This window comes from Cyprinodon tularosa, unplaced genomic scaffold (assembly GCF_016077235.1).
Source record: "Cyprinodon tularosa strain WSP-4 unplaced genomic scaffold, ASM1607723v1 ctg275, whole genome shotgun sequence".
Lineage (NCBI taxonomy): Eukaryota > Metazoa > Chordata > Actinopteri > Cyprinodontiformes > Cyprinodontidae > Cyprinodon > Cyprinodon tularosa.
This window is the reverse complement of record NW_024038980.1, coordinates 577,158-834,582: the sequence shown is the minus strand read 5'-3', so window position 1 is coordinate 834,582 and position 257,425 is coordinate 577,158. Positions and strand designations below refer to the sequence as shown.

The 257,425-nt window shown below is 37.4% G+C and overlaps 15 protein-coding genes across 27 annotated transcripts; 2 read left to right on the top strand and 13 right to left on the bottom strand.

Moving 5' to 3' along the window:
• Positions 1–11,840: 11,840 nt before the first annotated feature.
• On the bottom strand, positions 11,841–15,006 carry LOC119786539 (golgin subfamily A member 6-like protein 22). 2 transcript variants are annotated; one of them, XM_038289979.1, is made up of 6 exons: positions 14,900–15,006; positions 13,501–14,028; positions 13,309–13,398; positions 13,192–13,278; positions 12,622–12,693; positions 11,841–12,371 (listed from the first exon to the last, which is right to left on the bottom strand). In XM_038289979.1, the coding sequence occupies exons 1-6, from the start codon at positions 14,948–14,950 to the stop codon at positions 12,108–12,110; spliced, it is 1,092 nt and encodes a 363-aa protein (XP_038145907.1). In that variant the 5' UTR covers positions 14,951–15,006; the 3' UTR covers positions 11,841–12,107. The 2 variants fall into 2 exon arrangements, with proteins under 2 accessions (XP_038145907.1, XP_038145906.1); XM_038289978.1 differs by having other exon boundaries at positions 13,192–13,398; positions 14,900–15,005.
• A 1,191-nt stretch (positions 15,007–16,197) lies between these two features.
• Positions 16,198–32,049, top strand: tpcn1 (two pore segment channel 1). Of its 2 annotated transcripts, none has more exons than XM_038290084.1 (26): positions 16,198–16,855; positions 21,199–21,332; positions 21,646–21,822; positions 22,489–22,602; positions 22,715–22,845; positions 24,147–24,235; positions 24,315–24,349; positions 24,449–24,507; positions 24,650–24,749; positions 25,029–25,145; positions 25,232–25,356; positions 25,437–25,485; positions 25,591–25,654; positions 26,806–26,850; positions 26,934–26,990; positions 27,073–27,126; positions 27,242–27,314; positions 27,474–27,581; positions 27,666–27,827; positions 28,040–28,155; positions 28,750–28,796; positions 30,317–30,385; positions 30,516–30,612; positions 30,697–30,836; positions 30,926–31,006; positions 31,906–32,049. In XM_038290084.1, exons 1-26 carry the CDS (start codon positions 16,762–16,764, stop codon positions 32,047–32,049), a joined length of 2,481 nt encoding a protein of 826 aa, XP_038146012.1. In that variant the 5' UTR covers positions 16,198–16,761. The 2 variants fall into 2 exon arrangements, with proteins under 2 accessions (XP_038146012.1, XP_038146011.1); XM_038290083.1 differs by lacking the exon at positions 16,198–16,855 and adding an exon at positions 19,410–20,501.
• On the bottom strand, positions 30,378–43,671 carry slc8b1 (solute carrier family 8 member B1). 3 transcript variants are annotated; one of them, XM_038290087.1, is made up of 16 exons: positions 43,582–43,671; positions 43,246–43,507; positions 41,303–41,455; positions 40,799–40,851; positions 40,446–40,503; positions 38,636–38,741; positions 38,386–38,553; positions 36,416–36,529; positions 36,261–36,332; positions 36,054–36,184; positions 35,825–35,966; positions 35,598–35,719; positions 33,900–34,053; positions 33,747–33,827; positions 33,200–33,264; positions 30,378–33,122 (listed from the first exon to the last, which is right to left on the bottom strand). In XM_038290087.1, exons 2-16 carry the CDS (start codon positions 43,270–43,272, stop codon positions 32,934–32,936), a joined length of 1,635 nt encoding a protein of 544 aa, XP_038146015.1. In that variant the 5' UTR covers positions 43,273–43,507; positions 43,582–43,671; the 3' UTR covers positions 30,378–32,933. The 3 variants fall into 3 exon arrangements, with proteins under 3 accessions (XP_038146015.1, XP_038146016.1, XP_038146014.1); XM_038290088.1 differs by having other exon boundaries at positions 43,602–43,618; XM_038290086.1 differs by having other exon boundaries at positions 43,246–43,595.
• A 757-nt stretch (positions 43,672–44,428) lies between these two features.
• Positions 44,429–53,020, bottom strand: LOC119786610 (acyl-CoA dehydrogenase family member 11-like). The gene is made up of 15 exons (XM_038290077.1): positions 52,923–53,020; positions 51,094–51,390; positions 50,685–50,920; positions 50,496–50,595; positions 49,741–49,858; positions 49,424–49,566; positions 49,186–49,338; positions 47,879–47,973; positions 47,686–47,785; positions 46,456–46,596; positions 46,287–46,379; positions 46,107–46,214; positions 45,855–46,026; positions 45,152–45,218; positions 44,429–45,035 (listed from the first exon to the last, which is right to left on the bottom strand). The coding sequence occupies exons 2-15, from the start codon at positions 51,373–51,375 to the stop codon at positions 44,936–44,938; spliced, it is 1,908 nt and encodes a 635-aa protein (XP_038146005.1). The 5' UTR covers positions 51,376–51,390; positions 52,923–53,020; the 3' UTR covers positions 44,429–44,935.
• A 1,788-nt stretch (positions 53,021–54,808) lies between these two features.
• Positions 54,809–81,907, bottom strand: morc2 (MORC family CW-type zinc finger 2). 4 transcript variants are annotated; one of them, XM_038290027.1, is made up of 29 exons: positions 81,767–81,907; positions 81,339–81,386; positions 81,058–81,212; positions 77,924–77,977; positions 77,789–77,823; positions 77,632–77,700; positions 77,458–77,548; positions 77,250–77,358; positions 70,345–70,504; positions 70,147–70,258; positions 69,104–69,229; positions 68,934–69,013; positions 68,767–68,849; positions 68,344–68,429; positions 67,117–67,257; positions 66,871–67,025; positions 65,774–65,902; positions 65,252–65,357; positions 64,968–65,100; positions 64,800–64,883; positions 63,379–63,651; positions 63,038–63,295; positions 58,685–58,804; positions 58,358–58,415; positions 58,144–58,282; positions 57,903–58,070; positions 56,688–56,781; positions 56,058–56,246; positions 54,809–55,947 (listed from the first exon to the last, which is right to left on the bottom strand). In XM_038290027.1, exons 3-29 carry the CDS (start codon positions 81,123–81,125, stop codon positions 55,879–55,881), a joined length of 3,189 nt encoding a protein of 1,062 aa, XP_038145955.1. In that variant the 5' UTR covers positions 81,126–81,212; positions 81,339–81,386; positions 81,767–81,907; the 3' UTR covers positions 54,809–55,878. The 4 variants fall into 4 exon arrangements, with proteins under 4 accessions (XP_038145955.1, XP_038145956.1, XP_038145958.1 ...); XM_038290028.1 differs by having other exon boundaries at positions 81,780–81,889; XM_038290030.1 differs by lacking the exon at positions 58,685–58,804 and having other exon boundaries at positions 81,767–81,906.
• A 1,889-nt stretch (positions 81,908–83,796) lies between these two features.
• On the bottom strand, positions 83,797–89,163 carry zgc:158398 (uncharacterized protein LOC568894 homolog). The gene is made up of 7 exons (XM_038289999.1): positions 89,010–89,163; positions 87,878–88,071; positions 87,294–87,561; positions 87,122–87,221; positions 84,727–84,868; positions 84,485–84,625; positions 83,797–84,344 (listed from the first exon to the last, which is right to left on the bottom strand). The coding sequence occupies exons 2-7, from the start codon at positions 88,034–88,036 to the stop codon at positions 84,324–84,326; spliced, it is 831 nt and encodes a 276-aa protein (XP_038145927.1). The 5' UTR covers positions 88,037–88,071; positions 89,010–89,163; the 3' UTR covers positions 83,797–84,323.
• Positions 89,164–92,484: 3,321 nt separating this feature from the next.
• On the bottom strand, positions 92,485–97,485 carry plbd2 (phospholipase B domain containing 2). Its single transcript, XM_038290082.1, has 12 exons — positions 97,234–97,485; positions 95,754–95,847; positions 95,510–95,668; positions 95,336–95,436; positions 95,020–95,234; positions 94,491–94,585; positions 94,230–94,390; positions 93,656–93,751; positions 93,494–93,565; positions 93,248–93,400; positions 93,006–93,168; positions 92,485–92,886 (listed from the first exon to the last, which is right to left on the bottom strand). Exons 1-12 carry the CDS (start codon positions 97,452–97,454, stop codon positions 92,716–92,718), a joined length of 1,701 nt encoding a protein of 566 aa, XP_038146010.1. The 5' UTR covers positions 97,455–97,485; the 3' UTR covers positions 92,485–92,715.
• A 1,480-nt stretch (positions 97,486–98,965) lies between these two features.
• Positions 98,966–111,417, bottom strand: rbm19 (RNA binding motif protein 19). Its single transcript, XM_038290068.1, has 23 exons — positions 111,256–111,417; positions 110,994–111,176; positions 110,796–110,909; positions 109,479–109,520; positions 109,027–109,237; positions 108,681–108,892; positions 108,521–108,580; positions 108,358–108,436; positions 106,895–106,966; positions 104,092–104,301; positions 103,873–104,003; positions 103,134–103,261; positions 102,947–103,043; positions 102,757–102,867; positions 102,479–102,679; positions 101,608–101,677; positions 101,356–101,495; positions 101,200–101,260; positions 100,070–100,149; positions 99,911–99,966; positions 99,672–99,788; positions 99,486–99,591; positions 98,966–99,371 (listed from the first exon to the last, which is right to left on the bottom strand). The coding sequence occupies exons 1-23, from the start codon at positions 111,289–111,291 to the stop codon at positions 99,165–99,167; spliced, it is 2,724 nt and encodes a 907-aa protein (XP_038145996.1). The 5' UTR covers positions 111,292–111,417; the 3' UTR covers positions 98,966–99,164.
• Positions 111,418–112,814: 1,397 nt separating this feature from the next.
• Positions 112,815–126,336, bottom strand: LOC119786600 (solute carrier family 2, facilitated glucose transporter member 11-like). Its single transcript, XM_038290063.1, has 12 exons — positions 126,159–126,336; positions 125,907–126,020; positions 123,442–123,602; positions 123,237–123,361; positions 119,817–119,946; positions 119,537–119,685; positions 119,053–119,240; positions 118,853–118,963; positions 116,151–116,252; positions 114,924–114,999; positions 114,706–114,833; positions 112,815–113,308 (listed from the first exon to the last, which is right to left on the bottom strand). The coding sequence occupies exons 1-12, from the start codon at positions 126,228–126,230 to the stop codon at positions 113,117–113,119; spliced, it is 1,548 nt and encodes a 515-aa protein (XP_038145991.1). The 5' UTR covers positions 126,231–126,336; the 3' UTR covers positions 112,815–113,116.
• Positions 126,337–133,140: 6,804 nt separating this feature from the next.
• Positions 133,141–141,444, bottom strand: LOC119786601 (solute carrier family 2, facilitated glucose transporter member 11-like). 2 transcript variants are annotated; one of them, XM_038290065.1, is made up of 12 exons: positions 141,287–141,444; positions 138,833–138,931; positions 138,325–138,485; positions 138,125–138,249; positions 136,661–136,790; positions 136,405–136,553; positions 135,814–136,001; positions 135,597–135,707; positions 134,245–134,346; positions 134,094–134,169; positions 133,887–134,014; positions 133,141–133,804 (listed from the first exon to the last, which is right to left on the bottom strand). In XM_038290065.1, exons 1-12 carry the CDS (start codon positions 141,323–141,325, stop codon positions 133,610–133,612), a joined length of 1,503 nt encoding a protein of 500 aa, XP_038145993.1. In that variant the 5' UTR covers positions 141,326–141,444; the 3' UTR covers positions 133,141–133,609. The 2 variants fall into 2 exon arrangements, with proteins under 2 accessions (XP_038145993.1, XP_038145992.1); XM_038290064.1 differs by lacking the exon at positions 141,287–141,444 and adding an exon at positions 139,053–139,229.
• A 1,681-nt stretch (positions 141,445–143,125) lies between these two features.
• Positions 143,126–163,168, top strand: si:dkey-98f17.5 (uncharacterized protein LOC569123 homolog). Its single transcript, XM_038290066.1, has 12 exons — positions 143,126–143,318; positions 146,757–146,868; positions 149,379–149,472; positions 149,883–149,937; positions 155,504–155,644; positions 155,726–155,886; positions 155,974–156,072; positions 156,534–156,679; positions 156,813–156,984; positions 157,074–157,186; positions 159,053–159,140; positions 161,165–163,168. Exons 1-12 carry the CDS (start codon positions 143,207–143,209, stop codon positions 161,216–161,218), a joined length of 1,347 nt encoding a protein of 448 aa, XP_038145994.1. The 5' UTR covers positions 143,126–143,206; the 3' UTR covers positions 161,219–163,168.
• Positions 163,169–169,558: 6,390 nt separating this feature from the next.
• On the bottom strand, positions 169,559–204,992 carry LOC119786542 (apoptosis-inducing factor 3). 2 transcript variants are annotated; one of them, XM_038289984.1, is made up of 21 exons: positions 204,557–204,992; positions 194,421–194,627; positions 188,433–188,646; positions 186,443–186,552; positions 186,254–186,363; positions 186,106–186,150; positions 183,299–183,395; positions 183,005–183,117; positions 180,395–180,481; positions 180,201–180,292; positions 180,000–180,130; positions 174,471–174,586; positions 174,192–174,263; positions 173,244–173,307; positions 173,083–173,159; positions 172,886–173,003; positions 172,700–172,798; positions 171,820–171,895; positions 171,627–171,731; positions 169,872–169,892; positions 169,559–169,749 (listed from the first exon to the last, which is right to left on the bottom strand). In XM_038289984.1, the coding sequence occupies exons 2-21, from the start codon at positions 194,449–194,451 to the stop codon at positions 169,707–169,709; spliced, it is 1,821 nt and encodes a 606-aa protein (XP_038145912.1). In that variant the 5' UTR covers positions 194,452–194,627; positions 204,557–204,992; the 3' UTR covers positions 169,559–169,706. The 2 variants fall into 2 exon arrangements, with proteins under 2 accessions (XP_038145912.1, XP_038145913.1); XM_038289985.1 differs by lacking the exon at positions 169,872–169,892 and having other exon boundaries at positions 204,557–204,990.
• A 10,055-nt stretch (positions 204,993–215,047) lies between these two features.
• On the bottom strand, positions 215,048–217,489 carry si:dkey-98f17.3 (uncharacterized protein LOC793143 homolog). The gene has a single exon (XM_038290067.1). The coding sequence runs from the start codon at positions 215,816–215,818 to the stop codon at positions 215,162–215,164; it is 657 nt and encodes a 218-aa protein (XP_038145995.1). The 5' UTR covers positions 215,819–217,489; the 3' UTR covers positions 215,048–215,161.
• Positions 217,490–217,891: 402 nt separating this feature from the next.
• lztr1 (leucine-zipper-like transcription regulator 1) lies at positions 217,892–231,437 on the bottom strand. The gene is made up of 19 exons (XM_038290061.1): positions 230,855–231,437; positions 230,715–230,777; positions 230,575–230,631; positions 228,784–228,863; positions 228,579–228,687; positions 228,256–228,339; positions 228,104–228,161; positions 227,876–228,015; positions 227,600–227,801; positions 225,353–225,463; positions 225,155–225,247; positions 224,955–225,050; positions 222,997–223,189; positions 222,737–222,906; positions 222,259–222,542; positions 220,011–220,160; positions 219,043–219,148; positions 218,865–218,945; positions 217,892–218,425 (listed from the first exon to the last, which is right to left on the bottom strand). The coding sequence occupies exons 1-19, from the start codon at positions 231,004–231,006 to the stop codon at positions 218,309–218,311; spliced, it is 2,346 nt and encodes a 781-aa protein (XP_038145989.1). The 5' UTR covers positions 231,007–231,437; the 3' UTR covers positions 217,892–218,308.
• Positions 231,438–241,400: 9,963 nt separating this feature from the next.
• On the bottom strand, positions 241,401–254,070 carry gal3st1a (galactose-3-O-sulfotransferase 1a). Of its 4 annotated transcripts, none has more exons than XM_038289980.1 (4): positions 253,739–254,070; positions 248,524–248,638; positions 245,605–245,754; positions 241,401–243,214 (listed from the first exon to the last, which is right to left on the bottom strand). In XM_038289980.1, exons 3-4 carry the CDS (start codon positions 245,730–245,732, stop codon positions 242,068–242,070), a joined length of 1,275 nt encoding a protein of 424 aa, XP_038145908.1. In that variant the 5' UTR covers positions 245,733–245,754; positions 248,524–248,638; positions 253,739–254,070; the 3' UTR covers positions 241,401–242,067. The 4 variants fall into 4 exon arrangements, with proteins under 4 accessions (XP_038145908.1, XP_038145909.1, XP_038145911.1 ...); XM_038289981.1 differs by having other exon boundaries at positions 245,605–245,751; XM_038289983.1 differs by lacking the exon at positions 248,524–248,638.
• Positions 254,071–257,425: the final 3,355 nt, after the last annotated feature.

Sequence of the window (257,425 nt, the reverse complement as noted above, 5' to 3'; positions counted from 1 at the left end):
AAATGTGAATAACATGTTTATAATTTACAATACAGGGTTGCTGCAGCAGTATCTTTTTTCCGTCTCGCAGCAGTGCCTGCCCGATCCCTTTAACTTAGCAGCGCATGTAACTGTGCTGCGCTTTTTAACTCCACTCTCATTGGTTGTTCTGCCTTAAGTCCTGCCTTCTCTCTTTCTGATTGGCTGTTTTCTAATGATTATGTGTGCGTGCTTGGAGCACGAAATTTAGATTTTATTCACGCTAGAATACCTCGGATTGTCTAGATTTGGCTATGGTTAGTTGACCCAAAAGCAGAGGCAGGGAGGCAGAGGTGAATCTCTTGTGGATTTAATAATGTGTTTACAGAAAACAGAGGCAGGTTATCCAAAAATCCAAAAAGATAACAAAGTCCAAACAAACATGAAACCAGGAGTCCAAAAATCCGAAAATCAAAACATGAAAACTAGTCAAAATGTACCAGAAACCATGGAGACATCAGGGGAATCACTATCATAAGGAGGAAGGCTCAGAGAGAAGGAGTTGGAGCATGTTTGAGGGTGTTTGACGAGGACCCAGCAAAGAGGAACTGAAGAGAGAGGGCTTTTTAAAGGAGACTGAGACAAAGAGAGGGCTAATGAGGAAACTGGGAGCAGTTGTGCACAGAACAAGAGAGGGAAAGAGCTAGGGAAAAAGGAGAACACAAGAGGGAAGCAGAGGGCAACAAATAGAAAGCTGGAAGACTGGAAATAACAACAAAATAATAATTAAACTACTAGAACTATAAAACATGGAGAAAGGAAAACTAAACACTAACACTAAAAAACAAGGAGTGAAGCAAGACTGGATACTTTAAAGAAAAACATAACAGAAACCTGACACGGCTACTACAAATAATAGGCTATGAAACTAGTCCCAATTGATAAACTAAATACTATCTACACTAAAACAGCGAAAAATTGCAGTTCTGTAAAGAAGGACGTGAGAGTGTTTTGATTTGTGGAACCAATGTTAGCATCTCAAAATAATCTTTAATTCTGAAGTATAATACATTTTATCAACAAAAACCTTTGTTTTTCTTTTATAAAACTAAATATTCTGAGTTAGACAGGAGTTCTGAAGACTGCTGGAAAAATGGACAAGCAAAGACTGTAATCTATCAAAAATTCTGATTCTTAGCAACAGACAATTGAAAAATAAAATTTGTGGGTTTCCCTTTCACAAATGTTTCCTTGCTATTATTGCTTTCATTTTTTGATGACGCTTTGAGGCAGTTCAGGCAGCAACATGTAATGTTTAGATGTAATACAATATATATATATATATATATATATATATATATATATATATATATATATATATATATATATATATATATATATATATATATATATATATATATATATAATATAAATACAGTATCTACAGTCCAGCTTCAATGTGTAGAAATCAAGATATGTTCAAGTCAACTTTCATGTTTTGGATGCTGTTATCTACACTTCAGATGTATTATGTGACAAATGTGTTCGGAATGTGACAAAGAAATACATGACATTGGCTAAAAAGAGTACCTACAGACCAGTTGTACAACTTGTATATTGAAGTTAATATTTTAAATGCTCAGTGTCAGTTCCTCTTATGGTTCCTGTGCACATGGAAACGCAATAAATCTATTTGCCACCCCTTGAATGTATTATTTTGCTTTGTTTTACAATACACAGAATATCAACATGTCAGATAAAAAAAATTAAAAAAAGAGTGGGTTTTACCTATTTACTTCTGCACAATTCTATATCTTCAAAAACAAATAAAGGATAAATCCACACATAGCCATATTTAGACTTACGTATTTAACTTCTGTCTTAATCACTGGTAATTTCAAATGCAACCACTTTCAAAGAGAAAAAATTTAATTATTCCACATTCATCGCAGCTGCTGATGCATCAAACATTGATAAACAGCATCTTGTGTGTGTAGTACTTATAAATTTTTTATAAATGTAGCAACAAATGCTGTTTTCTCTTTAAACGAAATGCGCCCTGATGCTCACATCAAGCATAAAAAAAAAATAAATAGGAGCATGCATATTGCGTAGGGCCATTTACATCAGACCAATGAAACTTAATACCAAATCTGCTATTTTGATGAGTATGCTTAAACCTACACTGGTGCATGCATGCAGATGCCAATCCTCATGCCTGAAATTCAATCAGTGATGCGTATAAAACAAACAAATGCAGAGGAAGGAAGATGAATGGTTTAAAATAAATCATAAATTGTCTCCAGCATGTTAATATCCTAGCACTCAGTTAGTTATCCCTGCACCTGGAGAGCCACCAGTTTGAATCCCCGCCCTGTCTCTCTCAGTCATTGTGTCTCTGGGAAACATCTTTCACCCGGACCACCTTTGATAGTGGTCAGTATAGACACAACATATGCATCTGACATATAGACTTAAAACCACTACATATACAACTTCCATTACATAAGCACAACACATGGACACACCAGAAGACACATAAACATATTTTTGGCTGTACTTTCAACTCATATTTATCTCAATACTGGCTTGCTACTTCTATACATGTTGATAAGGACATGATGCAACAGCTGCAGCAAAACAAAGGGGAAAATGAAGACTGTAAAGAGAATCCGTCCCAGTTTGTTGATGAATGAAGCCAAGGTATCGGGAAATATTGCAGATGATGGATCAGATTCTGAGACGCAAGACATTCCCCATTCATTCCCCTTTTTTTTAATACTTTAAGTTTTCCAATTGATTATCTTTTCAGTTATAAAGTATTTAGTTTCTTATGGAGGAATTCTGTGCTGTTCAATCCATAATCACAGTTCTGTCTGAAATTTCAATTTAGAACAAAACTGGAAAGTCTGTATATTGGGGGGGGTTAACCAGCACAGTGAGAAAAGAAGGAAATGACCATATTTAGAACCATTCTTTAAAAAAAAAGTGTATAAATTATTTTGCATCTTTAAAACTTGATTTTACTTCTGTACTTAAATACTTCTGTACTTAAGTACAACTAAAGTTGTTAGTGAAAATTTATCTTTCTGTGAAGTAAAGTTGTTACAACTTTTTGTTTTAGTTTCATTATTTATCTCTGCATATGGATCCAGAAGCTACCACATGTACGACGACAGAGATGGGTAATATTTCAGGAAAAATTAGGTGAGACTGGCAGTTAGATAGGGGGGTGTCTAAGGCATCAGTTGGAAAACAACTTTTACCAATACCTGTGTTTAATCAGCTCTTTTTTTTATCTGTATTTTTTTTTTCTTTTTGTGAGAATGGAGAAAATAAGAGTAAAAAAATTATCTGTGACTCTTTCCTAACAAAGAACTGACTCTTGAATGGGATGTATTCATCTTTTATAAGAGTATTTTGTACATCTCTTTAATTAAAAGTAAATTGAACCTATGCTTTTTTGTTAAAGATTTTCTCGCAAATATAATTCCGTCTCTTTTGATCTTATATCTCTCCAATGAATATACATCATATGTAGATCTTCTAGAAAGGCTCACCTATGTCTCCTTAAAGCCTTTTGATCCAAAGTAGCACAAGAAATATTGCACACCTAATCTTGTTCTTTATATTTTTTGCAAAATGGCGTCACCATGTGTGCCTGAGGTTTTTAGACCAAGTTATAGTGAAATGCTGTGTTATGCTAATGTGTGCCTTCCCATTGCTGTCTAGGAGTCACCTGTGAAAGGTGTGACATAAAGTGTAAGTCTGTGTTTAAACTAAAAAAAAAAAAAATCACACATTTTACTGTGGTAACACCTGTCAGTGAGACAGCTATAACAGACAGCACTACAAAAGGAAAACAAAAGCTTTCCTTTGTTTCTATTCAGAACCGTAGTACCTATATGGACCTAATAAAATAAGACTGTAATCCCTAAAAAAACATACATATACTGGCAGAAACGTGTATAAAGTAATTTCAAGATTTATAAAACTGTGATGCAGAGAAAGAAGAGCCACATCCTGGTTAAATGAAATCTTAAGAAAAATAAGAGACTTCGAAGCATCCGATGCAGGTCCAGCAGATTCCAGAACATCTTCTTCCCCACTGCCATTAGACTGCTGAATGTTGTATAAAATGGTGTTTAAAAAAAAAAAAAAACAGCACTGAATGTTGGAAAATGTAAATCATATACCAGTCTGATGTTTACATTTGATCACCATGTTTACATTGTATCACTGCTACTTATATTTTTTGCCCTGCTGCACTTTAAAAATTGAAATGTCTTGAGAGTTGTACTATATGACATATTTTGTTTACACTCTGGGCCGGATTTATCAAGATCCAATTTTGCGTGCAGTAATTTGCGCTCGCAAACTGGAATTTTGCGCGAGGGGCTGAACCATGGTTTGCTGGTGATTTAACAAGACCGATTGCGTAACTGGTGGCAGGTGCAAAACTGTTGGAGACACCCTATTTAAATGATGGTTTTGCGCGTTTTGTGGTTTGCGGCATGGCGAGTTTGGACAGCAGAAGGCGCAAAAGGAAATTCGACCCCATGGAAATGGAGGTGTTGGTGGATGAAGCCAACAAACATTTAAGTGAGCTACAGCAAAGAAGTGTGCCTGTCACACAGAGGAACGCTATTTGTGAACAAATCTGTAATAAAGTAAACGCTGTTGGTGAAACCTTGCGAACAGTGGATGAAGTAAAAAGATACCAGGATATTAGAAGGCAAACCAAAGAAAAATTGGCATATAACAAAACATCTGCGAACAAAAGAGGAGGGGGCACAGTAGATGAGATGCCTCTGACCAGCATTGAGGAACAAGTACAGCTGACGCTCTGTGAGGAGCACATCACTGGAATTGCAGCTCCAAAATGGCAATGCTGGATAAATGTGGAAAAAATGCGTTCTCTGCGTCTCCTTGCTTCATTTCGATGTCTCCTTCTTGCGACAATAACCGCTGCCATGTGTGCGCAATTAAGCATACAGACCATTTGCACCTTCTTTTGAAACGTGTTAAATATAGAGTCAGATACCGTTAGCAAAATTGCTTTCAGGTTTGATAAATCACTTTGCGAGTGCTAAATTAATATATTTACATGTTCTCCTCCCACAAGACGCACTTTTGCGTGTAAACGCCCCATATTGCATATTCATTGCAGAAAAAGTACTAAATGGATAAGAGGCGCTATTTAGCACGTTTTAAAGACCAAATCCTTTTAGCACGCTGTTGATAGATCAGTTTGTACATTTTTTAGCGTGCGCAGTGAAATAGCTCACGTTTTTATACACGCAAACCTTTGATAGATCCGGCCCTCTGTGTGTACAAAATGACTATAAAGTCTCTCTAAGTCTAATTTGAACTGTAGTGCAGAAGATGTTTAGATGTTTTAAAATCATGACTGAAAGAAGCCATTTTTAATCATAGAATTTATAAGATAAGAATACAATAAATGTTTTTGTGACACTCTGTTGCTGTTCTGATCCACCCTTCAGCACACCAGTTCCACTGCAATCAGCTCTTACTGGTTCTGTTTTCACCTCATATAAACCCTGTACAGATCAGCTGCCAGTGCCAGATTGTCTCTAGCCACCTGCACAAGCATTCCAGCATTTCTCATTCAGATTGTCTGTCTGTTGGACCTGCCTACCAGCCTGACCTAGTTTTGCCCTTACCATTTACCTGACCCTGCCTGCCTGTAAGTACCGGATTCTCCCTAACCTGTGTGAAATCTCTGAGCCTGCCTGTTATCAGATTTGGACCTGACCTGGACTTCCCCTCTTGGATCACCCTACCTGTGCTGCCATTGGAAAGCTGCCTCTCAGTGTACGGACCCAGACCCCTCTGGATAACGCCCCCCGGAAAACCCTGAACGGAGTGTCTGCCTCAGTTTCCTCCCAAACCCTGGACCTAGTTGGATTCCATTACCGGATCAGCTCGCCGACAGCTCGCCTCCCCAGGCTTTGAAATCCTGCAATCAGGTTATTGATCCAGCTTCTCTCTCTCTTGCCCGTTACCATCAGCTGATCGCTAACCTGTTGTCTCTGCCACAGGGGATTTCCTGTTTAGGAGCGAACAGCGTGCCCCGACTCCCCGCTCTTGTGTGCTTTTTAAATAAAGCTTGTTTCAAACGTCACTGAACTGTGCTGTTTTGAATTGTGGGTCCAGTTTCTGAACGTGACACTTTTATTATCCCACAGTTAAAAAACCTCAGGTGTGTCAAACCATGGTTTGGAATAATCGCAATAGTTTTTTTCCATGGACTCTCCAAACTTCTTCCAGAGCTAAGTTTTTGCCTAGGCAGCTGCCTGAGCAGGCTGGGCCTCATGAAACCGGCTTGCTGTTTAAGGAGTCCCACAATGCTGCCAGGCTTGGTAAGGCTCCTTGACGGCATTTCTTACTGCCGGCATCGCTTACTGACGGCATCCATCACCGGTTTTGGGGATTACTACAACATCAGTTACTGTAAACCTTATTACCACAGCTACGGGCAGACACATCGATAGTGGAGACAGAGAACATTGTTCACTCAGACTCCACATCTCCAGCGTTCCCTAGAATCTGGGAAAAACTCTCCCACTGCTGGAAACTGAACATACCCCTGACTAAGGGCTCAACCAGAAGTCACTACTCTCTTGGGCATGCCAAGTCTGTATGTCTTCCTCCTCTTCCAGTGTATCCAGCTCACAACCAGGTGGTGATAGGCGGACAACTCTGCCCCTCTCTTCACCAGAGTTTCCAAGAAATGCAGCTGAAGGTCAGAAGATATGACTCAAAGTTGGTCATGTTAAACCTTCTAAAGTGGAGGTCTTCAACTGGGGTCCGCGACCCTACGGGGTCCATAGAGGGACTGCATGGGGGTCGCGAAAGTTTTGGTTGATTAGACTTTTTGTTTTATATTCCCCCTGCAATTTTTTCCTCTAATTGAAATTTCTTTAAATACAAATTAACACGAATTCAACACACTGCAGTAAACAGATAAATGGAGGTAGAAGATGTCTTTCAGTCATCAATGCACACATTCAGCAACACACAGGAGCTCATTCAAGCTGGGCACTGGGATGTAAAAGTATAATCAAGATATAATTAGGTTTATCATAGTCTTTTATATCTGTAAATGTAACATATCATTTTCTTCATCCAACAATTTAAATAGTCTCTTAATCACGCTTGTTTAAATGTAACAAGTGTGAATAACCTGGATTGAATGTAAGGTCTACCAGATCTTCACACATGCACACAAGCCCACAGTACCCTTCTGTCCGACCCATATCACCCCCTGTCAGCTGCCTTCACTGTCATGGGGACCAACCCTCACTGTCTGATCAGGTTTCTTCCACCCCCAGTAGCTGCAGCATCCACATGCAGTGTTCTTCTAACGTATAACTTGAATTTAGTAAGATGTTCTTCTTATCTCAGTTTTTAGATTGTTATGAATAGAATGAAGAAAGGGATAATATCAAATATTCTCTTTATCTACCATAATAATGTGCTCTGCACATCTTGTTGATAACTTTAAAATCAATTGTGTTAAATGCAAAAATCACAAACATGAATGACATAATGAGGTAAGTAAAGGTGTAGGGGAGCAAAATGTTAGGTAATGCAGGAAAGAGAAGGACTGGAAACCTGTCCAGGGGGTACCCTCCACCTTCCCAGTTACTGTTGGAGACAGACAACCACCTCAACCTTGACTTTCCAAGGATAAGTGAGTGTAGACGATGGATTGATAGATGGGTGGAGGGCAACCCTAAGACTACACAGACATACACACGTCTAGCTTTTCACAATAATTAACAGTATTATTTTACAGTAACTTTTAATGTAGTTCCCCTATGATATCCTGATGAATAGCTGTAAAAACTTCAGATCTAACAGCAACTGAATCTTATTCTATGATAAAATCCCACCATTAAAAAGTTCCTTTTATTTTAAAACAGGTCTGTAATATCACTGCAGCACAGTAAAAATGCAAGGCTTTCATTGGATTCAAACGTGTCATTACAGTGAAGTGCTCTATATAAATACACAATGGATCTTGACACTTCTTGAATGGAGGGCACAGTTTCCCTCTTCAAGGCTGAAAGGAGAAGGTAGTTCAAAGGTTATTTATTTTGGTGTTATTTAGGTTTCTTTTTTAATACTTCTTTTTTTCATTTTCATGTATGTTAAAAAAGAACACAATTGAAGGCCAGGTCAAATAAGCTCTGCGTGAAGTGTTGAGGGACCAGGACATACAATGACAAGTAGGTTACTGGAACAAAAAGACAATGAACACGGGAATATAATAAGACACTATTGGAATGCTGCTACTCCAGTAACCCTGACCAAAGTGGTTATACAAAAAGACCATGGGCAGTATGGAAGCTTCAGTACTCACATTCTGAACTAACAGCTAAACACTGAGTACTTCAGTGTTCAAACATTCACAAACAACAGCAGATTTAACAGTTAGAGTGCTGGAAGATCCAACAAATGCAAGCAGTGGCAAATAAAGTTATAAGGTCAGATGAGGGCACCACCATCAACTCCCATGATATTCGATACCAAGCACTGATGATTCAAGAACAACTGACTGGGAGGATTACTGACCTAAGAAATAAAATCATTGCTCAGATGAGAACCTGCAAACCCAGTCTAGCTAAGTTAAGTAAGGTGTTACCACATGATCTCCTGGTTGATGTGAATACAGCACTAAGTTCCATACACTCTGCGACCATCACAGAAATAAATGAGCTGATATACAGTACAGGATTAGTGATCATTACGTTGCTTGGCCAAGACAAAGTCTAAATAAGAGGACAATGTCCACCATGCCAGAGAAGGTTAGAAGCCAAAATCAAGGCAAAGCGGAAAGAAGTGAGCCAACTTTCAGAACTCCAGAGAGGATTGTCTGGCAAAGGAAAGTTGCAGAAATACAAACAGATGTCCATCCCATAGGCCCTGGAAACTGCCAAAAAAAATACACCAAGCCTTGGCTGCCCGACTGAAGAGGTACACCAAAGAGACGGAAGCCAGGTGAATAAACTGTCTGCTCTCTACTGAACCACCTAAGGTGTACTCCCAGTGGTAGGTTAATAACACGTGAGCCAACCCGCCAAGGCTGGACACTGAACAATACTGGCAATGTATCTAGAGGGAAGAAGCATTACATTACAATGATACACAATGGCTAAAAGACCAAAAAGCTGATCACGCAAACCTCCCTGAACAAGGTCCTTTGAACATCACAATGGCAGACCTCAAGCAAAGACTCTCAGGTATGAACTGGGCAGCACCAGGCCCAGACGTGATCCACTCCTACTGGCTGAAGAACTTAGACTTAGACTTTAGAATTAGACAAAGAAACTGACTTTGCTTCATGAACTCCTAGCAGCAAAAATGTCCTGGCTGTTGTAGAGCAGGACCCACCCTGAATGGCTGACCAAGGACCGAACAGTCCTCATAATGAAAATCCGCAGAAGGGCAAAATCCCAACCATCTATCAGCCAATAACCTGTCTCTCCACAACAAGGAACCTCCTGTCGGACATCATAGCGGCAAGGATAAGCGGGGACATGGATCAATACATGTCAGAGACACAAAAAGGCAGTGGTAAAAACATCAGAGGAGCCAAACACCAACCACCAACACTACCAACAAACTACTACAAGCCACCAGGATCTACAGCAGGGATATTTGAATGTCTTTCTGGCTGGTGAAGGGTGGTTGGATGGTGTTTTTATGACGGGGACTTTAATCTGTTTACATAGTCATCCCAAAAACCTGGTCCCTGTATGGTAATGTTATTTTCTTTGAGCCGGGGTTAGGTTTAGGACTAAGGTGTGAACTCAGTTTAGGTTAGGGTTAAGTATATGTTGATAATAATTAGTGTTAGGGTAAGGGTCTGGCTTAGGCCATATAAAATAAATGCAAGTCAATGAAATGTCCACATATGTCACAAAAACAGGAAGTGTAGAAGTGTGTGTGTGTGTGCGTGTGTGTGTGTGTAGATCAGAGTGAGGACCATTTTTCCAATTCCACCATCACAGTGAGGACCAGTTGTTTTAAAGTGGACATTTTGCTGGTCCTCACAAGGTATTTTGCTAATGGTTAGGTTTAGGGCTAATGTGTTAATTGGGTTAGGGTGAGGTATGAATTGCTAGGTTTAGGGTTAGTTTTAGGGTTAGGGCATAGAAAGGGTTGAAAATGACTGAAAATCAATGTAAGTCAATGAGTCAACATATGGTCCTCACTACATATAGTAGAACAAACAGGTGTGTGTGTGTGTGTGTATGTGCATGAATAGTTGTATTTCTCTGTGATGCACTGCTATGTTCAGGGTGTATCCGCCCTTTTGCCAATAAAATGCTAGAGATTGGTACCAACCCCACAATGACCCTGATGGATGAAGCAGGACATATATATCACAGAAAGCAAATGAGGGTATACTGCTGTATGTTTCAAGAATATTGCTGTAATCGATAGAGCGAAGGCCATGCAAAGCTTATCCAATTATTTATTGTAAATTTACAATGAAACTTTTGCAGTGTAGTTTTACAGACTTATGGACTTATTTACTTTCATTCGTTTTAGACCCTTTCTATGGCCTGAACCTCAAACTAATTCACATTTTGTAGCTCTAAACTAACCCCTAGATTCGACAAAAAAGTTGGCACCAAAAAAAAGGTAATTATTTTGCATTTAAACTCACAGGCAAAATACAAATAAAACGTTCTGAATAAGCAAGTACACACACAAACACAAGCATGTACAAGGTATCAAAAACATGATCATGAATGCAAAGCCTCACACGGTGAAGGCACACCCAAGGAATCAAAGATGGATATTTTATATACGTGGAAAGAAATAGGAATACCCAGAGAGAAGATAGAAATTCCAAGTGTAAATTCTCCTGGCTTGGGTTTGTACCAAAGACCTTTTTTAAAAACACAATCATGTCATCATCCAGCAAATTGTTTCAAAACACATAACATTATCAATCACAAGGGCCTTTTTAAATATTGTTTTTCAACGTGTCTTGCCATCCATCTTCTCCTGCTTATTAGTCAGGGTCACAGTAATCTATGGGGGAAAGGCAGGATACACAGGGCAACAGAGATACATACAAGCACACACACACCTACAATTTAGAGATACCAATTAAACTAATAGTCATGTTTTGGACTGTGGGAACCCAGAGTACCCAGGGGGCACTCACAAATGCACGGGGAGAACATGCAAACTTTATGCAGGAAGCCCCTGGGCTTGGGAGAATCAAAGGAGCTTGTTGCTGCAAGGCAACAGTGCTAAAAACTGTGCTATTGTGCAGCCCTCATGTCTTGCCATAAACAATAAAAAATATATATTAACGAATATATATTAACGTTAGGTAAGATTGATTAACCTTACCTTAGCTTCTCAATGATTGGGTCATAAAATGTGGCCTTAACCCATGGGATATGCTTGTGCTTATTTACTGCAGTGAGCTGACAGGGGTTAGGATACATCCTGGACAGAGTTGAAGTCCATAACAAAGCAATATAATGCACACACACACAGGGCAGACAAACATGCATAAACAAATGCATACATACAGGTCATTTAAAGTTATGTTTTTGGAGTCCAGAGTACCTGGAGCGATTCATTATTCTTGGGGATAACTTGCAGACTCCATCTAGAAAATTTCTTTCTGAAAGGCAAATAGCTGCATCGATATGAACAAAGTAGTTTAAAATGATCACTACATGGTTGTGGGTGCGGTAGGAGATTATTCAATGACTTCTTTCTGTTTGTATGGCATTCTTAATTCTAAAGTTGGTCATGCTTTTTTGACTCACTTGATAAAGGTATGTGGAAATATTTGACACAACTCATAAAATATGACAGCAGAATAATTGCACACCAACATATTTATTATGCACTAAGGAACACCAGTTTTAACAGTCAGATTCAATGTATAAGTAACTACAATTTGCAGCTATTTACTTGCTGCTAAATCTGAATAAAAAGATCTGTGCTGCCACCTTGTGGGCTTTTCTCAACATAACAGGTCAGTTTAGCATTTCAATTCAATGTGTTTAACCAAAACCAACTAAAATTCAAAGTTATGAGCAGCAACAAACATTACTACAGACATCTTACTAATCAAGTGTAAGGCTTTACGGTTTTCTTGTCTTCTTGGTTTTTCTTGTCTTCTTTGCCTTGCTTGTCTTCTTCACCTTTTCTGGGAGGTCTTGTAAGTGCTGCACGGTCTCCACCATAATAGCAGCTTTGGTCTTCATTTCCTCCTTCTTCTCTTCTTCCAGACGCCTTATCTCCATGATGTCATTGTACTGCTTCTCTAGGACAGGAAATGATTTCTCCAGCTCCATCATCTCCCCCTGTTCTTTGTCATAAACCTGTTGACTCAGCTCCAACTTGGCCTGAGAAAAATGTAAAAAAGACATGAAAAGATGAAAAAACAAGGTGTGTTTTTGAAAGGGCTCTTAGAAAAAGCCTGTTTGGGATATAAGAACAGCGATTAAAATAATCACTATCAGCCAAAACTTAACACAAAAGTTTACCCTCTACTGAGGGATATGTCTGAAGATGAATGAATGGTTTAAAATGTCAACATAATAACATTTAGAGATAAGTAGAGGTTTGCAGCAGGACATTTGTTGTGGTTTTTACCTGGAAACTAGTCATATCCTTGTCAAACTGTTTCAGAAGGTCCTTAATTTCTCTTCTCATCGATTCATTTTTCTGTCACAAAAACAAAAAAAGCAGTAGCAACAGCAGTCCAAAAACTGGAGTCTATATATACCCCTTTTTACTATTACAAATGTTTTAAAAGCTAAGTTTAATAGAATATTTTGTGACACACCAACATTGGGTTATTGTGAAGTAGATGGAAAAAGATAGTGTTCAATATCACTTATTTATTTATTTTTTTACAAGTAAACATGTAAAACAAGAGCGCTCGGCAAACCCCCAGTTTTTAGGGTGAAAGCTTTACAAATGCAAAGACAGAAAAAAAGCAGTCTAGATCTAGTTGGATATGAGAATAAGCTTTTTTTCAAATCCTGCTAAAGATTCTAGTTTAAAATTGGGGTTTGACTACTTCAGAGTTATGCACTCTTATGTTGGTTTTCCCCCCAAAAAAATCACAAAAATGCATGACTCTCTGTTGGTGTAACATTAAAAATTCATGTCATAGGTTGCAGAGTAGTATAAGTCCTGAAACTTTCTCAGCGAACTCACCTCATGCAGACTCATCTGTTTCTTCCAATTTTCTTGCCTCAAGGTGCTGAGCTGAAGATCCAGTTCAGCCGTTTTGAATTCGTTTTCCTGTTTTCGTGTTTCCTGTTTTCGTCTTTCCTGTTTTCGTCTTTCCTGTTCAGCGAGTATTTCATCCTTAGCCACTGAAATGTTCTCCTCTTGCTTTAACTTAATGTCCAGCTGTCGGAGCTGCAAGAAAGGCAAAAAGACAGAACAGGTGAAAGTATGTTTAATGTGTCAAACTAAACTGTTAAAGAGAAGTTGCTTACAAATTTCATGTTAAAAGCTCACCTTTTCAGTTAGTTCTTTCAATGTTGCAGCTTCTTCTGCTTCCGCTGAAATCAATTTGTCCAGAACTAAATCAGCCCTTGGATCCGGTTCTCTGTCAGAACGCGAATATTCTACCCAATATTTGTGATACAACTGAAGCATCCTGATGATCTTCTGCTCGTATTCACCTGCTTCCATAGTAATCTGTTTTTTTAAGCCTAAAAAAACATCCGGATGTAGCTGGAAAAACATAACGACATCCTTGCCTGATTTTACTATGCTCCCTCTAAGCTGAAGCAACTCGCTCCTCTTTGCTTCATCTGTCTCCTGCTGCTGAGATTCAAGCTTTTCCAGTCTTTCCACTGATTCCTGATGCATTTGAAGGAGCTTTCTCAACTCTTCGTCAACAACAGCAGACGAAGCACAAAACTGGAGGATGCTGGGTAGAGCTGCTACAATCTCCATTTCGCTGGCGCAAGTTTTCAAAATACTTGAAATCATCAGAGTTTCAGAAGAGAGCCTCCTTTTTGCGATCATGGCAGAGTCGGCCTGTAATAAAAATATTGCCATTATTAATACATTTCAACCTTGTTATTATGGTTACTATCTTGTGAGTTGGGATCTGCTTTAAACTGAGAATATAAGTCATTAGGCTATACTGCCAACCCATCTGGTTTTTCAATGGGAAATCATTTCAACATCTATTATTGGACTAAAGTGGGACAAAACCAGACCAACCCAACACAGCCCAATTTTTAGCCATTTCAGGACTAAATCAAGATTATGGCGGACCAACCAAATTTAGCCTAAAAAGCAATGTCTAAATGACGTCTGGTGTTTGGGGGGGTATTATGATGCATCATCAATATAAGTTTCTTATTGGCACGCAGGGTGAAGAATTTTATTTGGCTAATTTTCTATGCTGTTTATCATGTAGTAACGGATGTAGAAGGATTTTGTACAAAGGATGGTGTAGAAATGCTCATTTGTTTCTAGGTTTTATCATTCTGTCAAAACAGTCACACATGTGAGGGTTACATTAACAAATGTTGATCTAGATTTTTCTCATTTGACTAAAAAGTTTGCTTCTGATAATAGTATCAAATTTATTAAATAATTGCCTGTTTTAGTACACATTTCTATTAAAAAGAAGAATTTTTAAAAATAATTTATGACATTTTCATTAAGCAATAGGAACACATTAAATTACATGAAATTAACCCACTGATTCCACAAGGGTTAGCCATTCCTATTACTTCCAATGGGAGGAATTATGTTTATAATATTAAAATCTTAATTCCAACACAGGTTATCTGAGATTTCAATACAATAAAAACATACTCATATACCTTTCTTTCTTTCTTTCTTTCTTTCTTTCTTTCTTTCTTTCTTTCTGATAAAAGCAAAATAACAGACCTACCATTACAGTCGCTCCCGATGGGTAATGTTTATTGTTGCTATGACAACACATAGCAAAAACGGTTTCTAGCCTCGGGTACAAAAAGAAAGACCACGGGACTGTCCGATACTCTCTTTTTATTTTCAGACTACCCAGTATTTAGAGTTTTAACTCGTTTAGTCTGGTTTATAAATGTATAGAATTTATAATTTTATCAAGAAATAAGCAAATAGAAAGAAAGAAAGAAAGAAAGAAAGATGTTTTAAAAAAAAAATTTAATGTTCTAGAGACTTAAACTTAAACAACATTACTGTCATTTTGTATACACAGAGTGTAAACATAAAGTGCAGCAGTGATAAAATATAAACAACTTCTATGCTTCATAATCTTTATTTTAAAGAAACGTTGTTTGTATGTGTGTGTACTTGTTTATGCTACCTATTTAGTATGGTTGTTTGTATATTTACTAACCCCCCAGAGGACCAACAGGCTTTCTGGCTTTCAATAAGTGGTCTGTTATGTGGAAGATTTTTCTCACAATATACATTATTTTCTACATTCTGGCGATTTTTTAGAGAATTCAAGTAAAGCAGGATGGATCCTACTAAAATACTTGCATCTAAAATATACTTTAAACTAAGAATTTCACAACTTTGTTCATTAATTATTCCATGCAGTTCAAATAAATTAAACAATAGGGAACTAATAAGCTATTACTGGATTACTGGCATTGATACAGGAACCAGTGCAATCGAAATCTATGCAAATTACACTGTGTATGAATATTTGGTAATAGGCTAAGGATTCAAAATCTTAATTCATTTTGTTATTAGTTTTTCTTACAATTGACAAAATGGCTAAACAATTCAGAACTTCTAGGAGACTGTACATTTTATAAAAACTCACCATGACAGGAGACAGCTCTTCTCTGTATGTTTCAGATTTGGAAGATGTGATGGAAATTAAGTTTTTAAACATATTCAACTGACCAAAATAAAGATATATGAATATGATAAGTACTAATAAAAGAAGAACATCCCAGTGGTTGCTCCTCTATTAATCCAGGATAACTGAGCTGTTCTGCAAATCCTCTCTGGATGTGGTTGGTCTTTTCTTGGGTGGCTGATCTTTTGAAAAATAAAATGCACTGATTATTTTTCTTTTTGTGGAGCTCCTATGGGTTTGTGAAGCAACCCTGAAAGTGTTAAGAATTAAAATATTTGTGTTGGTTTAATAACTCCTAAATTCCAACGGAAGATTATTAAACTAGACTGAGTTTGGTTCTCACTCCCAATGGGTAAGAGTTGACGGCCCTGAAATCTTCGACTTTTATTTTGAAAATCCTCTGCCGTAAATTCCTTTAGTGTCGGGAAGCTCTGTTGTTGATGTAGCTGGTCCTTTCACTGAGTTGACGCCTGTGTTGTTGTAGAGGAAACGCTTTAAAGATGGACTCCATGGATTAGCTCGGGTGTCCAGGTTTTCCTTCCTGATGATAGGTGGGGCAGGCAGCTGTTGTTATGAAGCTGGTATCTTGTAAAGGATGCAGAGATGGGAACATTCAGACAGTCGCAGATCGTTAGCCTGAGGGGCAGAGGACCAGTAAATCGGTGACATCTGTTTAAATCCGCTAACAACCCGTCCCTAGTCTCTGTCGCAGAACATAGACAGCGCTAACTTTGCAGCTGACTGGAGATATTTGCGCCAAAAGCCTCTGGAGGTCGCAGCATAGAGAATACAGATAACTGCGTTAGCAAACAAACTACCATTAATCCTAAAAGATGTACGGTTCTACTGCTGTTTGCGAAATACACAGTGTGCGTATTTAGTCAGTTTTGGTCCTAGCAGGGACTCTCTAAGCGAGGTTGAACGTATTTATTGTGAGGATGGAGTCTGACGACGACGTGCCTCTGATCCTGACCTGGGATGAAGCAAACAGCGGTCTGCTGAACGAAGAGGAGACTGAGAGAGAAGACAGAAGTAAGTCCAAACTTAAGCGTTATGGTGTCTCTGCTCGGTTTGACAGGCTCTTCCTGTCTGAAAATGGACAAAACCTTAAAGTAATGCAGTTAGGATAAAGCTCGGTATTTCAGCTAAAGATGCAAAAGCGTCAAACAAGTTTAATTTGTTATACTGCTATAGAAACCTTCCAGTAATTACATTAAGATCACCAATTGGTATGAATGCTTTTTGCAACAGTACAAGACTAAACTTTTCATTTTAAACAGACAGGGTTCCTACAGCATAAGGCAAGTTAAATTCAAAACTTTTCAATGCCACTTAAATAAAAATTTAAGACCAACTTTACAGTAAACACAAGAAAAACCTGGTAGTGAGAAATTTACCCCAAATGTTTATTTTACCCCAAAACTTTGTTTTAGGCTGCTCAGTGGAAGATGTTAGCCCTGCTGCCTTGCAGCAAGAAGGTTCTGGGTTCGATTCCCGGCCCAGGGAGTTTCTCCATGGAGTTTGCATGTTGTCCCTGAGCATATGTGGGTTCTCTCCGGGTACTCTGACTTCCTCCCACAGTCCAAAAACATGACTGTTAGGTTAATTGGGTTCTCTAGATTCTCCTTAGGTGCGTGAATGGTTGTTTGTCTCTGTGTTGCCCTGCGATGGACTGGCGACTTGTCCAGGGAGACCCCGCCTCTCCACTGTAGACAGCTGAAGATAGGCACCAGCACCCCCCTCGACCCCAATGGGGACAAGCGTATCAGATAATGGATGGATGAATGTTTATTTTAACATAAACCACTACTTTCTGGCCCAGAAGATGTTTCAAATATTGAAAAACTTTCCATATAGAAAGAAAGCTTAAAAACACACAAATAACAGATATTTTGTAACTAGTGTTGCGCCAATGCCATTTTTTGATACCGATACCCGATACCTGGCTGTGCAATATCGGCTGATACCGATACCATCTGTTTGAAATTTATGTTTGTGTGTATATATGAAGAACTGCATACTACTTGGATGTGAAATAATTGCCATCATGGCTTTGTCAAGCTGCTGCCTTCCTTTGTGAAGCAGGAAAAATACTAAAACAAAGTGAATCCAGTATAACTTTTTATTGCCTACTTTGAATGGGTGACAATAGTTGAATAAACTTTTGGCTCTCTAAATGGTATCGATGCCCTATTTGTTGGTACTCGCTGATACTGATACCGCCATTTTAGTGCTGGATCGGGGCCCCGCCCGAAACTGGTATTGGTGCAACACTATTTGTAAAAACTACAGAACTGAATTTATCCCCTCCACTTTCATTGTCAGCGTACCGCCAAACATTATCCTGAGATTTGGTTTTCCTGGCGCTGTTTTTGATGGGAGAGATGCTGTGGAGGCGTTGCAGAGACAAGGGTGGAAGAGAATGCTGCTTCTCCATAACTTCAATTTGACTCTTTGAGTTTCACGCTTCGAACATGTGACTCCACTGCGTTGATTCCCATCGTGCTTCATCTACTTTCCCTGGCAGCGGTTTTAGTCATGCAGAAAACTTTTGGATGGATAGATTATTTTTCATTGAATTTAAACTTCCCCATGTTGTCCAGATAAAAGTTAGTGGCACATCACACCAAGGTCTGGCCATAACATCATCTTTAGGACAATTAATGAGCAAAACATCCATATTTTCTAAATCAAGACTAACTATATTTTCCTACAGCCTTTCCATAATTTCTAGATAAAAGGTATAGTGGATAAAACTCTTTCAGTTTTGAGTTCTGGGGCGTAAATCTTTTCCATCGTCATTACTTACCTACTTGTATCAATAAACGTTCTGCGTAAAATTGATATTTACAAGCACTAATATCGACATAAATTGATTATTTTATAAGTTTTTATTCAAATTGTTTTTTATCTATAATTTCACTGAAGACTTCTAGATGACTTGCAGAGACAAATAATTTTCTCTTTACCACATAAAACACAACATCTAGTTCTGAAAAGAGCATGAATTCTGTATTGATAATCTTTGATGTTACTATATTTATGTGTATAATTAACCACAAAAAAATGTCATGTTTTGAATATTCCACTTGAGAGTATTACTGTTGCCACCATCTGTATTAGAGGGGAAAAAATGGTAGGGGTGGCCACAGGGGTGGCTAATGATTGGCTAAGGGTGGCCGTGGCCACCCCTGGCCCCCCATCTAGCTCCAACCCTGATCAATAAACCCAATACTTGTTCATTCTTTTATGTGTTAAGGTATTTTGCATTAAAAGCACAAGGCTTTACTTGCACCAATAAGCAGAGATGGTTGTAAATATGTACATATTGAGCATATCCAACTGATAATTAGTAATATATATACATATGTGTTTACGTATGGTCCAGCAGAGTAGGCTATCTAAAGTGTTGGGGTACTCAGTGTAGCAGTTGTCCTGTTGCCTTTGTCTCACACATATAAACTACAAAATAACCCATGTGAGAAACAGCTGGCTCAGCAGACCGCCCCCGGCCCTCCCTCAGTCCCTCCTGGATGTTCCTGAGCAGCATATGCATGTTGTGCTTATGAGTTTCTGCAGGGCGTGTGTGAGTGTGTTCCTTTGAGCTGACTGGATCCTGCTCTGTGGATGACCAGGGTGAAGAAAGGAATGCATCTTTTTTTTTGAGGACATTTAGGAAATGTTTATGAGAGAGAAGTGTTAAACTTTTGGTGTTGTTTTTTGCTGCTGGAGCGCTCTGGAAACAGGAGGAAGTGTGAAGGATAATGCCATTGTATCAAATGAGTGTGATCTGAATGGTTCGCATACATACTCTGGATCTGCTTTTGCCTGCAGGACAATCAGGTCTTTTCTGAGCCAGAATATGATATTCACATTTAGGCCTGTGGACAGCAAACATATGGGAGCCGATTTCTGAGAGAAATACAGCCTGCTTTCTGTTTGTGTTCTGGTTGGGAGCGACCAGACAGGAAGGCAGGAGTGAAATCTGCAGCTGTTGAGGATCCCCTGGAGGAGCTGCTAATCTGAAAACAACTCGGAAAACTTGCAGCTCTTGTGTTTTTAAGACTAGGGATTAAACTCTATTTTTGCAATGCGGTTGTGTGTTATTTTCTGCTAAAACGCAGGATTAATTCCTCTTATTGTGTCTGCACATGTTGTCTCATCTCTATATCCTGTTTGTCACAGAAAGGAGAAGAAATCAGTGCTTAAGTGCTGCAGAAGCATTTTTTTCCCTTTTTCTTTTTTAAAATCAGAGCTCAAAGTTCAATTACAGCTTGAGACACATTTTCAGAGTAAATGTTGGTGTTTTTTTTGTTTTTTTAATGTTACATTCACACTACTTTCTCTTTGTTGTGACCGTGTTTTGTCTCAAGAGGTGTTTTGATCTTTCTGACATTCAAACATCTGGGAGGATCTGATCAGGACTGAATGGAATGTTTGTTCATCTGTATCTCCAGACGTCCTTGAAAGCTGCCATAAAACCCATCTGTTACTAAGCACACTTTTTGTCCAAGCAAAGGGATGGGGGGGAGTTTCGGACCTTGATACATTCATATTGCATTACAAATGGAGTCCTTATGTGGACAGGGAGCTGGTTTCCATGACGATCAGTCCTGTAACACAGAGAGCCCCATTGCAATCTCCTCCTTTGCCTTACAGTCAGAGGCTGACTGCATTGGTAGGCCAATACTCTACCAGATTTAGCAGATTTTTCTTTTTTATTTTCTTTTATTTTTTTAAAGGAAAGGGTTTTTTTAAATGCATGCATGTATCTAAAGAGACTTTTCTCTACATCAGGATATCATTGACAAGTAAAAAAAAATGCTATACATTATGTCCATTCATTACAACCAGGGTAGTAAGTAGTAAGTGTTTTTTTTTTTCTGTTATGTAGCTTACAGATGATCAAAATGATTATTGTTATTACTAATGAAGAACGATAGGAAAGAATATTACAAATTTAATATGAGTGCAAATAATTAGCAGTTGATATGTATATTTTTGAAAAAGTTAAGATTAGAGGGTTTTCTTTAGCCATTGGCCATAATCATCTGCATTTAATGTGTGATAACTCCAGTTAGAATATGCTTCTGAGTATAAAATAGAGCTGAACTAAATCAGTCAAAAGGCCAAAATAGTATTGAAATGATCCTTAACTACTCTAATAAATCATTAAGTAATTTAGGAACATAAGTAAGTGAATGTCTATTTGCCCAAATGTCCATTTAAAGAAAATAAAAACAGCTAGAGAAATTAAGACCATTTAAATTTGATATTTCAAAATGGAATTGTTGTTATAACCCTGCATGCAGAAGCGTCACACTACCTGCCTTAGTGATACACCAATAAATTGAAATTTTATTTTCTTCTTTCAGATGGAGGAGGCAATTATGACATAGTGAACAATGCTGCGATTTCTGCAACTGGCACACAAAGCAACAAAAACCAAAATGTGTCTTTAAAGCAAAGCTGGGAGATGAACTACCAAGAGGCGGCCATATACCTTCAGGTTTGACTAAATAACCAGTATATGAGGGTTAATACGCACACTCTCACATGGTCAGTTAAGGGTTTTATGATAGTTCCAGGGCTAAAAATATCATGCAGATGGATAAACTTTGGACTAGAGGAAGTAGTAATTTTGGTAATAGAAAGAGAACTGTTTGCTGGATGCAAATCAAAGTACACTAACTCAAAATGGTAATTGATTAAGCACTTTTACAACAAGGATTAAAAAAAAAAAAACAGTTCTTAAGTTGAGCTTTGCTGTAACTTGTCAAATAAGGATGTTTTACCATCTGTGTTTTGAACGGATCTTCTAGGAAGGAGAGAACAATGACAAGTTCTTCTCTCACCCTCGGAACCCCAAAGCGCTGGCAGCTTACCTGTTTGCCCACAATCACCTGTTCTACATGATGGAGCTGGTGACGGGTCTGCTGCTGCTGATGCTGTCACTCTGCGAAGCTCCGGCTGTCCCCTCGCTGCGCCTGGATGTCTACGTAAGTTTGCAATCCACTTTGAGCTTCTTTGAAAATTCTTCCTCTCAGCTCAACCCCACGACAGTGGGGTGACCAACACAGCGACAGACCAACACATTATAGAGCCTAGTTGTGAAGTAGAGGGAAAGAGAATAGATTGAGTATCTTTTTTTACAATTAAAAATCAGAAAAACTCTGGAATATATTTATCTTCAGATCCTTTACTCTAATACCTCTAAATTAAATAAGATCCTATGAAAATGCCTTGATAATTAGTAAAGGTAGTTCCTATCTATGTAAATTAAGCCTCTGAGCTTTATTGGAGAACCTTAATTAACATGATTAACATTGAACAGAGGAGACAGATCAAGGAAAATGTTGCTGAGAGCTTTAAAGCAGAATTATTTTATAAAACACAATCTTCTAGTTTTCCCCTTTTGTGTCAGTTATCTCAAAAAGGCTAGGGTTAAGGAAAGCAATAAAAAGTAGCAACAAAGGTTGTTGTTTTTTTTATTTGGAGGAGCTTTACTACCACCCATTGAGGATGAGTGAAGCTCCAGGAGATATAAGTACTTTTAGGAAGTATTGCAAATCTTTCTATTATCTATGGAGATCAATGTCGTCATCTGCACACTATCCTTTAAAGCCAGTTGTCTGTACAGGCTGTTGAACGGGACTCTTTCTCAGGTGCATGCCACTCTGGAGCTGCTGGCTTTGCTTCTGGTGGGATTCGAGTTGTGCATGAAACTTCGCTGGTTGGGCTTTCACACATTCATACGGCACAAGAGGACCATGGTGAAGGTACCTGACATCTCACCAAACCCGTCCTGCTCTCTGTGTCTGCAGGCTTCTTGTCGGTAGAATTGTTTTGCAGTTGGTGACTGCATTGTCTTGTTTCTCCTTCCTGTTGCAGACCTGTGTGCTGCTGCTGCAGTTTGTGGAGGCCATTGTGGTTCTGATCAGACAAACGTCACACATGAGAGTAACCCGAGCTCTCAGACCGATTTTCCTGGTGGACTGCAGATACTGCGGTGCTGTTCGCAGGTTGGTTTTTATAAAAATCCTTTCAGTATTTTCTCTCGGAGGAGGCACAAAGTCATTGTTTTACAAGTCTTAAGTAGATATCAGGATTTCATCCCTAAAGCTCTGGTGTGTGATAATTACATAGATTTACTGACAGGACTGTAATACATTATACAAAATTATTTTATTTCTTATCATCTACTAACTGAAAGACTGAATATGTTTGCGTTGCCTTAAATATTGCTATTTATAATTACATAGTATCACATTTACGGGCGCAGACATCTTTGCACTACGACAATCTAGTGACTGCAGAGATCACCATTACACTTGAATGTTACTGTCGCAAGTTAGACCTATATAAACTCTAAATCCTTCACTGACTTATAAAATACTGTTTATAGAATTATTTACATAAACAAAACTCGTCCAGCTATTGTGGAAGCCATTTTTACCATGATGTCCTCTGTATTGTCGGAGGGGAAGAAGGGGTTCATATCACTGCAGTCTGAACATTGGATATTACTGAAAATGAGACACTGTAGCTTTAAGTCCAGGGTCAAGTCTCAAGTCAGAACAGGTGATACCAAAGTAAAATACCAGCCTTAAGACTTTGAATATCAAATCATTTCAAGTGTTTCTTAAAGTTGAATTAAGTTGTAAAAGTAAATAGTTTACTATATTTTCTGAACATGTGATGAAACAAGCGCAACTGAACATTTGCTGATAAGACAAAGTTGGCTAAAGTCAGTTATCACATCGTTGCTGAAGCAGAGTACCTCCTAGTAGGAACAGTAGGAGGCTCCTACTGTTCCTCATGCAGCTTCAAATGTAAGACTCAGCCTGATGTTGTTCCATCTCTCTGATCCTCCTCCTGCCTGTTTTGCATTCTGCATTTGTTTTGTTTTTAAGTACTTTGAAGTTGATGCACTTAAAGAAATTACCATATTTGTTTTTTTTTCTTTTAAATCTGATCAGTTTGATTGGTTCTGCTGCAGCTCACACACATACGTATAGAGAGCCTGTATTAACAGGAGCAGATCACTCGAGTCCCCACTTCTGCTTTAGTCCTTGATAAGTTTGAAAAAAGGTTCCTTCCTTCCTTCCTTCCTTCCTTCCTTCCTTCCTTCCTTCCTTCCTTCCTTCCTTCCTTCCTTCCTTCCTTCCTTCCTTCCTTCCTTCCTTCCTTCCTTCCTTCCTTCCTTCCTTCCTTCCTTCCTTCCTTCCTTCCTTCCTTCCTTCCTTCCTTCCCGTTCCACAATAATTCATGTTTTTATTTGTTGTCAATTCCCTGTTAACAAAGTCTTTTTCTATCCAATCAGGAACTTGCGCCAGATCTTCCAGTCTCTCCCATCTTTCATAGACATTCTCCTGCTGCTGCTTTTCTTCATGGTCATATTTGCCATCTTGGGTCAGAATCGCTCTTAATTTAATTCTCATAAATGTTGCTGTTTATATTGGAGCTAATAGTTATCTGTTTACATCTCCAGGTTTCTGCCTGTTCTCCACCAACACAGCTGACCCGGTAAGTCAACTCATTGGTGTTCCTGGCTGTAGTTTCAGATTGTTGTGCCAGCCTAGATGAGAAATATATGTGTTCATTTAGACTGTCCTCTCACCACAGTACTTCAACACTTTGGAGAACAGCCTCGTCAGCCTGTTTGTGTTGCTGACCACAGCAAAGTAAGCAGAAGTAATGTGTGTTTTGTCATTACACATCTGATGTCCAGTTATTGTTTCTCTGTACTCTTGCATTTTATTTTTGTGAATGTTTTTAGACTGTTTTGGATGTTGCTGGGTGTGACTGAGCTTCTCTCTCTTGCAGCTTCCCTGATGTGATGATGCCGGCGTACTCCAAGAACCGCTGGTCCTGCGTGTTCTTCATTGTTTACCTCTCCATAGAGCTCTACTTCATCATGAACCTGGTACAAATATTTATATTTGTAAAAATAAAACCTTGTAAAAGCATTCATACCCACTGAAATGTCCTTCCTTCTTAACTTCACTCCTTCTTGTTGAGGTTTTATCTGATAAACCAACACAAAATGCACCACTTTGGTGGTCTAATGACGTAAAACCCCACTACAATATGTTAAAGTGTATGATAAAAAATACAAGATGCAGGTAGTAAGGGGTATAATACTCCCTTCCAAGTACTTCGTAAACCCTCTTTAATGTGTATTTTGCTTTTATCCCACCTCTAGCTTCTTGCCGTGGTGTTTGATACATTCAATGATGTGGAGAAGATGAAGTTTAAATCTCTTTTGCTTCACAAATGCTCTGCTATCGATCATGCCTTTCAGCTGCTGGTTAGCCGACAGGTACACAGACTGTTTTTGGTATAAAAATAAGTTTTATGGTTTATTTCTGGTAGCATTTAACTGTCTCTGTTTTTCTTTCCCTCTAGAGGCCGATGGGCGTGTCTCTGAAACAGTTCGATGGTCTGATGCGTTTTTACAGACCCCGAATGTCTGCGAGAGACCGCTTCCTCACATTTAAAGCTTTGAACACATCGGGGGCCCCAATACTCAGGTAATGTCTGGCAGGTGTTCTAAAAGGAAAATCTACTTGTAAGTGTGCTGGTTTGTGATGATTCTTTTCTTTCATAACAGCCTGCAAGATTTTTATAAGTTTTATGAGGTCATTGGTCTCAAATGGAAGGTAATTATTTTAGAATATTTGATTTTATGATCATTACCATTCTTTTTTCTGTTACTCTGGCTGAACATGATGTGCACACTCTGTAAATATGTGTTTGTTCTTCAGCCACGACGGAATAGAGAGCACTGGTTTGATGATCTTCCGCACACAGCCTTCCTCATTTTCAAGGGTAAGATCTACATTTTTTTTGTTTGAACATCAATAGTGAAACAGATTCCTTCCTTTTAAATGCAGTGCCTTGCACAATCATTCCTACTTTTACTAGAAAAGTTTTATTTGAAAAATCAGCACAAAGTGGTGCACAACATAAGAACATCTAAAAAGGTTGCATTTATATTCTGCTCTCTTAACCCAGTAATTTACAGACCTCTACTAACTTTGAGCATCAGAACCATTTTCTAACAATAGTTTTTAGTTAAATCGGCTGAATTTTGACTGGATGTTTTAGTTTCTGTCTTGGCTTTCTTGGTTGGGGATCTGCAATCTGTGGCTTCAGAGCCACATGTGACCTTTAATGGTGCCCAAAAAATTATAGAAAAAGCCATCTAATATACTATAACATAAGTATCAGTCTTAGAAGCGTTAATGGTCATAGTTTTTTTTTTTATTCATTTTTTTTTACATCAAGTAATATCCTAAAGGTTTGTAGAGGTGTAATAATCTATGCCGTTTAGAGGGATGATTGATCAGTTAGCATTTCCTTCTGTAATCCTTCAGAAAATTAAATCCCTAAACTGCTTGCAGAATCCTCTTTGCAAGGGTTAGAATTAGGGCTGCATGTAGCAATTATTTAGCAAATCGATTAATCTGACGATTATTTTTTCAATTAAGCGATTAATAATAAGCTTTTCTTAGATAAGTTTATGAAATTAAACCCGATGAAACTTAAACTTTTCTCTTGTGGACTTATGGATAGTGCAAATTGGGAGACGAAATTATTTTTTTAAATCTTTAATCCAAAATGTTTATATATATTTATTTTATTTTTTATTTTTTTTAAGTGTTGATGTATTTACTGTTCTATTAGGTTGCTCTGTCAACTTAAGGCATATTTTACTGTATCAACACTCTTCTTAACGATTAATGGATTACTAAATTAGTTGACGATTATTTCAATAATAATTTAATCACAATCAATTTGATTAGTTGATTTAGCCTCAGTGAGAATGAGACTGTTCACTAATGAAGGGATTCCTTAAAGCAAGTGGTAGCTGGAATATATTTAGGGGTCTGCACACACCTTTAAAACGTAAAGGTTTTATTCATAGTTTAAACGGTGTGATTTTATAAAATAGCTCAACAGCCTCTTGTCCTTCTCAGGCATCCACCTGGTGGTGAAGTCCAAGGCCTTCCAGTATGCCATGTGTAAGCATCATCACCATCATCATCCTCCCATCTTCCCCCCTGTTCAAACATTCCCCTTTTAAACCTTTCTTTTATGTCTGCAGATGTGGTGGTGGCCATTAATGGTGTGTGGATCCTCGTAGAGACATTCACAATGAACGGTAAGACCTTTGCATGGAATGCACAGACACAACATTAGACATGTCTCCAACACTGGCCTCACTCCCCCCTCTGATCCTGCAGGTGGATATTCTTGGTCTGAACTTGTTCCCTTGAGTTACATCATTTTCCTAACGAGTGAGTAGAAACATGCTGAGTTCTCTAAAACACTTAAAAGTATTTAAAACTGGACACGATTGGACTGATGAGGATCAGAGTCACTAATTCCTCCTCTGCTCCATCTTGGCTTTAGTTTACGGGGTGGAAGTGCTGCTGAAAATAGCAGGTTTGGGGCCGGGGGCTTATTTCAGCTCTGGCTGGAATCTGTGAGTAAAACACTGTCAAAAATCAAGCTGAAGAATAAATGTTAGACTTCTAAAAGTCTGCTTAGTTTTAGTTTTTGTATGAAGCCCTGGAAAGCTTTCAGAACTCGCTTTCTGATCTCTACTGCTGGGCGTCTTCACTGCGTTTTGTTTTCCATCCAGGTTCGACTTCTCTGTGACTGTGTTTGCCTTCTTGGGGCTGGTCGCTCTGGCCTTTAACATGGAGCCGTTCTACTTCATTGTTGTTCTCAGACCGTTTCAGCTGCTCCGGTCGGTTTCTCTCATTTTAAAATCCCACCCATCAGATTCCATTTTGGTTTTTAACAGGTTTTTTTTCTCCTGCTTTTCTCCCAGGCTGTTTAAGATAAAGCAGCGATATCGTAACGTGTTGGACACCATGTTTGAGCTCTTCCCAAGGATGGCCAGTCTGGGACTGACTTTAATCATTTTTTATTACTCCTTTGCCATTGTGGGTATGGAGTTCTTTGCAGATGTAGTTTACCCAAACTGCTGCAAGTAAGTGTCACTGTTGGTGTCAGAGGAAATCTAAACATTACCGTACATTTCCAAATGTTCATGTTTAAACATGTTTACCACAATGAAAACACATTTAAATGTGTTTATTATTATTATTATTATAAACTTTACTCTTCTGCATCTCACCCACATATAGATTAATATTTACTCAAAGGTTCCTTTTGTTTGTTTTTCCCTTTCTTTCCTTTTAGCACCAGCACAGTGGCGGAGTCCTACAGGCAGATTAACAAAACGTACGGCAACAAAACAGTTTTGGAAGAAGGCTACTATTATCTGAACAATTTTAACGACATCCTCAGCAGCTTTGGTAAGTCCTCCTTTCATTATCTTTAAGAGTCCAAATGGTTTTCACATTATCCATAAACTGCTTCAGTAGCATGACTTTCTCCTGAAGCTCCCTTTTAAAGACTTTGAGGAAAACAGTTTTTTTTTTCTGCCACAATTGTTTTTCAATTAATTTCTTGCACCTAATCTATATAGTTTTACGTGGCATTTTCAACACGGTTTATTGCTGGAAAAAAAACATAATTTCTTTGCACATCTTCAGTTTTACTTTGAAGCTAATATGAAACAGAAAACTGACTCATCTATTGGTGATTATTTGTGTTTCAGTGTTAGTTAATCAATTAAACAGTTATCTTTTAATCAAAAGTGTAAGAAAGAGCACAAAAGCATGGGTTTGAAATAAAATCGGTAAGGCATTAAGAAAACCTTAGAGAATTGTTATAGAATCGCTGATCCTCTTAAAGCTAAATATAAACAAATATTTGTATCATTGTGTCTGTTATAAAATATGCTTCATTAAAAAAAATGAAGGGAAATGAAATAATGTGAGGGCAGATGTCGACTGTTCACACAAAGTGTTAAAGAGATGTTCAACACTTTTTCATTTTGCCTGCAGTGACTCTGTTTGAACTGACTGTGGTCAACAACTGGTACATCACCATGGTAAGAGTCTGTCATTGTTGCTCAGAGCTCCTACAGCAGACCTGTTGCTCTTTAACAACTATTTTTTTTTTACAATTGATTGAGTTTTACACATATAAACCATCAAATGAATTTATTATTACAGAAAGTAAAAAAACAATTCAATTCATTTTGAAAGTTAGCAATATTAGGCATTAAATTAGAAAATATTTGTTAATGAAAACAAAATGTAGCATATATGATAACCCCCCTGTGTTTTAAGTTCATGATTTTTATAGATTATTGTTGTTCCAAATAACATCTTTTAGGTTTAATGGTATACATTTTTAGCCGTGTAGGAAGAATTAGACTCAAGATCACCTCAAAATAATCTGGATATACTAGTTTTGAGCAGGAATATCCTAAGATTTGTAAATGTAGCAATTATGTAGTACATGTGATTTCAAGGTATGTAGATTTTAAAGTGAGATTTTGCTTTGAGATATTAAGAGTCAGGCCCTTCTCCAGTTTGTATCTTCAATTTGACACATATGATATGATTTTCATCCAGGTACAACTCAGATCTTCTTAGAAATATTGTTAAATTGGTTTGGGGGAACAGGAAAGATTTTCATAGACATTAAACTCTATTAGTAAAAATTATTGCTGGTTTATCACAGAGCTAATGAAGATGGTTAATGTCTCTTTTAAAAGTTTTTGAAAGATAGGATTAAGATTGAGTCAAGGTTTATAAGACTTTTTATTTTATTTACCAGTTACCGTAATTCCCGCATCATAGGTGCACTGGATTATAAGGAGCAAAATCAAGGCGCAAGTCATCTTCCTGCTTCCTCCACTTCGTACTAGAGCTGAACGATTTTGACAAAAATCAAAATCATAATTATTTTTGATCAATATTGCTTTTGCAGTTTTATTTCAATTTCCTTATTACTAACCACATGTATAGGTTTCATTACACGGATCTCTGTGGTAACTGCAACTCTTTTGACCTTTATGTTTGCCGGCAAACCCACTTTAAGTGTTTTACAGCCTCTGCAATTTGAATAATTAATTTAATTTAATTGCGATTTTATTGCTATTGAATTGCTAGCCCTACTTGGTACCATTGATTCATTAATGTTGAATTTTCTTATAGCTGCTCGATTTCCATGTTCTTCTTAATTACTGACAGCCTTGAGTAGGAAGTCTGCATCATAAGCGTGTCTCTTGACAGGTGCCATTTTGGGGTCCTTCTATACACACTGTAATATTATGGTGAGGCACAGTGTGTATTACTCCTCCATGCTCCTGACTTTGGTAGCCATGATGCTGTAGTTTTGTAGTTTACAAAAATTGTTCTTAAAGGGTGCCATGTCATACAAAACTGCTTCGAGGTCAGTAAGCTCTACCAGAATAAATCCATATAAAAGGTGGATTATAAGGTGCATTGTATTTTTTATTTATTGTAATTAAAGTCTTAAGGTGTGCCGTATGTGCTGAAAAAACTGTAACCTTTAAGGTGTTGAAAGTGATGCTTCAACTGCATTTTCTCCATCTTCCAGGAAGGAGTGACGTCCATGACAAGCCACTGGAGCCGCCTGTACTTCATGACTTTTTATATCGTTACCATGGTAAGTTGTTTTTTTTTCCCCCCCTTAGTATTTACTCAGAGTATTTCCCTCTAACATATTATCTGTTTTTACAAGCAGAAGTTTGAAATACAGCAGGTGACCACAGTGTTTATTTCCTTCTCCTTTTCAGGTTGTGATGACCATCATTGTGGCCTTCATTCTGGACGCTTTTGTGTTCCGCATGAACTACAGCCGCAAGAACCGGGAGGCGGTGAATAACCCCGAAGGTGTCTTTTTAATTTTTGTATGATGTAAACAGGATTTAAGGTGAGAGAGCAGGTGTGAGTTAAATGTGTGTGATTGTGCCGTAGATGAAAATGGGATAGTGTTTGAAGTGGAGGTGAGGAGAGATGAAGCCTTGGCCACCCTGGAGTTTTACAAACAGACAACCACATCTCTGTCCTCGCTCAGTACGCTGGCTGCCGTCCTGCAAGCCATGGACAAGAGTGGAGTAAGAAAATCACCTCTAAATGTTGCTCCTGCTGCATCGCAAGGAAACCATGCTAACCTACTCTCTTCCTTCTACTTCTTGGTGTACAGCACACATCTTTGGTTTACTTGGGCCGCAGATCAAGGACAAAGAGTGACCTCAGTATGAAAATGTATGAGGAGGAGATACAGGTAGGAAACCAAAGGATATGCTAAATGCATGGTTTTATAGAAGTGTCAACATGCTTTTAAAGTCCCTATGTAATATTCAGCCAGTTCTATAGTCTTAGCTCACATTAGAGACGATGACATTTCCCAAGAAGCTAAATGTCAGTATAAGAAGAACAGATTTCGAAGATAATAGACTTATCGTTTTGGTCATTGCAATATTTCTGAATATTAATATCATCCTAACATTGTATAGCCCAAGCTATAAATAATGTGGGGCACAATATAAACACATGGAAGAAGAGCCTTTTATCAGATGAGACAGAAAAATTTAACTTTTGGCAGTTCACCTTAACTCTCCCGGAACACACCACACCCAACAGTGACTGCAGTGTTAATCTGTAGATAAGTTTTTCTCCTGCTGGGATAGTGAAGCTGGAACACGGATAGAGCTAAATATGGGGTAATCATGTTAGATAATGCAAAAGATAAGAGAGAGAAAGAGGTTCACCTTCTAGCAGGACAATGACCCTAAATATACAGCCAAAGCTACAATGCAAAGTCTATTAATTTACCAAGACGACCTCGTCAAAGTCCAGACCTGAATCTGGCTAAGAATCTTTAGGACTATAAAATTTTTCACAGACATGAGCTTTAGGCGGTGGTTCTATGACGTCTGAACTCCCAATGGCAGAATCCATGCCACACTTTTCAAACTCATATTTTCCTTAATTCTTAATGCTTTGCTTTGTTGCTGAATATGAAGAAAATGAAAGTCGAATTTACTCTGTAGTTTAAGCTTTTTGGACAAAATGTAAAAAAATAAAATCAAGGCATGTAAACACTTTTACCAAACACTGTCATTGTCTGGGCTGCCCTTCCAAGTTTTCCCTCTGATCTATTTTAATGACTCTTTTTGTCAGGAGTGGTATGCAGAGTTTTCCAGGGAATGTTCGCCTCAAGGAGACGAAAACCTAAACCTGGATCAGAACAACGCCGTCGCCGACCCGTCTCCTTCACAAGAACATCAGTTAAACTCACAGGGTGGTTCTCACAGCATTAACTGAAATAACATGTAAGCGAGATGTACATAAACAACACCTCAGAGGAAACCCCAGCACTTCCAGTCCCCCCCTCTGACTCTCAATAATGCCCTGAAAGAGGGGGGGTTAAAATGACGAGTCTCTTGAACTGATGTTGGTGAGATTAAATGACGCTGAGATTGACATTTTGAAGGACCCTAAAGAAGCTACCAGAAATCGTCTACTACTGCAGTTTATTTTGTGTAATTATCATGATCCAAAGTTTTGTGTACTCTTAATATAAATTAAACCTGATGCCTTAGTTTAACAGTTTCTGACCGGTATTAACATGAAGATACTAGATTCTTTGATAGCTGTAAGAACACTAAACACTCCCTAAAGGTAAATCCAATGTTCTCAATGTAAAAAGTTTCCCTTACTGTCTCAAAAGACTTAAAGTATTTTATATAAGCTCTCATTCTGTAATGTTCCTGAAAGTAACAACAGATTTTAATAAAAGTATTCATACAATGAAGTCCCTGAGTGCATTGCTGCTGTGTTTCAAACAAGGTGGTAATTTAAAAATCACACTAAATTAAAAAAATTTTCTTCAAAAGCCCCCATAAAAACTGAGGTTTTTTAGAAAAATAAACAACTGCATTAAATCACAGAACATTTACAGTATTTAAAAGTGTGACATTTTTAAAACACGGAGTAAATATCAAAATATCCCAGAGATGGATGAGGGAACGGTAAAAAGGCACAGTGTGATTGGTTTGCTGAGCACCTCAAGTCTTTCACCTCTTGGTTTTAGTGACCAAACACAGGAGAGTCTGTGTTAAGCATGTGAGTGCATCACAGTTAATATCCAGTATTGTTTCAAGCAGGGGATAACGGCATCGGTCTGCACTCTTCCGTCTCTCACAAGGTCAGGTGTGGATCTTTCCAAACTCTGTGAGAAGCGCAATGAGAAGAAATACAAAGTAGAAGACGAGGAGGAAGATGCCGTAGGACCGACCCAGATGGAAGTGGCTGAGTGGAACGATGAGAAAGGACAGGACCAGGGACAAGCCCAGAGAGCCTGCAAGAATCCACGTCAACAAGCCCTCAGATCCAAACTAAAGAGGAAAACAAGAGAATCAGCTTGATGGTTTCTAGAATAGTGTCTTCTGTGGATTTTAAAGTAGAGGATTACCTGAACAGAAGATTGTGTTTTATACATCTGCGCCAGGCATCCCAACCCGACTCCAAACAGCATGTCTGAGATACAGTCAAGATCCCATCGTTTGACTCTTTGTAAAAAGATGCTTTTAAAATTATGTGGTTTAGGGTAATAAAACTATTACCATGTTTTATTGAGGTTTGAAAAAAAAAATTACATCAATCATAAAGGTAGGCTCAGAAGATTAATTGTACTTTATAATCTACTACCGGTATTTGGGATAATCTGTAGCTCATGATTATCGACACTACTTGGGGTATGAGTGCTTAATTTAGGATATATATATATATATATATATATATATATATATATATATATATATATTTCAATCTCAGTTCTTAATATTTATATTTCTATGTCTCTTCAGTTTTATTTTTAGAATCGTTATTTCTTTTCGCCATGCAGTCCAGCTCTGTATACATGTTGACATCTATCCTTTGTACAGATATTCCACTTCCTTCTGTTCTCATCCTAAATAACATTCCCAAATTCGTTCTATAAACTTCAGTGCAAAGGATACTGAAAATAATGCCTCCGAAGCAAGCAGCTATGGCCATGCGTGGGTAACCCTGCCGAGCCACTGTGATGTCAGAGAAACAGTCTGAAACAGAGAAATAAATCAATGGTTAGGTGCTCCAATGTGGATTGTGTGATCAGACTCGACAGATATCACCTCCGATGCTGTTGCCCCAGGCCAGAAGAGTCAAGCCCAGCACCGTGTTGCTGAGGCTCAACACCACACCGAGCATGTGCAGAAGACTGACCACCTCTGAGGCGGTGGCGCTGATCAACACTGCGCTCGCCACAAAGCCCAGGAGTGCAAATATCTGGAGGAACAAAGACGATTAGACTCGCATCTACTGAACCTTCTGATCATTTGTTGCATTACAAAATTTATTGGGTTTTCTGCAACAGGCCAGCAAATCAGAAGGTAAATGGCAAGGTTCTTAATATTTGTTTATAAATAAAAGAAGAATGTGGTGTGTGCATTTGCATTCAACTCCCATAAATATCTTTGAATAAAATATAGTAAAACACTATTTTTAAAGATCAAGTTGAGTCACCTTATTCTGTTTTTTGTTCTCAGTATAATTCCAATAATGTTCCGCTGGAGAACTTTAGTAAACAAACAGAATCATTCAGACCAATGAATAGATCTAGTTCATATATGAAAAAAACAACTAATTTAATAAATTAAATAAGAAATTAGTGATTCCAATTCAGTTGTAATTATAACAATGAAGTCAGGGGCAGTTTGATATTCCATCTGGTTAGACATTTTCCATCTAAGAAAATTAGCATTGGAAACAACAAACCTGATTTAAGTTCATTAATTAGTTGCATGAACTGCATGAATCAGGTGGTGAAGTAACCACACCCCTATATATTTCTGGCCAATCACATCATGTATCGTCTAAAACATGGTCAGCAGCAAAACGGATAGAAAGGCAACCTGCTTTACTTTACTGGTGTCTGTGTGTGGGAGGGGGTCACCATCCAGCCGGACAACCCTAGGCAGCTACAGCAGCAGCCATCTAAAATGGCCTTTCCCAGTCAAACGCCAGCTTAATGGCAGCAAACTTCCTGCCACTGGAGTGACCCCCTCCTTCTCCTGGATGTGCATATTTTTTTTACTCTGACTCCATCCTTTCACTGAATTACAGAGTCTGACCAGGAGAAGGTGCTTCTCTTTAGATCTTAATGTCCACATATAATGGCTGAAAGAATGTTTTAGTATAAATATTGACCAAGGACCAGCCAAGGGCCCATCAAGGAAAGTGGGGAAATTTAGAATGGCTACTACTGTATAGTGGAGAACTTTAGTTCAAAAGATACATACTCCTTTGTTATGACTCATCCAGAGCTGAATTCAGTAACTGTGGCAGAAGCTCCCTATCAAGTTTGACTGGATTTTAGTAATTTCAAAAAAAATGTCTTGCATTTAATCCTGTCGACATGCAGGGCTGGTAGAGACCAGCCACAGTGCATGTTGGTTCTACACACAAGAAACAATTTTAAAAGGTAAAAAAATAAAAATCTGTCATTGTCCCTTAATTTTACAGTCACCCTATAACTCATTAAATGACATTTGAATTAAATGCTCAACATTTTGTGACTATAGCTTTAAAAAAAAAAAGGGGATTTACTTATTTTGCAAGGCATTCCCTTTAATTTAATTAGGAATACTTCAATATAACAACATGCTGCATTTTAAGGAAACATCCTGAATCTAAACTAAATATTGTTGCATATTTTGCTTAATTGGCTCAGTGTCCAAATAAGGCATATTCTACTCATTTGTTTGTTTTCCTCCCTGTTTTACAAAATTTGAAGTTTTCTATTCTTAATATGCATTAGCAAGACCACCTACTGGGTGATATTTGGGAGGCTGGTCGTTGGTGGTGGTGCAGAAAACTATAGCCGCCAAGAACATTCCCAGCAGGAGAGTCAGCAACCAGATAGGAAACTCCCCCTGAATCATGACTTCGCCATCTAGACGATGAGAAAAAACTCAATGTTTAGGCATTATTTTATCTTAAAGTAGCTTTAGTGTGTTTATAGTTATTATCGTTTTATAGTGTGACATAATGTGCTTACATGCTCCAGACTGAAAGACAAGAACACACAGCAGAGGAGCAGTGATCAAATGGAGGCAGTTTAACGGTCTCCTCCAGTTTTTGTCCTCCTTGTCTAGGTCCACTACAGGGACACAGAGCAGCAGCAGCACCTCCAGAGGAGTCTTATATCCAAACAATGGGAGAAACATTACAATGAGAGATTTAAACAGACCTTATCCCTCTGCACTGTTCACCAGATTCGGACAAACCTTCACTACTTTAAGGAGCCTCCAAGTCCATGATTTCCTCCGCCACTTCCTGCTGTCCACTGGATTCAACGAACTCATCAGGATTTCACTTGTGGACTCAGAATATGGCAGCAGTGGCCTGTACTCAGAGTCTGCAGCACAAACGTGTGATTATTGATGGGGAAACGTGCAAAAAACCCTCAGTGGTCTGAGCTGCTGCATTCTTACCGTAGTCCTGCTGGATCGTTCCTCCTGTCAAGCATGGAACGTCTTCATCAGATGAGTCTGATGAGCTGAACTCTGCCTCAAAGAAAAACAAACTCATCAGTAAAAAAAGCAGGAAGAAAATGCACATAGAATATTTGAATATGTAAAATTCTAACCTGGAATATGTGGAACGTTTTGGACACTGTTTGTATCAGAGTTTTTTCTCCGGTTATAGATGTATGAACTGATAATAACGGTCAGAACATAAACCACATAGAGGCTCATGTATCCTGGAAAAAAAAAGAAAGGAAAAGAGAACCAGTCATACCTCATGAATGTTAATACAGTGCTATACAGTTTTGATGTGTGAAGATGATAAGTATTATGAGAGCTGGTCACTTAATTCCTGTTTTTATTTCTGCCATTTTCATCAGGTTTAAAAAGAAGTTAATTTCCAGAATCAATTCAATATAATAAATAAACATTTCACCAAAATGCATAAAATCTAGCCTAGTAAACTAGCCCCACCCGCCAAAATCATTTTTGCCTGCGAGTGGTCTAGCCTCGATGAATGACCCAGGCCAGAACTGGCTGGCCAATCACAATGCAGAGATGTGTTTTGTATATTTGGATGCAAAGCAGGCGGGGTTTTGAGGGCGTGACAACAAAGCTGCGCAACTCTGAAGAAAGCACAACAAGGAAGATGGCTACAACTATTGAACAGTTCTCGTTTGACTCAACTTTGGAATCAGTTTTGGAAGGATTAGACTTGGGGTTTTCATTGAAACGTGAGCAGAAAGAAGCTCTACGCTCATTCATTTTTAAACAGGACATTTTCAGCATTTTACCAACAAGCTGTTTGTTTACACTCCCCCACCAGCTTTCTGTCGCGCTTACTATGTCACAGTCAGTTGCGCTCATTGGTCAGAGCGTTGGCCAATAGGCACAGAGATGGTTTGAAAAACAATGGGTTGTTCTCATCAACAATCTTCCGATGTCTCATTCATCGGTGCCAGACTAAATTACACATTTAATCTCACATTATGTCTGATTTATCAGGCTACATAAAATACATATAAACTAGAAAAGCACTCTGGGAGGGCAGACCTCCGCCAAACAGCTCATTCCCCCCCCCAACATATTGTGACTTCCCCTTAAGTTAATACTTTGAATACAGGTACAGTAGGGCAGGACAATTAGGGCTGGGCAATTAATTGCATTTAATACAATTGAAATTTAGAGAAATGTCATTTTCAAACTGCAGAGGCGTTCCATTTTAGTCACATTACATTTAACAAGAGTAAGACACTCAATTTATTCCTCCAGCCCTGCAGGTGGTGGTAATACACTTAAAGGCACACTGCAGACTTTGTGACCTAAACAGTTGACGCATATGAGTCATTTTAAATGATTCATCACGCCAATATACAGCACTTCACCCTATTAATGCTATGAACGGGGCTCCCCTCTTGAAATACTGACTATGTAAGTTGGGAGAAGATGCACCGTGATTTGCCAGGTCATGTGACCTGGAGGACTTTACTGATATCGTCATGAACTATTATTTTTCCACCTGCTCGACTACTGGTCATGGCTGAGGCACGGAAAAAGTTTAAACCTTCTGAGGAGGCTAAAAAGAGAAAACGTGAAAGGGGTTGTGGCGAAGGAAAAACAAGAGACGAACAAGAGCAGGCGCGGGCTGAAAGAAGCTGAACCTAGACGTCTAGCACCATCCCCAATCAAAACACACGGGAGGCTGGTGGGTTGACTGTTTGTCGACTTTTGCGACAGTGCTGCTGCGATTGTGGCCACTAGACTTAAAGGTTACAGGTCTAGCACCCCTAGTGGCCAAAAGTTACATGTGTGCCTTTAAAGTAGGTTTGATGCCACACAAAAGTTAGCAATGGAATTGTTGCCAAGTAAGCTTTCAAGGTCATGAAAAAACTGAAACCCTGGAGTAAAAAAATCCTCATGCTTTTGCTTAGTGCAAAGGAAAATCACAATAAAATTGCTAAAATAATGGCTATCTTGATTTTGAGCAAAGTCGTTTAGATGGTGATCCCGATCATCACCAAATGTAATCATTTGTTGCCAGCCACACTACGCGCTTTCTGTGAAAATATATTACGCTAAGCTGTGTGTTTACCCAGTGTTTCTCCCAAGGTTGTAACGCCTCTGTAGAGGATGAGAAAGGTCCAAAACACAGCAACCATGTAGAAGATGACATCACGTAGAAACGGACGGGAAGCTACAGCAAAGGGTTTGACCAGTGCAACGCTTCCAGCCACTACTGTGGTAACAAATATCCCGGCTCCTGTAAGGACACAATTATTATCCTTTAAACATTGCTGTTAGATTATCTTGATGCTAGTAGGAGAAAAATAGAACTCAAGTACCAAACAGAGCCCCGACAGCCAGCCCAGCGGTATGTGGATGGGAGATCGCTGCCATGGCACTAAAGATGTCTGGAGCTCCATTACCCAACGCCAGGAACGTCACACCCTCAGCAAGGATTGCTGTCAAAGAAACAACTCTCCACCAAGCATGGGCCAAGATTGAACCAAGGTTTTAAAAAGTGTCACATCATTTTTATATCAAGCAGTTGCTACTTTTAAAGGTTGTTTCACTCAGATAGCAGAGAAATCTGGTGAATGAGTTAATTTTTAAAGTAGTGAATTTTCTGCAGCAATGTGGATCATAGTATAATGCAATATTGCTCTTCAAGCATGGGTTGCTTTGCCCTGCTGGTCAGCTGGCTGAAAGAAGGCAAATACAGATTCAAGATTATTAAATTCGGCTGTTTGGAAATAATTTTGACATTTCAAAAAAAGTTAGCAAGCTGAGCCCCTGATTACACATAGGTTTTTTTTATCTAAAAACTGAAAAGTTCTGTTACGCTTACTGTGTTTGTTTATGCCAAAATGGTGTGTGGAAATCATCCCCATATTGGTTGCAGTGTAAACAGGGATAAAAACATTTTATTGGGAGGTCAGAGTGGCATGTTTTTAATCAGGGAATGTAGGGTTGAAACAATTAATGGTGACTAATCGATTATTAAAATAATCGTCAACTAATTTAGTAGAATGATTTAGTTAATTAAATCATTAAATGGAGTATAGACTATAAAACATGTCTTTAGCTGACAGTGTGACCCACTTAGAGCAGTAATTATATCAAAACTCTAAAAAAAAAATGTAAACATATTGCATTTAAGATAAAAAAAAAGTTTTTATCTGTAAATATGCTCCATCTTCCTCAAGTGGAAAAGTTTTAGTTTCACCTGGTTTAATTTCGAAAAAAAAATTCTTTAAGGAACCTTTCACTATCTTATTATTAATCGATTATTTAAAAAATAATCAACCGATTAATCGATTTGCAAAATAATCGTTAGTTAGAGCCCTAAGGGAATGTTTACTTTCGTGCTCAAATTGTTGCCTTTCAGAGAGCCGTCCACTTACTAGTGGTGTAGCAGGGATAATATACCATTTTTAATGTTTCAACCTCTGTCTTTGCACAGATTGAAATTAAAACATGATTATGTTGGTATAACAGCAACGGAAAAATAATCCAATTTTCAACTGACATTTTTTGTAAACTGAGTAAGCGGAGTGAGCTGTAGGCTAATTATAGAAGCAGAGAGCATGACCAGCTAATTTTAGCCTGTTATGATCCTAGAGTAACTATCAAGAGCAGAATTAATGTTCTATCAATTAAGCAAGCTTATTTGATAAATACTAATCAGATCAACAGGACATTTATTCTGGACTTTTGTTTATTTTGAAATATAAAACCAAAATAAATCAATGTCAGATAAGACTATCAACTGATATAATCATTTCTTTATTAGCTGCAGCAGGAATAATTTTTTTTTGTTTGTTTGTTTTTCTGTTTAAGCAAAGTATCTTTTTTAAGTAAGTATATTTTTTAAGTATTTATATATATATATATATATATATATATATATATATATATATATATATATATATATATATATATATATATATATATATATATATATATATATATATATATATATATCTGTGTGAGATTGTAACTCTAAATTCAAGTAATTTCATATGGTTCCAAATCTTGTTCACATAAATAGACTAAAAATACTGGATTTCTCTCCATCTACCAAAGTTAGAAAAGAGACTAAAAAAACCAAGAACTTAGAGCTTGCTGTTAAAGGAAGCGGAAAAAGGATACAGCCACATTGTGAGAGAGGTGAAGAGTTGAGGAGATTGCTGAGAGGTTGGGGCAAAAACTGGGGAGGGAAAAACCAAATAAAATACATATAAAAAATGTTTTTACATTTTTATATATGGCTGAACAGCATAGTTTGTTTAATACCAATATGTAAAGAAATACAAAAACAACCAAACAAAAACAAGAGCAAAAGTCCCTCTGTGTCTTTAAATGAAGTTTTATCTCAACAGTCATGTGAGTCACATGACTGTTAGGCTGACAGGGTGAAGTCAGCTCACATGCCTTTTTACCATCTACAAACTAAACACACAGAGAGGGCACATGTTGCCCCCGGTAACAGGAAACATACTTACAACTTGGAAGCAGCAAGTCCAAGGATGACAAACAGGACGATCAGCCATATGACCTGCAAATAAACAGCCAAAAGAAAATGCTTTAATGATTTCATAGTCAAATTAATCAATTGCCAAGAAAAAAAGATGACATTCCTCCTAATAACTGTGGATTTGGTTAAGTTTTTTTTAATATATATATATATATATATATATATATATATAATTAATGTTCTCCAAAAAATATTCAGTGGTCAGATTGGAAAGCACAATCTTACTTCCTGTTTTTTTTTTTCATATGAGTTGGTTGTATTCATTAGAGGAACTGAATATATCTAAGAATCGCAGTGAAGTTACAGGATTTAGCAAACAGTGAAACTAGTGTTTTGTTTTGTGTGTCACTTCTTCCGCCGCTCAGTCAACTTCCTCATCATCCATTGCTGATCTGCGGATTGTCCTGCTGCTTTATGACGTGGGTTCATGAGCGATTACAAAAGCAAACACACACAAACAAACAGGTCTTACACAGAGGGTGATGGTGAAAGGAGTGAGGTTTGGAGGCAGCAAGCAGAAGGCCACTCTCAGGTAGTTCACCATGCCATCTGCCATGCTGCAGTCAGCTGTCCTCTTCACGAAGGCGCATCGCTCTGAGGCGCTGTAGTTCATCACAAGGTCGCACTGCACGGATACACAGGTAGCTAAGTCAATGCGTCCACATGGAGGAGAAGTATAAACAATGTGCTGGTTTCATCATCGTACTGATTTATTGATTCCCTGGCAAATATTTCTAAAATTCAAAGGGCAACACTAATCTCAAACACTACAACTCTGGATCTTTACCTAAAAGCAATCTTTTGTACTGTAATCAATCATAACGTTAAAAGCGCTATTGTAAAGTTTCTAAAGTGCAAATTTAACCAATAAATGAAACATATTTTTTTATCTAAAGCCCTGAGGGGAACCAGAATTTAGGGAACTGCGCTATACTTTTTCCCTCCATGAACCAAATCCTAGGTGAAGCATCAATGAATTATAATCCTGGATCAGTTTTACTTTGGTTATTTGATTTTCCATTTAGAAATAGATAACATAAAACAAGAGGTGATTCAGTTTTGGTCTTAAAATACAAACATTTAAATTGCAATACAAAGTGTTTCTCTTATTCTGTGTCAAAAAGGGATAAGAAGAGTTTTGAAAATAATTTAATTTTCATTTTCTCTTTTGATTAATAAAAAAAAAACAAACTAACAAAGCTAATTTCTTTTAGACAACGGAAAAAAAGCCTTGTATTTTATTTTCAAATTTTCATTATAAAAATAGCTTGTTTTGTTTTTAAAATAAAAATGACCAAAAGATACACTGGTCATCCTGGGACTTACTTTCATTTACATTAACAATAACTATGACAGATTGGTAAATAAACATGTAAGGGAAAAAAAAAAAAGACACTGACCATCTATGGAAACAATACTCAAAATAGTGAGTCTTTTAATGCATTCTAAATTTACAATACTTTAAAATACTTATTTTTTTTTTTTTTTTTTTTTTTTTTTTTAGCTTACTTTAACTCCCTGGCAATGAGTTTGTTTGTTGTGCAGAAGTATTTGCCCATACTTCTCTGCAGTGTTTTTTTTATTTTTTTATTTAGGCCCATTGAATAGTTCTTGTTTTTAGAAATATAAACAAGGTAAATATTATTTTATCTTAAAGTAATCAGAATATATTTTAGCCTTAACCAGATGTGTAAAAAAAAAACTAAACTAAACATTAGCTGTTTTGGCCACCATGAAATGCTGCACTGGGCTGGGAGTCCTTCTTACCATATTAATACTAGCAATGGTCAAATATAACTAATAAAGATTGTTTAATACATTTAAATTTGTCAAACTAAAAGAAACTGAGCAGTTTAGAAAATAAACTAGGACCATATAACTTTAATATAAACATTGACTCAGCTTCCTTTAAAATGTGTAACTAAAATACAATTATTATTATTATGGCCCTGATGGTCCTTTCTGAGAAAAAAAAAAGAAATTAGGGATGATTCTAAGAGGAAAAAGCATCATAAATGAGAAATTAAAGACTTGCAGTTTTATTTATTTCAATCTAGAATTGGCTTCCATTTTTTTTCTCTTGAACATTTTTCATTTAATCTCTTTGCAATCAGTAAAACCAACAAAAAGCAACAGTATTTTCCTGCAATGAGAATCTTTCTTAAACTTTTTGAATTGTTGCTCTTTTTATTATTTTAAAAATCTTATATGCTTTTATTGCCTAGTCACTCACATACTTTTAGGATTTAAAGGGTATTTCTATTATATGTAAATCTATGACAGTCTGCTCATTCATAACTCAACATGTCAGAATAAGCAAGTGAAGGACCACCTTCCTCCCTGAAACCTCATACTAATGTTAACTCTTACTGCAGATTGTTTACTATAGGAAATAAGCCAGGATTTCTGACCCACCTCGTCACTCGTACTTTCAGACATCATGGCTAACAGGGTCGGTCCTGCTATTCCAACACCGGGCTGGTTAGTGAGACTCCTGCAGTCTGAGACAAGCAGCTGGCCGATCAACACCAAGGCAGGAAACCATTGACAGCCGTAAGGATCCACAGTTTATCCTGGAACCGCGTCCATGCTGCTATCGCTGCGGTAACAGGACTCTGTCCTTGGCTCCTGGAGGCCTTCCAGCTGCTGACCTGACTGCTTTAATTAAACCACGGGCCTACGAGAATGAAAATAAACATCACGACGTTGTAGCGGGTGTTGTTTACCTGCCTGCTGCCCTCCTCTACCAACCTGACAATTTTCTATTGCACCTTTTCCTGAAGCTCCGCCCATTGATAAAAAAAAAAAAAAAAAAAAGAAGAAGAAAGTGACCCGTGAAGCGTTTAAAGACCTCTCGAAAACAGAGATTTGAAGCTCCGCCCATTGGTTAAAAAAACGGACCCGTGATGCGTTTAAAGACTTCTCTAAAACACAGATTCAAAGGTCCAAAGCAACACTAAGCGGAAGAACATTTCCCAACCAGGGGTTATACACTATAATGTTATTCCGCAGTCATGAATTTCAAAATAATTTTAAGGAACACCTTTAGGAGTTTTAAAGCGGAAATAATTGGTTGGAGTTTTGATTTCTCAATCCTGAATGAAAGTTTGAAATTCCAAGTTTATTTCGATCGCTCTTAATTATATATATATATATATATATATATATATATATAGGCCAAATCTAAGTTAGCCTACACTCATGACTCCATTTTCTATTTGAAATTGAGTCTTTTTTTAAATTAAAAAACTAATTTAAAAATGTCACTGAAATTACATTAATAGATTAACAAAGTAAAAATAATAACTCTTTTTTTGATAACTTTTTTTTTAACAAATAAAGGTAAACAGCTTAACCATTCTAAAGCGATGGATGGATCCTATTTAAAATAAAGACTATGATTTTATGATTTCTCTAGAATGGCATTTATGCAGGTTTTTCTAATGTATATCTAAAACTTTTATATAGAAAATGAATATATATATATATATATATATATATATATATATATATATATATATATATATATATATATATATATATATAAAACATTATTTTAAGGACTCATTTAACAAACAAACAAAAAATACCATTTTGGTTAATTATTCTTTACAAACGTTTATTCAAAACATAAACTTGTTTAACTTTAGTAATCTCTGATAACATGCTTGATGTTCACTCTTTAGCAGAACATACTTTGATAGTGTTAAAGAAATATAAACTGATTTATTAACAGTCAACATATCCTTTTTTTAAATAACAGAAGTAGAGAACCTTCTCTGAATCAGTCTTTCCTCTATTGCATGTGTTATCTAAACTTTGCCTTTTCAATAAATGAGTAGGACCATGAAAGACAAGCCTGTAACTATCTAAGTCATATCATTTAAATGGGAAATATCCAAGCATTATTAAAGAACAACAGAAATGTTTCTCATCTAGAACATAATACCTTTGCCTTAATAAAAAAAAAGCATGGTTTTCTGAATTGAAGAAACATCGGCTCTCTTATCTGAAAACAATCAATTTCAATAATATGGACTACATCAGATCAGAGCAGAAATTCATCAGGATCCAAAGGTTGCTCAGTTTTGAATCAGCTGATAAATCAGCTATAAACCAGTGAATCATCTTGGGATGAAGTGCTGGAATCATAGCAGCCTCTCATCTGTTTAGATGCAACAAGACACAGATCCTGTTCGCACCATCTGATGAAGCAAAATAGAAACATATTAAATAATTGTATAGAATCTGTGCTTCCTTTTTTGAGAGGTTTAACAGTGTTTTTTTTAATCAACCAATTTCATTTTTGTGTTTTTCCAACCTGAGAGCTGCATAGGTGTCCTGTGGGGTGGCCTCTTTCCAGCTTGCATGGTCTATGAGAAGTGCACCTGGTAACAGGAGATTTAAGGACTTAAGCACTGATCTCAAACTTGTTAACCTATTAACAATGGTTAACAATTATGTGAAAAGACAGGATTGTACAGTCACTAGCAGAACCTCGCACGTTTCAATAAATTTGTATTTATTTATTTCAAAGGGACAATGCATTTACATAGTATACATACATATTTGCAGATATACTTAAAAAATACAGGATTATAGCAAATACTGAATTCTTTCTGGTTTAGATCAAAGGATAACCAAGAGAGAAATGTCCTAGTTAAAGCCTAGAATGGAATACCATAAACAAAATCTGTAGTAAGATTTCTGAATTAATTAATTTAATCAAAGTGATGTTCAGCAGTTTTTTATAAAGAACAGTTCGTAGATTCATTCTGAAATGAACACAGCTAGTAAAGACTTGTGGTAGAAAGCTGAGTCTACAAGGCACTAACTGAGGAGGCTATATCCATATAAACACCCCAGTGTTTAGTCTTTTATAAAAAAAAAAAAAAAAACTGATGTTTTTTATTTTCATTATGCACAATTTTTCTTTAACAAGTAATAGAATAAATTACATTTATTTGATTGTATTATGAATGGTTTAGCATTGCCCTGTAACTGTTGCATATCTAAGCACCCACCTGCATAAATACGAGCCAGGCTGTATGCCAGATCTCTGGCTGCCAGTTCCAGATAACTGGGTGATCTGGAAGCTGCTATCTGGACAAACTGCTCCAGTTCAGACAGAGCACCTGCAACTGCTTTCACAGCCGGGGCCAGGGAGGAAACTCCTGAAGCACCTGTGAGCAGTGACTGCAGAATAACACAGACAGCTGTTAGCCCTGCTTCCAGTAAATGACTTTGACCTACAGGAACTGCTCCCCGCTCCGTACCTTGACATGTTCAAAGTAAGCATGCAGAACCATTCCTGAACTACGAGCTGCGCAGCGCAGCACATCCAGAGAGAGAACGTTTGTTGTTCCTTCCCATATACTCAACACCTATAAGAGAAACAATATGTGGGTTTATAGCACCATAAAACCACAGAAGAGTTTTGTTGGCAGTAACAATACCTGTGCATCACGGAGTATTCCAGGCAGCCCAGTATCTTCGATGTATCCCTGTCCACCGAAGCTTTCCAGACCCTCAGACACAACAGCAACAGCCTGAGAGAAACACAGTCGGTCAGATACTCTGCTAACCCCATCAAAGATGACTTTTATGTTGGCAGAAGCAGCGCGCCTGTTTTCCGGTGTACAGTTTAACTACAGGAGTGAGCAAACGAAGGAGGTGCACATCGAGCTGGGTGGCCAGGCCGCTCTCCTCTCGACCCAGCAGACGGCACACTTCCATCACCAGAAGGAAAGCTGCACGTGTCTCCACCTGTCCAAAGCAGGCAGAATTTCAGAGTTTGATTTGTTCATTTGTGTTCTGCCAAGATGTTCACACCCCCTAAACCTGAAGCCACTTTATCAATTTACATCTTTATTTCATCTATTTATTTATTTTTTTTCACATCCAAATCTGAGAAGAGTGGGAAGAAAATTAAACTGTCCTCTTTAACTTTGATGACATGTAACTTCTAACTCTACCCACAGCCAAGAGGACACAGCAAACATATGGAAGAGGGTGCTCATCTTAGATTAGAGTAAAACTGGAACTTTCTAGTCCACAAACTAGAGGCCATGTTTGACAAAAACACACCTATGATGAGACATGGTGGTGGCAGAATCATGCTGTGGGCCTGTTCTTTTCCAGTAAGACAGACAACCCTCACTTCCATGAGCACAAATACTCTCAACATAAGGTTTGAGCTACATTGAATTGGTTTAGAGAGCCATTCCTGCCTTGTAACTTATCAGGTAAATATTTTATATTCCACCATTTATAAAAATCATGATTTGTTCTACATGCTTGTTTAATGATTAAAGAAAGGCAAATTGTTTTTTTTTTTTTTTATGGAAAATGAAAGTTGGCAGAAATTGCCTAAAGCACAGAAAGACAGGCAAAATATTTTTTTATCAAGTGCTCTATATTTAAAGACCTAGCTGAGTTTGTTATCAATTTGGCAGTGTATTAAGAGCTATTGTGAATGTCTCTAGGATCTACAAACCTCTGTTTTAAAGCAAAGCTTAGACCTAAGTACTATAAAATATTATCCCTTATTGAGAACTGTAGATTCACAGACGCAAGTCAATCTGAATCTGAAAAAATATTCTAGACGTACAAATCTGTCAGAGACAAACATTAAATGCATTTCTTTAGTAAATGCAGTGAGGATAGTTCTACAGAACATTGGAATAAAAGGAATTAATGCATTTTTAAGCAGAACTTTTCAATTTTTAATTGTTTGTGTCGGGTGTCAAAAAAAGAAATATAATTTTTGTATTCAATTTGGAAACTTATAAAACGAGAGAGGGTTTAAGGGGTGTTAATACTTATGCAAAATACTGTACACTTCTGCTAGCTTACCTCCATTCTTGCAAGGGTCTGCATATGCAGCGGGTGGTCTTTCAGAAGCTTTCCAAAGGCAGTACGGCGGGTAGCATAGTCACGGGCCAACTGGAGCACTCTGACAGCAGAGACATTTTTATTAGCTTACGGGGAAAGGGCTCCACAGAGTCCGAGCAGAGAACAGGGGAAGTATTATGATGGGGGATCCTACCTTCTCATAGCAGCAGCTGCAGAGACACTGTTGTGAATCCTGGTTATTGTCAGCATATTAGCTATGGAAGCCACACCTCTGCCTTCTTCTGAGAGCTGATGATGAAGGGAGAATATCTGGATCAGACAGAGTAAAGCAGCACTACTACCCGAGGCACTGCGTTAGAAATTGAGCATTAAGTTTGATGGAATGGAGCGGAAAACAGGGCACTTAGCCTGAAAATCAAAATTTATGTACAATCCAGATGTTCATGATTTAGTTCCTGCTACTCTCAGTACAAATATTTCAGCTTAACTCAAGATAAAAGTCTACCTTGGGGCCAAACTATAGAAAAATTTAGCATATTTGGAGCTACCTATTTCTTAGATTTCACAATTATCCCTTAAGTGCACATTATCTTCAAACTAGTTTAAAAGATAATGTGGTTAAAAACAAATTACTTAAAAATAAATATATTTTAAAATATGGTCTGAATGAAAAACTGTTTTCAATAAAAGCTACTCTAATCGCTGCAAAACATAAATGTCTACAGCAGCTTTTAGTTAAGTTGATGGAAGATTTTGGATTAATCTCTCTTCACACAGAATATTTCCCCATTGTCTGGCATTGTACCAATGCCTCCTTTATGACAACAATTATTGCAGATATTTGTCTGTCTGTTTGTGAATGACTTTTAGAAGTACTAAAAAAGTGAATCTGCAGCTGCAAACTGCAGAAAATCTCTTTGCACATGATAGATGTTTACCTTTGCATATACTTTACCCACGCATTTGCGCAGTTTGGTTGTTAGAATATGATCTGCATATTGATGAAGGCACACACAAAAGCAGGTTTGCATATGCTGTCTGTTGAATTGGAAATTCATATCACTTTGTAACTTCTTTGAAGATCTGCTCTGCAAACCCTCTGAAGATCAGGCCTTAAAGCAGTTTTTACTCAGATGGGCTGTTTTCAGTTTGTTTACTAATCATAATCTAGAACCAGACAGACTGTGAAACATCCTGTGGATTGAGAAATTTCTACAGACACAGACATAAATAACTTCATCAGGAGGTTGTTGGCTAAAATAATGCACTAAAAAGCTGTCTTTTCCATTTGCTATTGATGTTAAGGTGACAGATAAAGTGTTTAGCCTTTGTTCAGCCTTCTTATGGTCAATAGTTCAAGCGGCCGCATTTTTATCACAAAGAAATTCCCCTAATTGCGCAGCATATGCATAAACTATGTTGCTTAATCAGTATTTAGTGTATATTCTGTGCCAGACAGAGTTGGTAGTAAAAAGCAACAATGCTTTACATGTCACTGACTCTATATGCAGGCAGGCCATCCAGGAGCAGCTCAGCAGTCGGCATCTGTCGTGTTCCCAACTTGTCCTTCAGTCTCTGGACTTCAATGCCCCTCAGTCGGCCATCTTCTCCTCGACTCACCTCCGCGTAAAAAAGTGACAAACCCCTGCTGCCCTGCAGAAGGCGACAAGCTCAGCTAGACATGTCACACATTCCCTGAATGCCTTGGACTCAGTTAAAGACCAACATAGAGGAGTACCATTGTTGTTGCTCCCGATCTGTCCTGAACTCTCGCCAAGGTGAGAGTCATGTCTGCATCTGTGGCTGACGTGAACCACTTAAAGCCATGTAGTCTATAGGACCCGTCCGTTTGGGGGACAGCCACTGTTTCTGTGCCAGTGCCTTAAGATAATCACAAGCTCAGTATAGTCAGTAAATTTATATATCTTATAAATATGCTGCTACAGAGTTAACTCTTATTAAACATATAGAGGGACCAAAGTTTTCTGAGTCCGTTCTTCCCCTCAAGATTGAAGGCTGCACTGATTTACGCCACTTAAATGCATGTCTACTGACCCACATCAGATCCTCCTTGTCTCTCAGTCATCCACTGTCCAGACGTCCAGAAACGCTCAGGCTGGCGGCTGGTCAAGCGACTGAACGCTTCTTCCACTGGCGGTGAAACACCTACAGACTTCATTCACATAAGAACAAAGGCTCTTACAGATCCATGCTGCCAAATACATAATATAACTAACACATTTGAAGAGAAAAAAACAACAATAATTGGATCATATATATGCTAAAATTAATGTTGTTTGGATGTGAGAATTCATCTCTGAAATCATAAAGTCATGTTATTGATTTTATTCAAATTTAAATTAAGCTTGACAATAAACCTTTTTTTTTTTGCTAAGAAACCTTGGCATACAAATATCTCTATGCAAGTAATTTGGAAAGGATTAAGAAATTAAAACAAGCACATTGTTAGAGATCCATGCAGAGATATTCATAAGACCTTTCTTTAGATTTTGTCACATTACAATCAATAATGCTTTTTCTTATTTTAATGTGGGTTTATTTATTGGCATATAATTGTGACGTAATAGAAAATTGACAGAGATCTTTCAAAGTTTTTTTCATAGTGAAAAACTCTGAATAACTTCAAGAGATATGAATAATTAGCAAAGTGCAGGGAACAGATGTTTTCACAGATAATCATAAAGTACTGAGTTGTAAATTAATCACAAACTAAAGAAAAGTTCAACAAATTTAGTTTTAAACGTTTACAAAAGATTTGTTGATTTTAGACATTACAATTTTAAACTTACTTGGATGACCTTTGCAGCTCCGTCTGTCATGGCGAGAGGACAGGTGTAGAGACCAGATGAGGGGGAGAAAATGTACAGCTTGCTCATCTGGTAAACACGACTGGAACAAACACACGAATATATACTCAACCAGACATCGACTAGATTAAGTTATTAAACTAAGGTAGAAAAAGAAAGAGGACGGCTTACCTCCACTCCCTGAATGACTTGTCGTAGCCGATGGCAACCAGTCCCTCCTGCGCTGAGAGGTCTTTGAGGCGTTTCCAGGCTGCAGAGGTCACGATGTGGTCTACTCTCCGACCCCAAGGATCAAAATGCACAAGTCGAGGAGGATTGAGTTCACACTCTCTACCCAGAATGTCTATTTCCTTTGCCACGCGTTTTCCGAATGCATTCAAGTCAGACAAGATGGCCTGAGAACTAGACTAAACACAAGGAATTAATTAGAGATGGTAGTTCAAGTCCAGATTATTTAGTTAAAATCTGTTCAAAAACTTTGGAGTATTTGATTAAGAAATAAAGATCAACAAATTCTTTTCTCCAGCTAAATAGCATAATAAACAGTCATGTTAAGCAGAGTGATTCTTGCTCAGAATACCTCCTGTGGCAGATGTCGCTTTAGGTATCCTCTAAGCAAAGCGTCCTCCAGGAATGGATTCTTCAGGACTGGCTGGTCCTGAAAGAAAGATCCCACCCTAGCCCTGCTGAAAGGCATACCACCTGCTGCCTCCCACTGATGGTCCTCATCAGATTTTCTTGCCCCAGGCTCAGCTGCACTGGCTGATCTGATGTGGATGAGCGGTCGAGGAACGCCACACCACAGCCTGCAGCAGCTGCTGCCAGCTACGCGTCTGCTCAGGATGGCTGAGGACACCGCCATGGCGTCAGGATCTGTCTGTTCAAGGAATCAATGAGTTATATAATCTTACATTGTTACACGCAAAGCATCCTATGATGTGCAAACTTACCTAAACCTAAATGATAAAAACCTTTTTATTATAGCTTTGAGCTTTATGAATGGCAATTTTCGAATGAAAAGTTACTTTTTAGCTTCACCTTAATGTCATGCACTCTTGACTTGCATATTTTTAAGAAACTTTGCCTCTGAATTTCATCATGTTCACATTCCAATGAAGCAGGGAGTTACTCATCTCTACAATTAAACTAACTGATTGATGAAACAATAAGGTTAAAAAAAAGTTTCTGTTAAGATTGTGATAGAGGTGATATAGTTAAAACACCAAATACTTAAAAAGACGCACCTCCCCCCCACCTACACTGAATGTTAAAAGGTCTTTATCAGGGGTGTCTACAAACTCGAATGGTGTTGCATCCCTTTGTCGTATAAAGGATCATCTCAGCTTTGCCTCAAATTGCCTCAAAAGTTGAGATGTCACAGGAAAGCAGGAGAAAAATGTAGAAATTGATTTATTTTAATTGAGTTTAAACTTGAAACATTTCACATCTTACTTCTCTTATCCTAATTTAATTATCACTCAATATCAACATTTAGAACATAAGCTTGAACTGCATTGATGATAAAACTGAACAGTCATAGCTCCTTCAAAAGAGAAATTAAAATACCGTAGCAGCTTGTGTTACATTAATCGCTGTTAAATAATTAATACAGACCTGTAAGAAGACTAGCCTCTAAACACAGGTAAATAGACAGGACTTTCGCAAATTTTAATCACTCAATTTGCTTTTCTTTATTAATTTTCTCATACTAAATAAAGTCTGCATGAAATCTGAAAGCAGAAGTCAACATCCCTGCTTTATAACAGCTTAATCATTTTATTAGATAGAAATCAACCACCTCTGGTTTCTCAATTTAATTATATTAAAAAATATATTTCTATTAAATATATATTTTCACTTTCATTAATTTTATTACTAGCCTTAAATGACCTCTGTACCATGTGATCTTGGCATGCCTTTAAATGTATTTGTTGTTTATTTTACATATCTTTTGTTTACAACTTTAAACAAAGAGACAAAAGTAGGCATTTCGTTTTCTATTCTGATACAAAAAATGAGCTTTAATTTGGATTTATTGTGATTTTACAGAAAGTAAACAAGAGGCACAGAGACGGTCGGTCACGGATGTAGATCAAAGTTCATTTGACTCTATTTGCATGTTTATACACATCTTTGATGCACTAATCTGCAGTTATTCCTGTTTTACCAACAATCTGATTGTTAATCTGACTAATAATATCCGGTTATTCTTTAATTGCTGCTTGCTTTTGCAGTTTAACAATAAAAAACATAAAGCGAGTAAAAAGGAGCGTTTTAATGTAGCTGATTATACATAGTTAAGTAGTTTAGCTACAAGCAAGTTAGAATTGTTATTTAATAAAACACTGGAGCGGTTTTAGGTCTAGTTTAGAAGATTATTCGATCTAAACAACGAGCAAATATCCTTACCCAGAGCAGCGCAGCAGCAGCAAACGACAACAAATTTCGCCTTCAAAATAAAAGTCGGAAATGGTGATTTGATGTTAAAAATCCTGAATGTTTTCCTCATTTTTTATATTTAGCTTTGGCTATACGTTAAGTTTGCATCGCATGAGTGGGGAGGCTTTTTGACGCCAACACACTGTTTTAAAATGGAAATGCTTCTAAAGCAATGAGGGTTAGTTTACTTTCAGACCACAGTGAGTTTTGTGTATAGACAAGAAGTTCAATTTAGATATCTTCTGCTTACAAATATTATTTATTTTACAAATAAATGAAAAAAATGTAAAAATGTTCCAGTTCTGCTGTGTCAACTACTTCTTTGGTAAACTTTAAACAGGACTTCTTATGTCTTTGTATCCCACCAGAGAGGCCAGGTATGAGGTGACCTATCTCTGATTGGCTTTTTTTTTTATCTGATTCATTCTCCCCTTAATGATCAAATTGGTTTAGATGAGCAGACATGTGGTTTAGTCACACGCCTGTTTTCCAACTTTGGATGATTGGTTTAAAACAGGACTGCAAGATGTTTGTAACCTAACCCTGCTTTTACGTTTATTCCTTTTGCTGTTCCTTAAAACCATCCTTTGTCTTTTACATTTGTTTCCCAATATTCATTAACAAACATCTGGATCCTTTAATAGAACAGTTGTATTTAGATTTGTGATACTCTTCCAGATTTTGTTTTGTAGAATACCTTGCAGTTTCAAGGACATTAGGATCAGATCAGTGAAAACCACTTACTGAGTTGGGTTTCCTGCTGTTTTTTTGTTTTTCTTTAATCCACAAATGGCTTTTCATTCAGCATTATGTGAAAGGGCTTGTGCTGAAGAAACAAAATGTTTTAATAGCTGGTCTGGATTATTCTGGTTTTATTACACAAATCTTTAAATCAGTTTGGGTTGTGTATTAAACAAAATTCTCAAACCCCTTTAAAGCTTTATTTGGATTCTAATCCAAACACAGTTCATGTACGGTAGTTTGGTCATGGTCTAACTCAAGAATACCATCCTACATGCAGCCCAACCAAGAGAGAAGTTTGAATTACAAAAGCATTAAATTAAAACTGAAGGTGATAAGAAGTTCTGTAGTCCAGCAGCAGTCATTTTTCTTAGGAAACTGATTAGAAGTGAAAGAAATGCATTTATCCCCCCATACTCATTTTTTCCCCATTGCTTTCCATACAAATTTAAATCAAGAGCTTTTCATATTGATTTGTTAAGGATTAATTCCTTTTTATTTCACTGTTTTAAATAACTGTTACATCTGTTCATTTCTATATCTGTTCACTCTTGTGTGGGTCAGCAAAAATGGTACGGTGGCCAGAGTGACTCCAGCATCATCTTATGTGGCAACACTTTAGGCTGGGTTGCTTTGGGAGGGAGACATGCTGACTGACCTTTAGATAAAAAGGGAAAGGGTGCAAACTCTTTGCTTTTTCAGCCCGATAGATGGTAAGATCTTCCTCTGTAATTTGTGCTTGTATCAATGATTTGTGAAACATTACTGGAATAAGCTGGTGAAGATTCTCTGTCATCCAGGTCAGTCATTCCAAAAAAGTAAAAAAAAAAAAAACAAAAAAAAAAAAACAAAACTGGAACTAATTTCCAAGTTTGAAGACGTTCCCATCCAGGAAGCTTTTACTGGATGGGAATGTCTTAAAAATAGGAAACAAAGTCCAGTGGGTCTTTTTTTTTTTTGTTTACCGGTAACTTTTTTGGAATAAATACTGTTAATACTTAACTGTGTATCCTCCTTTGTGTACTTTGAGAGATTACCTTCATCGGATTTGGACCAGATAAAAATTGGGTTCTACAACAACAGGTTGATTCAATAAAGACAGTCAAGTGCATTGCATTGCATTTTATTTAGGGGCATCAGAATAGAAGGAGCTGAAAACAAATCAATGACCAACTTCTCAAAACGTGTGTCAATTTTTTTCTAACACCATCTGATAAAACTGCTTTGTGCTACAATATACAGAATGTATGGTCGGAAACAAAATATAATGCAATAAAATGTATAACAATGGCAACATTACATAAAGGTGGAAGTCAGGGGTAAGCTGCTAAAAAAAACAAAATGATGCATCGAACACAGGGAGATAAAAGTGAAATGATCTGGGACCGGTTTTATTGTTGTAAGTAAAGTTGGTCAAAAATACACAAACACTTGTTTCGATTAGACTGAAAAGGCATGCACCGTTTAATAAAACATCTCCATGACATCTTAAAAATCTTTTCAAAATGAAGAACACAGCCACTAAATAATAAACAGACATTTAGCTTTTTGCTTAAAAAGGAACAAAGAACAATCAAAAGGGAGAATGTAGAAGCTCTGAAGGAACATTTCCACTGATAAAAACCAAGCTGGTAGTTCTTCTTGGTGGATGTAACATCTCACGCTTTAACTTGGTTTTCTAACCAGGATGAACAATTATAACCAGAGACGCTGATGCTTGTCTTAGTGTATAAAACTAAAAGTTATTGTATAGAGAAGGGATTTTTTGGACTTGCTGTGCAGCAACTTACAGTTTGTAACACCCACCTGATGGATGACCAAATGAAAAACAAGTGTAGCTTATAACGCGGCTGCACATATAAAAACCATTAACCTTCACACTTTACGATGTTAAGCGGTAATAACATCTTTTAAACCGATAGACACAGTCTATAAGCATATATATATATTTATAAAAAGGACTAAGAAAAACCACAGAGCTAACCGACAATACAGAAATCAACCAAACTTAGGTTTTAAGATGTGGAGAGATTGAGAAGTGATTACATCCCCAAATAATCTGGGATCGCTGAACAGAAGTAGCGGTCCTTGTGAGTCGAAGTTAGCAACACTCGAGTTGAATACTCTCTTTTTTATTACTTTTTTATTTGTTTGACCTTCTGTTATTTGGCCAATCCAGTCCTTTTTAGTCACCTTTGGTAAGGAGGTCCTCTATATATGCATCAAGTTCATCATCTGTGTTTATATCAATGTCCTGAAAATGTCAAGAAAGAAAAAGAAGAAAATACTTGAGTTTTCAACAGTAAAACTAACCAAACATGTAACGTGAGAAACAATCATGTACAACAGGCTGGCACACCATACCTCTTGCACTTTCTGTAGAAGTGCTACGATGTTGGTTCGTAGTTTTTGAAGTTTTTCATCTGCTTCCTTCAGTTTGAGCTCAGTGTTGTTGTTCTTTTCCTCCACAGCTTTGGCCCTGGCATCAGCTCTGCTCTGGTACGAGTTACACAGTGACTGGAGACCCGATTCATACTGCTGGAAATACTCTTTCTAAAGAGAGGGGGGGGAAACACTTTAGTTGGGGTCAGAACCACCGCCTTGGTATGAACTGTGTGTGTTTTTTTTTAAATAAAGTCCAAAATCAGATCAGGAAATCTTAAAATCATAAGCATCACATTCCAGAGTGGCTTAAATCTGTATTTTTTAAATTGCATATACATCTTTCTAAACAAATGTTGGTTTTCCTTAATATTCATTATTTCAGTCTACACTGATATTTATAAATAAAGTAAACAGAGAAGGAAAAGTCACAATACAGATTGCTAAAAAATCTATTGTATGTAAATGTAATATGTGACTTTGTATATTTTGGAGGTCCTGGGTTAAATGATTTATCAGACTACAGCTTTGTCTAATTAGACATATCCATGTTTCTGATCAGTTTTTTGGAATAAAACAAGAGACTCATGCTTGTTGTATCATGTATCTCACCAAAGGAAATGCCATCAGCTCCTCGGCAGTCATGCTGTTGACATCGTCTTTGGGAATCCGAAAAGCAGGAGGGAAGAAATAACGCAGCATCGTCCTGAAACATGAACAGACATGACTGTGGATATCCTAGGAAAGGGATGTGGATTTACAACATATTTATGATTCCACATGCAATATTTTAGGCCTAGTATTATAGTATCTCGTATTTGGTGGAGCCTCCAGAATGCTTTGATAGCATTGTGGTTCTTCCTGAGGACCATAATCCATAATCCTTTTACCCCTTTTCTATCAGAACCTAATCTATACAACGAAGTAAATCTATCAACCATTTCATCGATTTCATTGAGGATAAACTAAGCCCTTCAATGATATTTTCCTTAAAAAGAGCAATTTTTTGTTTCTTTTTTGGACCCAAGGCTCATGACAGAGAACAAAAATAAATAAATAAAAAAGAAAACCTAATGCTGTTTTTAAATAATAATAGTATAAACAAAATCCTTCCAGCTGCAGCTTTTTTTCCGCCAATGCCACCATGCAGCAGCGATTTATCTACTTAAACTTGAGACATAAAGAAAAACCTGATCCAAACCAGAGACGGGCAGTTTTTATACAGCCGAACCACAACCAGAGAGGCAGTTTGATTTTAACACGACAAATACAAAATTAAACAACAAGAAAATAAAAAAGGTAATTACTTTCCTCCACTAAAGATGTGAGATTTCCATAAAAAAATTTATAAAAATCTCCACCCTAGCTTTCAGTCTGTTAGATTTTCCGATTCAGATGAATGAATAACGATCAAATTCAGAACAACTGGAAAACGGGAAACTATTTCCACTGGATGAAACATAAAATTTACTTATTGGGTTTTAGAATTCTGCGCAGGTGGTGAAAAATATTACTAGCAGTGCAGAAAATGCGCTCTGAAGGGATGCTTATCTTTGCAAACAGTGACTTGAACGAATAGATCATCCATCGCCATTTGTTGGACTGAAGAATATAGGTTGGAACATTTTTAAATATCACCCAACCTTACAGTGAAATAGCATCTAAATGGGGGGTGGTATCTTCAATCAGAGATCCTTTTACATTGACCAGTAATATTCAAATCTTAGAAGGAACTTCATTGTCCTTTAGCCCAAGTTGTTGAATACAATAAAATCTTCTTGTGTGAAAAAAAACAAACATTGTTTCTATGTGAATCAAGAGTCTCACCTCAACATGGCGACTAGGCTGTCCGTCACCTCTCTGCTGGTTCCAGGCTGAGTCGTATCGGGTTCCATGGGGGCTGAACCTTTCTCAGTCTCTTGCTGGGTGTCGGGGGTCTGAGAGTTTGGAGATGGTGGCCTCATCAACCGTACTTCATCGCTGCCTTTGAACACCCTTTAGAAAAAGCTAAAGTTATTTTCTGTGGAATAAATCAAAGTTCTTAAAATAAAAAAAGACAACATCTCACCATCTGTCTTTGGGGGTGGCCCGAGGTACATAGTCAAATTTGACTTTCCAGCGAATGCTCTGTTTATTCGCCTCCACAGCAATAACTTTACCAGTAAACCACTCCTTATTGACACGCACTTCAACCAGAAGACCCTTGTCTGTAAGAACATGACATTAGTAGGAAAAGCCGATTTTTTTTAATATACTTGACAGTTTAATATACAACATCTCACCTTTCTGTGCATTTTTAGTGTCATTCTCTGGTTCCTTAGACGCGGTTTTCTCAGAGGCCTGAAACAAAAACACATTACTATTAAAGTACTAGAAATAACGGTTTACCAAGAAGACAGAGGGATGAAAATCAATAGTGCTGATTGGTCGAACCTAGCATGCAGAAGCATAAAGAAGAGTGGTAGAGGTTAAAAAACAAACATAATGTAGGGTGATCATGAAAAGAGAGAAGGTTAATCAGAGAAGACACCTGTATTAGTTGAAAAAAAAAACTACTTGATTCCTAGAAATGGTGAGAAGGAAGTAGTTAGGGTGCCCTTTAAAGATACCTTCTCTTTATCCCCCTGCTGCTGTGTGGGAGCAGCTTTGGGGACAGAGGTTGGTGCAGGTGGCTGCTGCCGTGTAGGAGTGGATATTCCTTTCTTCTCAGGCTGAGTGTGTGTTTTATCCTGCAAGGTCAATAGTACAGGGGTTCTGACTGGAGACTTAGTTGACCGGTAGAAGTCTCTACAACCCATCTAATGAAGAAGAGTCCATGCCCAGACAATAAGATGTTTTGCAGATGCTTCCAGGCTCTAAACATGGAAATTTGATTGAATCTACATAAAGCCAAAGATGAGCAAAAGCTCATCATTAAGTGATATACATGTTCATGGATAATATTAGGGCTGAAACTTTTAATTGATTATTAATAATTGTTGACTAAATCAGGAACTGATTAAATAGTTATCTGGAGTATAAAGAGCCTAAAACATGCCATTCACTTCAAGAAAAAACAACTTGGAGCAGTAATTACCGTATTTTCACGACTATAAGGCGCACTTAAACGTCTTTTTTTTCCCTCAAAATGTGCGGTGCGCCCTATGGTGCGGTGCGCCCTATGTGTGTTGTAACTGCGACTTTTGAGACCACCTCATTGAGGAGATGATGAAAGAGTGGCTGAATGTAAGGAGACCAGGTGTTTTTTTTTTCCACCCCTCACCATCGCTGTTAATATGTAACTCCATGCGTGCCCATCTCACAGCTGATGTGAAAAACATGGGGAAACAAATGAATGCTGTGCTCGCTGTTCAACCGCTCGACATCGGTGTGAACCGGACCCAGCAGGTGCAGCAGAAGCAGCGAGTTTACATGCAAAGTAAATGGTTGACGCGCGTATAGGTGCAGCAAAAGGTCCCGCAGCGCGTTTTGGTGCAGCACGTCGGGAGCCTTTAAGCATCTGAAGCGCCGCCAACGCCCTGCTGCTGCTCGAGATGGAAAAATTGATGTTTTGCTGCTGGACGCGCCGCATCAACCAATCAGAGAAGCAGATCTGGGAGCTGACAGCGAGACAGACACAGCACTCTGATGACATATGATATTAACGCAAATGAAAAAGGCTGGGTGGATGCGTGGCTGAGGCAGGTGTATCTGAGAAGACTAGGTGGTTTTTTCCACGCATCACCATTGCTGCGTGCCCATCTCACAGCCGATGTGAAAAAAAGGTGAATCAAATGAACGCTGTGCTCGCCGTTATCCCGGGGGTCTGACAAAGGAACTTCAACCGCTCGACATCGGTGTGAAGCGGCCGTTCAAAGTAAGGCTGCGAGCGGCGTGGGAGCGATGGATGACAGACGGAGACCACAGTTTCAGGATAAGTGGAACGCAGCGCCGGGCAAGTTATGCCACCGTTTGCGGATGGATTGTAGATGGACTAACGTGTCTGCTGGCTCTGTTGTTCAAGCTTTCGCAAAAGCCGGCATTATTTCTGAGGAGCTGCGCTGCACGGAAAGTGACTGACAGCGAAGAAGGGGAAACTGGCATGTCTGATTTAGCGCAGCTGTTTTATTCAGAAACAGAGGATGATGACTTTGATGGGTTTGATTAATACTTTGTAATAAATACATGAATAAAGCACAATCATACTCAGTTTTGCTCCCGCTCTATTTTTCTACCTGAAAACTTAATTCAACAGCAGCCTCTGGGCGGGTCTCCTCCTCTTCAGCGCAGTGGCTGGCAGGTGTTTTTTCATCTAAATAATCTAAATCTTGCAGCTATATTTGCTGTGATCAGTGGGAATAAAGTAGTTTTAATATGTTTTTAAGTGAGAAAGTCCACCTGAAAACTTCATAATTGCAGTCAGTTCATCCAGATTATCCATTTCTGTCGGAGCCGCTCAGACCCCCACATACCAGCGGTGCACCGACAGTAAATCCATTCATCAGCAGCCTCACCGCGGCTGCTGGCAGGTGTTTTTCATCTAAATAATTTAAACTGCAGGCACCAGGATACCGGTAATAAAAGCGAACATATTCCGTCGGCAGGTTTCAGGATTTTAAGTTAATTTAGGAGTGACCACAGCGCTGTGTCATCTGCGATGTGTCTGTCTCACGGCCAGCTGCCAGGTTTGATTAATACTTTGTAATAAATACATGAATAAAGCACAGTAATACTCAGTTTTGCCCCCGCTGTATTTTTAAATACGCAGTAGAGGTATTTAAAGGTAGTAGAGGACATGTACCTGTATATAAAAAACGCGCCCTATAGTCCGGTGCGCCTTATGTGTGTGTTAAATACAGAAATGGGACACATAACCGAGAGTGCGCCTTTTAGTCCGGTGCGCCTTATGGTCGTGAAAATACGGTATGCAGAAAAAAACCAAAAAAAACCCTGCATCCATCCATTTCATGCATTTTCTGTCATGCTTTATCCCAGCTGGGGTTGCAAGGAGTGCTGGTGCCTATCTCCAGCTGTCTATGGGCAAGAGGTTGGGTACATCCTGGACAGGTCACATCGCAGGACAACATAGAGACAAACAGGACAAACAAACATTCACGCACACAATCACTCCATAAGGAGAGTCAAGGCAAAGCCATTTAACCTAATAGTAGGGCTGGGTATTGTTCAAAAATTTCCGGTTCCGGTACCAATACCGATACCTTCACTTCGATACCGGTTCCTGAACGATACTTTTTTCGATACCAGTTTTATAATATCAATTCGAAGAAAAAGAAAATTACACAACATAAAAAAGTACAAATCTTGAGTTTTATTTTAAGCTCTGATTTTTCCATTTACATTTTTCCTCTTACATTAAAAAAAAAATTCAGTCTCTAATATTCACTGTTACATTGTGAGGACCTTTTTACTTAGCAGTTTTCCTTTAGAAAAATTACCATGTCTGACAAACAAGCCCGTTGAATGGGATCCTATTGACAGCGTACTGATGGTATGGGGAGGTCTGAGCGGCTCCGACAGAAATAATATTGGAAGGCTGATATGGATGAACTGACTGCACTGATTAAGTTTTTAGGTGGATTTTCCCACTTAAAAACATAATAAAACTACTTTATTCCCACTGATCACAGCAAATATAGCTGCAAGGCAAATAAAGGATAGAGTAGCTCCGCCCAACGCGCATCAGAGCCACTTTTTGACCGCGCAGCCAGAGCAGCAAAGCTTCTTCAGCCGCGTGTCAGAAGCTGGTACAAGCATCCAAAAGGAAGCAGCAGACGCGATTTTGCTGCTCCTAATGCGTCCAGTTTGAAAGCAGCATGATTAACTCCGCTCTGGCTTTGCACTGCCCATGGGCTGCTGAGAGGAGGATGGTCGCCCTGGCTGCGGTCCGCTCTTCTTGCAGTCAAACACCGAGCAACTTTCTGCTCTTAAATTGTTTCCGTGCACGATGTATTGCATTGCGCACTATTGGCATCAGTCTTAATAAAGTGAAGCCACACTTTTGACCTGGGGGGCATTTTAAAGGGGTTCCACGACGCTCGCAAACAGTTCACAACAGATACACATGAACCCTGGCTGTAGGCGTGACCACCTGTGTATTTTTCCTGGATGACGCAATCACGTTAAGTGTTACAGCCAATCACCGAAACTTGGTACCGAAAGACTAGGCATGTTTCGATACTCTGTAGAACCGAAGCATTTCGGTCGGTACCATAAAAGAACCGAAGTTCGGTACCCAGAACCTACCTAATAGTCATGTTTTTGGACTGTGGGAGGAAGCCGGTGTACCTGGAGAGAACCAACACTTGCACAGGGAGAACATGCAAACTCCATGCAGAAAGACTGAGTTTTTCTCCCCCCAAACCTTCTTGCAAGGTGTTGATTATGGTTAGCAACAGATAAAAGTCCCATTTAAATATAATGATCAACTATATTTTGGCATAAATTAGTTTAGTAAAGTCCTTTCACCTGGTGCAAACCATCATTTTTGGGGTTTTACAATGTTTATTCTCTTCTAATATCACCCTTAATAATAACTGAACTTTATTGATCTCACACTGAAGAAATTTACCTCTGCATTTAACCCATCCCTTTGGGAAGCAGTGGGTTGCGATTGTGCGGTGCCCAGGGGGCAGTGTGGGGTTAAGGGTCTTGCTCAGAGACCCAGGGTGTAGGCTGTGGGGATCGAACAGGATACTTGCAACCTTCTCAGAGCACAAGCGCACTGCCATAACCACTAGGCCAACAGCCCCTCAATTATAATATATACTTAACAGTTTGTCTCAGTAACAATGTTATAAACTTTTTTTAGTGATTTCAGGAAAATTAACCACCTACATATAGAAGAAAAAGCTATCATTGGTAGCTGTTTGTCATCTAAGTGTTTAGAACCCGTTATGCATGAAATATTTTTAACACAATCTAGAGATGCTTTCATTACAATTCCAAAAACTTAGTATAATTACCTCGTCCAACCTCCCCCGTTTTGGAGGCAGGGCTTTCTCCACCATTTTACCACGCACAGAGGCAGCAGCTGTGGCCATCTTGGATTTCTTTGTTTGGGGTTCTTCTTCAACCTCCTCTTCACTGTCTTGCTCTTCTTCTTCCTCCTCTTCTTCTTCTTCTTCTTCTTCCTCCTCCTCCTCACTTTCCTCCTCCTCCTCAATTATCCTCTTGCGCTGTCCAGTAGGAGTTGGTTTGACAGATGATGCTTTGGTAGAGGCCTGTGGAAGGAGAAAGCCAACTATTTTAGATCTCTGAAGGGAAATCCAAGAAAACCTGTAGGGTACCTAAAGCCCTCATTTACCCTCGAGCTGCGACTGGATGGAGGTGTTCTAGCAGAGGCTTTTGGGCTAGGCTTTGCAGCAGCTTGAGGGGTCTTCGCAGCAGCTTGAGGGGTCTTCGCTGCAGCTCTGGTCCTGGATGGTTCTGACTTAGGAGGTGTAGGAGGAGCTGCAGATGCTCGGGTGGGACGCTGAGAAGCTGTACGTGATGGAGGGACACTCGGAGCGTTCTTCAGGTGAGCTGGGAGAGGCGGAGAGCGTGGGCGTGTTGCAGACCTTTCAGAAGACCTAGTCGTCTAAACAAGTAACCAAAAGGAGTGAAGAAATATAAAATTAAAATTTTTGCATAAATAAAACTAATGAATTTAAAACCCCTTAAAGAAGCTTATAACTACCTTTAAATATTGGGACTAGGGTCTCAAAAATTGTAAATTAAATAAGTGATTTTTTTTCTTAAATTAAGTGCCTTTTTTCTTAAATTGATAATTGAGTGGTGAGACACTTTGCCAATGGTACAAGACAATTTACACTAAAAGAAAAACTTTTGTATTGTTTTATTTCATGTGAATCTTAGCTAATCATCTTATCTTAAGAGTAAAAATACAAATTCCATTGGCAATCCTTTTATTAACCTACTCAAATTAAGGGTATATACACTTAGTTTAAGACATTTTTACTTGTTTCTAGATTGTTTTTGCAATGTGTATGCAGATACATTATTTTTGTATCAACACTAAAAACAAGAGTTGCTTACATATTTTTTCTGTTGTTCATTTTATGTATCTTGATTATCAGCAAATTTAAAGAAAAATAAACTTTAAAGAAAATCTTGAACTATTGTCAAATTGGAAAATATATTTAAGGTTCTGTATTATACATTTATTGCACACCTATTCAACTTGCATCTGGGATTCTGGTAAGAACATATACTCAATATTGAGATAAAAAAAAAAAAAAAAGATGAGTTTTATATTTCAATTTAAATATTTTCACACCTTTGTCATCTTTTATCTCTGTGAAATCAAAAATGGCATTAACTATCAAATATATTCCTGGCTATAAATATCAGATTTGACATTCTATTATCACAACAACTCCAATAGGTATAAATTATTCACAACACTTAGAAAAACCTTTGAAATACATCTGAAGGTAGAACGTTCAAATCCATTTACTTTCAAAGTGGGTTTTCCTGCAGTTGCTGATACACACCTCACTACTAGTAAAATCACAATAATTGCCAATAGCTATCTAAAAAAGGAAGAAAAAAAAAAAAGAGAACCTTAAAAATACATTCTGTCTTGTTAGGATGGATGAAGCATGAACTGTGTATGAGACAGCAAACATGTTGTGCAATCATTTTTACTTTACAGTCCAATTTCTCAAAAACGGTCTCTCAAAATGTGGGTGGGTGGAAGGAACCTAATTACGATGAGACTCTTACCTGACCTGAGGTCTCTGTGGGTTTCATACTGACTTCAAGTGGGAGCTTTTTGATGTCTGCTGCAGATTTAATTGTGCTGGTTTTCTAACCGAAAGACATTGAATATTTAGATGGAGGTATTCACATAAGAGAATAGACAAGAAGGTTAAAAAAAATAAATAAAAATACCTGTAAGGCTTCTAGTTTTTCCTTCTGCGCTCTGATTTTCTCTGCTAGCTCTTTCTGTTTGTCTTCAACTGTTTGTTTTTCTTTCTTTAATACACCGACAGGAAAATTTTGTTTCTGTTCTGGAGCTTCACATCTTTGACATAAAACAAGAAAAAGAAAGAATAATGAACAAATCTAAATATCTTTGGTAGAAACAGTCAATGGTTTCATGGAGAGGCGTGTGAGATGAACTATTTGACTAATAACTTGAAATGAGATGTTTTGTCATGTCCAATAAACTGTACCTGTCCTGAGCGCCATCAGGGTTCATGAGACACACCCAACTGTCAGGGTAGCGTTTGTCAACTGCATCCATCTGGAAAGGCAGCGTTCTCCACTTCAAACACTTATCTGAAAACAAAACACAGAACCGTATGTCAAGTAAGTTTCAACCTACCGTATGAGCTCAGAGAAACCCAACAGACTAAAATTTGCCATGTACACAGCAGATCAGTCTGGAAAGGAGTGGCTTGAGCCCAATTTCAAAGACAGGACAAACAGAGTCAACGGAAACAGTTTAGAACCAATCAGAAAACAACGACTGAAGGAAAAACGGCTTTTTAGAACAGAAAAGCTCTTACAGCAGCCAGATGTTTTAAAGATACAGACAGCTCTTTTGAGACATAATAAAAGGTGTAATTTAAACATCACTACATTGCAGCTGCAATCTTGACTATTATGGTTACAGAAATCAACTGTTTCATTATGGGTCTTCGTCCTATGTCTGTTAAGACCGGAGAGTGCTGAACCTGGAACGTGAAGCTTACCACACTGAATAGTGATCGGTATCTCCATGGCACGGCGCCTCTTGTATCTCAGCTCTGAGGATGGGGGAGAAGACCAACCGGCAGACAGATATCCAAACTCATCCCAGAACTTCGCAATGCCTTTTTGGGCTGCAAAAAACAAAAACAAAAAACAATTCATTACAATCTAATATAGCTACTTATTAAATAATCCAAAAGGAAACAGCCCTCTCCAACTTTTTTTTTAACTGGAATTAAGCAGCTTTTTTTATATATATCAGTCTCGTTATAGACAAAATGCCATTACAACAAGGAATTTAAAGTAAAAAACTAAACGTACAAAGGAAAAAAACGGTCTGAAATTTGATTTTCTGTTTGATGTGTGGTAACATCGATTGAAAAACCCAACCAATTTAGATCATTCAACTCATCATACCTACACTAACAATGACCTCCTGGAAGTTACTGCCGTCAAAAAATGACTGAAGGTGGGATATTTCGTAGCATAAGTCAGCAGTTTAAAATGAAGTCAGGAGGAGCAGAACAGCATAAGAAGCTATTTAAAAGAAAACTTTCTGTAAACTAAAACATTGGTTGTTCTGTCAGAGTGAAGCTTTTTAAACATTTAGTTCATGAGATATCAAAACAACGGATATCACAGGATGGCTAAATTGAGTACTAAAAGGATTTCCTGAACAGAAAACACAAGACGGGGCAAATCAGTTCAGGAAATTCTTTTCACATTTAGCACAGAAGAGAGGCTAGCCAGCTATAAATCACAACAAATGTTCTATATTTTACACTAGAAGCACAAGAAAGCAAGACAGCAAACTACAATGCTGGAAAAACTTTTATACCAAGAGGCAGAAACTGTATTGGGACCTGAAGTTGAAAAAAAAGTAACATTTGTAAAAGCACCATGTTAAAGTGCAAGAGGATTCTTTATCTCCAGAGGCCAGAAATATAAAAGCAGCAGGCGGCTCAAATCGAGGTTGGAGTCCGGCGGTGTTTAGTCAGACCGGCTGTGTGCCTATTGCACAAGATAATCTCATCCCAAAAGACAGTTCCGTTTATAACCAAAGATACAAACAGCAGTCTAAAATATTAAAACCACTCACCAATGTTGGTGTCCCTCCAGTACTGAACTAAATGCTCTCCCATTGCTTTCAGTAAGTGCCGGTACTCCTTTGCATCTGCAAAGTCCTGTTTGTTGTGGGTGGGCTCAAGCACCAAATATGGGACGTCGACAACTCCAACTACACCTCCACATGCCCTTAGATAAAACACAAATGCACACGTTTCATTTTCTTTAACACTTAAATTGTAGAGTGGCAGGATGCTAAAGTCTCACTGTGTCAACTTACATGCCTCCCTCTAGCTGAGGACCCGTCTTCTCATACATCTTGATAAGACGAGAGCAGTTGTACACAAACATGCCATCCAGCTCCCTCTGCTCAATATTTACTCCAAATATAAAATTTAAGTCCTTGGGTTCCTTTAGTGCTCTGAGGAAAAAAGGGAAGATTGTCTGACTAACAGGACCTAAATACCAAATATAAACAAGTTTTTAAGGTTTTGTTTAAAAAGTTTCTACGAATAAGATGTTCCTACAAAAGTGTTGGCCTATAGTGTACATCTACTAGCAGAAAGGCTAGTAACCCTAACCCTAGCAGAAACAGTTCTTCTAATCTGAAAATTAACAATCAGTTTGCAAACACAGCAGAAAAGCTTCCATTTGCTAAATCTGAAATCCATTAAAAAAGGCCTGAAAGTTTCATTGAAAAAATATGTCCCTCTACTAGGGCTGCACAGTCAACTGCATTTGCAATATAATCGCAAATTCACAAACAGAATTATTAACTCTCATAGGCACACAGTTGTGGTCACATTAGATTGAACAAGATTAAAACACCAATCTCACTCCAGCCCATTACATGCAGCAAGAGGTTTAAAGTGTTTGCTGCTAGCACACAGATCCTTGTATGCTATTAGAAGTAAATACTTTTCTACAAAAAAGTAAAATTCTGCCCCAATGGACTCTGGACAAGCAAGTTTTCAATGTCATGAACACAGTCAAACCCTGTATTGAAACATTTACATGCTTGTGTTTAATACAGAGAAATATCAACATCTGAATACTGGTTGGAGGAAAAAACATTAAAGAGATCCAAAATTCAATTTATGGCTAAATAATTTAGCCCTAATCTCTACACTTTCCTCTGTTCTGTCTTAGTTTTAGTTTTGTCTTCATCACTTTCTCTCCTCATGCTGAAATGTGATTACGGACCAAAGCCTTATATTATATATTAATGCAAACCACAGATTTCAATGGATATCTTATTTCTCTAATGATAAGCAAACATTAAGGTCCATCTAATAAGCCACACACCTTTAATTTTTCGATTAAGAGATAAATAAGATGTCTATAAAACAAACATCTACATGGTCCTACCACCATGTACTTTTTTTGTATTCGTCTTTAAAACACAATGTGCACATAGCGTCGTGCAACTGCATCAATCCTAACACTACAATTAAATGTTATGTGGCTTCAGTAAATATATTAGGCACTCAACCCAAATTCAATGTACCTCTGTTTGGCTTCAAGATTTCTCTTTCGTATCTCAGCATCCCTTCGCAGCATCATGGCAGAATCCTGGACTTTCCTCAGAACTGCCTAAAGACACAAAGAAAGAAGATGACAAAAAAGCCCAACACAGATCAATGCCAAACTTTCTCAAAACAGAAAAAAACCCAGACAAATTAAATCCAAAAATTCTCTGGTGATAAAAGAGAAAATTTAAATGCATAAATAATCAAAGCAGATCTGAAACTCAAGTAGAGGTCCCACATTAAATCACAATAATATGCTAACATTATATCCTCTTTTTAAGCAGTTAAAAATCTGTTGGCAAAGTTAATTTCTAACGAAAAGGAGTTTGGGTTTCTTTTTGTCGACTCGCCTCGTTTACAAATTTGACTTCACAATTTCTTCAAAATATTTTTTTTTTTACCCTTGATTCTTTTGACAGATCATCTCCTAATCTGGTCTCCATTGCTACACGCTTACTCTCCGCTTCCCGCGCCTTCTCTTCAGCTGGTATAAGGAGCAAAAATAAGTCAGATTAACTTTTTTTTTTTTTTTAAACAACGGTTTTATAAATCAAATACAGAAACCCACCTATTTTTGCAAGATGATCTGCTTTTTTCACTTCTTGTTCCGCACGGGTTTTAAACCGTGTTGATGAGTATTTATAAACCCTATTTCAAAAAATAAAATACTAGTAAGCATGTATTCAGTAAAGGCAAGATAAAGATAATTAAATACCAATGCATGGTAGATTAGTTTACCTTGGTTTGTAGAGGCAGCAGGAGAGTCTCTTAGTTCTGACTTTATGTCCCTGGATAAAGATCCTCATGCGTGGGTCGATGTACAGTACAGCAGTGTATGCCCTGAATGACCTCCTTTCTGGCTTCCTGTGCAGGTGTTCAGAAAATACAAGCAACTGATTACAACTGAATCCATAATCACAAAACAGGATAAAATCAGAGCAAACCTCTTTTTTTTTTTTTTGGTGAAATGTTTCAACACTAGTCCAGGAATCTTTGTCATCCTGGATAGCCTGGGGGTGGGTGGTGGGGTGGGGTGTACATTACAAACTGCAAGCAAATGACACTACACTACATGAGGAAGTATAAAACACAGCCGTTTACAAGTTTTTCAAAGCCTCTTTGCACCGCCCCAGAGCAACAGTTATTTCTTTCAAGAGGTTTCTCCATAATGTGTTGATAGTGGTGGTATCCAAATTTGACATTATTTTAGAGCATATGGCTACTGCGGTCCGAAAACATCCAGGACTGTGTTAAACCAAGTCATTTAATGACTTCCCTTAAGCAATGTTTAATACTTTAGTAGAGAAGCAATTAACCTGAAGATGCTTTGCTAAAGTTGCTATCCCCAAAAAGGAAGAAAATAGTACTCTCTTAAGATGTCAATAATAGGCTGTTTACATTCTGTGGAAAAAGCACAAAAGCACAAAAAATGGGTCCACATTCCAGTAAGAGAGAATCTAAAGGTGAAGAAAAGCCACAAGCAATAAAAAGGGGCTTGCATTCATGTGATATATTGGGGGGCTTCATGGTATTGAATCCACTTACACAGAACATTTAAAATGTGTATGGGGGATAGTTTATATACATGTGCTTTAAATAAAGCTGCTTGTGTCAGCATTTATTACATGTATGCCCTTTTTGCAGAATTCTGACTTCTTAGTTTAAGGCTGTCTTGTCGTTTCCATGAGCATGTGAATTAGCACAGGCATACAATACGTAATGTCTTTCACATAATGTGGGTTGTTTTGTTAGTCTCTAAAGGGTAGCTTAGCTAAACTCACACTCCTTCAGTAGGTGTCCCAGCCATGAGGATGTCCTGGTGATCGGTCTCCACATCCAGCTCAGGTTCTCCATTGTCCATCAGCTTTAGGTTATAGACAACCACAAGAGTACCTTTGAAAAAAAAAAAAAGAGGATGAAGTTAACAGTTCCACTGAATTATGCAATTATTCAAAAGCAAAAAATACAAATGTCCGCACCACTGCTGCTCTCTATCTTGTTGAACTGCTCCATCAGCTGCTGTTCATTTTTAAAAGGGGAGTATTTGAAGATAAGTTCGGTTTCTATTGCATACTTCTCAGGATCAGAGGTCAGTGGTTCCTTTGTTTTCAGATCCCAGGAAGGGAGAGGCACAATCACCTGAAATGACAGGGTCAGAAACCTTTAGCAATCTGCTATGGGACTTTAGCGTCAATCGTGTTCTAAAAACTATATGGTAGCTACAAAAAATGGTTCAGTTCATCCATTTCTTGCATATTATCTGTTTCTAATGGATTTTAATGGTCCTTTTAACAGTTTGCTTTAAATACCCAGGGTTAAGGAGGACTGAAACTAAGGAATAAGAAAATGACAAAGGAAAAGCAAGTTTAAAAGGGTGAAGGTAAAGATGAGAACAAGTAAGACAACTTTCATAGATCTCAAAAACCTTCAAGTCTACATCAGAAGACTGCTTTCAGTAGATTATAGTTTCAGGACTCATTCAGTTATACACCACTCATACAGACCAGTTATACAAGGCTATTAAAAATTAAATATAGGGCTGAACAAATTTGCCAAAAGTAAAATGCTTTTTTTTTTAAACAACCACCTAAACCATAGATGTTTCACTTCATGGTGTCATTGTTTCATGACCTTAAAAGCTTGCTTGTCCAGAGTCTGTTGACCTATACTCTTGTATGAAAGAGTGCTTACTTCTACAATCATGCATGGATCTGTGTGCCAGCTGCAACTCATTAAAGCCTGTCACATCTTGACAACCTGACCTACGAAAAATCTGGCAAAAAACCCTGGCATACATTGGGTCAGTTTTTTACAAGTTATGAGCATACTGGCACACGCTGGCATACAGCAAGTACATCAGCGTATGTTCATACGTGGGTCATAAGTCACAGGTAAGTTATTTGATCGTTGACATACGTGAAGTCTAAAGCCGGGTATAAACGTTAAGATTTTTTGCCCTTTCCAGGCCAATTTCTTATTGTGCAAGAATGTTTTCGATCGGGCAGAGTTTAAGCCCCATAGTGCGTCCTGCGTTGTGCAGTACACAGGGGGTAACGATGGTCGATCAGCCTCTCACGACCACCTCCCGATCAGGAATCGCATAGTCCGGAGAAAATAAAAAATGTCTGAAATTCAGTCGGCTGTTGTAAGGTGTTCATGGGCCAGTCCTGCTGTTGAAGCAGATCTAGGAGCCGATTTAGCAGAACCTCATGCACTGTGCATAGTCAAACAAGGGAGTAGTTCTTCTTCCAGATTGACGAGTCTGACCAGCGCCATCTCTCGGCGCCGAGTCCCACATGTGGTTTTTGGACATGCAGTGTGAGCAGTTGAATTGGATCAGAGCACCGGGCAGTACAGTGTAAGAACAAACATTGTGAGCTGTGAACTTTTAAACCCTGCAGATTTGTCATACAGTTTGAGCTGTAGCTGTGTGGAACGACTGAAAACGTTGTACAGTTTTTGCGCAACTTTAATTACTTGTGCATACCATATCAGAGAACTTATCTCCAAAGCATACCAACGTATTTTGGTCCTGTTCTAGATTCCCACTGAAATTGTTTATAACTTACAGCTACTGTATAATGGCTTATTTGCAGCATTTTGTAATAAAAGGGGGTTCACAGGAGGAAATAGTCAGTTGTTCTCAACACTTCAGCCCTATTATAAGGTGTGTGTGATGGATCCTCCCTGCATTTACACCCAGAGCCAACAAACTTCCGAGCAGACATGACACCGAATCTGCTGCATCTGCAAACCCTCAGAAAGAGGACTACTGCTAAAGTTTTTATACTCCTTGATTTTGCACAAACTATCAAAGTCCTTGCAGGAACTTCCTAGCGTAGTAAACTAGCCCCACCCGCCAGTGGCCAAACTCATTTTTGCCTGCGAGTTTGGTCTAGCCTCGATCAATGCCCCAGGCCCTAGAACTAGCGGGCCAATCACAACGCAGAGATGCGTTTTGAATTTATGGATGCCAAGTGCGCAGGGTTTTGAGGGCATGACGACAAAGCTGTGCGACGCTGGAGAAAGCACAACAAGGAAGATGGCAACAACTATTGAACAGTTCTCGTTTAACTCAGCTTTGGAATCAGTTTTGGAAGGACTAGACTTGGGTTTTTTGTTGAAACGTGAGCAGGAAGAGGCTCTACGCTCATTCATTTTTAAGGAGGACGTATTAGCCATTTTACCGACAGGCTGTTTGTTTACAATCCCCCACCAGCATCCTGTCGCGCTTACTACATCACAGTCAATGGTGCTCATTGGTTAGAGCGTTGGCCAACAGGCACAGACATGGTTTGGAGGAAAGAAAAAAAAAGGGGGGGTTGTTCTCATCGACAATTTTCCAATGTCTCATTCATCGGGGCCAAACTAAATTACACATTTAATCCACATTTTGTCTGCTTTAGGCTAGGAACTTCCCGCCCTCCACAGAGCAGGAAAAGTCAGTTCTACTTTGGCAAGTTTGAGTTCAGAAGGTCACAAAGACACCCACACTCCTTCATGCCCATGGTGCAGCAGTATCAATGTCTCATGTGAATAGAACAAAATGTATTAACTCAAATGGATCTCCTGCACCTGCAGGTGTGGTCATATTAGGTCAAACACCTGACAGACAAGTTTTAACAGCTAAAACAGCTTGTGGTGAAATTAACCCTTGAGGATAAAAACTGTGTATAGTTTGCATTCAGCACATAGAAAAAATATCAGTTAAACAATTTTATACTTCAGTTGTCACCCATCAAATTAAGTCATTAAACATGAAGCAAAATTGAAGGTTATATTGTAATCATTTTGCAAATGTAATTAGTGGTCCAACTACTGAATATACCGTATTTTCACGACTATAAGGCGCACTTAAAAGTCTTTTTTTTTCCTCAAAATGTGCGGTGCGCCCTATGGTGCGGTGCGCCTTATGTGTGTTGTAACTGCGACTTTTGAGACCACCTCATTGAGGAGATGATGTGAAAAACATGGGGAAACAAATGAATGCTGTGCTTGCTGTTCAACCGCTCGACATCGGTGTGAACCGTACCCAGCAGGTGCAGCAGAAGCAGCGAGTTTACATGCAAAGTCAATGGTTGACGCGCATATAGGTGCAGCAAAAGGTCCTGCAGCGCGTTTTGGTGCAGCACGTCGGGAGCGTTTAAGCATCTGACGCACCGCCAACGCGCTGCTGCTGCTCAGATGGAAAAATTGAAGTTTTGCTGCTTGACGCGCCGCATCAACCAATCAGAGAAGCTGATCTGGGAGCTGACAGCGAGACTGACACAGCGCTCTGATGACATATGATATTAACGCAAATGAAAAAGGCTGGATGAATGAGGAGATGATGAAAGGCAGGTGTATGTGAGGAGACCAGGTGCTTTTTTCCACGCATCACCATCGCTGCGTGCCCATTTCACAGCCGATGTGAAAAAAAGATGAATCAAATGAACGCTGTGCTCGCCGTTATCCCGGGAGGTCTGACAAAGGAACTTCCACCGCTCGACATCGGTGTGGAGCGGCCGTTCACAGTAAGGCTGCGAGCGGCGTGGGAGCGATGGATGACAGACTGAGACCACAGTTTCAGGATAAGTGGAAGGCAGCGCCGTGCAAGTTACGCCACCGTTTGCGGATGGATTGTAGATGGACTAACGTGTCTGCTGGCTCTGTTGTTCAAGCTTTCGCAAAAGCCGGCATTATTTCTGAGGAGCTGCGCTGCACGGAAAGTGACTCTGACAGCGAAGAAGGGGAAACTGGCATGTCTGATTTAGCGCAGCTGTTTTATTCAGAAACAGAGGATGATGACTTTGATGGGTTTGATTAATACTTTGTAATAAATACATGAATAAAGCACAATCATACTCAGGTTTGCTTCCGCTCTATTTTTCTACCTGAAAACTTAATTCAACAGCAGCCTGTGGGCGCGTCTCCTCCTCTTCAGCGCGGTGGCTGGCAGGTGTTTTTTCATCTAAATAATCTAAATCTTGCAGCTATATTTGCTGTGATCAGTTGGAATAAAGTAGTTTTAATATGTTTTTAAGTGAGAAAGTCCACCTGAAAACTTCATAATTGCAGTCAGTTCATCCAGATTATCTATTTCTGTCGGAGGCGCTCAGACCCCCACATACCAGCGGTGCGCCGACAGGAGAAATCCTTTCGTTCACCGCGGCTGCTGGCAGGTGTTTTTCATCTAAATAATTTTAGCTGCAGGCACCAGGATACCGGTAATAAAAGCGAACATATTCCGTCGGCAGGTTTCAGGATTTTAAGTTAATTTAGGAGTGACCACAGCGCTGTGTCATCTGCGATGTGTCTGTCTCACGGCCAGCTGCCAGGTTTGATTAATACTTTGTAATAAATACATGAATAAAGCACAGTCATACTCAGTTTTGCCCCCGCTGTATTTTTAAATACGCAGTAGAGGTATTTAAAGGTAGTAGAGGACATGTACCTGTATATAAAAAACGCGCCCTATAGTCCGGTGCGCCTTATGTGTGTGTTAAATACAGAAATGGGACACATAACTGAGAGTGCGCCTTTTAGTCCGGTGCGCCTTATGGTCGTGAAAATACGGTACAGTGGTCTTAAAGGAATAGTACACCCAAAACATGATTAGCCTTCATTTTCTACTCACCCCCATGCTGAACAACACCCTGGAGTACTTTTTTGATATCTCAAATGTATCTGGAGATCTGGGAGGCTTCTTGCTGTCTGCTGACATTCAAATAATGGAGGTCTATGGTGCCTGAGACAGAAAGGTCCATAAAAGTCCACAAAAAACGTGTCAATATTCCTCCATACTGGTCGTCTAATGTATTCCAAGTGTCCTGAGTGGGTAGCATCCAGAATTTACTCGAAACGAAGTCATTTAGAATGTTTTTAGAGCATAAACAGTAGTGTATAGGACTTCCTGAAAGCGCGCACATGCGCGTTCACGACGCTACGGAAGCCGGCAGACCAAACCAGCGCATTCAGCTCGGCAAAGAACTCATGCTCTTCCTCAACACTGAAGTCCTCAGACATTTTTCTTTCGTTGTTTCTTTCTTTGCACAGGTAAACAGCACATTTCTTCTTCTACGCTTGCATTATTGGCAGAGCAGACGCTGAATGCGCACTTTCATCTGGTTTGGTCTGCCGGCTTCCGTAGCGTAAAAACATTCTAAATGACTTCGTTTCGAGTAAATTCTGGATGCTACCCACTCAGGACACTTGGAATACATTGGACGAGCAGTATGGAGGAATATTGACACGTTTTTTGTGGACTTTTATGGACCTTTCTGCCTCGGGCACCATTGACCTCCATTATTTGAATGTCAGCAGACAGCAAGAAGCCTCCCAGATCTCCAGATGCATTTGAGATATCAAAAAAGTACTCCAGAGTGTTGTTCAGCATGGGGGTGAGTAGAAAATGAAGGCTAATCATGTTTTGGGTGTACTATTCCTTTAAATAATATCCAAAACACTTAGGCATTTAATTTTTTCCTACTGTACTAAATTTAACAACAGTTAGTTTGTTCACTGTTGTACCAGTTGTGTTAAGACTTTGATATAGTTACAAAGCTTTAAAAACAAAGGTGAACTGTTATCCAAATGTAACCACTCCCAACAGAGCTCACACTGCTCCCAGTCATTATCATTTCAGAAAAGCTTTTGTTACTAATTAGCCTGACACTTCTATCCAAAGCAACCTACAAAAGAAAGATTTTAATAGTTTAAGCCTGACAAAGCAAACTTCTGCGTTTTGTTTTGTACATGCAATGCCGTGATGGAATTATCACATTTCTCACCTTGCATAGAGTAGTGTGTGAACAAGTTTCCTTCCTCAAACACAGTTACCACAGAGAACCTCTGTTTTAACTGCTGTGAGAAAGCTGTACTAATACAAGTGAAGACCATGTTTTCAAAAGCTGGCATAAAACAACTTAAAGGGGTTCTGGTTCCTGACCGCTGATGCTCTAGACTCTTCAATGCAAAACACAGACATATTTTCTGTACAATTCTGCCTTAACTAATGCTCAGAGTGGGTTGCTTTTTAAACAAAGGGAAAATTGAGAGCCTTGGGTTAATAATCATGAACTTACTATTTAAATTTTTTTTAATGATCCAATTAAAGAAACAATCACACAGGAAGTATAGCACTGTTTACTGAGGAACATTAGTGTTTTTTCAGGGAGAACTGCTGGGAATTCCACCTACCCCACATACAGGAAATAATGTAAAGACCCACAGTCTCACCTCCAGCCGTCATCTTCACTTATAAGATAAAGCTGTCAGTCAAAGTCTTCCTGACACTACTTCAGTTGTGATTATGTCTGTATAGGCCAATCAGGACTGGGCTCACAGTAGATATGTCTCCTCCTCAAATGTCAAAATCAATTTTGCTTTGCGTGAGGAGAAAATCAGCCGGAGCAGAGGCACCTTCGAGAGTGTAGCCATCTGCGAGAGAGGGCGCCATACAGAAACTCGCATTTAAGTAGAACAGCGTTGTGGTGAGATCCCGAGCACACCCAGGAAGAACGGGTGCGCCCACTGAGCTGCAGTTCCCTGTGCGTGTGGGATTTTTTTCACTCTATGGTTGATGAACCGAGAGTGAAAGAAGTTTAATATACTTGAGATTATGTTTATTTTGCTCTCTAATTGATAATAACAGCTGAACTTCATTGATCTCACATTGGAGAAATGTACCTCTGGATTTAACCCAGGAGGAGCAATCAGGAGTTAAGGGTCTTGCTCAGAGAGATAGAGTGGCAGTCGGCAGGAAAGGGTTTTAAACTCACAACCTTAGGACTGCAAGCTCTATGCCCTAACCACTAGGCTCCCCTAAGGTTTTAACAAAACCATTCCCCGTCATTCATTCAAGTCAAAAAATTAATAAAAGAAGAAAAAAAAGGGGGACTCTGACCTCATCGAGCCCTTCTTCTTCATGGAAAGTCCTTGATAGGAAAAGACAGGTTAGTGTCTTTTCCTTTTTTGTGAATAAGATAAAGTCTTTCCCAATTCGCATTGAGCCCCTGGAACAACAGAAACAAATACCACGTAACATACCAGACACATGTGTGCCAAATGCATTATATGAATATCATACAAAAAGATGAAAGTAAAGGACTCACGATTTTAATCCATTTCCGTACTGGCCAATGTGAGTGGATTCTGGAGAACGTTTGTTTGACTTTCCAAACTGGATCACGTGGGTTGCCTCAACTGTTAAAAACAAGATATTTTGGAAACACAGCAAATAGAATAAAATACTTAAAGCCAAGCCATCAAATTAAAGTCCTGCTTACTTGGGTCCATTCCAATGCCATCATCTAGGAAGCATAGCATAAAACCACCACGGAGCTCTTGTCGTTTCTCTGGAATAATAACATAGACACAGCAATTATTAGATAATATCTGTGAGCAATTCAATGTCTAACACTGAGAAAATATTTATAAATCTACCAGTGTAGATGTCTATTCTGGTTGCACTGGCATCTCTGTAGAGAAAGAAAAAAAGGAAACAGTCAGAAAAATAAGTTATCTTGGCAGCGTCATTTTTCAGTAACTATAAAGCAAGTTGTCAAATATTGTGGTTACCTTGAGTTGTCGACAAGCTCAGCTAATGCGCCAAACAAAAACTCGTGGGTTGTTCTAAGAAAACATAATAAATGTATTAGTTAAAAAATAAGTTACAGGGGACTTTGCTCTAATAATAATTAACTGGCTTCCTTTTCTAAATTTGCAGTAAAGTCTTTGTACACCTGATTATCATCATTTTATGCAAGCAAGATCAAAAGTAGTGACACTGTGCAATGTGTCAAACAAATACTTGGTTGGCAACATATTAATGTTATTATTATTTTGCCTCTTTATTTCAGAGGTGTGCCTCTGAACATTTAAACACATTTCAAATATTTCCGAAACATAAGGCTCAGACATATACAGTAGTAGCCATTCAAAATATAACCACTTTCCTTGATGGGCTCTTGGCTGGTCCTTGACTGGTCCTCTACAATTCCTTTTTAAGCATAGATCTTTGTACCAAAATATTCTTTCTTTGCCCTTGCAGACATGCAGATCGAAACAGAAGTGTTATTTCCTGTTCAGACCCTTTAATTCAGTGAAATGGTGGAGTGAGAGTAAAGAAATATGCACGCCCATGAGAAGGCCAGTGGCTGGAAGTTGGAGGGGATTTTGATGCGATTCCACTGGCTTTTGACTGGAAAGGGCCATTTTGAGTGGCTGCTACTGTAATATTTCATTGACATAATTGAAAAGTTAATTTACTTGAGCAGTCAAACCCAAATGAACTAAACAGAGTGATGCATCTTTTCCTGCTTTTTTATTATCATAGCCTTCAGCTAATAAAAACATAAAACAAAATATTGCTATTTAAAAAATTATAATTACATAAATAATACCCATTTAACTCTTTGTAAAAGATCTATACAGTAAGCAAACTATTTGTTCAGCATCTATTGATTAAATGACTGTATCAATACATTAAAATTTTGCCTTGCTCTTGCCTTAAAATCTTCTGAAGAAATCCTTATTCGATATGACTTTCCCTCCACTTAACTTTCCAACAAATTGTCTTGGCAGAATCATTATTTGACCTCACAGCCTTTTGTTTTTGCTAAAATTAGGCCCTTCGGTATAACCGCCCTCGTTAGGTGTTCATAATGTTTTAGTTAATGTATATTTACAAGGTAAGAGTTTCAAATTTTGAAATTAACTTGAAAACAGCTGCACTTTTAAAACAATATTCTAAACATCAGAGAAGAGCTTGTGCACAAACTAAATCAAGATGGAAATGGGGCTTGTTGGAAAAGCCTAAATTTGGATTTGTGTTATAAAGTTGAAATATATGCATAACTGTCTGCACTCCAAACAGTGTAGAGCTTCAAACATGCTTCTACCAGACTCTGAGCTCACACAAAATTAACGTTTTCTTTTGGACTAGCCTACAATAAATAAAAAAAACTTCCACTTCTTCATCGCAATCTCTCCTCTATTATGTTTAGGACTAGAACAATTAATCGAATAAATCGATTATTGAAAAAATCATAGACTAATTTAGTCATCGATTAATCGTCTACTGGTGTACGGAGACAGTAAAACACACCTTTAACTGACAGACAGACCCGCTTAGAGCAGTAATTAGGGCTGCAACTAATGATTATTTTTTGTGAATTGATCAATCTTTTTTTAGATTGATCTTGAACAGCCAAAGGGTCTTCCAGGTCTAAGCACCTAAAACATCATACATACATACATACAGGGAAAGAAAAAGGCACAGAGACATTTAGTTAAGTTTTACTCGCGAGAAAAGTAGTAAGGGACCACACAGTTAGAGATCTCCACAGCACTCTGGCGGTCTCTGCGTCCTCCTCGCAATTTATTGAAATCAGGCTCGCAGTCTCAGTAAATATGTCCTCTAAATCTCAGGGTTCAGTCAAAGTTTAACTTGTTGCAGCACGTTTAGTGCTGCTTGTAAATCAACCATAACCTCCCCAAAAGCAAGTCCACAAATCACAGTGTACTTTAGAAAAGGTGGCTATGATTACATGCACTTAGCACACAGCTTTATGCATTATAACACTACACTGATACATTTATATACAATTATTCTAACAGGTTCCTTGAAGAATATTTATTTTTACGAAATTAAACCGAAACAAAAACCTTTCCTCTTGAGGAGTTCTGGATAAAGCATATTAACAGACAAAAAGGTATTTTTTCATCTTAAAGGCATATTTTTTATGCATTTTTATATAATTATTACTGTAATTGGTTTGCTCGTCAACTAAAGGCATGGTTTAAGCCGGGCTTACACTGTGCGATTTTTTTTCCCTTTTCAGGGCGACTTTCCAGTTGTGTGAGAATTTTCCAACCAGGCCGAATTCAGCACTATCGTGTAGTGTACAGGGGCGAACAAGGAGCAATCAGCTTCTCATGACCACCTCCCAATCAGGAATTGTGAGGTCGGGAGAAAATCAAACATGTTTGATTGTCGTATTCAAATCGCTCAGTTAGCATGTGCAAACAAGGATTCTTATTCTTCCTCTCAGACAAAAACACAGAAGCATGGCGGGGTGCAAGTGTATGGAAATCTTTCTGTAAAACGAGCTTGAGAAGCACCATCTCAATGCGGAGCTCAGTCCGACGTGGTTCTTAGACGCACAGTGTGAGTAGGTAGATAGCATCAGAGCGTTGTGCTGCACAATGTGAGAACATACAGTATGCGCTGTAGCTGTGTGCAACAACTGAAAAAAATCGCACAGTGTATGCCTGGCTTTAGGGTCTCTATGCTCCAGTTAAAGATTAATCGATTACTAGATTAGTTGACAATTATTTGAATAATCGATTAAGCAGATTGTTTCAGCTCAAACAGTAATTATATCAAAACTGTAAAAAAAAATAAATAAATAATATATATACATAAATAAATAAGTTTTAGTATAACCTGAATTAATTTCACAAGAAAAATCTTTACGTAACCTTTTGCTATCTGATTGTTAATAGCTTACTTGAAAAAATAATTAACATGCTAATCGATTTGCAAAAATATTCTTTAGTAGTAGCCCTAATTAAGTTAGAGTAAAATGTCTTCCTTTTCTGGTGGGATGCATTTAATCTGCATTAAAAACTTAAGACTTCAAACAAATCAAATAAGTCTGGTTCTGTTTAAGCTTTGAGTTGAAATGAACATGTAAACTGATTATACTTACGAGTTTGTGTGCAGGTACTCAAAGGTAAGCTGAGCCCTGCTAAGGTTGCTGTAGCTAGAGTAAGCCATTGCACCTCAAAGTTATGCTCTACTTCCTTCCTGGTCTCCTGTTAGTATTCTTCCTGACCAAACCAGCTCTAGTCAAAAGCTTTCATCCTGGAAAGGGGGAGATAAATGCCATCATTAAGTATTTAATTGCACATATTCTTAAAATAATCAACTGACAGCCCAACGAACGCTAACATTGACTTAGATAGACAATACATCACAATAAGCACTTACATGAAAGTCTCCCTGCAGAAGGTAACGCGGATAGACCACGTGGGAGGCCTGTTGAAGAACAACAAGATGTTGTGTCTCGGTCAGTGAGCGCCTTCGTATCCAGTCCTGCTAACACGTTTCAATGTACATTTCTAAAAGCAGCTAACGGACGAGCTAGGCTTCCATTAACCAACGTGAAGTCACGTTGATTGGGCAATATATGATATGAACGGTTTACCGTAAGGAATCAGTTACTGCTAACATTTACCAGTTGGTTGAAATAATGGCTAAAAGGCGTTAGCATTCCTTTACTGTTTATAACGAAACATGCTACTAGCTAGCCTTAAACGGACATTACTCGAGTCATAAAACGTTGACCAAATATGCAGGTCGCTCCGGTATAACGGTGACCTAAATTTGTAATAATCACAATTTTTGGGAATAGATACTTTGTAACTTTACTGTATTCGTCTCCTAGGCATAAACCAATCCCACAGGCCGCGTAAAATCCAGTTTCTTCGTCGCCGATGGTTGATTCCCCTGTATCGCCCTGACAATGCAAAAACCCCGCCTCCGCTTTTCCACCGACCAATAGGAAAGCACCATGACACCAGTCTCAACAATCATTGGTGGAGCCGGCTGTCGACGTAAACATCACATACGTTGAAACGCACCTGTGGGCCTCAATGTAACACTAACCCCCCCTAAAGACAAATCTTAAAATGAAAGATAACGTCAAAAATTGACGTTCTTTGGTGCAGTTTTAATCAATAAGCGCTTAAAGTTAGGGTCGCTTTATAATGCGAAAACAAGACACCAAATTTGCTATTGGACCATGATTCTCAGCTTTGTTTCTCAAACTATGGTGGTATTTGTAACAACTCTATAGATAGCAGGCTAACGTGAACCAAGTAAAAAGTAATATAGTTCTAATAAAATAAAACAGATGAAATAAGATGCAGCTCAAGCAGGCTGGAAAAGTCTGGAATTTGAATTCTGTGTTTTTCAGGTAATTTTAAGTATTGGAAAAAAAAAGCTGGCAATAGAGAAACAATGTTTTCCAGTCTTTATTCTCTATCTCATCGATTTCTTTTGCCTTTTCACTGGGTATACCTAATTTGCCATCCTTTATTCCTTCCTTTTCTGCCTGTCTTTATTATTAATAACCTTCATTTCAAGCCTTTTCCCTTTTTCTTTTATCTTCTTTCTCAGGTGCTCCCTTTAACCTCTTCCTTGTGTGCCTCCTGCTTTTATTATCTCCCTAATACTCTGTCCATGCGTTTTATCACCACTCCTTACGTTTCCTTTCTTCTGATGATGTGTGAGTTTATTACACAATAATATTCCCTGCCTGTTGCGGGTCAGAAAGAATGTTTTCCCCAGTAGTTTATCTAACAAGGACAGTTCCTGTGTCTGCATATACAGTTATCTTCATTCTGTACGTGGCAAAGAGCTAAGAGTGTAATATTTTGATATGGCTGGAGCCATGGATGTCTCCTCCTCTGCAAACATGTATGATGTAATTATGTGGCAGACTGGAGTTGTGTAAAATGATTCTGTAATGATGAATCAGGGCCACTTCACGAGAAGTGAGCCTGGTTGGTAAGCAGCTGCCTTCTGTAACCCTAAGCAAGCTCTCTGATCAGAGTAAGATTACAATTTCTCTTAAATTTTTGTCTTGTTTCATGGTTATTTAATATATATACATTATGAGGTGTTAAAGAGTTTGTCCTGATTTCTTTTCAGGAAAAAGAACCGCAGAGAGAAAGCTTCAAGGTGTAGACACAGAGAGTTCCTTTAACACCTCCTTTATTTCCACTCCTTTCCTTCCCTACATCGTGTAAATCTCTTCATGTTATCCTTTCTTTCTCTCTAAATACAAACTTCAACTTGACCATCCTCCCTTCCCTTTGCCATGTTTCCATGATTCTCTGGATTTTTCTATTTTTTTCACCCAGGTTCTATGTTTAAAATCTGCCAACTGTAAAAAAAATTCTGCTTTAAAATGTTAATGTAATGCAGTATTTTATAACTGAAACTGAGTATACAATATTTTCATCACTGACAAAGGGAAAAAAGGATGAAAACTTTTTACACCATTTCTGCTTGTTATGCCCCTTTTTCAGAATTTGAAGAAGAAACAGAAGCTGAAAACACAACTAAGAAAAAGTTTTGGTGGCTTCCATGCTATATTATGTTAAGACTTAGATCCAACAAACTGAATCAAGCCCATTTAATCATGGGTCAGTTATAATCTGGACTGTTAGGGGCTCAAGAGTTCGTACAACTTGAAAAGGGTAAATATTGATAGCAATACTTCAACCAGGTTTTGCACTGCCACAGGGTAAGTATTGATGCAAAAAAGCATTTAAGGAGTCTTCGCTAACAGAGTTTGTATACATATTTATGTGCGGGGAAAGAATTAGAGATGAAACGGCCAAAAAAAATATACATGACAGCACTAGTAAAGGTTGCCAAATGTGGAAAATTTAGTTTATTTGGGTCCCATCAGATTCATATAAAAAAAAAACAAAAATCAAAACATTCATTCACTTTAACTTTCAAACACTGAATTTTCTTTGTAAAGTCTTTAGACACAAATACTTAATTAAACCAACACCCAAAAAGAAATATACACAAACATGGAATTATTTTGTTATATTGAAAATTCAAATTAAAGGTAGATAACATTATGTGAGGAACCATCTCCTTACTATGCTCCTTACTATGCATTACAACTGGTATTTTTTTTTGTAAATGTTATATATAAATGTTATATATATCATAAATCTCCTAAAATCCCAGTCAGTATGAGTCAAGCTGGATTTTTTTTAAAGCTTTGATATAAATAATTTATTTGGGATATGAGATCACATTTGTCACAAGGTGAACTATGTAAACCAGGGTGTGGTAAAAGCACGCAAGGATGGGGAACTAAAAAGATTTGAAATATTTCACTTTCATCTAATAAATACTTTCTTCAATGTGCCAGTCAAAAACATTTCTTCAGCTTTCAATCAAGGGTTCCTGTAAAAAAAAAAAACAGTACAGAAGTTCAATCAGTTTCTCCTCATGCATATAATATGCACCATGCAACTATAATTGATCAACAATTGATTTTAAAGACAAAGTTATGAAAGCTAATTATTATAAGTAATGCACGTTACGTTTTGGCTGTCTGGTGCTTGTAGATATTCTCGATGTGCAACGTTATTCTTCAAGCTTGCAGCTAAACACAGAAACAAACAAACACCAACCAGGCAGACACTGACTTCAACCAGATGTTGCACTGCCACACTCTGTTCTTCCTAGAATGATACAAATGGGAGAATTGTTGAAAGGGAGACATATAGAATTGAATGGTATTAATGAAGAAATAGGAATGTTCTTGAAGAATGAATCTACGTACCAGAGTTAACATGACAGTCAGTGCAGGGTCTTTCTTAAAGTGGAGGCTGTAGCAGGTTTTAGACACTGCTGGAAGCTCATTGGTCACTTCCACTGGGATGCCTGAAATATTTGTCTCTAATGAAGAGCACCTTGGAGGGAGCCTATATTAACAGGAGATTGTATATTAACAAAAAAAAAAAAAACAGTCAACAAAAAACACAGTATTGACCCAGCTGGTGAAAAAGCAGCAAATAAATCAATTTAATTTGAATACATTTAGTTATTGGTAAATAAAACCAGTGTGAGGAAGTAACTCTTAACAAAATCAATGGGATCAAGTGGTTGATTTTGTGTTTTTGACTTATGAAATATACAATGAGGTCTTTTTTTTAGGTTTTCTAAAAGAGGGTTACAGTTTCTTTAATCTTAAATTTAGTAGAAAGACAGACCCACATCATCACAGGCCCCCCGCCATACTTAACAACGGATGACTTGAGCTTTCTCATATCAACCCACATATATCTTTTGATTTACGCCAGACCAACATTGAATCATTTTTGTACAAATGCTTAATTTTAGAGTAACTTTAGAATTGCCCAAAAGTGTACAAAATAGAGAGGAAAACATAACCTGTAAGAAAAAAATTACGTTTGAATTTGTGATAGAACAGTTAATATTTTTTCACCGGGCATCACACCCAAACAGCATGTAAATTGCCATAGAGAGCTGGCCAATCCAAAATGCCCACTTTTGGATTCAGGGTTGTACACCAAGCTAAGCAACCTGCAGAATGTTTTGGCATGACCTCAGACATATTTCATCTGTGATATCATCTGGTCCTGCTTAAATCAGTGATAACCCAGCATAGATGCACACGAACAAGATGGAGGAGAGGACTCTCTGCAGTCCTCATAGACATATTTTGGTTCTTTGTGTCCCTCGCTGAGGACTTCTCTCTTTTACTTATGTCCCACAGCAATCTCAAGTCAAAACAGCCTTTTCTCATGGTCTCCATTAAAATGTTATACTTTTCCAGACATGGCTAAATTTAGATGAATAGCTAAATTCTTGAAGCCATTGCCTGACATGTGAAGATAAAAAAAACACACCTGTCTAAGTGAAAATGGCATATTGCTTGTCGGTTTAATTTTGAGGAGCAACTAAGAGAAATTTGACTTTAATTTCTCACATTCATAACCAGTGTTGGGACTACCATGTAATTAAAAAAACTTTTTACAGTAACTGTTAACTTGTCTGTCAATAGCACTGTTACTAATTAGCTTGTAAAAGTCAAGAATGTGTTATTCATTTTTGCACTTTAAAAACATTTGTTATTTGTTACTTAAGATGGGTAAATTATGACCACCATCAGCAATGTAAACAACTTCAGCATGCTTGAACAGAGAGTAGACGATGGCGCAGAGCCACTGATTCAATGAGAGCGTTTCTGCAGAAATAGCGCTCAGTCAAGTGAAAGTCTAAATATTTTGGTGATTATAAATGTTGGTTCAGGGCTGTAATTTAAAGACCCTCTTCACATCACCTTAGCACTGACTGACAGCTGGCTGCATCTAATCAACACATCCTTACTTTCTCAGGGCTATACTGATTTTACTTTCATGTTTTATGTGTTTTCACACAATTATACTGAGATCATACAGTCCTGCTAGGATTTTCTTTCTGGAATACTGTAACCCTGTTTAATTCTATTGCAAAGTATATTTTATTTTTGTTCAATTGCTCCAAAAGCATTATTTTTCAGCTTCATACCTATTTATATCCAATTGATAGCTGTCAATATGCAAAAACATAAAGTTCTAAAAGATCTTATTTTTCTTTTATTATAAACAAAAAACACGATCACATCTACATAAGTATATTGCAACTCTTCAAACCACGCACACCAAAATAGTGCAGATTAGTATTCAATGCTTTCAGATGTGTAGTCCTTTTAATTAACTTTTTATTTATTAATTATTAATAAACATCTTATATTTTACAATTGAACCTCTAGCTGTATTCAAAGTTCCCAAAACAAGAAACGTATCCAAATTCTTTGACACTGTAGACCGTAAAAAGTAAATGCCTAATTACTTTTTATGATCTAAAGTAATGAGTTACTGGCAAGTAACAGGCTACTTTGCCTGAACAGTAACTGAGTTACTAACTTACTTTTTTTCCTTACTTACTTTTTTGAGAAGTGACTATGACTAGTTTTATTTTTTTAAGGAAAATTCCCAACACAGAGATTTAGTTAAAACAGCCCTTAAAATGACATATGTTTTGCACTGAATGAACATACTCAAGTTAAAATTTGTATTTTTTGAAAAAACGTCTATGTTAACTTACGTAATAAACCACAGCGAGGACTATTACAAAATATTGATGTGAAGTAGTCTTTGTAAAAAACTTACAGAATCATTGGCAGGATGTTGGTTGGGGCACTTATAGTGAGGCACACGTGTTTGTTGTCTTCAGATATTATCTCCAATGTTAAATTAACAAGTTCTTTGTCTAGAAAAAAAAACTTTTGTTAAATAAGCAAAGATTCTTGCCAATCCAAAATGACTGAGAATATAAAACTACCTCCAAGATTAAGCTGACTGGCTGTGAAAGTTGTGAATAAACTAATATCTTCTAGCGTGGCACTTGATGAGGGAATCACAGTCAGGGGAACACGAAGATGCAAAACAGTGACTGAAGAAGGATGCTGGGTTATATTCAATGATGTTTTAAGATCATTTTCCTCCTTTGTTTGCAGTGGAGGCTTAAAAGAGATGTGAAAAGGAGAACCCATATTTTCCTTCTCGCATAAGTGAAACTGTGAGAGAGATGAGAGTAGAATGTTCCAGTCCTGCAAGACGAAGAATAAAAAAAGATTGTTAGAGTAAAACCTTGCCCAGCTCTGGAAGAGCTGTTAGAGTAATCTTACAACTGTAAATCATATTCACATAAATTTCAATGGCAAAGAACAAAAAATGGATTATCTGGAAAAGTCTAAGTTAAAAAAAAAATTAAAAAATGAATAAAATAATGCAAAAAATATATAATTAACAGAATGACCTTTAATGCATGCAGGCATTTGTAAGTTAGATTCCTCCTTTATCACCATAAAATAATTTGAAATATTATCCAATGTTCAGCATAAATTTAGTTAAATGGACACTTACCTTTGCTATATCAGGGTTAGGTAGAGTATGAGAGTAGCTGTAAGAGCTGATGACAATGAATGAGAACGCAAGAGTTAAGAGGCAAAGAAAGAAAGTAGCCACTGGAGGGTTATGGGATGCATATTCTTTGAGGCTAGAGCCTCGCTGCCAGCACCTCATCCTCAGGACTCCATACACAGCTGGGATACTTTACACTACAAACAGAAAAGTATGAAGACAGAAAAATGTTTATATGAATATAATTGTTTATCCCAAACTATACGGTTCTGATTATCGTTATTCCTAATTGGAGCTTAAACTTTACTAAAATTAACTACCGTAAATAATATATTAGAATATTAATTCCATGGTGTAAATAACAAAACAACCAGTAAACACAGCCAGAGGAGGTTCTTGCAGGAATGGTAACATAAGCAAGCCCCTTCTTCTGGAAAACCAAACAAAATTAAAATGTCAGCAGTTCTATAGACTTTTATTTTTTATTTTTCCAGAATTAAGAATATAAAAGTCTATTATCGTACATATACACCACTGTATTTGCATAAATATGTATAATAAATCTGTTCAGGGCACAATTGACTATTTAGTTACTTTTTCTGTTGTTTTTTTTTAGTTTCTTATTTTTTATTTGATGTTGCCCTGGGCAACTGCCCATAAAGCCCAAATTTAAAAGCACCAGAACACATCTCACATCAAATGGCATCATCAAACTGGTTTCAGAAGCAAAACAAGTTAATGGAGGAGAATCAAAGTTAAGAGTGTTTGGGCCAGATAGAAATGGAAGCATCAGCGTCTCAAAAAGTAAATAGCTCGATAATAGAAGGGTTTGTTATTGTAGCGCGTCACAGATGTCGCAAATAGACACGAAGACACTGTCAAAAACAAAACAATTATATGGCTTTTTTGATTGAAGAAAACGAGCTTTTAAAACATGTTACTGGGGAAAACACATCAAAGTTCTGTTCGCACGCTGTTTCTGAGCGAAAACGCATTGAGAAATCAGTGTTGTCAGTAAACTTTTCTGCCGTATGGAGGACGTATACTTGGCAAAACACTCGGCAGATTCAAGCTGTAGCCTACTGTTTAAAGTATTATGCTGCTACCTAATTAGCCATGAACGACACGTCCATACCTTGAAATAATGATGTCAGATCATTCCAGATATCCCGAGGTCTGTTTGCACAGCATCTAAATCAAAATCTCATGTTAATAACTACAACTTCTGTTGTAATATACACACTGCGGAAATGACAGCACACATCACGACAGTTTTACCAGTTTACGACTATACATTAACATGACGACTGCCATTACGTAAGTGACCTGTCATAGTCAATCTAAAGTGTTTCCAACTCTTCATTGTCTTAGTGCATATATATATATATATATATATATATATATATATATATATATATATATATATATATATATATATATATATATATATATATATATATATATATATGTATGCACACATATACACCTACAAAAATATATATATTTTTTTTATTTTCTATACTCTAATAATCACAGAGGGAAATTACTTCTCTGCATTTAACCCATCCCCTTGGGGAGCAGTGAGCTGCCATTGTGAGGCGCCCGGGGAGCAGTATGGAGTTAAGGGTCTTGCTCAGGGACCCAGAGTGGCAGTCTGGGGGAGTGGGGGATCGAACTCCCAATCTCAGGATTCAAAGCCCTATGTCCTATATATATATATATATATATATATATATATATATATATATATATATATATATATATATATATATATATATATATAAAAAAACTGTTTTCTCACCCCTCGTGGGGTGGTATGTGTCATCCTCAAGCTCGGGTCCTCTACCAGAGGCCTGGGAGTTTGAGGGTTCTGCGCAGTATCTTAGCTGTTCCTAGGACTGCGCTCTTCTGGACAGAGACCTCTGATGTTTTACCTGGAATCTGCTGTAGCCACTCTCCCAGTTTGGAGGTCACAGCCCCCAGTGCTCCAATTACCACTGGCACCACTGCTGCTCTTACTTTCCACATCTTTTCTAGCTCCTCCTTCAGTCCTTGGTATTTCTCAAGCTTCTCGTGTTCTTTCTTCTTGATGTTGCTGTCGCTTGGGATTGCCACATCTATCACTACTGCCTTCTTCTGCTGTTTGTCGATCAACACGATGTCTGGTTGGTTAGCCATCACCTGTTTGTCAGTCTGGATCTTGAAGTCCCATAGGATCTTAGCTCGGTCATTCTCAACTACCTTAGGAGGTGTCTTCCATTTTGACCTTGGGACTTCCAGCCCATACTCATGGCAGATGTTCCTGTACACTATGACAGCTACCTGGTTGTGGCGTTCCATGTATGCACTTCCTGCCTGCATTTTACACCCCGCTGTTATGTGCTGTATTGTTTCAGAGGCATCTTTGCACAGTCTGCATCGGGGGTCCTGCCTGGTGTGGTAGACCCTGGCCTCTATTAATCTTGTAATGAGTGCCTGTTCTTGTGCTGCCATGATTAGTGCCTCTGTGCTGTCCTTTAGTCCAGCCTTTTCCAGCCACTGGTAGGATTTTTTGATATCAGCCACTTCTTCTATTTGTCTGTGGTATACGCCGTGCAGCGGCTTGTCCCTCCATGATGGTTCTCCTTCCTCTTTCTTGTCCTCACTTTCGGTTTTCTCCTGCCTGAGGTACTCACCAAGCCATTTGTCTTTTGGGGCCATCTTTCTGATGTACTCCTGGATCTTAGTTGTTTCATCCTGGACAGTGGTCTTGACACTCACTAGCCCTCAGCCTCCCTTGCTACGCTTGGTGTACAGTCTCAGAGTGCTGGATTTGGGGTGGAACCCTCCATGCATTGTGAGGAGCTTTCTCGTCTTGATGTCAGTAGCCTCTATCTCCTCCTTTGGCCAGTTTATTATACCAGCGGGGTATCTGATGACTGGTAGGGCATATGTGTTGATGGCTTGGATCTTGTTTTTCCCATTCAGCTGACTTTTCAGGACCTGCCTTACTCTTTGTAGGTATTTAGCTGTGGCAGTCTTTCTTGCCATCTCCTCGTGGTTTCCGTTAGCCTGTGGCACCCCAAGGTATTTGTAGCTGTCCTGAACATCTGTTATGTGGCCTTCTGGTAGTTCAACCCCCTCTGTTCTGATCATCTTCCCTCTCTTTGAGACCATGCGACCGCACTTGTCCAGTCCGAATGACATCCCAATGTCGTTGCTGTAGATCCTGGTAGTGTGGATCAGTGAGTCGATGTCTCGCTCACTCCTGGCATACAGCTTGATGTCATCCATGTAGAGGAGGTGACTGATGATTGTTCCGCTTCGGAATTGGTATCCGTAGCCAGTCTTTGTGATGATCTGGCTGAGGGAGTTCAGGCCTATGCAGAACAGCAGCGGGGATAGTGCATCGCCTTGGTATATGCCGCACTTGATGGTGACTTGTGCTATTGGCTTTGCATTGGCTTCCAGACTTGTTTTCCACAGCTTCATTGAGTTCTTGATGAAGGCTATTAGAGTCCTGTTGATCTTGTACATTTCCAGGCATTCCAGTATCCATGTATGTGGCATTGAGTCATAGGCTTTCTTATAGTCAATCCAGGCAGTGCACAGATTTGTCTGCCTGGTCTTACAGTCTCGGGTGACTGCTCTATCCACTAGTAGCTGGTGCTTGGCTCCTCTGGTGTTGCTTCCTATTCCCTTCTGGGCAGGGTGCATGTATTGAGCCATGTGCCTATTCATCTTAGCCGCTATGATGCCTGACAGGAGCTTCCATGTTGTACATAGGCAAGTTATTGGCCGGTAGTTGGATGGGGTTGTTCCCTTCTGCGGATCCTTCATGATCAGGATTGTCCGTCCTTGGGTTAACCATTCTGGGTGGGTCCCATCCATCAGCAGTTGGTTAATTTGTGCTGCGAGGCGTACAACCGCGAGGCGGTTAGTTTTTTCAGCCAGTAGGTGTGGATCATGTCAGGGCCTGGTGCTGTCCAGCTCTTCATACCTGCCGCTCTTTCTTGGACATCTGCCGTTGTAATGGTTACTGGTTCTTGTTCTGGGAGATTGCTGATCTTAGATCTTCCAGCCACTGAGCATTGGTGTTGTGGGATGCCCCCTTCTCCCATATGTTTCTCCAGTACTGTTCAGTATATATATATATATATATATATATATATTCACACATACATACATACTCACATATACGTGTGTATAGATGTGTGTGTGTATATACATATATATATATATCAGACATGGGCAATGTGGAGTCAACAAGTCATCTCCATGTCATGTATTTGTTCTACCCAGCCACTGAAGCAGGTGAGTCCAATCTTCACTGTGAATTAACCTGTGCACATTGGACTCACCTGGTTAATTGGCTGGGTAGATTAAATACATGACATGGAGATGACTTGTTGACTCCACATTGCCCATGTCTGATATATATACACATATACACACACACTCACACAGTGGGGATGGTGTTCTTTGGATGGTACTCATCGTTCATCTTCCTCCAAACACAGTTAGTGGATTTATGACCAAAAAGTTCTATTTTGTGAGCGGATTATCTAAACACTGACTAAACCTTGTACATAAACGCAAACATTTAACAAAATTATGTTTATTAGAAAACATTTAAACATAAAAATTTATTCAAAATTAAAATAAGAATACAATGTTGTAATTACAAACTTGTGATACTATTGGTATTCAGAGGTTCTTTCAATAAAATTACAGATCTGTTGAAAGTAATCAAACAAAAAATCATATGTCAGCACTGCTATAAAGCAACAGAAATTCTAAGACCATCATTTTCTTTCGTTAAAAACCTTAAACATTCACTTAGTACCAAATATATGCAACAATTAGGGTGACCATGTGACTTTTATAGGCTTGAAAGCCCACATATCAGGGTGTCCCATATGGACCAGGTCTTCATAGTGGGATGTGCTCCACTGGAAAGGTGGCACCTGGTCCCAGGTCGGCCCACTGACTGCCAGCATACCGTACTCCCTGAACATTTCGTAGGAAGTCAGCTGCAAAGGGACAAACATTAAAGTTAATCAAACCCAAACACTGTAAACAGATGGACAAGAAAATTATGTGTTTTCAGGAAAAAAAAAACAAACTAAAAATAAATCAGTTTGTCAGAGACCTTCATGTCTGTTCCTCCATGTGGCCTCTGCTTTAAGGCACCAAACGGATATGTTCCATTTGCTGGGTTCAGGTCTGAACGGGCTGAGATTGCGTTCTCCCCATTCTGAGGTGGATCACATCCATCGCATTTTGAGAGTGGATCTTCTCTGAAGTTGTTATATCTGAAGAGATATACAGTTAGATTCCAATTTTAATACATTTTAAAAAGAGAACATGAAGCTAGTCGTTTGGAAACGTCACCTCATCAGGCGCACCATAGAGTCCAAATCTTTAACATGAGTCTGGTTTCTCCTAAATATTTGAGCACGAGGATTCTGATCCAGAGAGAACCATGGGCCGAACTGCTCCACCAGCTTATTGCAGCCACTGGCATTAAATATCTCCACATAGTACCTATAATCGAGCAGATATGGACATAAATCGGACAAAAACAACACGGCTAAATATAGGAAAATGTTGCTGATTGTTTCCCACTTGGATACTTACGGTATGTTGTAACTAGCCCAGTAACCGCTTTTAAGGAGCTCCTGGGTCTTATCTTTGTAAACAATACGTCCCCTGCAGAATTACAAGATAAACATTACTCATTATAAATAAACGAGTTAGAAGATGTTTAAAAACAGTCAAATTTGTAGAAACAAGGCTTACGGAATCTGCTCCAACACAAATAAAAGTCCCTCTTTAATGTCAGTCTGTCCGGGTGTGAATTGGTTATAATCCACAATCATCCACTGGTTGTTGTACCTATGAACACAGATGTTAGTCAATAATGTACACAAACCTTTGATCAAACATGCCTTATAGATTTTCCTTTATTCTAAACCTGTAGGATTCAACTAACTACATCACAATTTCACTGATAAGACATGATTAGGCTGAGAAAACCCCTGAGCTTCATTTCATGTGACTTCACATCCTAATCAACACTTTCAGCCCTCACTTCACATGACAGGGTATAGGTGTTGCTCTTTTTTATGTTATATATACTATTATGTAATTATATGCAATTAGTGATTACAAGAGGGTTGCAAAACTTCTGCAAATAGTTAAATAAGTGTAAAATTAAAATAAAATGAATATTTATTACACATTAAGAAATGTATCACCAATTACTTAAGTATGCAGTTAATTCCTGAATATATTATTCACTATATTGTCTTATTGTAAGTCTTGTTTTTATATGATTGGATCAGTGGACTGTTTTTCACTTTGTAAAACTCACGTTCCACTGTTGTATTTGCTAAATATCTCCGCCCAGTCCTTGCTTGTTGAAGCCAACCGATTAGCAACGATGTTCCGCAGCCATTCCATTACGGTTCCTTTAGGCTGAACAAACCTCCAGAGAGCAGGATTACTGTTGCCAATGGTGGTTTCCAGTGTAACCTGCAGGGACAGGAGGCATTCAAAAGAAAACAAAGAACACAGTCATACTGGGAAGTTCAAGTCAGAACTTATTTCTATTGTCAGTGAGGCAAATTCTCACCAAGCCACTGCTCAGGATGTAGAAGTCATCTCCAGAAAAGATGGAACCGGGATATGATGAGAAGGCCTGAGTTCCTCCAGGAAGTGCAAAGTTATCTTAAAAAAAAAAAAAAATTAAATAAAATAAGATAAAAAAAAAAATACTTATTACAGAAATTGTATATTTTGATGACAACATGAACGGTTTGGAAATATACAAGCAGGCTTTAAGCATTTAAAATACTTTTTTTTTTTAAATATATCTCAAAGGAAATCCTCGATCTAGTACTGGATGTCTGAATAAACTGAAAGAATATGTTACTCAATTAATATCTATCAAAGTTTATATATAATTTCAGTCTTAACTTATATCTTGATTTAATTCCCACAAACACAAAAAATTTGCATTGTTGGATGTTGTCATCTACTTTATATAACTACTAAGTATATTTAAAAACCATGAAAGTCAAACTTAAGAATTCATATATCAATTTGATTTCAGGGTTTAAGCTTGAATGCCCATGATGAAGACATATTTTGTTTCTTCCTACCTAAAGGGGATGTTTTGAAGGGGAAGATGTATTTCTTCATAACGCGCAGCATGGCCTGGTAAGTGTTCCAGGTGTCATGTGACACCAGCAGATCTTTGTTGTTGGGCAGGAGCTTAATGAGTGCAGAGCAGGAACCAGAGCCAAGGGGACGGGTTTGGCTGGATTTGTTCAGCGCCGACTCCAAATCTTCAAGATCTCCACCCATTTGGAAAAGTCTGGTTGGTGAAAAGCATCAGTGGAGCATGTGAGATAACGGCAACATAAAAGTTCCTCTTTGCTCAGCTTTGAGAAGGAAAAACTAAAGTTAAGAGCTTACATGAAGCCAAAAGGATTGAAGGAGAAGCGCTCTGTAGGAAAGTGCAGCTGGTTATGGAATCCATCTTCCAGGCCTTTAAGCTGTAGTAGTGCCAGTCCCACCTGGAAATCAGAAAAGAATGGTGAACAATCCTAAAGAAATACAAGAGATAAGCTACAAACACAGATAATTTACCTGGTACCAGTAGGGTGAATTTGGCTCATTCTCCACTTGATCCTGAACCCACCGTGTGTTGGCTGAGATAAAAGCCTTGAGGCGCTCACAATAACTGGTTTCAGACAGGAAGGGCCCACAGTAACCCATTAGGGTGTTCATCCAGTGTTTATAAATGAGCTGAAACAATTATATGCATATCGTTATATAAAGAAAAACCTAACAAAATATGAAGCCTTTAAATCTGAAAGAGGACAAAGCCTACCTCAGATGTAGCTGCAGCCTCCACTGCACCAGCTGCATAAGCTTGAATGCTGTCATTGTAACGACTGCTGGTGGTGATCTCCAAAAAGGACCAACTGACATGAAAGCATGGCAGAGGGAATAAAAATAGAGCTAATCAGAAGGACAGTAAATGTCTCTGTGCATGCTAATGCATACTCATAAATTTTCCTGATTAGAAATTAAAAACAATAATTTCACAGAATAAAACAACCCCTAATAGCTTATATCTATGGAGGTATTTCAAGGTTTTGATTTTAAATAACTTCCTTTTTAAAAAGAATTTAAAATGACAAGAAGTACGAGTCATAATAAAATCTTTAGGAGAATGAATTTAATAGATTTTAAGACAAACTATGACCTTTGACACAAAAACTGCAGACGTTTCAAAATTTAAAAGCCATATCATCTAAATGGAGCATTAAAAAATATATGCCTTTACGCTTGCTTACATACCTGTTTATAAAAAAGTTTGGAATGCATGATTGTTTAGCAATGAAAATGAATTATCAAGTTGAATCCATGAGTACATTTCTAATCAATCATTAGATTTATGCTGAACTAAACACTGATGGTTCAGAAAATGCAGAGTTTAAACAATCTTTGGTCCACTCTCAGTAAAATGCATATAGTTAAATTTAAAAGCAGTGATTGTTAAAAACAATGTTAAAGATAAATATGTGCAGCAACATGCCGCATAGAAATGCACAACTAGATTTTTTTCATGTTTTTTATCTTGTTTTGCGGAAAAAAACAAGATAAATGGAGACCATTCAGTCTTTTTCTTTCTTTTTTTTATTGAAAAATACAGAATATCAATGAAAAACTCAACAATACGTCAATAATGAACATTACAAGAAACAGATATAACAAGGAAGAGACAGAAAAAGACAAAAAAAAAAAAAAGCTAAAATAAATTATTAAGAGGGGGGACTAACTGAAATTCTTCCAATTTATTTGCTTTAAGGTTCTGCATCTTTTTCAGACTTCGGTTAAAGGAGGAAAGTTCATTTTTGAGAGCAGAGAATGAGAGGGAGCATTTTGCATAACATTTATGGATATAATATTTGACTATAATAATCAAAGTATTAACTAAGAATTCCATCTTTTTTCATTAAACCAAACTGAATTATTTGTAAGGAATTAAAGTCCACATTTATAGATCCAGAAGATAGAAAGATCTGAAGTTGATCTCATAGGTTTCTTACTTCTTTACATTCATAAAACAAATGATTAGTAGTTTCCAATTGAGTTGTACAGAAACCAAAATTCCCAACGTTGAATTTAAATCCCTCTCTTAAGTACTCATTTGAAGGATATATGTCATTTATTATTTTAAATCGTAATTCTTTATATTTAGGAGGAATTGGGAATTTCAAATAATTTCCATTCAGTCATTGAAGCCAAAACTCACCCAAGGTTGATCGATTTATGCCTGAACTGACATTAATCTTTAAACTCACCCTGTTGTTTTGATATCATCAGTGAAGTTTGCCCAGGCAACAAAATCTTCATGAAAGCCTTCGATGATTGACAGCTGTCCGCTGTGCTCGTCTATGATGGCTGTGTGGATTTCTGCTCCACCAGACGGAAAAAAGATAAATACAGCGAACAAAATTACAGAAAAGCTTGGAAGCTTTGGGAATGACTTCGGGACGATCATCTTGTTGTGCTTCGATGCCATGTTTCAGCGAAGAAGTCATGTGACACCAAAAGTTTGTTGTCACGTGACCACACCAGAAGATTTCAAAGTAAGAGCCTTTCTTTAAGGAAGTTAATCCAGATCTTCATACCATCTAAACAAAAGCCAAAAGTTCTACAAAAATAAATAAGTAAATAAATAATAATAGTATAATAGTAATATAATAATAATAATAATAATTATATATATATATATATATATATATATATATATATATATATATATAGAGAGAGAGAGAGAGAGAGAGAGAGAGAGAGAGACCAGGAGTCCCATTACCCCATGAAATATGATTATTGATTTTGTGTTATGTCATATTAAGTTGGAACAAATAGTTGAGTTGTTTTAGTTCTTTATTGTAGTTTTGTTTAGACATTTTTTGGCATGCTTTCTTGTGAAGCAGAAGTACTGGCCATCCTGACTGTGGAAAGAAAGCATAAATTTTAATGTCAACTATTTCTCCTTATTTTCTGTTTATGTTAAGTCAAAGAACCTTCCTTTTCCTGGTTTGGCTCCTCAGCAGGGCCTGGCTGAAAAGGTAGAAGTGCTCCAGTTGCTGCAATGCCATTGGAGCAAACCAAAATGATCAGGAGGGTAGTTTGTGATGAGTTTTGTTAAGTTTGATGGGTTTTTGTGATTGACTTTAGATTTGTTTAAATGTATTGACTTCTTTGTATGTAAATATTACTTCTGGTGTATAGTTTATAGCTTTAGTGTAATTTTGATGAATATTAATTTAGCTTATTTTCCTTCATAATCCCTTTTCATGGTTCCTCCCTTCATGTCGCCTGAACTGAGTTTGGTATAATATGCTGTTTGTTCTTTTTAGTGTAAGGAGATGTTGGTGTGCACAAGTTGGAATTCAATAAAGCCACCAAAACGTCAGTTTTGTCTTGCCTCTCCATTAAATATTGGGCCTCTGCCGGTCAAGCTGACTATATATATATATATATATACAAGTATATATATATATATATATACACACAAGTATATATATATATATATATAAAGCTAATGATATAAGGTTAGAAGAAAATTATAAAAGGTTAGAGAGAACATCAGCTAATAGAATGCTAAAATAGAACAAAAGATGAGAAATGTTGAAAATAAAACTTATGAAATAATTAATGAAACTGAGAGTGATTAACTTGGCAAGACATCAGGATTAATACCAATAAACTGCCAATAGACAGAAGAGTAAAGCAAATGATACAATGAAAGGAGAGATAAAACTGATCAAGATTAAACTAGTAAAAAAGCTAAAAGGATGGGATGAAAAAGGCATAGGCCTACAATGAAAAAGACCTAACAATGAAAGGATCAATAAAGGTTTAGAATTGAATTTTACAGCTATAGAGTAACAAAAAAATTACCGAACATGAAAAAATTAAAATCAAATCGATAGAACTACTTTTGGAATGCTAGAATCATGAGACAAGGACAACAAAACAATCAATAAAACGGTCTCTGAAGTGCTGAATACAGAGATAGCTAGATTGCAATTGGTACTTTGCTGTCTTTTTATTGGTACGTATTCAACAAAAGATAAAAATAAACATGTAGAGATTATGTAAAATGACTTTAATACACAAACTTAATACATACAGTACATAAGTTTCAGTATTTTCTCAATGCATCCTAATCAGTACTGCTCATTGTTCAGTTCGTACTCCTCTGTTCAGGATTAGGTCTAATTCAGTCCTCATCACCGCCATCGGTTTCCATTGTCTGAAGAATTCCTTCCATAACTTCTGCCTTTCGCCTTTTCTTTGGTAAATCACCATGAAAATGTTCAGCTGTTTTCCGTCTCAGTGTCTCGACTGTATCCTCTGCCTCGGCCCATTCCAGCACAAGACGTCTGCCGTACAGATGGGTGCTGTGGCAGAGTGCAGCAAACGCTTTCTGCATGGAAACAAAAACAAAAAAAACATGTTTACCACACTTAAAACAAATTCATGACTTAAAATTCTTGAATAGTGCTTCAGAGGATATGTATTAAATAAAAGCAAAATATACCTTAGCATCCTGTTTGGTGAGGAAATCAACAAAAGCAAACCCCCGATGGTTCCCTGAACCTGCTGCTTTCTTTGGAAGGCGGACAGTCTTCAGCTCCCCGAATGTACTGAGGGGAAACATAATTGTTTAAACCTCCAAACAAAACAGAGTAAAAAAATAACTTATTCATGGTTGTGTAAGTGGTACCAAAAGAGCTCTCGGACTTCCTTGACATTTGCTTGGAAGGGAATGTTGCGCACAAGGATCTTTGAGCCTGTCTGCTTCTTCTCAGCTTGCTTCTTCTTGTGAGACACCTCAGCAGACCTTCACACAGATAGGAAACGGAGCGAGTAAACAGCAACTCAAGGAATTTATTATTTCTATTTCATCTCATTTAACCAGTTTACTTTTTAAGGATGTATTCCTCAAATGAATACACCACTTACCTTGTGCCTCTTTCGGAAATCTTCACCTCCAACTGGTGATCATCTAACATACAGTGCTGAAGAGATGTTTGAGGAGAGAGAGAGCAAAAATATTAGGCTAAATGTAAGTTGTGGAGCTGTTAAGTGGAAGTCCTTCAGAAAAAAATTTGAAATAGATACCTGCAGTTGCCTCAGAGCCTTTTGTGCTGACTCTGCTGTCTGATATTGGACAAAACCGTAACCCATAGACATTAGTTTACCTGAAAGTCCAAAAGAAAAGATACCCAATGATATAACTAAAAATAAGCACCGAAATGCATAGAAAAAGATACATGCTGACAAATTACAGATATGAATACTTAAAAAATTACAACGCTTAAGAATTAGAATGCCTTGTAAAAAAGGAAAGGGTATAGAAAGACGTTTAATTATTGCAAAGCTTTTAAATATTCCATTTATAAATTAAAATATATTTTATTTTATTGAGCATAAGTAAACAGTCTAAGACTGGACCCAATAACAATCTTTCCTTCATGTCAGATATCAGGACTTTTTAATTTCAGCCCATTTTCTGAGAGGTTTTGACTCAGGTGTCTGCAAAAAAAAAATAAAATAAAATAACAAAAACAAACAAAATACCAAGAATAGCACAAGAAGAGAACTACTCAGCCGATCAAAGTTTTTTACCCAGTTAGACAAAAATGTATCTGTAGGTGTTAAAACCAATCAGACATCTATAACCAAAGTAAAAAAAAAAACAAAACTAAAATTTTGATGATTTTTCCGAAACTCACATAAAGCAATATGCAAACTTTAATACATTTGTTATCAAGAACAAACAAGTGTTCAACTAAATGTAGGTATCAATGTAGGTATCAGTAATGCTCACACAGTTAGGTTAACTGCTACCATTTGTTAATATGCCGGCATTATTCATTTGAACAAAAAGAAGCTAATTTGCTATGCTAACAGCATACTACAAGACATTTTTAAACATAAGAATTTGTATCAACTGTATTGTGGTGGTAGGAAAATATTTGGGGCTAGCATTAGTCATACCCTTCCTTTGCACAAAGTGGACTGATTTATGGAGAAATGGAGCTTCATGTGCCATAATATAACCTCATTCAGTTTCAATATAGATTTAAACGTGTAGCATTAAAAGCATTAAAAGTGTGGGTAACCTTCCAGGCAGGATCACTTTTGTGGCTTAAGCATAAACATATTATTCTCTAAACAAAATAAATAAAAGCTTATATAAAGAAAATGCATAAGCATCAGACCAGAATTAAAGTCATAATGTAAAATACCTGACTTATCTTTCTTCTTTGAAATGCTGCAAGACATGACCTTTCCACATTTGGAGAAGATCTGCAGTAAATAAAGTAAAAGGCATTAAAAAAATCTTTTTACTGTTTAATTTGTAAATGAGACAAAATTTAGCAGAAGTTTGAATAATGACTTACATTTTGTAGTTTTTCTTCTGTTGTGCTGAAATTTAGATTCTTAATGAAAAGTGTAGATCCTGGCTGAGCTTCTTCTTCCTCCTCATCTTCTTGATCATCCTCCTCTTTCTTGTTCTCTTCAACTGCTATCTCCTTTTTGTCTGGTATTAATATTTTTTAGTAATATATTGTTAGACACAATATATGACATGAAAAAAAAAGGATAAAAAAACAACAACAAACAAATGGTCTAAAATGTGCAGCTAATTTTACCCATTTCTTGTTTGGCCGCTGTGAACACCCCTACAGGGGCCCACTCCAAATACAGAGGGACATGATGGAACTAGGGTTTAAGAAAACAAACAACACAAATTGACTGACCAACATAAAGTATGAAATTATTGTAAAACTACTGGACACAATCAATTTTTTAAGTCAAACGATTCCATTCTGATACCCCTAAATAAAAGCTAGCCTCCAGAAGTTACTTAAAGGTATAACAGAGGATGTTTTTTTTCCAGGTAGATCATCAAAATAAGTGGTCCTCCTAATTGTCAATCATTCTGCTGTTATGTTTCCGTAAGGCTGTCCTACGTGCTTGTCCCCATTTTCACTTGGTGAGTCTGGGAAAGGGGAAAAATTGCAAATCTTCTTGAAAGTAAGCTTGTATGAGTGATGCAAACAGCAACTTTCACGCGTTTAATAGGTGTTAAGCGGAAAAGGCAAATCTTGTCAAAAATTCACGAAGATCCTCCACAATACCTTTAATCAATAAACAGTCTACCTGGGAGTAATTTAAGTATAAATCCAGTTGCTCTTTGAATAGTTGGAGAACTTTAGAGGGAAATCAACAAAAGAAGCAACCAAAGGGACAATGTTAACTCTGAATGAGTTGGTGAGGTCTACAGCTGAGGTGGAAAAATCTCTTAGCATAGCAACTTAAATTCCCCAAATGTCCCATACAAATTTGAACAAGGTAAAAAAAAAAAAAACACTTTCTATGGCTCCATCATCTAAAATCGAAATTAAATACTATTTTAAATTAAATCGAAATTAAATACCATTTGAAATAGATCGAAATTAAATGCTTGAAATGTGAAAAGGTGTGTGAGAACCTTTGCAAGGCGCTGTGGATGTCACCCACCTTGCTGTAAGCCAGCCTTGTAAAGGCTCGCTTGGCTTCGGTCGGCTCCAGGAACTCGATGATGGCTGTGAGTCCTGAAGGCGGCAGCAGAACTCGACCCAAAGAGCCGTGAGGCGAGAAAAGTTCCTCAAGCTCTGCTGTTGTAACACCAGCGGGGAGATTTTTTACCAGGATCACAGTGTTACTCCTCGCTGCAGCTGCCTGTATAAAAATAACAGTATGTTAAAACATATGTTGGATTATTAGGTATACAGACTCTCAGATTTTGTTCTAATTACTTGACTAAAAGAGTCTAGACAAACACTGTTGTCTAGCAGAAACTGTCGAGTTTCCTGGACAATCTGAGTTTCTCCTAGAGCCATCCTCACGGCAACGCTTCCCTTTGACTCCTTCGGAGGATAAAAACGCAAAATCAGTTTATTTGATTGATAATAAGTAAAACAATTCAGCCTAAAAAACGTGACTCACATGGTCCAAGACTTGGCTTTTTGTGGCATTATATTTCTCAGCAATGGCGTCGGCCACTGCACTAGTACCCAAAAACAAAGTGTTCCAGTTGTGTGAGCTGAAAAAAAAGAAAACATAGTTAATGTGCAATTAAAAAAACAGGAAAACTAATCAGAAATAGAAAAGAGAATTAGTTAAATATGGATACCTTGAGCTTGTAGCTTTATTCTTAGCATCTTTTTGTCGTTTATATGTAGATGAGCCAGGACCACCAGATTCTGAAGACTCAGATTTTTCTTTCTTCACCGTGGAGGGAAGAACATGAAGCATTCTACCCTAAAATCACACCAACAAATAATGCATCCTGTGAGCCTGAGCAGATAATCAGTTAAGAATCTGGAAACCATTGAAAACAATGTTTATTAGACAAATTAATGACAAAACCCAAAAACCTAAGAATCAGAATCAGAATTGACATTTCTGAAAGGATTCAAAATATTTCAAAAATATTTACAATATTCTAAAAAAAAATTTTTTTTTAAACTTTGGAGCAACCCCCCCAAAAAAGACATATTTACCACAAATCAGTGTTAGTCTTATATTTGCTTTGCTGAAAAACATAAAATATAACTACAGATGTAACGAGCAAGTTAACTTTTCTAATAGAATACAGAAAAAAATTTATTATTATTATTCAACTCACTTATAACTACCCATTTCAAACATCACTTCACAGTCTTCCATCAAGTTAAACACTTATCCCTATTTTTCTCCCATGTTGGATGAAAAATGTTCTCCAAAATGTTTACAAGAATTTTTTTAAAAGATAAACAATATAATACTGTACTCTAAAGTGCTAATACTGCACTGTACACTACTTAACTGAAAAAATCTTTAAAGCCTGTAGACCATATTGTGTATTTTTTTAAATTGTGAAAAATAACTACCTGAAATATATGTCCATCCAACTTTGCAAGAGCTACAACAGCATTTTCTGGTATCATGTAGGTAATAAAAGCAAATCCTTTAGGTTTTTTGGTCAGGTTGTCGATAGGAAAGAGGATCTCAGATAAAGGACCTGTGAAGTGAGAAAAAAAAAAAATGAGACAAAATACTTACTGACATAACTTAATAACTATATGCGTACAGCATGTCCTTCAACTCACCGTGTTTAGTGAAAAGTTCCTTGAGCTCTTCTTCTGTACACGTGTAAGGAAGGTTTCTGATGAAGAGTCGACCAGAGTCTGAAACATCCTCTTCCTCCTCATCTTCCTTCAGCTTCCTGCTGAAGCTTCTGTCAATTTCTTTGTCGTTTTTGTTTCTCTTGCTTTTTGCTGCCGAAGGATCAACACGGAAGACTTCGATGTAACGACCGCCTGGAAAACAAGCAAGTTCGCCTTAAAACCAGAAGCACATCCAGATAAACTGGAGGAAGGTCACCAGAATGCTCATCTTTCATTTCAGTCATATCATAAAACTCTAAATTGATCTAGCCTAATGTTGAGAACTCTGAGTTTTCGGTTTTACAATGGCTGCTATAAATTAGTTAAATCAATTCTAAGTAGAACCATTCAGAATTTAGCATGTTTGAGCAACAGGTTTGAAAAGCCATTATAAAGGGAGCCCCGATTCGACGTGTCAACATGACAAGAGGCAACAGGAAGTGCCTATTTAACCCCACCGGAACTAGAGATTTTAATGCAGAAATATATAAAATACAAAGAAGGAGAATGTGTTTAAAAGACAGAGAAACAGCTCCACAGCGACAAAGGAGAGGAAGATTGCAGAGAAGAAGATTGTTGCTCGGATTAATGCGAAAGTTTATATGTAGTTGACTATGGCAGGCCGTTTTTATATTTATTTAAAGCACTCCCCTCTCTGTTGTTTTACTTGAAGATCACTAAAATAAGATATATAGCTCAGTAGGTAACACTGACGACTCCGGTACAGTTGATCGTGAGTATGACTCCCGGCATGGACATCCAGGTGGACCCTTAGGTAAGGTCCTTAGTGCTCTGCCATGAGTGAAACCGCAAATACAAGATGTCGTATGAGTTAACAAGCTCCGCGTCAGTTGCTAGGGAACCAGGTCACCTTGTTGACAAATTGGCTACTGGAACAACACATAGAGCAGAATATATACATATAAAACCTGTGCATCATTATCTACCTCATGTTGATTCAGTCTGTTTTTACACAGTAAATACTAAGTGGCTGTTTGCAGCTGCAATTGGACGTTATCATCCCAATAAATGGTTATTAGCAGCTATCAGTCCCATAGAATGCTCTCAGATTTTGCCAGTTGCCTCATTAGGTTGTTATCGAAAAGAATTTCCTTTTCCCCCGCTAAATTAATGAACCTATTTATGTGTAATCTAAAAATAATAACAGAAGTTCTTCATGTACTGTAAATATAAAAAAATAAAAATAGATGATCCTCATCTAGCTCATATTAAACAAAGCAAAAACAAGTAATCTCATGCGCTGTCAACTTGTAGAATCCTCTCCCTATTAATATTTGATTCTCTTTGAAATAGTGCTGATGATTCTTTAATAAGATCCTCGTCAAACAGACATGCAATGTTTGTTTTTAAAACTTAATGTGTGCAACGGGCCTAGTGAATGAAATATATATATATATTTGTTTTGTTTTTGTTTTTTTTATGCACAAAACTACGACAAGAATCTCACTAAATCAGGAAATAAAACAGTGTGATTGGCTGTAAGGAGAGACAGAGGACACTCCAAGTTAAACACTTATCACTCCGAGAAGAAAACCTGCCAGGTTAGCTCTGGGGAGAATCTTACTACGGTGCCTGAAACAGAAGTTGAGGAAACTCTCTTCGTGAAACGGAAAAGTCAGAGTTTCTCTGTTTTCAGGTGAGTTTTCGGTAAAACTGCTTCAAGAAACACCCTGTATGTTGGAGGAGCTCCAGAGCAGTAGGAAGATTGTCTCCCCCTAGTGGTTCATTGTCGGCCCTCTATGTATCAGTTTTGTTTATTTCTATTTATTTCTATTGTTCTATATGTTCAATCATATTCTATGGCAAAAAACAAATAAATAAAATAAAAAAGAAACTCAATTGGGTCAAATGATCTGCTGATAAAGCTAGTTCTAATTTCAAAATGCCTCTTTTAAATAACAGGAACCTCGTACTCGTCGTCTCCCGATTTATCCGGAACCGGGTCGCGGGGGCAGCAGACTAAGCAGAGACTCCCAGACTTCCCTCTCCGCAGACACCTCCTCCAGCTCTGCTGGGGGAAGACCTAGGCGCTCCCAGGCCAGCCGAGAGACGTAGTCTCTCCAGCGTGTCCTGGGTCGTCCCCTGGGCCTCCTCCCAGTGGGACGTGCCTGGAACACCTCCTGACGTGCCTGGAACCGCCACCTCCTTTAACCACCACCTTAACGTGGTGGAGGGGTTTCAGCGCCTGGGTGATCCCAGAGGCTATGTTGTCGGGGGCTAAATGCCCCTGGTAGGGTCTCCCAAGGCAAACAGGCTCTGGGTGACAGGTCAGACGAAGAGGGGTTCAAAAACCCTTATGACGAGGACTACAGCGAGTTACGTGACATCGCCCTGTACGGCGGAGCCGGGACCCCACCCGTGAGCCAGGCCTGGGGTTGGGATTCGTTGGCGAGCGCCTGATGGTCAGGCTCTTCCTTGCAGGACCCGGCCGGGCCCAGCCCGAAAGAGCGACGCGAGGCTATCCCCCAGTGGGCCCACCACCTGCAGGGGGAACCATGAGGGACCGGTGCATAGAGGATTGGGCGGCAGTCAGAGGCGGAGACCTCGGCGACCTGATCCGCGGGCGTTTAAACTGGCTCTGAGGAACACAGGAACCTGTTTCTTTTTTCTTTGAGATAACTCTAAAAGAAAACCAATGTCATCTGCTGCTATATCGCATTTGAAACCAATTAATATGATGTTTATGGTTACTTCATATAATCCTAATAAGATATTGATTTCTTACCGATGTAGTCTTTATTCTTCTTTAGAGCCTTCTCCACCTCCCCCTCAGAGTGCAGGTCCACATACACATAACCTAAAGCAGCCACATGAAGATGGTTTGAACATATTGACCTTTACTTTGTTTAAAGCCGTGGTTCTCAAAGTGTGTGGCGCGACCCACTGGTGGGGAATTGAGACGTGACAGGTGGGGCGCGCCAAGTTCCGGTGTGTGTGTGTGTGACTATAAATGTAGAACGTGTGAGAGCAAACTGTCCTTATAGCTGTATGTTGCCGCTTTTTAGACCAATCAAACCCACAAAGTAATCATTACTAGCCTACATGCAGTCTAATTAAAAGAACATTAGAAAAATTTCACCTGGAACTGAAGTGCCAAAATAATGATTGACGTGACGTCGGCATATTATTTGTAACGGAATAAACTTTCGCGCCCCAGTGTTGCCAACTCAGCGACTTTGTCGCTATATTTCAGACCCCTCCAGCGACTCTTTATCAAAAAAGCGACTAGCGACAAATTAGCGACTTTTGGAGACTCTTACGTGAAAGCACGTATCGTTCCTTTTCTTGTCCTCCAGCGGCAGGTGCTGCCGTGGGGCGCCTAACCCATCCCCACCCCGTTCTCCCCCGCTATCACAGGAGTCCCTCTCAGCGCTGCAGAGACACAGCATGTTTACCCTCAGCGTCCAGACTGCAAATAAAGCGCACGTGCGCCGGGATTGACGGCGCAGGTTGATCATAAATAACTGAATTTGAAATATTTTATCTTAAATAAATAGGACCAGTTTATTGAAATGACGTCTGACTCCACCCTGAAGCTCAGGTTTAATGCTCAGACTAATAGTGAATTCTGGTTTGGAGTGGAGAGGGAGTATCCACTCATCGGGCAGAGAGCTGTGTGCATTCTTCTTCCCTTTGCCACATCATATCTCTGTGAGATGGGCTTTTCAACTGTTGCTTCACTGAAAACAAAATACAGATCTCAGCTGAACATTGAGCATGAGTGGCAGTATCAAGCCTGCAACCCCGTTTTGAGAAACTGTGCAATGCAAAACAGGCTCATTGCAGCCACTAATGCAGGGATAAATAGACCTGTATTGCCAGATGGATTTCACTTCTTTTCTTTGATTAACAGATTGCAGAGTGGCACTTTAATTTTTTCTATCTTTGAGCTTGATACAAATTTTGACACAGCTGCATTTTTATTTTCTTTATTTTTGAGCTTGCTGTTATTTGATGTAGATAGTTTGTATTTAGATACTACTTGTTACTTCAATAAAATTGGAACATTTTAAGATTGTTGCATATTTCATTAGCATTGTGTTGGGGCGATGGGGACAGGCGGGGCTTGAAAATTCCCTCTTGTCCAAAGTGGGGAATGACAGAAAAAGTTTGAGAACCACTGGTTTAAAGTCAGACTATGTAAATGCAAACATTAATGCTCTGATTAAAACACTTTTAGAAACACACCCGTTCTGTTTCCGCTTTCATTCCTGCCGATTCTGATAGCTGCAGGCTTCAGTGGAGTCATGAACTCTCGGATTTGTTGCTACCAGAGATTGAAAAGGAAAAATGAAGTTAGGAACGTAACCCTTTTCAAGCAGAAGGTCCTCAGTGACCAGGTGTAGCTCACCTCTTTTACATTAAATGGAACTCCTCTTAGCTTTACTGTGAACTCTGACGCCGGCTCCGTCTAAACAGGCACACGTTGGATTGAAACAAACAAAAAAAATGCCCAAATGGTTATATCTAAGGTGCAGCTTTACCGACATATTCTTCCTAGTGAAATATACCTCTTGTTTCTTGTTCCCTGACAAAGGTTTCAATTTTGAGATGTTTTCTCGTTCACCGCTCTCATAGGCACTGTCTCCATGTGGAACGGGACCATTATCCTCCTCTTCACTGGCTTCATTCTCTTCCTCACTATCCTCCATAGTTTGTGCCACCTTGGAGCGCAGGTAGTCCATGTCTGTGAGGCCAGACTTCAGGGCTTCTTTAGAGGCAGCTAAAAACACCAAAATGGTAAAAAATATATTTTATTTTTAAAAAGTTTCCACTGTGAAATAGTCACTTCTCCATTATCATACATTGGGTTTATTTGTTCTAAATTTTAGAAAGAGATTAAAAAGACATGACGACCTTCATCTCCATCGTGCTCTTCCTCCTGTTCATCCTCTGAATCTTCTGAATCAAAGTTGAGGTAATCATCAGACGTTGGCTTCTTCTTCTTCTCTTTCTTTGAGCTCTTAGGCTTAGCTTGATCCTGAGCCATGTCGTTTGTCCAGGTCTGGGCCTGAGTGCGGTTCTGATGCACTGACAGAAACTCACTGAATCCATCTTCATCCTCCAACTGAAACAGGACAAAAAGGGCGAAATAAAAAATATTCTAACAGTAACAGAGAAAAACCACAAAGACAAATCCTTAACCTTTAGAATATCTAAGACACTTATAAAGTAATACTATCAATAATAATTATAATTAAATTAACCCAGGATCCAACTATGGAAATACATTTTTTTATTTTTATGAATACATCTTAATATTTAATCAAACAGTTTCACAGTAGGAAAGCTGTAAGCTCTTTACTCACATTTTCCAGTACGCTGTTAGTTTCCTTTAGTCTTGTCTTGTTCTGGATTTTAAGCACATACAGAAAAAAACAATCAGTACAGTTTATTTCTATTTTTTCTAACAAATTAGGGATGTATAGACAGAGTCCAACCAGTGAATAGGAGGTTGAAACAAAATATTTCCTGTTAACTAAATGCTTTACCACATGTTCGCCCTGAGCATGTGTGGGTTCTCTCCGGGTACTCTGGCTTCCTCCCACAGTCCACATAAAAACACGACCGTTAGGTTAATTGGCTTCTCTAAATTCTCCTTGGGTGTGTGTGTGTGCATGAATGGTTGTTTGTCCTGTTTGTCTCTGTGTTGCCCTGCGATGGACTGGCGACCTGTCCAGGGTGTACCCCGCCTCTCACCCATTGACGGCTGGAGATAGGCACCAGCACCCCTTGCGACCCCACTTGGGATTAAGCGTGTTAGAGGATGGATGGATGGAGTACAACTTTGCTACTTCTTTTATTTGCTATTGTTTCTAAAATAAAATGCATAATGATATTACAGCTGGCTGCTCAGTGGGTAGCACTGCTGCCTTGAAGCAAGAAGGTTCTGGGTTCAATTACCGACCTAAGGTCTTTCTGCATGGCGTTTGCATGTTCTCCCTAAGCATGTGTGGGTTCTCTCCAGGAACTCGGCTTCCTCCCACAGTCCAAAAACATGACTGTTAACTGGCTTCACTAACTTCTCGTTAGGTGTGAGAGTGTGTGTGTGTGTGAATGGTTGTTTGTCCCGTTTGTCTCTGTATTGTGATGGACTGACGACCTGTCCAGGGTGTACCCCGTCTCTCGCCCATTGACAGCTGGAGAGAGGCACCAACACCCCTCGCGACCCCACTTGGGATAAGCGTGTCAGATAATGAATGGATGGATGGATATTACAGCTTCATTGATTTATTTCAAATTTGAAACATGTACCTGTGTATTGACAATAAAGTTGAATCTAATCTAATTGTCTAGCCTGTAAGGTAAACATTTTCTTTTACCAATTGATCAAAAAGTAGTGTATTCTTGAGTATCGAAAATTATCGAATCGTTGGGTGAGGAAATTAATACTGAATCTAATCGTCATGATGGGAGTGATTTACTCTCCTAATGATGATTTGTAGAGATGCACTAATAATGTGTGTTTAATAGTGCTTAGACATAGAGCCAAAGATGGCAACTCAGTAACCATGAAAGAGAAGCAAGAAACAGTGTTTGTCCATGCAAATACCTGAGCGCATCTCTAAACCACATGACAACAAACATAGTCAATTATTATAGCTTCTTATTTCTTCCCCTCTTACCGTCTTTTTCTCTTTAGGAGCAGCAGCTGATGTTTTGTCCGGTTCTGGTCTCTGGGAGTGTTTACTCCAGGCTTTTCCTTTAGTGGGATCTCCAAACGCTTTACACATCTCCACCTAAACGCAAGAGAACATCATTAAGAGCATTTAGTGATAGATAAATTAACTATCTGTGTTTCTGGCTAGCTTAAAATACCCCACCGTCACTCTGGATGTGTCGACAAAGCTCTTGTTGAAATGTTTCAGCGCTTTGCTCGCATCCTCCTCGGATTTGAAGCCAACAAAGCCAAACTTTCTGAATTTTCCATCTTTGGTGAACTTCAGAGAGCAGTCTGTCACTGTGCCGAAGTCTGCAAACATCGACCTGAACCTCTCCTCCTTCATCTAAATACAGAAAAACATCTTTAGGTGTTCATCTACTACAGCAGATGTGTTTGGCTAAATATATATATGTTTTACTTACCCCATTAGGGAGGTTTTTAACAATGAGTCTTGACATGTTTATTTGGCCCTAAATTCAATTAAAAGTAGGTTCAATCGTTTTTATTAATGTCAACAAACCAGCATGGATACAGCACCTACGACGCCATATTGACATGAGGAGGAAAGGGTTTCATCTTCTTCATTTGCTACGTCGACGTGTTTTGGGGACAATCACCGCCACCCTGTGGTCATATGGGCACATAGCAGTCCTGATTCTTCTCTACCCAGTAAATCAATTCAAATCCACTTGGAATTTATTCAGCAATTAAACCTGAAACTTTCGTTCTGCAAGGCAGCAGTGCTACCACTGTGCAGCCCATTGCTAATCCATCCAAAACTAAAAATATATGTTAAGAATGGTTTACAGGGATGTTGGAAATATAGAAAAACAGACATTTTTAGTTTAACTTTTGTACGGTATTATTGGACTTTTCCTGAGAAATATCACAAAAAACAAACGTACAGCTGGAGCAACAGCAAAAGGAGGTTCTATGTATAAACTTCAAATCCCAATAAAATATGTTAGTGTTTTTGGTTGTGATCAACTTTAGTAGGTTTTACCTCTCAAGCAAGACATGGTAAACATCGGTGGAAATATTCCCTTACTATAATAATAGATCTGGCCATTTATCTGAGAGCATTATATAAACCATAGCCTGGTAAAGGTCCATTCAGCTACCTTAAACAGTGGGACTAAATTAAAATTAATAAAGTCGTATTTGTCTTAAACAGAAAACGCTGAGTAGCATATGACTGGATACCTCTGGCAAACACAGTTCTAGAAGAAAAGGGGTTTATCTGCTTTGTGTCTTTAGTTCATTTCTTGGCATATATTAGAAGTTACTTAAAGGTTATTTTTTTGGAACATTTCTTATAAACTTAACTACCTACAGTATATTCTGAGATTTTGTTGCTCAGCATTAGTAGCAAACTGATAACTCAATTTTCTCTGGTAAGTGAGGCCCATTAAATCAGTCAGGTGGTAGTCTGATCCTAACATGGTTAAAGAACTTTGCACAACTTTGTCAGACAATTTTTTTTATGTTAAACTCTGTTAATGAGTTAAAAAATAGCCAAATACATGTACAGAACAATTATAACTGGGAAGTCAGTTGCTTTCCTGTTTATAATCCCTTAACCTCTAATTTTAACTAATCATTTAAAACAAGCATTATATTTGAATAAGAATTAGAGCTTTATTCTTTGGGATTGTGCATACAAACAAGAAATTAATCTACTTTTCTATCATTGAAGACCTTCTTAATACAAATATACATAGTTTTATTAAATTCAGCTCTATCTATCAGTCTTAAATGGTTTATATATTTTGTGTTTCATTTTTTTTCACCTTACTATTCAACTCAAAAAGCTTTAAATCTTAAATTCTCTGACCTTTAATACACCTCCTAATACTTGCCTAACTTTCTTCCTAAAGCAGGCGTGACCAACATATTGACTGAATGCTTTGTTTAACAGATCACATGCCCCACAGAGGGATTACAAAACGAAGCACCAAGCAGTCTCAGAGGAACACAGACCTCACATTGGTTACAAAAACTTTTATTAAATGTGCTTTATCTTTGGTTTAAAACATCAGTGCAGCACCCTTTGAAAAAATTGTGCAAGCCTCATTTTGGCAAAACAAAATCAACAGAACTCATTGCAGTTTCAGTTTTCAGCAGAGAAAAAAAAACAAAACAATAAGTACACATCTTGAAAAAGCACCACATATAAGTTGTTTTGCAGTGATGTGTTCTGAATATGATAAATATTCAGAATTTGTCTGTTTTTAACAGATAAGTGTGTTTTTTTTTTGGCTCCATTGTTGAACCAGAGGTGCATCAAAAAGAGGTTGATATAATTAAAGCATCTGCTTCTTCAGAGTTGGTCTCTTTATTCCTTCTGGACTGGAACTCTTTCTGGATTTCCACAAAACTTTTGTTTTTGGTTTCAGGGAGAACAAGAACAATGTATATTCCTACTGAGAGGCAGACAACGAAGAAAACCAGGAAGCAATAGTGCTGCAGCCCAATCTATAAAAGAAGCAAATGAATAATTTAAAACATTCAGTCTTTCATACTTTTACTTTAGGAAAAGTCAAAACATTCAGTCAAAACTCTCTTTTTTTTTTTTAAGAAACCCTTCAGAAACTATTATTTTAAATGTTAAAGACAAATGATACACAATATATTTTTCAGGTTTTTCATAATGTTAATAAAATGTAAATATGTCATTAAAGGATTGAAGCATCAATTTAAGCATTATTGATTAGCCCATGAAAGAATAGAGTTTAAGTTCTAGAATATATTCGAAACTCTTGTTAAAGAAAATACTTAAACACTTAAATTTTGGAAATTGGATGGCTTTGTTGCTGCCAACCAAATGTTTTTCTTCCTGCACATATTTAAGCCACACCTAAATTTTAAATTACCTTAATAATGCGGAGAGAATCCTTTTGGTTTGTTAGTCAAGGTCAATGTTTAAGCCAGTACCCTAGTAGCTAAGCACCATTATTTTGATAACTATTTTGTTTTATGAAAGTAATTATTTCTATCAGACTTGGTTGTGGACATTTTCTTACCTCATCAGTTTGTTGTTCATTAGATGGGTTTCCTTGTATAATCTAGTGGTTTATTTTACATTATTCACCATATTAAATCATCAAGCACTGCTTGATGAGAAAAGGGGTATTTAATTAGTTAAGGGACATATGAATGGGTTAAAAGGTAACTGGTGCTGCATTGCAGTGTGGGCCCCTAATTACAAACCAGAATTAACTAATAACTGAAAGTTAAAAAACAAACACACTGTTTTATTTTAACGTGGCTGGTCGAAAGGGTAAACTGGGGTTATAGGCTGCACCAGCACGCTCAGGATAAAAGCAAAATATTACAGAGTAAAAAAACAAAAAAAGTTAATTTTTTTTACCAGGATCTCCAACATAAAACCAGACACTTAAAAAATATAGAATTTGTAATAGTCGACTTGAGCAATAATTTGGTATTCTGAAAAAAAAGTAAAACTTTGTCATAGGATTATTAACTAATTATTGATTAGGGCAGGCATCCCCAACCTCGGTCCTTGAGGCCTGCTGTCGTGCAGGTTTTAGAGGTTTCCCTGCTTTAGCACAGCTGATTATAATGATTGCAGTAGACCAAAAGCATGTTAATCAGCTTTCAATTAAAATCAGCTGTGCTGGAGCAAGGAAACCTCTAAAACCTGCAGGACAGCAGGCCTCAAGGACCGAGGTTGGGGATGCCTGGATTAGGGAATATGAGACCATTATTGTTAACAATAATGTCAAAATTATCAATATCTCTTAAATGTTGTTCACGAAAAGGACAGATATGTTTATTTTTAACAGTTTGAACATGCAACAGATATTGTGCAACCATTTCTAAAACAAGCAGAAGTATTTGTGACCACGCACCACAATAAAAGGGAAGAGCAGGCCAATAAAGAAGAAGCTGAGCCAGTTCACAGATCCTGCGATCATAAATGCTGCAGGCCGTGTGGTTTGCTTGAACATCTCTGTGGTTAAGATGTTTGTAACGCCACCTTTAGAGGAACAGAAATGCCAAATAAAAACTCTTTCTTTACTCACCAAGACGGTTAAATACGATTTCCTTTGATACTTAACCAGCTTACCTGGTCCCAAACCAAAACTTAAGACGAAAGCAAAAACACAGGCCACACTTAGGTAAGGGAAAACTGGACTGAAATCCTGAGGAAAGGAGAGATCATCATTATAAAAGTGAATCACCACAAGCTTGACACTGCAGTTTAAAACTGCTAGTCTGACTTTTCAATAAAACATATCAACAACACATTTCATTTATAGTCGATGTCAACTTTTTTGTTTGTTTTCTATGCAAACTACACTCCCAAAGGAAGCTTCAATATGTCTCTAATGACATTACAAAAGATGAAAAGTAACTGTTAAGTTATTTTACATTTAATCATTTGAGCTTTAAATTTTTTTTGCCCCCATCCAAATTAATTGTCAAAATCTTCCTTTAATGGTGTTTACCTGTATTCTGCACAGCTATGACTGAAGCTTCACCTAATTGTCAAAATGCTAAAAGAAATTCATAAAAAATCTAGAGCCTTTTTCTAAAAAGACCGATTTGAAACTACAGTAATATCAGAATTTAATGAGCAAATATTAATAATAATAATAAGAGCTTTAAGAGGACTCACTGTAACTGTCTGTTTAAGGTTTACCATCAGTGACTTTGGTAGTGAAATGGTGCCTAATTTATACAATATTGAACTAAAAGTAACCCAAACTTACAGTAGAGAATCTTGGCCATTCAATCATAAAATAAAATTAATAATAAAACATCCACTCAGAATCCAAGGCTATTGAGATCTGACTTTATTCTCCACATTCTGACTTTTAATCTCAGAATTAAAAATCTAATTACTTAAAGCCCAGGATTAACACTTTGATGAAGTAGAAATATTACAACTAGTCATACTTCTATCACACTAATTCTTAAATTAAAGTCAAAATTAGTCAAAATTCTGAGATTAAACTCAGAACAAAAACTTTTAGTTTTATTGAGTGGCCGCTTTTTAAAAAAAGACCTAATTCTCTCCCTTAAATCAATCAATTAAAAGTCAATCATCCAAAATTTTACTTACAAATTTCCTCTAAACAGGTCAGTGCTGTGTCTCCTGTTACCAAACTATATAAATATGTATTTTCCAATTTGCAATTCCTAAAATATTATAGTTGGTTCATTTCTGTTCTGAAAATCCACATCGTGTTACCAATATTAGTTCTTTGCTGTCTGTTCAAATCTGTTAGCTTTACATTTATAAAGTAAAACTGAACAGCTTCTTTGAATGTCTATCCTTAAGAGGAATTACCTGCAGAGCGAGTGTCACTGTGAACAAAATGCAGCAGATACTCATCAGTATGTATCCTCCTGATATGAGTATTTTCCTTCCCAGAGATTCCACCAGCATTCCCTACAAAACACACAGCATCACAAGACCTGAAACCACTTCTAAGACCCCAATTCTTCAAACACAGTATATCAAATCATCTGCTAAAACTTTTGCCAAATAATGAATTAAATGAATTAAATAATTTAATGATTTTTTTATTCTGGCAGCTCGTGAAGTTGTGCAAGAAAGTACAGGGTTCAGTCCGAATGAACTCGTGTTTGGACATCAGGTGCGTGGTCCTCTCGCTCTTCTGAAATCGAACTTGGAGAGTTCTGATCCACCATTAAATTTGTTTGAATACATTAATGGTTTTCGTCGCAGACTTTTCTTGGCTAGCAAGCTAGCCTCTGAGAATCTTAAAAAGGCTCAGAGAAAAATGAAACGATGGTTTGATCAAAAAGCTGAAAGGAGAGTGTTTCACCCAGGAGATAAGGTGCTTGCCTTACTTCCCATTCAGGGTTCACCATTTCAGGCAAAGTTTCACGGTCCATATTTTGTGTTGAGACAGGTGTCTGACCTAGACTACATGGTTTCTACCCCAGACCGTAAACGACCAACTCAACTGTGCCATGTAAACTTACTAAAGCCTTATTTTGATCATACTCTGGAGGAAAGAGATGTGAAGGCAGTTACTGCTTCTGTGAAAGTAGACTTGAGCTGCACAGCAGGATTAGATGAGGATGTGCAAACTCCAGATGATGCTGTGTTTCAACCAAGACTTAAGAACTCTGAGATATTGTCTAACTTACAAATTTTATTGAGTCATTTGTCTAAAGAAAGAAGTGAGCAGTTGAAGCAGTTAATTTTGGATTTTCGTGTTTTGTTTAGTGACACTCCAACATGTACTAATTTAATTGAGCATGATATTGATGTGAAAGATATGCAGCCCATCCGTCAACATTTTTATCGTGTTCATTCAGAGAAAAGCAAGTTTTTGGAGACAGAAATTCAGTATTTGCTGGACAACGGCCTGGCTAAACTATCTTGTTCCAGTTGGGCCTCACCATGTTTGTTGGTTAAAAAACCTGACGGTACTTATAGATTCTGTACTGATTACAGGAAATTGAACAGCATTACAAAACCTGACTCCTACCCACTCCCTCGGATGGAAGATTGCGTTGATCGTGTTGGAACAGCGAAGTATGTGAGCAAATTTGATTTGCTCAAAGGTTACTATCAAGTACCCTTGTCTGCGCGAGCCCAAGAGGTTTCTTCCTTTATTGTACCATCTGGATTATACTCTTACACTGTAATGAGTTTTGGTCTTAGGAATGCACCTGCCACTTTCCAGCGGTTGATGAACCAAGTAGTGGCTGGGTTGGAAGGTTGTGCTGTCTACTTGGATGATGTAGTGGTCTACAGTGACGTTTGGGCTGAACACATACAACGCATTCAGAAATTGTTTCAGCGTCTTAAGGATGCTCATTTAACTGTGAACTTGGCAAAATGTGAGTTTGCAAGAGCTACAGTGACTTATTTGGGAAAAGTTGTTGGGCAAGGACAAGTAAAACCAGTAAGAGCTAAAGTCCAAGCCATTGATAGCTTCCCTCCTCCTACCTCAAAGAAGGAGCTGATGAGGTTTTTGGGTATGGTGGGTTACTATAGAAACTTCTGTCAGAATTTTTCTACTGTAGTTGCTCCATTAACCGACCTATTAAAAGCTAAAGTCCAGTTTAAGTGGTCTTCAGTCTGTCAGAAGGCTTTTGAAAACATCAAGTTTCTCTTAAGCACTGCACCTGTTTTGTCTGCACCAAGATTAGATCGGCCATTCCAAGTACAGGTTGACGCAAGTCAAGTGGGTGCGGGAGCCATTTTGTTGCAGACTGAGGAAGGTATTGACCATCCAGTCTGTTTCTTTTCTAGGAAGTTTAATCAACATCAGCTTAATTATTCAACCATCGAGAAAGAGGCCTTGGCTCTTATTTGGGCACTGCAGCACTTTGATGTGTATGTGGGCGGGGGTGCGTTTCCTGTTGTGGTGTATTCGGATCATAACCCTTTGACCTTTTTGCACTCCTTACAGAGTCCAAATCAGCGGTTGATGCGATGGGCCTTATTTCTGCAACCTTATAACCTTGATATTCGGCATATTCGAGGCACTGACAATGTACTGGCTGATGCATTGTCTCGTGCCATTGATGGACCAGAATAGCAAGGTGGTTACAGAGGTCCTTGTTGGGATCCTCTGTTTTAAGGGGGGAGGTGTTACGGCTGCAGTGGGTCTCTGTTTTTTTCTCCTTTCAGGGTCCTGGAGGCAGGCCTTCTGCAGGTGTTATGTTTTTTCCCTGATTGGTCCTGCTGCTTTAAAAGCTGTCATGCTGCAGCAGTCAGGAGGCTTTTTTCCTCCTCTCCCTCTTCAGAACCCAGTTGGTTTGGTTTGTACCTTATGATTGAGTTTTGTTAGGTTTGTTTATTTCTAATTGGTTATGGTTTTGTATTAATCTGTTTTGGCTTCTTGTTTCATGCAATTCTTTTTTCAGTTTTACTTAATATAATTTAATAAATTTCCTTTTTCATTAACTCTAAAATCCTTGTGTGGTCTCCATTAATGTTACCCCACCTAACAAGCCAGGTGGACGTAACAAGAATTCTCCTTAAATATATCAAAAACTCATACTTACACATGTTAATGCAGTGAGACATTCACAGGCACCTGTACCGACGGTAGCATAAGGTATATTATCATCTGAGATTCCGGCTTGTCGAAACAAATAATCAGCATAGAAGTACATCTGTGGTAGATATAGACAAGGCCAACAGTTTAAGACTTTGTTTTTATAAAGTCACTCAGGTGGTTACTATGAAGGAATTTCATACATACTGCATTAACACCATTCAGCTGTTGTGCTGCGTTGAGCACTATGATTGTGATGACCTGCCAGCGTACACTGCGATCTGCAAAAAGCTCCCAGGGTTTTTTGGCCTTGAAACCAACCAAATTGTTCTTCTCCCGCTGGATGTCCTCCAGCACACTATGAGAGCCTGAAAAGCCATGCAGCTGATTCAGAGCTGCAGACAGAAAAAGAGATCCTCTGTTCATGTTTTTGCTCACATGGTTTAAACAACTATAAGCTGCTTTTTTTTGTAAATTGCTTTAGAAACCAAAGGTCAGACCAGTTTCTTAACATCGTTCTGAATTGATAAGAAAGAGCTCACATGGGCTAACTGACAGCCTGTGGCAGTTTTTAGAAAGCTACTCAGCCTGCTAAGAAGAAAAATCATATGCATTAAGTCTTCTTGGCAGGCAAACTTAAAACCTCTGTAATAAGAATTAAAGAATCACCTTATGCATTAAAGTATTTTACCTTTTTTACATTTCTCTTCATCCTCTTTATCAATAAGCAGAAAGCGTGGACTCTCAGGGAACCAAGGAAGCAACTGTAGCTGAAGTAATGCTGGGATACATGTGGTGGAGAGCAGGAGGGGCCAGTACTGTGCTTTACCAAGCACTTCTCTGTATTAACATCCAAAAATGTTTCTATTCTTTCATATTAAGATTACATCAATTCATTTATTGATTAAGTAATTGATGTAAATAATTAATTACATTAATTAATTTATTAATAAAACAAATATTTTGCTTACTTGAGGCCCATCACTTGTCCAGATAAGATGCCACCGGTCAGAAAAATGGAGGAGCCTGTTCCCATGGCACCACGTAAAGATGTTGGAGCTATTTCCCCCAAGAACATAGGCTCAACGCATAGAGCAATACCTGGAAAAATGAAAATGCATATTTTACAATCTTACATATGCATCCCAGTACAATACAACTGACAGATTAGTTTATACAGCTACTGATTCCAGGGTGAATTTGCACATAAAGGTCCCATTTCAAAGGTTTATTTTCATATTTTTTCCACCATGATGGATCAAAGCACAGAAAAACCCAAAACTTACACTACCCTTCAAAAGTTTGGGGTCACATTGAAATGTCCTTATTTTTGAAGGAAAAGCACTGTACTTTTCAATGAAGATAACTTTAAACTAGTCCTAACTTTAAAGAAATGCACTCTATACATTGCTAATGTGTTAAATGACTATTCTAGCTGCAAATGTCTGGTTTTTGGTGCAATATCTACATAGGTGTATAGAGTCCTATTTTCAGCAACTATCACTCCAGTCTTCTAATGGTACAATGCGTTTGCTCATTGCCCCAGAAGGCTAATTGATGATTAGAAAACCCTTGTGCAATCATGTTCACACATCTGAAAACAGTTTAGCTCGTTACAGAAGCTACAAAACTGGCCTTCTTTTGAGTAGATTGAGTTTCTGGAGCATCACATTTGTGGGGTCAATTAAATGCTCAAAATGGCCAGAAAAAGAGAACTTTCATCTGAAACTTGACAGTCTATTCTTGTTCTTAGAAATGAAGGCTATTCCATGCGAGAAATTGCTAAGAAATTGAAAATTTCATCTACAACTGTGTGTACTACTCCCTTCATGGACAGCACAAACTGGCTCTAACCAGAGTAGAAAAAGAAGTGGGAGGCCGTGTTGCACAACAGAGCAAGAAGATAACTACATTAGAGTCTCTAGTTTGAGAAACAGACGCCTCACAGGTCCCCAACTGGCATCTTCATTAAATAGTACCCGCAAAACACACCAGTGTCAACATCTACAGTGAAGAGGCGGCTGCGGGATTCTTGGCTTCAGGGCAGAGCGGCAAAGAAAAAGCCATATCTGAGACTGGCCAATAAAAGAAAAAGATTAAAATGGGCAAAAGAACACAGACATTGGACAGAGGGAGACTGGAAAAAAGTGTTGTGGACGGAAGAATCCAAGTTTGAGGTGTTTGGATCACAAAGAAGAACGTTTGTGAGACGCAGAAAAAATTAAACGATGCTGGAAGAATGCCTGACGCCATCTGTTAAGCATGGTGGAGGTAATGTGATGGTCTGGGGTTGCTTTGGTGCTGGTAAGGTGGGAGATTTGTACAGGGTAAAATGGATTCTGAATAAGGAAGGCTATCACTCTATTTTGCAACGCCATGACATACCCAGTGGACAGCGCTTGATTGGAGCCAATTTCATCCTACAACAGGACAATGACCCTAAACACACCTCCAAATTGTGCAAGAACTATTTAGAGCAGAAGCAGGCAGCTGGTATTCTATCGGTAATGGAGTGGCCAGCGCAGTCACCAGATCTGTACCCCATTTAGCTGTTGTGGGAGCAGCTTGACCGTATGGACACAAGAAGTGCCCATCCAACCAATCCAACTTGTGGGAGCTGCTTCTTGAAGCGTGGGGTGCAATTTCTCCAGATTACCTCAACAAATTAACAGCTAGAATGCCAAAGGTCTGCAGTGCTGTAATTGCTGCAAATGGAGGATTCTTTGACGAAAGCAAAGTTTGATGTAAAAAAAATCTTATTTCAAATGCAAATCATTATTTCTACACTTATCAATGTCTTGACTCTATTCTCTATTCATTTCACAATGTATGGTGGTGAATAAGTGTGACTTTTCAGGAAAACACTAAATTGTTTGGGTGACCCCAAACTTTTGAACGGTGGTGTAGTTTTAAGAAACTATAGAAACATAGAAAGCTATTATTATATAGATACAGTATATATTATTATATAGATACAGTATATAGGCATACTAGAAAAGTATGCCATGTACTGCATAATATAGTATATTCATGCAAAACGTTGACCTGTTTGAGATGAATTCCTGCAGCCTGAAGGGGATCAGAAGTGTTTAGGAAGCCCAGCTTGCTTTAATAGCCATTTTCAGGTAGTCTGCTATGTTGGATCAGATGTCTCTCAACATTTTCTTTACAATACCCCCATAGGTTTTTTTTATAGAGCTTGTGTGAGCAGCTAAGTATAGGTAGAAAAGAAACCAGCATCTCCGTACAGCTTCTCAGCGTCAGAAACCACAAGGTGCTCCATAACAATCAGCAGTCAAGTTGTTTTTCTCTTGAGAGCCAATTAAATGGTACTGACCTTTTCTCTGGTTCAGCAGTGGTTTAAAATAATTGGGAATTATTATACTACATGTTCTGGATATGTCTTTATAGAGGCTCATAAAGCACAGAGCTTTAATACACAGCATATGTTTTTCAAACTCTTTAATGAGTTTTGCTTTAAAAACCTTTAAAGGATGAAGTAATGACTACTGCTTGTGGATTTTTTTAACAATACTTTCTTCCTTCCACTAAACATTCCTTTGAGACCTCAGCTGCATTAGCATTGACACTAAGTAGCTTTAGCCTCTTTTTCAAGTGTTTCATTGACTTTGTGCCAGACTGGTGTAAAGTCAGCAAAATAATGGTCTAAACAAACACAGTGAATATATTGAACAATGCATGGGTATTTTTAAAAAGCTAACCTTTGTGAACTACAAATCTCTTTTGTTGATTTTTCCTTAGATCCTATGTTGCTAAATGGGTCTGCAAGTATCCACATTTTTATTTAAAATAGAATTCAACGTTATTGTCATCACACTGTCACAAGTACAAAGCAACTGAATGTAGTTTACATCTATGCAGATGTGCTATACAGGATATGAATATTTATTTACATGTGTACAGAAACTATGTATGGCCTATAAATGGTATATATAAACAGAAAGTAAATGTAAGAGGCTATAAAATAAATAAATATGAAAGCTATATACAAATTATGCATGAAAGTTAGGATATATATATATATATATATATATATATATATATATATATATATATATATATATATATATATATATATATATATATATATATATATATATATATATATAAATATATATATATATATATATATATATATTTATTCATATATTAGTGGGGTTATAATACAGGATAAATAATCACAGATTATATACAGTTATATTTGAGAAATGTGTAATTTGCCTGTATGTCTCACATATATTGCAAAAATAAAAGTGCTAAAAAAGCCTTTTTCCCAAATATGAGATACGATGGACCTCTAGATGAATCTCAATTTTTGATTTATCCCCAAAATACAGGAGTTAGGTATGTTCTATAGATGCTGTATCTACCTGCATTGATTCCTATGAGGAGACGTCCAATGATGAGCAACTCAAACGATCCTGCAGTGGAGCTCAGGCCCATCAGCATAGCAGCAACCAGTGAAAACACATTATTGGTAAGTAGCGTCCCTCTCCTGAAGGTAACAACACCACAGGAAAATGTTAATATTTTTTGTACTAAATACAAAACTTTTTTCTTTGAAAATAATTATACCTCCCAAGCTTGACAGACAAAGTCCCACCAATTGACACTCCTATAAATCCCCCTAAGGTAAAAATAGACACAATGGTGGACCAAAGCAGAGTGAGCCCATCTTTTGTTATCTCTGTTTGGTAACGCTGCCTCCAGGTTTGGTTAATGAAGTCTTGCACATACTAGAAATAAGAAAACAAATAGCATTAGCGATTAAGAACAGCTGGAAACTAAATCAGACAGAATGTCACATCTCTAAATCTTTTCCTATACTAAGACCAAACATCAGTTGAAAATAAATGACTTGGTTACATCTCTGTTGTCTTTATACACCTTTTAATTGATAAAAAACAACTCAACTAAAAAACCAGTTTTGTATTTACATGTGTTATTTTTGTTTGTTGTGAGAAAATCTGCAAGGGGCATAGATTTCCCACAGCAATGTTTTTGGAGGACTGATTTTTGGAAAATAGATATTTTCCCAAATAAAGCTGGTAAAAGCCAGACTTTGTTAGCATCAACATCAACCTCCTTTTAAGCAAGTTCACATCATTACCTATCTTCTAGATAAAATGATTTCCTCATGAATAACATAACTTCAAGTTATTTAGCTGAAAAGTTAAGTCCTATTCTTTTTTCATATTCAACATAATGTTACTCTGGAGGGATCATTGCTGTACGGAAGAGGATTAGGGCCAGTGGAAAAAAAAAGAAAAAGTTAACTGATTTTTTTCATTTGATTTCAGTTTAGTATGGGAAAAAAGTCAGAATTCTGAGAGAAAAGTCAGAATTCTGACTTTAATCTCAGAATTCTGACTTTTTTCTCAGAATTCTGACTTTAATGTCAGAATTCTGACTTTAATCTCAGAATCCCGACTTTTTTCTCAGAATTCTGACTTTTTTTATTTTCAGAATTCAGTCAGAATTCTGAGATTAAAGTCAGAATTCTGAGAAAAAAGTCAGAATTCTGAGAAAAAAAAGGCAGAATTCTGAGATTAAAGTCAGAATTCTGAGAAAAAAGGCAGAATTCTGAGATCCCATGTTAAACTGAAATAAAATTTTCAATAAAACTTTTTTTTTTTTTTTCAGTGGCCCTAATCCTCTTCCATATTGCTGTCTCCCAGGGAGTTATTAATTTATTTGCATAGTTAAATAGGCGGCAGGCAAAAATTGACTAAACTCAGATCATAGTAGTAACAGTATAATGCAGTCTTACTGTATTAAAAAATTTAGAGTACTACAAGTTTTGCTGGTGTTTAGAATCAATTAGACCGTAAGTATTTATGACATTAACAAAATATTTTATTCTAAGCTTGCTGAAAATGTGTCAAACATCTAATCATTAAATGTCTTATCACGGTTTTGCACAATCAACATTTTTTCAGATCTGTTAATATGCCTACCCCTACTCTGACGCAGGCTGTAAGCATTCAACTAAAGAACAACCACCAACAGACAGCAGAGATCAATAGGCCTGGAGCAGTCACACTGCAAATCGATCTTGAAATAAGTAAAAAAAAAAATCTTGAATGAACTGTATTTAGCCTTAATTTGAGTAGGTAAATAAGATGTTTTGCCAATGAAATGAGTAGTTTTACTCTTAAAATAAGATAATTAGATAATATGCACTTAAAATAAGACAATGGAATTGTTTTTCCTTATTATAAATGTAAATTATCTTGTTCCATTAGGTAAGTGTCTCACTTACTTCCTAAATTCAAGAACAAATGCAATTATTTTAAGAAAACATTTCTTATTTAGATTTCATTTTTTGCAGTGAATTCAGATCTATGGGGGAGTGACTGGGATCTGACCTTAGACTTTATTACCCTCTGCCCAAAAACCAATCAGTAGCATCTATATGTTATAGTCTCTTCTCTCTTTATCTAACAACTTCTGTAATTTATATAACACATAGTCTAATAGTAGATTGAGATAATGTATTTTCTTCACAGGGCCTCTCTTTATGATATGGTGTGTGCTCTGGGATATTGGGCTGAAATAAGAGATCTTTGTGCACGTCAACCTTTTGCTCCATTTTTTTTTTTAACGCAGTGGTTTTCCTCAAATCAACTAAAGTGAAAAGTTTGTATTTCAAAGGGAGAATCTTTTTTTTTTCTGAAACCCACACCCCCCTCTGGCATAGTCCATGTGGCACCAGACAGGTCCGACATGTACTGGTTCAGTCATGCAACCATTTGGAGGTTAATCAATGATCTACAGCAATAAAACCAACTGAACAGAATGAATGGAGGGTTTGTTGGAGCGAGTTTTACAAGTCACATCTTCATTTGGGAATCAAGCATGCGGACATATGAGTTAGTAAAAAAAAGTGAAAAAATATATGTAATTACATAGTAACAACATAATTATCATAACCCTCTCTCCTGCTATTTAAAGGATATGTATAAGCTACAAAAAAGATAAAATAAAATGAATAACACATTTAAGAAACGCCTGTATCCCTGCAATGGAGCAGTTCTTACCTTAGTGGGCGCATTGATGATGGAGATATTATATCCGCACTGAAATGTGCCTCCTATGCATGTTGCAAACATAGCCAGCAGCAGAAATTTGTTTGGGAACTGGAAACAGAAAAACTACAAAACGAAAAAAAAGAGCGAGAGAAATAAAAACATAGCTTTTAATCAGGTAGAACATTTTCTAAAAAAAAAAAAAAAAATGCACAAAGCTTTCGCACCAAGCCTTTATTTTAAAGTCATAAATATTCCGCATACCTTTAAAGTCTTTGGTTCTTTGCCTCCTTTCGTGAGCAGGGGCTCATATTCGTTCAAATAATCTTTTGGCATTTTGTTTTTTTTGTTTTTTTCTCACTAAAAGTTCGCTCTTAGGATGTCCTCGATGCGCACGCTGACTCTCTGCACTGACCTGAGAGGGAAGGAGATCAGGCTGCTGCTGCTGCTGCTGCTGCTGCTGCTGATGATGATGATGATGATGATGATACAACTTATCTACTGTAATCGATTCCTGGGGCTTAAAAACCATCAGCCGCATTTTATGGTTAAATAAGGTTATAATTGTAAAGGAGAGATAATATCCATTTAACTCCGCATATCACTTTAAAAGGCAGGAATATTTATACAGGACTGTGATCCCCCAAAGCGGTTGTGAAACATCAAGTTAGATAATCTCAGAAAATCTAACTAAAATTGAAGCTTTATTTAAGTTCCATAATTTGGCCGCTGCTGTTTAGAAATGGTTCTTAGAAAAATCTGAAATGTATGGAAGAGGATTAGGGCTACTGAAAAAAATGAAACAAAGTTAACTGATTTTAAAATTTTATTTCAGTGCTCACACATCTTTTCCCCCATGGTGCCCATCTACATTAAGATCCAAAATTCTTAGATTAAAATCAGAATTCTGAGATTAAAGTCAGAATTCTGACTTTTCCCCTTATATTAAACTGAAATAATATTTAAAAATCAGTTAACTTTTTTGAAGTTTTTTCATGGCCCAAATCCTCTTCCGTAAAAGTTAACTTTTTAAGTAGGACATTACTTGTGTTGGGATCTGGAGCTGTACCACCTGTCTCCAGCAGAGTTCGCTGTGGATCCTCCTGAGCTGAGCCTTCGACATACCTGAAGCCCATCTCGTCATCAGGAGGATCCTCCACTATATATGCCCTCAGACCTTGCATCAACGCCGCAGTGTTTATCCAGTTTGGTTAGCACCTGAGCCTCACTTCCTCTGTGAAATCTTTGTTGCCTCTAGTCTCCTAGCGGGAAACTAATTACCTTTTGTCTCTGCCTACAGGAAACCTGTTTTTGTCCTGTAAGCTCTGGATGAGCTTAACCTGTCGAGCCTGCCCTCTGAGCCAAACCTGAAGACCCATCTCTGGATTCCCATGCAGCTCTGGACTAAGAGCTGGAAAACCAAGGTCTGTCCTAACGTTAGATGCAAGACGCTGAAGCTGAAACTGAACTCTGCTGAATCAAACAGTCTCTGGAACCAACAGTGCCTCTCTCAAAGCCAAACCCGGATCACCCGGTCACCTGTGCACCAGATCCCCAGACGTGAACCAGTACCTGACTCCAATCATTGTATCATTGTTCAATAAACATTGTTAAACTTTTACTCCAGTTTCCGTCTCCGTGGTGACAACTTGATTTTATTATGATCAGGAAAAAATGCTCAATGTAATCCAAAATACAGAATTTAATATTCTTTGTGCGAAACCCTTTTATCTAAGAGCAAAAAAAAAAACAAGAAAAAAAAAAAAAAACAAGAAAAAAAAAAACAATGTTTATCTTTCCAGATCAAGAGAAAAAATTGAGGGTCATACAAAAAAGCCCCTATGTTGACAAAAAAAAAAAATTAAGGCACATGACATCACCCAGTACTACTGAGCCAGAACCCCATCCTGCAGCCAGGCGTGGAGTTGGGGTTTGTGAGCAAGCTCCTGGTGGTCAGGTTCACAAGGTCATCTTCCAGTGAACTTTCCACCTGCACGAGGAACCATGAGGGACTGCTGCTAAGAGGATTAGGCAGCAGCCAGAGGTGCATGCCACTGCGTCCCAATCCATGGGTGCTTAGACTGGCTCAAGGGAAGAGGAATGTGATCTCTACGGGGGTGAAGGAGCCTGAGCTTCTATGGGAGGTGCAGCGATAATGGCTAGAAATAGTCAGGCTCTTCTTTACGCAAAGGGTGGGCTCTGGAACCCAACTCCCTGAGAGAGGCTCGACTCTGTTCTGCAAGTTTACCAGAAGATTATGAATTTAGCAAATAACTAGAACTGTAAGTTATAGTTAATTAATAGGTCATTCAAAGTGAGAAAAAAAAATCCAGAAAATCACATTGTCTGATTTTTAAAGAATTTATTTGCAAAATATGGTGGAAAATAAGTATTTGGTCAATAACAAAGTTCATCTCAATACTTTGTTAGATACCCTTTGTTGGCAATGACAGAGATCAAACGTTTTCTGTAAGTCTTCACAAGGCTTTCACACACTGTTGCTGGTATTTTGGCCCATTCCTCCATGCAGATCTCCTCTAGAGCAGTGATGTTCTGGGGCTGTCGCTGGGCAACACGGACTTTCAACTCCCTCCAAAGATTTTCTATGGGGTTGAGATCTGGAGACTGGCTAGGCCACTCCAGGACCTTGAAATGCTTCTTACGAAGCCACTCCTTCGTTACCCGGCGGTGTGTTTGGGATCATTGTCATGCTGAAAGACCCAGCCACGTTTCATCTTCAATGCCCTTGCTGATGGAAGGAGGTTTTCACTCAAAATTTGACGATACATGGCCCCATTCATTCTTTCCTTCACACGGATCAGTCGTCCTGGTCCCTTAGCAGAAAAACAGCCCCAAAGCATGATGTTTCCACCCCCATGCTTCACTGTAGGTATGGTGTTCTTTGGATGCAACTCAGCATTCTCTCTCCTCCAAACACGACGAGTAGAGTTTTTACCAAAAAGTTCTATTTTGGTTTCATCTGACCATATGATATTCTTCCAGTCATCGTCTGGATCATCCAAATGCTCTCTAGCAAACTTGAGACGGGCCTTGACATGTACTGGCTTAAGCAGGGGGACACGTCTGGCACTGCAGGATTTGAGTCCCTGGCGGCGTAGTGTGTTACTGATGGTAGCCTTTGTTACTTTGGTCCCAGCTCTCTGCAGGTCATTCACTAGGTCCCCCCGTGTGGTTCTGGGATTTTTACTCACCGTTCTTGTGATCATTTTGACCCCACGGGGTGAGATCTTGCGTGGAGCCCCAGATCGAGGAAGATTATCAGTGGTCTTGTATGTTTTCCATTTTCTAATAATTGATCCCACAGTTGAACCTATTGCAGATTCAGACTTCCCAGCCTGGTGCAGGTCTATAATTTTGTTTCGGATGTCCTTTGACAGCTCTCTAGTTTTGGCCGTGGTGGAGTTTAGAGTGTGACTGTTTAAGGTTGTGGACAGGTGTCTTTTATACTGATAACGGGTTCAAACAGGTGCCATTAATGAAGGTAACGAGTGGAGGACAGAGGAGCCTCCTACAGAAGAAGTTACAGGTCTGTGTGAGCCAGAAATCTTGCTTGTTTGTAACTGACCAAATACTTATTTTCCACCATATTTTGCAAATACATTCTTTAAAAATCAGACAATGTGATTTTCTGGATTTTTTTTTCTCATTTTGTCTCTCATAGTTGAGGTATATCTATGATGAAAATAACCGGCCTCTCTCATCTTTTTGAGTGGGAGAACTTGCACTATTGGTGGCTGACTAAATACTTTTTTGCCCCACTGTATATATATATATATATATATATATAATTTATCGACTATCAGAGTCTGAGTGATGTTTTATTTTGAAAAATATAAAAAATTGCGGTATTCTCTCCCAATTACATTAGTCGGTGCATCTGTGCCTGTTGACACAGGTTAATTCAGTTCAAGACTCATCCTATCTATAACATCCTATCTTTGTGAAGCGGGATTTTCTGCGGTTACAGCGACCAAAACAAAGCTACGGAGCAGACTGGACATCAGGAGCACACTTCATGTGTCAATTTCTCCCATTACGCCTAGATGGGACCGGCTTGTTGTTTTGTTTTTATGCTGTTTGTATTTGATATTATGCCAGTCGTATCATTTTACTTGATCGTATTCCCCCTGACCTACTTTCTAATTAATTCAGTGTGTGATAATTTGACTAATTGAAGGCACTAGTGGACTGTTAATTATTCTTATCCTGGTGTCCAGATGGTTGTTAAGTAGGGGGGAAATGATATTAAGGTAGAAGTAACTTACTGGCTTTATGCAAAGGAGGAATCACAAGTATGCAAATAAAGTACTGGGAGAGACAAAACTTTGTGTTTTCCAAAACATGCTTCATTTTTCCTGTTGTCTCATGCAACAAGATCTTTCTGAGACACCAAAATGCATTGCAAGATAAGGAAAAGTGCGGCAGCAACTGCTAGTTGTCTAGGTTGTGTCCTGAAAACGATGTCGGCTACAGCCTGGTCTGATTTGAAGAGACGGCATCCATCCCACTTTGGATGGCATAGCTCTTCTTTCTAGAAATCTGGCCAAATTTAATAGTCCTCCAAAACCCTGACAGCCCGGGTGGCAAATCAGGAAGCAGAATCTTAGTTTAACAGACATCTAATAGATCTCTCCTATCCTAGCTTCTTTTCATTGGCTTCCTGTTAAATTCAGAATAAAATTTAACATATAAAGCCTTAAATGGCCAAGCTCCATCTTTTATTAAAGCTATGATTGTTCCTTTTATTCCCAAGAGAGCATGTCACTCTCAATCTGCTGGTTTACTAGTGGTTCCTAGAATTTCTAAAAGTAGAATGGGAGGCAGATTGTTTAGTTATCCTCTCCTGCGGAACCCACTACCAGTTTTAGTCTTTGAGGCAGACACCCTGACTACTTTTAAGGGTAGGATTAAAACTTTAGTTTTTGATCAAGCTGGAGGACATAGGGACCCCTTTAAATCATTCTCTTCGTTCTATTTCTATTCTCCCATTCTACAGTATTTGTCAGTTCAACCTCTAACTTTATGGTCTCTCTGCTAGCTTCATCTGGTCTGTTCCTGTTTGGCTGTGACACCATCCCGCAGAGAAATAGCAGCTGTGCTGCTCTCCATCAACAACTTTGTATATAGGCGTTGGAGCTTGGCCTGTTTTTGAGTGTTGTCCTGTTTCTGTGACTGGCTGTATGTGCTCTCTTTCATCCTCTGACATGGGAGCTGGCTCAGAGCTCGTCTGCCTGGGTGTGTGTTTCCTGGGCTGGACGACCCGTGGAGCTGGTTCACAGTTGCCTTTTGTATCTTTGCTTCTTTCTTTATCCCTGCTTCAATCTTCTTGAACCCCAGTCGGCCTTGACATACGGCCGCTCACACTGAGCCTGGTTCTGCTGGAGGTTTCTTACTGTTAAACCAAGTTTTTCTCTCCACTGTTGCTACTTGAATGCTTGGTGTGAAGGATTGCTGTCGAGTCAATGAGTTGATGCTTTTAGCTGGTTTTAGAAAAGTTTAAACTGATAGTACTGCCTGATCTGATTAAATTGTCTCTGTAAAGTGCCTTGAAATTACATATCCTGTGAATTGGCACTATATGAATTAACTGAATTAAGTTGAAAAATCCAGTTAGAACATCACACCTGGGAGTATCACTGCTGCCACCCTCTATTTGAGAGGTGAACTGCTTGCTCTGGAGGTTTCAATGAGAGCAACACATCACTAAGTTGAGGTGGCCCTAGGGTTGGCAACTCATTGGATAGGGGTTGCCATGGCTACCTATGGCACCCTTTATGGTCTGCCCCTGAACACGAGGTTCTGGATGATCAAGTTTCATATATCAGGGTTAGGATTAGCGTTGACTGATGGGTCATGCATGCATTCATCTGAGAGCTGGTACTGCTGACAAAGGTTTATAAACATGTGACTGAAACCTGTATAAAGTTATTCAAATATTAAAAAGTAAGTCAAAATTTCTGAGCAATGTAGCATTGCTTTAGATGACTATTGTTGGCCAGTAGGTGGCAGTGTATAAAGTGAGACTTAAATTGAGTTCAGAAGGAATCAGTGTTTCCAAACAATCAAATAAAATGTTGTTTTTTTTTTAACCCTGAAAAGTTTAAAATGTTAAAAATATCTAGCCACTTAACGTTATGGGCAACACTTTATTTTGTTTTAAACTTTAAAAGAAAAACACATAGCTGCACACATGTCAGTGTCCAACTATAAACACATTTATTTCTTCAAAGGTTAAGGGTGTTTAAATAAAGTTAGGAAAATCATTCATGTATCAAAATTATGAGTTTTACTTTAATGTGGATTAGTTACAATATTTAAATTCAAATTTTTAAAAGCAAAAAAAAGTAAAGAGGACAAGATGGAATGGCTGTACATAATGGCAGCTCTGATTAAACTAATTTCTGAGTGGACAGTAAAAAGACGACTGATAGATTATATGCAGGAGATACAAGTCATGGAATATTACCACAATGATTTAAGCATCCCTGCTTGCTAAACCAATACCTGGACTAACTATAAAAATGTCCCTCTCCAAATGAAGCCCCCTACTTCCTTGAAAGGCTTGATCCTTTAAAGCTATTCCAGATCAACTGAAACTAATTTCTGAGGTTTTTAAGGTGTACCCAAACTCTTGCCCAGTTGCAGCTGGAGATGGATTAAGTATATCTGCGCTAAACATCATCACCTCTGTAGTTTGTGACTTCAGTGGTCAGCGATGTGGTGCTTTTATTTTTCAGCTCAGGTGATCCCTTTGACAAATTTCAGTCTTATGCAAGAAAAAAAAGCAGCCCTTTAAAATGTCATGAAATGCTTGAGGGGTTTATGCATCTGCTGTAACTGGGAGTATCAAATCAATCATTTGTTTTTTCATTACTCATCTATTTAATCGTTCTTGGGTTTTTCCTCTTTTCCAGTAGATTTAAGGGACAAGAAAATTGCCGTCAAAGATTTCTTTTTTATTATTATAGTTACTTAAAATATAAATTTACTTTCATAATGTGTGAAATATCTAAAGCAGAAAAAATGACCCTAAATAATTATTGCTGAAGACCTTCGAGAGATAACAAGAAGGTTTGCCTTATTTTAAGGCAAACTAAAGAGAAGGAATATTTGTGGATGATTTTCCTGCATTTTTCCTTAATTTTGGATGTGAAATCTCAGTGAGATGGCACTTTAAATCAATATCTATTTAGTTTATTATTATTATTTTCAATTGTTATTTATATATTTTCAATTTCTATTATTATTATTTTTTCATAAACAGCCAAAGCAACAAAATATTTCTACTTATTTATAAATTACACTTCTGTTTTTATTAACACTTTTAAGCACCACAGTTTACGGTAATTGTACTTGCTGATGCACTTTTTAGCCTTGCAAATATAAAACATGGTTACGTTTCTGTCGTTCAGACCACATGCATTTCAGAGGGATTAGTAACGACCACACAGCTGCAGTGGGAAGAAGGGATATCTATATTAAATTAACTTTATTTAAAACTTTAAATAGAGCACCCTTTATAGAGGTAGTATAAGCCAACACCTCTAATGATATAACAAGGTCTTATTTTTCTCTATTTCTAGACATTTACTATGTAGTGCCATCTATTTGATAGTTTAGGTGTTCAGGTGTGGAAGTGAATAAAGATCAATAAGTGATAAAGGTTACAGTTAGTCTCAGGAGCATTAGCAGCATTAAATGGATGTTGATAAGAGTATAGTCCCTGCTCCATCTGAACTGGAGAACTTATTCTTCTTAGATGACTGGAACTCATTTTGTATTTCCACAAAGGTTTTGTTCTTTGTTTCAGGGATAAAAAAGAAAATGTAGGTAGCCACAGAGGTGCAGACTCCCAAGAAGACCAGGAAGCAGTACTGCTGTAGCCCAATCTGTGAACGTAATAGAACAGATGTATCAGGTGAAAGTTAAATACACATGAAAAATGTAGTCCTGTTAACTTTGAGCACTGACCACAATGAAGGGAAAAACCAAGCTAATGAAGAAGAAGCTGAGCCAATTGACTGAACCTGCGATTATGAACGCAGCAGGCCGAGCGGTTTGTGTGAACAGCTCTGTGGTCAGGATATTAGTTACACCACCTTTAAGCAGACAGAAACCACAAGGGAAATCAGCTGTGAAATGTAATGAGGTAAAAATATTCCTGGTTTATTCACTTACCTGGCCCCAAGCCAAAACTCAAGATGAAAGCAAAAACACATGCCATGCTCAAGTATGGAAAAACTGGGCTGACATCCTGAAGGGAGAGCAAAAGTTAACTCAGGTGTAAACAAGAGGGTTACAGTAGATGTGTAATCATGAGGCGGATTACCTGGAAAGTAAGCGTGAGCGTGAAAAAAACAGAGCAGATACTCATCAGTATGTATCCCCCCATGATGAGGACCTTCCTTCCCAGACATTCAATGAGCATACCCTGTGAGTCACAAGACCATGAACAAACATGTAGGGGGAGGTTTAACAAGTAAATGATCTTGGATTTGTTCCACAACATTCTGATCTAGAATTTAATAGATAGCATTCTGTTCTGGAAATCAGAAAAACAGGAGTTTTTTTTTTCTTCCGCTAATACAGGAAATACAGCATAGAACTGAGATGAATAACATTTTTTAATCACTTCAATCTTATGTCAAGTTATATTACTTATATATATTATAATGTGATGTGAATCACAATACTTTATGTGTGAATATTTGCAGACCCATATATATATACACATTTGGTTGCTTAACCCTAAACCTGAAAACATTTGATTGCAACTTTATCTAATCGATAAATATAATGTCACTTCTAAAAATACATCACATATCACGCATGCATTTGGGTGTATCAAATGTTGTGTTTCCTAGATTTATTGGGTGTTACAGGTTTATTAGAATTTCCTACATGCTTATTATTTAAAAATATTTCCAAAACAGAAGAAAAATGATACCTTGTTTTGCCTGAGTGCAATTTTCAGTCATGGCAATCACAAAACAGGCTTAAACTGGAGGCAACCATATTTTCGCTTTTTTTTTGTAAAGACGTTTTGACACATATTCAGTCTGCTAGTTCTGCTGGTATTTTGAGCAGTATGGAGGTACATTCTCCAAGCATATTCCAAGTCAGATACAATTCAAATAGTCACTAGTCATTAATTATAAGTTCCATGACTGAATTGTTAATGCTCGGAAGATGAACCCTCAATTCTGCGCTTTTTGTTCAGAGATGCTGCAAAGATGGCTTCCCTCACCCCTCTTTCAAACGATCTGTCCTCTCCATCCAAAATGGGAAAATTTTAGTCATCAAAGGTCCTTTCCTTTGTTCTTTAGGTGAAGGTGCACAACTGAATCCTGCCCAGAGCTGCTGGCTCTCCTATGCTGCTCTTTGGTTTGGGTGTTCAGTCTTTGGAATGAACCCGTTTTTGTCTGAAAGTGTTGTTGGGTTTGAAATTCACAGGTATGTTATGTACAGAGGAAATCCTTCTGGGTTTCTAAGAAACTTCTGACACATATTTAATTTGATTGTTTCTCTACCTGGTTCAAAGTAAAAAAAAAGTGTGTTGTGCAGTTTTACTAAGAACCCTTTACGCCAGGAGTCAGCGGAAACAATATGTTTGTCTGGGACTTAATTTCTGTATAAATACAGGCATGTTAATTCAAAATATGAGTAGAAATGGATACTTACACATGTTAAAGCTGTAAGGCATTCGCAGGCACCTGTGCCAACAGTGGCATATGGTATTTTATCGATAGGAATACCAGATTGACGGAAAACGTAATCAGCATAGAAATAGATCTGAAACAGAAGAAAATAATCTGGACTTTTCGAATATTAAGTATACAATGCAAAAGTTATGTACAGTGGGATGAGGAGGTGTAATCATGGGGTACTTTATACATACAGCATTAATGCCATTTAACTGCTGAGCAGTGTTCAGCAGTATGATGGTGAGAAGCTGCCAGCGTAAACTACGGTCACCGAAGAGCTCCCAAGGCTTCTTGGCTTGGAAACCCACCAAATTGTTCCTCTCTTTTTCGATATCCTCAAAAGCACCATCAGAGTCAGCCAAACCATGCAGCTGCCTCAAGGCTGAACACAGGAAACCACATGACACAGTGATTGAAATCCTCTGTGGATGCCATTTTTCTCATCTGATCAGGAGGCAGGGGTGTGACTTCTAAAGTCCAATCAAAAAGTTCTCTACAATAAATCGCTTTCCTTCACATAGCTGCAGTGTCATCCAAACTAGGTCACATGCAAAAACCAAGAGATAGTGCTTGTTGCATAGAAGACATTTGTACTTGGATTCTCTGGGTTCTTGGAATTTGGCATGTGTAAGAGAGGAAGCCTTTGTACATTTATTTTTATTCTATGCTTTGGATCCCAGCTGTTCCAGTAACAGTTAAAGCGCCTTTACAGCCTTTTCAACGAAAAAAATAACAGAAATGGTGATTCAGAAAAGAAATCGAGAAAAACTGTTTAGATTCGGTACCTTTTTTACACCCATCCTCATCTCCTTTATCAATGAGCAAGAAACGGGGACTCTCTGGGAACCAGGGCAGAATCAGGAGTTGCATAAACGCAGGGATGCAGGTGGTGGAGAGCAGGATGGGCCAGTACTCTTCTTTCCCCAGGATTTCTCTGCACAATTACACACAGATGCAGCATTTTGCTTTTATAAAAACATAGCAAACTGTATGTTCATTCGAGGTCAATGTTATGCAATGATTCTAGTGTTTAAGATTTACTTGAGGCCCATAACTTGTCCTGTTAAGATTCCACCAGTAATGAAGACTGAAGTTCCCATCCCTGTGGCCCCACGTAATGCAGTTGGAGCTATTTCCCCCAAGTAAAGAGGTTGAACACACAGGGCAATGCCTGAAAACAACAATCCAGGATTAATATTCATGTTTTGTCCTTTTTGTATTCTGGCAGCACTACTTTTTATCAGAAAAAAATTAAACTGATATGGATATTTTAAGTAATTGGAGCCTTCTAAATCTAAGGAGAAAAACTGGGGTTTATGAAATTATTTAATATGTAAACATGTCTCTTTGTTAAACCACTTCATTAAATTTTATTGGGATTTTATGTGAAAAAATTAACATAAAGGAGCCCTAAACTAAAAATAAATATATCTAAAAAATCTTTATACGCAGCATTGCTTTATTCAACTAGATTTATACTTCAGTATTAATACAACAGACCATGGTTCGTTAGAGAACAATGGACAACAAGGAGCAGCATGAAGATACAATTGATAGGATACAATGACTTAAAGATATGGAAAGGGGTTTCAAACCAACAACACATCAGTTACAGGAAAAATTGCTACAATCTGAAAATACAATACGTTTTGCAGAAATCTAAGCCTTATAAACATGATCATCCAACTAAAGGACTGACCATGGCGAGCATTAACCAGAAGGGGAGCAAAGAGCCCATGGAAACTCTAGAGGAGCTGCAGAGTTAGGATCCATAGCTCAGGAGGACGAATGTGTTGAAAAGACAACAGTCAGTTGAGCATTCCAGTAATCTGGTGTCTAATCTTTGTATAGGGAAAAATAACATCTCACATCACACTGGAAATGGCAGTATCAAGAATCTTTATCGTCATTATGGAGTTTTAACAGTCTGAAATTTTGCACATAAATCAAACACATACAAAAACAAAAAAACGCACATGTATAAGGAAGGTCAGTCAGGAGGAAAAGTGGGTAATTTATAGCAGCTGGAAAAGATTCCTTAACAGAATTATGAAAATATATAGACAGGGATGTGGTGTGATATATTTATAAAAAGTGCCGCTTGAGCTGAAACAGCCTAAGAATAAACACTGGGCATGGAATGCACTATTCTGCGTTTAAAGGGAGATTGCTTTCACAGTACTTCGAAATAATCATGCTGTGGATTTGGTTCTATGCAGTGGGGACAGCAAATATTTTCTGATCTTGTGCTGTTTTGTAAAGGAGAGGGAAAACTGATTCTATGCAAAGCTAATTGGTTAAGCAACTTAACACTCTGATTCTTAAAAACATTGACTTGGGGGGGCAAATAGACATGGGCACCAGACGTTACAGACCTTATACGGAAACATAACTAATAAACATAAAATTCCCAACACATGATATCTTAGATTATAGATGTAATGGGAAAAAAGAGAAGAAAGTTAAAGGTGGTGGTGATGGTGGATAATTTTTTCATGCATTTACCTGCATTGATTCCACTCAGGAGACGTCCAATGATGAGCAGCTCAAATGAGCCTGCAGTAGAGCTTATACCCATCAGCAGAGCAGCCATGAGTGAAAAGGCATTATTAGTGAGCAATGTTCCTCTCCTGAAGGAAAACACATGATCAGTTTTTCAAACTACAAAAGATAAGACTAATTACAGACAGATTATATTTTCATACCTCCCCAGCTTCACAGACAAAGTGCCGCCTAGTGATGCCCCTATAAGTCCTCCCAAGGTGAACATGGACACAATGGTGGACCAGAGCAGCGTGAGTCCTTCCTGTGAGATGTTGGTTTGGTAGCGCTCCATCCAGGTGCGGTTAATGAAGCTTTGTACGTACTTTAAGAGTAATGAGAGCAGAAAATATACAGTTAAACATTTAATTAAACAAGTAAAAGTGATGAACTTGTAAAGCATGGGTTCACAAATTAAATGTGAACAGAAAAAGCTGCAATGTTCCAGTTTGAACGTTTGATCTCTTGTTATCAGCATCAGAAATACTTATCTTAAAAGATAAAACCTTTCTTGTTGGATTGTGGTATTAAAGAGTGAACGCATTTGCTGGTAAAAATTTTTAAGATTTTTTTTTTTTTTGGTCTTAAGACTTAACTTTCCTTACTGACAAAACTGCTTTTTTAAAGAAGTAACATATTTCTGCCAGTAATCCCATGCTGCCTGGTTCTTACCATTGTAGGTGCGTTAATGACAGATATGTTATATCCATACTGAAATGTTCCTCCAACACAAGCAGCAAACACGGCCAGTAGCAGGGATATGTTTGGAAGCTGCAACGATTCAAACAAAGACCTCAGTGAAGCATTCCTTTAAATCAAAGAAATCAAGCTCACCCTCTATCCACTCATCATTCTTCTTTCCAAAACAGACCAAAATGTACAGTTTTCATACCTTTAAGCGCTTTTTGTCTTTAATACCCTTTTTTAGCAGAGGCTCATACTCATCCATATATTCCTTAGGCATTTTTTCTTTCTATCTCAAAGTCCCTCAAAACTGCCGTCCATAGAGTATCCTTCCTTCAAGAGCCAGCTCTCAGAAGTCAGAAGATGTTTGACTGGGGGATAGGTCTAAACTGAGACAAGCACAACTGATCTGTTGTGAGAAAATGTGTGGAGAATCTCCTGCATAATGTGGGTACTTTCAGTTTATCAGATTTCATGGTTCTTCTGTTTCCAAGGGAAGAAGTCCAGCTCAGAGAGGGGAAATTACATTTAGAGCAGGTCTGTAGCGTGATAAAGCTGTATGTAGATTTGCAAATCAATTCAGTCTTTTTTGACCAATCTTTTAATATAAAAGTTAATTAGATCAAATGTTTTAGAGACCCTCTGAGGCACAACCCCAATTTGCTGCAGCTTGTGATGCAGGGTCTTCCCATGAGCCATGGGTTGACTTAAGCACAGATTTATCAATTCACCAGTTATACACAATCTGAAGAAAACCTCCAGTGTTTATAAGCTATGGTCATTTACTTATAATTTAAAGCAAATGTAATTGTGATAATCTGCAGTTCATATTTGTAATAGGCAGCTTTTAGAGCAGCTCCAGTAATAGTAAAGGTATAGGACTGCGTAATACAATAAATTATACCAAACTATCAATTTCAGTGTGCACAATAACTTTAACACAAGAGTGTTAGGATTGCATCGTCTGTTGGAATCATTCATTCACACTTTAAATTAGCACCATGCAAAGATTATATATTGAGTCCCACACATTCATAAGTAGGACAGCATTTAAAAAGATGTAATGCTGGTATTCTCAAATGGAATCAATTCAATAAAATCTAATAAGTGATAATATTACTCTTCAATAAAACAGAGGTTATGTGTGAGAGCTGCAATTCACATCATGTTATCTATCATTAGGAGAGTTTAAAGCTATGTTCCAGTTTATTGACTAGGTAGAAATATACTTTTATAACCTCCATATGCTGACAATTGAGACAAATAATTTCACTGACAAATCTTTAAGATAGGTTTGTGAACCATATTTAATAAGATAACAGCTAAGTTACAGAATTTGTTACGCGTCTGCTATCTTTATGAGTGTCAGCTGTTGTATTTAAAACAATTAGATAATTCAAACATATCTTGTTGGTCTTTGTGACAGCCTGATTCTTATATATTAGAGGAGGAAATGCAGAATATAATACAAACTTATAAAAGAAACAGAGCAGAAATTATGTTCACACTTAAGTCCACATGGGTGAGCAGTAAAAATAATGTGTTTTGGGTTTATTTTTTGGGCAAAAAGAAGAGTTATAGTTCAAAGACTGTTTGTGATCTGAAGTGAGTGGATGTGAGCTAAAAAGATGCTGCGTTGTCTCCCCCTATGTTTTAAATGGAAGAACATCTCTTATCACTTGCTTTCTGCTCAATTCATAACCAAAACCTGCACATGTCTTTGCTAAAATATTCTTTCCTGTTTATTTATTTAATTCATATGGATACAATGATACACTTTAAATATATATATATATATATATATATATATATATATATATATATATATATATATATATATATATATATATATATATATATATATATATATATGTATGTATGTACATATATTCTGAAATACATTCTCATAAACATAAAAAAAAATGTTTTAAATTTTTTTTTAGATATATAAAGATCCCTTTAATTGCTAGAAGTTGAAAGCACTCATTGGTGGATCTTATAAGGACTAAAACATAAAATGCACAATAGATAAAACAAATAAATGATTAAAAATCCATTTTGGTTGAGTACTTGTACAACTGTTTAGTCTTTTCCAGATAAATTATGGTAACACTATAATATATTATTCCCTCTGAATTGTGCTTTTATTGCTATTACTTTTAATTAAAAAATACCAGAAACTATTAATTTGAAATTTCCAATGTAAATGCAAATTGAAAGCCTGGTAATTTTCAACTAAACCCTCACAGCAAATTTTTAAGTGGTAATAGACAGAATATATTACCAGTCAGAAGATGGTAATATATAAAAAAAAAAGCATACTGAAACAAATTCCTCAGCGTTTATCTGCAGGGATACCAAGATGCAACATTTTCAGTAACAAGCGGCAAATCAAATATTCAGAACAGTAAATCCAAACAGTGGGTCAAAATGAACACTTACCTTTTTCTTTGAGTTAACGGGCCCCTCACTTAAATTCATCTTGGGAAATGCTGTGAAATTGAGCCAAAACAAAGAATTCACTGCATGTCGAGCTTCATAGTCTGAGTAGCCTCTTTACATAATTTGTGCAAGTTGTAAGGTGCAGCACATGACCTTAGCTTTGAGGTAGAGGGGGCTGTTAAACTCCTTCAAGCACATTCCTTCGTGGTGCTGAAGCTGAACCCTTTTGGCAAACGGAAGAGCAGCTGACCTATATGCAGACATAATAACCAGCCTCTGTACTAAACTTTGTTCCTTTTTAAGATCAGTGCATTCAGTCCCAAATATGGAGATATAATGATTGAGTTCTTGGTATTTTACATGTCTTCAGAATTTTTTTCTTTTTTAATGTTTTTGTATTCCTTTTTACTTTTTCTACAAAAATAGAAATTACACAGAAATCTGGAAGGAATTATCCATAATTGGTCGTTTCTCCAGTAAGATAAGAGATCTTCTTAATTTAAAAGAACAATAGCTTGAGCATGTGAATGTTAAACCCTTATCCATCTGGTTAGGTCATCTTTGCATTTTAGACTGCCATTTATTGATCTTATGCAGAGAGTTCTTCAAAACACCCTGAAGGTTTGCATGAGGGCAGCAATGGGTGATAAAGTTATTCTCCAACAAACAATGGTGTTTTGTGGTAAGAAAGTCGATGAAGGCAATAAAATGATACAAAGACTATATTGTGAATAATAGAAAGACCCATGACACATTGCATGCAGCTGAAGGGAATAAGAGCTTCTTTTAAAAGAATAATAAGTGTGTCACCACTAAATAAAGAAAATTATGTTTTATGAAAAAAAGTTCTATATTAATTTCTCATTTTTAGCACCAATTAAGCACATTTAGTAAGAAAAATGAATATGTTGAAGCATAATCTTAAGACATTGTTGTGCTTTTATAAATGTGTCAGACAGATTTAAGTAGCATACTGAAAAACAGCGAAATCGGGCTTTTAAAAAAAGATGTAAATAATTAACTCTAAAACTTTTCTATATTATAGCACAACAGATGATAAATATCATTTTCACAAACTGATAAGTAATTTAATAGTTTGGTAAGCTGTTAGAAGGTTTTGTGGATCTTATTTTAAAAAAGCCTACTTGAAATGTATATACATTTCACCTGTGCAAGCTGCAAAATCCACCTGCCAAGCAAAACCAGAAGGCAAACATTTGATTGACGCTTCCTTATGAAAAAGATACCACTTAACCAGTTATTACATTTAATTCTAACCATAAATGGATGCAGTTGAGAATACTGTCACCCAAAAGTATCTGTTTAAGTTTGCATTAAAAATAACATTAAGTTGTTGCTGTTATTTTGATGTTTGCAATACGTATTGTAAAACCACACAAACCCAAAGCTGTTGCTATGGTGTTCTATTTATGGGGCTGATATCCTAAAAGAAAATTCACCCTTATTTTTCTTCATTGAAGAGATATTTTATACACCAGACAGTAATTGTTGTCCAATTTTACAGTCAAAATGATCCTTACATTCTCCTCTGTAATTTGCAACAATGAGAAAGTGAAAGCAAAAAGATCTTTAAATTGAACTGGCAATTTTAGATCGACAAGTCTAGAGCAGCAAAATATGCAACGCGTCATAATGTTGGTTATTGACTTTTGATAAGTAATTGGTTTAGTGAAAAGTGAGATCTAAAATGAAGCATTTCAATAATATTAACAAAAGTAACATTATTGATTGATTGATTTGTGACTCATGTTTTTGAAGTTACAGCGTTTGACCACAGGAGGGAGCTTTACTTTTTTAACCCAGCACCTTGAGCTTGTGTGTGCAACCCTGAAACCTTTCCCCCTCCTCCTCTGGAAACTGCAAGGAGATCCACCCTCGGTGAGCGTTCTCGGTTTGATCATGTCGGGCAGAAAGCCCCGGTCTGTGGCGAACCCCCTGGAGTCTGCGATCACCACTCCGAGTGAGAGGATCCTGAAGGAATGCCACAGCCTGTATGTGGACAGCGAGAACGGTAAATGCTCCACAGCCAGCCCGGATTACAGCAGCATTAAAACACAAACAGGCAGACTGTGTGTTGTTGTTGCTCTCTGTTGTGCAGCAGTATGTTTCTGGGCTGATCTATGGTGTAAAAGTGAAAAGTGCTGATGTAGTTCTGCAGCACCTGTTGTCAGAGTAGAAAAAAAAAAAACATGACACTTGAACCATAGGAGCTGATCTGCAGCTCATCCAGGCAGCGCCACCTTCTGTTCACTGCCAGTCATTGCAAGCCATTGAGCTTAAAGTCTGTAAGTTCTACTTTACACATTAGAAAGTGTGTCTAATCCAGAAAACTGTCATCACATTGGGATTTTCTACCCGATGCCCCAGAGAGCAGCACTTTAATAGAAATAAAGCAGGTAAAGGTCTTCTAATGTGCCATTTGTCTATTTTTATTTTTTTATTGATTCAGCACAACTTGGATGTCAGATCATTATGATCCAACCTTTGGATGCTATATAAGAAAAAAAAGGAAATGATGCAAAATTTGAGACACACCCATCAGTCCTCCTCACATGCTTATAATTGCATGGGTACTGGGAGATGATGTCTATCTCCAGCAGTTAGTGGGTGGAAGACAAGATGCAGTTAATCACTTTTGACATGCTAATGTTAAACTGCAGGAGATGCCCAGCAGACATATGGCATACGTAGTGTGGCTGCTGAGACGAGTAGTGCCATGCTTCAGGGTGAACATCATTGGCTGACCTCAGGTCATCAGGAATGCTGGTTTGCAGCAGGGATGCTCCAATAAGATTTTTATCTTAATGTTTTAATTTTTTTATGTCATAAACTCCTCTCTACCAAATATATATAGTGAGGAAAAAAAGAAGAAGAAAGAAATATATACCAGATGCTCAGAGAAAAGCTGGAGAAGATCTGGAAGGTCAAGGCATCAGTGGTGCCCGTGGTCATTGGGGCACTCGGGGCAGTGACCCCCAAACTTGAGCAGTAGCAGATCCCTTGAAATACATCAGCAAAGATTCTGTGCAGAACCCTCAAGCTCCTCCTCAAGAGGACCCGAGCTTGAAGAAAAAAAGGGAGACCACCCGCCGTGGGTGAGGAAGGTTTTTTTATTATAGAAATTTGTGTCAGCAAAGGAAGTCATAAAAACAGTTAAATGAGTAAACAGTACAAATTCTATTCTGAAAACAAAAACATAATTAAAAAGGTCCATCCAGACTGAACACGGGTCTGCAGTGGTTTCCATGAGCACTGCTGGGAGTTCACCATTCTGCATTTCAGATGCAGGTTTTGCACCCTGGGCTGCATCATCAAGTTGAATGAGCTTCAGCTGCTTGAAGCTAACACCCCACCCATGTGGCAAAAAAAAAAACTCAGTAAATTAATTGAATGGTTAGTGTTTCATTAGTGCAGGTTTTTGCTGTTAAAATGATCATTTGTTAAAAAAAAAACATAAATATCGTCTTTGCTACATTTGGGTTTGAATTGACTGTATTTTTATAAAACGTCTGACAGACGACCATATATGGGTAAACCTTTCTGCTGATAAAAAGATTTTCAACCCAAATAAAATATTGAAATAGCCTGAATATACAGTGAGGAAAATAAGCATTTAAACACCCTGCTATTTTGCAAGTCAACCCACTTAGAAATAATGAAGGGTCTGAAATTGTCCTCGTAAGTGCATGTCCACTGTGACATAGACATAACCTAAGAAAACAAATCTAGAAATCACAATGTATGATTTATTATCCCAAATTAGATGCACCTGTTTGAGGTTGTTAGCTGCATAGACACACCTGTCAACTCCATACAATGAGTAACAATCCAGCTACTAACATGACCAAGACCAAAGAGCTGTCCAAAGACACCAGAGACAAAATTGTAAACCTCCACAAGGCTGGAAGAGGATACAGGGAAATTGCCAAGCAGCCTGGTGAAAAAAGGTCCACTGTTGGAGCAATCATTAGAAAATAGAAGAAGCTATGAGTCATTCTCCCTTGGACTGGGGCTCCATGCAAGATCTCACCTTGTGGAGTCTCAATGATCCTAAGAAATGTGAGAAATCAGCCCAGAACTACATGGGAGGAGCTGGTCAATGATCTGAGAAGAGCTAGGACCACTGTTTCCCTGGTTACTGTTGGTAATATACATCATGGTTTCAAATCATGCATGGCATGGAGGGTTCCCCTGCTTAATCCAGCACATGTCAAGGCCCATCTTAAGTTTGCCAATGACCATATGGATGATCCAGAGGATTCATGGGAGAAAGTCATGTGGGCAAATAATTCCACTAACCATTCTTGGAGGAAGGAGAATGATGAGTACCATTCCAAGAACACCATGCCCACTGGGAAGCATGGGGGGTGGTAGCATCATTTTTTTATTTTTTATTTTGCACACGGCACAGGGCGACTGCACTGTATTAAGGAGAGGATGACCGGGGCCATGAAGATCTGTGTGGAGGAGTGGGCCAAAATCCCTCCTCCAGTGTGTGAAACCTGGTGAAAACTACAGGAAACGTTTGACCCCTGATATTGCAAACAAAGGCTACTGTATAAAACATTAACATTGATTTTCTCAGGTGTTGAAATACTTGCTGCTGTATCATGCAAATAAATAGTTAACAAATCATATATTGTCACGTACGGATTTTTTTTAGATTATGTCTCTCACAGTGGACATGCACCTACGATGAGAATTTCAGACCCTCCATGATTTCTAAGTGGGAGAACTTGCAAAATAGCATATTTTCCTAATTTTATCTGTCCCTATTGATGGGTTTCAATTACGCCAGAGTTTTCTAATGATAGTGGCTGTTGGTGAAACAAAACTTTTTTTTTTTTTTTCACCTTTTGCAGAGCTGCTATAGGTGTCTGAGTTGATCTGGAAGCCTTTTGCCTGCGAGTATCCACAAAATCCATCTTGAATATAAAGCTTTAATTGTTTGCTAGGTTGGACCCATTTAACACTGACACGCTTGATGTCGCATCTGCAGAAACAGCTCGGGAACCTCTGGCCAGTAGTAAATTCAGGAACATAGTCTGCTTATCAAACAATGTTTTAGTCCTAAAGGGGCAAATAAGGCTATTTTAAAGAAAATTTTCAGTAAGTTTCAATCAAACAAATGTCAATCAATCCGGCTACATCGTTGCTGGTTTGTGCTGTAAAAAATTTATATTTTTTTTGTTTTAAAGTTTTTAAAGTTTAAAAAGGTCAACCTTTCCCTTGATTCTTCAATATGTTGGTAATTTACTGTAGATTGTTTGGTGTAGAATAAGGTAGCATTTTCTACATTTTATGGCCACTTTTGTAAGAAAAAAAAACATGCACCTCATTTAAAATAACATGGACCCTATCACAGAGACACACTCTTATCTAAAGTGCCTATAATTGAATATAGTTTAACCCTTAATGTGGTTCAAATAAAGTATTTCCATCTGTTCAGGTCTGGTGAAAATTGCCAGCAGCCTCGGTGTCCGGCTCCTGCCTCCAAGGAAGAAAATCATCGTGATGATCATGGGGAACCACTCAGCAGGGAAGAGCTCATTCATTAACTGGTAAAACATATCTTTTATATAAATATCATTCATTTAATAGAAAATCTTCTGGTTTTCAAACTCTGTTTAATGTGTGGAGACAGTTGAAAGGTATGTGAATATTACCTATGGGTAGCTCATATAAAGGTACCTAGTGTATACATTCTAGATTATTATTATTATTTTATTTCTAACATAGTTTTGCTAAGATTTGATGCTAAATAGTTTACGATATGAATTTGTTCATTTTTACATATAAAATATCGCCAAGTCAAATCCACATCATTATAGACCTCTTGCTTGTTAATCATTGATTTTGTGTCTTTGTTATGAATGTTAGTATATGGAGAGATTTATACAACCAGATGCCCTAATATGATTATTTATTAAAGCTGTTTTAAACAAGTGATGCTTTTAAAGCTGTTCTCTCATCTGCACCAACAGGAGCACGGCTTCTAGAGCAGGATTCTTTGTCACATCCTGGTGATAAAACGATCCCTGCAGTGATAAAGAACTGAGTCTGAAATTGCTTAAATAGATTCAGTGGAAAATAATCAGCTGTGAGCACAGCTCTAAGCAGCGTATTAACCTGCTTAACTAATGAATGGGTGATTTCAAAAGAAAGGGAAGGGGGATAAAGAGCCTGTCGGCGTTGTGCGCCGTGTGTTGGAACTATTTTTGTGTTTTATATTTCATGGATTTAATACTAAATGAATTTAGGATGATTAAATATGCAGCTGCTGTGCTGTCCGACATGAGACTGCATGGTTCTGTCCACTGAGTCGAAGTCAAAATCAGAACATGGTTTTGGGAAGGATTGGGCAACATTAGAAAAACAAAACATCTAATTAGTGTTTTATGACGTTTAAGCTAAGGTTTGAAAATGATCTGCCCTAAGGAACAAATAAAAGAATTTCTTATATTATTAATTTTTAATAATTCTGGGTATTTTATTGAGTTATTTATGTGTAATTACTGTGGCTGTGAATTGGCAAGATGCATGCGTCCCGATACTTGGTAATTATCATGACTGGAGAACCTCACAAGAACCCATTGCTGCTCTGCTGAGACTGGTGCAGAGCAGCTGATTTGTTGCGTTGCCAAATTTGCAGCTGGAGGTTTAAAGTCCATGGTTGATTCACATTAGGGCTCGTCAAAAGGTCCCGCAGCGCATTTTGAGCAGCGTGTTATGAGCATTTAAGCATTTGAGCCATGTCACTTGCTTTACAAGCAGCCAACACTTGTTTGGGGGAGTCTGAACATTTGCAGAGCGATGCGCCACCACTACACATCAGACAGAGGCACCTCTATGTGATGTTGGAGTCCTTGTATACATGCTGTGGGTCAGCAGGTGGTCAAACTAAACACATTGGAAGTGTCCGCACACGGCGCTGAGCTGCCCGACCACGGTGTTCTTCAGCTTTATTTAAACCCAAGCCACTCTTTCAGTGTCATTCGCCATTGTAGATGATGAGGCAAATAGAAGAAGGTAGCTCCACCCAATCCGTGTCACACCTTTTAGGCGATCAATCTGCATCCGGTGTGAACGCATAAAAGAAAGACAATTAAATGATGTTTGCCTATAAATATTTTTTTAGATTTAAGATCTATTCAGCCATATTTTTTTATCAATACCGATATCATCAAATGAAATATTGTCATATTTGGCTGAATAATTTTCCCCCACACCCCTAAAAATTACCAGGGCTGCAGAATACATCGGAACCAGCAATGTTGAATTTAAACTTATTAGTTTCGGGCCCGGGCTGCTCTGTGGCGCAGTGTGTAGCACTGCTGCCTTGCAGCAAGAAGGTTATGGTTTCGATTCCCAGCCCGGGGTCTTTCTGCATGGAGTTTGCATGTTCTCCCTGAGCATGCGTGGGTTCTCTCCGGGTACTCCGGCTTCCTCCCACAGTCCAAAAAATATGACTGTTAGGTTAATTGGCTTCTCTAAATTGTCAGGTGTGAGTGTGTGCATGAATGGTTTTTTGTCCTGTTTGTCTCTGTGTTGCCCTGCGATAGACTGGCGATGTACCCCGCCTCTCGCCCATAGACAGCTGGAGATAGGAACCAGCACCCCTCACGACCCAACTTGGGATTAAGCGTGTAAAGAAAATTCTTCTTCTATGTTGTTGCTGTTTTTGTTTTAGGAGGAACATGTGGCGATCAGTCAGGTGATATTTATTTAGTCATGTCACAGAATTGTGGCTTTTTAACTATTGTCTGTTATGGCTAAATTAATATTGGATATCAACATAGAGCCCAGATATGCATATCGTTGCACCCCTAATAATACGGCTTCCCCTGAATTTCTACATCAACAAATTTTCTCTTTAAGGACACTCCCTGGAATTTTTTAACAGTTAGCTGTGTAGCATACCAGTAGAACAAGGTTTCCCTAGCCCTCTTTTCTTGAAGACCATAGGACGTCATGTCTGATAAAAGTCAAACCTAACCTTTCTGTGTGCATGAAACAGTTGAAAGCAATTAATATTTTTGTACTAAATGCTGTCTGGGTTCTATTACTGTAGGTACGTTGAAGAACACATCCAGAAAACCGGCGTTGCCATTGAAACTCAGGGCTTCACCTTCATCACAAGCGGTCGCAAGAGAGAGTCCCTGACGGTAAGATTGATACGCATGGAGAACAGAAGCTCTTGGTTTTCAGGATTTATTGAGTTGATGAATCCCTCAAAACATGATCAACTTTAAACAATTTACTCTATGTCCTTTTTTTTTAATGCTAAGTTCCTTATTATGCATTAGGATTCAGTGATGGCCTCTGTTGTAGCCCTGAGTCATCCTTGCAGCAGCCAAACAAGTCCTGGGGCTGCTTGCCTCCCTTGCTTTAATTCCCTTTGGTCCAAGTGATGAGTATGAATAAAATATTTACGGTGCAGGACTGCAGAGCAGCCCAAGACAGGATATTCAGCTGCAGCACGCAAGCTGCTGTAATCCCAAGATTCAAACTAAGACTCTGTTTTGGAGATTTTTCAAGGCTCTCTGTCTGACGTTGCATTTTTAACTCTTCACAGGGTAACGCTACTTTACATCTCTACCCTCACTTCCGACCTCTGCTTGAGTTCAAAGGTAAGTTTGACCTTTTTCTTATTGCAAACCCCTTATTGATCGTTTAATTTATTTAAAAGGTGTTTATTGCTGCTATGAAAAAAGAAAATTGCTTGTTGTGTTTCCTTCCATTTAATTGATCAATTATGTTTATAAGTTTTCTATTATGCATATTGGGTGTACGTCTGGATTTCATGCAGCTCCACGTGTTTTTATGTTAAACTGTGTCTGGGAATAGCACATTGATTAACTTTAAGTTTCTCATTAAGTGGTGAGGTTTTGCTTCAGCATTTTAGCCTGCTGTCTCATTTGCATGTTAAACAGAAGTTAATTAAAAATCTTTTTTTGTGGCTTATGCACTCCTAGATTTTTTTTGTGTGTTTTTGTTGATTGCATTTGCTTTTTTAATCATGCTGCAATGACAATTAAAGGAGGAGTGGAACAATTATTTCCACTGACACAACAAGAAACATTGTTAATGGAAGGGATTTACTTTTTGATTTAATATAAAATTTTTGTGTCAGTAAGTAATTTTTTTCATACCAATAATAGATCCTTTACCCCTGCTGGAACCCTGAGAATCAGATAAAACTACAGCTCCTTTCTCTCTCCTTGGATATTGGCTGTTTTTTTTTTATTTTCTCCACTTTTGTCATTTTTGTCTTTGCACCTGATACTGCTACACATTAGCAATATGGAAGATGTTAAAAGACCAAAATAAATCAGCTGTTGATTATTATTGAAGTCACACAGATAATTTAAAGAGCAAAACCTTTTAATTAGTGTGCATCATGGGCGTAGGTTTGCATAGGGACCATAGGGACATGTCCCTACCAAAATTTTGAACCAACCTAAATGTCCCTACCAATAATTGGATGTGAGCAACATGTTTATAATTTACAGCAGTAGTTGTTGCAGCAGTGGCTTCTTTTTCTCTCACAGCTCCTCTGCCTGGTCTCTCCTGTCCCTTTCATGTAGCAGCGCATGGAACTGTGCTGCGCTGTTTAACTCAACTCTCATTGGTTGGTCTGCCTTAAGTTCCGCCTTCTCTCTCTCTGATTGGCTGTTTTCTAGTCAGCCTGTGCTTGGAGCACAACATTGAAAATTTATTCACACTAGAATGCTGCGGTTACTACAATTAATATTAGGCTACAAAACTAGTCCCAATAAAAAAAATGAATATCATGTACACTAAAAAACAAATACCTTTTTTTTTTCTTTTATAAAACGAAATATTCTGAGTCAGCCAGGAGTTCTGAAGACTGCTGGAAAAATGGGCAAATAAAGGCTGTAAGCATCAACATTTCTGATTCTTAGCCACAGCCACCTAAAAAAGAAAATGTGAGGGTTTCTTTTTTACCGATATTTAGTTAATATTACTGTTTTCATTTTTTTGTTTTTATTTTTACAATTTTGATATAATAACTGATCTAAGTGGGTTGCTCTGTGGGGAAAGGCACATTTTACATTTATATTACTGTATGTTTTAAAGTCTCTATTCTCCAGTTAATGATGAATCACTTACTAAATTAGTTGACAGTTTTTGAAATAATTAATTAATATGATTCATTTTTTTCAGTCCCAGATGAAATACATGAAATGGGCTACACAGAGTAACTACAGCCCAGATGTTCAACTTTTATAGTGAAGTTAATATTTTAATGAATGTATTATTTTGCTTGATACAGAGAGAGAATAGTAGGTACAAATATTAGAGTGGGGTTTAACTCTGCACAATTCTATATCTTCAAAAGAAAATACTGTATTTACCTTCTCTCTTAGTCGTTCAAATGAAACCATTTTCAAAGTGGAAAACAGTCCTAATTCCACATTCATCAGAGCCGGTGATACTTCAAACATTGATAAACAGCATCTAATGAGTGTAGAGCTTATAACATTGTTATTAATGGAGCAAAATGTTTTTCTCTTTTAACAATGAATTCCTCTTATCAGTACGGATGCTCACATTGAGCATAAAAAAGGGCATGCATATTGCATAGCACCAATGACACCAGGCCAATAGTGTCCCTACCAAAGTTCAAATCAAACCTACGCCCTTGGTGTGCATGTATTCAGGGGAATAAACATGTTTTGTTGACAAATGATTTATTTTCAACAAAATCACAGCTTTCCTGCAGGATTTGGGTCTGAGTGCTGAGATGAACATGAAAGAAGTTTCAACCCATTGTCCTTCTGAAACATACAGCAGGGAGCCTTTTTCCATTTTCTGACCGATGTCACCAGATATTTCTTTAAAACCTCACAGATATCTTTGTCCCATTGAGTCTGCCTTTACATTGAAATAAGAGGTATGAGGTGTTTTACCACATAGTTATAAATAATTTCACCAATAGAGGGTTGCTTGTTGTTAGAAAGCTCTCAGTCTCATCTGACCAATTTAATGTAAAAACTATTATAAATAGTCAGGAACCTCTTGATCTTCCATTTTCTCTTAACTTTCTGCATGAATGTGGATTCAGGCTTGTTGAGCCCTGATGAGCTTAAAGTAAAGTGTTTTTTAGATAAAAAAAACAAAAAAAAAAGTTTCTTTGAATTAATTTGATAGAGGCAATGAATAAATGTGTTTAAATTTGTGTGAAACTCTGCTGTTGGAGTAAAAGGATGTTTTAGTTATGAGAAACCAATACATGCTTCAGGTTCTGTCTTTTAAAATGTGAATACCGTATATTGTTTTTATTGAAAGAACAAAAATAGTTTCTTTGTCACAACTGCCCATAACAAAGTGGCAGAAAAATCAGATTTAACAGTTGTTTCATTTGACACACAATGGGTCATTCATTGGGTTTAAAAGCCTTTTATGCCTTATAATTGATGCATTAGATTCAAGTGGCTAAAAAAAAAAAAAAAGGAAAAACTCCTCTATTAAAAATGTGGGGAAAAGAGCATAAGTCTGAATAATAGACCATGTTTTGCACTTAAATCTATTTTTTGGGGGGGAAGTTAGGCTTTTGATGCCAAAATACAAGAACAAAGCGATGACTCCAGATTTTTATTTATTTTTTGCCAAACATTCTTAATTTGTCTTGTTGGGTTAGAAATCACAGCTGTTTCCCGTTCCCTGTTTGGATCTTATATATTTCATCATTTATATAGCAGTGAGGACGTGTGCATCAGTGGAGTCACTGGAGAGAAACTGGGTGTGCCTCCTGACTGAGCAGTGGTGCTGCTGCTGATAGGGGTGCGGGTGCAGCGTGTGTGTTTATAGAGAGTGTGCAGAACGAAAGGGTTCACTGGGTGCGGACTCATGGTATGGCGTATGAGTCACACGCCCTGTCGACAGCAGTGCAGCGTAGTCAGGAGGGGCGTCTGAGAAATGTCACAGTCATTAGAGACGTTGGAGCTCAGTGTTGGAGCAGCAACAGCTCTGCTCAGGCCACAGTCGCTCCACTGCTGCGGGAATACAAGCTGGATTTTTATTCTCTGAACTTCTTCGCTGCCGCTGGAAGCACATCAGGCTTTTATTTAGCTTTCCTAGGGACTGAGGATGACTCAGCAGAAGATCATCACATATCCTTATGTGGAAAGAGATGCTGATTGTTCTTTGGATTCATATTTAGTATTATTATAAATGTTTGAACCTGAAATGTTCATGTCTTTATGCTCTCAACCTGTTGTTTCGACTTTTATGCAGTGATCTACTCTGGAAATACCTCTTTATTAGGAACAGCGATTTCTTTTTTTTCTCTGCTCATTACATTTTTAAACAGAATGCATTCAGTCTAGTTAAACTATAATCTAGTATTTTCTGATTTTCCCATTTTTCTCATGCTGTGAGTTGTTTGCACTTTTAATAAAAGAGAACAGATCACATTACTGATCACTACTTTATTTTTGAATCAAACTGCTATCAATCCCCTTTTAAGGATTTTTTCCTTTCTGGTTTCAAGCAGACCATGCAAACATTTGTAATCCAGACTGACTTTAATGCATCAGCATTTTAACCCATGTGGATTTCATTTATAATCATGCATATAAATAATTTTCTATTGCACAGATTAGACCTCTAAGGTTTGAGTTCCGAGTCTGTTGTGTTGATATTTTGTTAATACAGGAATGTGAATGTGACAGCAGTAGCAGTAGGGGTCCTGCTGGCTGCAACACAAGGGTGGGAGTTGTTTAAAAAGAGGCTGTAATATTTACACCCCCCCTCTGATGGTGGTTAATTTTGTTCTTAGAGAGTTAAAGAGAATTCATACATCTCTTATTGTCATTGGCATGTTTTTGAAATATTCAGTCTGGAAATTAGACAGGTTTTGTTTTTAAATCAGAGATGGTGAAGCTTTTTTAAATATAGTGTTTTTCCTGACACTTTGCTGTCCAAGTTTTAACCATTTAACCTGGTCGAAACTAAATTTGTCAAAGACAGATCTATTTTCCTAGTATCAGCCATTTATTTTTATTTTCTTATTTAGATTTTTTTTATTTAATTCATTGTGTTTAAACATAAAAACAGAGATTCCAAAATCTTTAATGAAAAGGCAATACATTTACAGAGAAAAATTGCTAAAACATAATCAACAAAAGAAAAAGCATATATGTATAACAAAATCAAAAGATAATGAAATAAAATATGTCCTCCAAAACTAAAAAATATGTTGTACTTTAGGTTTATTTTCTGTATATTCCTAAGATATTACATTAAACATGAATATTTGCAATGAATTGTAACTTTCATATTAACTGACCATATCAGCATCTGATTCTAACTTTGTTTTTTTAAGATCTCCATCCCTTTTAACTTGTAGTTGCTATCTCTTTTTTTAAATCTTTTTTTATTATAATATAGTAGCATGGTAGCAGCATCATGCTGTGGGTCCAGTGCTTGTGAAACAGTGAACAATAGCCTTTAAAATCCTTTAAATTTCCTTCTGACTAGGAACTTGGATACAGCAGTTTGTTCCAGCAGGAAAATTATCCCAAAAAAAATCTCAGCTAATTTTAGAGGGAATAACATTAAGGTTCTGGTTTCAATTATGAGCCAATTAAAGGTTTGTAGATTATGCTTTGAGGCCATAAAGAGGATTTATAAGGACCAAATATTTGTGTCTAAAAATGTTCCAACCTGATAAAGACAGGTTCATATGAATCAATAAAAGCCCCAAATTAAATGTAATATTAATGCAGATGATGAGTTTATATAAACATGATTGTCCCTGGATGTTTGTTAGAAATCCTGTTGTGTGTGTGGGTCTGTGAGGATGGGACATTGTGGTAACCTCGCAGGGCGTTGCCTCACAGTCGTTCTTCACTGGCTAGCTTTACGTGCCACGAGCCAAACTAAAGCTGCCAGTTGAAGAGCTGTTGTGTGTAACAGTGACAACAGAGCTGTCCATAAAGGGGACATGGAGACATCAGAGACTATAAAACTGATCTATGAGCCAAAGTAAAGTGATTCTAGGAGAGAAAGTTTGTGACTTTGCAAACCTGCAAGGACAAAGAAATGGGTTTTCATCTGGTTTCCAAGTATTGACCTCACTGTTTAATTCAGATACAACAGAAAGCAGCAGTGACTCCGCTCTGTTGGTGCATCTTGATCCAAAATCAGACTTTTTTTTTTTTTTCCCAGGCGTGCTGGACTACCTGTCTGCTGAGATTTCCACCTCAAAGCAGAAGAAGTTCAGCCTGGTGACATTTGTAGACACTCCTGGTTTGGTGGATGGGGACATGATCTATCCATTTGATGTCAACAGTGCCATCAGCTGGTTGGGTAAGGATTTAAGAATTCAGTTTTTTCCACATTATCAGATGACCTTCAGAGACTCTAATGCATTTGTATGTTACACTACAGGAGAACAGGCGGACCTGGTATTCGTCTTCTTTGACCCGATGGGTCAGGCGCTGTGCAAACGGACGCTCAACATTGTGGAGAAGCTGAGCGAGAAGTGTGGGGACAAGCTGCTGTTTTATCTCAGCAAAGCAGATGAAGCTGGAAAAGAGACGGACAGGCAGGCAGGTCTTCATTTTTGATAGTTATTTTTATGATACATTTGAGGAACAGTACTAATAATGTTTGATATTTTCTCTTTTGTTTTATAGAGAGTAATGATGCAGATTGTTCAGGAGCTGTGCCGGCGTCCAGGCCTCAACAAATGTGGCTTTGAGATGCCAACTATATACATCCCCAACCCACAAAAGGTAAAATTCAGTCTAGCATTTTGCAGATTTTTATTTATTTTTTCCATTCCTTTCTTGAGTCTCATTTCCTAGAGAGAGAACTGTTACAAACATTAACAGCAATAAAATCACAACATTCTGGTGTCAGTATGAATTCTTAAAGAATAACACCATTCCGTCTGGACATGCTTACATCTAAGTATTCAATGATTTTACCATACTGTGGTTTCTAAAGTGCAACTCAAAATTCCTCTGTACTGTTCCTGCTGTTTCTAGTCCTATTAACTGCAGAATAACTGGAAAAAGCAGATGAAATATTTGTTTCATAAGCACATAAAAGCTACTAATACATTTATTGATCTATGGATCTTCTATCATTAATGGATCAGAATATTATGAGTGAAAGAAAACCTCTGAAGAAAAAGTAAAATACATTTTCACACCTCAGTCTACTCCTTTTTTTGTATCTTTGTTTGTTTTAGCCGAGCAGGTGTGTGAACCAGATTGACAGCGTTTGTCAAACGATTGAGAAGACTATCAACCAGGCTGTCCAGAAGACTTTGGATCAACTTGAGAAGGACTCTGACCTCATTTGTTCAACCATCACCAACAAGCTAGAGCAGGACAGGTTAGATTCTGGGTTCTTTTCTTTCAAATAATTTAATGGTTACTTTAATAGAAACACATTTGTATGAAATGGATGCAAAGTCAGAATATTAAGTTGCAATAAATGTTGTAAATCTTTTTTCCTATTTACACAGGGCCAATGTTGTTTCTAACAGAAGTGTTCGTCTTCACTCGCTTCTTTATGGGGCTTTAGGTATTTTCCTGCCCTTCCTCTTTATTCTTAGTTTCATTGTAAGCAGCTTCTCCAAGGAGCAGCTGCAGGAGCTGCTGGGCGAAGGTCCGACTCAGACCATTATGGTCTTCGCCGTGAGTCCAGCAAACCTTTAATGACCTTTAAACATAATAACTGATTAAAAAAAACATAATAAAACCTCATTTGTTCCTGTCTCCCACAGGGGGTAGTGATGTATTTATGGGAGTGGATACCGGAGGACAAACAAGTAGTTTTTGTGATCTCTTTTGGGGCCTTTTGCTACTTCCTGCTATTCCTAGCTAAATATTTTACAGGGTAAGTGTGTAAAAACATCCATTTTCCATTTTCAATAATAAACTTATGATGTAAACATCAGTACATGAGTTATTATTATTATTGCGTTCAGCCCAATTAGATTCAAGTAAAACACATTTGTTTTATTAAACTCTTTTTAGAATCAAATCATTTATTTTAACTATTATAATTATTGGTAAATTAGATTGTCAAATAAGTTATAGAATGAAAGTAATGCTGCTATGTTTTTTTTATGAGGAAACACTAGAGATTTATATAAACCATTGAAAATATAAAAATGCTAAATCTTTCAAATTTATTTTAACTGAATCCAAATAAATGACAATAGAACTACAGTTTAGAATATAAACTTCAATATTGTTAAATCCTAATTAAGCTTAGATTAAAGGATCAATAAGGAAACAAATTAATTAATTACTTATTGTAAAAAAAAATTAATGCATTACATGCATACAATATGTATGCATGTAATGAATAAGTTTCAGCATAAAAGGAGCCCTATGGACCCTAATGCACAGTCTGCTGCCCTCAGATCCTCATGAAGGTTGTCCTAAAAGAGAAAAAATTGTGTTTAAGTTAAGCATGTATCCTTTATTTAGCCTGGAAAATAATATTAAGGTTAAAACTTCTTTTTCAAGAGAAACCTGGCCAAGACATAAAACATACCACACATAATCCAGCAGCTCCACTAAATATATTCAAAGGTTGTGCTTCTCAGAGGACCTTTAGAAATAAAAAATAAGTCCTTTAATAACCACGTTGAACTAAGAAAAGAAACGTTTTATTTGATTATGTTTTTTATTTTCTTACTTCAACTTCTTAACATTTATGAATTACATTTGTTGCATTTATTGCTGAAGAAAGAGTGTTACTTTTCAACAAAATAAAAAGTAAAAGATCCAGACGTCGACAAATGAAAATGGCAAGATTCTTTCTACCTCATCTCATTTAACTTATTTTTATTCGAGGTAAAATCAATTTGACTAGATTATCTTTCATTATTGATTTTAGGTTTTACAGTCCTTGAACGTCTTTAATTTTAGTTGATGAAACTTGCATAATTTTTTTTAAAGCATCTAAACATTTTATTTAAAGAGGAGAAACACTATTTTAACACAGGATGCTTATCTGTTTTACTTTGGAAAAAGACTGTTGAGCATTTTCAACATCAATCAAGACAAAATAGATTCCTCAATTGCTCATTTCCATGCAGTTACTCCGTTAAGTGAGGTTATTGTTACTGTAATTATATTTAGCTGTTCTATTTTAATCTAAACCTGATGCCAAATACAGTATAAGCATTGAATCTTTAAGGAAAGATTTTTGCAGTTTTCATTTATTTTCTTGGATACTTGCATCATATTTTATTTTCTCCCTTTCTGTTTTTTGGAGTTTATATATTCTTTTATTATATGCAAATGCAGAAAATGTACTTAGCTATGCAGTGAAATGGACAAATGGTTTGTAAGGACTTTTTTTGCCTGTGTTTTTCCTTTCAATATCGAGCAGATGTCTGTATTACAAAACAAAGCTGTTCTTCATGCACCATGAGTAAAGATAGAGAAAATAAGAATACTTTGAGTGTCTTTTATAAATCTTTTAACAGATTATTACAGAAAAAAAGTAAAACTCTTTTAGGTTTTAATTTAAGCTACATTGATAACATTGGAAAATAAATTAACTTCTCATAAAAACATGAATTAATGCGTTATTTCCTAGTTTTCTAAGCAAAGTCTCACAGTATGTCTTAATGTTGTGAATAATACATAAAAATTCAAACTTTTTTACCTTAACTGGTAAAACGCTATTACATGAATAAGCACTTTTCAGCTATGATCCTAAAGGCTCTTTATGTTTCGTTCTCAGCCGAAGAAGCAAGACTCTGACAAAGAAGGAGAAGAGGAAGATGATGGAGTACAGCGATTATATCCATGATATTGTCAAAACTAAAAAGGTTAGATGGACTTCACATTCAGCTATGACAATTTTTTTTTTTTAGATTATCAGATTTAGTTATAAAATGTAACTTTAGGAAAATTGTAAACGTTTCTTAGAAATTCCTGAGAGTAACATTTTTTGTTACACTTATTTCTGAAAGCTACGTTACATAGTTCAGGGCCTTTTATTTGTTAAATCCGTATTTTATTTCGGGATCTTTTAGATTTTATGTTCTTCTATTCAAATGGGGCAAAGTTCTTCTTTGGGACGAGTCTGGTCAGAGTGCAGCATATCCCATGATTTACTGAAGAGTCAAGAAGGTGCAGCAATGGCAATAAAACAGCAGCAAAATGTCCTCTTTAGGTGAGAGTGTAGCTTTGTAAACGGGAAATATGGAAAACCTATAAATAAATAGTTTGGTTATTATCAAAACTAAGGAAGCTACCTTAAATTATTTGAAATGTATGAGACAATAGAAAATGAAATGTTGAGACAATATTTTAACATTTGCATTAGTGAAAAAACTTTGGTGAGACTGATCAGGTAGTTAATCATAACATCTAATTTCCTATCAGCAATATCAAAGTCAAACTTAATATTGTCTGGATCTTTATCTTCTGCTCTGTTTTTTTTAATTATTAATTTCTACTTAACTATAACTCTTGAGCAACTCCAGCAGTCGATTCATAGTGACAGACATGTGTCAAAGGCCACTCACCTAGCAACCCAACCATAGCTCCGCCCACTTTATTTTAGAAGACAAGCTGGTTTTACAGCTATAAGCGCTGTACAATGGCTGCTGGGAAAGAGTCTCTTTCAGGTTTGTTCCCGCACAGCTATTGCAACTCTTGGTCAAGGTCAGGTCAGGTCTCTTCAGTTTTGCTCTCAGTTTATTGAAACTTCTTTGAACCTCCACATGTCACATTACTGTGCAAGGAAAACGAAAAACCAGAATAGGATGTTTTTGTCATTTTAGGGGAGAGAAAAGATTTAAATTCCATCTTTTGGTTTTTGAATAAAGAAAAACATAAAGGCTTTGCAAAAAGAGAAGGGAAAACTTCAATTTATGAGATGGTGATATTGCAGGAAAAAAAATCATTTCAAATTGCAGTTTTTTAACTTAATGACAAGAAGAAAAATAAATAAATAATGGTAGAACTTCCGTTTTTTTTTTCTTTTGTTTTATTCTTTTCTGCTGTGGAAATCCAATAAAATTATTCCATAGAAAAGCAGATAAATGGATTAAACTTGCATTTGTTGTTATATCTTTTAGAAAATCAGGGGGCTCTTTATCATTCTTGCTACAGCATTAGCTACTCGCCACTCTGGAGTCGAAGGTTGCAGAGCTCTGGTCTAGATCAATCATGCCCCTGTTGCCTTTACAAATAGTCCAGAACGTTGCAACTCACCTTATTAAGTAAACATGAGCAAATAACTCTGATCATAAAATTCCATCACTGGCATTTCTTCTGTCACTGCTTTTATGATTCATTGCTTTTATGAATCTATTTCCAAAATATTATGTTTTAAATGGCCTTACCCGATTTCCTGAACGGTAATATATCACCAAGAGCAGTCTGGACTAGCCAGTGTCCCCTGCATTTTTTAAGATAAAGGATAAAATGTAGAGGAGATCCAACATTCCCCTAGGAGTTCAACAGTGCAGAAAACCTTACTTAAAAATAATTTAAGACCTGCTCAGATCATACAATCATGTAAAAACTCATATGTTTTATTTGACCTTTAATTGAATGAACATTAAACAGAAAATTATTTAAGTCTTTACTCGCCCAGCTTTTATTTATGACAGTGATAAAATGATAAAAATGTTCATATTTTTAATAAAAGTTAGAATTTTCAAAAAAATGTCAAATCTGATCATGCAATAAATACAAAAAAAATATTTCAGGTCTTTCTTTTTTAGGCAAACCACCTGGCCTGTACTCTGTTGTACCACCTTCTCTTAATTTCCTCTTATTTTTTTGATTGAGAAGTTTTTAATGTTGACTTTGACTTTCCCTGTGTGGTTTTACTTCACAGGCTAAGCTTTATGAGTGGTACCTGCAGCAGTGTGCAGCGGAACAGGACCTCTAACATCTCAGCGGTGCTGCCTTTTTTCTTTGTGTGCAAAAAGCCACTCCTCCTTTCATGTGGAACCTGCAATGAATCACATGTCTTTTCTACCTTCTGTCTCAGCAGGCAAAGCGAATAAGTGCCTTGTTTTTACTGTGGCACAGAACAAGCTGTGATTTTAGCCCTTGGGAAAAAAAGTCTTTTACTTATTGAGAAGAAATATTGCTGTATGTTCATGTTTTCTTATATAAATGCATCCAGTGCTTTAAAGATAAAATGTTTACAAAAAGACATTTCACCACGTTGGCTAACCAGCATATACTTAAACCATTTTGTCCCTAACAGTGTCTAACAATGTCCCAAAACCCTTACAGAACCACCCTGACTGACAAGTTATCTGAATGTGTTTTTCATGCATATAGCTATACAGCTGCAATAATCTGCACAATGATTAAGCCTGGGCATTAGAAATAAATGTGAAGGAGACACAAGCCTGCAAACACTGTCCATCATCTAGGGAAATTATTTTTATATAGTTTTATACATACCGTCGTGCGAGCTATACTGCCACCGCACTGATGTGTAGCTTCAAGCGGAGCTACAGCACTGATCTGATATTAGCTCTGTTAATGAATTCACTCTAGTTTTTGATTCATGAATTATTAGTTATTAGGGACACCAGCTGTGGTGCTTTTACTCTAAGGGGTGCTTTAACCCAGACCAGCATACCTCATTAAATGTCAGCAATTTGAAGTTACTCATTTAATTTTCTGCAGACTTGCTTTCACCCAATTATAACAGGCCAACATGGAGCTAATTGGTACAGATGATCAAATGTAAAATTATTTTTTTAAATAACTAAACGATAAAAATTATTTATATCTAAATTAAGATATATATTTTTTAGATAATTTCTGAATTAAATCAGTCATTCTGTTAATTCTGTCATGTCAGATAATTTGCAGTAAAGTTTTGCAGGAATTCAAGTGTGCTAAAGTTTCAGATTTATGGAGCCAAAGCTGGATGTTTTTCTGAAGTTCCTCAATTTATGAAATTTAAAGTACGGTAAGAGGAAAAAATCTGTTTGATCCTACTTTATACAGACGTGGAGACGTGAACACGTCAGGTCATGATTTAACAATTCTGCTTATAAGCATCTTCATTATAGAAACTTTAGTCTAATAGCATTTTTGTGAACTGCAGAAAGATAGATCAATGTTTTACAAAATCCTAATTAAACTATCCTGTCCCATGCAAACGGCCAAATGAAATAAATTACAATATCATTAAAAATGTCATTTATTTTACAGACCCAAATTACTAAATGAAACAGATAACATTAATTACAGTTTGTTAAGCCATTTATTTTTGTACATAATGATGAATTTTCCATTTGTTGCCAATGAGAACGTGATATTTCATTAGAATATCCAGAACGATCAAAAATCATGTTTGTTATAGAAATTAAAGGTTTATTATGTTTAATGCCTTTAGATATAAAAGTGGAGAAGCAGAACAAATATTTTTCTCTTGCCATTAATCATTAAAGTTATTTATTCTAGTACTGTAAATTGTTTACAAAGCATTTTCTTGATTATGTTTTATAAAAAGAGGTTAAAATAATACAGGTGATTGTGTTAAGAGCTTTGGATCGGTGCATCTTTACTCCAAAAATAATACAAAACTTCTTCTTTGGGCTGTTTGCAAGATAATTGTAAACATGTTTTAGTTTGTTTGGTGTGTTAGAATCCTCTCAGGTTTTATAATGGGATCTTTTTAACCTCTCATTTATCAGTTTAGTCAAACTTATTTCATCATCTCTGTAGCATGTTTGAAATATTTCTTATTGTGCAAAACCTGGAATTAACTGACTGTTTTTTCTAAACTGTTTGTTAATAACAATGAGTGTGTTTTGTCCAATAAATCTAAAGCAAGTTGTTGTTCTTCCTTCAAAATAAATTTTTTTACAGACTTGTACTTTACAGCCTCTTGAATATCATTGATCAACTAAGATTGAAGATTGTTAATTTTACCTCTAGGCACCAACATTTTATCTGACTGTTCCTAGTTCAGACTGATGAACTAAATCAAAGCTAGTCAGTCTTAATATTTGCTTTTTCAGAATGACTGCATATAAATGTAAGTCAAGGCAAGTACATTAAAAGCATATTTGAATTATTGAACAAGTCAACGCAAAGTGCATAAAAACAATAGAAAAAGGCACAAAGAAAAGTGGCATAGAGATAATGAATATGAATAAAGAGAATAAAAATGAATTATTTGATAATAAAACTGCGTTTTGACAAACTAACTGATAATGTTTAGGTAGCAAAATCAAAGGCCACTCTTACCCCAATCTGAAGCAGCTGGTGAAGATTCTCAGTCATCCAGGTCATAGTCATTCTAAAAAATTTAAAAAAGCAATCAACTGGACTTGGTTTCCAAGTTTGAAGATGTTTCACTTCCCATCCAGGAAGCTTTTTCCAAATCAAAATGTCAAAATTAGAGTTTAGTTCGAAGCTTTATATAGTAGCCGAAAAACTTGTTTTGTCTTAGAAAACATGCAAATTAAACCAGAAGAACGGGTCAACCCCTTAGGAATGGGGAGTCGTTTTGGGTTCTTTGTTAGCCTGCAATACCCGAAAATAACAATTTCTGATGGTTACCACTGATGCCCAGTCTGTATCACAGAGATTTAGATTTAACAACATTTATTGTGTGTACACAAAACGAAATTTCATTTTGTATATCTCTCATGACATTTCCATTTTATTAAAGTGCAGCAGTGGGCAAATGTAAACATAGTGGAAAAAAACATGCAAAAAAACGCATTGATATTGTCAGTTTGATACAGAGTCTGTGACACGATTTAGAGTTTTCTCAACAGTTCAGCTCTCTGATGGCAGTGGGGAAGAAGTTGTTTCAGAATCTGCTGGACATGCATTGAATGCTTCGAAGCCTCTTCCCAGAGGGCAGCAGGGAGAACAGTCCATGTTGGGGGTGTGAGGGGTCATTGATAATGTTTCAGGTTTGAGACACGCAGTGCTGTGATGAAATGTCTTTAATGGAGAGAAGAGGAGCCCCGATGACCTTCTCTGCAGTTCTCACTACTCTTCTCACTCTACTCTTCTCACCTTCTTCCAATCTGTGGTGCTGCAGCCTCCACACCACACAGCTGGTCAGAACGCTCTCTATGGTGCTTCTGCAGAAGGTGGTGAGGATGGGTGGGGGCAGGTGGGCTCTCCTCATCCTTCACAGGAATTACATGAGTTTTGTGCCCTTTTGACCAGTGAGGTGGTCTTTACATTCCAGGAGAGGGTGTCTGTGATGTGCACCACCAGAAATAGGAGAAGGTTGATTAAGAGGTAAATGTATTAATTTGAAGGAGACAGATCAGGGATTAATGGTTCACTGTGCCTTTGGAAGATGCTGGTGTAAAAGCAGCCTTGGCAATAAAATGGTTGTATGGATGGAGAAGATGTATGAGTTACTATTTGTCCAATCTTAAATACCTCTTTTAAATTGCAAGTGAAATCTAGTAGAGCAGGGCTGAATGGATATAGATAGGAGAGTGTTAGGAGTGAAGGTTTAGGATTATCTCTTAGGGTAACATAGGAATCCTCTTTTTGTCTTGCGCTATTTGGTGGGGAAAAGAGCTTTGATAAGGTTGAAGTCATTTTTCTGGCTATCTTTCTCTTGGCTGGAATGGGCTGCACTGGGCTAATCATTATTTTTTACTTTCTTGCTGTGTTCTATTCAAGGGCAGTGATGCTGTTGGAAAAATCACAGAAAAAACAATTAGATTTAAAAAGTTTTTGCTCAAGCCCGTTTTTACAAAAGATGCCTTTCAGACAGAAAATATAATAGTTGTCGATGAAGGTCACATTTTTGTTTCAAAATTTATTGATCATCAGAAATAATGCAAACATTTTGTTTCCACAGTAAACAGGCGCAAAAGGCCTGCTGAGAAAAACCTTGATATAATAAGACTTTCATCTTTATTAAGCAGAGAAATTAAATCTTCTAACACTTCCAATTTATTCTTCTCAACATCAGTACCTGTTTTGTGATTGAGATAATATTTTTCTGAGATATCAGACAGTGTGTTATCAAAAAAAAAAAAAAAAAAACTGTTTTTCTTGTTGCAGATATTTACAATCCAATTTGTGGCTTGTTTGCCAACTATCAGGGTTTTTGGCATCTGATCCTGTTTTGATACTTTAAAAGAAGACAGTTTAGATTTAGATTGTTTTTGTAGCATCTATTGTTATCAGATGATAACTTTCCTGATTTTAATGTTTGAGTGGGACAAATCTATTTTATAGAAGAATGTCAGAAATTACAGCTGATCCCATCTTCCATTTTCTTAAAAATACCCTTTTTATCAATTAAAAGACCCTAAAATACCAAGGATGTTAAATTTAGAGACATAACATTCTCCATTAATGATCATAATTAATCATTAATCCATAAATTTCTCCACAGTGAGATCAATAAAGTCAATCAATCTAGTTTTTCCTACTCATAGTATTATATATAATCTAATATTTTATTTAAACTACTCTTGCAGCTAGTCTTGAATGGCCTGGCTTGATTAAAGACACATATGCCTGTAGCTGTGCCAGGGAAGACCAAGCAGCACATGTAGGGACAGTGGTTACAGATATCACAAACACATAAGAACAAACAGGAAATGTTTTTCTTGCCTTATTTTCATTATTTTGACATAAATGAAAACATGAGCTACAGCCTTGTAACTGCTTACTTCACTCACTTCTCTGCTAACATTATCTTAAGTTTTTTTAAACTTTAAGTCCAGTTTGAGGCTTTTACACCATTAGGGAGGCAGCAGCCTACTTTAAAACTTATTTTATGTAAACGCTTGTCAAAGTCCTCTATTGGGAAGGGAAGCATCTTTTGCAAAAAATAACAAAAAAAAACCAACAACAAAAAATCAAGTAATCTTATAACTACTTCTTAAAAAGCTGCCTTACACCCAATTTTATATATTATCGTTCTGAGCCCAGTTCAGACCGGTTGACTCTTATGAAATCATGCAAAGGTTTTGACAGTTTTCTGGACTTTCACATTGTGTCACACAAACGCAAAACCTAATGGGATCCATGTCGTAGAGCCCAATTGAGATGCAGAGTTTAGTGTTCCTTCTTTACTTTGATACCCTTAAATAAAGTTACATGCATCAAGTTGCATTTAGAGCTCACCTGACATGGCAACTATTCATAGCAGATAAAGGTGAGTAGAGTACCCAAAAAATGGTACTCAAGGAGTAGCACTATTTTAAGTAATCAAAAATACTTGAGAAAGAGGCTACTTGTATACCGAATAACTGAGTAACTAGCATACATTTTTTTTTTCACAAAATGTTATTTGATACACTGCACTACAAAGAAATTTCTATAAGTCATTTTCTCTTAAAAAAAGTGCCTTTTACTTGAATTGAGGAGGTAACTGAGACACTTCGCAAATTGAACAAGACAATTTAAATATAAAATAATAATAAAAAAACAATTGCATTGTCTTATTTCAAGTGTATATTATCTAATTATCGTATTTTAAGAGTGAAAATACTCATTCATTGGCAAGTCCAATGATAAATTTGTTTTTTTTAGAGAACTACATAAAAAATAGAACAAATAAATAACTTAGTTGAAAAATAACAAAGGCTCAGAGGATTGAAAATTAAGACACAGATGCTTGTGCAAAGAAAAAGTTACTCTCATTTAATGAAGAAAGCCTCAGTTAGCGGAACAACTAGAATTTCTTCTTAGGAGCAGTAACTCTTCATAGTATTACACAAGGAAAATTTAAACTTACAATGCAGTAGAATTACTCTTAAAAATAATCTAATCCAAAAAGTTACTTAAGTAATTGAAACTCAGTAAATGTAACAACTTACTACTCACCTCTGGTATAAAGTTTTATTTAAATAAGTGTTAACTAATTATTGTAAATGAATCCGGCAGTGTAAATGCAACATAAGCTTCACAAGAGTTTATCTTCTCTGCCGTTTGTTTTCTTCCTTCCGCCACCTGCTGAACTCAAGGTATAGTGGTTATCTTCCTAGTTCCTCCAGACATTATTAGGCAGGTTTATATGCACAATTCAATCCCTTTAACATAATGGGGAGTCACACAAATTCTCAAGGATTCATTTTAAGCTTGTAAACCTTTCAATATTAAGGAGCTAAATTATGGAACAGGGGTGAGAAGTCATTTTAACCTGGAGAGACTCACAGAAAAAAGCTGTGACATGAATGAAATAAGTTCTTTGGCGCTTGGGTCACGGCAGAAGACTTTGATGCTGTGAATCAACACTGGCTTGGATCAGTGACCTAGGAAATGGATAAGAGCAGTCTTCCCTTGGGGCACGGACACTGGACAAGCTGACGGACAAGCTGATAAGAGTCTTCCAGATTAAATTTTCACTTAAGCTTCATGTTTGGAGTTTGATACAATGCAAGCCCTACAAATCTTACAGCTATGCATGTTTTTAGATTTTATTTTGTCGAAAAAATGCTTTACTTTTGATCCACTTCACTATTCTATGGATGTTTTTGGTTGCAAGTTGGTCAAATGTAGAACCATTAAAGGGGTAATAATACCATAATTACAAGTTATATATCTATTTAAGGCATATAATTGGATGCTTTTAATTAGACAAAGGAGAAGATTCTGGAAGATTGTGTTAAAGTAAAATGAAGAGCTGAACACCTTTCAATTCAGCACACAGAGAATAAGAGATATAAAAACAGAAATAAATGCACCAGCAGCGGTATGTAAATACTGTTAGATGACTTTTATTTCAAAGTTGAGATATACTGTAAAAATGTCATTCCAGCTTCTTTGTTGGAGGATCGTTGCTTTTTATATTGCCATGTTGGCTTCAGGTGTCAGGAATCAAGTGTGAATGTATCCTTATTAGACCGGTATGTAATCAGCCATCCACATTCCACTCCTCGGCAAACTACAAAGCTTTTCTGAAAGAAAATGAGGGGCAGTAGTGGGCTCACAGGGGGAGAATATTAAAGCAACAGTGACTGTAAGGGAGCAGTCAGCCCAGTCCACAAACCTCAGTTCCCTGAGTTAGTAAACAAATCAAATCCCCATGGAGTTTGGAAATGTCAGATATAAACCCTTAGCTAGTTTTTACTTTAATAGTTATTGCTGCTTGTTTTGAAAAAAAGCTAACATGAATCTATTGTACAAGCCCAAACTTTAATTACTTTAGATATATGCATAATTAAAATTGAATGTATTTATTAGCAAGGCAACAAACACAAAGAGGTACATCAAGTTGTAAATGAAATGCATGTGCATATAAATGAGTTTGTTAAAGCTGCATTTAAGGTTCCTCTAAAAAGGGCTTGTTTTGTGGTCTGTTGATGAATTAAGCTTCATATCTGATGCATCCATATAAACATTTTTCTGGTTTGGGGATCATCTTTCTTTTAGCTTTTACTGCAGTATTTTCTACCATGCAGATCTAAAGCTGTTATGGTAGCACAGCCACAAACTGTTCTCCATTAGTAAAGGAATCCTCTTATGTTGTTACAGTGCATTCAGTATTATAACTATGTACAGTAGTATTTATACAAAACAAATGCCCTTGCCTTTCTCTGGCTTCTTATAAACAAATGGTAAAGGTAGATACATCTTTCAGCAGCACAAAGGCTGAAATATTGCTTTGTTGTGAACAAAAACACTTGCAGACACAGTGCTTCAGTATGTTCACACTTTGTCACAAAGAATGTTGCCTTAGTGAAAGTGAAAGCCCTTTGGGAAACTCCTCCAACTCCCATTGTCATTGTCATTGTGACACAGCACACACAAGTGACACACCATGAAATTGCATTTATGCCTCACCCATGCAAGGGGGCAGCCCTTGGCGCAGTGTGGCAGGACGGTACCATGCTCAGGGTACCTCAGTCATGGAGGAGGATGGGGAGAGCGCTGGTTAATTACTCCCCCCACCAACCTGGCGGGTCGGGAGTCGAACCGGCAACCTTTGGGATCCAAGTCTGACACCCTAACCGCTCACCCACGACTGCCTATGTACTTAGGAGTTAGGAGTACTCTGCAAAATCTTTTAGTGTAAATAAGTCATTTTTTCTTTAACAAAGTGCATTTTCTTGAATTGAGGAGGTAAGTGAGACACTTTACCAATGGAACAATACAATTTACATTTAAAATGAGTAAAACAATTGCATTGTCTTATTTTAGGTGCATATTATGTAATTATTTTAATAGTAAATTACTCATTCCATTGGCAGATCATCTTATTTACCTACTCAAATTAAGGGGAAATACACTTAATTTAAGAAATGTTTTACTTATTTCTAGATTTTTTTTTTTGCAGTTTATGACTCACACAGACAATTTACAATGTGTTTCTGTGAATGAAGTAGGATAGCTGCCCAGGGTCTAAGCACCAAAGTGTCCTTTAGAGGGTGTCCAGTATCCAGTGGACTTTGGGTCTGTCCATCAGGAGGTCAGTGAGAACCTTTCTCAATCAGCCAAGATATATCTCCAGTCCTGTAACATAGCAACACATATTATCTTTGCAGATTATATTTTCACATATTTGAAACCAGAGAATAAGATGCATCTTTTTTTAAGTGTAGATAAATTAGGAAAAGCTCATGTTTTCTTCATACTTGCCAAGCCGTGCTAACATCCTTCAGTTTTTGTGTGAGCACAAAATTGAAAGATACGAGAGACATGAGGATCACTGTTGTTACATAACATAAGCACAGTTGATTGGACTGACAAACATCTAACAGTAACAACAATCTATCCTTAAAATGCTAACAATGAGACGTTCAATGATGATGTGCAATCAGGGAAAAATGTTGCCTCTCCTAAAGAAAATATGATCATTTTTCTAATTAACATTTTGAGATAGAGTAGGACACAGGGACTAAATACAACTAGCATAAAGGAAGTAGCAATGTATTGTTTCTTATTTTAGTACATTGTATGTACATTTAAAATGACTAGTTCATTGCCCAGACTTCCAATAGCCAAAACTAAGCAATATAAACATTCCTTTATTTATTCTTCATACTTTACTCCATTAGTTAAATGTCAATCAGTGTTTTGATGGACTGATTTTATTATGTTCCTTTACACATGTATTTTTTTATATTCATCCATCCAGCAATTTTCTCCAGCTTAGTCCTATCAGGGTTGCGGTGGGGCTGCTGCCTATCTCCGGCAGTCTATGGGCGAGAGGCGAGGTACGCCCTGGACAGGTTGCTAGTCTATTGCAGGGCAACACAAAGACACACATCCATGCACATATTCACACCTAAGGACAATTTAGAGAAGCCAATTAACTTAACAGTCATGTTTTTGGACTGTGGGATGAAGCCAGAGTACCCAGAGAGAATTGGGAATCGAACCCAAAACCTTGTTACTGCAAGGTAACAGTGCTACCCACTGCCCCACCATGCAGCCCTGTGTGTTTTCATATGAGCAACTTTTTGTTTAATGCTTTTTTGAAATATATACACTTTTTTTTATTTCTTTTATATTGTCTGTTATATTTTTTTCTTAAATGGCATCCTGCTTTAACTCTTTGTACTCTATATAAGCTACTCGAACCAGAATTTCCCTGAAGGAGTAATCCAAAGGGATAAATAAAGTTGAGTCTAGGTCAAAGTCTATGCATGTCTTTGTATGCATATTTTATATGTGTATTCTCTGTTGCCACTTCCTCTGCTGCACGACTATTTGTCTCATCTGGGACAAAAAAAGTGATAAATTGATTGATTTAATTAATTAAGACCATTATTAGTTTTAAATTCTGCTGTATGGCTCATACTCTAGGGTACCAAGTGTGGATGGGTATGCAATGAGCAGCCGGGGAAGAAAAAAAAAACGTATTCTGCCTATTTACCTTTTTGATCCAGTCTACTTTTGCTTTTTCTTGTGTCTGGTTAACTTATTTAGCTTATAACAACCCTGATAACTTACAAAATGAAAGTAACAACTTTTGCTGAATGTTTTTTTTGTCTAATGAGGGAGAATGTCATTGCTTATGTGAGGAAAACCTAAGACACCGTTCATGCAAGAACGACCACTGGTTGCTTTAGTTATTAAACTGAAATGCTATCACTTACTATTGAAGGAAATGAAATCTAAACTGTCGCTGCATGCATGCTCGGTGTGAGGGAGGAAGAGGGCTGAAGAGTCAACGACAAAAAGCAAGCGAAAAGCGTCACTGCATGCTCATCCAGGAGGAGCATGTTTTGCAAGATAATGACTCAATGCAATCAGCTGGTTTTCCTTGACAGAAACCTGACTGAGTTGTCTGCTAATTTCCTTGGGATGGCATGTTGTGAGTTGGTGCTAAATTAATAAACTGACTAAAATCCTGAACCAGAATACAATCGTAAATGAAGACTTACTCCACATCCCGTTTTTTAATTGTCTTTCCGGATCCAAGGACCTCTGCCACTCGGGATACGATGGGGTCATAGTTCATGCTGGCAACAGCAACCACCTCCTCACTTCTTTAGATAGAACAATAGCAGAAAAAGAAGGGCTGTTAAACAGTTCAGATATGTAAGCTACTTTCCAGGATAAAACTGCAAAAGGTACCTTGTGTAAAAAGCAACAAATCGCAGTTCATCCAGATCTCCTTGTATGATGACATCATCAAATCCATCACCATAACCTCAAGCATTAGAAAAAGAAAATTAATTGTCTTGCTTTTTGTCTTTAATAAGGTTTTAGGTTAATTTATATAAAAGTAAACTAAAAAACACTTTTAATACTCCCCTGACCTTAGAAAATATCAAAAGTAATGATGTGGAGCAATTATACTTGTATTTAAATAAAGAGAAGGAAATAATACAAAGTCGTACAATCATGATAGGAAAATCCATTTAAATTTTAATAAATTTTATACTCAGGGCATAGATGTGTAGACATACAGTTGTGCTTGAAGATTTAGATACACTCCCATTAAAGAAATAATGAATTCACGCTAGTAAATCAAATAACACAAAACTGGAAAATGTATAATATGAAAAAAAAAAAAAATAATAATAATAATTTGATTTCAATTTTTGTTTAAAACAATGATTTGTAAGAAACAGATTGTCCCAGATGAATTAAAGTACCTTGCTGATGAACAGCAAATCAAACACTTGATTTCAGGGATTGCATAAAAGTGTTGCTCAACAAAAATTTTGTTTATGAGCTCCATCAAGCTTTACTTGCTTTATTTATTCATGTATACATGTGTATGTGTGTATATATATATATATATATGTTTATATATTCAAAGTCGGTGTCATGATTTTCTTATTATTTTAATTTCTTTATTACTTTTGGCAATCTCTATTTTACTGGCAGCTGTTTTTTTTTCAGTCTTTACTCAAAGGGTATGTAAACTTGCATAAAACTTTTCAAATCTTGTCAGATGTCCGTCCAATGAACATTCTCCAAAACTGTGGATTCCAGGGTTCCAACCTACCTGCATAGCGAATGGTCTTCCCAAACATGGCTGACCAGAAGTAAGGCACGGTTTTAAACTCAGACGGTCTGCCGATCATGCTGAGAGCTGCAACCCTGCCTGTCAGTGAGGAAGAAATCAATCAAATAAATCTTATTGTTGTATTTACCAGCATCTGAAGCCTGGACTGAGCTTTGAGCTGCTCACCGTGTACATGAGCCATCTGCCAGTGAGGGATGTTCACCTTCTTGTTGTTGCGAGGTGGAAAAGGAAACGTCACCACATCTCCTCCAGCAAACACCCCGTCAACATTTGTCTGCATCATCTAAAGCAGAGGACAGTTTTAGTCAAAATATAAAAACAAAACTGACCTTCTACTCAAGCAGCAGAGGTTTGCTGCACACCTTGTTCACAGAGATGAAGCCCTTTGAGTCCAAGTGGATGCCACTCTGTTTCAAAAACCCTGTCGCAGGAACACTTCCTACACACATAGAAATACATGAATAGGTTAAAAATGAAAAAGGATGGAGAAAGAAAGCTGCATTTTTTCCGCTTGAGATATTACCTGTTCCAATGACGCACACATCTGCCCGCAGGACTTTCCCACTTTTCAGAACAACTTCCTTCAACTTTGAAACAGGAACAACAGGTAATGAACAGACATATAACAGAGCAGGCAAAGCCCTTAAAACTAAGCAGGGAGAATTTATTGAGGACAAGACAGCTATATTTTAAAGATGTATCCAGGGCATCGTAAAGACAAGTTTGAACAATGATGTAAGTCATAGAATATGTCAGAATATTATGCTTTCTTTTTTATTAGAATATGTATTCCTTACTTCTAAAGAGACAGTTTTATGATCATATTCTGGTCTGAAAATAATATTAATTGCAGTAGAATTTGTCTATCAGTTTAAATGTAATCTTGGATTTTTTTAGGAGTCACTATGGGTTTAATGTAAGTCTTATTTCCAGTGGTCCTATTTACTAATTTAGTGACTTTGCAAGGCAGATGGTTTTACTTTATAAGACAGTTTCAGAGTAAATGGCAGTTAGTACAAATGTGTGCATCACTTTTGTGTTTTTTTGTTTTTAATTAAACATGAAAACTATGATTCATTTAGCTTCCACTTAACACTTATGCATGATCTAAACAATATTATAAAGATTTGTATTTAAAAATTTTTGCAACAGGTCATAAGATATAAAGCTGTTGGCTATAGATTTTACATAGCATGTAGAGTTTTGTTGTAAAGTTTTTATGTTTGTTTAAAAAAAAGTACACAAAGGTGTTTAATTATATCTGCTGCAACTCAAATAATTTAACTACAATTACACAGTTCCAACCAATGAGGTAATAATTTTTTATTTAAGATTCTAGGTAAAATCTAAAGCAGTACTTGTTTTTATTGATAACTTAATGTCCCTTACAGACATATTCTAGCCTTTAAGGTTAAACTGAATGTTGAGCATCTACAGAAAAAAGAGACTATGTCTCTCACTTTGTGAATACCTGTCCATGTTGCCCAATCATCTCCGACACCTCATTTAGCATGTAGAACTTCACCCTGTTTGTCTCGAACAGCTGCAAGGATAAAAACAGCCCTGAGTGACAGTGAGACCACAGCTGGAACACTTAACTGGTGCAATAATGACCAGCAGAAACAAATAACAGCATCTCAGTTTTAATCAGCAGTGTATTTACAGGGAGAATACTGATGACGGGTTTGTCAATGTGTGTAGGGTTTTTTTTGTAATAAAAAGATTTGATTTCCCTTGAGAGTGCCTTTACCTTCATTATGGCTTTCCCTACTTTCTCCCCGAGAGCTTTTTTAAAGGGGACAGGCTCGATCCCGATGACAGACACTGAGTGGGCCTTGTCAGTAAGAGCTGCAGCCACTTCCATACCTGCCAGCATAACCAAAAAAACAGCATCAGGGTAGATTTTAATGCATTTATTCCTCTCTGTTTTAGCAAAATAATTCTCTATTTTGTTTTTCACAGCCTGTGATTCACCCTATACAGATTGCAGCAGACTGTCTTTTTAGAACTTTAAATTAATGTGAAATGATTAATGCTATATTGAGTAGATAGATCATATATATCTAGTTGTAATATCCCATAAATATTTTTGTTGAATAAAAGTTCTGGTGAATGTGGCAAATAGGACATCCGAAACTCAGTGAAATGCATTTAATATTTTTGAACCAGTCAGGAAGCCGAGAGTCAGTCATGAGAAGGATACACTTGTTGTCCATGCAGGCTTTATTTAGTCAGCAACGTGATTTTTTTTTTGTTGTTAAACTAAACCCCTAATAGTTGTTTTCCTGGTACAGCATCAGTCAAAGCACCACACTGCCCCCTGCTGGGTAGCTTTTCCATGGTCATGATTTATTCCACTGCATGAAAAGTGGGATTTTCGTCAATATACGGCACTGTAGATTGTCGTGGAACTTCAGGTTAGCGGCAGTTTACGGCAATTTGCAACCTTCGCCGAAAACTCCCGTAAATTGTCAGAAATTGACGTGGAATTTCTTAGGCAGTGTTCCCCCCATGCCTCCCCCCCATGGAATTCTAGGGGAGGCTTTAACATGTTAATGAACATGCTGTGAGCTATACAAATGCAAACCAGGTAAGAAAATCTCTGATACAAAGAGATCAGGTATAGCCTCTTACATTTTAGCTTGAATTGATTTATTTAATTAAAGTATAGAGACCAAAACAGATCTTTAGCTGACAGAGCAATACATTTAGAGCAGTAATTATTTTTTTTTTTAATTTGCATTTAAGATAAAAAATAAAATGTTGTCTGTCAATATGCTCAATTCACAATTACTTAAGTGGAAAAGTTTCAAGAAATGATTCTGAAATGATTCACTTTATAACATGGCGCATTATCCTGTTGGAAGTAGCCATCAGAAGATTGGTACACTGTGGTCATAAGGACATAGGTCAGCATGCTAAATTGGTTTTAAGTGGCCCAAAGTGTGGCAATAAATATCCCCCAAATAGATGGTAGAAATAGATCAGGCTCAGTATAGCCTAATTATAGACTCTTACATTTTAGCTTGAATTGATTTATTTAATTAAAGTACGCTAGATTACTGTGTATGCAAATGTTATGTAAAAAAAATACACAAAATAATTTACTTCAAAAATTAGTTTTAATCAGAATCAGTTGGCTGTAATGGTTAATTTTTTTTTTTAGATTTCCACTTTTTTTTTTTTTTTTGTTATTGAATATATAAGAAAACAATAACAATCTCAAATAACAAGTCAATAACAAATATTTCAATACAAGAAGAAATATCACAACTCCTGCTTTTGAAAAATAAAATTAAATGCACAGGCTGGAACAAAGTATAAAATAAAATAAAATAAATAAAAATAAATAAAATAATAATAGTAGTTAAAGTAAATTAATCAGTGGGGACTACCAACTGAAATTCTTCAATTAACTCAAACAATTTAATTGCATTTAAATTCTGCATCTTTCTCAGACATCTTTTGAAAAGGGAAAGTTCATTTTTGAGAGCAGAGATTGAGAGGGAGCATTTTGCATAGCGACATTTATGGATATAATACTTTGTTACAATTATTAGAATATTGATTAAAAATTCCAAATTTTTTTTCTTTAATGGATAAACCGAATTGAATGTTTTGCCAGGAAATAAAATCTAAATTTATTGTTTTAGAAGACAGAAAGGTTCGAAGTTGATCCCATAAGTTTAATACTTCTTTACATTCATAAAAAAGATGTTTAGTTGTTTCCAATTGAGTTGTACAAAAGCCACAATTCTCAACATTAAACTTAAATCTCTCTCTTAAAAACTCATTTGAAGGATATATGTTATTTATTATTTTAAATTGTAATTCTTTATATTTAGGAGGAATTGGGAATTTCAAATAATTTGTCCTAATTTTGACTATCATAGATTTTGTAAGAGAGCTGTGCTTTTTGTTCTTCCTGGGTACATATTATTTATAGAATATTGATTCAAAAACTTGTTGTTGCATTTATTATCTCTAATGTCCACCTGCTCAAATTCAATCTTATGGAGACAAACAATTGCAATTGCAAACAATTTATAGGTGCATTACCGCCACCTTCCAGAATGGAGCGACGCGAGCTCTTCTCGCGAGTCCTTCCGTATAACAATGACGTCGTATGTGATTGGAGGAGCCTGATGAGCCTTCGGCCCCATCGTCCAATCACGTGTGAGCTTTTGTGCACTACGACTTCTCGCGAGACCATCATATTAGCAGGCATGTTTGTGTTACTACACTTAGAAGAACTTAATCTCCAGTTACCGTGTTTGTATTTTGTTGTTACGTGAACAATGGCTGCACGACGTCTCGCGTTCAACTCGCCTCCAACTGCTCTTAGTCCACAACTTTCGGCCAGCCCGCAGACTGACGAGAAGAAACTGCTGATTGCTATCAGCGGACTGTCTCGTCAGCTTGCCCAACGACTGCCGACATGAATGAGCGCTGGAGAATTCGATGCACTCCAGGTTGTAGTCCATAGAGGACAAGATGGCGGCTCGGCAGTCGAGCAACTTTGCGGGATATACGAACTCGAGGAAGAGAAGACGGGTGCACAACGCCACGCTAGCGGTAAATATAAGTTCGATTACTGGTAGCTATGCTAAAAGCAGCCTAGCTTAGCTAGGCAAGCTAAAGGCAACCTAGCCTAGCTAGGTAAGCTAAAAGCAGCCTAGCCTAAAGCTTTATTAAAGTGTATTTTTTGTGATTCACAGGAATCAGTATGCCGTCTTAACAACTCGGAGACTAATTGCAGGCGCTATGAACCGGAGCAGGGGTAAGGTTTAAAGAATATGCTTTCATTCTGCGGTAAAAGGACATGGATACCGACCATAGCTGTACTTTTTTTTTTCTCACAGACTACAGTCGCCTCACAATGAGGCGGTGACCTCCTATTTGCACGATGTTGATAAAGACGACATTGTGTGTAAGTGACTTGTTTTAATGTTTTCTCCTTCCTTGTTACTGTGACTTGCGTTTGATTTTATTTTTTTTTTATTCATACCTCTCATTTGTTTTCCAGCTGCCTGTAAGACGTATTATGAGACGGTATGCAGGAGCTTCAGATACACGCTGCTAGCCAGCACGCTGCGTGCGGAGGCTGCCAGGCTATCTGCTCGGAGTCGGGACAGAAGAAAGATGGTAAGACTTTATTTGGTGACTATTTTTCAGGTGCATTGATAGATGTGTTGTGTCCGTATGCAGTGCGCTGATTCATTGTTTTTTTTTTTCAGCTGCTGAAGGCGAGGCAGAGTGTGTTGGCAGATGAGGAAGTGGAACTCTGGAAGTCCGCCGTCGTCGGCGGTGTCTCTGGATGGATTGTACGGTCGCCGCCATTTCGTAGGCCGGATCTCACTGAACTCTGTGTTAAGCTGCAGTCCCGGTTAGAAGCGATGCCGAAGTACAGGGCCACGCACAGTATGCGTCTGCACATCGGACCTGCCTCGGAGGGAATGCTGCCTGTTACCTCCAACCCCGATGAAGCAAACGGACCGTTCACGGAGTTTTAATTTTTAGAAACGCATGTGTTTGGATACGCGTTGTATATAGTTGTGTGTGTTTTAATAAAGCTCTTTCTTTGCATAAACAGCTTCCTGGCAAATGTTCATTTCCTGTATAAATTCATTCATGTCCTTGATGGTAGCATAATTGTGTAGTAGTGTAGGATAACATAAATACACAGCATATGAATGAATAAATATATGAATGAATAAATATATGAATATATATATGAATGAATAAATATATATATGTAAATATATATATATATGCCAACCAATCACGAGCGACTTTACTTGTTTAAAAAGAAGTGGTTCCGTCCAATACTCAGTAAGAAAATTAAAGCCTGGCGTGGCCACGTGTGGTTTTGCTGCCAATCACGAGCGATTTCACTTGTTTGAGAATAGTGGTTTCAGCCAATACTGAGAAGGTTATTCAAGCCAGACCTGGCCAGCCGCGCGGGTTTGCTGCATTCATATGCTAATTAGGGCCATTAGTACAGCTGATCGCTCTCCACATACGTCAGAGTCCGTTTCCGACAATTTGTGGCACGACAAACGCGGACAAGCACGGGTTGCAAATTGTCGGAAACTGACGAAAATCAGGCAGATCTGCGGGAGTTTACGGGGACGAAAATCTCACTTTTCATGCAGTGTTCAGTGCTCTTATTTACACCAGATTGTTGTTATCCTTGAATAAAAATCCAGTTACTCTCCACCATAAATCGGCTGCATATGTTTTCATGATGTAGTTTTCTTTCTAAGGTACAATAGCGTCAAAACTTAGCAAATCTATTTCTATCTGAAATATGTTTTTGTATTTTGTTATTCACAAATAACCTCACACTTCAGTGAGATTCGTTTTGAATTTGGCTTGATAAAACAAATCAATGTGAAGCATTTTTAAAACTGGAAGGAAATTATAATTTATTTTTTCTCTTCTTTTTTTTACTTTAAACCAAGCAAATATGTTTTTCATTCTACTGGAGCTTAGTCTACCAACTTTACCACCTTTTAAACAGTTTTCCATTCCACTTTATAAAATTGTATAAGCTTGTTCGGTCTGGATGGACAGGATGTATGAACAAAGATTTTCTTTTTTTAATCAAGTCTTGTTACATAAATATATTCAACTGGGTCATTATTGTACATTAATGATCTCCTCTCTTTACCAAATTGCAAACAAGAGATCACAGCTGATTTAATATCCAGATGGGGCTCAGGTAAATGCCCAGTCTGTCATGATGCTGCCCTTTCTGGACTTTTTGGTACTGTCTATGTTTTCTTTTTGAGTTTTCAGTTACACTTTCGTTTATATTATTCTGTGTTTTCTTGGTTACTGGTTTCATTTACATTTTGTGTCTTTCTAATAGTTTTCTGCTTGTATTTGAGCACTTAAGTATTTCTTGTTTACTCTCTGTTGCCCCCTTGTGGCAGTCTCCTTTCCCCTAGCTCCTTCTAGTTCCATCTCTCCACACCTGCTCCCAATCAGTTCATTACTTTTTCATTGTTCTGTTTAGGACATATATTCTCCTCCCCTTCCGTTTGTGTTTGCTGGATTCTCTTCATTACTTAATTCCTTAGGTTTATTAATATAAATTTTTATTATTAAAAGTTTGTGAATACAAACCTTGTTTTGGAGAACAGGTCATAATTAAACAATCAAAGCTCTGGGTTAATACATTTTAAAAGAAATAGAAATTCTATCATTTTGGACTTTATTATAAAACTCTCATTTGATTCTGAGAACTGTGTTGAAACAGGAGTTTTTGTCTCACCAACAAATGATGTTCCCACAATCACGGCGTTCTTATTGTTGGCGAGCCTCGCTATGCTGTTGGCATCCTCAGGTGTCTGAAGATGGAAGACATTCCTAACATCCTTGCCCTTGTAGTTCATCAGTTTTGGTCTTTAAAAAATGAAAAGTCATTAGAAATGTGTAGTGTCAGTCATTAGAGATAAAGAGTTACTTTTCTTACTTGCTTCCTGTAGCAATAAAGAGTTTCTTGTACTCCATCCTCAAGCCGTCTTCAAATGTCACAGATCTAGTCTTCACATCTACTGCCATAACCTAAACAATTATTGGAGATGTTTTACTTTAATGAAATCTTTTATTTTAATTTTTTTTTAATTGCTTAGATAATTTACCAACCAGTTTTTTAAGGTTCCCCACCTCTTTTTCTGTGAGGAGCTCAATGTCATGGTCCTGTAGGAAGTCGATGGAGCGTAACCTTAGCTGCTCTGCTGTGCTTTCTAAAGACTAAGCACAAGAATAACGATAAATTAACAAATTTAAAACATCCCTGAATCGCAAATCTGGTAACTGAGTTAAAATTTGTTGAAATTATCCTTGAATAGATCCTTATCATTCTTTAGGTAATATTATCATCTGATGATAACATTATTCTCTAAACAAAATAACAAATGTTTCATGTTTTCTATTGAGAAGGTTCTCATCTTTAACTAGGTCCCCTTGAAATTATTTTTTATTGTGTCTCATTACAACCACAAACCTCAAAGTATTTTATCTAAGAGACCAGAACATAGTGATGCATAAATATGGAAGGGTTTGCAATTATATTTAATAAGTAAATTATCTTACAAGTTTGAATCACATCTGTTATGAACTGATCATCTGGACCAAGGGGCAGATGTGCACCCCTTTGACAAATGGATATGCTTTGATCTATACTATTATCCTCTAGCCCTGGATGTATGTTAAGGGGGAACCTCAAACAGAAAAATGTTTGCTTCCAGGACTGACCTGCATAAACTCTAATCAGTCTCCTTGTCCCTGATAAAAAGAACTATCCTTACGGCAGGATTCTACCATCACCAAGTTGAACAACAGAGATGTTTTTTTCAGCAGATGTTAAGTTGCACATAGATGGATTTTGGACATTGATTTATTGATTTATAGACTTTATTGATCTCACAGTGGAGAAATTTACTTATTGTATTGGCTCAATAGTCAAAAAGAAGGAGGATATCAAAAGCAGGAAAAGGTGCATGGGGTATATACAGTATATACAGTGCATCCACATATATGTATATAATAGCCGAAGTTTCTTATTTAACAGGATTATTGCGCAGGGTTTTAAATGTGTATTTATATAAAAAAAGGTATATATATATATATATATATATATATATATATATATATATATATATATATATATATATATATATATATATATACGGTATATAGTTATTGCACTGGGTATTAAATATTAAACAGGTTATTGCACAGGGTATTTAATAGTGATTGCACATTAGTAATTGCACAAGTTATTGCAGTTATAGTGCCGCATTGTGAAGTCTGATGGCAGCAGGGCTGAATGACTTGTGGTAGCTCTCCTTTTTACAAACAGGGTATAAAAGTCTTTCACTAAAGGAGCTGCTCAACAGTCTTATGCAGAGATTGAGAGGTGTTATCCATGATGGACGTAAGCTTGGACAGCCCCCTCCTCTCAGCTACTTCCTCCACTGAGTCCAGAGGCCAACCTAGGAAAGAAATGGCCTTTCTCACAGATGCTAAAAGGTCTATTCCCATTTAACCAGGGCATCTTAACCATGTCTGCTGGCTGCAAATGTCACCTCTTTTGGCTTCCCTTTGTACTTATGCAACTTTAGAAAATAGTTTTATAAGTGGCCTGCCTGTAGCTTCCACCATGGCCTTTCTGTTGTGTTCCTTGGTTCTCATGAAGGTGTTTGTTTATTACTTTTATTTAACAAACCTCTAAGGTCTTCACAGGACATCAAATTTATACTAAAAATTGATTACACACATAATAGCTCTACTTCTACATTTGATTATTTTAAAGTGATAACACAAGATTTTGTTGGGATCTGGAGGCTTGTTCACTTTCTCCACCAGAGGGCGCCTGAGATCTTCCTCCTGAGGGCATGAGCTCACTTCCACGCACCTGTTTCCTGTCTCCTCATCAGGAAGACCTATTTAAGGAGGAGGAGGCTGACACTTCCCTGCCAGAGTGTTTGCCAGTAATGGTTAGCAAAACCTGAGCCAGCCTGCCTGATCTGTAACCCTGATTTTGAGAACCTGTCTGATCTAGTTTCTCTCTGCCTCACAGATCCTGATTTTTCTGGAAACCTGGAATCCTGGAGAAAGTATCTCGGTCTGGAATCTGCCTGCCTGCACTCTGTCTCAGTCTCTGCCTCAGCCCTCAGCCCTCTGCCTGCTGGACTCACAAGGTTCCCCCCCTGCTGATCAGTATCCTCTCTGAGCAGGTATTAATCCCCGTCGTCGAAATCTGCACGTTTCCTGGATCAACACTAACTGCTCTGTCCTCCTCAGTGGCTTCCCTCCCGTGACCAGTCAGAAGAACCCAGTTCCTGTGACCATTTAACTTGTAAAAATTGTAAATAAATCATTTTAATCTTTTCCCTGTTTCAAGAGTGTTTTCTGCATGTGGGTTAGACGCCTTGAACCCAACATGACAGATTTTATTTAGGGTTATTAGAGTAAAAGCTGATATCGTGGACATCCTAATCAATAAAATTGTTTCTTCCACTTGAAAACAAATCACTATTTTGTGTTGGTCCCCCAACTAAAAATTCAACAAATTAGATAAATTATGCTTGATTATTTGAGGCCCTGTATAATTTTTCACTGCTCTAGGTTTTTCAGCTTCGTTGCTGCATAATGAGACGCTGCTCCCAAAAGAGTCATCAGTGACGCAGGCAGCCTTTGCAGCCTCTTATGTAAGGTTTTGGGCATACTGAGCTTTGCCTCAGTGAATATGGTTGTGGTCTGTGTACAAACCTTACTCAGTTTAGGCCTGTCATACGGGGGATGTCTGTCCATGGTGCACATGACAATGCGATCTGTGAAGCCTTCTTGTCTCAGTGTCTCTGCACACACCAGACCTGCTGGACCTGCAGAAAAATTCACAAATTCAACCCCTAAAATGATGCCCTGTAAAATAAAATAAAGGCTAGTTATTCATAAGCTGTTTAATGCTGTACCGCAGTTAGAACCAATATATATAAAGTTGGAATAAAATGATGTAAATAACAGTGTGGCTGTTTTATAGTGTAGCCTGTATCCTGTACCAACCTGAGCCAATTATAAGAACATGGCTGCAGCCAGTGTTGGAGTTGATGACGGCCGAACATCGGGACATGGGTTTTAATCTTTTTTGTGACTGAAGAGCCTAAAAAATACATTGAAGAACATGAGCCCTCTGTGAACTGCATCAGAACCTCTTCAAAATCTTTCACATATTTATAGGTGATAAAATATAGCTTGCCATATAAAAGAGGGCAATTAAATTTCAATTTAAAGGCACACTATGCAACATTTTTCAGTTAATTAATGTGTTCCATAACGTTATGGATGATTAAATGATTCATTTCAGGTTGAACAAAGGTATTCTCGGCCGCCCTGGTGGTCTGTGGGGGAAATACTGCACTTGCAATTGCAGGAGCACCGACCCGCACCCACAGGCTCAGAAGTCTCGTGAGAGTCAGTCTTGCTTTACGGCGAGAACTGCTACACCCCCCAGTTAAAAGCATTCTCGTTGCTAGCACAGTGGCGATCTTTGTGCAGTTATGCTACGTTCACATCGGACGCAGCAAAATCGTGTCTGCTGCTTCATTTTTGCTGCTTGTACCAGTTAGTTCTGACGCGCGGCTGAAGCAGATTTGCTGCTCTGGCTGCGCGGTGCAAAAGTGTGTCTGACGCGCGTTGGGCGGAGCTTCACTATCCTTTCTCTGCCTTGCAGCTGTATTTGCTGTGATCAGTGGGAATAAAGTAGTTTTAATATGTGTTTAAGTGAGAAAATACACCTGAAAACGTAATCAGTGCAGTCAGTTCATTCAGATTATTATCCTGCCTTCAATATTTTTTCTGTCGGAGCCGCTCAGACCCCCACATACCAGCGGTGCGCCGACAGTAGGGATCCCTTCATCAGCAGCCTCTGGCCTGGTCGCCTCCGGTTCACCACGGCAGCTGGTAGGTGTTTTTCATCTAAATAATCCAAACTGCATATTCTGCCGGCAGATTTCTGCATTTTAAGTTAATTTAGGCGTCAATAAACTGTTTAAGAGGAGTGATCATCAGCGCTGTGTCTCTCTCCCTGCGTCAGATGCTTAAACTCGCCCGATGCGCTGCTTCAGCTGCTCAGACGTGCTGCGCCTGCTGCTCAAAACCCGCCGCCGGGACCTTTTGCTGCACCTTGACGTTACGTTGCATGTAAACTCGCTGCTTCTGTCGCGCCAGCTGCGGTGTGAATGCAGCATTAGTCATTTGTTGCGTTCGCCTGTCTGCTAAGCTCAAAACAACCGCGCCTGGCTTGACGGAGAAACTAGGAGAACAGCTGAGCATATTTACGACAGTGCACTTTTACTTTCGCCCTCTGGGGGGAGCCTCGCTGGAAAATCAACACCGGTTGCATAGTGTACCTTTAATTCAGTTTATCATCTAAAGGCTCTTTACAGAACAATTCAACCATATCAAACGTTATCTATCAAAGAAAACCAGTTGATAGCAATAACTCACTGACTGGAAAGCAATCCCTTACACCAGGGGTCTTCAACGTTTTCAAAGCCAAGGACCCCCAAACTGATTGCGAGATGGAGCAGGGACCCCCTAATTATATATATTGTATGAAATTGTTTTTATATCAAACTGGTCCTATAGTCACTCTATTACATATGGAGTCATGTAACGAAAGTAATTTCCCCCTGGGATTATTAAAGTATTTCTGATTCTGATTCCTGGTTGATGGGACAGGTGTTGTGAATGAAATGGTGTCCAGCTTGAAAGAGCTCCTGTGTGTAGCTGAATGTGTGCATTGATGACTGAAACACATCTTCTGCTTTCATTTATCTGTTTACTATAGTGTGTTGAATTCATGTTAATGTGTATTTAAAGACATTTTATTTAGTGCAAAAAATTGCAGGAGAGAATATAAAAAAAAGTAATCAACCAAGACTTTCGTGACCCCCATGCAGTACCTCCGCGGACCCCCTAGGGGTCGCGGACCCCCTGTTGAAGACCTCTGCCTTACACTGAGCATGCATGCAGCAACAGTGGAGAGGAAAAACTCTCTTTTAGGAGGAAAACATGTTGGATGCAAAGGTAAGAACAACAGTAGTCTGAGAAGCAGACCTACAGAAACTGGAGGGTTCATTACACAAATGGCCTTAATGGAAGAGTTATAGGAAGAAATCCATGGCTGAAAGAAGCCACAGGCTGTTTGATGAAAAGAAGAAAACCTGTTAGAGGCTGCAAAATACAGCATAAAAGGAAATTCACCATAAAAGGAAAAAAAAATCTTACTTCAAACCTTACTGTGAGACTTAAAAGATTTTTTAACACATTATTATCACATTCTCTAGGTGTACAGCATAGTAGAGTCAACCCTTAAAGACTGACACCTGTACAGTAATTACAGTGGAGGGGGAGGTTCCATTAAATGCAGACACAGAGGAAGGGGTGTCCTGAAACTCCTGCTTCCAACACACCTGACTCAAATATTAGCTCATCAGCAGCCAATGGAGGTGCTTGACAGCGTGCTAATGAGGCAGTTTAGCCATTTAATTCTGCTGTGCAATGTTTCTTCCTCTTTATTGAAAGGTTCAGAGCTGTAAAAAGTACTTGTCTCCTTCCAGATTTTCTCATTGCATTGTGATGCACTTATGCATTTAAGATCATCAAACCGATTTTTTTATATTGTATAACCGTAACCTGAGTAAATAAAGTTTCAGGGGTTTTTTTGTGTCACTTTGTTGCTAATCTATTAAAAACAAATCCCATAATTTTGATGTATGAGGATGGTTAAAAAAAGGTTCTCAGCGTGAATACTTTTACACATCTGAACATAAAATCTCCACATTCCTTTTTTTCCCGGTTAGAATTACCTGTTTGTTTGCACGGATAATCACCTTGTCCTTTTCAACTCTGACCTGGAGCAAACACACAACAGTGAAATGTACACTTTTTTAAGGAGGTTTCACACAAGATAAGACAGGGAATGTGTTACAGGGGACCAGCAGCAGGAAAGGTCACCTGGAAGGTAGGCAGACTGTCCAGGCCTGGGAAGTCCTCAATGTCTCCTGTTGCTGTGCTGAAACAGGCGCCGTGCCACGGACAACGGACATGTCCTTTAGACAGCACACCTACAATGAGAGATAGTAAGCCAAAGGTGCCCCAGTGACAGAAAATAATAGCTAAATTGATGCTCATGAATGTCCTGACCTTTAACTAGCGGTGCGCCATAATGCGGACACTTGTGGGCCATTGCAGAAAACTCCCCTTGTTGTTTGATCAGCAAAGCTCTGCCACATCCCAAATCAACCTCTCGCATTCTAGCCCATACAGAAAAAAGAAGGCATGTTCTTATCCAACATCTAAATAACATTGGGAACAAAAGTAAAATGTTGCACAGCTAAAATTAATTCAGTTGTTAAGTGATTTTTTCCCGGGCACCCCCCAATGGCAGCCCACTTCTCCCCAAGGGGATGGGTTAAATGCAGAGGTAAATTTCTCCAATGTGAGATCAATAAAGTTCAATTATTTGCTATAACCAAAGCAATTAAATATCACTATAACATAAAAGCAAAAGTCAATTATTTGCTATTTCACAACATTTCCAGACTACATTTTTTTATTCCTCATTTCAAGCATGAGGATGCCTGCATTTTCTCTGGCATTAAATATCAATCCCCTATTGTGTTTTTTTGCTGGTTGACATCAAATTTCTTCACTCCCTACTTTAGACCCTACATTTAGACACAGACTGGCTCAGGGATTTATAATATCCTCATAAAACACTTGAACCATTAGCTGTGGAAACGCTTCAGGAGATAATAACTGACTCTGACACTCTTGGTCATCTCATAGGCGTATTAAAGAACAAATTTTACAGCTGATCATTATTAAAACCCTTTAAAAGTCTTCAAATATAAATACCTTATAGTATTGTATTGGGATTTTATGTGATAAAACCAAAAGAAGTACAAGCCTTTTAAAATGGCTGGAAATTATACATGGATCTTACATTTCATGGCAAAGAAAAAGCTGAAATATTTTCTACAAGCTATATTGCAAGGTGAGAAAAGCTCTGGGAAGATTAGTACAACTTGAATCTTGAAAACAGACCAACAATATAATGATATAGATTAAAGTGCCATAGTCAAAATAAGTTAATCCTAAATTATCTTAAGCCTTCTTATGGAGCAAGAAAAACCCTCCATTTGCTAGATGTGCAGAGCTGGTGCAGACATACCTTGTACTGTAGCTATAACTGCAGCAAAAGGTGTCTCTATAAATTTTGAACTGGTAGATGCTGAATAAAAAGGATTTATAGTTTTAAATTATGTTTGTTTTTTCATATGCTTAAAAAGTATACTTATCTTTGTGTTAGTTTATCACGTATGGTTTAATAAAAAATACAATAAAATTTGAGCTTGAGGCTTAAAAGCTTAAAGGTTAAAAAAAAGCCAGACTGTAAAACTGCAAGGACTGTTTTGCTGCCAATAAAAACTTCTATGAACTCTTCCATAGGTTAAAGGTATAGTGGATGATCTTTTATTTCTGGGTGGATCATCTAAATAAGTGGTCCTCCTAATTGTCAAACATTTTGGTGATATGTTTACGTAAGGTCGTCCTACATGCTCATCCCTTAGCTATCTTTTTCTGCGCACTGGTGAGCTATGGTTTCAGACAGTCATTAAAGCTCACCTTTCTCACCGCAGTTCTTTGAAAATGGCCGAGGGTCTTAAGAGAAAAAGTGTCTCCGAAGTATGAGAAGAAAGAGGCCTCAGAAGAGGTAGATATATCCCAGAATGCTTTGCGCTGAGAGCAGTCCTCACAAAGCATTATGGGATTTGCTGTCACAGTGGCCCGCTGTCGCTACCTGGCATTGGCGATGGTGCAGGCACGGCCCAGTGGTGGAGTAGTTATTTGACCAACGGAGCAAAAAGTAGTGATCATCTATCTGAACGGTCAGTTAACTGAGTTTGCTATAAGGTCCACTATAAAGTCCCCCCTGTATGTCGACACAGTATGCTTGTATGAGCTATGAGAACAGCAGATTTTAAACAGGGTGTGCACGAGGAGAATATGGGCCCATGCATGCTCTTGCACGCAGATTTTTTTTTTTAAGTGGAGGGGGCGTTTCTTTTAAAAAGTCCTCCACAATACCTTAAAACAGGTTCTGGTTGGAAAATAAATGTATTGTTCTTACTGTCCATTTTCCAAGTCTTTGACGTGACACACGGAGGCCTCCACAAAGTCACGGGAGTTGTGGTTGAGTGGAAGCAGCATGGAGTCTTCATCAGAGGTGTGTGCCAGGGCCCCATTCAGTCTGCAGTCAGCAAAGGGGCTGGCTTTGCCATTAGGGGACAGGCCGTCCACTTCTTTTTCTTTTTCCAGGAGAGAGAGTTCCACTTTGACTTCAACTGCACAACACAGACATGCCATTCTTAGAAACTGGTTTATTAAACACATTCAATATTATAACAGAGTTAATGCCAGTGATCCGATGATGTGCTGCAAGTATTGCCCCTTTATGCTTGTTTTGTTGTCCTGTTTTTTTTTCTTTCATTCAAACACTAGTTCTGTAGTTTTGTCCTGTTAGGTGTCAAATTGACTCCCACATCTCCACAATTGGACAAATTTAAGTGGTAATCTTTCTTTTTACTGCCGTTGTAGAGAATATGATATTTGGGCCACAGATACCAAATATCTTGATGATTAACGGGTAATGTTAGCTCTGTTTGTTGTATAAAAATAACAGATTTATTTTGTTTTGGATTTTTTGCTGTTCGGCTACATCAAACAGTATCTCCTTTTTATATCACTACCTTATGTTGACCTTTAACGGGTCCGCTGATGTGAACCTGTGATTCTTTGCTTGATGGGTTAGGGTGTAACAGAGGCAGCCTAACTTCTATTTCTTTCACCATATTGATCATTTGATAAAACACACAGAGACACTTGAAACATGCCTTGAAGTGTTTTGTTGAAAGAGAAAAGAAATCTCTTAGTTTTTCGGACTCCAGTGAAGTATAGTAAAAGCTGTTGTCCTCCAGAGAAGAACACATGTAATAGTAGGAAACTTTGCCAAAAAACCCAAACAATTACATTTCTCAGAGAATCCAAGAGGTGAAAAAATAACCTGGAGGAATATTTAAAGCATTGCAGACCTCACTTTATTCAGTGGAGCTCAGAGCTGATGAAACACAACTCAAGAATAAGAAATAGGCTGGCAAGAATGGCCTCAAGGTAGAGTCACAAGGACAAAGCCACTACTGACTAAAATGAACATAAAGAGCTATCTGACGTTTGCAAAAAAATTATATATATATATATATCTTATCATCAAGACATTAGAGAAAATGTTCTTTGCTGTCATTCTTAAGACATAAGAGGGACATAATTTTTTCAGTCAAACATGTCGGTTGGTTATTCAATAGGACAATGGTCTAAAGCACAAGAGCAAGTCAACCACAGAATAACATAAAAGCGGTGTGGTCTAGTCAAAGTCTATTCTAAATTCTAACAGAGAAACAGCAGCAGGAGCAGAGACAGGTTCTTCTTGCTTAAAAAATCTTTAACAAGATTGAAAGGATGGAGCATAGTGGTCAGAAAGACACATTATAAGCTGTCGCAAACTTTTGATTGCAGTTATTGCCAAGAGTGTTGCAACCTAATGATAGTTTTAGGGCCAAATTACTTTTTAATAAATAAGACCAGTGAGGTTCAATTAGGTTATTTCCTCTTAATAAATGATTTGAATTTTTTTTTTCTTTATTTACTCAGATTGTGGTTATAAGATATAAATATCTGATCGATGATCTAAGATGTATAAGTGCATCATAATGCAGACACTGGGAAAATCTCTAAGAAGAAAAGTACTTTTACAGTTCTGTTGCTGTTAAATCTAAAAAAAAAAAAATAAACTCGACTCATAATACATTTATGCTTTTAAAGTTAAATGACACATTAACTGCAAACACCAAACAGGTGAAATAAAAGACAACAAAAACAAGAGTGTCTTTAATTTTCTATCTCTTTAGGAAAAGAATAAAATCTTTCCTCCATAAAGATTCTTTTTCTTTTAGCTGAATGCGATGCGCTGCCGTTGGAACTGTGACTGTGAACTTTTAGAAAGTGTTGTGTAACTCCTGTTTTACTGCAGCGGGCTTTATCTGTTCGGCTGGAAAAATGTGCTGATCATTCCGGTTCTTACACAGTAATCTGGCTGGAATTTTCTCCTGCTGAGCAAGTCTTAATTAAAATCAATGGAAAATCTTTATAGTAAGTGCAATTGAAGAGATGAAGGAGGCTTTTGTGCCCCTATGAGGAATATCTCTAGATGCAGCTGTAATGCATGGATATAAAACATCATGGTTGCACTGATATTTTATCTTAACAGATCAGAAGATTAAGAGATGTTTTTCCTAAACTTGGAGTTTAGATTTCATTTAGTGGCATGGTTTTGTACAGCTCTGATACAGACAAGGCAGTTTATAAAGCAAACAGAATATTTAGACGTTTATGTTGCTGTCTTTCACTTTGCCTGATAAATGAATAGTGAACTCAAAATGTTCAACAGATTGTGTAAAGATTCTGTTTAACTGCAGGTTTTGTCCCCGGAAACCAAATTTGTTTTGTCAATTTTACCAAGAAATGTCAGTGAAAATTTTAGCTGGAATAATGTAAGAAATATGCTAAGGGCTATGAAATGCATGTCATTGAGTCAGGCGATTCTCAGCTAAGCGTTCAGATACGCTCATTAGGAAGACCAGCTCTGTGCTTGGAAGCCCCCTTTGCCTGGTGCAGGTGGTAAAAGACAGAATAACTCAGCCAAAAATAATATCACTCTTAGACAATGTCTCCCATGCCATGCATGAAGCTTTTGCAGCTCCCTCAGTTACAGACTGTTGCATCCTAAACAAGGCTTTGTTTTGGGCTACTCCATAAAGCTTGGAGGTTTATAGAGTATTATTGAGGTCGACCTCAATGCTAATTTGGACATTTTGAATTGAAAAACCTTCCTGGATGGGGAGGGAAACTCAGTATTTACTTTTTACTGTTATTTGCTGTTAATTTTCTGATGTTTCATCATACACACACACACATATATATATATATATATATATACACTACCGTTCAAAAGTTTGGGGTCACATTGTAATGTCCTTATTTTTAAAGGAAAAGCACTGTACTTTTCAATGAAGATAACTTTAAACTAGTCTTAACGTTAAAGAAATACACTCTATACATTGCTAATGTGGTAAATGACTATTCTAGATGCAAATGTCTGGTTTTGGTAATGGTAAATGTGTTTGCTCATTGGCTCAGAAGGCTAATTAATGATTAGAAAACCCTTGTGCAATCATGTTCACACATCTGAAAACAGTGTAGCTCGTTACAGAAACTACAAAACTGACCTTCCTTTGAGCAGATTGCGTTTCTGGAGCATCACATTTGTGGGGTCAATTAAACACTAAAATAGCCAGAAAAAGAGAACTTTCACCTGAAACTTGACTTCATTTGTTCTTAGAAATGAAGGCTATTCCATATGAGAAATTGCTAAGAAATTGAAGATTTCCTACAGCTAGGATACAGCTAGGAGAAATGTTCTTCTTAGGGGCTATTTTTGTAATCATATTTTACTAAATATGCTAAGGAGAGCATTTACCTTCCTCCCACACAAAACATGCTAATGAGAAGAGAGGAGGCTGAGATGATCTGAGCAGCAGGATATGGAGGCAGCCACAAAATTATTAAGACAAAGTGAACCGTTTTATTTATTCAGCATCTGCATAGCTTGGTTTGCTTTTTTTCCAAATGAGAACATTTTAATAAATGTTGATACTTTGATAATAACAAAAATGATCTGATATGAAGTTACTACAGACATTCTGCACAAGGAAAACTGACACCTCCTAAACACTTAGGGCCGGATCTATCAAAGGTTTGCGTGTATAAAAACGGGAGCTATTTCACTGCGCACGCTAAAAAATGTACAAACTGATCTATCAACAGCGTGCTAAAAGGATTTGGTCTTTAAAACGTGCTAAATAGCGCCTCTTATCCATTTAGTACTTTTTCTGCAATGAATATGCAATATGGGGCGTTTACACGCAAAAGTGCGTCTTGTGGGAGGAGAACATGTAAATATATTAATTTAGCACTAGCAAAGTGATTTATCAAACTTGAACGCAATTTTGCTAACGGTATCTGACTCTATATTTAACACGTTTCAAAAGAAGGTGCAAATGGTCTGTATGCGTAATTGCGCACACATGGCAGCAGTTATTGTCGCAAGAAGGAGACATCGAAATGAAGCAAGGAGACGCAGAGAACGCATTTTTTCACTCCGTGTGAATATTTTTGGAATGAACGAGGAAACGAACATCAAAACATCGTTTATCCAGCATTGACATTTTGGAGGTGTTGGGGGAACTCCGAATGGATTTGGAGCCAGCCACAAGGAGGACCCACGTAATTCCAGATATCACAAAACTCCTTCCAATATTGCACTTTTTTGCATCTGGGATCTCCCAATCTCGTTTTTCAGAAGTGCTGTCCAACGTTCTAAATGCCATGTCGCCCTGACGCCCTACTGGAGACAACCCCGACCTCTGCGCCTGTGGAGCAACATGCTAATGTTGCGGGGATGCGTACGCGCAGTAATCTCATCCACAGTCACTTCTTGTGAGCCATTTGGTATGTTCATTTTTCTACAGGCCAATACAAAACACCTGTTTTTTTTTTGTTTTTTGTTTTTTTACTGCAGTGAAGTAGAAATTCAGCCACATACCACCTTAGGGAATAAAGGGTGCCAAAGTTTATATATATATATATATATATATATAATTTTTTGTTGTTGTTGTAAGATAAAAATTTCTTAATGCACTAGTTTGCACAAACTACAAACTACTTTGCCGCAAAAACATCATTTAAATAGGGCGTCTCCAACAGTTTTGCACCTGCCACCAGTTACGCAATCTCTCTTGTTAAATCACCCACAAACCATGGTTCAGCCCCTCGCGCAAAATTCCAGTTTGCGAGCGCAAATTACTGCACGCAAAATTGGATCTTGATAAATCCGGCCCTTAGAGTTTTAAATGCAGACATGCAACAGTTAACCACAGCTTAGTCGTTTCCATGCTGACAGGATTACTGTGTTTTATCAGATATCCTTATTTATTTATTTTTGAACATATCTTCTTCAGTATAATGCAAAACATCTAAAGAATGTTACCAGTGCTGTGGTGAAATAGTGGACAAAAGAAGAAATGCCTACACAAATCTGTAGCTGAATCAAAAATATTCACAATATACAATATAACTTGTGAAAAGTTAATGTTTGCAATTTTTACCATCAGTGAGATATATTAGAGACTTAGACTCAACTTTATTTATCCCAGGGAGTTACCCTTTCAGGGAAATTCTGGTTCCAGTAGCATATATAGAGTACAAAGAGTTAAAGCAAGATGCCATTAAAGATAAAATACAACAGACAATATAAAAAGAGTGTATATAGTACCAAAAAAGCCTTAAAAACAGAAAGAAGTTCTAATTTCCTGGAATATGTTTCCCTTAGTTATAAAAATATCTGCACAGTGGAGAGCAAAGGGAAGACTACATAGTAGTTGACTTGGGTTATTGCATCAACAATTTAAGACTTCAACAGCCTGATCGGATGATATTTCATAGACTTTAACTTCAATTAATTTGAGCACAAGGATCATTCCAGTTAGCAGTTAAGTTGGTGGGGTTTATAAGATTTGGTGGGGAAATTATATAATCATTAAAGAAAAAAGGTTTCTAGAAAAAAAAAAAAGTTAATTGGGATCAATAATTTACCTGAACAAGATTATTGTACCACCAGACAGTTTTTGATTATCTTACAATATCTGGTGGTGCCATTCCACATCAAAAAGCTTACAAAGATTAAACACAGGGCTTATTTACAAAAGGCAGTTCCACCAAATACTAAATAATTGTATGTAAACTTTTGAAACCAAGGAAAGAAAGAAAAACTCCTTGAAACAGAAACTAAAATACAACCGTAAAATAATGTAAGGACAATGATTTAGATATCTTGAAAAATACATACATAGAAATAGGCATTTATGGTAATCTTCAACGGCCAAAAACAGGAAAGAAAAGTAAAAAAAAAAGTAAATTTTTGGATATCAGGTTTCAACTCTCTCACCTGGTTTAGGTTTGGAGAAGCATCCTCCCATGGTGGGCCCAGGACAGATGGACACACCAAGGAAAAAGGGAGGGAGGAATCAGGGAGAAGGAGGTCAGATCCTCGGACCTGGATGTGCGGTGATGAGGGAACAGTGATGCAAAACAGGGGGTCTGAAACCCTGTAGGTCGAAGATAGCCATTGCACACACCAGCTCTTCTATACAATCTGTAAAAATAGGATAAGATGCATTAAAAATCATATAACTCACACTAACACTCATGTACGGTTTGATAGGAGCAAAAAAATATATATCAATTTGGTTTAACAAAATCCTATATTACATGCGGGGTTTGGTAGGACCAAAGTGCAGAGAGCATTGTGGAAATCATTTAGTGACCATTATAATAATAGTGTTGCGCCCATGCCATTTTTTGGCCCTGATACCGATACCTGGCTGTGCAGTATCGGTCGATACCGATATCATACCGATACCATCTGTTTGAAATTGATCTGTGTGTATATGAAGAACTGCATACTACTTGAATGTAAAATAATTTCCATCATGGCTTTGACAAGCTGCTGCTTACCTTTGTGAAGCAGGAAAAAAATTTTTTTATTGCCTACCTGGAATGAGTGACAATAGTTGAATAAACTTTTGGCTCTCAAAATGCCATATTTGTACTATACTAATATCACCATTTTAGTGTAGTATCGTGGCCCTGCCCGATACTGCTGTCGGTGTCAGTGTAACACTAATGAGGATGAATGAAAACTTTTAAAAAATATCACAGGTATGATATGGGGAACACTGGGCACAATTACAGTATCAAGCAGAATACAGGATAAAGCTACCCGAGGATCCAGTAAAGAACAATATAAATCAGTAGGCTGAAATACTGAGGGACGAGTGGAGAATGACATTGAATTTAAGTGAGTTAATTAGGAGACTATCAGGAGCAGCACAGGAAGAATGGAAGCAGGAAAGATAGGGGGAGGAGACTAAATTACACAGAGGGAGCTATCTGTGCCAGAAAAAAAAATAGACAAGGGAAAATAACTCAAATTTCTTGGAGAAATAAGTCCAAATGTATAAAAAAAGAGAACATGAAAAAAGATGATTTAACATAAATAAATAAATAAATGAGAAAGGATGAAAAGAAAAATGGAAATGAAAATTAAATCCTCATAGATGTGGGTCATGACATTAAGTTTTCAGGTTTGCAGACAAGACTACTGTGGTTGATTTCTGTCTAAAAATGGTGACCCCCACTGCAGAGAAAAAGGCCCTAAATTCACACAGTACCTCCCAGAACAGTCTTATCCTCAGGGCTAGCAAGAACCAGGAGGTCAGAGTGGAGATCACTCTGGATATACTGTATGTGTACATGTGTGTGAACTCACACATAGTTTGTTGGGATTCAAATTTGCACTGAGCTCTCCTGGAATGAGAACACCTCCCATTTTCTGAAGAAGGCTCAGCAGCGGCACTTCTTTAATAGTGCTGTACCTCACTGGTCTCTCTGCTCTGCTGCATACAAAAACTCTACTGGGCCATGATTTAAAGCATCCTGCCTCTCATTGGTCAGGAGCCAAACTGCACATGAGAACAACTAGAAATGGACGGAACAGGGAATAGTGGGATGTGGGGTACAAGATGTGGACTCAGTTTATGCAGCATGAGTCCAAAGAAATGGGAGCATATGCATTGCATCCAGAACAAATTACTTAAAAGACTCAGATCCCATCCCCTTATCTCACCTTCTGACATCCCTAACCAGACACACACAAATAAGACCACCCGCCAGCCCATTTCATAGGCTGCTCTGTCACAAGCTGGACTTTATATATGTACATATTTTTATTTTAATAAAATTATGTGTTTTCTTCCAAGAGCAACTTCACTTTTTACTATAAAGTTGTTTTTGTTTACATTTTAGTTTGATGGTGTTTTATTTTTTTGAGGCTTCGAAGGATGTGTATTATATTTTTTTCATTTCTACCTGCGTTAATTATGAAAGAATTGTGATCTGGGAGTCTTAACGAAATTTCATTGTATTTTTTTTTTTTAATAAAATAAAATAAATTCAGATTGGAAATGTAATATTTATTCCAAACTTCAAAACATCACATCATGTGGAAGTATTATTCAACATAGACCTCACTGTAAACAGACTATACTGTTGCAGATTTAATTAGTGGGGGTCTACGTAAAAAGTAAATTCTTGTCAAAGGAAGCAACTTTGTTAATTAGGAACATTTCCACATACATAACTACCTTTGTTCATGCATTTTGCATGGGAACCTGTTAAATTTTAACCCCGCTCCAAGACGTAAGGGAAGCAAGGGCCTCTTCTTGGGTTTCTAAATACCCCCTTGTCTTGTTTTGTTGCTGAATTGCCTTCTCATTTCTGCAAACACTGTTAATTCCTTCACTTGCTCTGTGGTACGTTATACATGTGATGCTCCCTGCTGTGATTATTAAAATGACAGGTGTGTCACTAACTGTGACACAATCCATCAACCAACTTTCCTCTACAAGCACAAAGACTGTTTGATATTCTGAGCACATCTAAATGTGCTTAAACTTGTAAAAAAGGAGGTTCAGTGTTGAATAGGGTAGAGAGAGAAAAAAAGTTTCTAAGACTTCATTGGATCTTCTCTAAAAATCTTGAAGCCTGAAACTACAGAGCTAATTTAAATGTAATACACACTGGTTGTGAACGTTTGAAAGAGAATATGTCAGTGTAATTACAGAAACTTGTGTTTTCAGTTCTATTATATATTAATTACAAACATTTGATCAACTCAATTTTTATCATACATTTATAAGACCATAAGAGCGATTTAATCAGCTTTTAGTTTAATATCCACTCTGAAATGGATTGGGCAAGTTGTTTAAATTGAGTGACTGCATCTGCAGAGACCTCAGAAAGTGGGGGAAGCTCCTCTTCCCAAATTCCTAAGATTTTAACAGAGCTACTCATAAATAACCTGTTGATCTAAAGTATAGCCAAGTCTGAAATGCCACACTGGATCGCTATTAATCATTTAATCACATCTCTTTAATATGTCCTAAATTCAGGATGACTTGACCCAAGAAAAAATTTGTTGGGGAAAATATGAAAACTAAAAAAGGTTCAACCATTTGATTGCATAGGCCTCTACACCAGCATACTACAGTAATGCTTTCTTGGTTTTATTTGTCATTATTAAAATCTCACTTAGCTTTTGTGAGTCGGATTTATATGGTTTTTCCACACTTTTGTACACTTATCCACATGTTTTATCCCTGGGCCTCAAGGCACCACATGTTTTAGATGTTTCCGTGGATCAGAGCACCTGATTCCAATTGATGGCTGATTAACATGCTTTGGCTAAACTGAAATCCTCATAATCAGGTGTGCCAAAGGCAGAGTAAACATCTATACCATGCTGGGCAATGTACATGGTTGCTAAGGTTAAAATAAGGCTCAATGAAAAAAAAAAGCTTCTCAGTCTTTATGGTTGAAAGGGCTCCTTGCCATCACCACAATTTTTAGCTCCCTCGACAATTTCTCAAACAACTTAACGAATGATTTTGGCATGGCCATTCTAAGACATTAGTATCACTTTTAGAAAGAAAAATTTTTTGGTAAACTAGCTTGTCTGCTAGAGCCAGTCATATAAAAAGTTTTACCATAAAAGTGGTTAAAAAAAAAGGCATGCAAGAAATTTACAAAAGATACGAATTGTTTCCTTAATATCACTTTTTTTCCCCTCTATTTTCATAAAAAGAACGAAATATTCCCGGAAAACCTCATCAAAAATGTATTTTGTTTGATAAAACACCTCGGCTAAAAACCAAAAAAAAAAAGAAAAGTTTGATTGTTTCAAATTTGATAACTTTTCTCACACGCCAAATTTTATTTTAGTTTTTTTTTTTTTCATCTTTAAGTAAAGGCTACATTGTGCATCCTCAGAAACTTGTTATTTTTGACTCAAACCTTCAGGTAATCCATTTGTTAGCATTTTACATAATTCAGATCAGCCAAAATGGCCCCAATGAAAGACCAAACTAGGATGGAGAACTGAATTTGAGATAGCATTTGCAAGGTGACCTAACGAGGGCTGTGGGCAATAATTTACTCACAAACCTTGAAAATGATTTAGAATAGAAGAACAGAATAAAAATCCAAGAATTAAAACTTTGCTTGAGAGAGCCAAAAGCTCAAATCCCTTCTCTAAGTGAGCTACTGAATGGAAAAACTTGCCTCACATTTTGAGCTTCAATAATTTGTCAGCACTGAAATTTTAATGAATAACTTTGGAAAGCTGGGAGCTATTCCACACTGGAGTTCCAACAAACCCAAGATATTTTGTGCAAAAAACCAAAGTAGGTTAAGCAGATTTGGTCGTCACAACATATGACGCAGATCCCGTTCTGTTGCTGCTGGGCCTGTCCCCGAGCAGTGCTCATAATCCTGCCCGCAAACAAGCTGTCAGTTTCACTACGAATGTGCTACCTGTTACTGGAATTATGTTGGAGGGGGGAATTAGCGAAAGGCAGCTCCTGGTTTGAAGTGGGGAGGCCCTGTTTGTCAATGAACTCTGAATGGCAAAATATGTCTGTACTCCCTCTAAAGGCCCCCTCGATCAGCTGGAACCAAACTTGGCCTTAATGTTTCTTTCAGCTATAGTAAAAAACTGCAATTTAATCAGTCAGTGATTTTTCAGTCTAACATTATATTACATGTTGTCAAATATCCCTGAGGATCAAAGGATAATCATGGGTGGAAAAAAAAATGTAAATGTCATGATCATGGCTCTGATGGCTGGCCTAATTTCTCATTTCATTCACCTGCCTAACTCTGCACGGTTTCCAATTACTGCTCATCTTATCCACCTGCTCCTGCTTCCATATGTATGGCTCAGTTCAAGTCATAGGGGCTGAACTATTGATATGAGATCTCTGTTGATGCTCTAGTTCATGTTGTCGTTCTCGGGGGGCCAGTGGTGAGAGAAGTTTTTAGTGTTTCGTAGTGTTTCTGTTATCCTGACCTGTTCTGCCTCTCAACCACTCAGTGGGCCCGGTTCCCATCTAGACGTTCAACCTGAACTCTATGGATTTCTGGAACCCTGAACCAGCCTGTTCCTGTTCTTATCGGTATCCCTGACTGGGCTTTGGTCTCCCGGACGTCTGAGTCTTCCTGTTCTGATCTGTTTCCCTGACCTGGCTCATACTCATGCTTGCTTTCTGGTACTGCACTATCTGGGAAAATCTGGGCGGCGCTCGCCGCATCTTATTGGCAGCCCTCCGCCTGGATCCTATTGCGTTCTATTGAGATAGACTGAACTGATAAACCAGATAAGTGACTCACATGGATAATCATCCTCTGTCAGATTATCATGGTCACTTAACTATGTTTTTCTCCAACCAGAGTTTCTAGTGATGGGGCGGTGCCCAGCCCCAGCTACTATAGACCCGGAGATCTGCCTGAGAGTTTGAAATATCCAACTTATGTCTGTCTCGCCTTGAATTTAGGAAGACCATTATGTCTTAGGATTGCAATGTGCCAGGTTCATTTTCACATGATGAAGTAAGCAGCGCTGAGTGTGAGGCGCTCCAAGCTTTTCTTTCATTTTACAATAAGGACATACTTTGTGTCAAAATAGGTTCTGGCTTTTTCTTTGATTAATCAACTCATTGCCAGACCTGTCATTTTTGATGGAAAGACAAACTGCAGTAATGAACATTTTCTTTAGATTCACTGTCATTGGGTGCCTTGTGCATTTCCAGAACACTGCCCATATTGTGCTGAGCTAAATAATGATAAATCATTTGTAGCGTTTTTAACACATATTATTTGATATTACAAATATAAAATGAATTAATCATAGAAAGAAATAAAGTATTCAGAACCTGCTTAGAAATTCTTTACTGTTTTCAGCTTTCAGTAAGTTGCTGCAGGAGTCTATTAGTCACTGCTTTGTAATATATGCCTGCTCTAACTTGAAGAATGTTGCTCAGATTGTGGAAAAATATGTTAATATGAAGACTTACGTTCCTAACAGAGCACTTCGCTCTCAATCTGCAGGTTTACTAGTGGTTCCTAGAATTTCTAAAAGTAGAATGGGAGGCAGATCTTTTAGTTATCAGGCTCCTCTCCTGTGGAACCAACTACCAGTTTTAGTCCGTGAGGCAGACACCCTGTCTACTTTTAAGGCTAGGCTTAAAACTTTCCTTTTTGATAAAGCTTATAGTTAGAGTGGCTCAGGTTATCCTGAGCTATCTCTATAGTTATGCTGCTATAGGCTTAGACTTTTGGAGGACATAGGGACCCCCATTTCATCATTCTGCTTCATTCTCTCTCTGTTCTCCTATTCTGCAGAATCTGTTAGTTCAATCTCTAACCTTCTGCTCTCTCTGCTTTTCCTCAGAGTAGCTTTGCCTCGTCTGTTCCTGTTTGGCTGTGACGTCATCCTGGAAAGAAACATCAGCTGTGCTGCTTCTATCAACACCCTTGTTTATAGATGTTGGAGATCGGCCTGTTTTCCAGTGTGGTCCTGTTTCTCTGACCGTGACTGAGTGGATGTGCTTTCTTCGTCCTCTGGCATGGGAGCTGCCTTGGAGCTCGTCTGCCTGGCTGTGTGTTTCCTGGACGGGGCCGCCTTTTACAGCTGCTTTTTGTATCTCTGCTTCTGTCTCCTTGAACCCCAGTCGGCCTCGGCAGATGGCCGCTCACACTGAGCCTGGTTCTGCTGGAGGTTTCTTCCTGTTAAAAGGGAGTTTTTCCTCTCCACTGTCGCTACAAGCATGCTTAGTGTGGGGGATTGTATTTGAGTCAATGAGTCAATGCAATCAACTGGTTTTCCTTAGATAGAAAACTTTGTATCAATTTGATCTGGTTGAACTGTAAAGTGCCTTGAGATGACATGTGTTGTGAATTTGGCGCTATATAAATAAACTGAATTGAATTGAAAGACTTCTTTAGATAATAGACTTCATGTAGAATTTAAACTGTTTCTGTCAAAAAACATTCTGAAGTGTACAATCTCCTTTATCAAGTATAAATTAGGGAAGTTATAGTAGAAGACTGCTAAGGTTCACTGTGATCCTGAAAGATTAAAAATCTTCTGGTTGTGTTCATGTGAAGCACTTTAAAATGTACTTTTACTGAATTGTGCTAAACAGATAAAATTGCCTTGAATCGCTTTGCCTTACCTTTTTTGGTTTTTCATAGGAACCATGTAGGTTCTGCGTCAGCACTGACCAGTCTTTGAAGCTGTTTATAATGCCTTATGTCATGTAACTGAATGCCAGGTCGTGATATTATCTTTACTATGTTTGGCTGTGAGTGTTGTGTTCGTTTGGGGATGTGTTGAATTGCTTTGGTGTCAAGTCCAAGTTTTGAATATGCTGCTCTTTTTTTATTTCCTAATATCCTTACAAACTCTTAACAGGGTTTATAAAAATGTATGTTATTGAAAAAATATGATACACATGAATGTTTCTCCATACAAAAAATTAGCACAATGTCATGCGTGGAAGGGGACAACCCTTTTGGGATTGTGCCCAGTTTTTTGTAGCGATCTAGTGTGATCGTGATTCAATGCTTTGTTTTTTCTGCCACTACGAGTTAATTAAACATGAGCATCAGAGCTGACTTCTATAACATCTTGCTGCTCATCTTGGAATGAAAAGAGTTCAAGTTTGGATGTCACTTTTAGAAGATGTTGGTATTACTGTGAATCACTTCTGGTGTAAAAAGATGGAGAGCCATGAACAAAAACTATTTTCTGTAGTTAACACATCTGTGCAAATCTGTTAAACCAACAAAGAAGCACTTTTTCACCCAGCTAACTCCATACTTTTTTCCTTTATATTTAACATAACAGTGTTATGATCTTGGCCCTGATGACTGGCTTAATTACTCATTCCATTCACCTGTCTAACTCTGCCCAGATGCTCATTACGACACTTCTGATCCACCTGCTCCTTCCTCTATTTAAGGTGCTTGAATCTTGTCATCAGTGGCTGATTATCATGGTCTCTCCAGCCGGTGGTGAGAGTGTTTTTAGTGTTCCTTGGTGTTTCTGATTTCCTGATCCTGACCTCTTCTGCCTCTCAACCACTGAGCTTGCCTGTTTCTGGTCTGATCTGTTTGTCTGACCTGGCTTCGGACTCCTGCATGTTCTCAGGGGCTGCAGCATCTGGGACATTCTGGGCAGTGCCCGTCGCATCTGGTTGGCAGCCCACCAACTGGATCCTACCTTGTTCTCAAGCTATGGACTGAACTGTTACACCAGAGATTACTTCCCTAGACGCTCTAGCCACTGCAGATCTGCCTGTTTTAATAAAATAGTTTTTTTCAGTAATCTAACTGTGTGTCTTGCCTTGAATACTGGGTCCTCGTTTCTGAGTCATTACAAAGAGATGTATTTGTTTTTAAGCTGAATTGAGAAAAATAAAGGTCACATTATATTTCTTGTGCTCTTATATTTTTATAGATCAGATTAACCTAGCACTTCAATGGAGAGGTTTTATATTACAGATCTATTGCCAGATTTTTCAGTCATCCTTGACCAGCATACCTGCTCTCTGAAAACCATTCCCACAGCATTATTCTACCTCATCCATGTTTCACTATAGTGGAGTGTTATTTTCCTCCTGTTGTGCAGTATGGGTTTTCATAAGTTACTGACCAACTTCAGTTACGATTGTGGTTAGGTTTATGACAAAATATAAATTCTAGTGGTGCAAAGACATTCGGAAGCTGTTGTATATTGCAGGTATGGAACCAGAAACATGTTACGATATTTGTAAATAGTAGGAACAGTTAGCTTGGAACCATTCAATACCATAGCTTAGCTAAAACTGCTCCCCTATCCTGAGGTAATAAAATAACACTAATGTCTTCTTCTCTGCAATTCACAATCAGCTTGTTCTCCTGGTTTGGGAGCTACAAGATAACACCTTGGGAATTGTCCTCAGGTTGCACTGTTAAGGAAGTATCTTCCCTTCTGCCAGGTTCAAGCATTCCTTTGTGCTGTCAGCTCAATACTCTCAATAAAATAACCGGCACACCATACAGAGAGTTTTTTACTCTGAGGTTGTATGCTGAAAATTAATTCCAATTTTGTTTGATCACAGTGGAAGGTGATGGATATTACAGAGCTGTTAAGGAATAATCCTGCCTTAAGTGAAATATATATTACACACAAGTAAGTTTTTTTTACTCACATTAGCCATGTGTTTACCCTTAGAAAAACGGACCACTTAAGCTGTGTAAGATGTCTCATATATTTCAAGCAGGATTATTACATTTTTTAAAGTTTTTTTGTTTTCTTGAGGTTTTATGGCCTCAGTGACATGTTTCCATAATATATTGCTGAAAACAAAGGCACATAAAAGAAATGTGTTTCCTGCAACGTGATATTTTTTACCACATTACAAAGGTCACAGTTAAGCTTTGCAAGAAATTGAAAAACAAAACAATTGAAAAAAAAAAATTGCCCACTTGAATGAAATACGGAAAAAAACATCCCCATTAATTATCTCAATTTTTCAAACAGAATTAGAAGTATAATTTTAAAATGTGAAAAAAATATAAGGATTAACACCTTCCCCAAAGCCACAGCGTCAGGACAAAGGCACAGGTATTTTTTCAGGTCACTTTGCCAAAGCCTTGAGTGATAACCTCTCCATGATGTCATGGAAAACTAAAACTGAGGTTTGCAAAAGGGAGTGCACCCCTGCAGGGGAGCAGTGCTTCATTATTTTACCTTCAAGTTTCTGTGAAAGCACAAAATTACACAAACAGAAACACAACCAGTTTTTCTGCAGTAGGATAACCTGCTAAAATGTGTAAATTTTTTTTATGTACATAGAGACATCAGCTGATAATTTAGAAATTATTATTATTATTTTGTGTTACAAAAATGAAGAGAATTGCAAATGTGATTTCAGCTAGAATAAGGTAACCAAATTGTGCTTGTGGCTCCGTTAAAAAGTAAACACAAAAAGACAAAAAAGTTTACTTAACATGAAGCAATGAAGATAAAAAAAAAAAAAAACTGAAACTCATTTTATAAACACCACTTCAAATAAAACATGGGGGATAAGCAACCAAGCTGGGTCACGTTTCCCTGAGTGTTGAGGGAGTAAATCAGCTTACCAGTGCGCATGGAGCAGGTGCACTGAGGTCCTGTCAAACTCTCCCAGAGCTCAGCTTCCCACGTGGGACATCACAGCAACTTTCCTTGCTATCCCTCTCCAGGATGGGCTCTCTCCTCTTGAGTATTCCCAGATTGTGTCCCTCCTCTGCCTCCTGATGCAGCACAGGTTCCAGAGAGTGTTAGTGTGTGTCTTTCTGTATGTGTTGCTCTGACCCTCACAAAGCGCCCCTGCAGCAGCAGACTGAGCTGACTGGTCGTGGGAGTTGCTCTCTTTCTCTGGACGAGCCTGAAAATGCAGCAAGGAGGACCTTTGCCAGTTCCTCAGCTGTATGCAGTATTGATGGAGTTGCTGTGGGGATGCTAACACAGCATGAATCCTCACCGTTCCCTGCTCTTGTGCTCCCACCCCTCCTCTTCTCTTTCCCCTAGCAGAGGCTCTCTCTCTCTCTCTCTCTCTCTCTCTCTCTCTCTCTCTCTCTCTCTCTCTCTCTCTCTCTCTCTCTCTCAGCTGCTTGTTGTTCCCTTTACCCTCTTAGCTTTCCCCAGCCCCCCCACCCCCCTTCAGATGTCAAAGACCTGACTTGCCAGTTAAACCTGATCAAAGAATTGCTGCTTTCCTTGCTGCACTACATGCTGACTCCTCCCTGCCTGCATCCTCTGAATGCATTGTGCTGCAGTGAATGCATCAGCTGTTGTACAACTCTTCCCCCTTGGTACTGTCCTTTTTTTTTTATCTGGCCACCAGAACACATTAAAGGAACTGCTGCAAACACTGACACAGCTCTTACCGTATACCTCACATCTTTCAGTGTGATCAGCAAAGGAAGAGAGCTTGGAATTGCAGTAGTCGCAGTTGATGAAAAGTTCAGTCTATATGGCAAACCATTAGGTAAAAAAAATGTACCTCCTTGACACAAACATGCAATATTATCCTGCCATAGCACTAAAAACGTTTAGTAATTATATGTCAACTTCACTTTTAACCCAACTTGTAAGAGCAGAAGTCCTAAACCACAGTGTCTCGCTTGTAGTGAAAAATTGCAGACTACTTAGCTTTGAGGCACTAGTCGACAACAAGCCCGGATTGGTTGATTTCTATGCCATTATTATATATAAAGAAGTGGGCTGAAATTCATCCCATTAGTTCCTGCAACCCCTAAATGTGCACATTGATCATTTATAATTCCAGGCAGCCAGTAACATTTTTAATGCAAACTAAATTAAACTAGTTATTAGTTAAATGGTAATAAATGCACATTAGCTTATTTATAAATATGTGCTATTTGCACTTAGGATAAGGTTTAAATCCTGCATTAGAAAGCATATCAGTTGTGAAAACTTTGTCATCTGTGAGCAAATACCTGCTGCAGTGACCCCTGAATATTGGAGCAGCTCAGATGGTACAAATACAACGTATTTAGTAATAAAGCAAGCAATTTGGATATATTAGTGACTTGGCAGATTTTTCTTTACAACGGAATATAGAGAAAATGAAACTGTCATCTAGTTAAAAGGTGTGTGCTCTGCTAATGTGTAAATTATATATTAATATTACATATCAGTGAACTGGTGCAGCAGTCCCCACCCAGATCAGATAGATTTTGACTTATGCGTCAAAAAGACTTCTAGTTTCAGTTATTTAGGTGCTATAGTAATATTGTAAATGTTGGTTCGACAAAAGGGGCACCAACTAGCAAGTAAACATTGCTAATAATAGTTTTTATGAAGTAGTGATGCATCTTTTTAAACTGCTGGCATGTTTAACCAGTGCGGTGTTGGAAAAAAAAGTTTTTGCAAACATTAAAGCTCTGGAATATTTACAAAAAGAGCTTGTTCCAAAAAAAAAGTTAAAAACCAACCGCTGGACTTTGTTTTCCAAATTTTAAGACATTTTGCTTCCCATCCAGAAAGCTTTCTCAATTCAAAATGTCTGGATTAGCGTTGAGTTCCAGGCTTATAAAGTGACCCAAACAAAAGCCTTGTTATGGCTTATAAAACATGCAAATTGAACCAAATAAACAGGTCCACCTCTTTGTAATGGGGAGTCGTTGAGGTCCTTATTGGCTTGCAAACATGATATTGGCCCATGGCTCTGAAAAGGGAGTAATTTGGCCCGGCCTGTATGGCCTGGCTCACCAGGTGTCATGTTTTTATCTCCTGCATAGCGATGAGGATTGATATGATAGTAGGAAGGAATCCACTCTATCGCTGCATTGTAGGTTTTTGAGTGCTGAAACCTGAGTCCATCCCCTCATATGGTTGGTTTTTTTCTCTCAACATAACTAGCTTCCTTCACACCCCTTTCCAACCGACTGTCTTCTTTGTCCAAAATGTGAACATTCTGGTCCTCAATCGTGTCTTCTTTGTCCTTAAGTGGACAGCAGAGTCTTGTCCTGACTATGTAGCTCACCTGTGTTGAGTCATGCATCTGTGGGGAGGTTGTTTGGTTTCTCCACCAAAAAGATCAGAGCATTCCTTATTGCAATGAAATGCATACAACAATCTGCTCATCTTATGTCTGGGGATTTTGTCTTTAGGATGCCTAAGTATAAGGGTCTAAAAAGAGCTTTCTCTATGCTTACCTGCAGTAGCTTAAAATTTTCCTTGATTTTTGCAACAGCACTTTGCCTTGTAGCTTTTTGGCCAAAAATAATAGCAATTGTATAAACAGTTAAAGTTCTAAAACCTTTTCATGGCTTACTAGAACAAATTTTAGATGAATTAATACAAATTCATATAAAAGCATTCATACAGATTTTTTATGAATGCTTCTTCTTGCAGGGTAACTATGAAGCTGGTAAATCTCTAAAAGCAATTAGCAAAAAAGGCAGGGTAAACCACTGACAGTTCTTCAGTCCATCACAGGGCAGCCAATAGAGAAACAACCATGGAGACACACATGTCTTGCTAGCAGAGCAAATCAGTCTTTGAAATAAAGGTGATGTTAAGAAAATCAAATATCTAACTAACTTGCCATGGTCAATAGCTGTTGAGACAAAGTCAGTGTGATAATACCAAATGAGCCAGATAGAAGAGGATCTTTGATGTAACGGGTTAGAAAAACAATAACAATGACCACATGGTGTTATTGTATTTCTACAGAGCGCTGACAGATGTATTGTTGCTTGAACACTCCAGTGTCTGTTTTTATGTTGGTCTTTGTTTGCAAGCATGTGTGTAAAGGCATGTGTTTAAGTGGAAATCAGACAAGGAGCTAAACATGTGCATAACAATATGCCTGACTAAGCTATCCCAGTGTTAAAGGACAATATACACCGGTGACATATCTTTATTATTTGAATAAGAATGAGTACTTTTAGCTGCAGGATCCAGTGAGAATTGTAATAAAGGAATACAATGGCTTTAGCATTTTTATAGGTTAAAACCTTTTTAGTGTGGCATGGATTTCTGCTCAGACCAGCTGGGTCAATATTTCCTAGGATCATCCTTTGCTCCGATCACAGCTGCAGGACCTGTGGAATGTGCCTCTACCAGCTCTGTACGTTATATTTAGCTTATATTTGCTCTTATTTGCTAAATAGAAAAGATTAAGATGAATTTTAGTACGAGCCGCCAGAATTGCAAAAGACTCCAAGATGGATCTCAAAATGTTTTCAGAAAAACCGAGTAAAAGTCTGGTTGCCTCCAATTCAAGCCTTTTTTGTTATTAAAAATAAAAGGCTCAGGAGGATTGGATGGAGATCATTTTTAGGCAGATTATCATTTGAATTTAGGTCCTTCTTTTTGCTGTGGAATTCAAACAGACATTCTTTCTTTGGGGCTGCTCGGTGGAGCAGTGGGTAGCACTGCTGCCTTGCAGCAAGGAGATTCCGGGTTTGATTCCTGGCCCGGAGTCTTTCTGCATGGAGTTTGCATGTTCTCCCTGAGCATGCGTGGGTTCTCTCCGGGTACTCCGGCTTCCTCCCACAGTCCAAAAACATGACTGTTATGTTAATTGGCTTCTTTAAATTCTCCTTAGGTGTGAGTGTGAATGGTTGTTTGTCTTTGTGTTGCCCTGCGATGGACTGGCGACCTGTCCAGGGTGTACCCCGCCTCTCGCCCATTGACAGCTGGAGATAGGCACCAGCACCCCTCGCGACCCCACTTGGGATTAAGCGTGTTAGAAAATGGATGGATGCATGTTTTCTTTGATCTAAACCTGTCCATTCTGGTTATGGCTGCATAGAGTCATTATAAACACCTGTCACAGTTTTGAGCTTTTTATTTCTGAAACAGAGGTTCTTCCAGGTTTATTCTCTTTTTAGATCTATTAATCTTATAAACTATTACCAGTTTAAAAGAACAAGTAACATTGGTGACAAATACATTTAGCCTTAGTCTTTCTCCGCACATTGCATTTTACATGTAAGCTACCACAGTGTATTTGGGTGTCATCAAGTGGGTGCTGTGCCCCCTTTATGAAATGTGGTAAACTGCAAAAAGATCTCTTCATGGGTTTTCTTCAACTATAATATTTCTTCTTACCCTTCTTCTATGAACACCTGTTTAATAGATGGCACAAGTGTCCTCAGGTGTGGATTGCTGCATCTCCTAAGTTGATCCTTGTTTCTACACTGAATAATGCTGTCAGTGTCTGAGCTTTCATTGTAGGTTGTCATGGCAGGTGTATAGTTTAACTGAGCTCTTTTTATTTACAAGTGATGGGTTTAACAGATATCTCTAAGATTCTCAAAGCTATGGATGTTGCTTTATTACCAAACCTTGCTTCAATATTCTCCCCAACTCTCTGAATGACCTATCTGATGGCATTTAAGGTCATCATGATGCACAACAAACCTCTGAGGCCTCAAAAAGGTTACATTTAAATTCAGATTACACCACAATTTAGGTAAGCTCTGTTCAAGTACAAAGTCCTGAACACTGATATTAAAGACAAACACAACACACACTATAGAGTAAAAGAATAAGCAATGTTAAATGTCTAAAGATTTTCAAAAAGCCTGAGCCGCTTGTTCCAAATACTTTGGACCTACAGCAGCAAAAGCTCTGTGTCCTCCGGACGCAAATTCATTGTTCTGGAATGTCAAAGAGCATCAGAGCCACTGATCTGAGTGAGCGAGATGAGACGTACATCTGAAGAAAACCTCACAGAGAAGATTAGTAAAGTCTGACTTTTAATGCTTGCTCAATTATGAAGCAGTAAAGAAAAGAAAACTACTAACTTTCCTTTAACTTACAGGTAGACCTGTACTACTTTGTGTCGGTCTATCAAATAAAATTCCAATAAAATAGACAGAGATTGATGGTTTTGAGGGTTTGATTATGTTGCAACACATCAGAATGTAAAGAAGGCAGTTAAAAGATCTAATGGTTCAGTCTCCCTCTGAAACAAACCTTAACCTTAAACACAAAGCACTTTACAAATGCCCTGTTAAAGATGAGGAGTTTATCATGTTGTTCACCACTAGTGATGACGTCCTTTTTAATCGAATATAATGTTGGTACAATAAGAACACTGTCTTTGCTATATGCAGAAATAAATCTCATTTAATGTGATCCATGTATTTCCATTTCATTTTTCCTCAGCTAATTGATTGCATTCATGTCACATGATGAACAGAGGATAAAAGCCCACCAGCAGTAGGTAATGGCTTTGCTCAAATCGGCAGTTTTAAACCAAATCATGGTGACCCCAGTCCATATTAGAGTTACATATTTACTATGTTGACACATCAGACATGTCTGCTGATTAACTGTGGGAACCTCCTGCTTCTTATTGACATTGTTTAACTTTATTGAACTATTGGCTACTAATTGCTGCTAAGTGAGAGCTTCTACTGATTAGTATGGTTCACTCATTCACACAAGGGATTGAGGAAGAGGCTTATAAAAAGTAAAAATAGGGGTGTTTGTAGGAGGGCGGGTGAGTGGGTGGTAAGTGGAAAGTTTTGTTACAATGCACGAATCAGAATACAACTGCCAGCTCAGTTGTAATGTAAACTAATCAGCAGTCATTAATACTGCTTTGGTGGCTGCTACGCCTTTTGTCAGTTTGGTTTAAGCTTTCTTAAAACATTACAAAGGGGAAAAAACCCTGATGCTTATTACCAAGTAATTACATTAATTACTCGACTGTTGTCTTAATTGACCCTGACTCTTATTAGAAAGATGTAAACAATCACATTTGGACAAGAAAAAATATAAATACTATATAAACTAGGCTAGTGAGGCAGGCGTCCAGGGAAAGCTGTATCTCCCTAGCAAATATTATTTTTAATTGGGTGGGCTGTTGAGCAAACATCTAAGCTTTTTTTTAAAGAATCATGTAAACCAAGATAGACTTGAAAATAAATAGCTCCATCATTTACTTTTATGTTAGAAAGCTGTTTACTGTGTTCCAGTTGTTCAGCCATCAATGTACTTGGGCTAATATGGCAGTGGATGTGTTTTATCACATATCATCTGAGCTTAGATCAAAGCAAAATCTTTCTTGGTTTAAGCAAAAGCAGCACAAGTATCATACAGATCAAAACCAATGTTTTATTTCCAAAACCAAGTAACTGGCTATCTGATAGCTACCGTCTGTTGAATCCAGGTCAAGCCTTTGACTGTTTACCTGAATAAACAATAAGGAGCTGGGTCGCCTACAACTAGAGCAGAACTGTCCTCCACGGCTCCCGATAGGAGAGCCCATATCTCTCCCTTCCTGAAGTCCCTTCATTGGTTTCTTGTTGCTTCCAGGACAGATTTTAAAATCCTAGGCCCTAGTCCTTAGTTTCATAGACATTTCATGGACAGTTCAATGAGGTCTTCAGGTTAAAATCTGCTCATGGTTCCTTGAGCCTGTCTCAGAACCTGAGGAGGCAGGTCTTTTAAAGTGGTGGCACTTCATCTCTGGAACAAACTCCCCTTTTTATTTATTTTTTTTTTATTAAATTTTTTTTCCTACATGCTTTGATTCTGTTATATTTTCCTATATTTTAATCATGTAAAGCAGCACTCCCCAACCACCGGGCCGCAGACATATATATGTACTATATGTATATATATATATATATATTATATATACTATTTTTGATCAGGACCTGTCATTTAAATCCCATATCAAAGAGGTTTCTAGAATTTCCTTCTTTCATCTGAGGAACATTGCAAAAATTAGAAATATCCTGTCCAGGGGTGATGCTGAGAAACTAGTCCATGCATTTGTTACTTCAAGGCTGGACTATTGTAATTCTTTACTATCAGGAAGTCCACAAACTGTAGTTAAAAGCCTTCAGCTGATCCAAAATGCTGCAGCCAGAGTTCTAATGAAAATGAAAAAGAGAGATCATATCTCTCCTATCCTGGCTTCTCTTCATTGGCTTCCTGTTAAATCAAGAATAGAATTTAAAATCCTCCTTCTCACATATAAAGCCTTAAATGGCCAAGCTCCATCTTATATCAGAGATCTGATTGTTCCTTATGTTCCTAACAGAGCACTTCGCTCTCAATCTGCAGGTTTACTAGTGGTTCCTAGAATTTCTAAAAGTAGAATGGGAGGCAGATCTTTTAGTTATCAGGCTCCTCTCCTGTGGAACCAACTACCAGTTTTAGTCCGTGAGGCAGACACCCTGTCTACTTTTAAGGCTAGGCTTAAAACTTTCATTTTTGATAAAGCTTATAGTTAGGGTGGCTCAGGTTATCCTGAGCTATCTCTATAGTTATGCTGCTATAGGCTTAGACTTTTGGAGGACATAGGGACCCCCATTTCATCATTCTGCTTCATTTTCTCTCTGTTCTCCTATTCTGCAGAATCTGTTAGTTCAATCTCTAACCTTCTGCTCTCTCTGCTTTTCCTCAGAGTAGCTTTGCCTCGTCTGTTCCTGTTTGGCTGTGACGTCATCCTGGAAAAAAACATCAGCTGTGCTGCTTCTATCAACACCCTTGTTAATAGATGTTGGAGATCGGCCTGTTTTCCAGTGTGGTCCTGTTTCTCTGACCGTGACTGAGTGGATGTGCTCTCTTCGTCCTCTGGCATGGGAGCTGCCTTGGAGCTCGTCTGCCTGGCTGTGTGTTTCCTGGACGGGGCCGCCTTTTACAGCTGCTTTTTGTATCTCTGCTTCTGTCTCCTTGAACCCCAGTCGGCCTCGGCAGATGGCCGCTCACACTGAGCCTGGTTCTGCTGGAGGTTTCTTCCTGTTAAAAGGGAGTTTTTCCTCTCCACTGTCGCTACAAGCATGCTTAGTGTGGGGGATTGTATTTGAGTCAATGAGTCAATACAATCAACTGGTTTTCCTTAGATAGAAAACTTTGTATCAATTTGACTGTATGATCTGGTTGAACTGTAAAGTGCCTTGAGATGACATGTGTTGTGAATTTGGCGCTATATAAATAAACTGAATTGAATTGAATTGAATATAAGTATATATATAATTTATCGACGATCAGAGTGATGTTTTATTTTGAAAAATATAAAAAATTGCGGTGTTCTCTCCTAATTACATCTGTCGGTGCATCTGTGCCTCTTGACACAGATTAATTCAGTTGAAGACTCATCCTATCTATAACATCCTATCTTTGTGAAGCGGGATTTTCTGCGGTTATAGCGACCAAAACAAAACTACGGAGCAGACTGGACATCAGGAGCACACTTCGTCTGTCATTGTCTCCGATTATGCCTAGATGGGACCGGCTTGTTGTTTTATTTTTATGCTGTTTGTATTTGATTTTATGCCATGTGCAAAAAAGGTTGGGGACCGCTGATGTAAAGCACTTTGCATTGTCTTTGTACTGAATTGTGCTATACAAATAAATTTGCTTTGCCTTTGCCTTGCCTTTCCTTTGCACTTTCTGGATTCTGTTCACACGTTTAAAAAGCAGCTAAAAACTAGACTGTTTGCACAGGCAGATTGCAAACCATTTTATTCATTTATTTGTTTAGTTTTTGCTTGTGTTTTATTAGTTTTTTCTTGCTTTTTTACTCATATTTTTGTGTTATCTTGCGAGGAACTTTGTGACCCATCTTTGAAAAGTACTATACAAATCGAATTTACTTACTACTTAAAGTCTGAGGGCAGATAGCATGTGCCTAATTAACCTGTGTGTTAGATTTCTTTTGGTTGATCCATCAACAAAAAAGGAAATTGAATGCTTGGGAAACAAAAATCCCAAAGACACATACACTTATATGGCCCTATGTTTATTTAGTATTAGTACCTTTCATGCAGATCTTGAATTAAATACAGGTGAGCTGTAGCTGTCTTAAAACCATTACCCTTTCAGCAGCTACACTTTACGCTGCAGATGAAAAAAGAACGAAGGTAGGCATTTTCTTTGTGAATTTCATAACACCATCTTTACTATTTCAGATTTGGTCTCAATCTGATATGAGCTTTTCTTCCACATTAGCCTTTCTAAAAAATGGCTTGTGTCCAATGTTTATGGGATTGTTATGACTTGTTTTTTCAAACTGTGTCTTTTAGCAACTCTTTCATATGGCTAACATTAGATTAGTAGAACGGCCATTTAAAGGAGTCATAAATTGGTCGCTTACTCATTCGGTCCTTCTGAACTTGTCTTTAAATTCATGTTTAATCATTTTAAGAGAAAGAAATTCAGGCCAGTTTTTATGCCCCCCCTTTTTTTCCTCTAAGGATATGCATGAGAATTTGACTTGTGTGTATGCACGTTCATGTGAATGCATCGTTAGCAGCATCAGCAATTTTTCATGGTTTATTTATCATAATTCCCTTGTCTTTTACACAATAATTTTACAAAAGTTACTGCAACACTTAACAACTGCCTGCTGGTGAGTACCTGATTGGTGAAAATAGAGACAGACATCATATGACTGATGTAAATCAAGAAGGAGGACCAAAACCAGCTTCTTGTGGGCCTCTCTGGTTCGAACTAAGGATCCATATAAAAAGCAAAAACAAAAAAAACATTAATTTCTACATTCTGGAATGCCTGGTAGGTTTTAACTGGGGCTAACACACACTTTAAAAAGAAAAGGTCTGATTTTCAGGCGCTTACCCCTTTAATAGTTGTCCTGTAAACAAGTTTTGCCACTTGAGGCACTGATCTCTGCAGATACCCCAAAGTTACTCTGGTTCTCTTGGTTGCTTCTCTGAGTAATGCTCTCCTTGCAGTATAAATGGGCCAACATGTTATGCAGTTATGTTCTATATTTATTTTTCGTTTTATGATCGACCAATGGTTCTCTGTGAGACGTTCAAGGCTTTAAATACTTTTTTTCAACAAAACCCTAACTGTCTTTTCTAATTTGATGATTACTGAAGTGAGTTGTCTGCAATAGATTACATGCATCATGTTTTGAATCAACTAAAAGCTATTGAAAGATGTAAAATTTTTGTAAATATCTTCCAAAGCATGTATCTTTTTATCTGTACTTTTCACACAAGTTTAAATTATTCCATGGCTTAAAACTTTTGCTAGCTAGCATATATTCCTTAACATAAAATCCATAAAAATTAGTCCATAAAGTTAATATGCACAAATAAACTCAAGATCAGATAAAATAATCCACACAGCTCTGCAAGTTTTACAAAAGCTTCGGTTTTTAATCAAACATCTATTTACAAACTTTTTTTGCCACCATATGTAAAAATATGCAGTACATTTTTTCAAATGAAAATCAAAAGCTACAGAACCTCTGTCTTTAGGTAGTTCTTTGTCCTGGGTCTCAGCTCTGGACTGACTGGGGCACTCAGCCTTCGCAGATCGTAGTCCCCCATGCACACAGCCACAAAGAACAGCGTTCCTCCGATGACCTGACCCAGACCTCCAAACCATCCAGAGAACATCGCCTCGCCATGCTCCCACCGAGGCATCACATCAGGAAAACCTTCATCCCAGAACTCCACCACAGTTGTGTACGCCAAAATAGACACAGGAGCCAGAATGGTTAGTCCCGACACCCAGGTCATTACCCCGCTGAAGATCAGGAGCCCTCTCTTTACATCTGGCTTCCTTACACACATCTCAACCCCCTCAAGACCCAGAAAGGCGGTGACCAGAGCAAAACCTCCAGTTCCAATGGATATAAACACAAGGACCCTGGAGATCTGCAGATCCATTGGTAGACCCAGGACAGAATCGTAGGCCTTGCACTGAATCCCTCTCTCCTCTGTGTAGAGGCAGGTGAGCCAAAGCCCTGAAAACCAGTTCTCCACCTCATTGAGATCCGAGTTCATTGTTTTCCAAAGGGGTAAAAATGCAGTGACCAGGGAGGTGACGTAGCTCCCAAAAGATAAAAACATTGCAGTTCTCTGCATCATTTTCGTTGTTAAAAAAGCCATCTTCTTCTTTTGCAAGAAAAACCTTGTGTGCTGCGATTCTTGTGTCCAAGTTCATGTAACTGGATAAGGGACCAAGAGAGACTCTGTACCCCGTCCAAACGAATGGGAAGGCCCACTGCTTCAGTCTCCAAAAAAAAAAAAAAAGTACCCGATATAAGAGGAAGATAATCCAGGACTGAGGCTCCACAATAGAGCTACTGTTCTGTTTCAGCGTTCAATGTCATCACAGTGATTAATGAACTCTGTTTTTAAATAAAACCAGGTATGTTGAGTGAAATACCAAGCCCAAAGTGCATGCCTGCAGAATTTAGCTTTAATGAATGAAACTGGATCACTAGATACACACACTGAAATACAAAAATAAGTTTTCTTTGCTATTCATGCCACTGGATGTTCAAGTATGCAGTACTTTTAAAAAGTATAAAATTAATATCTTTTTCAATAAAATGTTGAGGTAACAAATGTAATAATGCTGCTGTTTTGAAACATACATTTACATTCTAAAGAAACCAAAATGGGGACATTTTATTTGCCAAGTGTCTCAAGTGTCTGGATTGTGAAAAGCACTTTGTGTTCACTCCATTAGACCATTCAAAGCTTTGAAGGCTCGAGTTCTTTTTGAATTTAACTCTCAGTGTGATTGTTAAAATGTCAGTGAACTTTGTTTGCTGATTTGATTAGTTCTCCCATTTTATCACATGCTTTATAAAATTCCAAATTCTATTTTACTCCTAAAATGTATCTATTTATTTAAATTATTAGTTAGTTTTGTCGCATTTAGGTCATGGATACTGTATCCTTAGCAATAATGGCCTGAGCAAGAAAGTAGCAACAACTTTCAATGATGACACAGTATTAAATGACATGCAGTAAAATGTATACTTTCATGATATATATCTACAGATTTTATTTTTTACCTGGGATTTAAATTCCTTATGAGGTTGTAGGAAGCCAGGATCCCCTCATATGCACAAGAACATGCAAAAGGCCACCAGGCTGGAAACTGAACTCTGTACATTCTTGCTCAAAGACCATGGTTGCACAAACTTCAACCCTGTTCACCATCTGCAAATTCTTAAACTAATTAAAGTTGTCATTTGGATACATTTATTCCAAGTAAATTAAATAGCTTTTTATCGCACTGATGCACAATTTTAGCTTAAGACAATTTTCGAAAGAGATCAGATTTAGATAAATAGATGGCAAAATGCACTAAAACTAAAATACACTACGGCTGCGTTTGTCCTAACTCTCAGAAACTAAACTTTGGGCTGTCACCATCTGCCTGTAAGCCACGGTTTAATAAAAAGACATGCTTTGATTTATTAAAATATGTTATTTTTTCAGTGACATTTTAATTTAGTGAGGTGCACTCATCTAAAGCGCTATAAAAAGGTATTTCCCCTTTTAAAGTTATGTCCTGTTATTGTGTTGTTTGCAACATTATGCATCCCTCTGGAAACATTTCTATTATTCTGCAGCATTGCTTTAACACAGCCGCACTGGATTTTTTTTCTTTTGTTTTGACATTAATGGACTATTTAATATTATACCACAACATCCCTTTTCTAAAAAGTCTGTTTTCTAGGTTTATTTACACCATAAAAGAAAAACTGAATAAGACCATTTGAAAATAACATTTCGACCATACCTGTATACTGTTAAAAACAAGAGTAGTTTAGCTATCCAAGCTAAGGTGACATTAGATCAAAAAGGGTTCAAATATTTCAAAGAAAACAACTTGAAATGGATTTAAAAGAGAACCATTTGTGTCTAATAAATGTCCAAAACGCATTCTGAGAAGATTGATTTATTATGCGTTTCTTTAAGGCTTTAAATACAGGACTCTGATTGACATACGTTTGGTGATGCTGAAATAAAGGTCACTATTACACAGTTCAGGGTAACATGACTGTCGAGGCTTTTTGGTTAGTATTGGTAACGTCATCATTACACATAATTAAAACAAACTGTACACATTTGAAACACTTTTATGTAATGACTAATTCCTTCCATCACAGCAGAAAATAAACCAAAGTGAAGAACAGAAACGGGCCTAAATTAATCATTTGATGGCGCTTAAATTGCATTTTTATTGACTTAATGATGCTTCAACATATTTTAAACATACTGCAACAAGCATGATCAGTAAAATTCATATGGGTTAAAAAAAAAAAGATAAATACTGAGCAGAGAACAGGCTTCCAAATGGTTGTATATATAAAATAACTGATAAAGTACATATTTTATTTAACAGTATAAACATTTCTAAGCCACATTCTGGTTTCTTTGATTTTACACAGTGAGAGAAAATATGTAGTGTAGATAAAAAGCCATTTATCATACACACGTCTCAGACATGCAGGGTAAAGAAAAATCCTAAAGCATAAATAAAATAAAATAAATGTTGGTGAAGCAGTAATGAATAGAAATATATAGATAGGACATGTATGGCTTTTTTAGAAGAAAATGTCTCTTCTTTGATTCACCCTAAATATCAGAGCCCATTTCAGCACACTGTTTGTCTGATATGTGCGTAGCTAGAGACTCAATGATGTCCAACAACAGCAGCTGGCTGAGAGACCGCAGATTGGGGAGCTTGGATACCTTTGGGAGGGGAGAACAAAGCAAAATGAAAAAAATGTCAGAAATTAAGACAGTGAGAGACACAAAAAAAACGGGTGATAGGAAGCTGTTAATTGCCCATGCATAAAAAAAATGACGTTAGGTGCAAAAAGAAGCTGAAAAGACACAAAAAACAGAGCTAACACTCCAGTGAGAGAAAGTGAAAATTGAGTGTTTTGCTTTTTTCATTGCATAACAAACAATAATCAGAGTGCCACTGTGACGCCCCGCAGCTCTTTGATGAGGTGCTTACACAGCCGGCCAAGCTATAAACAGTCTCCTCTCTACTCAGAAAACGGAGCCTATTGCGCTAAGAGGTCAAAAGTGTCAGTTTCCCACAAAGATGATGAGACTAGAGGGTTAGCTCAGCTGCACTGAGTGGGCAGCATACCCCCAAGGCTCCGGATACAAGCCCACCCACCTTGATGAACTGGTGGACGATAATGTGGAGGCAGTGTTTCTTCATGTCTAAAGCCTGAGTCTTATCTGCTGCCTCCAGGATCTAGGAGAAATGAGAGGAGAAATTCTTCAGTTAGAGAGAAGAGAATGTTTTTTCCCAATTAGGTCACAGATCCCCCCAGGGTGAAAAATATAAACACCTGCAGGACGTTCTCCACAGTCACATTCATCTCCAGATTCTGCTTACAGTAAGCCTGGAGCCTGTTATTGGAAAAGCCGTAGTAGTACGGAGCAGCAAACAGATAGCTGGTTATCAAGGTCAAGGAAAAATGCTCTACATGTGAAACAGATCTGATGTTCAAAAAGAACGAGTTCAATCAATAAGAGACAAGTCAAACAGTCAAATTAAAAATATAGTTAGAAAATTACTTTTTAAAGTCAAAAATTTGCTGCATAACTTTTCTTTTCTACTTCGAATAACCTCATGTGTGAAAATGTGGGGAAACACAAGGACGTAATCCATGACAAAAATAGTGAAGACACCCACCAAAATTATGGATAATTATTTGGTCAGAACACATTAAACTTTGGTAGATTTAATTAATTAAACCAAGGAAATATAGAACAACTGCAAATATGGTTTGAAAAAAATAAAAATCTTAAATTATAATAAAAGCCATTTATTCAATGATAAGTATTTTTAAAAGGGTAAATTAAAAAAACAAATCTATCCAATGTGCAGCTGTTTTGTTAAAATCACCAGTTTTTTCGATAGAAATCCAGCTAATAACTTTCATTTTCACTCTTTTTCCAACAGAGTGTCGTTAATGCATTTGTATTCTGATTTTCTTCTTTACACTAATCTCAGTCATTATTACCTTTGGATCTTATTCACCATCAAAAACATTTATCTCCTGCTAAACATTAGAAAAAAGGGACATGTTTCAACACTACCTGGCAGCTGTGATAAAGCATTTGTTTTCAATACCTACAAACTGGACGGGTTAAATGTGTTTTGTTTAAGGGTTTTCTGCAGGTAAGAGATTGTTAAATTGATAAAAATATGTTTAAATTTCTCACAGAGGGTAAACTTAGCATGATCAGCGGGAACTTGCAGCTGATGTTAGTCTTTAATTGGATACCATGTTCCATAATTTGAGAAGGATACAGAGAATCTTCTGGAGGCATGTTGACGTCACCGTAGTAGATGTAGCGAAGCATCGATTCGAAAGCCTGCTTGCTTGGGACCATTTCACCAATGGATATATTCACCTGACCATCTTCTGGCATGAAAGAGCGGAACATCGCCTCAAAGTAACTGGAATATCAAAATAAAAGCTCAGTCAGCTTCATCATTAAGACAAATGGAAAACAATGACTGTCAATAGGAAATGTACTTTTATCCAAATCCACAAAGCTTAACAAAATGATGAATAACCTTTGAACTTTATTACATTTATAGGATGAATTAGAGTATTTTACTGGGATTAAAGTTGTTCTAGCAACACAAAGCAGCACAAAGTTACTGTATATAGTGGGGCAAAAACAATATTTTTTTTTTTTATAATTATTATTTAAACCCTAAATAAAGTTTGATGTAAAAAAAAAAAAAAAAAAAAAAATGCTTTCAAAAATGATGTAAACATATTCCACTCATAAATACACCATTCCCACTGTGAAACATGGTGTTGAAAGCATCATAAAGAACACAGGGCCAGAGCCTTAATGAATAACAACAGAACTGAACTGAACAACTGAATTTGACAAATTAATAGTGAATAAAACGTTTATGAAAATTAGCAAATTAATTCAGATATTGTTACTTAGCCATCCTTCAACAGAATGATGATTAAAAAAAAAAACAAAAAAACAAAAAAAACAAATCATGAAACAGGCCTGGACAAAATTTCCCTAGAGGAGACCGAAAATAATGTGACCAAAGGGACATGTTGGATCAAATGTGTCCACTAATTAGTATCCCATCATGTCTGGTACCCTGTAATCAGTCAGAGGGCCTATGTGTATATAGAGCTGTCTGGTGACATGGTGTGTACCACACTCAACATGGACCAAAGTGACCGAAGAAAAGAGTTGTCTCAGAATATCAAAAAGAACACTATAGATCAGCATGTTAAAGGTAAAACCTATCAGACCATCTCCAAGCAGCTGGACGTTCCTGTGACTACAGCTCTACATATTATTTAGGAATATCAGATCCACGGGGCTGCAGCAAAGTCCCGGGATGATACAGCAGGAGGAACATTGATGACAAAGCAAAGAGACGGATAATATGAATGAAGACACGAGCCAAGAAAAAAACTTCTAAAGAGATTAAGGGTGAACTTCAAGTTCCAGGAAGATCAGTGTCCTGTTGCACCATCTGTCGTTGGTTGAGCAAAATTGGACTTAATGGGAGACGACCAAGGAGGACAACATTATTGAAAACAAATCATAAAAAAAAGATGTCAAACACTGAAATTTGCCAAATTACATATTGGCAAGCCCCAAAGCTGTGGGAGAATGTCATATAGACAGATGAGACAATATTGAAACCTTTTCCAAAGACAAATATGCTTTATGTTCACAGAAACGTTCACAAATTAAACAAAGAAAAATAAAACACCTGCACAGATGAATCATATCAAGAAAAGAACACTGTTCCTATTGTGAAACATAAAGGAGGCTCTGTTATATTTGACTAAACTGATGTGGCCTTTTAGGATCTCTACACTAAATCCTACTGAGCATATTTGAAAGGAGCTGAAACATGCTGTCTGGAAAAGGCAGCCTTCAAACCGGAGACAACAGGAGCAGTTTGCTCATGAGGAATGGACCAAAATACCTGCTGAGAGGATCAGAACTCTTATTGACAGCAACAGGAATCATTTGAGTGCAGAGATTGATTCAAAAGGTTGTACAGCAAAATATTTAGTTAAGGGGAACATCATTTTTGTTCAGGCCTGTTTCATTTGTTTATTTTCAAAATCATTCAACGTCTGACTTTTATTTGTTAATCTTTATAGATTTTTCATTCATCATTACTTTTTTCAAATTCAAGTTATTTCTGGGACCATTGTGGGTTTTTACTTTCACTAACCGAGCAGTACAAACATTTTTGTTCATGTGTGTAAGTTTAAAGCATATCCATCTGTCAGAATGGCCTAGTCAAAGTCCACAGCTAAATCCAATACATTTTAGTTGTGAAAAGGTACAACTGAATCTCGAGGTACAATCAATGTGCACTATATCGGGCTAGTGATTTAGAAAAGCTGGGGCATAAGATTAAAAGCCAGACTTTTCAGGTTGTAACCTGACAAAATGTGGAAAAGGTTAATGGGATATATGCACCACTAATGAAAAGTAAAATAAAATAAAAAAAAGTCTAAAATTCCACATATTATTTGTGTTTTCACTACCTGGATCGAGCTGCAAGTATGGCTTTGTGTGCGGGTCGAGGATGGCCGTCTAACAGCAGAATGATGTCACAGAACTCCAGACCTCCTCCCTCCAGGTAGGCTTTCATATCCTGGACCAGGGAGGTCCCGATGTCCACAGGCTGGTCTGAATACACTCTGGGAGGAGGCTGCTGCTTCCGCCGCACTATCTCCACTATCAGTGGGGTGGAGAGACGCTCAAACTCTTTCGTCATGATCACCTGATTAAAGTGGGACTCCTTCACCACAAAGTTGAGACAGTGTTCCTGAAGAGTGGGACATTTTGTTGGCATTAGGGTCAGAATTAATTATTCATCTTCCCCTTGCTAATCTGACAAAGATAAAAACACTGACCAGTAAAAGACAATTAACTGAAATAAGACAGGACAACAGTCCCACTGAACCACAACCACTAGAGGTCACTAGAACCTTGAATTTGCCGTTTTAATCTGGGATGTACCTTGAGCTGGTCCAGTTGCAGCTTGTTGGCGTTCTCACAGACACTAAGAACGTTCTGCAGATCTACGGATGCCTCGATGTACTGCACACAAAGCTGCTCCAGGCGGGAAAGCTTAAAACTTAGAGCCAGTTTGTACACATCCATTATCAAAAGAACGTCCTGGACATGACCTGGGTGACAACACATGAAAATATAAGTACTTATAATTCCCACAGCATATTCCTTCATCAAGTATCTTTAGTAGGGAAGGTTGGGTGTACCTCTGCGGGGGTACTGAATCTTGTCAGTATAGAGAAACTGCATTAGGACTTCAAAAGGCTGGGCTTCTGCTTCCCTGATGGATACTTCCAGCAGGGGCTGAGTGCCTGATGACTTATTGCCTGCAGGGACATCTCTTGGGCCTCCAGCTGCTCCCTCGTCACTTTCCTCACTGCTTTCTCGTTTGGTCCTTTGCTAAACAACAAGTTAGGTAACAATTTTTACTATTTCAGTTTGGTAATATCTAACATTCCAATCCTTCAATCAGTAGTTTTAAACAACACAGCTTTATAATTTCAGTTGCCGTAACATTTGTGTACATAAAGACAAACTAAATATCATCATATTTCTTAATGCAGATCTGCTCGACCAGATAACATGAAATTATAAAGTAATTTGCCCACAGAGTAAGCCAAGTTAGTTTAGCTGCTATGGCTGTAAAAATAAGAAAATACAGTTCAGTTCAAATGAACAGACTAAGTGCACAAACTGAATATCAAAGTGCATCACTAATAAATTGGAGCAGTTTTTACTTAGAAGTATTTATACACTATGGATTTAAAACCACAAAAGTTTGGGGGAAATTGTTGCATTAAGCTAGTCAAATATTTTTAGCAGATGGAAAAAAAAAAACAGTTAAAAGAAACACAAACATGTATTCAGTCTGTTTGGATCAAACGTTTGTAGAATCACGATTTGCTGCAGCTGCCACTGATAAAATAGCTATAAGTTATTGTTATTTTCTCTTTGTAAAAAGTATCAATCTCAGTCAGATGAGACTGAGTGATTCTGCGGAGAAGTTCTGTTCAAATTCTTTCAACAGATTCTCAATTGAATCCAATTTTAGGGGCAGGATGGGGATCGCTCACCCCGACAGGAAATCCAGCACAGTGTTTGGCTCCAACTAGGGCAGTGGTAACCAATTAAAAATCAGAGGGTTCCGAATAAAGAAAATCAACAACCAGTAAAGGTCCAGAGACATTTTTAATAATAATCTATTACTTTAAACAGCATTTAACACTAAAATAAAATTAGGTATTTATCCATTCATATTATATATTGACCTTTTAAATAAAAAAAAAAAAAAAAAAAAAGAAGAACATTTTTCCATTTTAAAATCTAAAGTGTTTTTGAATTAGAGAAGAACAATCTTTCACTTTGGTATATAGACAATTTCGTGATTCACATATTTTATAAAACACCTGAACTGACCGCTTGTTATTTATTTTTCGTTCTTTTTTATGGCTTAATGAGAGAAGTGGGCTTTACGCTGACCTGCAAGGCTTTAAACCTGGGTCTGACTGGTGACAAAGTCATTCTAAAGCACATATCGAGGTGCTCATTTTGAGCCTGGATCCATATTTTTTTTTTATCATGGTCATGGTGGGGAATCCTTCTTCACAGCAGTAGGTTGAGCCAAATATACTCAAAATGTGCAGGGTCATCTTTGAGCACGCCATTTCACTTTTCTCTCACCAGTTCACCGCAGTTCTTTCAGCAGTCCACACTTTCTCTGCTCTCTTTTTCTCGTCATCTTCTCATTTTTCCCCACCGCCCGGCTTGCCACAGGTTTGCCTGCTGTGTCTAAAAGTAGCAGTAGCAGCAACCCAGACTGACCAGCTCATTGGCTGTGTCGCTGCCATCGGACAACATGCGGTAATTTATAAATGTTTTAAATCAGGTTGAGTCCGGAATAGCCAGCAGGTCCGGATCCGGACCACGGTCCACTAATCCGTGACCTCTGATCTAGGGTATCCAGCATCTAGCGAACTGCAACAGAACTTCTACTAACCATCTTTCTGAAACGTCTTTCCTCCCTTTGTGGAATGAAAAACCAATAGTTTTCCATGCAGCAGCTTGCCGGGTCATCTTGATTGCAATTTACAGCTATTTAGTATCTGGATTGCAATGAAGAAGCTAGAGTTTAACTTTCTGAAACGTGATGGTGTGGGTGACTGACCTGCCGCTGTCTGTCTCTGGCCTGCAGGATTTTCTTCCGAAGCCACTGACACCTTGCAGTAACTATGGCTATGTGCCCCAAGACTCTCTCCTCTCTCTGTGAACAACGCAACAATGAGGCAACACGTTAGACAGACAACAGCAAAGTTGAGTTTAAATTTTGGGAAAATTAAACAAATAAATAACTTCTGTTTCACACACCTCGCCCAGAATAAACTCCACATCACAGAATTGACGGTTCTCCCACAGTTTTCCATAATCCTCATGAAGGGTACACTTTGGGTAGCTTGAGAACTGCAAGACAGACATTTATCATCCAGCATTGCCTTGTGTTTCAGTCCATCTATCTTTCATCTAGCTCCATCCATCTGTAGTATTTCTGCAATCATTCCCAATTACCTGGAATCTGTACATCTCCCCACTGCGTACGTTGTTGTCCACAGTCCCTCCAAAGATGTACATGGCATCTTGAATTACAGCAGCAGCATGGAAAAGTCTCCCACTTGGCATCTGAGTAGGATAAAATTGAGCTCATGAGGCAGAGTGTTTCAGATAAGCATAAAAAGCTTTAAAGTTCCTTAATTGGAAAATCAGTAGAACAGCAAACAAGCGCACTATTCGGATAGGTTGAATTTCAAAGTTGAAAAACCACAAGATTAACCTGCGACAAATGTTCCTCCACTATTTTTTTTTGTAAGTTTCTTTTTTTTCATCTTTTATAAACATTTAAAAATATATCGATTGTGAAGCAGGTCCTTCTACATAGCTTTGAATAAGGAATCTGCAAGAAATTTGAGACTCTAAATGAAGAAAAGGAAGAAACCAAGGAAGTCCAAGGAAGGAAAAAAAAAAAAAGGAGTCAAGAAAGGAGGGAAGGCCACAAAAAAGAAAATAGGTGCATAAGAGGAGTTATGGGTGGAGGGTTAAAGGAAAACAAAAAAGGGACGAACAATGACAAAAGAAAGCAAGGAAAAAAGTAGGATGGATGAGGGAAAATGCAACTGTTAGAAAATCTAATATGGAAATAAAAAGATTGTTATTGACTTTTACACGAGGAAAATAAAATAAAATTATGTTTTCTAAATTTTAGGACTGCATAGGAATTCTGGGGGATGCCACAGAGATCCCATTTTTGACTTGAAAATCCAAACCTGCTTCCTTATGAACAGAAACTGAGAACTCTTAACAAATAATTTAAATGTATATCAAACTACTCAGCAGCATAATTTAAATAAAACCAATTAAAAGTGTATTTGTGAGGATGAGGAATACACAAACATCATAATCCATAAAAAAAAAAAAAAAAAAAAAAAAAAAAAAAAAAAAAAAAAAACTTGTTCGAAAAGGCAAAATCCTTAAACATCATAAAATTCTGCATGGTTTACTTTAGTTCTCAGATGGATGGTTTAGAATTACGTGACGTTCAGACTGCATGCAATTAATGCAGCAGAAGCAGCAAGTTTACATGCAAAGTCAATGGATGATGCGCATCAAGGTGCATCAGAAGGTCCTGCAAAGAGTCTCGAGCAGCTGGAGATGCAAATCTTGACACATCTGAGTAGCTGAAGCAGCGCCTCATGAGCTTCTTAGCATCTGAGGCTCGTGACACGCTTGACAAGCAGCAGCTCTTGGAGTTGGAAAAATTGAACTTTTGCTGCTCAACACGCCACATCAACCAATCAGAGAAGCTGTTCTGGCAGCTGGAAGGGAGACAAACACGGCGCTTCTGATGCAGAACGTTATGATCACTCCTCTGAAACAGTTGATTATTACCTAAATTAACCTAAAATGTCGAAACCTGCCGGCAAAATATGTCCGCTTTTATTATTCTGCCTGCAGTTTCGTTTACGTACGTGAAAAACTCTAATACATCTCTTCCAGCCGCCACGTACAGTGACGGCGTCACCACAGGTGAACGGGGTTTCTTGCTTCTCCGACAGCAAAATTATATTTGAAGGCTGGATCGTAATCTTGATGAACTGACTGCACAGGTGATGTTTTGAGGTGTACTTAATAACATATTAAAACTATTTTTTTATCCACTTAATACAGCAAATATAGCAGAACTGCTCTCTGCCATTGAAAAAAGGAGCGGTAGGAGCATCAGACGCATCTGAATACAATTTACTGGAGACGCTTCAGGAGCATCAAAGATGCACTTGATGCACATCTGACCTTAAGGTGTACAAGCATCAAAAATGAAGAAGTGGGCATTTTTTTTCTGCTCAAATCGCGATAGGTATGAACGTAGCATTTGAATCTTATGATAGTTTTTGGTACTATCCTATAACAAAAAAGTAAGATAATATTCATTACTTCTTTACAGTTTTTCCTAGGTTACTCTATGGCTTTGACTGCATGCCACAGCAATTAAAACCCTACAAGCACAGAAACTTCCCTTAAAAAATATACTAATTTAAGACAGGCTTCTTTAGTACAGCAGTTATATAAGCATCTATGATTTATATCACTAAACATCCTACAGTAATCCCTGTTAATCATATTCTTTGAATTTGCCAATGCCCCTAAAAAAAAAAAGGGGATTTTTTTTTTAAAGATCAATCAAAGTTCTTATCATGACATAAAAATGTATATCGATAAAAATAAACTATATCACAAATGCCCACGCCGATCCGAGTTCATTACCTCACTATCTTGACTGGGGTGAATCACCTCCCAGGTCTGAGAGTCCACATCATAACAGTGGAGCTCATTGGGGAGAGTGTTGTCTGCAGCCCCTCCGAATACATACAGGTGGCGGTCAAAAGCGACCATGGTGTGTCCATAGCGCCTCTGAGGAGGAGGAGGAGAGCCTCGCAGTAAATGCTCTGTAGGGATGCGTGTCCACCTGCAAACATGGGTTTTGTTAACGCATTAGTATCAAAGCCGTGTAACGAAAAAAACAAAAACCTTTTTACTCACATGTGGCCTTTAAACTCAAACTGAAAGAGATTATTAGTGATTTTGGCGCCACTCTGACCGGAGAACACAAACATCTTATCCCTGCATACAGCAACAGGGAAGTTACAGCAAGAGGGCGGGATCTCTCCACTCTGGTCGATCTGATTGAAACAAATAAGAATATGAGCACATGCATCCTTTCTAGATGAAATCATTTTAATTCAAAATATCCATAGGAATTCAACAGACCTCTTCCCAGCATGCATGCTCTCTGTCCTGCAGACTGATTGTCCACATGTCATTCAGCCTAAACACAAGCAGTAAATACAGATTTTATGATTCCATGCATATTAATGGAAGATTGAGAATTTAAGAAATAATTAAAAAATTAAAAACAGTACCTGGCATTTCCATCATAACCAGCAAAGATCCAAAGCTTATCGCTGTAAACTGTTGCACCGTGTGCAGATCTGGCAACTGGTAAGCTAAGAATACACAAATAAAAAAAACGGTTTACCAGAAACAAAACAACGAAAGACACATTTAACATCCTTCAAGCACAACATAACACTTCTCTCCTAAGATGATTGAATTTAACATGTATTGCTTATCTAAAAACAAATCTAAACCATGCATTCAAAGAATACTATTTACATAATGGGCTTCTTCCTGAACAGAATGATCCTGAACATATTTAAAAAGAAAAAAAAAATTAGAATGTTACCTTCCTTCCACTTTCCACTCTGTCCACTGTCCGGTGGCAAACTTGTACTCAAAAAGGTCATTTTTGTTTTTCAGGTTTGAATTGGAATAAATATCTCCGGTGTAGCCCCCTGAAATAAAAAAAATATTTAGTGTAAACCTCATAAGGGTTAGAAATGACTGGACTTGAAGCATTTTTTTTTTTAGATAAGAAAGGATTGGGTTACCAAAGACAAACATGCTGCTGCCATAGACCACTGCCGAGTGGTGGTATCTTGGAGCAGGTGGAGTTCCAGTGGTGAAAGCTCTGCGAAACACATCATGATCTACTATTAACTCATGTTCTGCACCACAGGAGCCTTCGTGTCCTTTCCTCTACTTTAAATTTTCTCATTTTACAACCAAATAATTCAAGACCAAACCCAAAGCAGTGTATATAACCGCATATACAAGATTTTAAAATAAAGTGACACATCCATATGTATTCACCCTGTCCACTTTATCAGATAGCCTCAATAAATCCAATGCAATCAGTTGCCCCTTTAAGCCAATAACGTTTTAAACAAAGTCCACCTGTTTGTAATTTATTGTCTGCATAAAACCAGCAGTTCTCTGAAAGCTGTAGAGGTTTGTTACAGAACATAAGTGATCATCCAGGTCTCAGCAGACAGGTGTTTGAGGTGGAATAATAACAATGCACAACACCATCATTCTAAGATTAAAAAATAGTGATGGCAGCATCATCATGTGGGAAACTCTTTCTTCAGCAGGAACAACAACTATTTAAGCTGTTGCCTTTGGGTCACAGATACAAAGTGATGATACTATGTATCAACAGACTCAGGTGCAGAATTTACAATAGTGCCATAACTTTAATAATTACTTTGCTTCTTTGAAGTCGGGTGCGTGCAATGCAATACTGCATGCCCAGGGTGCATTTCATAAAACTGGTTTACTGAAAACTAGTTTTAAGTTTTCTCAAGCTAATTAACTCATTAACTCAACCAACAATCTTCTCCATTTCCTCTCCTATGCAGCTGTAGCGCTGTTTCTTCATTAAAATCTCAACTCCAGTGGTGTGAAATAGGCACTTCCTGTTGCCATGGTGACTGGTCAAACCAGCACTCTACTAATCATAGCTTTTCATATTTGTTACGCACACGCTCCACTCTGAGTTTCCCTACACAGAGTTGATTTAAATAACTCACAGAAGCTTTATGAAACCAAAAACTCAAGAATTTCCAAACTTGGGCTAGATCAACTCAGAGTTGAGGATTTGAGTTTGTTAAATCTGCTTTGTGAAACGGACCACCAGTCAATGGGCAGAAGTAAACTGAATTGAATGTTTGAAAATAGATGCTCTCATCTAATCTATCATCATCTGATGGATAAGGAGTTGGATAGACATGTTGTAAAAAAACAAACTAAGGTATCAAAAAAACATTACGGCTGTAAAAGGGTACTGGCTCAAGGTTCTACAAGGTATTGACTTAAATACTTTTTAAATCTTTGTAAAAAAACATTTTTAAAAACAAAAAACAAAAACAGATGACAATGTCCTTTCTTCCACTCCAAATCACATTAAATCCCAATAAAATCCATTCAATAGAGATACACCAATCCAATAACTGAATCGGGGATCAGCGATTTTCATATCGGATATCCAATCGAATGCATGGTTATTTATTTCTTTTTTCTGCAAATGCATTAATAAATACTGATAATAAGTACATTTCTGTCAGTGTTAATTTGTTACCCTTTTTAAACATTTTTTTTATATAAAGGCTAAAGCCTTCACTCCCAGGGCAAGATGTACAATTCATCTATTAAACAGTTGAATCGGATTATATATCGACCGATATGCTCAGCCCAGGTATCGGATTGCATCGGTGAATCCCAACTATTTGTTTGTAATTATAAACTTATAACGTAGACACGTTTAAAAGATATAAATACATTTTGCAAGATACTTTATGTTAAACAGGTTTCTCCTTCCCATGGAGATGCAGAAGCCTTACCGACACCAAGAGCAGTCCTTGACATCAAAGCGAAGTAAATCATTCAGCATGTTTTTCCTGTTGGGAGGCACAGACTTGAAATCCTCTGAATGTGGTGTAATGAACAGGAGGAAATCACTTTATTCTTAGCAAACACTCACCCATTATCCCCTCCAAACACATATATGGCATCCCGGTAGGCCACAACAGTGTGTTTGCTGCGCCTGTTGGGGGGTGGACAGATTGTCAAGATGGAAGTAAAAGAAAGGAATGTGGCTTAGTGAAGATGACTGATTGTTACCTTGCACCGACAAATTCATCACACGGAGGGAGTCTCCTCCATCTATGTACTGTCTCAAATGGCCCAAAGTTAAGAGTCAAATACTCCACACTATCCGAACAGCTGTGGTCAAAATCAACACTGGGAGCCACTTTGGTTGACTTGCAGGACATTTTGGCGAGCAACTCATCTGACAGACAGGGTCAGCTTTCAGGGCAGCTCGTCCGTAGAGACGTCCTCTGTTAGCGACATTTTTAAAGACAGCCCCCTGCTGTTATATTTGGCAAAAGCATGTAAGCCCTTCTGAAAAAAGGACGTTAAGTTAAGGAAAAAGTAATAAAACAATATCACTATCTCCGTGCTCTCCTGTGCTAGCTAACTTGTTTCGTTCGGCTAAGCTAGGAGACAAACAACGACAGATATTACGGCAAAAACATGCAGATAAACTGCTGCTAACATTACACTAAAATGTCTGAAAAAACGACTAAAAATCAAAATTCGCAAATATATAATAACCCGGTTTCGGGACTGAAAATAGCTAAATAACAGGACTGTTATCACAACACACCCCGGTCATACTTCCTGTTAAAGAAAACGCCCCTCTTCTTCTTCTTCATGTGAATTCACCACAGGTAAGCAACGTTGTGGCGCATTACCACCACCGCCTGGTACCAATTGTCAATGTCAGGCCGTAAATTCTCCATCTCTTATGAGTACTTTCTTCCATAACAGCAGCAGAGGCTATTTCATGAGGGTAGCATGGCTCTTTAGGGGCTTCTTTATGTTAGGAAGTGGAATGAGCACTGTTAACTTTAGGCAACAACATCATAGGCTTAAAAAGATGCTGATGTTTTAAGCAAACATCAGCACTCCAACTACAGATTGACCTATCCTAGTGCAAGTTGACAGTAATGACAATTGCTCCTGGACTGGTGTCAAAACATCACCGGGAAAAGAAATTATGTGAAATTCTTTGATTTAAGATTGATTTGTGGTTGCTGGTCCAAGAAAACTTTTAAACTAAGACAACAGTTGGTTGAAATAAAATGATGTACTGGGGCAATTGCATTACTTGATATCCTTTCAGAACAATTAAGTATTTTTGAATGGAACTGAATATAAGTTACGGTATTTACTCCTTTTGAGAAAGTGAAGTAAATGTTGATTACATTTATTTGGATTGAATCAAGATCTAAATTTTTTGACTGGTCCAACTTGTAAAGCCAATTTGTAAAGCATGTAACTTATATTCAACTTTTGAAATTCAACATTTTTAATGGAATTTCTGCAGCCTTATATTTATCTAATTAAAACAGGGCCAAGTCAAACCTGAGTGGACAAATTTATTCATGTACAAGGTTTTTTGCATTTCTATAGGGCCTTGAAATTACCTCAGCAGCAGCCCATTTATAAAAATAGTGTATGACATACGAGACAAGACTTATGCACAAGAACGAATATGAAAATAGCTATATTTTAAAAGTAAATATTAAAACTGTAAAAAAAATCATAAATAAAAAAACACACAGGTATTAATAAATAAATGCCTATTAAGTTAAAAATGGGAATTGCTGAGGTTACAAATAAGCAGCAGAAGAGCAAAAATTAGGTTTCAGAATTATGGGAATGCTGTGCAATAAGCATGATTGTGGAAGCAAACACTTTCAGAGCAGATAAATAGACTGTGCAAAAAGTCATTAGCATGTGTGGTCATTGACATTTGTTGGATGCTTAAAAACTCTTGATCAAATTAAATGTGCAACAAATATCCAGTTTATTATCAAATACTTGGCCAGCTGAGAGCAGCAAAGTTTAAAAGTCGAACAGCAGCTTGGAAGAAAGTATTCCAGCTCTAATGTCTTTACATATAAAAAAAATAATAAATAAAAGTTTTTAGTAACATTGCTTTTAAAAGTAAATTTTTTTCTTAAACTGATATTAAATATTTGTATTTAGCAAATAACTAGACAGCTTTTCATCATGTGCCTTACCTTTTCATACAACTGTACTATAACCTTATGTAACCCCTGAGTGAGTCATTAATGCACTGAGTTTTGTGGGCTTGCTGCTCCTATAAGGCTTTAATTTAGTCCATGCTTTCTCCATCTGAGGTTAGTGGCTCTTCCCGTGGTTTGCTGCATTCTGAGAGCCTAAATGACTTTATGACTTTTTCTAGATGTATGCTGGTCACTTTATTGTTTGTCTTTTTTTATTTTTCTCATTTTTATTTTTATGTTGAACATAGTTAAGCATTTATATTCAACGCTTTAGTGGGCACTCAGGGAAATTATTTGAAAATTCTAATAATTAATATTGTTATTGGAATCCAGGACAAGACCTTATTACCTTTTTTAACATTCAAAAAATTTGGATATTTTGATGGCAAAATTTTATGTCAATTTTTAACAAGAAATTACCATTTTCCCGATTATATTAAGAAAAATAACAAAAGTGCTTCTATAAGAAATTTATGAAAAACACTCTGGGAGTAAAAGAAACACATTTTCTTTGGTACAACATTACCTTAGAGGCATTAATGCTGATACTGACACATTTTTTAGTTTAGAAACCTAAATCTAATTGTTAACTAGGTTTATTAACTTTTTAACTTTACTTTTTAACTTTTCAATTAGCTCTTTACCTTTTTTCCTTTTTTTCATTTTAATTTACAGTAGGTAATATATCATCTAATTAGTCAAATGCCAAAATAAGATGTAAAGCCATGTCGCAGTATTTTTGCTGGATGGCTGGATATAGATTTTGTGCTTCTAGACCTCACTGAGGAACGGGGGGACAACATTTGTAAGGGGTATGCAAAAAATAAAAAATGGTAACTTGCCCTATAAAGGGTTAACATAACAGGTCTTTGCTTAAAATTTGAATAACAACCCTGGAAAACGTTCCTTTTTAAGCTGAAAAATCTTCTCTTCGGTGGTCATTATCCCAATAAACCAGACTGATTGTAATCCTAATTAGAAAATAGTCTTTTAAATTTAGCCGTCCATTGAAGATGCAATGGTGAATGATTAATAATGCAAATTATTAATCTGCAATATTAATCATTCACCATTCCATCTTCAATAAATTCAAAGGATGCAAATGATTAATTTGCATTATTAATAATTGTGTGTGACAGTTTCAGGTGTGCAACCAAGCGAGAGATTAAAGTATATGTCATAAGGAGGCCGCCACCTTTGAAATATAATTTAACTCTCTGCAGTCAGACTTTCCGTCCATCTTTTTCCATCAGAGATAGGTGTGAATCATCATCTAATAAATGATCAACAGGAACCAAAGGGTGGAGAGGAGTTATATTTACTTCACCAGGATTACTGATTATTTTGATCCAGAGGTCCTTAACCACCAGATATTCACACTGAAGAAAAATCATAAAAATAAAAAGCGTCTAGAGAAAGAAAAACAATAACAGTCTTGTGTTTTTCTGCCAAATAATTGGTAACAAATAAATAGCAAGCACTCTTAAGATGTTTGCTTTTTTCCACAGTGAGGTTTAGAGTCCTTAAAGGTCAAATCTGTATTCCAGGCTTTCATATCTTATCTGTTGTTGATGGGGTTTTTTTTAGCTCAGAGGGTAATAGGTTGCTTTTGTAACCATTTAACCTGCTGGTTGCTGCCAGAGCTTCTTTTTATTTGATTTTGTTTATCATAGAGATCTGAAAGTAATCATTTTTGGGAGTGGCATATAAGACTGCTAAAACACATGTGTTTATGCAGTTGTGTACCTCTAAAGTATGGGAATTTATGTTTACTATATCTCGTCGCTCTTGAGTCATATTTAAGTGTGGAACAAAAATGTGTAACTGAATATTTCACGCATGTAAACCTTTTTTGCTCCATTTCAAATGTGAATTAATAAAATTGATATTTTATTATTAGTTTTTCTTTATTACCTTTTTATTAGTTCATGTTTTTGCAGATATTTATAATCAAATAAATACAATGATTCTGTTTGTAATATGAATCAAAATCTAAATTGCCCTGAAAAGAACTACAGTGATGCTGATGAATTTAGCCAGCAGCAGACTGGATATAATTTCATGTAAACTGGACCTGCTGGTTTTGTTAAATGACTTTAAATGACTTTTTTTCCCCCTTCGGACTTTGATGCTCAGAAAAATCTCAGTATAACCTTATGCTGAACTCATGTAAAAACAACAGACAAACGGAAACTATTTAAACTATTGGTCAGACTTACCTATTCAAAATAACTAAACCAAATAAAGGTAATTTACCTCCCTAACAAAGCTAAACAGGAGAAAGAAAAAGCAAAGTTGACAGCTGAAGGCGTGGCTGGCTAAATGAAAAGGTCAAAGGCAGTGTGGTATATGTCATCTCCTCTAAACATGATCAATCTGCTTTTTTTTGCCTGCTGGCTCCAAAATTATAGGGAAACACAATCATAAATACTCCAGTCAAAGTGTAGAGCAGTTGCTACTTCAATGTACTTCAAAGTAAAACCCAAACGTTTTCCATATTATGTACATTTACTGCATAAATCACAAAATTTGCCTTTGCAAAATTCAGAAGTTTACATATGGCATTTAAATATAACCTAATTTGTTGTGATTGTCCAAATAATGATTTAATGACTTTGCAAACATCTGAAAGGTCAATTAACAGCATTTGAGTTAACCCAAAGCACACAGATCTTACAGCAACATCTCAGACATGCTGTTTCTTGATGTAAAATCTTGGGAAAACCTAAAAAAATCAGCCAAAAAATTCAATAAAAGAATTACGGACATTCTCTAGTCTGGTTAATCCTATAGTAAACTGTTGAGATGCCATTTAAAGAAAAGAATCATTCATTCTAAAATAACCATAAAAAGCCAGAAATCATTTTTTTTTTATTGCAGTTAAGACCTTAATGTTTTTATGTATGCTTTGGCTTTGATGAAACTGACAAAATACCCGAATATTGCTAACAATCCACTTACTTTCCAACATGATGGTTAGAGCACACGACCCATGTCTGGAGACCTTAGTCCTCGACAAGGCCGACCCGGTTTTGAATCTGAATCGTGGTCCTTTGCTGCATGTTTTCCCCTCTTTCATACCCCCTGTCCTGTCAGCCTACTGTCCAAAAAAAAAAAAAAAGTTGCCACTAGTGCCATAAAAACTATAAAAAAAAAACAACTAAAAGAATTGTGTGCCAAGCTGACCCATTTCTGGGGAAAATGCAAGAAATTATCAAAATGGTGAAAACAAAAGATAATAAATATAAACCCAAAAATGCAATAATACACACTCTGCAGTGGGAAGGCATAAGAGAGGTGAGATATGATGCTACACATGAACATATCAGTATCCATAACCTGAATGGTCATTTGCTTGTATCATGCCATCTCCTCTCTTACTTTTGATTAAGGTGCATAATGCTCTTTCCAAACAGGTGCATAAAAGCAGAGGAAAAAACACATATGCCCTGAAACATGCCTTAAAGGCATTGCTTCTCTTCTAGTTGCCAACTCAAACAATGTTAGGATAGCAGTCAACAACAGTTAAATGGTGACAGGTGAGCCAACATTAACTCTAAAACAGATGAGGCGGTAAAATGGACAGCACAAACAACAGATTGCAACAACCATATTAAAACTAGAAAAAGCTGTTTCGGAGAAACATCAAAGTGGGAATGCTTTTGCTGAATGAAAAAAGCTGAAATTACCTGAAGAACATATGAAAATGTGATAGGAAGTCATCAGAAACTTAAAACTGCAGAAAACAATTGAATCATCTGAAGATTTTGTAGGGTAGAATCATTTGGCAGTAAAATGGCAGAAAGAAACTCATCTTAAAAGCTGCACAGCCAAACCATACATGATATCAAAAAATGTCTTGAATGTGGGCACTAGAAGGGTCTTAATATAATGTCTCCCAAGTTTCTAGAAAAAATGTATAAAGAAATTTTGAAGGGGGGTTTACCTACTTTCCAGAAACATGTCAGGCGTGTTATGAATTAGCAGCAAACAGAAAAGCTTAATTCCTGTCCAGAAACAGAGCAGAATGAAGCCAAAGTTCACAACATAGGCTGAAAAGTATGAAATTAGCTGAAGTAGAAAAGAAATTACAAAGAAAAACTTTAATCTTATCTGGTTGAAGAAAAAATTAGTAGTTTAAGGATGGGAAGTAAAATGTTGAGGACGATGGTATTGAATAAGTATTAACATTTTGAAATCATATGTGGAAATGTCAAGACTTGGCAAAACAATTGGAAAATTATTTAAAATGTGTCGGTTGATCAGCATAAAGAAAACAGTGTCATCCTTAGACGATTGAAAATCTACAAACCTATGTGCAAGACTGACCATGAGAAGCAGAGGAAGGACAGAGAGAGAAGCTTATAGAAAGACAGCTAATACCACTTAAGGAGCTGAATTTATCAAAAAATTGAACCTGCATGTTACGAGCCGCTGTGGTAATGAAAGCTCCGTTGGCAGGCTTAGGCTGCATGTTACAAGGTTAGCAGATGCTTTATTACAGTGTAAATCTTAGAACCTGATTAAGAAATATGCACTGAGGTGTGTGGTCAACAGGCCTTGGTAGTGTAATTTGAAGAAATTGGTTGACTTTGGGTCATAGCTACAAGCCATACGGCACAATGAATGAGTGTATGTAAGGAAGAGGCTTTTATTTTGTAGGTTCCCTTTAGTCTTATTTTGAAAGTCTATCATGGATATGTGTCAAGGGAAGGGTCATGCCCAGCAGTGATATAGAATCCATTTCCAAATATGAAATCACTGGTTTTCCATGTTATTGGGTGAATAGATGCTGTATTAGAGCGTAAATGGGAGACTTTTATTGTGAAATTTGCTCTGGGGTATGTTTTGAAAAGGTCCCTAGAGTCTAATAGAAACAAGCTGGTAGAGTTTGGGTCATAATGCTGAGCCATTTGCATCAATTAATAGGGGAGTATAATATAGAGGCTTTTATTGTGTAGGGTCACTGGAGTCTTATTTTGAAAGTCTAGCAGGGTTGTGTGTTGAGAAAAGGGTCAGACCCAGCAGTGATACTTGATGACTTTCCAATCGTTAAATTACTCTTTTCCCCTGTTATTAGGGCAGTAGATAAAGTGGCAATGGGAGTCTTTTATTTTGAAATTTTCCATGGGGTGTGTTTTGAAAACCCCCTAGAGTCTCATTTTTTTTAAAAAGTGGTTGAGTTTGGGTCATAATGTTGAGCCATATGCTGGGAAAAAAATAATAGTTTAATTTAGGGGCTTTTATTTTGAAGGGTCCCCGGAGTCTTATTTTGAAAGTCTATCAGGGTTGCGTGTGAAGGGAAGGGTCATGGCCAGTAGTCATATTATATCCACTTCCTAATATTAAATCAGTGTTGTCTCCCTCCATTAGATTAAAATGTGCTGTTTAAAGTGGTGGAGGTAAAATCTCTTTGAAGCTCGGTTACCTTGACGACGTTAACGAGCCTGTCAGTGAGAGAGAGAAACGCGCTTCACTTTCGTTCCTTTCCTCTCAGGCTTTTTTGAATGGGAATAGCGGCTCCGAACAAACGAGTACTGAAGACAAACCGTAAATGGTATCTAAAAAATTCTTTCAGTCTAAGCGACAGCTATCCTTTGTCTCCGATTGGGGTAACTTTCATGGATGTAGCTCATTCACAACCTTAATGGGAAGGAGGAATAAAAAGGTTTGAGAAATCCTGCTGGTCTCATTGAATAACATGCAGCACAATGGTAGAGCAGAACTCTCAAAAGCAAAACTTTCCCTCCGAACAAACGAGCGGTGAGCCAAAACCGTATTAGGTATTCAAAAAATTCTTTCACCGTGAGCGTCAGCCATCTTTGGACTACAACTGGTGTAACTTTCATATTTCTACAATATTTCGTCTAGGCGTGGTGACGATGTAAAAAAGTGTATAATTGTCAAAATCTTGATTTTGGGGTTCGGACAGATTTGTTACCCCCGAACAAACCTTGTTCCTAGCTAAACGATAAAAGATATCGACACACTTCCTTCAATGTGAGTGCTAGGAAGGTCTGAGGAACAACTTCCACAAGGCTCATGTTGCTACGTCGAATGGTTCCCGAATGGGAGCGATACGAAAAAGTCTGTTTTTTTTTAATTTTCAGTTCGGATTTTCAGAGAGCTCTCATTGGCTTTCTATTGGGGAAGTGTGGACTTCTTCGTGGTCTGGGCCAAACTGTCGGAAAACCGTAAATGCCACACAAATGAGGGTTACATTTCCTGAATCCTGACAAAAATCCCTACGTTTTGATGTAAAATTTATCTAGATAGAGTAAAATATGAGCGAGTGAGTTGAAGCTGTTCGGCATGAGTGAAATGTTTGAAAACGCTAGAGTGGCACACACTAGCAGCTGAACATTCCGTCCATAGACTTCCATTATAAATTTGAAAATCTGTAAAAATTGTTTAAAAGTTTGAAGCTTCACTGAAGCAAAACTGTAAAAGTTAGCTGAAAGCCGAGTTAAACAGTAATAGCAGAAAGATACGGAAGCATTTTAAAAGTTGAATGGTGTTTCTAGCTGAAAGTATGCTGAAGTAGTTAAAGGGCAAAGTAGCTGAAGATTTAGTGGAATTTTTGAAGTTTTACATGCATTTCAATGGGGCCAAAAATCGCAGAAAAAGCTGAATATCGCAAAAACTACGAACAATATCTTTACCAAAAGTCATAGCATAACTCTCCTGAACAAGCTGAACGTTTTGATACCAAATTTGTTTAAATCAGCTGAAAACTGTTGAACTAGTTAAACGAAGAAAAACCTACTGAATAATAATAAATATAAACAGAAAAACAATAAGTGGGAATGCATAAGCATTCCCACTTGATAATGATGATATAAAAGTTTAAACATTATGATGATGTTTGTTTCCTGTATCAATCTCTCTATCAGATAAGATAGAATAACACCTAACTACGTCAACAGCTACACCTCCTCACTTAGATAAGAAATTCTGCCAAGTCTTTAGCAGCTCTTAGCAACTATCTAAAACACTATAGGATTATCTAGGACTCCTTGGCAGGAATTTTAGGCTAGGATAGTAGCTCTCTGAGAAGACTTAATATCAGTAGAGAAGACATAATATTAGTAAATAGTTAGTATATCAATCTGGAGAAATAAAAGAAATACATTAGAGACACGAGGAAACCATTCAATAGGAAATAAATAAAGGAAGAAATAAGTCCTTGAATGAATAATGAAGAAAACAAGAAATAAACACACCACACATAAATACAGATAATTTATCATAGAAAAGTAAATCAATACATTATATTACATTGCTGTAGGGTAATAAAAAATATATAAATGACTTTTTGCTGTTGATTTCTGTTTGGCAATGCAGGTTGTACCAGCAAGGTGGCATATTTTCATAAATGGAGTGATGTTTAACTTTGTTTTGCACTGTCAAAGCCTAGTAGAAAAAAAGGATCACTGTGAAAGTCTGGCAGAAAAAAAAAGAAAAAAAAAAAGAATGGTACAGCATCAAAAAAAGTGAAAAAGTTTTCTCTTTTATCAATAAGTAGAAATAATGATTTTAATACGGTAATTGAGATAGTTAAAAATAGGAAAGTTTACTCTGATTTAATGTTGATTTGATCCTTCATTGTATTTTGAATGCTGTTGGAAGTTATAATTGCAAGACAGTCTTACAGCAGCGAGTATAGTGAACAAAAATCAAAGTATGTAAATTTAAACTTTGGTTTTTTTTTTCCTCACATATTTTCTTCACAACAAAAAAATCTTCTTGGATATTATTTATAATCCACAGTGCTGAAGTTTGTTGCACTGTTGCCGTGCAATAAGAAGGTCCTGCTATGATCCTTAGTCTGAGGTCTTCCATGCATGGGTTTTCTCTGGGTACTCCAGCATCCTCCCACAGCATAAAATCATCACTATTAACTTATCTTGACTCCAAATTCCCTTAGGTGTGTGTTTATGTGTGCATGGTGTTGTGTCTCTATGTTGCCATGCGACGATGTGGCGACCTGTCCAGGATGTACCCTACTTTTTACCCAAAGTCTCCTGGAGATAAGCATCAGCCCTGACTGACCCTGAGCTGTAGCTGATGGATGGATGGATGGATGGATGGATGGATGGATGGATGGATGGATGGATGGATGGATGGATGGATGGATGGATGGATATATGGATGGATGGATGGATGGATGAATAGATGGATGGATGGATATTATTTGTTGTAGGAGAACTGTAGGAGAATCAGGTTACACATAAATTAATGAACAAATAAGTCCTTTAATAAATACTGAAAAAAGAAGGAAAAAAAACACCACACAGTGGGATTATCATAAAACAAATATATATGTAAATATAGAGAAACAAGGTTTTGCAGAGTGGTAAAAAAATTTAAATAATTTTTTTTTTGTAGATCTCCTTTCACAAATGCAGGATATGACAACAAGGCAGTATATAATCAATAATGTAGTAAACGTAAAAAAGTTTTTAACACTGTTATGCACTATTGAAGCACAACAAAAATAATGCTTATATATATATATATATATATATATATATATATATATATATATATATATATATATATATATATATATATATATATATATATATATATACAGAAGTCATAAGATAATATTAATATCAATTATCATTACCAAAAAATACCATAAGAGATAAAAAACATTTTTCCTGTGATTGCATAGAGCTTTTTTTCATACCATTAATTATATAATAACCTTGGTTTTAAAGTCCTTGAAAAAAAACTTTAAAGACATTTAACCATTAATATTATCATCAGGTACAAGTTCATCAAGAATATCTTAGTTTGAATTTTTTTCTGTTTTACTGTAATACTAGTATGTTTACCTTCAGTGTTTTCACCTCATATTTTCAACCTGCAGTCAGAATTATTACATAAAAGTAAAACTTTTCAATAAAGAAGTGAAGTTGGGATAAATAAATTCATTTTACATACAGATCTTTCTGTCTTAAAGATTTGGTTGGTATGGCAACAATATGATTTAATCAGTGAGATCTCTGACTTTATTGTGAGCCCATCAACTCACACATAGAAACGGAAAATGGTTACTTTTTCAAAACTGACCAGTTTTACCAATTCTACCAAAAAAGTTCATCAACTTGTACATTGAGACATCAAAACCTTTATAAAAGCACTGCCCTTCAGCCATCTATCAACCAAGCTCTGATGTTTTTCATCTTCTTTTGATGGTCTATTCACCACCTCATCATACACGCCTTGTCACCAATTAATGATATCCCGAACATGGCCCCACAGCTTAGTGATCCACAAGTTTACCCCCAGTTCTGTTAGATACTGAAGCTCCGGCGTCAACATCTTACGGCACAGCTTTTGATGGGCTTTGTCCACATTCTTCTTAAGGTTATAGCCCATGATAGATTTCTCCCCGATTGGTTGCCAGGGCTGCATGTCTGTCTCCTGGATGCTGCTGGAATCCACTGCATGGCCTCCCTCAATGCAGATTGATGCCATTTCTTTGTTTCTTCTTCGAAGTTCTGCCACATCCTTGGCCATACGCAGCCGTCCATAAGCATCTACCCTCTTCCAAAAAGTTTGGTTGAAGTGCTGGTATAGCTTCCAGTCAATGGCATTCCACTTAAGTGCCCTGGCCCTCAACTCAGGTGTAAGTTTTGACACAGTGGATCCCTTACGGGCGTTGAGCTTGAAGAAGAGCAAGTCATCCATGTCCCAGCAGAGAGCATCTTTGAGCAGGATTAATGATTCCTCAAAGTGTTCCACCAACATGACCAGATGGAAACGCTTAGAGATTAATCTGATTCCTTCTTCTACCCGTGGATCCTCAGGCTCCAGAGTGTTGTCCTGGCCAAAGTCAAAAAACAGCAGGTTCTTGAGATAGAAGGAATTGTAGCCCTCTAGGTCAAAGTAGCTGTGTGGGTCAAGCAGGAACTCCTTGAGCTTGTTGTCACCAGGTATCTTCCAGGTAAAAGGCGCCAGCCGGCCAAAATAGTGGAAAGATGATTCAAATAGTTCTGCCGGGTCCCTCAGAATGGTGATGTAGGTTGTGTCTAAAGGAAGTAGCTTTTCTATTTCTGCAGCATTGAATCGCATATGATTACAGATTATGTTGAAGCACATTCCAGGTTTGTAGTCTTTGACCTGAGAGCGCTGGAAAAAGGACGGATAGAAGAAATCATTTCTGCTGTCAGGAAAAGCAAATTGAAGACGGTGTTTCTCTCCAAAACGGAACAGGATGTTGAGAAAGGTGCTGCTGGCCGTTTTGTGGGTCTTCATGAACATTATGTCCACTTTAGGAGAGCATTGCTGACTAGAGTTGTTTTGTGATTTGGTGGCTGGTTTAGGGTAAAGATTGGATGGACTATGGGCACAGGAGTAAGGCACTGGGACCCTAGAGGGAAACATAAAAAATGCTGAGGAAAATATTTGGGAAATGTAAACACTGATACTGTACGTATATGCATTGCAGAAGTATGCAAGAAACTTAAGATAATCTATCACACATTATAGCCTGTCGTTCTATATATATATATATATATATATATATATATATATATATATATATATATATATATATATATATATATATATATATATATATATATATATATATATATGTATATATATATATATATATATATGTATATATATATATATATATATATATATATATATGTATATATATGTATATATATATATATATATATATATATATATATATATATATATATATATATATATATATATAACTATAAGTATAGAATAGAAAAGTAGTGACTTTCCAAACTAAGATTGAGGTTACATGTTATTTAGAGTCATTGCTAGAAAATGAACCTATACCCAAGTCTTCCTTTTACAGACTTTAACAGGTTTTATCGCATGATGCCTTGAGTCTGAATAGCTTTCCAGTTCCTTCTATAGAAATGTGTTCCTAAAGTATGACGCTTCAACCACCAATTTTCACCATTGTGTTGACGTCTTTTGCAATATGAGGTACAGGTTTCCACAACTCAGAATGTTTTGCATGTAGGTCAGTAGTAGTATCAGCAGACCAGAGCTGCACACTGCAAAAACGATCTAGAAATAAGTAAAAATTACTTATATTACATCTATTTACAATTAATTAAGTAGATTTCCCAATGGAATGAGTATTGTTACTCTTAGATAATCCAATAATATGCACTTGAAATAAATGGAGTTGGAGTGGTCCATGTTCTCGTCCTTCATTGTCGATGCGGCCATTCGTAGCTGTGGCCGTAAGGTCTCTGGTGCCTGTCGTGGCGGCAACCCCCGAACCTGGTGGTGACGCCCGGAAGTAAGGGATGCTGAAGAAGGAGGCCTACCTGGCCTTGTTAGCCAATGGAACTCCAGATTCAGCTGTGAGGTACCGGCAGGTCGGGGGGCAAAGCTCTCAATTTACCGGTCGGTCTATGCTCCCACCCTCACCCATGGTCATGATATCTAGGTAATGACCGAAAGGACAAGATTGCGAATAAAAGTGGCCAAAAGCTGTTTCCTTCACAGGGCGGCTGGGCGCACCCTTCGAGATTGGGTGAGGAGCTCAGTTACCCGGGAGGAGCTCAGGGTAGAGTCGTTGCTCCTCCACGTCGAAAGGAGTCAGCTGAGGTGACTCCGGCATCTGTTCCAGATGCTTCCTAGTCGCTTCCCTCTGGAGGTGTTCCAGGCATGTCCTATTGAGAGGAGACCTAGTGGAAGGCCCAGGACATGCCTCAGGGTCCCCCCAGAGCAGCTGGAGGAGGGGTGTGTGGATCGGGAAGTCTGGGCATCTCTGCTTTGACTGCTGCCTCCGCGGCCCAGCCCCCGGGGAAAGCGAAAGAAAAGGGAATGGAATGCACTTGAAATAAGACAATACAACTGTTTTTTTTTTATTTATCTAAATTGTCTTGTTCCATTGGAAAGGTGTCACTCTTACCTCCGCAATTCAAGAAAAAATGCACTTATTGTAAGAAAAAATTACTTATTTAGATTCAATTTTTTTGCATGCAGTGCATGCTTTCTTAAAGAGAAATATTGGCCTCACTCCTCCATTAAGGTCAAATCTTTGGAGCTTAAGGTCCTGATGGATCTCTGAAGCTCCTCCAGAATTAGTATCAACCTTTTTCTCTTCTGTCTATAATTCTCACTTTCTGTGTGGTCAGTTAATGTAGATGATCATATCTTGTTTGATTAGTTGTATCGGCTCTCCATTTTCTCAGGACTGAACAGAGTTCCAGAAGATGCTTCATGCTTGAGATATTATTTTATCATTAAAACCTCTCCACAGCATTATCACTGATCTCTCTGCTGTATGCCTTGGTATTCAAGGTTCTGTTTGTTCTCTAACACCTTCAGGAACAGTTGAATTTACACTGAGATTAAGTTACACACTGATGGACTCGGTTTACTTATTAGTTAATCATTGGTTGCACCGGATTTCACGTAGAAGAAACAGAAGAAGTGGGAAGAATACAAATACTTCCCTGTTTTTTTTAGAAAGATTTGAAAGCTGTATATTTCCTTGGAGGCAATGTAAATTAATCAAAAGATGCAACTTTGAAGTACAGATCATTGAGAGCCAAGTTGTCAGATTTCAAACTCTGCTGCAAAAAACATATATTTTAAAACATAGGGATTTAGAACCTATGTAAAAATACTCATCTTGACTAAACTGATTTAAAGAAAAATGTTGATTGAAACTGTGTGGAAGGCTTGAACTAGCCTGGCTGTAGTTAGAACTTTTTTTTTTATCAAATAAACAGAGGTGGGCACAGAAAGTCTTACTCAGGAGGGTTGAAGCTGATCTGTTGGATGGAGAAGCAGTAAAGCAGGATCATACAGCCTGTTAGAAGTGTTCCCAGGATGAGGCGTTTGTACATGGACCTCCACTGTCCCCCTTGCTTACCAGTCATGGTTCAGCAGGTGAAGACTCTACTTAAAGACAGAAATGACATTTTAATAGGTTATAATCCTTCATGCTGTTTTTCCTTCATACTCTCATGTTACAAAAAGCTTTGACTTCAAAAATTTTACTTTTTTCTGAAGTGATTAAACTTAATAGAGTATGAGGCTGAAGCACACAATGACGCCACTCTAAATAATTAACTCAGATCCTTCTCTGGAGATTTAATTAGAAAGTGACTCCACGGTTCTCTCGGTGCAATCTCAGTTCTCTGGTTTCAGAACGTCCTGAAAGAGAACCATAACCGTCTGGAGAAAAAAATTACATTGTAATAGCAAAGAAGAAGAGGATAGATGACTAAAGATTTTCTCACTTTTGAAAAATTGCATTAAGCGGAAACATAACTTGAAAATCACTTCATGTTAAAATCAATAAATCATAATACAACTTTAAAAAAAACCCACACAATACAAAGTAATCTGTTTTGGAGTGTAGTACCACCATGGATTGTAACTGAAGCTGCACAGGAACATGAGCCAGCAGGTGGGACATGAACTCACAGTTCACGTTTTTACATTCAGCTGTCTCTGTAGGCAGGAACTCCAACGGCTTCATATCACTTGGTGCCCCTCAGGCAAAAGGCATAAGGTAGACCATAAAATTATTGACACTCGCCAAAGTTTATAAAAGAATATATGGTGCTTGTGTCTTGAAATGAAAAGCCTTGTCCTGCCTATCAAAGAATAAATAATGCACTACAGTGGAAAATGATATAGTGATCTGTCCTGGAGGCTGGTAAGGTGAGCTACCTGCTGACTTAGCAAACACACTGATGACACCAAAAGTACCGCTTTAGAGGACTTCGACATAGAACTAGGATTTGGTAAATACTCTACATATGGCTTTGTTTTCAGATTTGACTTTCTTTTCCAAAGGAAAAAAAGGTTTTATTAACAATAAATACTACAAAAGTAAACTATCTTGTTTGGTTCAACAAAATGTTGGAAGCAAATACTGAATAAAGGGCCTTTTATTTTGATTTGATTAAGGCAAAGTTAAGCTAGGAAACCTTTGGTGGTAACATAAGCTTGTTACCACAATATTTCTTACGCATGCATATTTCATATACCTGTAAAAAAAATCTGTGCAACTTTTTACTGCATTGGAAAATGAAAAGGTTGATATGATTTAGCTGAATCTGGGCATCTTGTTTATCAATGTGTCACAAAGAGATATTATTAGACATTAGTTTAATTGACATTTATTAAAAAGGTGGTTTTCTGAGAACAGGTAATAAAACATGCATTTTCTTTTCTTTCTAAATAAGAATTATACATTAAAATAACATTCATTTAACTGTTTTTAGGATAACATTGAAATAAATGTTACTGCTTAAATGTAAAATAAACAGTAGGATACATTTCTAAGCAGCAACTCTACATACAACCAGTACCTCACGTATCAAGTGACCTGTTGTTTATTGGACAGCAGGCAACAATTAAAAATGTCTCATCAACCATAATAGATCTGAATATTATTGCGGGAATAAAGTCCTGATTTTAAACATACTAAAGCAGCTTTAGGTAATGGTAAGGCAAGTTGGATAAAACAGTACAAAAAGCCTACGTTTATAATAACCTACAGTTATGTTATTGGTTTAGCTTTAAACTTCTAAATATCATGTGAAGCTATACTGTATTACACAATTTGTGCTTATTGAAGAAGGATAATTATTTGATAAATAATCCATTGATGAGTTTTATATTTAGTTAATAAGTCCCTTTCTCCAGTTTCAAGGATACGCTTTCTTCACTTGTATTTAATCTCTTCCGAGATTATGATCACCTAAATCACCTTAATTAACTATTTCTATTCATTGTAGTTTGGATAAATGTTGATTTCTACCTTAAAGGTGCCTTTTAAAAGAAAAATTAATGCAGGTCCAACTTAAATGAGTTGCATAAATTGCTGCATTTTTTTTTTTTCCGAGCATGTTTTTGATAGAAATCTGGATTTTTTACTGTTTATAAAACAGATCTAGATTAAATCTGATCTAGATTAAAAACCCTGGTTGATGAGAAAATAGTATTTGCATCTTAATTAACTCTTAAAAGTTGTGCTGTATTTCAAAAAATGGCAGGTGTTTCTTGGTTAAAGTGTGTTATATATAAAGAGTGATGTCTAAATTTAAACTATGTCCAAGGTCAGATGAATATATAAAATATATAAATAACACACTGATAGTGATATTTTCAAGCTTTTATTTTTTTGTTAAATTTGATAATTGTTCTCTGTTCCTAAGTTAATTAAAATAAGATAAATGTAGAATTATTAGCTTAACATAAAAACAATCGTAACACAGAAATGAGTAGTATTTTTAATACTTGGTTTAATATTTTATTTTGAAAAGGTACTTTTAATCTGACGGAAGAGCCTTGGAACACATACTTCTTTTTTTTATATGTATAAATATGAGTGTATTTTTCCGATCAGATAGAACATAATCCAGACCCTTTTTTTTTTATATCTTTATGGTTATATTGATGAGTAATGAACTCACCAACCTTAATTAGTCATTTATGACATATATCTCTCTTATCTTTTCAGTCACAAATAAAAATTCCAGCCTAACCGTTGCCTTAACTTCCTCCAAAACCAACTCCCTGTCTGTTTCGCCCAGTAAAGGCTTAGGACTTAATATAGAAAAATGCCAGCCATTACACATAAATAAACACATTGAAAAAAGAGTTAATGTAGTTTTTTACTTCAGTAAAAATGTTAAGTGTTTGTAAGTTTATTACATTTTTCTGTCTGTACGTCAGTGTGAATTTTGAATGTCTTTCCGAAGGATCTTTCGTTCTGCATGAGTAGTTTCAGCCAAACTGGGCAATTGGCTGGACGTGTTGATTCCCTCACCTTTTAAGAGATAAAAAGATAAGAATTAAATGAAGCAGCTGAATAAAAAGAAGGTCAACCAAAATGATAAATTATATACTTCAAAAATCAATAAACAGAAGACAAAGAGTTAGTTAAAAAAAGAAAGGTCATTGTTACAGGAATTAGTGAGCATTATCTCCTCATCCATTCTAGAGAAAAAGAAACAAATATAATCCCAGCAATTTGAAGAAAGAAAATAATAAAGTTCATTAGGAAAATACTTTTTCTTTTAAAGAGGCAAGTGTAGTTAGCAGTTTAACAGAGTGTTATTAATAAATATATGTAGAAGGATAAATGGAGGATTGCCTCCATTGTATAATTATAACCAGAAATAAAAAAATTTATTTCTATTTGGGTTTATGAAAACTTTTTATTTTTATATTTACAGCTAAATGCGTGGCAGTAATTACGCTTTCATTAAACAGAACTGTTTTGTTCCTGCAGTGCAGAAACATTCATCTTAGTTTAAAACAAGTATGGCTCAAACAAGCCTTTCAGAGCGACCTAGGAAAAAATTATGTGTACAGTTGTAAATTTTTATGAGTAACTTATCTGATCTAGATATAGACAAAAAGAAATAGTCAAAAGTTTGACTAAAACAGATTTCAGGGTCTTCCTCCCTGTAAGCTGGACCATCTGAGCCAAGCGGTTTATCTGATTATTGCTGGGGCTGCCTTAAAATGCAGTCAACAGTTCTTTTATTGACACTTTGTATTCATTCTGGAAAAAGGTTTAAGTTTTTTCTCTTTTACAAAAAGAAAAAACGTATTTCAGCAGAGCTTTGGTAAACTTACTATGAAAGTGTCAGCACTGCTAGGAAATATTTTACTCTTGTCCTTATTATTGATAAAGATATCTATGGATTACAATATAGTTCAACTCTAACTCTAAAGCTTTTTTATAATTTAGCAGTTCATTTATTAAATGTACATTAATGCCTTTTGGCACTTTTGTTAAGAAAGCTATTTGTCTTAACTGAAAGCTACTTAATGTTTCAGTTTACACATTTATGTATACCGGTAATTGTATTGGTGGGTTCATATTTTTTTTTATTAGAAATAAGGTAAAAGAAGGAAGGCATGTCAGTGGAACGGGAAGGTGTTTCAGAGAAACAGGAAGGCATTGCATTAAACCAACATGTATCATTATTACTTCCAGTTTTCTATTTCTTCCTGTTCTCCTTATTACTCCTGCATTTTTCCAATGTTATAAAAGTGAATGCCCATATTACTTATTTTACACGTTTCTTAATATATGTATTTATCATCATTTTAAATTCATCTTTACCTGAAGGCATCACATACTCTACATTTTTAGATTTTAAAGTCTGTAAAGCCAGGAAGTCTTTATTGCCTTCCATTCCCACATAATCTGGAACCCAAACAAATTCGGCTGATATTTTCCTTAAATCTAATCTATATGAAATAAAACAAACCTTGTAAATAACATCTTTCATACTTAATAAGGATACTGTTCTCTCAGTATTTACATATATTTGATCATTCTGTTTATATCTATTGTAAAGGTTATTGCCTCTAATTAAACGGAATACACTGATAAATCATCTGTTGTACTTTTCCACATTCCTACATTAAGATGAAGGATATAAACAACTCATCCAGAGTATCCTAATTCAGGATGTTTTGAGCCATCTGTTAATATTTAGTCTACCTATATAGGAATAATAATTGAATTATAATTGAACTTTATTGATCTCACACTTGAGAAATTCCCTTGAGGAGCTGTGGGCTGCCATTGTGCAGCGCTTGGGGAGCAATCTTGGATTAAAGGTCTTGCTCAGGAACCAAGAAAGCAAACAAGTGGGGATTTAAACGGGTATTTGCAAATTTCTCAGTGAACAATCACACTGCTTTAACCACTAGGCCAACAATCCCCACCTATATGTGTCTTATGAAGCTATTTTTGTACTAAAAAGCTTATATTTTTATTCATTTATGTAAAGACAGATCAACAGATGGATTAATAACTAACCAGTAAAGAATACACAATTAAGGCACTGTTGAACGTAAATCTATTACCTATAACCCAGCATGTTGAGCTTTAAAATTGTTAATCTATCCATCCATCCATTTTCTGTCACGGTCTATTCCAGCTGCAGCCGCAAGGCATGCTGGTGCCTCTCTCCAGCTGTCTTTGGGCGAGAGGCGGGGTACACCCTGGACAGGTCACCAGTCCATCACAGGGCAACACAGAGACAAACAGGACAAACAACCATTCATGCACACACTCACACCTAAGGAGAATTTAGAGAAACCAAATAACCTAACAGTCATGTTTTTGGACTGTGGGAGGAAGCCGGAGTACCCGGAGAGAACCCAGGCATGCTCAGGGAGAACATGCAAACTCCATGCAGAAAGACCCTGGGTCGGAAATCGAAACCGGAAACTTCTTGCTGCAAGGCAAGGCACTGTGCAGCCCATTGTTAATCCACCCAAAACTAAAAATGTCTGTTAAAAATAGTTAACAGGGATGTTGGAAATAAAGTAAAACAGACATTTTCAGTTTAGCTGTTGTATTATTGGACTTGTCCTTTACTATTAACCCAATTTATGAACATTTGTTTAATTATTTGAAGTTCTAAAGGCATTTCCCCCATTGCATCTTGAAATGCTATAATGGGTGATGTTCTAAATATCCCACAGCAAATTTGAAGAGCCTTTGATTGATCTACTGTATGTCTAGTAGCTAATGCCAATAATCAGGATTTGATCTCTTAATAGATATAATGATATAGATGTAACATATATGGATGGAGCACCAAAAAAACTACTCAAGTAACTCAAGACTGACACAACTTCATCATACTTTTACTCAAGTAAGAGCAAATACTATTTGGTAAAAGGCTACTAAAGTATTGACTGATTATAACTGATATTTATTATATAAAGACTGAGGAAAATGTTTAGTTATTTGCAAATTATGGTATGGTAAGACTATAATAAAGAGATTAAGCAAAGCTGTTTTTTGTAAGAAATATGCCACACTTGTTTATTAACTCTGATCGACCTGCACTTAATTCACCTGATAATGTTATCATAACAGAGGGCAAATAAGGTAACCAGTCAAACGTTAATCTCATATTTTGGCTGTTTCTAAAACAGTTTCTAAAACAAACCATAAATATTTTAAATATTTCAAACACTGTTTTTTTTTTTAAGTTAATTTACTATTATTTCTGGGAATAATGGATAACTGCAATAAACTCAGCAAAATATTTAGCATTAAGTAAAATACGTTTTTATATCAGTAAACTACATTGGATGTACTCCCTAATTATTTTAAATCAATTCCATCCCTACAGCTTTATGCTATCTGCCCATTTTTTTCCACTCAGAAATACAGACTCAATTTCAAAAAAGTGTATGAATATGTTGACCTGAATTTTTACTCTACTCCTTAAGTTGGGTCTAGTAAAACTGCTTTTTTTATTTTTATTTTTTGGCTTCTTGAAGTAGTAAACACCATGGTCAAGTTTAAATGTTTTTATTATGTGACATGGATGATCTATATTACTTAAACTGAAGTGGCCCAAATGAATTATAGGATAAAATAAAATTAATAATATCCAGAGTAAACTTTTTAACCTTCAAAGTTCCTCTCAGGAGTACATTTAGAGAAGACTTTTCCCTGTATTTTATGAAAACCAGCGCAGATTTTGATGTTCAAACCGTTATATAAATCCATCAGCCAGTCATCCCTCCACCTATAGACTGAAAAATGCTTCAAACACAATTCCTGAATCTTGGGTCTTTCAAACACTGAGCTACCTGTGTAAATCTCAAAGACCAGACATCATCACAGCCCGCACCGATCTACATGATCTAATTCTAAACTCACCAAAGACCGCTCTGAATTTTACCTCCAACTCAATTTAAAAAAGGGTTTTCATGTTAAACTAAACTAATTCTACATATATTTAGTTTCCTCTGTTCACCTCCGAGTATCTATGAAAAATGTTGCCCTCGATTGAGACCGGAAAATCTTCTACAGGAAAACAGTATTTAGATTTTGATATTTTAAGTATCTTTTTCAACAAACTCTGATCTTACCAACTAAATAGTTCTACATTATTAATAGTGTTACTTTACTGTTGAAAAAGCTTGTTCTAATGCTGTTTAAAGAGTAAGGCTTTTATCCTAAGATTCTTATTTTTCTCGCTCAATGAGAGGATACCATGCATATAAACACGACGCAACCTTCTGGCTTTAATGGCTCAGGTTGACTGGAGCTAAAAAGGACTCTATAATTCTTCTATTACCCCAATAATTTAGAAAAAAAAATACATGTAAAACTTTATGCTACTAACATAAAGTGAACTATAACTGCAGCTGTAATACTACAAGAATAATCACATTTCAGTTTCATTTTCAAGAACTCATTTCATTATATTTTTTTTCTATAAAGTCTCTTGACAGACAAAAGATAATAATTTAGAAGTTGTTCACCAGAGAAATGCTGGTTGTATGAAAAATATTTGGTTGACTTGGACTTTTGACTTTTTCCCTCAAATATTATGAATGTCCTGTTACTTAGCCTCCGAATATTACAACGGAAAAATAAATATATACAGAAATAAATGCTCAATAAAAAGTATATTAAATTCTGCCTTAAATTTGTTGTTGTCAAAGGTAATTTTAATCTGAAAAAGTAATCAACAGAATTGATGACCTCTTGGATTAAATATTAACTACACAGTTGTGTCCCAGGGTAAAAACAAAAAAGTAACAAGGGAGTTTCTCTCACCTGTTGGGCGGTGGTGGTGGTGGTGGTGTGTGTGTGTGTGTGTGTGTGTGTGTGTGTGTGTGTTTGTGGTTGGGGGGTTGTTTTAATTAAGTTATTTTAATCCTGAGGCATTCAAATCTTGTTAATCAGATTTTGTCAAAACTCTATCATACCTATGAAACCTACCATACTTTTTTGTGGTAATCAAAATAGATGAATATTGCTTCAACAATGTATGTCCAAAGTACGTCCAAATTTCATGCATTGACAGCCTAAAAAGTAGCATCATATTTGAAAGCAAAAAAAAAAAATTATAATATAATATATAATTCTTACCCTTATAAATGTATCCCCCAAAAAAGCAGTGAAGTTGTAATTTTCTTTCTGCGTCCAGCTCCAGATGATGCTAATCCTATTCTTAAGGCTCCCAGTGTGTCTGATCCTAACAGACTCATTCTGACTCCTGTGCTCTTCTCATCATATGTCCAAATCCCCAGCTCTAATTCGTCTGCTTCTCATTTTCCTCCCGTCTCTCTGCCTGCACACCTGATGCCTCTGTGCTGTCCTTTACCGCCTCCCTCCACTTTTCAATTCCAAAACTGTTCCTGCTGAATAAGGCACTGCAGGGAGGCTCATCTAGCCACCTGTGACGTCAGAGTTTTTCTGTCAGGGGACATGCACAAGTCAGTGAGCGTGAAAAGAGAAGAAGGAGGGAAGGGAGAGTGAGCAGGAGGGAGGGAGGGGAGGGAGAGGCTGTATATAGTCCCTATTCTGTGTCAACACACAGAGGGCCATTGATTGTGGACACTGAAGTCTGAGCAGCATGCTGATAGGAGGGGAGAAAAAAGGCAGAAAAAGAATAAATGCAGAAATCCAAAGCATGAAGGCCCTAATTGTTCCAGCTGATCAAGACTGTACTGTCTGCCATCTCAGATGCTTATTTAGCAAGCTGAAGCTCTGGATGTGGTAGGATAAATAGAAAGAACTGCCTTTACATCTTGTATCTTGATCAGAAGAATATATGGAAGATCACATCCTGGTCCCCGATGTCACAGTAATGTGTAAAAGCTGACATCCTAACTATAAGTGTTCATTGTTTAAACTGGTTAGTAATATTTTTTTAAATAAATGAAATCCTGATATATTTCTGTTTACACAGGACCTGGCTACCACACTGAAGTTACCACACTTCATGAACTGCCTCAAATTCCCCAAAAACATTTATTCTTTTCTTTTTTTTTTTTGAGAGCATCTTTCAAAAAATCAGGACTGTGTGTTGTTCAAACGACTTAAGCCTCCCTCAATCTTGATCTGAGTTTCTAAACCACTCTTGGTCATCTGAAGGAAGGTTTTCATATTGTGTGTACTGACAAGAAGCATGTAACACGAACACATATATACTATGTATATACCTTCTCCAAGGGGAAGCTTTTCGTGTTTCACTTAACGGTTTATGTGCTTATCCATTTGATAGTTCCTTTTTTTATATTAAGATATGATGTATATTGTTTCTCACAAGGTTTTATTATTCCTAAATACAATTTTGTGTAACCAACTTCCCTATTAGGACACCTAAAAAGTAAACAGTCCAACAGTCCCTCTGTCTGCAATTTAATCTCATTACAAACACAGCTGTTGTTCAGATAAAAACCATAGCTGAAGATCTTGGGGAAAACAAATGGCGCTGCACATTAGGCTGAATCCATCATCTCCACTGCACACCATGGTGGTGGCGCCATCAGCATACTCAGCAGGGAGCGGAACGCTGGTCAGAGCTGAGGGTAGATGGTGCTAAATGCAGGATGTTCCTGAAAGATTGAACTATTAAAACCTGTCTTCACTTAAGAGTGAAAAATGGGAACATTTAAAAACACAAAGCTGGGAAATGGTGTAGATAACAAATATTCACTATTGGAGTTGTACTGCAGGAATTTGTTGCATTATTTTTAAACGCAACAAATAGAGTACCATCCACATTTTGATTTTAAAAACCCTCACACAGCTGTTTGAAACTGAGTGATAAAGGTTATAGACTCTGGGTGCAGATGAATGCACCAAGGGTCTTTAAAGAGCCCAGTCAAACCCAGATCCACAGGTTCTCCAACTGAGAACCAAAGCCAAAGCAATCTCAGTTTCAAAATAGACCAATTTTCCTGATTAAAATCCCAAATAGTCAACTTGTATTTGCAGTGAAAGGAATAGAATAGAATTTGATTTTTTTTTTTTTCATCACATCAGGCCACCATTTTCCAAGCAATTGGCCTATACGGGGCGACCTTAGCCTTATTAGCACCACGTTCTAACCATCTCAGCTTACTGGCTAATTGAGTAATGATGTTATTGCGGTAAAAATATCTTAAAACAAAATGCAGGAGTATAAATGTTATTGCAAGGCATTGTATGAGCTCTAATACGCAAGAAATATATACATAGCATGTGTAGATGCTGCTTTTAAATATGACTTATGTAGGACTGTAGTACTTCAGTGAAGGATAAGTATTTCACTGTGACTGATGAACCTGTTTGGTTGTGCATGGACTCATTTTGCCACATGCAACCACAATGCCAATACACCCCGACTCCATTTTCCTTTTCATGAGGCTTGGGTTCCTAGAAGACAGACTCTATATTGCTCATCCCACATTAGTCAAGCTAGTGCACAACACTGCATGCATTTGTTCAACATCCTCCAAGCACCCCCACCAATTTCTAAGTCCAGGCCAGAACTGAGTGGGCATGCATGGAATGCAGAGCTGGTTGTGAAGAGAGTAAGTAAACTGAGGAGAATTGAATGTGCAGCTCATTGGAGGGCAGAAGGCCTGATCCCTAAACGTCACTGATACCCACTGTTATTCACGCAGACAAATCAATGAGTTCTAACAACAGCACAAGTGCAATGACGTCAGGCTCAGCCCACTGACCTGGTGGGGACTCTGTTCATCTAGTGCGTCTTCTTAGCATCTGTGTACAGCTGTAGGACAAGCTGGACTATGTGATGGTTTATCTTTATAAATAATCACTGAGTAGTGTTCCTACACATTGATCTGCTTATAATTACCTACTTGTTTAATCTGTAATTACATATATTTATAGAGAAATCCGTTACCTTTCTTTCCATAAAGCCAAAAGCTCAGGGAGCTTTCCAAAGATTTAGCTTACCTGTTATGAATTCAGTTCAGTTTATTTATTTTGCTCCAACTCACAGGAAGTGGCTCAAGGCAATTTAATAGGAAAGTCCAGTTTATTATATAAATGAAGTACAGACTGATATTGTTGAGTCTTAATTTGTATTAAATATGGATTCTCTTCTTACAGTTAATAAAAAATCCATATTATATCCAGAACAATGCATCAGATCAAATATATTAAAAATATATATAAGTTTAATCAGATGTGTTTAACATCTGCTTTGAGGTTATCTTTAAAATGTACTTTAAATTTCAAGAGGCAATGTAACAGAACACGTACCTTTTTTTTTTTTACATAACCTTAGGTGATTTTTTTGTTTTGGTGAAACCAAAGGGCATGGTAACAAACTGCAAATAGGTTTTATAACCAACTGTTATCAAAGATGTTTTGTCATTTGGCTCATATTGATATAAAATAAAATGACTGCTTGTGCTTTGGCATGGATGCATCTCAGGTCAAAGTCTAACTCTTTACTGCTTTAGAGATAAATGTTTGAAATTTATCCCACCTCAAAATAGCTTCAATTAATCCAAAGACAAACAAGTATAGTTTTAGATGCATTTGATAATTACTTGCTCAGCAATTTTTTTTCCTACAGTTACACTAACAAATGATAGTTTGATAATGTGAGTAAAGCTCGATTCTTTTTGTCCCTCTTTTTTAATTTCCATCCAAAAAAATATTCTGTGAATTTCCCAGAGATGTAGCTTCCCTGTGAATCAGTGCAGTTTATTAATATAGCAATATAACAAAAGTTGCTTCAAGGCATTTAAGCAAAAATAAAAAAAACAGTTTAAATACATATTCATTTCATACATAGTATATCTATATGTA

Coding starts and splice junctions, on each gene's coding strand:
- LOC119786539 (XM_038289978.1), bottom strand. CDS start 14,950: ATGTGTTGTCATAGCAACAATAAACATTACCCATCGGGAGCGACTGTA. Junction 13,399..13,500: donor TGAAAGAACTAACTGAAAAG/GTGAGCTTTTAA, acceptor CCTTTCTTGCAG/CTCCGACAGCTGGACATTAA. Junction 12,694..13,191: donor AACAGATGAGTCTGCATGAG/GTGAGTTCGCTG, acceptor TTTTTGTGACAG/AAAAATGAATCGATGAGAAG.
- tpcn1 (XM_038290083.1), top strand. CDS start 20,390: ATGGAGTCCTTATGTGGACAGGGAGCTGGTTTCCATGACGATCAGTCC. Junction 24,236..24,314: donor GGTCATATTTGCCATCTTGG/GTCAGAATCGCT, acceptor TTACATCTCCAG/GTTTCTGCCTGTTCTCCACC. Junction 31,007..31,905: donor TGTATGAGGAGGAGATACAG/GTAGGAAACCAA, acceptor TCTTTTTGTCAG/GAGTGGTATGCAGAGTTTTC.
- slc8b1 (XM_038290087.1), bottom strand. CDS start 43,272: ATGATGTCTGAAAGTACGAGTGACGAG. Junction 41,456..43,245: donor CTGAAAGTACGAGTGACGAG/GTGGGTCAGAAA, acceptor GTATCCGTGCAG/TGCGACCTTGTGATGAACTA. Junction 33,265..33,746: donor CTTCGGAGGCATTATTTTCA/GTATCCTTTGCA, acceptor ACTGTATCTCAG/ACATGCTGTTTGGAGTCGGG.
- LOC119786610 (XM_038290077.1), bottom strand. CDS start 51,375: ATGGCGGTGTCCTCAGCCATCCTGAGCAGACGCGTAGCTGGCAGCAGC. Junction 49,859..50,495: donor GAGCTGCAAAGGTCATCCAA/GTAAGTTTAAAA, acceptor ATGTGAATGAAG/TCTGTAGGTGTTTCACCGCC. Junction 46,215..46,286: donor GAATACTCCGTGATGCACAG/GTATTGTTACTG, acceptor TTTCTCTTATAG/GTGTTGAGTATATGGGAAGG.
- morc2 (XM_038290027.1), bottom strand. CDS start 81,125: ATGGCTTACTCTAGCTACAGCAACCTTAGCAGGGCTCAGCTTACCTTT. Junction 65,903..66,870: donor CTGGAGGGACACCAACATTG/GTGAGTGGTTTT, acceptor TGTTTTTTGCAG/CCCAAAAAGGCATTGCGAAG. Junction 58,283..58,357: donor CACTAAAAATGCACAGAAAG/GTGAGATGTTGT, acceptor ATGTTCTTACAG/ACAAGGGTCTTCTGGTTGAA.
- zgc:158398 (XM_038289999.1), bottom strand. CDS start 88,036: ATGAGGTGCTGGCAGCGAGGCTCTAGCCTCAAAGAATATGCATCCCAT. Junction 87,562..87,877: donor CTAACCCTGATATAGCAAAG/GTAAGTGTCCAT, acceptor TTCGTCTTGCAG/GACTGGAACATTCTACTCTC. Junction 87,222..87,293: donor CAGTCAGCTTAATCTTGGAG/GTAGTTTTATAT, acceptor TTTTTTTTCTAG/ACAAAGAACTTGTTAATTTA.
- plbd2 (XM_038290082.1), bottom strand. CDS start 97,454: ATGGCATCGAAGCACAACAAGATGATCGTCCCGAAGTCATTCCCAAAG. Junction 95,848..97,233: donor GATGATATCAAAACAACAGG/GTGAGTTTAAAG, acceptor CTTTCATGTCAG/TTGGTCCTTTTTGGAGATCA. Junction 93,566..93,655: donor TTTGTGTTGGAGCAGATTCC/GTAAGCCTTGTT, acceptor GTAATTCTGCAG/GGGACGTATTGTTTACAAAG.
- rbm19 (XM_038290068.1), bottom strand. CDS start 111,291: ATGTCAAGACTCATTGTTAAAAACCTCCCTAATGGG. Junction 101,496..101,607: donor AGCGGCCAAACAAGAAATGG/GTAAAATTAGCT, acceptor TATTAATACCAG/ACAAAAAGGAGATAGCAGTT. Junction 101,261..101,355: donor CAGAAGAAAAACTACAAAAT/GTAAGTCATTAT, acceptor TATTTACTGCAG/ATCTTCTCCAAATGTGGAAA.
- LOC119786600 (XM_038290063.1), bottom strand. CDS start 126,230: ATGCCAAAAGATTATTTGAACGAATATGAGCCCCTGCTCACGAAAGGA. Junction 126,021..126,158: donor AAGAACCAAAGACTTTAAAG/GTATGCGGAATA, acceptor TTCGTTTTGTAG/TTTTTCTGTTTCCAGTTCCC. Junction 116,253..118,852: donor GTCTCACTGCATTAACATGT/GTAAGTATGAGT, acceptor TGTGTTTTGTAG/GGAATGCTGGTGGAATCTCT.
- LOC119786601 (XM_038290064.1), bottom strand. CDS start 139,124: ATGCCTAAGGAATATATGGATGAGTATGAGCCTCTGCTAAAAAAGGGT. Junction 136,791..138,124: donor CCTGAGTGGAATCAATGCAG/GTAAATGCATGA, acceptor TGTTGTTTTCAG/GCATTGCCCTGTGTGTTCAA. Junction 134,170..134,244: donor CGCTCACGCTTACTTTCCAG/GTAATCCGCCTC, acceptor CTCTCCCTTCAG/GATGTCAGCCCAGTTTTTCC.
- si:dkey-98f17.5 (XM_038290066.1), top strand. CDS start 143,207: ATGTCGGGCAGAAAGCCCCGGTCTGTGGCGAACCCCCTGGAGTCTGCG. Junction 149,473..149,882: donor GCAAGAGAGAGTCCCTGACG/GTAAGATTGATA, acceptor AACTCTTCACAG/GGTAACGCTACTTTACATCT. Junction 156,985..157,073: donor AGACCATTATGGTCTTCGCC/GTGAGTCCAGCA, acceptor TGTCTCCCACAG/GGGGTAGTGATGTATTTATG.
- LOC119786542 (XM_038289984.1), bottom strand. CDS start 194,451: ATGGGAGGATGCTTCTCCAAACCTAAACCAG. Junction 186,151..186,253: donor ACAGTCTGCCTACCTTCCAG/GTGACCTTTCCT, acceptor TGTTTGCTCCAG/GTCAGAGTTGAAAAGGACAA. Junction 171,732..171,819: donor TTTGTTGCTTTTTACACAAG/GTACCTTTTGCA, acceptor TTCTATCTAAAG/AAGTGAGGAGGTGGTTGCTG.
- si:dkey-98f17.3 (XM_038290067.1), bottom strand. CDS start 215,818: ATGGCTTTTTTAACAACGAAAATGATGCAGAGAACTGCAATGTTTTTA.
- lztr1 (XM_038290061.1), bottom strand. CDS start 231,006: ATGTCCTGCAAGTCAACCAAAGTGGCTCCCAGTGTTGATTTTGACCAC. Junction 219,149..220,010: donor ATGCCTCCAGAAGATTCTCT/GTATCCTTCTCA, acceptor CTTGATAACCAG/CTATCTGTTTGCTGCTCCGT. Junction 218,426..218,864: donor TCGTCCACCAGTTCATCAAG/GTGGGTGGGCTT, acceptor CCCCTCCCAAAG/GTATCCAAGCTCCCCAATCT.
- gal3st1a (XM_038289980.1), bottom strand. CDS start 245,732: ATGACTGGTAAGCAAGGGGGACAGTGGAGGTCCATGTACAAACGCCTC. Junction 243,215..245,604: donor ATCAGCTTCAACCCTCCTGA/GTAAGACTTTCT, acceptor GTTTCCCTCTAG/GGTCCCAGTGCCTTACTCCT.